Consider the following 256,012-nt stretch of genomic DNA (forward strand, 5'->3'; position numbering starts at 1 on the left):
TTGGGTCATTTCTCTTTTCTTTTTGATAAGTCTGGCCAGGAGTTTATCAATCTTGTTAATTCTTTCAAAGAACCAGCTCCTAGGGGCACCTGGGTGGCTCAGTCATTACGCATCTGCCTTCGGCTCAGGTCATTATCCTGGGGTCCTGGGATCAAGCCCCACATCGGGCTCCCTGCTGGGCGGGAAGCCTGCTTCTCCCTCTCCCACTCCCCCTGCTTGTGTTCCCTCTTTCACTGTGTCTCTTTCTGTTGAAAAAATAAAATCTTAAAAAAAAAAAAAAAAAAGAACCAGCTCCTAGTTTCGTTGATCTGTTCTACTGTTCTTTTGGTTTCTATTTCTGCTCTGATCTTTATTATTTCTCTTCTCCTGCTGGGTTTAGGCTTTCTTTGCTGTTCTTTCTCCAGCTCCTTTAGGTGTAGGGTTAGGTTGTGTATTTGAGACCTTTCTTGTTTCTTGAGAAAGGCTTCTATTGCTATATACTTTCCTCTCAGGACTACCTTTGCTGTATCCCAAAGATTTGGAACAGTTCTGTTTTCATTTTCATTGGTTTCCATGAATTTTTTAAATTCTTCTTTAATTTCCTGGTTGACCCATTCATTCTTTAGTAGGATGCTCTTTAGCCTCCATGTATTTGAGTTCTTTCTGACTTTCCTCTTGTGATTGAGTTCTAGTTTCAAAGCATTGTGGTCTGAAAATATGCAGGGAATGATCCCAATCTTCTGGTACCGGTTGAGACCTGATTTGTGACCTAGGATGTGATCTATTCTGGAGAATGTTCCATGGGCACTCGAGAAGAATGTGTATTCCGTTGTTTTGGGATGGAATGTTCTGAATATGTCTGTGAAGTCCATTTGGTCCAGTGTGTCATTTAAAGTCATTATTTCCTTGTTGATCTTTTGCTTAGATGATCTGTCCATTTCAGTGAGGGGGGTGTTAAAATTCCCCACTATTATTGTATTGTTGTCAATATGTTTCTTTGCTTTTGTTATTAATCAGCTTATATAATTGGCTGCTCCCATGTTAGGGGCATAGATATTTACAATTGTTAGATCTTCTTGTTGGATAGACCCTTTAAGTAGGATAGAGTATCCTTCCTCATCTCTTATTACAGCCTTTGTTTTAAAATCTAATTTGTTTGATATAAGGATTGCCACCCCAGCTTTCTTTTGGTGTCCATTAGCATGGTAAATGGTTTTCCACCCCCTCACTTTCAATCCGGGGGTGTCTTTGGGTCTAAAATGAGTCTCTTGCAGACAGCATATTGATGGGTCTTGTTTTTTTATCCAATCTGATGCCCTGTGTCTTTTGATTGGGGCATTTAGTCAATTTACATTCAGGGTAACTATTGAAAGATATGAATTTCGTGCCATTGTATTTCCTGTAAGGTGACAGTTACTGTATATTGTCTGTGTTCCTTTCTGGTCTATGTTGCTTTTAGGTTCTCCCTTTGCTTAGAGGACCCCTTTCAATATTTCTTGGAGGGCTGGTTTCGTGTTTGCAAATTCCTTTAGTTTTTGTTTGTCCTGGAAGCTTTTTATCTCTCCTTCTATTTTCAATGACAACCTAGCTGGATATAGTATTCTTGGCTGAATATTTTTCTCGTTTAGTGCTCTGAATATATCATGCCAGTCCTTTCTGGCCTGCCACGTCTCTGTGGATAGGTCTGTTGCCAGTCTAATGTTTCTACCATTGTAGGTTATGTATCTCTTCTCCCGAGCTCCTTTCAGGATTTTCTCTTTGTCTCTGAGACTCGTAAGTTTTACTATTCAATGTCGGGGTGTTGACCTATTTTTATTGATTTTGAGAGGGGTTCTCTGTGCCTCCTGGATTTTGATGCCTGTTTCCTTCCCCAAATTAGGGGAGTTCTCTGCTATAATTTGCTCCAATATACCTTCTGCCCCTCTCTCTTTATTCTAATGTTGTTTTGTCTAATGGTATCGCTTATCTCTCAAATTCTGCCCTTGTGATCCAGTCGTTGTTTATCTCTCTTTTTCTCAGCTTCTTTATTTTCCATCATTTGGTCTTCTATATCACTGTTTCTCTCTTCTGCCTCATTTATCCTAGCAGTTAGTGCCCCCATTTTTTATTGCACCTCATTAATAGCCTTTTTGATTTCGACGTGGTTAGATTTTAGTTCTTTTATTTCCTCAGAAAGCGTTTCTCTACTAATTTCCATGTTTTCAAGCCCCGCTAGTATCTTTAAAATCATCATTCTGAACTCTAGTTCCAACATCGTACTAATGTCCGCATTGAGTAGGTCCCTGGCAGTCGGTACTGCCTCTTGTTCTATTTGTTGAGGTGATTTTTTCCATCTTGTCATTTTGTCCAGAGGAGAATCGATGAATGAGAGAACAAAATGCTACCAGGGTAACAGCATCCCCAGAAAATATACTCTAAACAAATCAGAAAAGACCTGAAACTGGGGGAAAAGAAAGGGAAAGAAAGAAAAAAAAAAGATAAAGATAAAAACAAACAAAAGCAGAACAAAACAAAACAAAAACAGAATATGATCAAATATGATCAGGCTGGTGCATAGATCAGTGCCACACACTAGATTTTGGGTGTATTTTGGTCTGTTAGAAGAAAGTGCCTTCCAAAATTTTAAAGAAAAACTTATATATGTACAAAAATAAGGGTTAATATGAAGGGATGGAATATGACTGTAAAGATGAAAATTATAAAAGATTTTATTAAAGGAATTGATAAGTTTGAAAAAACAAGAGGATTTAAAAAAGAAAAGCAAAAAATGGGAGAGAATGTGATCAGGCAGAAGACTAGAGCAAACCCATACACTAGAGATTTAGGGTATATTTTGATCTGTTAGAAGAAACTGTATCTCAAAACTTTAAAGAGAGAACAACTTATATATATATGCCAAAAATAAGGGTAGCTACTCTGAAGGGATAGAATATGACTCTTCCAGAAAGTGGTCGCTTTTCTCATCAGAGAGTTGTTGCTGTTCTTTTCTTTGATCTCCTGTTGTGTTCGTAGGTGTTCAGAATGGTTTGATCCCTGTCCAGCTGAATTCCTGGGACCAGACGAAATCCAGGTCTCCTACTCCTCTGCCATCTTGCTCCTCTCTACCATTGGTATTTTGATTGGGATGGCATTGAAGCTATAGATTCCTTTGAGCAACATAGACATTTTAACAATGTTTATTCTTCCGATCTGTGAGCATGAAATGTTTTTCCATCTTTTTGTGTCTTCAATTTCTTTCAAGAGTGTAGTATAGTTCCTAGAGTATAGATCCTTTACCTCTTTGTTTAGGTTCATTCCAAAGTATCTTATGGTTTTTGGAGCTACTGTAAGTGGAATCGATTCTCTAATTTCTCTTTCCACAGTTACATCGTTAGTGTATAAGAAAGCAGCTGATTTCTGTGCATTGATTTTGTATCCTGCCACGTTACCGAACTGCTGTATGAGTTCTAGTAATTTGGGTGTGTATTCTTTTTGGTTTTCCACATAAAGTATCGTGTCATCTGCGAAGAGAGAGAGTTTGACTTCTTCTTTGCCAATTTGAATACTTTTTTTTCTTTTTGTCTGATTGCTATTCCTAGGACTTCTAGTACTATGTTGAACACTAGTGGCGAGAGTGGGCATTCTTGTTGTGTTTCTGATATTAAGGGGAAGGCTCTCAGCTTTTCCCCATTGGAAATGATATTCGCTGTGGGTTTTTCATAGATGGATTTTATGAACTTGAGGAATGTTCCCTCTATCCCTATACTTTTAATCAGTTTTAATCAGGAAAGGATGCTGTATTTTATCAAATGCTTTTCCTGCATCGATTGAGAGGACCATATGGTTCTTCTCTCTCCTCTTATTAATATGTTTTATCATATTGATTGATTTGTGAATTTTGAACCACCTTGCATCTCAGGGATAAATCCCACTTGATTGTGGTGGATGATCCTTTTAATGTACTGTTGGATCCTATTAGTATTTTGTTGAGAATTCTGACATCCATATTCATCAGGGATATACTGGTCTGAAATTCTCCTTTTTGATGGGGTCTTTGCCTGGTTTGGGGATCAAGGTAATGCTGGCCTCATAGAATGAGTCTGGAAGCTTTCCTTTTGTTTCTGTTTTTTGAAACAGCTTCAGCAGAATAGGTATTATTTCTTCTTTGAATGTTTTGTAGAATTCCCCAGGGAATCCATCAGGTCCTGTACTCTTATTTTTTGGGAGGTTTTTGATTACTGCTTCAATCTCATTACTGGTTATTGGTCTATTCAGATTATCAATTTCTTCCCCCTGTTTCAGTCTTGGTAGTTTATAGGTTTCCAGGAAGGAATCCATTTCTTCCAGGTTGTTTAATTTATTGGTATATAGTTGTTGATAATAATTTCTAAAAATTGATATTTTTGTCTCATCTATCCCTTAACTAATTATTGTAGTTTTTCTTCTACTTTGTGTTGTAACGTTTATTCTAGCATTTATTTTTTTTAAAGATTTTTATTTATTTGACAGAGAGAGACACAGAGAGAGGGAACACAAGCAGGGCGAGTGGGAGAGGGAGAAGCAGGCTTCCCGCTGAGCAGGGAGCCTGATGTGGGGCTCAGTCGCAGGATCATGACCTCAGCTGAAGGCGAACGCTTAACCATCTGAGCCACCCAGGCTTCCCTATTCTAGCATTTAAATGATTAACCCACCAACTTTACAACATTAGATTGTTCAGAATTTTATTATATATTTTCTTTACCAGTGAGATTTAGATTTCATGTGCTTTCCTGTTATTAATTAGTGCCCTTTGTTTCAGCTTGAAGAATTCTTTTAACATTTCCTGTAAGGGCACCTGGGTGGCTCAGTTGGTTAAGTGACTGCCTTCGGCTCAGGTCATGATCCTGGAGTCCCAAGATCGAGTCCCGCATCGGGCTCCCTGCTCAGCAGGGAGTCTGCTTCTCCCTCTGACGCTCTTCCCTCTCGTGCTATCTCTCAAATAAATAAATAAATAAAATCTTTAAAAAAAACATTTCCTGTAAGACTGGTCATCAGTGAAGAACTATTTTCTCTTTTGTTTGTCTGGAAAACTGTCTTCTTCAGGTTTTTTTTTTTCAGATTTTATTTTTTTGTTACAGCACGAGTCGGGGGGAGGGGCAGAGGGAGAGGAACAAGCAGACTCCCTGCTGAGTGCAGAGCTGGACGCAGGGCCCAATACCAGGATCCTGAGGTCATGACCTGATCTGAAGTCAGACACTTAATCGACTGAGCCACCCAAGTACCTCTGTCTTCTTCAGTTTTGAGTGATAGTTTTACGTGGTAGAATATTCTTGGTCAGCAGTTTTTTCTTTCAGCACTTTGATTACATTGTGCAACTACCTTCTGGCCTGAAGTTTCTGATGAAAAATTTGACAGTTTCATAGAGATTCTTTATATATAGCAAGTTGATTTTTTTTATTTTATGATTCTCTCCTTGTCTTTATCTTGACACTTTAATTATAATGTGTCTTGGTTTGGCTCTCTTTAGGTTCATCTTACTTGGAACTTCCTGGGCTTCCTGGACCTGGATGTCTGTTTCCAGAATAGGACAGTTTTCAGCCATAATTAGTTTGAATAAGCTTTCTGCCCCTTTCTCTCTTTCTTATCCTTAAGGGGCGCCTATGATGAAAATGTTGTTCCATTTTCTGTTTTCCCATAAGTCCTTGAAGGAATCATCACTCCTTTTTCCATTCTTTTTTCTTCTGGCTGCTCTGATTAGGTGAGTTCCACTACTCTGTTTTCAAGTTTGCTGATCCTTCCTTCTGCTTAATCTAGTCTGCTATTGAACCCCTCTAGTGTATTTTTCAGTACCATTATTGTATTCCTCAGTTCTGTGACTTCTTTAGCTTCCATTAAAAAAAAAAAAAAAAGACTTAGCATTTGGGGTGCCTGGGTGGCTCAGTCGGTTGAACGTCCAACTCTTGGTTTCAGCTCAGGTCATGATCTCAGCATCATGAGATTGAGCACCGTCTGCATTCAGCACAAGTCTGCTTGGGATTCTCTCCCTCTCCTTCTTCCCCCACTCACATGTTCTCTCTCAAATAAATGAATAAAAGCCCTAGCATTTATTCATTAATGCATACTGGAAATTAATTTATTTCAAAAAACAGTATAAGTAATAGATTCTCCATGTCCTGAAACTAAATAGAATTGTTGCAATTTGTTTGTCTTCTCTTTGTTCTCTAGATCCATCTAGGAATGGTGTAATTATTCAGGGAGGCTAGGTGTCTTAGAGTTATATCCATTTAGACAAGGCAGCAGAAACCAGCTCATCCACTGACCTTTGGATTTCTTGTGTCTACCCTCTTAACTATTTTTTTTTGAGATTTTATTTATTTATTTGACAGACACAGAGAGAGAGGGAACACAAGCAGGGGGAATGGGGGAGGGAGAAGCAGGCTTCCTGCTGAGTGGGGAGCCCAATGCAGGGCTTGATCCCAGGACCCCAGGGTCATGACCTGAGCTGAAGGCAGATGCTTAATGACTGAGCCACCCAGGCACCCCTACCCTCTTAACTCTGTAGGTTTTTTTTTTTTTCATCATAATCAGCTTTTCGTTTTTCATTGTCTACTGGCAAAGTTTCTTCTTTTCTGATAGTTTGTGGGGTTTGTTTTTGTTTTGTTTTTTGACAGATAGCATGCAAGCAGGGAGGAGGGGCAGAGGGAGAGAGAGAATCCCAAGCAGGCTCCACGCCCAGTATAGAGCCCAACATGGGCCTCAATCCCACAACCCCAAGATCATGCATGACCTGAGCCAAAATCAAGAGTTAGATGCTTAACTGACTAAACCACCCAGGTGCCCCTCTTTTCTGATAGTTCTAATTCCAAAGAGATGGCCTTTTGTTTTCCTTACTTATGCTTAGACTAGGGTTGCATCCTCTCCCTACAAAAGTTTATTTCTTTAGAGATCTGCCTCTATTAAAAATATGGTTGTATTCATCTAGTGGAAATAGATTATGAACAAACAGCAAAATGAATATGTTCTTTTTACTATATCCTTTCTGCTGCCTCTTAGCCTACTACTTATTATAGGAACAGCCTTATTCAATTTCAAGTTTGGTTGAACATGTTTAGCCAGTTTTGCTCAGAGTCAATTCAGTGCAATATAGAAAGTACATTTGTGGTCACATCTCCCTGTGACTTCTTCACCATGTATGTATTTATATTTCTAAAATACTCCTTATATGTTGAATTCATGCAAAAGCATTGGGCTTTGACTAAAAAGTTTTCCACATTTCTTTTAGTAGAAATTGGAAATTAAACCAAATGTAAGTTATTTCTAAATGCCTTTCTGCATCCTGCATATTTTAGAGTTTTTTATCATGAATTTTCTGATGTCAAGAATTTTTTGTTTTAAGCTAAAAGCTTTTCCAGTGATTACACACAAAGGGTTTCTCTTCAGTACGAATTTTTTTTGTGTTTCTAAGATTTACACTGTGTTTAAAAATTTTTTGACATTCACCACATTGATAGGGTTACTGTTTAGTATGAATTTTTTATGTCACTTAAGGACTAAACAATAGCAAAAGATCTTTTCACACTCGTTACCTGTAAAGGGCCTCTCTTCAGAATGAATTTTCTGATTTTAATAACATTTGAGTGATATTTAAAGGTTTTTCACAAACATTACACTTGATATGGTCTCTCTCCAGTATGAGTTCTTCAATGTCAAGTTAGATCTGAGAAACAGACAAAAGTCTTTTTACAATTACTGCATATTTAAGGTTTCTCTCCAGTATGGATTTGTTGGTCATGTTGAAGATCTGTGAGCTGGGTAAAGGTCTTTTTACATTCATTACATAAAAAGGACTTCTGTTGAATGGATAAAGAAGATGTAGTCTATATATACAATGGAATATTTTTCAGCCACAAAAAAGAATGAAACCTTGCCATTTGCAACAACAGGATGAATCTAGAGGTACAATGCTAAGGGAAATAAGCCAGTCAGAGAAAGACAAATACCATGTGATTTTACTCATATGTGGAATTTAAGAAACAAAACAAATGCACCAAAAACCATAAGATACCTCAGAATAAACCTAACCAAAGAGGTAAAGGATCTATACTCTAGGAACTACAGAACACTCATGAAAGAAACTGTAGAAGACACAAAAAGATGGAAAAATGTTCCATGCTCATGGATCGGAAGAATAAACATTGTTAAAATGTCTATGTTGCCCATAGCAATCTATACCTTCAGTGCCATCCTGATCAAAATTCCAATGACATTTTTCAAAGTGCTGGAACAAACAATCCTAAAATTTGTATGAAATCAGAAAAGACCCCGAATCGCCAAGGAAATGTTGAAAAAGAAAAACAAAGCTGGAGGCATCACGTTGCCCGATTTCAAGCTATATTACAAAGCTGTGATCACCAAGACAGCATGGTACTGGCACAAAAAACAGACATATAGACCAATGGAACCGAACAGAGAACCCAGATATGGACCTTCAACTCTATGGTCAAATAATCTTCGACAAAGCAGGAAAAAAACATGCAATGGAAAAAAGACAGTCTCTTCAATAAATGGTGCTGGGAAAATTGGACAGCCACATGCAGAAGAATGAAATTCGATCATTCTCTAACACCATACACAAAGATAAACTCAAAATGGTTGAAAGACCTCAGTGTGAGACAGGAATCCATCAAAACCCTAGAGGAGAACATAGGCAGTAACCTCTTTGACATCAGCCATAGCAACTTCTTTCAAGATACATCTCCAAAAGCTAGGGAAACAAAAGCAAAAATGAACTTTTGGGACTTCAAGATAAAAACCTCTGCACAGCAAAGGAAATAGTCAACAAAACAAAGAGGCAACCCACAGAATGGGAGAAGATATTTGCAAATGACACTACGGATAAAGGGCAGGTATCCAAGATCTATAAAGAGCTTCTCAAACTCAACACCCAAAAAACAAGTCAAAAAATGGGCAGAAGACATGAAAAGACACTTCTCTGAAGAAGACATACAAATGGCTAACAGACACATGAAAAAATGTTCATCATCATTAGCCATCAGGGAAATTCAAATCAAAACCACATTGAGATACCACCTTACACCAGTTAGAATGGCATGAGCAGTAGCTGCAGCTTCGGAAACTCTGTTAGAGCCTGCTTCTCCCTCTCCCTCTGCTGCTCTCCCTGCTTGTGCTCTCTCTCTCAAATAAATAAAATGTTTAAAAAAAAAAAAAACAAAGACCTATAGCTGTCATTTAAAAACTCTGGATTCTAAATAAATTTCTAATTTTGAAATAAATTCAGGCATTCAGAGAGGTAAAAAATAGGACATATGTTCCTGTATATCTTTCACCCACCTCTCCCGAAGGTTAACATCTTAGGTAATCATAGTATAATTACTGAAACTAGTTGATAATATTTTATCAATGTTAATTTCCTAATCTACAAACCTTATTCAAGCTTTGTTTTATTTGGCCTGTTTTTTTGGGCCAGGGTGCATTCAAAATCACACATTGAACTAATATTGATAGTTTTTAAATCCACAATAACAATCCCTATCAATGGAAGCATTTAGTCCATTTATTTGTAATATAATTACTAATATTTGGATTTAATTCAGTTATCTAATTTTATGCTTTTCATTTGTCTTATTTTTCTTTCTTTGAATTCCATTTTTTCCTCATTTGTTTTTCCTCTTGATGTCTAAAATTTATACACTGCATTACACTGAAAGCTTTGTAGTTTAAGGTCTTAATTAAGGGCACCTGGCTGGCTGTCAATAGAGCATGCAACTTTTGATCTTGGGGTAGTGGGAGGCGAGAATTCTACCACTGAACCACCAATGCCCTCAATAGAAAGCTTGAAAAGCAGATATGACCATGCAGAAGAATGAATCAGTGTCCTAGACAACTAGACAGTTGAAAGTACTCAGAGCAGCAAAAAGAAAAAGGAATGAAAAAGAGGAAAACTTACAGGACTTAATAGGACATAATCAAAGGAAACAATATCTGCATTATGGGAAATCCAGAAGAAGATTTAAAGCAAGGATAGCTAAAAATTTCTCAAACCCAGAGAGAAATGGATATCCAGATTCATGAGACCATAGTACCCCCACTAGGTTGAACGTGAATAGGGCTACAGCAAGACACATTATAATTGTCAAAAGTCAAAGACAAAGAATTTTAAAAGTGGCAAGAGAAGAGATCATTTATATACAAGGGAACTCCCGTAAATGATGGGTGGATTTCTCAACAGAAATTTTTCAGGCCAGGAGTGAATGGAATGATATATTCAAAATATTGAAAGAATTAAATTGTCAAATACCTGGCAAAGCTGTCCTTCAGAGAGATAAAGACGCTTTTGACCAATTCAAAGCTATGGGGATTCATCACCACTAGACCTGCTTTACAAGAAATACTAAAAGGAGTTCTTTGAGTGGAAGTAAAAGGACACTGACTGACATCATAAAAACATAAGAAGGTAGAGTAAAACTCACTGGTAACAGTAAATATATATACTCAAAGTTGGATTCTGTATTATGGTAATGGTGGTGCATGATTCACTTACAACTCCAATATAAAAGTTAGAAAATATAGTAAAAATATCTAGAAGTATGATTTGTTATTCTATACACAATATATGTTTTAAAAATATGTAAGCTGTAACATCATTAACCTGAAACATGAGAGGGAGAAGTAAAAGTATAAAATTTAGGAATGCCACTGAAGTTGTTACCAGTTTTAAGAGGGTGTTAAAATTTTAAGATATTTTATGTAAGCCTCATAATAACCACATGGGGGAAAAAAAACCTGTAGTAAAAATACATAATAGGGGCACCTGGCTGGCTCAGTTGGTAGAGCATGCAGCTCTTGATCTCTGGTTTATAAGTTTGAGCCCCACATTGATAAAGAAGTCAGGAACTGATACCCAAAAACATCAGAGAAAAACAACAACCAACTTCAGGATAAAAACGAGGAATAAAGGGTCAATAAGACAGAAAACAATGAACAAAATGGCAATGGTGTCCTTACATATCAATAATCATTTTAAAAATAAATGGATTAAATTCTCCAATCAAAAACTGCAGAATGGCTAAGACAACAAGATCTGGCAATATGCTTCATACAAGAGACTCACTTTAGCATTAAAGATAAACATAGACTAACAGTGAAGGGATTGAAAAAGATACTCAGCAAATGGTAACCAAAAAAGGAAAAGAAAAAAGCCAGAGGTAACTACACTTAAAGCAGACAATATACTTTAACCTAAATATGGTAAAAAGAGACAAGGCTATTACATAATGATAAAGGGGTTAATCATTCAAGAAGATATAACTATTGTAAATATTTATGCATCCAACATCAGAGCATCCAAATATACAAAGCAAAAACTAGCAGAGCTAAAAGCAGAAATGCATTAATATTGGAGGACTTTAATACCCCACACTGAACAATGGATAGATCATCCAGACAGAATCAATAAGGAAACCGCAGATTTTAACAAAACCATAGACCAAATGGACCTAACAGACATATACAGAACATTCTAACAATAAAATACAAATTCTACTTAAGCACATCTGGAATATTATCTAAGACCATATGATAGGCCAAAAAAAAAAAAAATCCTAGCAAATTCAAGGATTGAAATCCTACCAAGAATCTTCTGTGACCACAATGGCTGGAAAATATATGAAAACAATGAATCATGGATCACTACATCAAAAACTAATGATGTATGGTGACTAACATAATAAAATTTAAAAAATTAGTAAAAACAAAAAGTAAAAAAGGAAGAAAACTGGAAAGTTTAAACACACTTCAAAATTAAACTCTCTACTGAATAGCCAATGAGTTAAGGGGGAAATAAAATAGTATCTCAAGACAATCGAAAAGGGAAACACAGCATATGAAAACCTACAGGATGCAGCAAAAAGATTTTTTTTTAAGATTTTATTTATTTATTTGACAGAGAAAGACAGCAAGAGAGGGAACACAAGCAGGGGGAGTGGGAGAGGGAGAAGCAGGCTTCCCGCCAAGCAGAGAGCCCGATGCGGTGCTCAATCTCAGAACCCTGGGATCATGACCTGAGCCGAAGGCAGACGCTTAACGACTGAGCCACCCAGATGCCCCAGCAAAAAGATTTCTAAGAAGAATGTTCCTACCTAACAATAAATGCTTACATTAAGAAACAAGATGGATCTAAAAAAAAAAAAAAGGGAAGAAAAGGAGGAAGAAGAAGGAGAAGGAGGAAGGAGGAAGAAGAAGAAGAAGAAAGAAGAAATAAAGAAAGAAGAAGAAGAAAAAGAAAGATCTCAAATAGACAACCTAACAACCCTTTAGGAACTAGAAAAAGAACAAAACAAACTGAGCCCAAAATTAGCAGAAGGAAATAAGGCTTAGAGGAGAAATATAAATAGAAAAAGGGAAAAATAGAAAAGATAAAAGTGTTCATGTTAAAAAAATAAACATAATTGAAGTCCCAAATATGGTGGAGGAGTAGGGGACCCTATTTCAACCGGTCCCCTGAATTGAGCTGGATATCTACCTCACCACTCTGAACACCCACGAAATCAGCCTGAGATGTAAGAAGATATATCTGGATCTCTACAAACAAAATATCTCCAGCAGGTGGTCTCGAGGTATGAAGCGGGAAGCCATGATTCTCTGGGCAGATATCAGAAGATAAACAAAAGGGAGAGGGAGCCTCCGGGATCCTGCACCAATGGAGTGTGAAAGCCTCCCATGCCGTGTACTGGGCTCGCAGACTGGTAGCAGTGGGGAAAGGACTTTAGGGCAGCCCCCCAGACTGAGGCCTGGAGCTGTGGGGGCACATCTGTGAACTGGGGGCAGCTGGTAGTTTTAGAAGCACAAAGGGCAGAGACGTGCCTGGACCTGGAGGCAAGGGCTGGGAGTACTGTTGTGGGGGACACGACCCAGGATGCTGCGGTTTTTAGCAGCACAGACAGAACCAGAGACTGTGGCCTGGAGAGCTCATGGAAGAACAGACTGCGATCTCTATTTTTATTATGTTAGTCACCATACGATACATCATTAGTTTTTGATGTACTGAGGCACAGGTTTGGATGTGGTCATTTTGCTCTGACTCTCAGAAGAGATGCAGAAAGCCGCCAGGGAAAGCCACCAGAGAACAAAACCCAAAAAAAAACAGTTTTCAGTGAGCTCATCCTCCCCCCCCCACACACACACACAGTTATACAGCAGGCCCTTCCCCCAGAAGACAGGCAGGAAGATCAAGAGGCCAACAACCCTAAGGTCCCTATAAAACAGGTGCATCTCACTTGGAATGTGGTCAATAATTTGGACTCTGTACATTTCCTCAGCCACCCCTCACCAGAATGACTAAGAGGAGGAACCCCCAAAATAGGAAAGACTCAGAGACTGTGACCTCTGCCACAGAACAAATGGATATGGATATAAGCAAGATGTCGGAAATAGACTTCAGGGTAACAGTTATGAAGACAATAGCTAGGATGGAGAAAACTACTAATGGCAACATAGATTCTCTAAGGGCAGTGATGAGAGCTGAACTGGAAGAACTTAAAAATTCTATCAATGAGATGCAATCTAATCTAGATACTCTAACAGGGTAAATGAGGCAGAAGAAAGAACTAGTGATCTAGAGACAAACTGATAGAAAAGAAGGAACAGGAGAACTAGAACAAACAGCTTAAAATCCATGAAAACAGAATTAGAGAAATAAGTGATGCCATGAAACATTCCAATGTCAGAATTATTGGGATCCCTGAGGGGGGTGGAGAGAGAGAGGACTAGAAGATATATTTGAGCAAATCATAGCTGAGAACTTCCCTAATCTGGGTAAGGAAACAAGCATTCGTGTCCTAGAGGCAGAGAGGACCCCTCCCAAGATCAAGGAGAAAAGATCAATGCCCTGGCATGTAATAGTAAAACTCACAAATCTTAGAACCAAGAAAACCATCTTAAGGGCAGTTAGGGGGAAGAGGTTGCTTACATACAGAGGGAGGAACATCAGAATAAGGTCAGACCTGTCCACAGAGACCTGGCAAGCCAGAAAGGGCTGGCAAGACATATTTAGGGTACTAAATGAGAACATGCAGCCAAGAATACTTTATTTGGCAAGGCTGTCATTTAGAATGGATGGAGAGATACAGAGCTTCCAGGACTGGCAGAAACTGAAAGAATATGTGACTACTAAGCCGGCCCTGCAAGAAATATTAAGGGGGGGCGCTCTATAAAATGAGAAAGACCCCAAGAGTCATATAGAACAGAAATTTACAGAGAGAATCTATAGAAACAAGGACTTCACAGGCAACATGATGACAATAAAACCATATCTTTCAATAATCACTCTCAATGTGAATGGCCTAAATGCACCCATAAAACGGCACAGGGTTGCAGATTGGATAAAAAGACAGGACCCACCCATATGATGTCTACAAGAGACTCATTTTGAACCTAAAGATACATCCAGACTGAAAGTGAAGGGATGGAGAACCATTTTTCATGCCAACAGACCTTAAAAGAAAGCTGGGGTAACAATTCTCATATCAGACAAATTAGATTTTAAGCTAAAGACTAGTTACAGATACAGAAGGACACTATATCATTCTTAAAGAGTCTATCCAACAAGAATATCTAACATTTGTAAATATCTATGCCCCCAACATGGGAGCAGCCAACTACATAAGCCAACTATTAACCAAAATAAAGAGGCATGTTGAAAATAATACGTTAATAGTAGGAGACCTCAACACTCCACTCTCAGCAATAGACAGATGATCTCAGCAGAAAAATCAACAAAGAAACAAGAGCTTTGAATGACACACTGGACCAGATGGACCTCATAGATATACACAGAACATTCCACCCTAAAACAACAGAATACTCATTCTTCTCGAGCGCACATGGAACTTTCTCCAGAATAGACCACATCCTGGGTCACAAATCAAGTCTCAACCTATACCAAAAGACTGAGATTATTCCCTGCATATTCTCAGACCAAAATGCTTTGAAACTGGAACTCAATCACAAGAAAAAGTTAGGAAGAAATTCGAACACTTGGAAGCTAAAGACCATCCTGATTAAGAATGTATGGGTCAACCAGCAAATCGAAGAAGAATTTAAACAATTCATGGACACCAATGAGAATGAAAACACATCAGTCCAAAACCTATGGGATTTGGCAAAGGCAGTCTTAAGGGGAAAATACACAGCCATCCAAGCCTCACTCAAAAGAATAGAAAAATCCCAAATACACAAACTATCCTTACACCTTAAAGAACTGGAGAATCAACAACAAATTAAACCTAACCCACGCATGAGAGGGGAAATAAGATTAGAGCAGAGAACAATGAATTAGAAACCAGAAATACAGTAGAACATATCAATGAAACTAGGAGCTGGTTCTTTGAAAGAATTAATAAGATCAATAAACCACTGGCCAGACTTATCCAAAAGAAAAGAGAAAGGACCCAAATTAATAAAATTATGAATGAAAGAGGAGAGATCATGACTAACACCAAGGAAATAGAAACAATTATCAGAAATTATTATCAACAACTATATGCCAATAAGCTGAGCAACGTGGATGAAATGGATGCCTTCCTGGAAACCTATAACCTCCCAAGACTGAAACAGGAAGAAACTGACAAACTGAATAGGCCAATAACCAGAAATGAGATTGAAGCAGTGATCAAAAACCTCCCAAAAAACAAGAGTCCAGGACCTGATGGATTCCCTGGGGAATTCTACAAAACATTCAAAGAAGAAATGATACCTATTCTGCTGAAGCTGTTTCAAAAAACAGAAACAAAAGGAAAGCTTCCAGACTCATTCTATGAGGCCAGCATTACCTTGATCCCCAAACCAGGCAAAGACCCCATCAAAAAGGAGAATTTCAGACCAGTATATGCCTGATGAATATGGATGCCAGAATTCTCAACAAAATCCTAGCTAACAGGATCCAACAGTACATTAAAAGGATCACTCACCACGACCAAGTGGGATTTATCCCTGGGATGCAAGGGTGGTTCAACATTTGCAAATCAATCAGTGTGATAGAACACATTAATAAGAGGAGAGAGAAGAACCATATAGTCCTCTCAATTGATGCAGGGAAAGCATTTGACAAAATACAGCATCCTTTCGTGATTAAAACTCTTCAAAGTATAGGGATAGAGGGAACATTCCTCAAGTTCATAAAATCCATCTATGAAAAACCCACAGCAAATATCATTCTCAATGGGGAAAAGTTGAGAGCCTTCCCCTTAATATCAGAAACACAACAAGGATGCCCACTCTCACCACTAGTGTTCAACATAGTACTAGAAGTCCTAGGAATAGCAATCAGACAACAAAAAGAAATAAAAGGTATTCAAATTGGCAAAGAAGAAGTCAAACTCTCTGTCTTCGCAGATGACACGATACTTTATGTGGAAAACCCAAAAGACTCCACACCCAAATTACTAGAACTCATACAGCAGTTCAGTAATGTGGCAGGATACAAAATCAATGCACAGAAATCAGTTGCTTTCTTATACACTTATGATGTAACTGTGGAAAGAGAAATTAGAGAATCGATTCCATTTACAATAGCACCAAAAACCATAAGATACTTCGGAATAAACCTAAACAAAGAGGTAAAGGATCTATACTCTAGGAACTACAAAACACTCATGAAAGAAATTGAAGAAGACACAAAAAGATGGAAAAACATTCATGCTTATGGATCGGAAGAATAAACATTGTTAAAATGTCTATGCTGCCCAGAGCAATCTGTACCTTCAACGCCATCCCAATCAAAATACCAATGGCATTTTTCAAAGTGCTGGAACAAACAATCCTAAAATGTGTATGGAATCAGAAAAAACCCTGAATTGCCAAGGAAATGTTGAAAAAGAATAACAAAGCTGGGGGCATCACATTGCCTGATTTCAAGCTATATTCCAAAGCTGTGATCACCAAGACAGCATGGTACTGGCACAAAAACAGACACATAGACCAATGGAACAGAATAGAGAGGCCAGATATGGACCCTCAACTCTATGGTCAAATAATCTTCGACAAAGCAGGAAAAAATATGCAATGGAAAAAAGACAGTCTCTTCAATAAATGGTGCTGGGAAAACTGGACAGCTATATCCAGAAGAATGAAACTCAACCATTCTCTTACACCATACACAAAGATAAACTCCAAATGGGTGAAAGACCTCAATGTGAGACAGGAATTCATCAAAATCCTAGAGGAGAACATAGGCAGTAACCTCTTCGACATCGGCCACGGCAACGGCTTTCAAGACATGTCCCCAAAGGCAAGGGAAACAAAAGTGAAAATGAACTTCTGGGACCTTATCAAGATAAACAGCTTTGGCACAGCAACAAAGGAAACACTCAACAAGACAAAGGGGCAACCCATGGAATAGGAGATTTTTGCAAATAACACTACAGACAGAGGGCTGGTATCCAAGATCTATAAGGAACTTCTCAAACTCAACACTCAAAAAACAAATAACCCAGTCAAATAATGGGCAGAAGACATGAACAACACTTCTCCAAAGAAGACATACAAATGGGTATCAGACACATGAAAAAATGTTCATCATCATTAGCCATCAGGGAAATTCAAATCAAAACCACATTGAGATACCACCTTACACCAGTTAGAATGGCAAAAATGGACAGGGCAAGAAACAACAAATGTTGGAGAGGTTGTGGAGAAAGGGGAACCCTCTTACACTGTTGGTTGGAATGCAAAGTGGTACAGCCACTTTTGAAGACAGTGTGGAGTTCCTCAAAAAATTAAAAATAGAGCTACCCTATGACCCAGCAAATGCACTCCTGGGCATTTACCCCAAAGACACAGATGTAGCGAAAATAAGGGCCCTATGCACCCCATTGTTCATAGCAGCAATGTCCACAATAGCCAAACTGTAAAAAGAGCTTAGATGCCCTTCAACAGATGAATGGATAAAGAAGATGTGGTCCATATATACAATGGAATTTTACTCAGCCATCAGAAAGAATGAATACCCAACTTTTGCATCAACATGGAAGGGACTGGAGGATATTATGCTAAGTCAAATAAGTCAAGCAGAGAAAGTCAATTATCATACAGTTTCACTTATTTGTGGAACATAAGGAATAGCATGGAGGACATTAGAAGGAAGAGAAAATGAAGGGGGGGAATCAGAGGGGGAAACGAACCATGAGAGCCTGTGGACTCCAAGAAACAAACAGGGTTTTAAAGGGGAGGAAGGTGGGGGGATGGGTTAGCCCGATGATGGGTATTAAGGAGGGCACGTATTGCATGGAGCACTGGATGTTTATATGTAAATAATGAATCATGGTACACTACATCAAAAAGTAATGGTGTACTGATAATTAAAATGTAAAAATAACTACTAAAGCTTGGGGAAAAAACATAATTGACAGATCTTTTGCTGGACTAACCAATGAAAAAAAGAGGACCCAAGTTGACAAAATTACAAATGAAAAAGTAGACATTATAACTGATAGAAAGGATAAGAGGCTACTATGAACAACTATATGCCAAAAAACTGGACAACCTAAAAGAAATGTAATAATCTTAGAAACATAAATCTACCAATGAATTGAGAAGAAATAGAATATCTGAACATACCAATTACTAATCAGATTGAATCAGTAATCAAAAACCTCCCAACACACAAAACCCCAGGACTACATGGCTTTATTAGCTAATTTCACCAAACACTTAAAGAAGAATTAATGCCAATCTTTCTCAAACTCTTTCAAAAAAATTAAAGATGAGGGAACACTTTGAAATGCACTCTGTAAAGCATCTAACAGCATTACCCTGATACCCAAAGCCAGATAAGGACATTACAAGCAAATTATATACCAATGCCATGATGAATATAGATGCAAGAATTCTCCACAAAATATTAGCAAACCAAGTTCAAAAATACATTAAAGGGATTATACACTATGACCAATTGGGATTTTTTTTCCCCTGAGATGCAAGGATGGTTCAATATACACAAATCAATAAATGTAACATCACAATAAAATGAAACATTAAAATAATATCTTAATATAGAAAAAGTATTTGAGGAAATACATTTTATGATTTTAAAAAGCCTTGAAAGATTGGGTATTAAAGGAACATACATCGTCATAATAAAGGCCATATGTGACAAACCCACAGCTAACGTTAGACTCAACAGAGAAAAAGATTTTCCTCTAAGATTCTGAACAAGGGTGCCCACTCTCACCACTCACCAATTAGGCAAGACAAAGAAATCAAAGTCATCTAAATTTGAAAAGAAGAAAAACTGTTGATATCTGCAAATCATAGGAATTTTTTATATAAGAAATCCCAGACTCAGCCAAAAACTGTTGGAACTAATCAATGATTTTAGTAACATTTTAGGATATAAAAGAAACATACAGAACTCAGTTGTGTTTTTATAGACTAATCATAAAACATCTGAAAAAGAATGAAAGTAATTCCATTCACAACATCAAAAACAAAAAATACCTAGGAATAAATTTAACCAAAGAAGTGAAAGATCCATATGATGAAAACTATAAGACTTAGCTTAAAAAAAAAAAAAATCAAAGAAGACACAAACAAATGGGAAGACATCCCATGGTCATGGATTGGAAGAAATAATAGTTAAAGTGATCCATACTAGCCAAAGCCATCTATAGGTTTAATGCCGTCCTCATCAAAATACCAATACTATTCTTTACAGAAATAGAAAAAAAAATCCTAAAATTTGTATGTAATCACAAGACCCAAAAGAGCTAATGCAATCTTGGGGAAAAAGAACAAAGCTGGAGGCAATTATACTTTCTGATTTCAAACTATACTCCAAAGCTAGAGTAATAGAAACAGTATGATGTTGGCATGAAAATAGACACATAGTCCACCCATCTATATGCTGACTAAAAGAGATTCACTTCAAAAAAAAGGACACACACAGACTGAAACTGAAAGGATGGGAAAAGATACTCCATGCAAATGGAAACCAAAAGAAAGCTGGGTTATCTTTACTTAGACAAAACAGATTTTAAAACAGACTGTAAGAAGAGACAAAGAACAGCACTAATAATAAAAGGATCAAACAAGTAGATGCAACATTTCTAAGTATTTACATACCTAACATAGGAGTACCTAAATATATAAAGCAAATATTAACAGCCTTCAAGAGAGAAATAGACAATACAATATATACACTTTCCTCAATGGATAGATCACTCAGACACAAAATCAATAAGGACACATTAGTCTTAGTTGACACATTAGACAAGATGGGCTTAACAAACATTTCATCCAAAAACAATGGAATATGTATTCTTAACTGCACATGGAAGTTTCTTCAGGCTAGATCACATGTTAAGTCCCAAAAGAAGTCAATTTAAGTACATTGAATCCTATCAAGCATCTTTTCCAATCACAGTGATATGAAACTAGAAGTCAATTACAAGAAGAAAACTGGAAAATTCACAAATTTGTCATGATTAAATAATATCTACTGAGGAACAATGGGGTTAAACTGAAAATAAGAAATTAAAAATACCTTGACAGATGAATATGGAAATATACCAAAACACAGTACGTAGCTAAAGCAGTTCTGAGAGAGAAGTTCACAGCAATAAATGCCACATCAAGAAATAAGAAAAGTTTCAAATAAAGAACCTGTTTACTCCCAAAGGAATTAGAAAAATAAATGAAAAAGACTCTTGGAAGATGGAGGAATAAGAGCTTACCTTGTCCCATGGACACACTGAGATAACAGTTACATCTATACAACTAACTGAAAATGACCTGAAAAGTCACAACAACAGACTTTCCACAGTTAATCATAGAGGAGGCCACATTGAAAATGGGAAGAGGGTGGAGACACAGTTGAGAACTAAACCCCTGGTAGGACTGACCACAAATGGGAGGGGCACCACAAACACAGAGACCAGACCCCACATGAGGCACTGCTAGTACTGGGAACCTGCACTGGGAATACAGGTTCCCATAACATCTGGCTTTGAAAACTAGCAGAACTTAAGTTGAGGAGCTTTAAAGATTAGCAGGCTTAGGGGAGTCTGGCTGGCTCAGTTGGTAGATCTTGATCTCAGGGTTGTCAGTTCAAGCCACATGTTGCATACAGAGATTTAAAAAATAAAATCTTTTTAAACCCCCTATCTCAGAAATCAACAAGCTTAAAGCTGGGAGAGCCAGAGGATTATAGGAAATTGGGTCCCTGACCTTAAAGAGCCAGCATAAAATATAACTCTGCCCAAGAAACAGCACAGAAGCAGCCATTTGAAAAGTGCCTGGGGTATAAGTGAAGATGTACTGACTAATCTTAGAGCATGTGCTGCAAGGCAAGAATCTTCAGGAGATTTATCCAGAAATAAAAGTGCTGGTCAATGCCATTTCTCTCCCCCTCCTTCAATCTAGGTAGCCAGATGCTGTTGGGAGCCAGCACCAATACTCTCACCCCATGTTCCCCTGCTCACCCATCCCTTCCAACTCATCCAGCTCCGTAGGCATCCCTCCAAAAACAACTCCTTCCCTGCTACTCTATACAGGCAACCCTGGCAGAAACCAGTGCCACTCCAAAGTGATTCCTGCCCTGGGAAGTGGGGAGATAGCCTCACACACCAGCACTCCCACAGTCCAGCAACCCAGCCTCTTAGCTGGCCATGCAGAGAGCAAGACTTCAACATTGGTAAGGCTGCAACTGTGCAGAAAGGCTAATTACAGACATCTAGTCTGGCGGCTGACCTTGCTCACCAGTGAGAGACTCTCGGATGCACAGGGAGCAAGCACTGTCCTTTGGGGCACCCGAAGCTGTGGCAGAGAAGCCACCTAGTCTGACTGCTGGCCTTGTCCATCACCAAGTCCATGGCGACCTCAGTCCTCTCAACAGCACAGGGACCAAACCCTGCCCAATGTGCCCATAGCAGGAAAAATGGGCCATTGAAGTTGACTGGCCTCAAGCCAACTGTGTGTCAGCCTTGATAATAGGGGAATAGCAGCCCACACACAGGACACCCTGGAGCACCTGATTCTGGTGACCAGGGAGAATTGCACTACAGGGCACCATGGGACTTCTACACAAGGCCACTACTTTCAAGACCAAGAGATGTGGCTTACCTACATAATACACAGAAGCAAACATTTAGACAAAATGAGGAGACAGAGGAATATGTGCCAAATGAAGGAACAAGATGAAATCACAGTAAAAGAGATAAGCAATATGCCTGATAAAGAATTTAAAGTGATGGCCATAAAAATACTCACTTGAGAAGAGAGCATGTTCTCAGTGAGAATTTCAACAGATAGAAAGCTTTAAGAATAAGGGGGAGAAGGAGGGGAAGATGAAGAAGAGCAGTAGCGGCCACCAGTTAGAGCTGAAGAATTCAATAATTGAAATAGGAGTGCACTAGAGGTAATCAACAGCAGCTTGGAGGATGCAGAAGAACAGATCAGTGATTTGAAAGACACAGTAATGGAAAGCAACCACACTGAATAAAAAAATAAAAAACAAAACATTAAAATGAGAATAGGTTAATGGAACTCAGTAACATCATCAAGCGTAATAATATAGGGATCCCAGAAGTAAAGAAGGGGGCAGAAAGCGTATATGAAGAAATTGTAGCTGAAAACGTCCCTGACCTGGGGAAGGAAACACATCCAAGTCCAAGAAACACTGAGAGCCCCTAAGAAAATAAACCCGAGGAGGTTCACACCAAGACACAAGTATAAATTCCAAGCCTATATCCCTGATGAATATAGATGCAAAACACTCAATACAATATTAAAACAATGCATTAAAAGGATCATACACCACAATGAAATGGAATTTATTCTAGGGGTGCAAGGATGGCTCAACATTACAAAATCAATATACAACACATTAACAAAATGAAGCATAAACACCATATGAATCATTGTACACCTGAAACTAATATGTGTGTTAATTAGCCGGAAAGAAAAACCTTAAAAATCACACAAAAAACCCCCACATGATTCATTTTAAAAGATGCAAAAAAAGCATTTAACAAAATCCAATAGTGATTCATAATAACTATCAACAAAGTGAATATAGAGGGAATGTACTGCAACATAATAAAGGCCATTTATGACAAGCCCACAACTAACATCATACTCTAGGGAAAATCTGAAAGCTTTTCCTGTAAGATCAGGAACAAAGCAGCAATGCCTACTCTCACCACTTTTATTCAACATAGTGTTGGAAGTCCTAGCCAGAGCAAGAAAAAATAGTGTAGCAAAATTGGAACTGAAGAAGTAAAATTGTCACTATTTGCAGATGACATATCATATAAAAAAAAACCCTCAAGACTCCCCTAAGGGGGGAAAAAAAACTATTAGAACTAAGAAATGAGGGCACCTGGGTGGCTCAGTCGTTAAGCGTCTGCCTTCGGCTCAGGTCATGATCCTAGGGTCCTGGGATCAAGCCCCGCATTGAGCTCCCTGCTCAGCGGGAAGCCTGCTTCTCCCTCTCCCACTCCCCCTGCTTGTGTTCCTGCTCTCGCTGTGTCTCTCTGTCAAATAAATAAATAAAATCAAAGAACTAATAAATGAATTCAGTAAAGTTGCAGGATACAAATCAATATACAAAAGTCTATTGTGTTTCTTTACACTAATGATGAACTGTTACAGAAACTAAGGGGGCACCTAGGTGGCTCGGTTTGTTAAGCATCCAACTCTTGATCTCCACTCAGGTCTTGATCTCAGGGTCATGAGTTTGGGCCCCACATTTGTCACCATGCTGGGCTTGGAGCCTACTTAAAAAAGAGAGAGAAATTAAGAAAACAATCCCATGTACAACTGCATCAAAAAGAATAAAATACCCAGGAATAAATTTAATGAAGCAGGTGAAAGACCTGTATGGTGAAAACTATAAGACAGTGATAAAAGACATTGAAGAAGACATAAATAAATGGAAAGATATTCTATGCTCATGGATTGGGGAAGTTAATATTGGTAAAATGTACATACAGCCCAAAGCAATCTACAGATTCAGTGCAATCCCTATCAAACTTCTAATGGCATTTCTCACAGAAATAAAACATTCCTAAAATTTGAATGGAGGGCACCTGGATGGCTCAGTCAGTTAAGTGTGCCTTTGGCTCAGGTCATGATCCCAGGGTCCTGGGATTGAGCCCCGCACTGGGCTCCCTGCTCAGCAGGGAGTCTGCTTCTCCATCTCCCTCTGCCTCTCCCCCTCCCCCTGCTTATGCACATGCACTCTAATAAATAAATAGAATCTTTTTTTTAAGATTTTATTTATTCATGAGAGACAGAGGGAGAGAGAGGGAGAAAGAGATAGAAGCAGAGGGAGAAGCAGACTCCCAAGGAGCAGGGAGCCCAATGCGGGACTCGATCCCAGGACCCTGGGATCATGACCTGAGCCGAAGGCAGACGCCTAACCATCTGAGCCACCCAGGCGCCCAATAAATAGAATCTTAAAAAAATTTTTTGAATGGAACCACAACAGACCCTGAACAGCCAAAGCAATCCTGAGGCAGAAGAACAAAGCTCGAAGCTGGAGGTATCACACTTCCTGATTACAAAGTGTTATTAAAAGTATACAAAAGTTATACAAAGTTATAATCAAAAAAGTACAATATAGGCATAAAACCACACATATTAGTGGAGCCTAATAGCCCAAAAATAAACTCAAGCATTTTTTGTACATTAATTTATGACAACAGGGTTAATAATATACAATGGGGAAAGGACAGTCTCTTCAATAAATGGTGCTGGGAAAACTGGACCACTTTCCTACACAAAAATTAACTCAAAATGGATTAAAGACTTGAGCTTAATACCCGATACCATAAAATTCCTAGAAAATATTGCTGGTACATTCCTTGACATTGGTCTTAGCAATAATTTTTGGGGGATTGACACCAAAAGCAAAGCAACAAAAGCAAAAATAAAGTGGGACTGTATTTCACTGTATGGTATATTTGAAAGTTGTTAAGAGTAAATTCTGAGTTCTCATCCCAAGGGAAAGAGTTTTTTTTTTTTTTAAGATTTTATTTATTTGACAGAGACATAGTGAGAGAGGGAACACAAGCAGGGTGTGGGAGCCTGGGTGGCTCAGTTGTTAAGCATCTGCCTTCGGCTCAGGTCATGGTCCCAGGGTCCCGGAGTCGAGCCCCTCATAGGGTCGCTGCTCGGCAGGAAGCCTGCTTCTCCCTCTCCCACTCCCCCTGCTTGTGTTCCCTCTCTCACTGTGTCTCTCTCTGTCAAATAAATAAATAAAATCTTTTAAAGTTTTCTTTTTTTAAATCTTTTGTATCTATAGGAGATGATGGATGTTAACTTATTATGGAATTAATTTCACAATATATGTAACTTAAGTCATTATGCTATATAGCTTAAACTTATACAGTGCTGTGTCAGTTGTTTTATTTTCAATCAAATTTGAAAAAATAAAACATACCTTTAAGTGCAAAAAAAATCCAAACTTGCACCAAGAGAAAAAAAAGAATAAATTTGGTATGCTTATTTCATGGAACACACTACTACAAAGAAAAGTGGTAGTTTATACGTTTGTATTAGCTTTCTATTCTTGCCACAAATTTAGTGGCTTAAAACAATACTCATTTATTACTTCACAATATCTGTAGGCTAAAAGTGTTGGCATGGCTTAGGTAGGTCTCTGTTCAAGATTTCGCAAGGCAGAAATCAGGGTAGGGGCCAGGCTGCATTCTTATCTGGAGGCTCAAATAGTAAAGGATGTACTTCCAATTTTCCTCCAATTGTTGGCAGAATTAATTTGTTACAGCTGTAGAATTCTTGGCGGCTTTTTAAATCAAAGCCAGCTACAGAGAGGACGGGAGAATTAGAGAGAGGCTTTGAATCTCTGATCTCTAGTCCTCTCTGAAGGAGCTCACCTGATTAATCAGGCTATCTCCAAGATACACTCCCTTTTGATTAGCTTACGTTCAACTGATTATGGACTTCATGTGTGCAAAATCCTTTATATATTTTGCCAACTAATGCACCAAGAGTGATAGCTCCTCACTTCTGCCATTCTCTTGATTGGAAGGAAGTTGTATATCCCACCCACATGCAATTGAAGGAGATTAAACAAAGGCATACAAGAGGGCAGGAATCATAATTCTGCCTACTACACAAGTACATGCAATAACATGGATGAATTTCACAAACACATTGTTGTAAAAGAAACCAGACATAAAAGAATGCATACTATATTGGTTTATGTGTAAAAACCAGACAAAATTAGTACTAGTTTTGGAAATAAGCACAATTTATCTACTCTGACCCACTGAAGGTATAAAGCTTGGACACAATACCTGGAGCAGCTATTTGAGGAATCCAAAAAATAAATATTTGCAGGTAGACTGATGAAAAACACCAGATTTCAAAGTATCACCAAACAGCAGCAAATTTATTTTTTTAAAGATTTGAGAGAGAGCAGGAGCAGAGGGAAGAGGAAGAGGTAGAAGAAGCAGGCTCCCCACTGAGCAGGGAGCCCGATGTGGGGCTTGATCCCCAGACCCCAGGATCATAGCCTGAGCCAAAGGCAGACAGTTAACCAACTGAGCCACCCAGATGAACAGGCAGCAAATTTACCAGTTTTTCTCCCTCTGGTATAATCCAGCCTGGACTCAATGTAGTTGAAAATCCAAAAGTAGGTATCAGCAACAACAGAGATTATTCCAGAAGATGCTCTTTGGTCTTGGCACAAGCAGTAGGTAGGCAGTCTCTCAGTGCTCAGTGAGAGAGATAAATACATTTTTTTGTTTTCCACATTTATTTATACTCCAGCCTTGCCTACAGTTTTGCTGCAGATTGTTTGTCCTGGATTGCAGTTCTCTCTTATTCCCAAATAAACTCATCTTTGGATGGTAAAATAACAAGCAGTGTCTATTTTTTAAGGTTAACAACATTAAGCTTTTGATTGCTGAGGCATCTAATTCAAAGACATCCATCTTGGGGCACTGGGGTGGCTCAGCTGGTTAAGTATCACTCTTGATTTTGGCTCAGGTCTTGATCTTCAGGATTGTGAAATCAAGGCTCCGCCGTGGGCATGGAACCTGCTTAACGATTCTCTCTCTCTCTCTCCCTCTCCATCTGTCGCTCCCCCCACCCCCATGCTCTCTTGCTTTCTCTCAAAAAAAAAAAAAAAAAGACATCCATCTTGAATAAACATATTGCCAGCGGCACAACCGAAGACTCAGGCTATCCCACCTATGAAGTTCCCCTTTCAGAAAACCCTGGGTAATCTAGATAACTGACTTGAGTGACCCTCTTGTTATGTTTTAAATTCACCAATAGTGAATCCATGGGGAGAAAGAAAGTGAATCCATGAAATCCTAGACATCCCCCTTTGACACCAATAAAGACAGAGTCCCAGGTGTATGCATGCATGCTCTTTCTCTCCCTCTCCCTCTCCCCTGCCCCCACCTTGGTATGTGGCCCTGGGCATGCCTTGTACCATCCAGGACCTTGTTTTCTGTTTTTTCTTTTTTGAAAGTTCCCTGATGGTTGTTGCTGAAGTACACCTTGCAATCATAAGAACCACAAGGGCCAGTCCAGCTACAACATTGACTTCAGTTGGGGGAATGTTGCAGGGCTCCCAACAAGTGGTACAGGCTCAGGTGAGTGCCCCTAGGCATTTCTAGTGGAGAGCATCATTATCAATAGGCTGAGACTGACACAAAACAATGCACTCTCTCAAGTGAGAGCACTAGAATACTGAGTGGCACTTAGTAAGATTAAATAAGCCACAACTAACGATATTTTAAAAGAACACATTTGTATGCAAACATTCTAAATAAAATATTAGCAAAACTAACCTATCTATGACACAAAAGAATGCATTATTTTTTTAAAGATTTATTTATTTGAGAGAGCGAGAATGAGAGAGAGAGAGTACATGAGAGGGGAGAGGGTCAGAGGGAGAAGTAGGCTCCTCACCGAGCAGGGAGCCCGATGCGGGACTCGATCCTGGGACTCCAGGATCATGACCTGAGCCGAAGGCAGTCGCTTAACCAACTGAGCCACCCAGGCGCCCAGAATAATGCATTATAACCAGGTTTATTCCAGGATTGCAAGAGTGGCTTATATTCAGAAACTGTCTCAACACAATTGATTACTACAGTAGAAAGAAAACTGAATTATTGCAAGGGAAGCTGAAAAAGCATCTGATAAAACTTGGCACTCATTTCTCATTTTAAAAAGTAAATCAGAGAATGCCAATTCCCAGTTTGTTCTGTAAGAACCTGGGAGTGGTCACTCTGTCCCAACAAGGAACAAAAAGCTGAGCAACTAAAAAATCAATTATTCTTGACCCAGCAGAGAAATGGACGTTTCAGGGCAAATAACACCTCCAAAATTGGAGAGAATGACAAGCTATTACAGAGAATCACAACACTCTAGATAGAAACCAGTGCCCACAAACCTCTGTGGCAACAAGTACCAAGATAGAGATAGACAAATTGCAATTGACAAATTGATGGAGGCCGGCATGGGCAAGTCTGACATAAAAATTCCAGGGGGACCCAGTCACTGAGAGTCCCCACACATTTGTGGGTTTTACCTGTAGGAGCTCAAACAGGTTCCACCAAGAAAACTGGAGAAAAATTCCCTCGAACTTCTGGAAAGGTGAAGGTAAAAGGAACCATTTTGAAAAAATGCCAGAGCATGCTAATCTTCTTAACAAGGTCTGCCCTCAGGAGAAACTATTTAACCAGAGCCTGACCTGCTGGGGATTTATGGGAGCCTAACTCACGGGCAGGAAGGGATATACACAACGCCACCCAAGATAGCCTCCACATGGGAGCAAAAGGAAAACACCTTCACCCGACTCTAGCAATCCTATCCCACCAAAGAGGGAGAAAAACAGGAGCACATGTGAAATTCACAATTCAGAAGTAAAGGGTCACTAAAAGAATGAGATCTGCTCATAGGGTCTGTACAATGCTTCCCTTTCCACCAAACCTTACCATCATCTCATAACTCAAGTCTTACAGCAGTTTTATTTACCTAGTTAATTATAATATAATTATATAAAACACACTAGAAGGGAAAAATACATTTTGAAGAGATGGTACAAACATCAAAACTAGATTCAGAGTTGGCAAGAATGTTGGACAGATCAAATATAAATCAATTGTGACTAAGATGCTATGGTCTCTAATGGGTAGACTAGACAGAATGTGGAAACAGATGGCAGTATTTACAAAATCCACAAATAATAAATTATAAGAAAATATTATGAATTTTTTGACTCTAAATTTGAAATAGAAAAATCCTGTAAAAACACAACTTGCAGGGCGCCTGGGTGGCTCCGTCGTTAAGCGTCTGCCTTTGGCTCAGGGCGTGATCCCAGGGTCCTGGGATCGAGTCCCGCATCTGGCTCTCTGCTCAGTGGGGAGCCTGCTTCTCCCTCTCCCTCTGCCTGCCGCTCTCTCTCTCTGTCAAATAAATAAAATTTTTAAAACACACACACACAACTTGCCTTAACTGACAAGATGAAATTGGAAACCTTAGCAGTCCTAAAAACATAAAACTATTTGATGCTTGCTTTAAAATCATTCCAAAAAAAGGGAAAAAAATGCAATAACTAGTGACAACTAATCCAGATGCAAATAATGTAACCAGTGAATTTTTCCTTATATAAAAGAAACCATTCTTATCATAGGAAATACTTTTAAAGTTTATCAAAGGAGGGGAGGCACCTGGCTGGCTCAGTCAGAAGAGCATGCAACTCTTGATCTTGGGGTCATGAGTTTGAGCCTCACGTGGGCGTAGAGATTACTTAAATAAATAAAAATTTTTTGAGAGGAAATACTCCTATCTTCACACAAGAAAACAGGTGAAAATAGAGTAGGAAAAGAATATTACAGGCTAATGTTAATCAGACATACTTATTAAAATTACCTAAACTACCAGTATATAGGGCACCTGGGTGACTCAGTCAGTTAAGAATCATGCCTTTGGCTCAGGACTGGGATTGAGTCCTGTGTCAGGCTCCCTGCTTAGCAGGGAGCCTGTTTCTGCCGCTCCCCCTGCTTGTGCTCTCTTGCTGTCTCTTAAATAAATAAATAAAAATCCTAAAAAAACAAAAAACAACAAACAACTTCTTGTATCAGGGCGCCTGTGTGGCTCAGTTGTTAAGCATCTGCCTTCGGCTCAGGTCATGATCCTGGGGTCCTGGAATTGAGCCCCGCATCAGGCTCTCTGCTTAGCGGGAAGCCTGCTTCTCCCTCTCCCACTCCCCCTGCTTGTGTTCCCTCTCTCACTGTGTCTCACTCTGTCAAATAAATAAAATCTTTTAAAAATAATAATAATAAACATGAAGATGGGGCCATTCATTGGCCAGGGCACCCAGAGCCAAAATGACTGCCTGAAATTTGGCCAAGTGTAATGTTTCCTGGGGTCCTATTTTTTTTTAAAGATTTTATTTATGTATTTGACAGAGACACAGTGAGAGAGGGAACACAAGCAAGGGGAGTGGGAGAGGGAGAAGCAGGCTCCCCACTGAGCAGGGAGCCCGATGCAGGGCTCGATCCCAGGACCCTGGGATCATGACCCAAGCCAAAGGCAGATGCTCTACAACTGAGCCACCCAGGTGCCCCGGGTCCTATTTTTTATTAGCAACATTCTGTTTAAGAGATGGAAAGCAGTAACATTCCACTGTGCTCCATCACATAGCATGGTTAGCGGTGCCATTCATATAGTCCATGAACCCCCATTGCTGTTTACTCAGTTAATCCCAAGGGGTTCCCCAGGTAGCCAAGGGATGGATGGATGGATTTACCTATTTATGTACTTATTTTCAGCCTTAAGAAAAGGCAAAATTGGGGGCACCTGGGTGGCTTAGTTGGTTAAGCATCTGACTCTTGATTTTGGCTCAACTCATAATCTGGGGGTCATGAGATTGAGCCCCGCATCTACTCCTGCTGGGCATAGAGCCTGCTTAAGATTCTCTCTCCCTCTCCCACTGCCCCTCCCCCCACTCGGGAGCACACACGGACTCTCTCTCAAAAAAAGGCAAAACTGGGTTATTTAACTTTGAAGCAGTGGAGATGATCACCTCTTTAGTAATAGGGTTTATATAGTAAGTTTTAATCCTTGGTGACCCTGTTTTAACTTACATTGGGCCATAATAATTATTTTAGCAAGGGATTCATAGGGTCCTATTTTATCAAGAAAACTTGTAAGTGCCAACAACTTACCTTCATTTAAATTTATTATTTATTGTTGTCATAGATATATCCAGGATGATATATTTTAGGGCAATAGGTTCTAGGAACTTTATTATTTTTTAAAGATTTTATTTATTTGACGGAGAGAGCAAGCACAAGCAGGGAGAGCAGCAGAGGGAGAGGGAAAAGCTCGCTCCCCACTGAGCAGGGAAGCTGAGGGGCTCATTCCCAGGACCCTGGGATCATGACCTGAGTCGAAGGCAGATGCTCAACTGACTGAGCCACCCAGGCACCCCAGGACTATGGGAAATTTAGGTAAGGCTACAGTTAAAGTAAGGCACACGTATTTATCCTCTATTTTATTTTTAATTACTTTTTTTTTAAGTAGGCTCCACGCCCAGCCTGGAGCCCAATGCAGGGCTTGAACTCATGACCCTGAGATCAAGTGTCATATATGCTCAACCAACTGAGCCACCCAGGCACCCCTATTTTTAATTACTTTTTAAAGATTATAGTGAATATCATGTTTAAATTTGGTGTGATCCCCAGGCATAACTATATTTGAGACACAGTATTAAGTCTATGAAGCTTTTTCAATTAGTGCATTTTAGTAAATGTTAATGTAGAAGTTATGTTGAAGAGGCACAAAAGCCAGGCAATGCCCCTTTTATCTTTTTCTTCCATAACTTTTTTGATGTTATCACATAGTTGTTACACATGATTATTATATGTTTAGTTATAGAAGTTTTTAAGATATGAAATTTTAACATACAAACTTTGGAATTCTAATTGGATCTAATTATGCATCTTTGTTTTCATTATTATATAATTTATTTCAATTCTATATTAAAATATTATGTATATGTTTTTTACTTATCTTTTATTTTCTCCCCCTGCACTAGGGATTTTTTGTTTTTAAAATCAGTAAGTAATATAGGAGTAGCACTATGGTTTCTATACCTGGCATTTGCTGGGTCCCTAAAATTTAAAGTTCTCTTTTTGGGGGGGCTGGGAGTGCTTCCCAAAAAGGCTGCAGCCCTTACTTTTTTTTATGTGTTTATTTAGTCTCCTGTCTGACCTCGATTGTTTCCCTTAAAAAAAAAAAAAAAGGTATTTACCTGATAAGCTCCTGGTGGCCCCAAGTGGCCCCTCCTATGAGCATCAGCTTCTCTTCCTAGGGTATCCCTATCAACTTTAGAGGGGCTGAGGTTTAAATCCAAGAGAAAAATAATGGCAGAATCCTGATTTTGTGATAATTTGATTTTCAGGAGGATGCTTTTAGCATGCTGAAAGGCAGTGGCACTCAAGAATGCCCAAGTACACTGACCAGGGGACTAACAACCTCATATGAGCTGTGAACCTCCTCAAAGGTCTTAGGGAAGCAAAAGCAAAATGTTCCTTCCTTCCTTCCTTTTTCATTACACACTGAGACACCAGTCTCCATGGATGGGATCTTCTTTATCCCACTAGGTCAGAGAACAAAGAAGCAAAAGGATTTGCCTTTAAAGCAGCATTTAAATTTTTGGAAGCCAGGATTATCTATAGGATGGACCCCCTCCACCTAACTACTGATGATTGAGAGGGGCCTGTCCAAATTTCAAATCAAATGGATGAGTGTTTCCCGAGGGTCACAATTCCCAAGGAATATTCAATGACAGCTTTTAATGGCCCAGCGGAACACATACATTCACCCCCAGACTTATTTGCCCATCAAAATAGATTTCTCACAAAGAAGGAACAGCACCTGGGACTCAATGCTTGTCTCCGGAGCCCACCATGGTGGCCCTTGGTGGTGCTCTCATGGTGTTGGCAGGCCAGTGGATCAGTCTCAGCACCCTCACAGTAGTCTTGAGGATAACCATTTTGTGCTTCCCACTTTCCAGGAAGCCTTCACTGTGCCTCTTTTAGTATATGCCAATTATCCCTAGATGCTTCCATGATTTCTCATCCAGTAGGACACTTCGTTAATAAAATGTTGATTGGGGACCTCTCATACACCCAATCACAGTTAACTATACAAAGCAAGAATCTGCGGTCAATCTCTTACCACAATTTAGATTGGAAAACCACAGAAGAACGTGCAGACACTGCATAAGGCAGTAATCGTCAAAGTGCAAGTGCACCAGTGGCCAGTAGTACTCTCAGGCAGGACTCGCTGTTTGGTATATGACAGTAAGTAAGCCAAGAGCAGTCCAGAGGCACGCCCCCCACCAAACAGAGTCACCCTGTGCCAACTGATTTGCGCTGGGGTGACCAGATGATAACACAGATAGGTTAATGCCACCAAAAGTTTATTACTTACAGTTCCAAGAGAAGGGGGCACACCAGGTAATGCAGGATCCATAGGGAAGCACCAGATCAGGAGGCAGAAAACAGGAGTGAGGCGAGAGCATAGGTCAGAGCTCTGTTGGGGTTTCTTCAGGAAAGGCAAGGCAGAGCAGGGTAAAGATAAATACTGGGTAGCTTGAATAATTCCAGTGGGCTCCGAATCACAGTTGTCCACTACCTAGCCCTAGGTTGATTTAGGGCAGGAGAAATACTGGATTGTTTTGTGAGAGTTAAGATAGAGGAGGTGGTTGGAGTACGGGCTCTGGAGCGGTTGGTTTGCATATGAGAGGTGAGCTTCCAGAGAAATTACTTAGCTAGTGCCGGGGCACTGGGTGGCTCAAGTCAGTTAAGCGTCTGCCTTCGGCTCAGGTCATGAGCCCAGGGTCCTGGGATCGAGCCCCACATTGGCTCCCTGCTTGGCAGGGAGCCTGCTTCTCCCTCTCCCTCTGCCTGCCACTCCCCCTGCTTGTGCTCTCTTTGTCAAATAAATAAATAAAATCTTAAAAAAAAAAAAAAAGAATTAGCTAGTCCTTTGTCTGTAGGCAGCCGTCCACTGAAAGGCAAGCGAAAAGGGGCACTTACCAGTACATCCAGGAGCTATGGAGGAGGAAGCAGTCCGCTGTAATGCCCTTTCTTAGGCTGCGCTGCTGGCAGTTACCACCAGCTCTCTGCACTTCACAGGGCCCTCCACCCAACCCAGCCCGATAAAGCGTGCAGACTGGGGTACAAGGCCAAGCAAGTTTATGTCATATTTTGGATTCATGTGTGATGTAGTGGCTGCCAATACCCAGTTCCTAAGGGTGCAACCTATGGCAAGCCTGTCCATCATGGTGTTAACCAGCTTTTTGCTTTTTGCCCAAGTTTGCCCACCACCTTCAGTCAGTTGCAGAGGAGCAAGCTGGATGCCACTGGGGCTCTGAGAGTCTTGAATTCTTACTGGGTTGGTGAAGATTCCACATACAAATTCTTTGAGGATATCCTCATTGATCCATTCCATAAAGCTATCAGAAGAAATCCTGACACCAGTGGATCACTAAACCAGTCCCCAAGCACAGGGAAATGGGAGGGCTGACATCTGCAGGCTGCAAGAACCATGGCCTTGGAAAGGGCCAGAACTTCCACCACATTATTAGTGTTTCTTATCAGGCAGCACAGAGAGGACACAATACTCTCCAGCTCCACTGTTACTGCTAATATAAGTAACGTTAAGCCAATGTCCAAACACAATAGTTTCCTCTTGGATGGAAGGTGATGCAAGATGGAAAAGATTCACACGGGGAAGGTAATCTTCCATTTCCTTATCTGGAAGGTAGACACCTATGCACACACTATTTTGTAGTTTATTAGCAGCACTTATGCATTTTCACACTATATTCTATATGTATGCTACAATTATAAAATTTAAGAATGGACAAAAAAAGGGATGACTGGGTGGCTCATTCGATTAAGCATCTTTTTTTAAGATTTTATTTATTCATTTGAGAGGGAGAGAGACAGAGCACAAGCAGGGGGAGAGGCAGAGGGAGAGGGAGAAGTGGACCCCTGGCTGAGCTGGGAGTCCGATGCGGGGCTTGATCCCAGAACTTCAGCTCAGATCATGATCTCGGGTCCTGGCACCAAGCCCCATGTTGGGCTCTGCACTCAGCAAGGAGTCTGCTTGTCCCTCTCCCTCTCCTTCTTCCTCTCCCCCGCTTGTGCTCTAATAATTTTTTTTAACAGAATGGGGGGAAAATAACAGAAAAGCATTAAAATAATGTAGTAGAGGTGGGGTGCCTGGCTGCCTCAGTCAGGAAAGCATGCAACTCTTGATCTTAGGGCCTTGAGTTTGAGCCCCACATTGGGAAGTTTACTTTTTTTTTATTTTTTTTATTTATTTATTTTTAAAGATTTTATTTTTATTTATTTATTCATGAGAGACAGAGAGAGAGAGAGAGAGAGGCAGAGGGAGAAGCAGACTCCCCACTGAGCAGGGAGCCCGATGCGGGACTCGATCCCAGGACCCTGGGATCATGACCTGAGCCGAAGGCAGACGCTCAACCATCTGAGCCACCCAGGCGCCCCTACTTTTTTTTTTAAATAAGTAGAAGGAGAGGGGCACCTGGGTGGCTCAGTCGTTAAGCGTCTGCCTTCAGCTCAGGTCATGATCCCAGGGTCCTGGGATGGAGTCCCGCATCGGGCTCCCTGCTCAGCGGGGAGTCTGCTTCTCCCTCTCAATCTCCCTCTGTGCTCGCTCTCTCTCAAATAAATAAAATCTGGGCGCCTGGGTGGCTCAGTCGGTTAAGCGACTGCCTTCGGCTCAGGTCGTGATCCTGGAGTCCCGGGATCGAGTCCCACATCGGGCTCCCCGCTCAGCGGGGAGTCTGCTTCTCCCTCCCTCTCCCTCATTCTCTCTCTCCAATAAATAAATAAAAATAAAATCTTTGAAAAATAAATAAAATAAATAAAATCTAAAAAAAAGGGGGGGGACAAGGTAAAGCAGAAGAGTCAGAGAGATGGTAGTATGAGACTGACAATGCTGGCCTTCAAGAAGGAAAAAAGATCCAGGAAAAAAAAAAGAGACGGGCATCTAGACGCCGGAAAAAGGAAACAGATTCACCCCTAGAGCCTCCAAGGAGGAATACGGTCCTGTTAACATGTTGATTTTAGTTCACTGAAACCCTTTTCAGAGTTCTGAACTCCAAAACTGTAAGGTAGTAAAAGTTTAGTTGTCTTGTGGCATTGTTTGGTAGTTTGTTACAGCAGCAATAGTAAACTAACAACACAATGTAAAGCCAGAATATTAAGGTACCGATTGTGAGGTCAAAGAGACGTATCTATCTATATTTAGGAAAGAATGTTTTGGGTAAGATAGGATGGACAATGTTTATGCTACTTTCTCAGAAATCTATTGCAAGACCTTGGCACATGCTGTTCTATAAAGCCAGCTTTTGGGAAAAAGGTCCTCAATGACTTTTATGGTTAAATCCCATCCTCATTCAACTCACCCAAATCAGCATTTGGTATAGTGGATCCGTCGCTGCTCCTTGCCTTGGATTCATGGACACCAATCTTAATTCTATTGCTATTTCATGGGCCACTACTTCTCAATTCATTCAGTACTTCCTCCCATGACTCCCAACTGCCAAAGTTGACTCCCGGGGCTTGCCAATCCTCAGCTGAAATTATCTAATTGAATGGTTTTAAGTGCCATCTATACACTGATGATTCGGAAACATAAGTGCTCAGCCTGATAAGTTTTTTCTTATGTACCAAGAAGTCTACACATACGCAGTCTAAGGGCTGGTGCAATACTACAAGCAGAAAGCATGTGTTTTTCAGCCACACCTTACTTGTCTGTAGCTTTTGTCCTCACAGTACACAATGTATCATCTAAACTATAGGAATGTACCTGACTTCCAGGAAGGAAGGAGAAAGAAGAGCAATCCTTGAAGAGAAAAAGCCACTGGAGACTGTCCCCTTTTTAAAAGCTTTTCCAGAATCCACACTGATGTCTTCTGCCTACTTCTTATTAGCCACGATTATGAAATATAGTCTTCCTATAAACCCAAGGAAACCTGAGAAGTAGAAATGATTTTTTTTTTTAAACTATGTGCCTGGAGATAATCTGGATTCTATTTATAAGGGACAAGGAATATTGTGATGACTAAATACTACTTGCCATAGAAAGCAAGAATTGTCCTATATCAAATAATATGAAGAGCCCCATTTTATGACCCACTTGCAAATACACCAGAAAGCAGTACCTAAAAACATGATAAAATGCTCTCACATTGCAAGGGCACCTGGGTGGCTCAGTCAGTTGAGTGTCCAACTCCTGGTTTCAGCTCAGGTCATGATCTCATGGGTTGTGAGACCGAGCTCTGTGTGGGGCTCTGTGCTCAGCAGGGAGTCTGCTTGAAAGAGTCTCTCCCTCTGTCCCTCCCCCAGCTCACGTGCACACTTTCAAAATAAACAAATACATTTTTTAAAATTTTATTTATTGGAGAGAGAGAGCACATGGGGGGGGAGGGTCAGAGGGAGAAGCAGACTCCCTGCCGAGCAGGGAGCCCGATGCAGGACTCGATCCCAGGACTCCAGGATCATGACCCGAGCCGAAGGCAGTCGCTCAACCGACTGAGCCACCCAGGCGCCCACAGATAATTTTTAAAAATGCTCTTACAGGGGCACCTGGGTGGCTCAGTCAGTTAAGTGTCTGCCTTTGGCTCAGATCATGATCCCAGGATCCTGGGATCAATCCCCACATTGGGCTCCCTGCTCCACGGGGAACCTACTTCTCCCCCTCCCTCTACCTGCTTGCTGCTTCCCCTGCTCTGTCAAATAAATAAAATCTTTTTTTAAAATGCTCTTACATTGCCAAATAAAGTTCCAAATATCTCATATAATTCAATGAAGATATATATATGGGGAAGTCTTTAGATGTGAACCATAATGAAAACACCATTATATGAAATGAGTATAATATTGCAAAAATTTTAGAGTATCTTTAAAGCAACTAAAACTTTGTAAAACAAAACCACCACAAAAAATATAGGTGCTAGCTACTTTCCTTGAGAAGGAAACACACAGAAAGGCAACTGCATTTATGTCATTTATTTCAATATGACCTCCAGGAAGAATTCTCTTGTGTACAGTAAGTGAAGAGCAATACCTGAAAGCTTCCCCAAATTCCTCTCATTCATACTTCATTCCTTCAGTGAGTATTTTGTGTCTCTTAAGGGATGTGTATTTACCAAAAATCATTCCCACATTTTTACATTCATTCAGCTTCTTTCCAGGGTGGGTTTTCACATGTAGAGTAAGATGTATAAGATGGATACATCATTTCCCATGTATCCTACAACCATTATTTCTCTCCAGTGTGGATTATTTTTACTAAAGGTCAAAAGCCAAAAAATAAACACATACACACATAAAGGCATAACCATTATTTCTAATATTCATAACATTTTCTGAGATTACTAAAGAATGTTAACATATGGGGCTCTGTTGTCCCACATATCTTACCATCATAAGGTTTCTCTTCACTGCGTGTTGTGACTTACCCATTAACACCTGAACAATTTTCAACATTTCTTACATTCATGAGTCTCCTTGCATATGAAGCAATCAAGAATTTCTAGAAGCTTTCCCATATTTCTTAACATGTATAGAAATCTCTCCACTGTTTTTTAAATGCTGAGTTCTTAAAAGATACAAGAAACAACTGTAGGTCTTCCTGGATCCTTGACATTTGTAGGGTTTTATACCAGTATGAAGTCTCATGTGGGTATTAAGGCCTTGGCACTACGGTTTCACCACGTTCCTTACATACAGATGATCCATCCCTAGGATGAGTTACCGTGTACTATCAAAGCATGTGGTCATATTTTAAGGCTGTATCTCATTCTCACCTTCACATCACTTTTACAGTAGTTTATTTATTTGTAAGTAATTTATTTACTTATAAGTAATCTCTATGCCCAAAGTGGGGCTCGAACTCACAGCCCTGAGATCAAGAGTCACCTGCTCTACCAACTGAGCCAGCCAGTTTCTAAATCTACAGTAATTTTAGATATGTAAAATTAATGTTTAGAGCAACAACAAAAAGGCTCTCCCACATACCTTATAACTGGAAGGTTCTCTCAAGTGCGAGTTCTTACACATTCTGTAAAGTATGAACAATTACTGCTCTCCCATATACCTTATATGAATGGGAATTCTGCCCCAGAAAGTTCCTATCATGTAAGGATGCAAAATGAGTAAAGCTTTCTCACACATTCTTTACTTTCCTAAGGTACTTTATCCAGATGAGTTTAGATGTGAATACTAACATCCGAAGAACATTTACAGGTTTTTTCACATGCCTTAGTTCTTAAATGTTTAGCAAGTGCCGAAGATTGAGTGAAGTTTTTCCCACATTCCTTACATTCATATGGTTTCTCTCCAGTGTGAGTTCGCATGTGAATATTAAGGCATGTGGAGTATCTAAAGGCTTTCCCACATTCTTTACATTTGTAGGGCTTTTCTCCAGTATGCGTTCGCATGTGCATATTAAGATTTGTAGAACGAGCAAAAGCTTTCCCACATTCTTTACACGCATAGGCCTTCTCTCCAGTGTGAGTTCTTAAATGTGTGGTAAGGCCTGAAGACTGAGTGAAAGCTTTCCCACACTGCTTGCATTCATATGGCTTCTCTCCAGTGTGTGTCCTTACATGCTGATTGAGCATTGAAGAATTATTAAAGGCTTTCCCACATTCCTTACATACATAGGGTTTCTCTCCAGTGTGTGTTCGCACGTGTAAGACAAGTCCTGAGGAACGAGTGAACGTTTTCCCACACTCCTTACATAAATATGGCTTTTCTCCGCTGTGAATTCTTACATGTTTTGTAAGGTATGAAGAGTGAATAAAAGCTTTTCCACATTCCTTACATTCATATGGTTTTTCTCCAGTGTGAATTCGCATGTGTAAAATAAGTCCTGTCGATCGAGTAAAGGCTTTCCCACATTCCATGCATACATAGGGCCTTTTTCCACTGTGAATTCTTCTATGATCTGTAAGGTATGAGGAATGAGGGAAGGCTTTCCCACATTCTTTATATTCATATGGTTTTTCTCCAGTGTGGTGTCTCATGTGTACCTTAAGGGATGACTGATCAACAAAAGTTCTCTGACAGTCTTTGCATTCACACACTTTCCCTCGTGTCTGAGTTTCCTTCTGCCCAGTAAGATTTGAAAGCTGACAAAGGGCTTTATCATGTTGAACACTCTCGGAAGTTTTCTCCCCAACAGGGATTTCCTTGAGCAAAGTACAAATAAAGTTCTTTTTAAAGGCTTTCCCATTCTGATTACCCTTAGAAGTTTTCTGTCTACTGTGAGTCATAAGTGAGTGCCCACTGAATGCTCTTCCATACAGGTGAGAGCCATATTGCTTCGCTCCAGCATTGCTTCTCTCCTGTTGATTAAGGTTTAAGTGATAACTAAAGACTTTTCCACACGCACTATAACAGAATTTCTCCCTCATCACAATTTTTATGCATTGGAAACATCATCATAATTGAAGTGTTTTTTCCATTTCCATTTAAGTGTACAGAGTTCCTGCCCTGTTTTTAGTTGTTTTAAGTTGAACAAACAGACTCTGAGGCTAGGGCCCTGAATTATATTTTACTTTCACAGAGTATCTTCTGGTAATTATTCATACTAAATCATTTAAAACCTAAATTATTCTGACTAAATCCCAGTGCATCAAAAACTGGACATCTGAGTTATATTTATGTGGATCTCTGAGGAGAAATGGGTTTGAAGTAGGTTTAGAGTGCTCCTCAAATTCTTGATATTCAAAGAATCTCTTCACAGATTGTGCTTTCTTTGGGTAAGTGACATTTATTTCATATAATTGACATGGATTTTGTACTTCTGGTCCAGGTGTGGAAGAAAGGAATTACTTTTGGAGATCTTACCAATTGGATTCCATTTGATGTTTTTTCCAAAGAAATATCTTGAAGGGATGTGGAACCTTTGGTTTTGAGCTGCAAATCCAATTCTGAAAAAAAGTGGAAAAATTTAGTTTTGGAGAAAAATCCTGGGATAAAATTGTTTAAAAGCATATGGCACAGAGAATGACACCACAAAATATGGTGAAGTAGGGAACTCCAGGACTCCTTCCCACCAGAAAACAACTAACAAGCTTACAAAAACTATCAAAATCAACTATTACAGAACTTTAGAACCTAGTCAAAAACTTATAACCACCAAGGGAACACTTATGGAAGAGAGAAGCAACTATAGTTCACCAAGAGAGTGCTGAGGCATTTTAATTACCCACCTACCACAACCCCCTTCAGATCACCGGCAGCCATGTAGACCACAGGATGCATCCCTGAGCAAGTTAAAAGTGCTGAAAGGAGCACTATGGACTTTGCTGAAGAACTGCCATTGTGTTTCCATCTGTCTGGCAGCTTCCTCGAGTATCACCGCTGCAAGGGTGTGCCTTTATCTCACCCAACTCAGAGTTCCCAGGAGCAAGGCAGCATCTCAGACAACTACTGATGAAAGTGTCTAAAGGCAAAGTGTTGCCTACAGCAGTCCAAGGAAAGGAAAAGCATTTGGGACAAACAAAAGACAGCCTGAAAAGCCTTAGAAGGAACAGACTGGGAATGCTGATATGTGCGTAAATAAAAGTTCGAGTGTTTACCAGGGAATCAAGAAGTCCACAAGCACACTGGGGACTGGATGCATGCTGAGAAAGGCTGGAGAGGACTCAAAACTTTCACCTCTGGCTGACCTTCAGCCAGGAATGGAAGGCTAAGGAAGAGTTGTAGATGGTCTAGCTAAACACTGAAGGAGTGGCCCAACACACAGCCAATCAACAAAAACTAAAAGAATAGTTTAGTTTTCTTTTCTTGGCTCCAGTATTTAAGGAATTTCTGTCACTCTAAGGTGACCACTAAACTAACAGAACACAGATTTCAGGGACTGCACTAAAAAGAAGGCAGAATATACAAAAACAATTTATAAAAGCCACTAAACAAACACCAACAATACACAACAAGCAGCAACAACAAACCCAGGGAGGGGGTGAATCAGATTTTCAAACTGCCACATTATGGTATCTAAAATGTACATTTCCAACTAAAACATATGAGGTATGCAATGGAACAATGAAAAATTAATACAAATTGTTCCTGAAAGCCAAAGCACTGGACTTACTAATAAGTTTAAATCAATCTGTTTCAACACATCCAAAAAGCTAACAGAAACCATGGACAAAGAATTAAAGGAAACTAGAAGAATTATGTCTCACTTAAGAGACTGTCAAGTAAGAGACAGAAATTACAAAAAAGAACCAAATAAATTCTGGAGCCAAGGGGCAGCTGGGTGGCCCAGGTCATGATACCAGGGTCCTGGGATCGAGCCCCGCGTCAAGCTCCCTGCTCAGCGGGGAGCCTGCTTCTCCCTCTCCCTTTGCCACTCCCCCTGCTTGTGCTCTTTCTCTCTCTGTGTGTCAAATAAATAACATCTTTTTAAAAAAATTCTGGAGCCAAAAAGTACAATATCAGAAATGTGTGGTACAGGCAAAAGGATAGACATATACATGAATAGAAGAGAGAATCCAGAAAAAAAACCATACATCTAGAATCAATATATTCTCAACAAGCATGCCATGACCATCCAATGGGGGAAAGAACAGTCTCTTCAACACACATACAGTGCTAGGATAACTGGATATTTCTATGCAGAAGAATCAAATGGGATACCTACTTCACGCCATATATACAAATTCACTCAAAACGGATCAAAAACCCAATGTAAAGGAAAAACTCTTAGAAGAAAACAAGGGTGGAAACCTTCAGAATGTTGGATTTAACAGTGTCCAGTCTATCTATTCTTAGATATGATATCAAAAGCACCAAAGAAAACAAAGATAAACTGGACCCCACTGCAATTAAAAATGTACATCAAAGAACACTATCAAAAAAGCAAAAGGAGTGATTAACATAACAATAAAATTTTTTTTTAAAAAAGCAAAAGGATAACCCCAAAAATGGGAGGAAATATTTGCAAATCATCCATGTGATATGGGTCCACTATTAGAGTACTGAAAGAACGCCTATGCTTCAGCAACAACAAAACAAACGACCCAAGGTAAAAACTGGGCAAAGAACTTGAACCAGCATTTCTCCAAAGACATGGAACTGGTCAACAAGCACACAAAAAGATGTCCAACATCATTTGTTTTAGGGAAATGCAAATCAAAACCACAGTAAGATACCGCTTCATACCTGCTAGGATGGTTACTAGTAAAAAGAAAAAAAAAAAAAAGGAAGGAAGAAGTGATGGCAAGGAGGCAAAGTCACTTCTACACTGCTAGAGGGAATCTAATATGGTACAGCTTCTGTCTAAAACAGTTTGGTAATCCTTAACAAGTTAAACAAAATGACCATATGCCCTCACAATTCTATTCCTAGGTAGTAAGTTATAGTCATGAAACTGAATTCTGTATGATTCTATTTGATATGTACAGAATAGGCAAACCTGTAGATTAGAAAGTAGATTAGTGGCTGCAGGGAGTGGGGATAGAGCTGAAAGGAGGCTGACTGCTTAATGGTTACAGGGTTTCCTTTTCAAGTGATGAAAATATTTTGGAACTAAAAAGAGCTGATGGTTGCACAACACTGTGAATGTCCTCAATACCAATAAATCATACCCACTAAAATGGTTAATTTTTGTGTATTTTATCTCTAAAAAAAAAAACATATGGCACATACTTATGTCTAAATATGCATGAAACAAGATAAAAGGTTGAAACAAAAGGGAAATTGGACTACACAGAGTTTGGCTTGTTAGGAGTTTGGCAACGATAAGGGTATGGTGTCGAAACCGTAGGCAATGTACAAAGCTTAATACTCTGGAAAACTAAGGCTGACCATAAACAAAAAAACACTGATAGAATCAGGAAAACAAGATAGAAAGTACTGCAAAATGAGCTATCTGCAGGTAATGAAATTTTCAATTGAGTCAGACAGATCTTTCTGGGAGAACAGGAAAAGGTTGAGATCAACGGAAATTTAAAGGTAAAGAGAGTTGAAGGTTCCTAAGCAAACTCAAAAACCAAACTACTTCAGCCTTCTCAGAAAAAGAGTATACCTTTGAAAGTCTGCCAAGTGGCATTTCCAAATGTACAGCACCTTACCCAGGCATGAACTTACCCTGCAGAATTCCTCTCCCTCCTGTCCTCAGCTCTTCTGCTCCTCCCACTGAAGAGTTGAGATCAGGTTTGCATGATTCACATCCTGCTTACAGGAAAAATACATAAAATGGACCTTGCAAGACATGAAACACAGCTCTTTGGATAGGAACCAACACTTTAGCTTCAGGGTTTCTGTAGACAGTGAAGTCTCACTTTACAAACAGCAAAATAATCGCACAAAATTTTAAATCGATGCAATAAAACTATTCTAAAAGGAACAAAAATATAAGTACATTCTTTGTCCTCAAATGACTAGAGAGCTCTAAGACCTGAAAATCATGTCCAGCCTCTACACACATTTAAAGTCCTAAGGTTTTCAGTCCCTAAAAGGAATAAAGTCATTTATTTAGACAGATCTTCATTTTCACAGGGAATCCTCTAGATAGTAAGGCCCCTGAGGTCAGGGATTATGTCTGTCTTGTTTACCACACTATTCTCATTTGACAGGAAAGATACTTAAGAAACATTCATTTCATAACATTCATAACATTCATGAAGAAATGATTCCAGCCTTACCTAGTATAATGAGATTCTGGTAGTTCTCCAGCATCACATCTCTGTAGAGATCTCTCTGTGTTTGATCCAACAAAGTCCACTCCTCCTGGGTAAAGTTCACAGCCACATCCTCGAAGGTCACTAAGTGCTAAACCATCAAATACATGCTGGCTTCAGCTAACCACCATCTTCTTTGAGGTTCTCAGGAAGATGCATGAGGGACTGAGGAAGGTAGACCAGAAGCCTATAGTACTCCTGGGCCCAGACTTCTTCTCTAGCTACAGATGCTGCCTGGTGGTCACAGCCAGTCACATGGACTTACCAGCATCACTGACATGTGACTACATTTATGTTATCACAACTTGACTGTGGGCTATTCGTGCTTTATTTCTCTTCTATTTATAGGCTGTAGTTAGCACTGAACACAATGCAAACACTGTAAAATCTTCTAACAGATGAATTATTTCCACAGTAACACACACATTCCATGAGATTAGATACCTTCATATCATTCCTCGGTATCTATCATACCACTCAACAAAACGATAAGCCAACAAGCATGACTGAGGATCAGAAAGAATTAATGAATATTGAGATAAAAGAATCATATAATCTTGAGGATTAGTGTAATCCCTATATATTCCGAGATGGCATGAGTCCTGGAGAAATTGACCTGAGACTCATTCCTTAAGCAGAGTCATTAATTGCTATAAGAAGCCTGGGGACATTACAAGGAGAAATGACTACCCAATAAATAAGCCTGACATTCTGCAGAAAGGTCAACTTTCCACTTACCTGAGAAGAATCCATCAGTAACCCAGCCACCATCCTTGCCTCCTCAATTTTCCCCTCATGAAGACAGTAAGGGTCCCAAGAAAGATGACCTCAGAGAGAAGAATGCCATGAACTCTGAAGCCAATCCAATTCCAATAATCACATGCTTATAAGCTATTCCACACCATGCACAGAACATACCACAAACACACTAACTCCATAAACTGGCAAAGTGCTCTGAGTTACCTGTAGCAAGAAAATGGTTTTCTGGATCTTGCTACCCATGAGGAACAGGTTAAATATTCCAATTTAGAGTTACACAAATTACAGTACAGAGAGGCAGAGTTGTTTGACACCACAGAATTCATGAACACGTTACCCCCGCAAAAAGCACACACACCTTCCTGCCTCCCAAATCCCAGGAACCTGACTTATACATGCTCTGCTCTTTTCAGTCGCTCTTACATGGCCTACTGCATGATCACTCAGCCCCTGAGCACTGAGCACTGGATCTGCCATTTGTGACGGAACTATATGAAAAGAAGTCAACAAGGACTCACCACACACCTGATTCACATCAAGGGCTGCCATCCTGTGAATCTGATAGTGAGAATTTCCAAAATATTCCATTTCTTGCTCAGAAGACCACTTCAGAGAAGCTTTTGAGTTTAAATTAAGAGGTTGATCTCAATTGCTCTTTGACTACTGGAGTGTCTGGGTAACCGGTTCACAATACCATCATTAAGCAATAGACATTTTTCCTCAATCATCAAACATCACTCTTTAGCCATCTCTGTGCAGATAAAACATGTGACAGCCATTAAAAACTGTCGAATATCCTACCATGCAAATATTAATACCAATCTCTATTTACTGAGCACTGTTAGTAGCTCTACAAGTATTAACTCCTTCAGTTGCCCTAACAACCCTCCAAACTGGGTATTAATAACTGTCATTTAATAACTGAGAAAATGGAGGTTCACACAGTATTAATAACTGTCTCAAATCACCCATTAGGAAAGGTAGGCCAGGCAGACACATGTTGGTATGGCAAGAGCCTTATCTCCTGTGGTGGTTGTTATTCCTCAGATGACCAGAAATGAGTCCACATCCTCTGAGAGGCATAATGGAAATGAGAAATACAAAAGAGTTTATGAAATGAGAAGTCCCCCTGAGCACCCCCTGCTGGAACTTGGTTGGATTTGGAACCTTTGCCTCCTTCTGTCTCATTCCTTCATTCAGTCAGCAAATATTTAGTAAGCGCCTTCCTTCTGCCAGGCCAGGTACTAGGCAACGAGGAGGGAACAGTTCTTAGGGATCTCACAGTTCAATCAGGCAATGCAGGTAATAAACAGATAATTAGCAGTTGGTGATGAGCAGTACAGTTAAAGAATCAATCCCATTAAAGTATAAGGAGTACTGCACATATACAAATATATTCCTGATACAGAAACAGGGCTAGTTAAAGGTAGGATAAAGACAGAATAGGGAAATAATCACTTCAGAGGACTGTGATAATTGATACCTTACTTACTTAAAAAGTAGTGTGCAAAGTTTGACCTAAAGACATCCAAACTTGAAATATCATAATTTTACAAAAACTCAAAATACACTTATGTTAGCCACTCCAACAGCTTCTGAATCATGTCACTGGGTTTTTTGTTTTTTAAAAAAGATATTATTTATTTATTTGTCAGAGAGAGAGAGAGCACAAGCAGGGGGAGTGGCAGGCAGAGAGAGAAGGGGGCTCCCTGCGAGCAAGGAGCCCAATTTGGGACTTGATCCCAGGACTCCTGGATCATGACCTGAGCTGAAGACAGAGGCTTAACCGAATGAGCAACCCAGGTGTCCTGTGTTTTTTTTTTTTTATGTTGAAACTGAAGGCTTTCCATATTATCTCATAGTTAACCACAAAGACTAATATACAAATATATCATGCATCTTTTCACCTTTTCTTATTACTGATCAGTTCTACTCTTTTCCATCATTAGTTTTATTTTTATTCATTCAGTACATTTTCTTCTACTTCTATATTTCTTGCTCAACCTTATGAAGTAGCATGCTTAGATCCATTAATCAAACTTTTTTTTTAAAGATTTTATTTATTTATTTGGGAGAGAGAGAATGAGATAGAGAGCACGAGAGGGAAGAGGGTCAGAGGGAGAAGCAGACTCCCCGCTGAGCAGGGAGCCCGATGCGGGACTCGATCCCGGGACTCCAGGATCATGACCTGAGCCGAAGGCAGTCGCTTAACTAACTGAGCCACCCAGGCGCCCTCAAACTTCTTTTATTAAATTACAGCATACTTACAACTAAGGGAGGCAATCATGAAAAAAAGTCTCAATGAGGAATTAAGAAATGAACAGCCCCTTACAACCATCATTCAAGTTGAGAAATAGAATATATCCAAATCCAGCATCACAGACACATTCCTTGTCTCTTTCCCAAATCACTCACTCCATGCCTCCCAACCACAACCACTATCCTGACACTTTAGAGTCTTCTGCCTGTTTTCGAATTTTAAAGAGTATCAAACAGCACGCACTCTTTTATGTCTGGCTTCTTTCATTAGACATTATGTTTGTGAAGTTCATCTAAGTTGTTGCAACTGTGCTCCTTCCTTTTACTAAAGAGTGTGCCACAAAAAATATATGCCACAATTCATCCACCTGTCCCTTGATCCACTTTGGGTTATTTCCAATTTAGGGATATTTCAAATAATGATGTTACAAATAAGGACGCCTGGGTGGCTCAGTCAGTTAAGCGTCCACCTTTGGCTCAGGTCATGATCCCACGGTCCTGGGATTGAGTCCCGCTTCAGGCTCCCTGCTCAGCGGGAAGCCCACTTTTCCCTCTGCTTGCTGCTCCCCGTTTGTGCTGTCTCCCAAATAAATAAATAAATAAATAAAATCTTCAGAAAAAAAAAATGATGTTACAAATACTGTTTATGTTCAATTGGTAGACGTGTGTGTGTTACTGGTAAGTTAGTTGATACACTTTAAAACACTTGGCACTGTCACTTTTTCTTTTTTTAAAGATTTTATTTATTTGACAGAGAGACAGTGAGCGAGGGAACACAAGCAGGGGGAGTGGGAGACGGAGAAGCAAGCTTGCAGCTGAGCAGGGAGCCCCATGTGGGGCTCGATACCTGGACCCTGGGATCATGACCTGAGCCGAAGGCAGACGCTTAACGACTGAGCCACCCAGGCGCCCCGGCACTGTCACTCTTTTTAGTTTTACTTTTAGACATTTAGTGTGTGCAGTAGTATACACTGTGGTTTTTATTCGCAAATCTCTGGTTGCTAATGAAGCACTTTTTCATATATTTGTTGTCCATTTGCATTTTTTCTTTTATTGAAGAGCCTATCGAAACCTCTTGGTTCATTTTTCACTTTGGGTATTAATTTGTAGGAGTTATTACACAACTCCTTTGTTGTTACATGTGAGGCAATTAACCAAGTACTAAAGGTCGAATATCATGCCTGCAAATTATTTTAATCTCCTTACCTTCAAAGAGCTCATCATAAACATTTAACTATACACATGCTGAGAGTTGGATAAAGAGGTCCACTAGGCATGCAAAATACTAACAAATGGTCAATGTGCAACAAGGTAACACCTGAATAATACATCAAACTTCAATAACGGGTGCCCACAGCCAGAGCATTTCCGTCCAGTGCTCACCAGAACGTTCTCCCCGCAATCGCCAGGTCAGCGAGAAGAGGGTACTGCGGCCGTTTTCCACCACTGCGTACACGTTTCTCCTCTGGAGAAAGGGCACAGTGTTTGTTCTGGCAGCTTTTGAAGAGAAGCGCACACCGGACGGAGAAAGGGTCCTGCCTCCACCGGGGACCCTGAGCCACGGCCACGACCCCCACCCGCGCTGACGGAGCCGACAGACGCTCTCGGAGGGACCGGGTCGGCCGCAGTCCCTCGGGCGCCTTGTACCCGCGGGGAGGAAGCGCCGCGATTCCCGACCAGCCCAGGACGTTCGGAACCCCCGGGGCTGAGTGCCCCGCAGGAGGCCAACGGAGTGGAAAACTTACCTCCCACGCAGGGCGGAGCGGGAAGTGAGATGTTATCTGACGAGCACTTCCGCTTCCGGTTTCCGCCACGAGGTCAGCGTAAGGGGCGGAGCCTCCGGAGCATCTAGGTCGGATTGCGGATTGCGGATGGCGGCCTCTTCTTCCAGACGTCCGGGGAGGCGGTTGGACCTCGATCCAGAGCAGGCTGTCCACACCGACCCGGCCGGAGAGCCGAGAGGAGCGCAGGGGACCGAGTTGGAAGAGGGACAGACGCGGTGGGCGGGGTTTGCCTCCGGGTTCCGGGCCAAAGAAGTTCATCAAGTGCCCTTCTACTAGTCTCTCCATGTTGGTTCAGCTCCACGTAGCGCTATGCATATTTATAAAGATAATCCTGCTAGTCCACAAAATGAACTCCTAGGTCATTCAGTCCTCTTTTTAGACCTTTAGTCTTGTTTGAGATAGAATTCTCATAGCATATAATTAACCCGTTTAAAATGTACCATACAGTGGCTTTTAGTATAGTCGAAGCTGTGTATCCATCACCACAATCAATTTTGGTACATTTTCATAATCACAAAAGGAAACCCAGTACCCTCTTAGCTATAATACCCACCTGAACCCAAGCCCAAGGCAACAACTAATCTACTTTTTGTCTCTAGGAATTTGCCTATTCTCACATTTCATGTAAACAAAATATTACAATATGTGGTCTTTGTGTCTGGCTTCTTTGACTTACATAACGGGGGCGCCTGGGTGGCTCAGTCGTTAAGCGTCTGCCTTCGGCTCGGGTCGTGATCCCGGGGTCCTGGGATCGAGCCTCACATCGGGCTCCCTGACTTACATAACGTTTTCAAGTTTCACCCATGTTGTAGCATGTACCAGTACTTCATTTCTTTTTCTTACTAAATAATATTCCACTGTATGGGTGTATCACAATTTATCCATTCATTAGTTGATGGACATTGGGTTACTTCCCCTTTTTTGACTATTATAAATAACATGGGATATTTTTTGAACAGCGATCAGAGGAAAATTCATATTCTTAAACGTTTATATCCTGAAAAATGAGACGATAATATATATCAAGCTAAAAAACAGACAGAAAACCTAGAAATAGAATATCATTGCAAACCAACACAAAGTTATATAGGAACTTAACACTACAAAAGAGCATCAAGCCCAGATGGATTGGTTTTTGGCTGAGTGGGGGTGGTAACAGCTTTATTGGAACATAATTCACCCATTTAAAGTATACATTCATTCAGTGGTTATTATACTCACAAGAGTTGTGAAACCATTACCACAATCAGTTTTAGAACAATTTCACCACCCCAAACTCCCCATCCCGTCCCCAACCCTAAGCTATATACTGTCTCTATAGATTTGCCTATTCTGACAATTTCATATAAGTTTTAAAAAATACTGTGTGGTCTTTTGTGACTGGTTTCTTTCACATAGCGTAAACTTTTCAAGGTTAATCTATATTGTAGCATTTATCAGTATTTTATTCTTTTTTTTATTATTTATTTAAGTAATCTGCACCCAATATGGGGCTCAAACTCATGACTCTAAGATCAAGAGTTGCATGCTCTTCTGACTGAGCCAGCCAAATGTCCTAGTATTTTATTCTTTTTAATTGAATAATATTCCTATCAGTTGGTGGACATGTGGGTTGTTTTCACTCTTTGGCTATGAAATACTGTCATACAAGTTTTTATGTGGGGCGCCTGGGTGGCTCAGTTGGTTAAGCGACTGCCTTCGGCTCAGGTCATGATACTGGAGTCCCGGGATTGAGTCCCGCATCGGGCTCCCTGCTCAGCGAGGAGTCTGCTTCTCCCTCTGACCCTCTTCCCTCTCGTGCTCTCTATCTCTCATTCTCTCTCTCTCAAATAAATAAATAAAATCTTTAAAAAAAAAAAAGTTTTTATGTGGACATGTTTTCATTTCTTCTAGATACATCCCTGGGACAGAAACTGCTGGGTCATATTGTAACACTATGTTTAAGCTTTAGAGGAACTACCTATTTTCCCAAAGTGGCTGCACAACTTTACAATCTCACCTATGATATATGAGGGTTCCAATTTCTTATCCTGTCCAACATTTAGTGTTGTTTGTTTTTGTTTTTGTTTTTTAATATTACAGCCATCCTGGTTGATGTGAAGTAGTATTTCATTGTAGTTTTCATTTTAATTTCCTTGGTGACTAGTGGGTATTGAATATCTTTGCATGTGCTTATTGGCCATTTGTATGTCTTATTGGGAGAAATGTCCATTCAAATACTTGACTATGTTTTAGTTGTGTTATTTACCATTTTATTATTGGACTCTAAGAGTTCTTTATATATTCAAGATGTCAGCCCCTTTTCAGATACAGAATTTCCAAATAGTCTCTCCCATTAATTGGTTGTCTTTTCACTTCTTTATGGTATTCTCTGAAGTACAAAACAATTTTATTTTGATGAAGTTTTAACTTGTCTATTTTTTTCTTTGGTTGCTTATGCTTTGGGTGTGAAATTTAAGAAACCACAGTCAAATCCAAGGTCACTAAAGATTTACCACTATGTTTTCTTCTAAGAGTTTTATGCTTTTAACTCTTACATTTAGTTCTTTGATCTGTTTTGAGTAATTTTCAAATATGGTGTGAGGTAGATATCCAGCTTCATTCTTTGTTGTATGGATATCCAATTGTCCCAGCTCCATTTGTTGAAAAGACTATTTGTTCCCCTAATGAATTGTTTTGGCACCCTCACCAAGCATCATTGGACCATAAATGTGAGCCCAGGTGTTTTAGTTAGGAGAATTATACCTTCAAAGTTCAGATATTTGTAGTACTCCATAAGTTGTTTAAGAGCAATGAGAATGAAGAAAAACTTCCTAATTCCTTTTATGAAGCAAGATAACATTCATATAAAACCAGATCGAATACAAAAATAGAAAATTACAAAGCCATATCACTTGTGAATATTGATTCAATGAGCTATGTTAAATATTAGCAAAAAGAATATGAAACTACAGGGGTGCCTGGGTGGTGCAATCAGTTAAGCTTCTGATTCTTGGTTCCCACTTAGGTTGTGAACTCAGGGTCATGGGATCAAGCCCCACATCGGGCTGTGGGCTCAGCTGGGAGTCTGCTTAAGATTCTCTCTCCTTCTCCCTCTGTCCCACTCTTTCTCTCTCAAATAAATGAATAAATCTGCATAGAGCACTAGGTGTTATACAAAAACAATGAATCGTGGATCACTACATCAAAAACTAATGATGGGGGCACCTGGGTGGCTCAGTCGTTAAGCGTCTGTCTTCGGCTCAGGTGATCCTAGTGTCCCGGGATCGAGCCCCACATCAGGCTCCCTGCTCTGTGGGAAGCCTGCTTCTCCCTCTCCCACTCCCCCTGCTTGTGTTCCCTCTCAAGCTGTCTCTCTCTCTGTCAAATAAATAAATAAAATCTTAAAAAAAAAAAACTAATGATGTATTGCATGGTGACTAATAACATAATAAAATTAAATTTTAAAAAAGAATATGAAAACACATTAAGAAAATAATAAACTTGAGCACGTGGAATTTCCTCTAGAAATTCAAGGTTTGTTTAGTTATTAGGGAATCTTTAAATAATATACCATATCAATACATTTAAGAAAACAAATCATATGATTATCATCTTCATAGATGCTGATGACGTCTTTTTTTTTTTTTTGCAAGTCTTATCTTTTAATAAAAGAGACATGACGGATCGTAGAAATCTAAATGAACGTGTCTCCCTCAAAGTAGTTACAGCTTTAGTTCCACCAAAGCTACCACTGTTGGAGCCACTATTTGGGGAAAGGCCTTCAGAGGCAGCTTATGAGCCGCATTAGAAAATATCCTTCCAAATGCTGGAGTGTTTAAAATCGGGAAAGCCACTCAAAGAACGCCACCGCAGCGGCGGCGAAGCGGCCGCGGCGGCCGGGGGAGGGGCCGGCGAGGCGCGAGCGCGGGCGGCCTCGGCTCCTCTCGCAGGCGGGGCGGCCGGGAGGGCCGCGGGCTCCGGAGCGCCGGGTGGCGGTGGCGGTGGCGGTGCGCCCCCGGCCGGCCAGGCCCCTGCGCGCGCGCCGCGGCTGCTGATGAAGCCTTTAACAAAAGTCAACACCCATATTGATAAAAGCGCTTAAAAAATAGAAATTGATGAATATTTTCTTAAGATGATTGCCTATATGGGGCGCCTGGGTGGCTCAGTTGGCTAAGTGTCTGGCTCTTGATTTCGGCTCAGGTCACAATCTCGGGGTTGTGGGATCAAGTCCTGCATTGGGCTCCATGCTCCACCTGGAGTCGGCTTGTGATTCTCTCTTTCCCTCTTCTGCCCCGCCCCCTGCTCACGTGCTATGCTCGCGCGCGCGCGCGCGCGCGCTCTCTCTCTCCCTCTAAATAAAACCTTTTTTTAAAAAATATGATTGCCTCTATAGCTATGTGTGTCTGGGTGTGTACTGGTGGTATTGGTTAATGCAGTTAGATAAGAGAAACTAGTAAGAAACATAGGAATGGCAAAAAAAAAAGTAAAACTATCTCTTTTTAGGATGATATGATATTGTACATGGAAAGCTCCAGAGAATTAATGGTAAAATTAATTAATGGTAAGCAATAAAGAATTTAGTAAGTTAGCAGGATATGTAATTGCCATCTAGAAATCAAAAGCCTTCATTTATTTACTCAACCAATAACCAGTAGAGAAAACTTCATTTATAATAGGAAAAAAACCTTTGGATTAAACTTAACAAGCAATGTATAAAACTCAGTGAACTTTTAAAATACCCTGAAAGACACAAATAGACTTGAACAAAAGGAAAAACATTGCTTGTTCTTTGATAAAATGGCTTAACATCATAAAGATATCAATTCTCCCCAGGTTAATTCAGAAATGTAAGATAATCCTAATAAAAAATACCAACAAGCTTTTTTAAATAGGTAGGGGCATCTGGGTGGCTTAGTCGGTTGAGTGGCCAACTCTTGATTTTGGCTCAGGTCATGATCTCAGGGTCCTGAGATCAAGCCCTGCATCAGTCTCCGTGTTCAGTGGGGAGTCGGCTTGAGGATTCTCTCTCTCCCTCTCTCTCTGCCCCTCCCCCCACTTATGCACCCTCTCTCTCTAAAATAAATGCATAAATCTTTCTTTATTTATTTGTCAGAGAGAGAGAGTACAAGCAGGGGGAGCGGCAGGCAGAGGGAGAGGGAGAAGCAGGCTCCCCACTGAGCAAGGAACCCAACACAGGACTCGATCCCAGGACCCTGGGATCATGACCTGAGCCAAAGGCAGACGCTTAATGACTGAGCCACCCAGGCATCCCTACATAATCCTTTAAAAAAATTAAGTAAAATAAAATGGAGCTAGGCAAATTGATACTAACATTTATATGGAAAAACAAACACGTTATTGTCTGAGAAAACACTGGAAAAACAAGTGATGGTGCCCTACTGACATTGTGGAATATTACTCAGCCATCAGAAAGAAACTACATATACTGGAATATTACTCAGCCATTGAAAGAACGAAAGCCTGTCATTTGCAACAACATGGATGGAGCTAGAGTGTATTATGCTAATAAGTTAAATAAGTCAGTCAGAGAAAGACAAATACCATATGATTTAAGAAATGAAACAGATGAACATGGCGGGGAGGGAGAGTCAAACCATAAACAGACTCTTAGCTACAGAGAACAAACTAATGGTTGCTTGAGGGAAGTTGGGGGGGATGGGTTAAATGGGTGATGGGTATTAAGGAGGGCACTTGCAGCGAGCATTGGGTGTTGTATGTATGTGATGAATCACTGAATTCTACTCTTGAAACTAATATTATACTGTATACTGATTGGAATTTGAATAAAAACTTGAAACTACAAAAAAAATCCATTTGCCATAGGTGCAGGGGTGTATTCTGACTTCTCAATTCTATTGCATTGGTTTCTATGTCTATCTTCATGCCAATATGTTTTAACATGCTTTTAATTTCTGCATACTGATGCTTTAACAGCTACAAAATGGTTACTAGCTGTTAGCTGTTCCCAAGTAAACCCTGGCTCACCCAAAAACATCTGGAGACTTTAGATAGCCCCAAGGCATAATCTCTAACATAGTATAAATTTCATGGAAGAACCACTTTCAAATACAGCTGGCTGATATTATACCTGCTTATTCAGCCTTGCTCATTCTATTTCAAAACCCAAGTTTGGCTGCCCGTCGCTTGAAATGCCAATACTCAAGAGATGAGTTTTGACTGGAAAGGAATATGAGCTTTATTCAGAAGGTTGGCCACCTGGGAAGAAGGCAGACTCTTGTCCAAAGGCCAACTCCAATGTTTCTGCCTAGCCCAGGAGTTTTTTAAAGGTGTTTATGGCAGTTAATCAGTAAAAAGAGTGTAGTGGTCCGTAACATTTCTTGATTACATGCAGATTCAATGTTCCAGCTATAGACATTATCTTGGTGCTTGAAGGTTGTACAAGGGGATCTGGTTTCTGTTTTATGACATGCGTAAGTGCTCTGTTCTTTTCTAGGAAAGAATGCGTGATCTATAGATATCCAAAATTAGTTAATCAAATACATGGGCTAAGGATGCTTGGTAAAGTTTAAAGACTACTAGTTTAGCCAGAGGGGCCAAGATGACTTCACTTCCTTCTCATGGAAAACACAATAAAGGTGTTTGCCCACAGTTCCATTCCCTTCCTCTGCCTTGTGACCAACCCCAGGGTTTACATTAAGTGGCCCTGTATGGAGTACTGTGTTTCCCCCAGTGAACTGTGAATAAAACATAAGTTCAAAACTCTTTCTGTTACTCTCTCAGTCTGCATCTGGCTTCACCATACCTCACCCTTCAAGGCAGTATGACTAAAACATCTGGACACTGAGCAGGATTGTTTGGCCTCAAATGAGAAAGAAATGCCACTAGACTGCTGTTGGCATCCATTGTATATATATACACCACATCTTCTTTATCCATTCATCTATTGATGGAGTCTCTCCAGTTCTCACCAGAACGCGCCTACATCTGCAGAGGAGCGGGGATGCGCGGACCACACCTCTGCAGAACTGAGCAGAAGTAGCCTGCTTTTCTTCCCGTCAAAGGCCTGTTATTCGCCAGAAGCCACGCCTAGCATCGGAGACCAGACTCACACGTTGACCCCGTGCCTACCACGTCCGTGCAGGCCCCCCACCCTGCTTTGGTCCAATATCAGCTGGGCCAGACCAGAAGCCAATTTCGTCGACTCGGCCCTCTGATGTGGTGGGGAAGTTCCGCTACAACTGCGGTGTCCCAGGAATGCACGCTTCAGCTTCTCATCTTGGGGAAGGAAGGGGTATGGTCCACTGCCTACCCCTTGGAGAGCAGAAAATCTGCGTTCCCTCACTGAGGCCCTGGTTGAACACAGTGGTCGGACCAGGCCAGAGGCGTGGCTTGACTCGGATTCATACCCACTTGGAGGCGGGGCTTTGTCCCTGCAGAATCATATTTTTTTCTTTCTGCTTGCATCTACAGCCCAATACCATGACCAACCATATTTTTAATGGCAAGCCTGCCAATCTGTGAAATGTTATACCCTTCCCTTCATTCGTTTTTCTTAAAATGAGCTTCACATGTTTGCTTTTTGCAATTTTGGTTAGAGTCGTTCCATATGCTTCATATATGTATGTGTATATATGCATTTCACACTAATTATTTATATGATTAATAGAATAATGGTATTTTTGGTATCTATCATGAATCTAGTAACCTTGACAAAGATTAGTTCTAATAATTTGCTGATTTTCTTGGATTTTTTATGTAAATGGTGTAAATAGCTGTAAACAATAGTCCATTTTAATATATTTTTCTTTTCTGCCAATAATTGTATCTCATTTAATTTTTCTTACAGTGTTGATCAGAATTTCTAATATTATGTTGAATAATAGCAGTGATTAGTAGGCATCCTTGTCTTGCTCTTGATGTACAAAGCAATGATTCTAGGGGCATGTGGGTGGCTCAGCTGGTTAAGCCTCCATCTCTTGTTTTCAGCTCAGGTCATGATCTCAGGGTTGTGGGATCGAGCCCCAAGTCTAGCTCTGCACTAGGTGTGGAGCCTGCTTGGGATTCTTTCTCTTCCTCTCTAAATAATAGTAGTAATAATAATAACAAAGCAATGGTTCTGAACTTTCTCCATTAAATTATGATATTTGTAGTGGAAGGGGTGTCAATGACCTTAACAGGCAAAAGAAATTAATTTTTATCCTAAGATTGGGAAGAGATTTTATTGCGAAAAATGTGTTGAACTTCATCAAATGCTTTTTTATGCTTTTGATTTAACTTCATGGAATCTTAAGTCATACAAAATATTTAATATTTGTGTAGTCAAATTTGTCATTTATACTTTCTGGATAAATTATTGTGCTTTTAAAAGTGTGTCCAGGGATGCCTGGGTGGCTCGGTGAGTTAAGCATCTGCGTTGGGCTCAAGTCATGATCCAAAGGTCCTGGGATCCAGTCCCGCATCAGGCTCCTTGCTCAGTGGAGAGCCTCCTTCTCCCTCTGTCTGCCACTCCCCCTGCTTATGAGCTCTCTCTGACAAAAAATATCTTTTAACAAATAATCCAATCAAGAAATGGGCAGAAGACATGAACAGACATTTTTCCAAAGAAGACATCCAAATAGCCAACAGACACATGGAAAAAGTGCTCAACATCGCTCGGCATCAGGGAAATCCAAATCAAAACCTCAATGAGATACCACCTCACACCAGTCAGAATGGCTAAAATTAACGTCAGGAAACGACAGATGTTGGCGGGGATGTGGAGAAAGGGGAACCCTCCTACACTGTTGGTGGGAATGCAAGCTGGTGCAACCACTCTGGAAAACAGTATGGAGGTTCCTCAAACAGTTGAAAATAGAGCTACCATACGATCCAGCAATTGCACTACTGGGTATTTACCCCAAAGATACAAATGTAGGGATCCGAAGGGGTACGTGCACCCCAATGTTTATAGCAACAATGTCCACAATAGCCAAACTGTGGAAAGAGCCAAGATGTCCATTGACAGATGAATGGATAAAGAAGATGTGGTATATATACACAATGGAATATTATGCAGCCATCAAAAGGAATGAGATCTTGCCATTTGCAACGATGTGGATGGAACTGGAGGGTGTTACACTGAGTGAAATAAGTCAATCAGAGAAAGACATGTATCATATGACCTCAATGATATGAGAATTCTTAATCTCAGGAAACAAACTGAGTGTTGCTGGAGTGGTGGGGGGTGGGAGGGATGGGGTGGCTGGGTGATAGACATTGGGTAGGGTATGTGCTATGGTGAGTGCTGTGAATTGTGCAAGACTGTTGAATCACAGATCTGTACTTCTGAAACAAATAATGCAACATATGTTAAGAAAAAAGAAAAATAAGAAGATAGCAGGAGGGGAAGAATAAAGGGGAGTAAGTCGGAGGGGGAGAAGAACCATGAGAGACGATGCACTCTGAAAAACAAACTGAGGGTTCTAGAGGGGAGGAGGGTGGGGGGATGGGTTAGCCTGGTGATGGGTATTAAAGAGGGCCCAGTCTGTGTGGAGCACTGGGTGTTATGCACAAACAATGAATCATGGAACACTACATCAAGAACTAATGATGTAATGTATGGTGATTAACATAACAATAAAAAATTTAAAAATATATCTTTTAAAGTAAATGAATAAATGTGTATCCTAACTCTAGGTTATAAAAATATTTTCCTAATTTTCTTATAGTTTGAAATCTTTATAACAGTATATATTTTGGTATGTAGTGTGACATGGAGGTCCAACTTTGTGTTCCTCCAGATGGATGGTTAATATATTGTTTTGATTGCAATAGTTTTGTAATTTTTAATATCTGTTTACAACAGTAATAGGGATGACTAATGTTTCCTCTATTAAATTATTTACCCTAGAGATACTCTACAAAGTGGTGCTACTCTCATCCTCATGTTACAATGAAAAAACAAACTTATGCACAGAGAGCTTACACCTTGACTCAATCTTAGACAGTCTGGTTTCACAGTCATCTTGCTTCACTATTGGGAAGACAAGTCTCTCTTCATTTTTGTTTGTTTGTTTCAATAAATTCTTGGCTGGTCTCTGGCATTTATTCCTTATGTAAATTTTGAAATCATTTAGTTATTGTTTTACATTTATATGTTAATCTAGGGAGGACTGGTTTTTCTTTCTTTACATAAATCTTCTCATCCAGTAATTATTTCCATTTGTTCAGATCTTGTTTCATTGCATTTCATAAGATTTCTTTATGTGTATCTTATCCATTTCTTGTTATATTTATTTCTAATTTTCTGAACTTCCTTTTCACTATTGAGAATGGAAGTTTTCCCCATTTTTATTTCTACATGAAGCTTGTGTGTGGAGGGGATTGGATGTGTATGTGGGGGGGGGTGTGTGATGAGTGTACCTGAGAAAATTAAGTTAATTTAATACTAAGTTTTAAAACAGAATATTTTGGGTCGCCTGGCCGGCTCAGTCAGTTAAGCATCTGCCTTCAGCTCAGGTCATGATCCTGGAGTCCTGGGATTGAGCCCCACATCAAGCCCCACATCGGGCTCCCTGCTCAGCAGAGAGTCTGCTTCTCCCTCTTCCTCTGTCCCTCCCCCTGCTCCTTCTCTCTCTCACTTTCTCTCTCAAATAAATAAAATCTTTTTTAAAAAAGATTATTTTGTGTTTCTATGCATAAAACCATAACTAAAGATAAAGATAATCTTGTCTCTTTTTTCCCACTATTTATACAGGTCATTTCTAGAAACCAGAATCTAGAAAGCAGTATTGAATAAGCATGGAATATATGGGCAATCCTGCCATGTTCTGGATTGAATGGAAATTATTTTGGCCGTGTACCTGAAGCTGCCTGGGGCCCTCTGGACAACTTAGTAGTCTCTAAGCTTTAACAAGCACCCTTAGCCCATATCATTGATTAACCTTTCTTTGTATACCTATAGATCATGCATTCTTTCCTAGAAAGAACAGAATATTTCTGCATGTCACCAGACCCTCCTGCACCACCCCTGGGCACCAAAGAACCAGACCCCCTTGCACAACCCCTGCTCACTAAGGAACCAGATCCCCTTGCACAACCTCCAAGCACTGAAATAACATCTGTAGCTGGCACCATTGAGTCTGCATGTAATAAAGAAATGTTATGGGACCACTGTACTCCCTTTACTGATTATCTGCACTAAACCCCTTTAAAAAACCCTTGGGCCAGGCAGAAACCATGGAGTTGGCCTTTGGACAAGAGTTCACCTTCTCCCTAGGTGGCCAGCCTCTTGAATAAAGCTCATATTCCTTTCCAATCAAAACTCATCTCTTGGGGCACCTGGGTGGCTCAGTTGGTTGAGCACCTGCATTTGGCTCGGGTCATGATCCTAGGGTCCTGGGATGGAGCCCTGCATCAGATTCCCTGCTTGGTGTGGAGCTTGCTTCTCCCTATCCTGCTCCCCCTGCTTGCGCTCTCTCTGTCAGATGGATGAATAAAATCTGGGGAAAAAAGACAACAATTCATTTCTTGAGTATTGGCTTTTCAAGCAACAGGTAGCCAAACTTGGGTTTCAGTAACATACTCTCAAATAAATTAATCATTTAACAGAATTATTAAATAAAAATTATTCTACTGGCGAAATGTGAATAAGGTCTATAGCTTAATAATATTATGTCAATGTCAACTTCTTGGTTTTGCCCATTGTACCATGGTTATATAAGATGTTGTCACTAAGGGAAGCTGAGTGTACTAATTTTGTAATTTCTCTGTTAGGTGAGGTCATCAGGATGTGACCACTTGTTGACTCAAGAGATGGCCTGGGCAGTTGGAGGCTCCTCATCCTTTCCCCTGTCCTTGAAATGCATGTTCCACTTGCTTTCCCCATTTTCAGAAGCTGCCCTAAAGATACAGCCTTGAGATAGACATGTGGTGTTGAAACTACCTAGACGGTATACTCGTCTGAACCCGTTAAGGTCTCTATACAAACTTAAGATGTGGCAGGTGGGTGCTGAAAACTACTTGTCTTGAGGCTGCCTAAAACAAGACTCTTAAGTAAATTCCCTTGCTCATTAAAACTGCCACCTAACTCTTTGATCTCAGGGTTGTAGTTTGAGCCCCACGTTGGGTGTAGAGATTACTTTAAAAGTAAAAACTTGGAGCACCTGGGTGGCTCAGTTGCTTAAGCTTCTGCCTTCAGCTCGGGTCATGATCCTGGGATCGATCCCTGTGTCGGGCTTCCTGCTCATCAGGGAGTCTGCTTCTCCCTCTCCCTCTCCCCCTCCCCTGCTCACGCTCTGTCTCTCAAATAAATAAAAAAATCTTAAAAAAAAACAAAAAAGTAAAATCTTTAAAACTGACACCTACCAATCTGAAATGGCTTGCCTTTCTTAATTAATTTATTTTTTAACTTAAATTCGATTAATTAACATATAATGCATTATTTGTTTTTTGTTTCAGGGTTAAAAATCTGTGATTCATCAGTCTTATATAATACCCAGTGCTTATTACAACACATACCCTCCCCAATGTCCACCACCCAGTTACCCCATCCCCCCACCCCCCTATGGTTTGCCTCTTTTTTCGTCTCTCCCTTCCTTTAGAGTACAGGGGCTGATTTCAGATCACACCCAGGAAGCTCCCAAGGAGGCTCCAGAGCAACTCTATTGTGTCTAAAATTATTTCAAAATAAAAAGGGTTTTTAAAAAATTATATTATGATTAACTCAGGATACTGTTCAAACCTTGGCATTTGGTTAATGCCTACTAAACATCTCCACTACTGTGTGATGGTCATCTTAATTTTGAGACACCCAAAACTAAATTCATTATTTCCCCCCAACACTTGTTCCTGCTTTACCCCATTTCAATAAATGACAATTCCATTATTGTAGTTGCTCAAGCTGAAACCCTTGGGGTCATCTTTCATTCTTTTCTTTTTCTCATAGCCCACATGTAACCTACCACAAAATCCTGTCAATTCCATGTTCAGAATATTATAAAGAATACAAAAAATAGTTATAATTCATCCACATATCACCACCTTTAATGCTAACACTGACTTCAGGGCTTATCTGCTTCAGCAGCTAGAGTTACCTTAACTAATATGATAGATGACAGATGGATAGATGGTCAAAAGACAGAGGATATAGATTGATAGATGACTGATTGATGGATGATATAGATAGATAGGTAGATAGATGATAGATAATCCTTGTGGTACTTGTGGTATATGTGTTTCTAGACTAGATATCAAGAGGGGAAGTGCTAGGTCACTGGGTATGCTGATTTTTATTTTTAAAATACATCTAATTATCCTCCAAAGTGGTTGTTACCATTTACACCCACTCCTATTTGTGTGATAAAGTATCAGTTTTCCCACAAACCTATCACTGAATTTTAAAAATATTTGCCATCCTGGGGCATCTGGCTGGCTCAGTCAATGGAGCATGCAACTCTTGATCTTGGGGTCATGAGTTCAAGCCCCATGTTCGATGTAGAGCTTACTTTAAAAAAACAAACAAACATATATTTATTTAAGATTTTATTTATTTGAGAGAGAGCATGAGAAAGAGAGATCACAAGCAGGGGAGAGGGGCAGAGGGAGAAGCAAACTCCCTGCTAAGCAGGAAACCCAATGTGGGACTTGATCTCAGGACCCTGGGATCATGACCTGAGCTGAAGGCAGACACTTAACCAACTGAGCCACCCAGGCACCCCAATAAATAAATATTTTTAAAATAAAAATATTTGCCATCCTGATGGGAGTAAAATAATGTCTCAGTCCGTATTATTTTAATATACTTTTCCCTGACTATTCCTGAGAAATTATGTTTTTTCATTCCTCTAATTTCAGGTCTAATTTTATATCTCAACATGTGAAAATCTTTTTCTTTTCTGTTATTTTTAACATATCCAACTGATTATACCAGGTAATAGAAAAACCATTTGCATTTTTATATAATCTACTTTATTAATGAAATTTATTAACTTTAATATTGTTTCAGTTGATTCTTAGACATACAAAATCTTGTCTTGATCTCTTTACCTATTCTTCTGACATAAGTTTCTCTCATTTATGTAAAATATCTTAAAATTCTGCTCATATCTCTTTAAGGTGTTAAATATCAACATTAATGTTAAAATGGAATTTTAAAAAATGTATTACTATTTGCTCATTTGTTAAAAAAACAATAAACCATTACATGTAAACATAAATAACATTTTTATTTTGAAAATACAAGAATATTTGCCAAACCAGAAAATTTAAAGAGTGGCATTATTTGACATTTTTTTATAACTTTAATGTCTGCTTAACACATAAACAGCTGGCTTCTCATATCTGCTTCTACAATCAATCTTTTGTGATTTGTTTTAATTGAAGTATATGAAGAAATTCAGCTTCACAAAGACACATAGATGGAAAAGAGAAGAGCATTTTTACAGCCTTTTCAGATAATTGTGGACAGTCTTCTTTGATACTGAACCAAAATTAACAAGTGGTCATTTCTTAAAGGTTACAATGTAGAATCTAAAACCATATCAAAAAATTTGTCATGTTCTGTCACAAACAAAAACAGAGAATTTAAATGTGAAACTGAACTTCAAAAAATGAAGAAGACACTGAAGCCAAACACATTTATAATCACTTATTTGGGGAAGGATTTCTTAAACAAGACACAAAAACTCACACCATAAAGGAAAAGACTAATAAATTTGACTAAAATTCAGAATCTCTGCCATCAAGACACCATAAAGAGAGGGACATTTACAAGCAGAAATAAAAATTGGTACCAAAGTTATCACACCCAGCAAAAAACATGTACAGGTAATTCCCAAGGGGAAATGTAAAATAGCCAATATTATAAAAAGATGCCCATTCTCAATAGTATCAGCAAAACATGAATTAAAACAATGAGGTACCATTTCCTAACTACTCAAAAATATAAAATACAAGAAAAGACATAAAACACAAAACAAATTTTAGCATACAGATTCTATAGCCAGCGAGTTCAGTTTTAGAGTAATTTAATATATATGAGCAAGGGAGATGTGCAAGAATGTTTATGGCAGCATTATTCATAATGGATAAAAGCTGCAAACAACCTAAGGAGGTCCATCCACTCTAGACTGGATAAATAAACTGTGGTATGTTCATACAAAAGGTCCCTATGCAGCAATTAAATAAATTAACTACAACTACATGAAACACACAAATAAACGTCAAAAATGTGTGAGCAAAAGTATGTCACATGAGAATGTATAAACATGCTATTCACTTGCATAATGTTCTTCCCTCCTTGATTTTTTTTAGTAACTTTATTTTGAAATAGGTTCAGAATCACAAGAAGTTGCAAAAATAGTACAGAGTTCCCATATACTCTTCACTCAGCTTCCCCCAATAATAATATCTTAACATAACCATAGTACATTCTCAAACCAGGACACTGGCATTGCTACAATCCTATTAATTCATCTATAGACCTCATCTGGATCTTATCTGTTGTTATTTGCACTCTTTTCTTTTATGGGGGGAGATAATATAGTTTTGTGGGTAATATATGAGTGATAAAGTTGACTTTTTATCACTTCTTATCACATATATAGATAGGTTCAGGTAACCATTCTCATAATCAGGATACAAAATGATTCCATCTCTACAAAGAAACCTTCATGTTATTCTTCCCCCAACCCTTGGCAATATGTTGTCATGCAAGAAATTAATAAATTTAAGAATCACAATAGTTAATTTCATCTTGAGAATAATCATGAAGATCCCACACATAAGACTTCTGAGGTAGAGCAATCTATCTCTTGGCTTGGTTGAGGGGTACAAGTTTATTGATCTTTAACTGTATGTGCATATTTTCATCAAATCTTCTCTATTTCCAATTTTTCAAAGAAAAATACAGAATAGAAATCACAACTACTAAGGTGGTAGAAATCAATCCAAAATATTAGATATCATAATAAAAGACTGGACTGGTTTACAAACTAAAAGATATTTTCAGATTGGATTTTTTTATCCAGCTACATCCTATTTACAAGAGACACATCTAAAGCTTAAGTACAAAGAAGGTTTAAATGAAAAGAATTGAGAAATACATAACAGATACTAATAAAAGAAAACTGGCATGACTTTACTAATAATACTAAGTTAATTAGATTAAATAAAGATTAAAAAATCCTTCTCTTTACTATCTCCAATTTTTCTCCTAGTTTGTCCTGAACCCATTTCAATCAGGCTTTTGGGGGCAGTAGGTCACAGAACCAATTTTGACAAGGTCATCAAGGACTTATATTGATATTTTGATGTTTATTGTTAAATTCAATCAGGAAAAAGGGGGAAGGGCCAAGGAGGAGTGGGTAGGGAGAGTCTCAAACCTCAGCACAGTCTAGCCAAGTTTGGGCCAGGCCAGTGGAGTGTTCTTGAGTGACAGCCATCACTAGAAGAGCCCTACTACCCAGAAGAATGGGCTTGCACTATTACTCCTGCCATGCTTAGTCACTGCTAGGAGTAGTCTTAGCACAACACCAAAGGTAGGTCCTGGGATGGGTAGCAACCGGGGCCATTAGCCAACTAAGCCCCGAGGTAGATACCCAAGAGGCAGGTTCTCATGGCTGCCACACAAATTTCTGATAGCTCTCCCACTATGAAACTACAATAAGGACTTTGTTTTAAAAGAGTATCTCTTTTCTCATGTAACATGAGTCTAGAAATAAGCAGTTCAGGGCTGGTGCAGTCACTCAAGAAACCCCCTGGGGAGCAAGGAGCCCTATGTTCTGGCTGCGCCATCCCTACCTGTAGCTTCTGCCTATGGGTTACAAAGTAAGGTCTTCCAACTCCAGGCTCTATATTCAGGTTCTAGGCAGAAAGGAGGAGGAAGGACCATGAACAAAAAGTGAAAATAACAAGCATGGGACTGTCTCCTTTTCAAGAGCTTTCCCAGAAGCTACACCAGTGACTCTGCCTACCTGCCATGGGCCAGAGCTCTGGGACATGACCACTCCTTCAAGAAAGACTAAGAGAGAGAGCTGGTTGGGTTTTTGTTTTTGTTTTTGTTTTTGGTTGGTTGGTTGGTTGGTTTTGTTTTTACAGTAAACATTAACAAATTGAGCAAAATCCAAGTTCTGAGAGTAAGAAGAATGAGGAGAATGGATATAGAGGCAGCCAGCAATGTCTGCTACATGGGGCTAGAAAGTCCCAACAAATGCCAAAGAATCCATATCCTACAGATCACTGACTCTGACCACAAAGCAGTTAAATGTGAAATGAAAAAACAAGGCAACTAAGAACTCCTGGCACTGCATCTTGAAAACATATTCCCGAACAACCCATGAGTCCAAGAAGTCATCAAAATGTAAATGAGACAGTATTTACAACTGAGTCATAATAAATACAAATATTACCTATCACAACTTGTTCAATAATTTAGAGGGCATTTTGAGGGATATGAGTATTCTTGAGTATTTATATTATGAAATAAAAAAACAAATTGAGTTAGGGGTAAGCACAAAGGCAATGCCATGTTCACAACATGGACATAGCCTCTCTCCCTCAGAACGAGTTCTCTTGTGAACAGCAAGTGAAGATCCATACCTGAAGACCTTCCATATTCATTATACTAAAAGGACTTTCCTCCACTGTCGTCCTCGCTTGTTGCATACAAGAATAAGTGCTTGTGAAGGCTTTCACACCTTCTTTTGTGAAAAAAAAAAAATATGACTTTTCTGTGTGGTTCCTGACCTGATTCTTTTGAGTTGAATAAAGTGACTTTTGCCAAATGGCTCTATTAAGTGTCTATTATCCCAGAGCTTCACACATAAGATTTCTTAAAATCATTTTCATAACTAAATTATGTTCCAAATCCTCAATAAAGGATGTTTGTGGGATGGGAGGGATTTGATTATAGTTTGTGTGCTAGTAACATTATTTTGTTAATGCTACATTTCATCAGTGTATTGATGATATTTTGATTATAGAGGAAAATGTCTGTGGGAAGGCAATTCTTCATGGGTAGCTCACGTGTGCACATCTTACTCTGTTCTGGACTATGTCTCCGAGGATGTTTATATAACATCTTAGAGCAGAGGGCAGGTTTTTTGTTGTTCAGTGTAATAAAGATAATGTCTCCCTCTGGGGCAAAGAACAAGCAGGTTTGTTTGCAGCTCCTTAGAAAAGCTTGGGGCTCCAAGCTGTGATACAAACCCACTTCATGTCACCCCTGTGGCACTTGGGAATCAAGAGGAATTGATAGCAATATGAAGCTTGTACTGCCTGCTGTCCTGTAATAAAGTCCTTGGTCTCTGACCCAGAAGTCTGGTGTCTTTGGCCAACATCCATGAAACTGTGGCAGGCTAACTTGTTAACCTATAAGTAGGGGAAAATCTCAGATCTTTGAGTTCCTGACAATGTCCTTGTTCTTAGGATAAATGTTAAAGAAGTCTCATGTCTGTAATGGCTCATCCATAAAATAAAATTATACAAATGAAAAAAACTGTAACTGTCAAAAAGTGTTGACAGCCGGTGAATCTAGGTGAAGGAATGGACTTTGGGAGAATTTTCCCAATCAGTATTATAAGGCCACCATATCCTTGAAACAATAACAAAAGGACAACATGAGAAAGAAAAACTGCAGGCCAATCTTACTCAAAGATGCAAAAATCCTAACATATTAGCAAGCCAGGAACAATGATGTGTAACTAATATGTGATGGCCAAGTTATTCAGGAATGCAAAGTTAATTTCACAGTGAAAAATCAATTAAAGTAATTTACCACACAAACATGTTAGAGATGTTACATGTATTCATTCATTCATTCATTCATTCAACAAATACTTATTGAGTGCCTACCATGTGTCCTACCATTGTTCCAGGAGTTTTGAAATACATCAGTGAACAAATATTATCATCTCAGGAGATGCTGAACAAACATTTGATAAAATTCAACATCTGTTCATGAGAAAGGATGCCAACATCCTAGGAAAAAGAAAGAAACTTTCTCATCCTAGTAAAGTTATCTATAAAAATGTTACAGAGAACACCACACTTAAAGATGAAATATGAAAAAAAAATGCCCTTTAAGATCAGGAAGAAGACAAGAGTACCTAGGACTGCTTCTAGTCAATATGGTTCAAGTCCCAGCCAGAGACAGTCAGGCAACAAAAGCATAAGAAAGGTATACAAATTAAAAAGGAGCAGGGGAAATCTGCCTCTATTGGTAGATATGATTATCTACAGAAAACCTCAAAAGACTACACATCAGTTATTAGAATAAGAATATAGCAAGTTTGCTACAAGCCAAACTCAACATACAAAGAGAAATATAATCTATAAGGACCACAAGATACATATACCTCTAGCCTTTCTCCAGAAACCTTACATCCCAGTTTAGTTTGAAGTACCCACAGCCTATGAAAGAAAACCATTCAAGGTCTCACAAAAAGTCCAACAAGACTTTTAAAGAACACAAGGAAAAGAACCAAATTAGGAAGTGTGGCATTGAAACTACTGAGTAAAAGGAGGAAGACTCTGAAAAAGAGGACTTCTCCAAGCTAAATGAATACCTCACCTGAATCCCAATAAATGAACTAAAGAGGGTCATACTCTTCAGTCATGCATCTACTCCAAAAAGGATTCATCAGTTGGACTCACACATCATTGAGAAAAGATCATGCTACTGTCCCAAGTGTTCCTGTCAAGGAACACTTGACTTCAAAGATGACTTCAAAGCTAACTATTATGGACATATCCTATCACAATGGAGACTGTAGCTCAATTTATCAAAATGAATGCACAATGGAATCTCCTTTTATAACAGCTTTAGTGAGATATAGTTTACATACCATAAAACTCAACGATTTTAAATGTATAATTCAAATGATTTTTAGTGAACATAGTTGTGCAACTATAAGCACAAACCAGTTTTGGAACATTACTATCAACCCAACAAGATCCTTCATGCCTGTTTAGTCAGGTTCCCAACCCCAGCCCAGGCAAACACGAACCTAGTATCTGTCTCTATGGCTTTCCCTATTCTGGATATTTCATATAAATGAAATCATACAATATGCGGTCCTTTGTGACTGGTTTCTTTCACTGAGCATAATGTTTCTGAAGTTCATTCGTGTTGTAGCATGTATCAGAACTTCATTTCTTTGTATTGCCAAATAGTGCATTGTATGGATAGCTAGATTTTGTTTACTTATTCTCCAGTTGATGGACTTTCAGCATTTCCTCTTTTGACTATTATGAAACATGCTATGAACATTTGTGGGCAAGTCTTTGTGTGGACATATCTTTTACTTTCTCTTGGGGGTCAAATGGCAAATTTATTTTAAGAAATCGCCAAACTTCTTCAAAATGACCACACATCATTTTACAATCCCACCAGCAATGCATGTTCCCTGAATGTTGGAGGCTGCTTTTTTCTGGTCCCTCTTTGCCCTCAAGACCCATGTTTGTCGGGCGCCTGGGTGGCTCAGTCGTTAAGTGTCTGCCTTCAGCTCAGGTCATGATCCCAGGGTCCTGGGATCGAGCCCCGCATCAGGCTCCCTGCTCAGTGGGGAGCCTGCTTCTCCCTCTCCCACCACCCCCCCCAACCCGCTTGTGTTCCCTCTCTCACTGTGTCTCTGTCAAATAAATAAATAAAATCTTAAAAAAAAAGACCCATGTTTCTCAATATAAATGTTTTTAGATACTAAGAAGCCAATGTCCACACTTCATATTTTTAAGAAAATAACATTTTAAATATATATTTAAATATAAACTCCACTGAAAGACATTAGAATATGACTAAATAAATGAAGATATTGAGTTTAAGGCCTGAAAGATTTAACAATTCTACCAGTACTGATCTAATGAAATGCCAATATGATTTTTTGTGGAATTGTGCAAGCTTATTATAAAATACATATGAAGAAATGAAAGGCACAGAAGAAAGAAGCTACGCTTGAAGAACAAGTTGTAGGGATCTGTCTCTCAGATGTTAAAAAAATAGTATAAAGTTATTAAAGATGGTGCTATATTGGTACAGGATTAACAAATTTGATTATAACAGAATGGAAGGCCCAGAAACATAAAAACATGCACACAGAAACTTCAAATTGGAACTGACTTTCAGATTAGAGTTCTAGGAAAACTGGTTATCTACCAGGGAGGAAATTAAACTGGACCCTTCCTGACACCACATATAAAAAAAATCAATGATGGAAAACAAAATATTTTAGAAGACATTTCAGAAGGACTTTTTTTTTTTTAAAGATTTTATTTATTTGAGAGAGAGAGAATGAGAGATAGAGAGCACGAGAGGGAAGAGGGTCAGAGGGAGAAGCAGACTCCCTGCCGAGCAGGGAGCCCGATGTGGGACTCGATCCCGGGACTCCAGGATCATGACCTGAGCCGAAGGCAGTCGCTTAACCAACTGAGCCACCCAGGCGCCCCCAGAAGGACTTTTTAGAAACACTAAGGACAAGAGAGTAGAACATATTTATGACTGCATGTTATTGTCCCAACACAATCAGCCAAAGACTATCAGGACAAAATCTATAGTCTAACAAAGTCAGGTTTACTGGCTCATTGCAACAAGGGAGACAACACACCTAAGGAACCATGGGTATCCTCCCAAACAAAGACCTATGGATATCATAAAATCTGGGGGAAGGAGAGAGTTCAGGTGAAATTTAAATGAAGTTGTATTTTGATAGGCTCAAAAAGGAAATCAACATTGTGAGTTAAAATACATCTAATAGAAACAGTATTTAGAATTAAACCAAAATAAAAATACCTTAGGTCAAAATCCATGTAATGTAGCTAAAGGGATATTGAGAGGATATCTATGGCCTTAAATGCTTTTATTCACAAACACGATCTGAAAACTAATGAGTTAGATTTCCATTTTGAGGATAAGACCCTGAAGAAAGCAATTCCATATTTATAAACCTCATAAGGTTTCTCTCCTACCCTGAATTTCTTTGTGCAGGAACTGAAGTCCCCGTGGAGGACTTTCTCACACTAATGATATTCACAGAGTTGCTCACATGTGAGACCAACTGGGGCTTTCCCATGTGCTTCTAATCCTAGGGCTTCTCTCCACTGTGAGTACTCACATGTTTCCTATGGGATGGGTGACTACTGAAGTTTCCCACAGCAGCTGCACTGGTAAATCTCCCCTGTACGTACCCTCTTGTGAGCAGTCAGGTTAGAGCTCCTACTGAAGGCTTCTCCATGGTTACTGCAATGGTAAAGCTTCTCCCCATTATGGGTTCTCATGTGTGCCATCCGATGGAATTTCCTGCTAAAGGCTTTGCCACAATCTTCACACAGATAGTCCCTCCCTGGTGTGCACTCTCTTATGCACGGTCAGGTTCCTGCTCCTGATGAAGTCTTTCCACAGTCATTGCATTTATACAGCTTCTCCCATTGTGTATCCTCTTGAGTATAGCAAGGCTCAAGCTGGATCTGAAGAGTTTCCCACATTGGTTAAACTCATATGGTTTCTCTCCAGTGTGGATTCGCACACGTGTCACAAAGGATGAGTGATGACCCACGAGCTTTCCCACGCTGAAAACATTCACAGGGTTTCTTGCCAGCATGAGATCACACATGGGTCTGAAGGGATGAAGGATAACTAAACACTCTCCCACATTCTTGACATTCATTTCATTTCTCTCCTGTGTAATTTCTCTTGGGCCAAACAAGGTTAGAATTGCTTCTGATTGCTTTTCCACACAAACTGTATTCATGGGGTTTCTCTCTGGGTTGAGTTAGTGCCTGTTGGTTAAGGAATAAGCAATAACTAAAGGCTTTCTCACTTTAATTGCACTCATGGGGATTCCCCCCCACCACAGAAAGTCTGCACTAGGGATGCCTGGGTAGCTCAGTCTGTTAAGCATCTGTCTTTGGCTCAGGTCATGATCCAGAGTCCTGGAATCAAGTCCCACATCAGGCTCCTTGCTCAGTGGGTAGCCTCAGTGGGTAGCTTCTCCCTCTGCCTGCCACTCCCCCTTGTGCTCTGACAAATAAATAAAATCTTAAAAAAAAGTCTGCCCTATAAAAAAAGCAAATTCCTACATGAGAAATTACTACCATTTTCAGAGCACATGTACCGCTCCTGCCCTATCTGAGTTCTTCCGAATTTTAAGTAAGGTGAATGCTCTGCCGCAAGGTCCCATCATAGTCACGACATTCTAAAGTTGCTTATGTAGATTTTTCTTGATAAATACTTAAAAACTGAATTATATGTCAAAATTCACTAAGTCATATTAATGGATCTGCTTACTTATGGCAACTCTCCATAAATAAATACTGAAATTGGTTTAGAATGTTCCCCAATTCATGATACTCAGAGACTCTCTCCTAAGAAACAACTTCTTTTGGGTGAAGGTCACTGGACCCAAGTGTCTCCCCATGGTGGTTGTGCTCTTCTTCCATAACACAGCAATCCCAGACTTCTTCTGCAGAGAACCAGCAATGTGCCCTCATGAGCCTTACCATTTTTCTGACAGTAGGTGTTTTTTCCAAACTTTATTCTGCTTTGCAGTGGTGTTTTTGGCTTTAAGTTGAAACTTTTGATCTGAAATTAATGGGGGAGAGGAGGACAAAGATTTAAGTTCTTAGAGAAATAAATGATGAGATAAAGTAATTAAAAATAAAAACAAAGAGCCAGACCCATGTAGCTTTTATTCATAGACTGACCCTAAACATAAGAAGTCAATGTGACAGTAAAGAATGCCCCAGCAGTTGGACAGACCTTAAGGATTTCAGCAATATGAAGAATTTGATAGTGACAGAAACAAGGGATGGAAATGCTAAGAAATGTTTTTGTCAAGAATAAAATGGCTGCTAACAGTCTGACAGAGGGCACTATCAAAGTTTGGGGACAGTAGAAAAATGAACAAACAAACAGGTGGGGTCATGTTCCAGTAAAACTTTATTTACAAAAGTGGAAATGCTCAGAAAAAAGGAAGCAGGACAGAGAGAGCTTTCTCTGGGAACAAAAGAAAGTTGGGGAGAAAAGGAAGAAGGAGAGGAAGGGAAGCCAAAGCTTCAAGAGAAAATTCATTCCAAGTGGCCTGAGATGATTTCTCAGACAAGATAACATTTTAGATGGCATTGTAGTAGCAGTGTATGGTGACAGATGGTAGCCACACTTGTGGTGAGCATAGCATAACATAAAAACTTGTGTAACTCCTATGTTGTACACCTGAAACTAATGTAACACTGTGTGTCAACTATACCTCAATTTTTAAAAAAATCATGACATTTTAGAAATTCCCTGAATGGAGTTCCTTTGGCCTAGGGCTCATCTACACTGGTTTCTTAGAGGGTCAGAACTCTCCTTTTCTTGGTCCCCAGCTCCTCCTGCTCTACCTAGGTGAGCAGGTCGGGTTTATGGAAATGACACCTGTACACGGGGAAAGACACATCTGGGGGGATGTGCAGGGAAGAAAAGGCAACTTCCCCTCAGAGTGGGGCCAACACTTTCAGAGGATGGGCATGTGTGACCCCATGAGCAATGAGGTGATGGTACCCAGGACCCACACAAACTACCTCACATCATGCCCTATAGGGATTGGGGATCCTCAGCCCCAAGCTCAGAGACACACTTCAGGAGCACCAAAGCTTCTAATCATGAAGAAAACAAAGTTGGCATAAAGATGAATCTTCATTCTCAAGGGGAAGATGCTAGATAGGGACTAGTGACTAGAGCCCGGAGTTAGCCACCTGCTTTTGTAAATACACTTTTATTGGAACAGAGCTCTATTTGTTTACATACCATACTACACCGGGCACTACATTAGCAGCATTGTGTTGTTGCAACAGAAACTCTATGGCCCACTATGCAGAAAACATTTCCTCTCTGGCCTTTAAAAGAAAAGTGTGGCCACTCCTGTTCTACACTGTCGCTCCTCAAGAGTGAGCCACATCTCCTACTTCACTACTCTTTTCCCAAGACCAAAAACAGTTCCTGGAATGTAACAGGTGCTTAAGAAATATTTGCAGCGGGGCGCCTGGGTGGCTCAGTCAGTTGAGCGTCTGCCTTTCACTCAGGTCATGACCCTGAACTCCCAGGATCGAGTCCTACGTCGGGCTCCCTGCTCGGTGGGGAGTCTGCTTCTCCCTCTGCCCCTCACCCCACTCTCGTGCTCTGTCTCTCACTCTCTCTCAAATAAATAAATAAAATCTTTTAAAAAAATACTTGCAGCAAAAATCTACCAATGAAGAGATGAGGCTGACTGAGGCCAGGTTCCTGTAGTTCTTTAGCATCAGGTCTCTGTACATAATTTTCCCTGAGCAGGGTCCGGTGGTGCCCACTCCTCCTGGGAGAAGTCCACCACCACTTCCTCAAAGGTCACTGAATCCTGAAACATCACACACATTCAGGCTCAGCCAAAGCTCATCTCCATCAGTGTCCCAGAAAGGCAGAGTGTGAGGAGGATGGCACCAGAAGACCAAGAAGTGGGAAATTCAGATGCAGGCAGAAAGGGTTCTTCGCTTCATCTCTCTCCACACACACATCCTCAGCAGTCTTGTCTAGCCTCATCGATTTATTAGCTCTTCAACAAGTGGATGAACTTTTCTCTCTCCAACTAGTCTGTGAACCCATCTGGCCTGGGTCCCCTAGGTGAGTTGCCACACAGCCCTGAGCCCATGGAAGCCTGAGACAAATACTTAGTAAATGAATGAATGATGTCTCCATGAATTCCTGAGACAAAGTCATCTCATAGTCTTTCCTGGTTTTCTGCCACAGCTCTGAAGTAACTACTGAGCTAATATGAACAAGTAACTGAAAAAAAATTCACAAACACTGAGCATTCTCTGGGAAGTCCCTTAGCCACCATTCATTAGAGGCTAAGGGTCCTGAGGAAGTGTGGAGACCAAGTCCTGGTCAGGTTGGAAAGCTCCAGGCCACCAGAAGGAGACACAGCCAACCTCAAGGAGGGAGACGTCACATTGGAAAGAGGGGGTTTCTGATTCCTGTAACCACATTGTCAGCAACCCTGAGCCATCACTTCTGCCTCCACATTCCCTCCCTGGAGACAGGTAGTCTTGAGCAGGCACAACTAGAGGACAAGAGGGCAGATGTGAGAGGCAGGATATGCTCTAGACTCCAGCCAGCACATGCCTAGAAGCTGCATCACAAGACCCATGACCACACATGGAAACAAAGCAAATGCCGCGTGCACACAGGTTTCCTAAAAGGCCACGGGAGTCCTGTCTCTCACAGCCAGCAAAGAGGCTTGTGGGCCTTGCTGCCCATGAGGAAGCCTAGCAAACCCCCATGACTGTTAAGGGTACTCAAGTTCAGAGAGGTTTAGCAAGTCAATTGCCCAAGTTTATAAAAAGAACGCAAGGTATCATGTATTATTCCCCAAACATCCCAAACCCAGGCACCAACCCTGATGCAAGCAGATTGGAGGGCTCCTAGGGCTCCACTCCCACCTTGTTCCTAGCCTTTGGAAGCTCTGGAGGAAGAGGGCCTCAGGAAAATCAAAGTGGCCAGGGCGTGATCTAGCTCCAGGCAGGTGCACAACAGGGAAGAAAGCCCATGTAGGTGTGGCTGGAGCTTGGTGTGACCTGGGTGTCTGGAGAGGAAAGTGATGGGAGAGGGTGGCAGGTCAAGATCAGGGCAAACAAGCCTAGATCAAATCTGAGTTTACACCTTCTGATTGGCAGCTTCGCAGGAGTTCTGTAAGAGTTTTCCATTCCTATTTGTATTTTTAAAGATCAAAACTGGCAGCTGCTCATGGGACAGAAAGAGGAAGGCAAGAGTAGAAGCAGGGGTGGGTGGTGAGGGGCAACAGCAGAGTCCAGGTGAGAATGGGGACTCCTTGGAAGGGAGGTGCAGCAGAGATGATTGTATACATTTTGTAGGAAATGTAAGGATTTGCTAGGATTTGCTAGGGGCTTACACTAGGATGAAAAATGGGGAGAGGAGGAGATGTGCAGCCAGTGAGAGAACTTAGAGAAACCACAGAACGATCCAGTCTTTACACTGACAGTGCTGAGCTTCACACCCAAACCCTGTGCTCCTAGAAAACTGTGATGGGTAAGAAATCCCCCAACTCCTGTGTCCTGGGAAATGCCTGCATGCAATGAAACACCCTTCCCTATATGACTTAGATAAGACAGGAGGATGACCCCTTGTTTACCTATGACAAGGCCAGGCACAGACTATCCAAATTCCCATTTTTGTCTAATGAATGAGTAGCTGAACTGTTTGTCCCCACTGAACTACCTAGATAAAATACCTTTGAATTTAATTTGCCTTGACTAAACTTTGGTGCAGTTCCTCTCCTCCCCCAACCTACCCCTGAGCACTGGGACAGAACAACCCTCTACCAGCCCCTCCCTGTAAATCAGCTGACCTCCCTGATCAAAAAAAATCCTATCACCCCACCCACTCATCCCACTTCCCATCCTTGTGAACTCTTTCCTATAAAAGAAAAGCTCTTTAGTGCCAGACTTCAGGGTGGGAGTGTTCTGTCTATGGCAATAGTCTCTCCTTACAGTACCAATAAACTGGGTAGGTAGTGATGCTATCAACCTGAAAGGGAACGATTAAGAGGCAAATTTGTTCAAGGTGAGGTTTTAAAGGGAAAAAAAATATATATATATAGTATGAGATATGAAAATTAATACATATATATCATATACAATATACTTTATAAATATACACAGCATTTAACACATTTTACATACAACATGCTAATGCTATAATACTAATATTAATTAATACCCCATCAAAGTATATACGGGGTATTAGCAACAGAGAGCCCAGGTACTAGGGACGCAGCTATCCATCTGACCACATCGTGGCACAAGAGGAAGAGGCTGAAAGCTGGAGGGTTCAGGAAGGGAAGGGAAATTTCCTCCTGGGGCAGGGATACTCCCACAAGGTATGCTCCCCCTTAGAGAAGTTTGATAGGGCAAAGGGTTTTGGTGGGGGTTGGGGCTTTGGGGAGGATCTTTTTGCAAGAGGCATATCAAGGCCTGTTTTTAAGCTTGTGAGAATAATGTGGGTTGGCAGGAATAATTCAAAACATGTTAGACCAGCAGGCTGAGGCAGGGCTTCTAGGGGATATCTTATCTGGGCTCCAAGTTCAGGCCTCCTCAGCACTGGGTAGAAAAACTGTCTTGGGCAGTTTTTCAGATGACAAAGGATGACTAGAGGCCATTGGTAGTTGGGAGTGTGCTGGGGATACTGGAATTTATGTCTACAAAATTTTAAATAACTCCTATCCTTAAACCAGCAACTCACAGGATTATAGCCAAGAGAAATCCCGGCATCCCGGCATCTGTGCAGAGAGCAAAAGAGAGATATCTTGTCCACTACAAACTGATTATCATAGGTAAAAACTAGAACCAATCGGGCGCCTGGGTGGCTCAGTTGGTTAAGCGACTGCCTTCGGCTCAGGTCATGATCCTGGAGTCCCGGGATCGAGTCCCGCATCAGGCTCCCTGCTCATCAGGGAGTCTGCTTCTCCCTCTGACCCTCCCCCCTCTCATGTGCTCTCTCTCTCTCATTCTCGCTCTCTCAAATAAATAAATAAAATCTTTAAAAAAAAAAAACTAGAACCAATCAAAATACACATTATGGCATTAATTATCATATACCGTACTATGGGATATGATTATGGTGTTTATTTTTTAAAGATTTTATTTATTTATTTATTTGAGAGAGAAAGTGCACAAGCAGGCAGAGGGGCAGAGGGAGAAGAAGCAGACTCCCCGCTGAGCAGGGAGCCCGATGTAGGGCTCAATCCCAGGACCCTGAGATCATGACCTGAGCTGAAGGCAGACACTTAACCGACTAAGCCACCTAGGTGCTCTGATTATGGTGTTTAACACTTTTTTTTAAATTTTATTTATTTATGTTGACAGACAGAGACACAGTGAGAGAGAGAACACAAGCAGGGGGAGTGAGAGAGAGAGAAGCAGACTCCCCGCTGAGCAGGGAGCCCGATGTGGGGCTCGATACCAGGACCCTGGGATCATGACCTGAGCTGAAGGCAGATGCTTAACCACTGAGCCACCCAGGCGCCCCTGATTATGGTGTTTAAAACAAAAACTGACATAGATCTGAAGGTAAAGTATAAATATATTTATATTACTTATAAAATATATATATGCAGAGAGGCATGTACCTGCATTAAAAATGACTGTTAGGCAAAGAATTTGAATAGAAATTTCCCCAAAGAAAACACTGAGATGGCCAATAAGCACATGACAAGATGTTCGACATCACTCATCATCAGGGAAATGCAAATCAAACCCATAATGAGATGCCACTCCATATCCATTAGGATGGCTATTATCAAAAAAATGAAAATAGAAATAACAAGTGTTGGTGAGGTTTTGGAGAAATTAGAACCCTTGCTCATTGCTGAGGGGATTATGAAACAGTGCAGCCACTGTAGAGAACAGTATGGTGTTCTCTACAAAAAGTATGGTGTTCCTCAAAAAGCTTAACATAGAATTACCATATGATTCAGCAATTCCACTTCTGACTATATACTCAAAGAACTGAAAGCAGAAACTTGAACAGATATTTGTAAACTAATGTTCATAGCATGATTCACAATAGCCAAAAGATGGACAACCCAAATATCCATCAACAGATGGAGAAACAAAATGTACATATATAAGGCTGAATAACATTATAGTTGTGTTTATATATTATATATTATAAAACTATAGCATAAATAAATAAGTGCATATATTTATATTTTATATTTATATTAGATATAAGTATATATTTACATTTTATAATATAAAATATGTAAGTTATAGAATATATAAAATGCAAATATACCAAAAATATAGAATATGCAAAATATGTAAATATATAATGTAAAATATACAAAAATATAACATAATATATAAAATATGTAAACTATAAATATGCATAAATATGTGACTATAATAAACATAAACATATATAAGGTAAATATAATATTATTCAACCTTAAAAAGGAATGAAATCCTCATACATGCTATAACATGCATGTATTTTAAACCATTATGCTATGTGAAATAATCTGGACACAAAGGAACAATATTGTAGGATTCAACTTATACAAGGTACTGACAATAGTCCAGTTCATAGAGAAAGAAAGTAGAATAGAGAGTACCAGGGGCTGGGAGTTAGGGTTATGGGGAGTTACTATTTTTTTTAAGATTTTTTAAAATTTACTCATTTGAGAGAGAGAGAGAGCGTGAGCAGGGGAGAGAGGCAGAGAAGCAGACTTCCCACTGAGCTAGGAGCCTCGCCCCCCCAGTTGGGCTCAATCCCAGGACCCTGGGATCATGACCTGAACCAAAGGCAGACGTTAGCTTAACCATCTGAGCCATCCAGGTGCCCCAGGGAGTTTTTGGGTTTTTTTAGGATTTATTTATTTGAGAGAGAGAGCGCCAGCCAGCGCATGCATGCACAAGAGAGGGGAGGGACAGAGCGAGAATCTTCAAGCAGGGCTTGATCTCATGACCCTGAGTACATGACCTGAGCCAAAACCAAGAGTCAGACGCTTAACTGACCAAGCCACCCAGGTGTCCTTGGGGGGTTATTTTTCAATAGGAAGAGTTTCATTTGGGGAAGATGAAAAACTTTTGGAGATGCATGGTGGTAATGGTTGCACAACAAGATGAATGTACTTAATGCCAATGAATAGTACCCTCAAAAAAGGTTAAAAGGACAATTTTATGGTATGTACATTTTATCACAATAATTAAAAAAAAATGAGGGGTGCCTGGGTGACTCAGTCAGTTACACGTCTGCCCTCAGCTCAGGTCATGATCCTGGGGTCCTGGGATCAAGCCCCAAGGCGGGCTCCCTGCTCAGCCCGGAGTCTGTCAGTCTCCCTCTACCCCACTCATGCTCTCTCTCTCTCAAATAAATAAATAAAATCTTTAAGAAAAAAAAATGAAAGCAAGGCCCCACTGCTATTGAACACCAGAGGCCTCTAGAGAAAAGCACAACACTGTATTTTATGTGCACTTGGCAGGGAGAATGTGAAGGGAAACATTAACATTTTTACTCTATAGTTTTCTGAATTAGTTGAATGTTAAACAAGAAAAACAACATACCCACGCATCACTTGTGTAATCAAGAAAAATTAAACAGTCAAGTACAAACAGAAATAATTCACGTAGCTGAATCATTACCTCTGCACACAGCTAATCTCACTGATCCAAGTCACCTCCACACACACCAAATGCCTTCCATTTGGAGCCCTGCCAACAGCATACTCTAGACCCACTCATTACTGACTACAGATTCATATTTCATCTATTTCCAATCTTTCTTTCCAACCAAGGGAAGAGCTTTTTAATTTTTTTTCAAAGATTCATCTATTTGCGAGAGAGAAAGGGAGAGGGAGAGAAAGAATTTCAAGTAGACTCCCCACTGAGCATGGAGCCCAACACAGGGCTTGATCTCACAACCCTGAGCTGAAATTAAGAGTCGGATGCTCGGGGCGCCTGGGTGGCTCAGTCGTTAAGCGTCTGCCTTCGGCTCAGGTCCTGGGATCGAGCCCAGCATCAGGCTCCCTGCTCCGCGGGGAGCCTGCTTCTCCCTCTCCCGCTCCCCCTGCTTGCGTTCCCTCTCTCGCTGTGTCTCTCTCTGTCAAATAAATAAATAAAATCTTAAAAAAAAAAAAAGTCAGATGCTCAACCGACTGAGCCACCCAGGTGCCCCAGGAAGAATTTTTTAAATGAAACCTCTACAGCCTTATGAAATACATCCACATAATCTTACATTCTTTAGATGGTACGAAGCATACATCATTGTGCATTAGAAAGGCAACATCATTGTAAATGGCATAGAATGTGCCCAAATTGTGGCTTTTATCACCTCCTGCCTAGAAGATTCCAATGTTTACAGACTGATTTCCTTTGCTCTCTTGTATCTCTATGCCTAACAGTTAATAATGTTCCATGAGGGGGCGCCTGGGTGGCTCAGATGGTTAAGCGTCTGCCCTCGGCTCAGGTCATGATCCCGGAGTCCCGGGATCGAGCCCCGCGTCGGGCTCCCTGCTAGGCGGGGAGCCTGCTTCTCCCTCTGCCTCTGCCTCTCTCTCTCTCTCTCTCTCTCTCTCTCTGACTCTCGTGAATAAATAATAAAACATTTAAAATAATAATAATAATATTCCATGAGGTCAACAGAATTCTATGAGGGAGGAAAAAAGCCTACAAATCTGATTGTGCCCCTTCCCAGTTTAAGAACTTCTAGAATGCCTCCTTTGGATACAGCACACAGTCCAAATTCCAATCTCAGCAGGTGAGACCCTCCCACCTCTGGCCTTTCACACACCTCCTTGCCCTCCCCTGGTGGGAATGCTTGCTGAATGAGAACCAGGAGGATAACCAGGGTTCTTCTGGCCTTAGTGCTGGGTTACTGGGAAAAAACTCTTCTGAGAGCTTGCAAACGTTAACTCCACTCTCCCATGAGTATTGGTCCAAATCACAACACCTCTGTCGTCCAAAACACCTCAGGCAAGGAACTAACATAAGCACAAGCACACAATTTCTGAAAAAACTCAGTTCCCACCAGGCCATAGAAGAGAGCCAGTCATGGGATTCTCAGAAACCGAACGACAGTAAAAAAAAAAAAAAAAAAAAACAACTTAAGTCAAGGAGGCACTGAATAATAATAGTTACAAGAAAGGAAAATAAGGAGCTCAACTCATTCATGAGCGTAAGTGCAAAGAGCAGAAAGAAGGTATTAACACACTGAATGTACTAGTGAGCAGGAGAATCCACCACAACCATGCAGGGATCCAAGTTAGGTTTAGGATCTTTATGAAAACACTTAATAGAATTCACTACATTTGTAGACTGGAGAAAAATCATATAATCACCTGAATATATTCAGTAAAAGTATTCGATAAAATCACTATTCCATGGCTTTGAAAAAAAAAGTTAAATAAGAAGGGAACATCTTTACCAGAAGACAGTTTTTTAAAAAACCTACACCTTCCAGAATGTGGTAATTAGACTGAGGTTATAAAAGAGAATGTCTGTTTTTAGGAGACATATGCACACTGAGGTCTTTAGAAGTATAGGGTTATGATTTCCGCAACTGACTCTCAAATGATCGAGCAAAAACAGTAATTATTATATGTATAGAGATACAAGAAATGTGGCAAAATATTAACAGATGCTGAATCTAGGGAGCCTGGGTGGCTCAGATGGTTAAGCGTCTGCCTTCGGCTCAGGTCATGATCCCAGGGTCCTGGGATCGAGTCCCGTATCGGGCTCCCTGCTCCTTGGGAGCCTGCTTCTCTCTCTCTCTCTCTCTCCCGCACTCTCTCTCTCTTCCTCTGTCTCTCATGAATAAATAAAATCTTTAAAAACAAAACAAAACAAAAACAAAAACAAAAAACAAATGCTGAATCTAGAGAAAGAGCAAATGGGATTTCATTGTACTATTTTGGTAACGTTTTCTCCTATAAGCTTCAAGCGGTTTCCAAACAAAAAGTTTTATTTTAAAATAAGGAACTACAGCTTACTGGTGAAAAGTTGAAAAATTCTGGCTTTCAATCTGAGGAAAGACAAGGATGGCAGCCATCGCCACTTTATGTGGTAATGGTACTGGAGGTCCCACCAGGGCGATAAAGCTAAAAAAAATGAAAAGTTTGAGGATTGGAAAGGTATAAACATAACTGTCATTATTCATAGATGACAGCTGTACATATATATAAAAAAAAAGTCCCAAAGCATCCTGCCTCCCTCCCCTAACACCCTCCCTACCCAGTCTGGTCAGGCCTCTCTTTCCTCCGTTCATCCAACACACCAGGCTCTCCTGCCTCTGGGATTCTGCACTTGAAGCTTCTTCCACCTCTCAGACACTCCCCCTCCACAAGCCTCTGCCTAATCAGTATTACTTATCCTTCAGTTCTCACAGATCAGTTCTTCCTAATAGGTCTTCCCTGTCTGTCCATATTAAACTCTCCTGTTTGGCACAGGACACCCCCCCCCATCAATTTCATATCTGTTTCTGATCTAAATAGCCCACTCTCTGGGGACAGCACTGTGCCTCTTTTGATTGCCCAGGCCAGATTCATACCCTGCACTTAATGAGCTTCTTCTGCGGGCCCTGGAAAATGTTCATTTACAGCTAGATCGAGAAAGCGCACACCTCCAATAGAAACGCAACACAGGGGCGCCTGGGTGGCTCAGGTCATGATCCCCGCAGCCTGGGATCGCGCCCCTTGTTGGGCTCCCTGCTCAGCAAGGAGCCTGCTCCTCCCTCTCCCTCTGCTGCTCTCCCTGCTCATTCTCTCTCTCACTCTCTCTCTCTCAAATAAATAAAATCTTTAACAAAAGGGGGGGTGCCTGGGTGGCTTAGTCGGTTAAGCGTCTGCCTTCAGCTCAGGTCATGGTCCCAGGGTCCGTCCTGGGATCGAATTGGGCTCCTTGTTCAGTGGGGAGCCCGCTTCTCCCTCTCCCTGCTGCTTCCCCTGCTTGTGCGCGCTCAAGACAAACGTTAACACATTAACTTAAAGGCCTGCCACAATATAAACCACCAGTGTTATTTCTGAAACTTTTAAGAAAAATTCTTAAAAGGCAAATGTGAGAAACATCATTTTTAGAAACAAGTAGCCTGTGTTGCTGAACTTCTTCCAGAATTTATTCTTCTTCCGACTGCCCATATGTGACTTTTTAACCTCCCCACAAGAAAAAAAAAATCCACTTGGTCAAAACACATCTCTTTTAAAATTGGTAAATTCTAATTTCTGCTACCGATATTAGGAAAGCTGCTTCCTCCTTTTTCCTGGAGATCCCTGTGTTTTAAAGACACACAATTTCATGTATTTCACTTAAGCTTCAGACTTCTATTAGGCTTTAGCCGCAAGTATATGCCACCAAAACCCGTTTTAATAATATCGAGAGTAAGAGATCCCCATGTTTTAAAGCTCTGCCGCAATGGCAGGCTCCGGAGGGGGTGCAGCCGACTTGGGAAGTGCGGAGCGGAATAATCTTTCTTCAATTGTAAGGTTTGTTGTTTACATTTACACTTGCTCTATTTCATTCTCTTTTCTTGATTACACTTACTTATTGGCACTCGCGCTAGAATCCTGAGGAAGTATTTTCCCAAATGAATTTACCAAATTAACCGAAAAAAAGTTTTAAGATATTCTCACCTCAACAATTTCTCACAAAAGCAAGCCGCAAGTAAAATTCTCTTGTGTTACGAAGGCAGAAAGGGACCTCCTTGATGTAAGTTTCACCAAGGCCTCTTACCCCCCGAAACCAACGGCATCCCCAGTTCAGAAAAACCGAAGGACCCAGAAAGGCGACCAACGGCCGTCGAACTCTCGGCCTGCGACACCGAGACCCCGCCCCCGCCGAGATCACGCCCCTAGGGCCCCGCCCCATAGCCCCGTTGGGTCCTTCTAAGAGCCCCACCCCCCATAAGGCCCCGCCCCAGAGCCCCATTTATCCACCCTCATTGAGACCCCGCCTTCCAAGGGCCCCGCCCCCACAGAGATCCTGCCCCCGACCCCGTTTGCCCACCCTCACCGAAACCCCGCCTTCCAAGAGCCCCGCCTCCTCACTTTCGTCAAGAACCCGCCGCCCTCCCCGAGGCCCTTCTCCCAGCTCCCTCCCGGACCTTGCACCTGCAGCCGCTCTTCTGTGCTGGAAGCAAATAACGAGAAAAACCGTGGTGCCGTTAGAGGGAAGATGGCGGCCGTTCGGGGGAGGCACCCCCCACTTCCGGTCTCGGGGCTTGGAAAGTAGACAGCTCCCGCGGGGCTTAGGAGCGCAGAGGCAGCGGGAGGGGCGGTGGCCGCGTCCTCTGGCCTCCGCAGAGAAGTCCTAACGTTGGCCCAAGGCACTGCAGCTGGGCCCACACCCCGGCGGCTCCACTCCAGGGACCCTGGACAGGAGCCAGGCAGAAGGACCGGGCTGGGGGCGGGACCAGAACGGCCCGGAGTCTGTTGGGCGGAGCCTCGTGCCCGCCCACCCCTGACCGGTCAGTCAGCTCCCTCTCAAAAAAATGCTGTTCTCTGAGTTCTTGCAGGGGCTTCAGGGATGTACTAAGCTTGGAGGTGCTTTGTTATGCAGCAGTAGATAACCGATACATCCTTCCTCACTATTAAAAAACTTTCTTGCCCCTTCTAAGTTTTTCAGTATTATCTTGTTAATCTTGGGACTGTTGCCTTTATTTTTTTAAACCTTTCTGTTTTTATATGACAAATAGTAAAGGACATTTAGTCTTTCCTTAGGTATGAACATGTTTAGATCTTTTATTTATTTCGATTGCTGGTTTTAGTTTTATGTGGTTACCATCATTTACCTTAATAATGCTTTTCCTTTCATTCATTCATTAACTTGAGTCATACCTTCACAGAACTTTTGTTTCTATTGGGGAGGAGGACAGTTGGTAAAACTAACATTCAAGAAAACATGCCAGGTCAATGCCTCACTGGAATATTTCTAGTATATTTACAAACTGAAAGCTGTGGAGATTCATTCAATCATTTCTTTTTAAACCATTCTTTAAAAAATAAGAAATACAATGTAAAAAGTGTTGACCTTAAAAATAAGTTATTTTACCAGCAAAGATAGGTTTCTTGAGGAATAGCCAAGATTTACAATTTGGGACAAGCAAACTATGGCAAAACCATAGGCTAGTCCAACAAAGGAGAGGAATGTTATTCATGGAAAACAAGGAATAAGTTGGGAGTCAACTGGACAAAAGCAAGAGTTGAGAGTAACGAGGAGTTTCTCATTGGCTAAGTTGCTTGGGTAGTCAATTTCTTGTAGGAGATGCTATGTACATCTTTTCCTGTTGGGGGACTGTAATTGACAGTTCTTCCTATGGTTAACATGAAGTGGTACAGCATGAGACCCACCCCTTCCGGCCTCCTGACTCCATTTTAGTGAGGTTTCCCTTTCTAATTTTCACAACAGGAGGGAAATTTATAGTTTAAATTTTATTTTTAAAGATTTTATTTATTGTTAAAGATTTTATTTTTATTTATTTTTTTGTAGAGGGAGAGACAAAATCTTAAGCAGGCTCCATGCCCAGTGCAGAGCCCAACCTGGGCTCAATTTTACAACCCTGAGATCATGACCTGAGTCAAAACCAAGAGTTGAACACAACCAACTGAGCCACCCAGGCACCCCTAAAGATTCTGTTTTTAAGTAATCTCTACACCCAACCTGGGGCTCAAATTTACAACCCCAAGGTCAAGAATCGCACACTCCACTGACTAAGCCAGCCAGGTGCCCCAAGATTTTAAGTTCTCTCTATCCCTGCAAGCAGGAAGCCCAATCAGGGCTTGATCCCAGGACCCTGGGATCATGACCTGAGCTGAAAGGCAGATGCTTAACTGACTGAGCCATCCAGGTGCCCCTGTTTTTGTTTTGGTTTGGTTTGGGTTTGGTTTTTTGTGTTTTTTTGTTTTGGTTTTTTTTTTTAAGTAGCTCCATGCCCAGCGTGGAGCCCAACATGCGGCTTGAACTCATGACCCTGAGATCAAGACCTGAGCTCGTATCAAGGGTCAGGTGCTTAACTGACTGAGCCACCCAGGTGCCCCCCCAGTGGAGACCACTCTTTAAGGGAGCCCTGGGTTAAATCACGTAGGAGGTCAGCACACACAGCTAAGTGTAGCCCTTCCTAATACCCCAAGATGAAAGCCAGTGACTGTGTAGCCACTTCAGATTTATCCATGGAGCACCAACCATTGTACCTGGCACCATGCTGAGAACTCCTTTCTTATGCATAAGTAGCTAGAACCAGGCTTCCCTCAATGGCCCCCTTCAGAGTTCAACATGATGCCAGGATTGTCTAAGTGTCACAGCAAAGCAAAGGTCTGATTTTGCGTGGGATCCCCGTGAGATGTCTGGATCTGGCAGTGGCCATTGTGCGTGTGGTGTGATATGTGTATGATGTGTGTGTAGTGTGGGGGTGGGTGGGTGGTGTATATGTGGTGTGTGTGTCTGGCGTGGTGCAGGGATGATGACATGGCATGGTAGCATATGTGCGCAAATATGTGTATCCTTGGTGTGTGTGCCAAAGCATGGTGGTGTGTATGTGTTTATGTGTGTGTGTTGGTGTGTCCATACATACAGTGTGTATGTGTGTGCCGCTGTACATACACACTCGTGCTTACTCCACCTGGACCAGAGTCCTGTTTCTTCACTCCATGGCCTGGCTGCCTCCTTGTCCTACCTGTGCTCTGAATCTCTCTTCTGCTCCCCCCTATAGTTTAAATTTTAAACAACTTTTAAAAATGAGACCCCCCACACACAACCCATGTACCCTTTCTCAATCACAGATTCCTGGCTCCCCACTTAAAAAGGAGCAATACCCTGGGTTTTATGGTTATCACTTCTTTACCTTTCTTTATACTTGTACCACCTAAGTATTCAGTCCTGATTACTAGTTTAATTTTGCATGTTTTTGACTTAAAGAAATGAACTCATACAGGATTTTTTTTAAATGTTTTGTGAGATTCATGCATATTATTGCGTATACTTCTGTTCACTCATGATAATGTATAGTATTACATTACTACATTGTATGACTACACCACAGTCTATTTCCCATTTTAGTGATGATGCTCTTTAAATTGTTTCTAGTTTGGGGCTATTTCAAATAATGCTTATCTGCATATTCTTGTACTAGTACATATTTCTTGGTGCCCATGTGCAAGCATTCCTGTTGTGTACATTCCAAAGAGTGGAATTACAGAGTCCTTGAGTGTACATATCACCCAACATAATAGGTCTGTTTTCCCAATGGATTATATTAGTTTTCCATGCTCTTTAACAAATTACATAAACTTTGTGGCTTACAACACACATTATCTCAGTTTCTATGATTTAGCTGGGTTCTCTGTTTTAGGGTTTCACAAGGCTGAGTTCAGGTTATCCAGGGCTGGGTCTTCAGCGGAGACTCAACTGGGGAATAAGGGTCTACTTCTAAACTCCATTAGGTTTGGCAACTTAATTGACAAACTTAATTTCCTTTGGCTGTACTATTTGATGAGCACAAAGGCAAGAAAATGTAACTAAAATTAAGTCTCCTTACAACTTGCAGCCCACTGATAAATCCCCAAGATAACATAGAATGTGACATTCCTCAAGAACTCTAGGCTACTTTACTGTTGATGTTTCATTTGAAGACTACAAGCAACCTTATCTTAACAGCTAGCCCTCCAAGGTCCTGGAGACCTTGCTTTTTAACATGCACAAATTCCTTAGAGACTTACATTATCCCTAACCCCCACTAACTAAAAAGTATATAATCAGTTGCTCCTCACAATCCTAGCGTGGCTCTTTCTGACCATAGGTCCCCGTGCTATAATAAAAACACCTTTTTGCACCAAAAATGTCTCAAGAATTCTTCCTCTTTTTTTAAGATTTTATTTATTTGAGAGAGAACGAGAGAGCACAGAGGGAGAGTGAGAGGAAGTAGCAGACTCCCCGCTGAGCAGAGAGCTTGATGCTGAGCTCAATCCCAGGACCCCAAGATTATGACCTTAGCCAAAGGCAGATGCTTAGCCGACTGAGCCACCCAGGCGCCCCTCAAGAATTCTTTCTTAATCATTAGCTCACTGGCCCCACATCACTATTCATGAAAGCTTGCTGCTTCAGTGCCAGAGAGAGGAAGACTCTAGAAACTACAGTCTGCTGGCAAGTTTTATATAATGCAGAATTACAGGAGTGGCATCCCATCACCTCTGCCATATTCTGTTGGTTAAAAAGAAATATGATTGTACAAATGTATACTCCCACACAGTGTATGAGCACTACTGTTCTGCATCCTTACCCATACTTGGTATTGTCAGCCTGTAATTTTTTTTTAAGATTTTATTTATTTATTTGTCTGAGAGAGAGAGAAAGAGCACAAGCAGGGGGAGTGGCAGGCAGAGGGAGAAGCAGGCTCCCCGCTGAGCAAGGAGCCCGATGAGGGACTGGATCCCAGGACCCTGGGATCATAACCTGAGCTAAAGTCAGACGCTTAACCGACTGAGCCACCCAGGCATCCCAGTCTGTAATTTTCAACACTCTATTAGGTGTGTACTAGCATCTCTGGATCGTTTTATTCCCATTTCATTGATCACTGAAACTGAGCATCTTTTCGTATGTTTATTGTTTGGAAACCTTTTGTTGTGAACTGCCTAATCAAGGCTCTTGCCCATTTTTCTTCTGGAACTTCTGTTGTTTTCTTATGATAATGCAGAAGTTTTTCATTTATTCTGGACAGCAGTGCTTTTCAAATACATATGTTACATATATCATCCCTCATTATAGCTTATTTTCCCTTTCTTAATGGTGCCTTTTTTTTTTCTGAAGATTTTATTTATTTATTTGACAGAGAGAGAGAAAGAGCAAGAGAGGGAACACAAGCAGGGGGAGTGGGAGAGGGAGAAGCAGGCTTCCCGCTGAGCAGGGAGCCCAATGCGGGGCTCGATCCCAGGACCACAGGATCATGACCTGAGCCGAAGGCAGTCGCTTAGCCAAATAAGCCACCCAGGTGCCCTACATCTTTTTTTTTTAAGATTATTTATTTATTTGATAGAGAGAGTGAGCACAAGCAGAGAGGAGGGTCAGAGGGAGAGGAGATGAAGGCTCCCTGCCGAGCAGGGAGCCCATGCAGGGCTCAATCCCAGGACCCTGGGATCATGACCTGAGCCAAAGGCATACACTTAACCGACTGGGCCACCCAGGTGCTCCTGTATTTACATCTTAAACAGGATTTCCATAAACAACATACCCTCCGAGTGTATGAGCTTTCCCCGTAACATTTTAATATACAAATTTTCAAATATATAGCAAATTTGTAAGAGTTTTATAGTTACAGTTTATAAGCACCACCTAGATTCTACCATTCGCATTTTCCTATAATTGCATTATCACATATTTATCTATCCTTCCATCTACCCATCAATCTTTTTTATATGTTTTTCAAAGTAACTTGTGACATCAGTACACATCTTCCCATTTTTCAGTATGTATATCATCCACTACAGTTTAATATCTACATACAATATTTTCTTTTTTTTTAAAGATTTTATTTATTTATTTGACAGAAACACAGCGAGAGGGGGTACACAAGCAGGGGGAGTGGGAGAGGGAGAAGCAGGCTTCCTGCTGAGCAGGGAGCCCGATGCGGGGCTCGATCCCAGGAGCCCGGGATCATGACCTGAGCCGAAGGCAGACGCTTAACGACTGAGCCACCCAGGCGCCCCCACAATATTTTCTTTTGAGGAAAAATTTACATAAGGTGAAATTAACTCTAAAGTGTGCGTTAGGGCGCCTGGGTGGCTCAGTCGTTAAGCGTCTGTCTTCGGCTCAGGTCATGACCCCAGGGTCCTGGGATCGAGTCCCACATCGGGCTCCCTGCTCCGAGGGAAGCCTGCTTCTCCCCCTGCTTGTGTTCCCTCTCTCGCTGTGTCTCTCTCTGTCAAATAAATAAATAAAATCTTAAAAAAAAAATAAAATGTGCATTAGTTGAGTTCGGATAAATACATCTATGTAATCCAAATCTCTATCAAGATATAATTATCCTCACTTGCAGAAGTTCATGTCCCTTTCCTAGTCAGTTCCCACCCAAAACTTCTGCCCAACCACAGTTCTTAAGTTTTGGACTACAGATTACTTCTTGTTTTTCTCAGACTCCATCTAAACAATCATATAATACATACACTTGGGCAAAGCTTCCTTCACACAGCATGTTTAGGAACATCCATGTTCATGTCCTTTTAAAAGTTCTCATTTGAAACATAAAAGCACGTTCCTGTCCCCCTGTACTTTCGGGTTCTACATCAGCCAAGTGCTCGGGAGAAGGGGGCGACAGAGCAACAGATGAGAACACTGAGGTCCAGAATCATCCGGGCACAGTACTCCCAATACAGCCGAGCCACCCGCACCCCCGCAGGCCGGGAAAAGCCGTGGACCTGCAAGACTCTCGGAAAACGCGCCACAGGGACCGGACCGAACCTGCCCTTTGGCCCTGGATCCTTCCCGCCAGACCTTCCCCGCCGGCGACACGAGAACTGGGCGCGCCGGGAGCCGCGGAAGTGATACAGCCACCGCTAGGAGCCCAGCCGACCGACAATTCTGCTTCCGGTTTTGTGAGAAGAAAAGGGGCGGGGCCCCAGAGCTCAGGCGGGGCGGAGCGGGAGGAGGGAGGAGCCCGAAGAAGCCCGCTTGGAAGGCTGGGTGCTGAATGGGCCCAGCCAAGGACTAGTACCAGGACAAGCGGGCGGAGCTAGAGGCGGGAACAGCCCCTAGGGGCGTGGCCTAGCTGGAGACACGCCTGGGGGCGTGGCGGGGGGGGGCGAAGACCAATCCTAGAAGGCGGGGCTACGAGTAAGCGTAAGGGCATCGTGGGCAGGGCTAAGTGGTTCTCAGGCCCGGGGGGCAGAGCCCGGGTGGGGAACTGGTGTGAGGGCAGTGCTGGGGCGGAGCCTCACTTCCAGTTGGCGGTCCTCTAATAAAAGCTTTTTTTGCAGGGCGCCTGGGTGGCTCAGTCGTTAAGCATCTGCCTTCAGCTCAGGTCATGATCCCAGGGTCCTGTGATCGAGCCCTGCATCGGGTTCCCTGCTCTGTGGAAACCTGCTTCTCCCTCTCCCTCTCCCCCTGCTGTGTTCCCTCTCTCGCTGTGTCTTTCTCTGTCAAATAAATAAATAAAATATTTTTAAATAAATAAATAAATAAATAAATAAAAGCTTTTTTTGCTCCTTCTCTCTGCCTTTCCGAGCCCCTGTGTGACAGAACACCAGATGTACAAAGGTACCTGTCAGTCCACAAAGTGGATCACACCTCCATTCATACTGTTTCTTCCTTAGGCCCTTCAAGTATTAAATTTTCTTCTTCAATGGGTGGTAACTTTCAGTTAGATTTACTCCTAGACACTATATGTACATACACTTAATTTTTTAAAGATTTTATTTATTTTTCAGAGAGAGAGCACAAGCAGGGGGGAGGGTCAGAGGGAGAGGGAGAAGCAGGCTCCCCGCTGAGCAGGGAGCCCAATACGGGACTCAATCCCAAGACCCTGGGATCATGAACTGAGCCGAAGGCAGCCGCTTAACCGACTGAGCCACCCAGGCGTCCCCATATATTTAATTTTTTGTTTCATTTACCATTTGATACTAGGGAGTTCTGAGAGATGAGGGACATGCTCTGATTTAAATCACAGACGTAAATTGGATGTCCAGCCAATACAGTAGCTGCCGAAAAAATACACTTTCCTTTCATTTTCCCTATTTATGAAGGGTGCAGAAGTATACAAATAATTAGCAACTTATAATTCCTGTACTGTGAGAGTAAACTCATCTACATGACAAATTCGGTGACGTGCTGCCATCTTCTGGGGGCTAAGGGTATTACACACACTGTCTCAGGCACCTGCTCTTGAAACCAACCACAAAACTGTACTTCCCTATTGGAAAGTTATGTGAAAATGAATAAAAGGAAACCTCATTTAGAATGAAGTCGGGAGCTTTCATGCCCAGCACTAGTTGTCAATTGCAGACCCAACGGGAAGAGAGGGACCAAGGGGATACTAATTTGCTATCCCCGCAGGAGGCAAGATTTCTTCCTCCCCCAGCAACAGCTCAGCCAATGAGAAGCCACTATACTTCAAACTCCCAGTTTATTCCAATGGACTTTTAGTTTATAACAGCTCCTCCTTATTCCCCCTTTCTCCTCTATTAAAAAAAAAAGCTACCCTCCTTTGTTGGTGGGACTTATCTATGGTTTTGCCATAGTTTGCTTGGGCCTGGGGTAGCAACTTTTTGCTATCCCTAAATAAGCCCATCTTTTGCTGGTAAAATAACCGCCAGTTTTGTTTTTAAGGTCAACAGTTCTCATGTTAGAAAGCATTTTCTCTTACCACTATCCCTTTGGTTATGACATCTGCCTCGTGTTTGAGGTAAGGAGGAACAACAGTTTGACAGTTGAGAAAACTAAGGCCCACAATCATGTACACGCAGTATTTCCACTTCACTCCCAGCAATCTGGTTGAAGGAATTTAGGGAATGACTATGAATTTCTGGGGGAAGAATAGAAAGGCCCTGAGGTAGGAGAGGTTTGGCTTCTAAACAACAGCACAATCCCGGTGTCTAAAATGTTTGAAGTGAGTTTGGCAGGAATGGAGACTAGCTGGAAAAGAAGTCAAAGAAGTAATGGAATCATATACAAAGCCTTCTGGGCAACCGTAAGAATTGCGGGGTTTGGGACACCTGGGTGGCTCAGTTGGTTAAGCATCTGCCCTCGGCTCAGGTCATGATCCCGGGGTCCTGGGATGGAGCCCCATGTCAGACTCACTGCTCAGCGGGGACTCTGCTTCTCCCTCTCCCTCTGCCCTTCCCACCTGCTCCTGCTCACTCTCACATGTGCGCTCTCTGTCTCTCTCTCAAATAAATAAATAAAATCTTTTTTTAAAAAAATTGTGGGTTTTACCTTAAGTGCAATGCAGGAGCCCTGAAGAGTTTTGAGCTATAGGAGCAACATCAGATGATGTTGATATATATTTTTATTTTATTTTATGTTAAGCTTCTCTTTGTCTGTTGTGTGACTCTAGGAAGGCAAAGATAGAATCGGGCAGGACAGTTAGAAAGTTGAGGCAATAATCCCAATGACAGATGGAGATAGCTGGACGCAGGTGGCTGGGAAGAATCAAAGGAGTGGGACCAGCTCTGATGCTAAAATTAAGGCAGAGCTGCTATCTGCTGATGGATTTGTGTAGTTTTAGGGCAAGGAGTCAAAAATGACTCAAAGGAGTTTTGTTTGCTTATCACTGTCAAAAATAATTCTGGACATTGGTAAAGAGAGACCTCACTCACAAGGATTATTGCAAGAGGGAGAAAAGGCCTCTTGAAATAACACTCCAACCATAAGATCCGTAAGTATCTTAAAGGTTAGTTAGAAAAAGGCTCTTCTTTTATAGGGAGGAGTAAGTGAAGCCCAGAGAACATCTATTTAAGGAGGCTCAGTGTAGGTGCCTGACATCAAGCTTTTGATTGAAGAGGCATCCATTTTATGAACCTGAATAAATGGAAATCTCATTTAAAATGGAGTTAGAAGTGGGGTGCCTGGGTGGTTCACTCAGTTAAGCATCCAACTCTTTTTTTTTAAGATTTTATTTATTTATTCATGAGAGAGAGAGAGGCAGAGGGAGAAGCAGGCTCCCAAGGAGCAGGGAGCCCGATGCGGGACTCGATCCCAGGACGTTGGGATCATGACCTGAGCCGAAGGCAGACGCTTAACCATCTGAGCCACCCAGGCGCCCAAGCACCCAACTCTTGATCTCAGCTCAGGTCTTGATCTCAGGGTCCTAACTTCAAGCCCCGTGTTGGGCCCCGTGCTGGGTGTGGAGCCTACTTAATAAAACAGAATAAAATAAAATGGAGTCAGGAGGCCAGAAAGGGTGCCATACCACTTCTTGCAGCCCTTTGCCGAATGAACAGGAAGACACATACCTTGTATTCCCAACAGGAAGAAACCTGCACATTTACTACCCCAGCAGTTGGAGGAAAGATTTACTCCTAGCTCAGCGACAGTCCAGCCAATGAAAGACCTGCACACCTCAGCCAATGAGAAGCCACTATACTTCAAACTCTCAGGTTACTCTAACGGACTTTTTTTGCTTATAATAACCCCTCCCAAGTCCCTTCTTTCCTCAGTAAAAAAGCATTCCTCTCCTTTGTTCCCCAGACTTGCCTATGGTTTTGCCATAACCTGCATGTCCTGAATTGTAATTCTCTGTTATTCCTGAATAAACCCAATTTTTTTTGCTGGTAAAATAACTGTTTTATTTTTAAGGTTAACAAAATTCACCAATAAAGAGTGAATCCACAAAACCCTAGGCCCTCCACGCCATCATTAACCCCCAATAAAGACAAATCCCCAGGACTGTGTTCTCTCTCTCTCTTTCCTGGCAATCTTGGGTATGCCATGTACCCTCCAGGACTTGTGAGTAATAAATCTTATTTTTCAAAGTCATCTGATAGTTGCTGCTGAGGTGTGGCTTGCAATCATAATAAGAACCACAAGAGTGGGTCCAGTCACAACATTGGCTCCAGTCGGGGCAATGTCTGTGGGGACTCACTGCCAGTAGTAGGGGCCCAGATGAGTGGCCCCAGGCATTCCTAGCCAGTAGCATCACTATTACAGGCTGACTGACACAAAACAGGTATGCCTTTATTTTAGTCCATTAGGGAGAAAACATCATTCCTCTGCCTTTCCATGTCCAAGGAGGGCAAATGTGTGCTGAAGTGACCTCTGCATGTACACACCCATACTCTTTATCTCACTAGCAGGTTTGGAAGAAAGAACTGAACGTCTTCAAATCTTACCCTTTCTCTCTCCCTTTGGGAGTCTGTGAGACTCCAGAGAAGGGCTAGTTTGATAGGCTGGGGCCATCGGGAAGCCTCCAGAGGAGCTTCGTGGTTGACCAGCTGGACCGTGCCCAAGTACATTTGACAAATGCAGCAGTAAAACATCATAAGGCCAACTGGGGATGCATAGCGAAACCGGCATGCTTCAATCCAGGTTTTGTTATTCATGAAGCTGATATTTCCATCTCTAACTCCTGTGATTGGTCTCAAACTCAGAAGGGAGATTAAGAGATGTCATTGATTAGGGTGTATGGCTGGCTCATTTGGAAGAGCGTGTGATTGATTAGGGTGTATGGCTGGCTCATTTGGAAGAGCGTGTGACTCTTAATCTTGGGTTCATGAGTTTGAGCCCCACGTTGGGTCCAGAGATTACTTTAAAAAGTAAATAAACTGAAAAAAAAAAAAAGTAAATAAACTGGGGCGCCTGGGTGGCTCAGTTGGTTAAGCGACTGCCTTCGGCTCAGGTCATGATCCCAGGGTCCTGGGATCAAGCCCCGCATCAGGCTCCCTGCTCGGCGGGAAGCCTGCTTCTCCCTCTCCCACTCCCCCTCTTGTGTTCCCTCTCTCTCTGTCTCTCTCTCTGTCAATTAAATAAAATCTTTTAAAAAAAAAGTAAATAAACTTAAAAAAAAAGTAATGTATTTGATTTTTCTCCAAAGCCCCAATAGTAGACAAAATTCTAGAAGATTATAAATCTAACTTCTCACAGTGATTTCCTCTGGGACCTAGGATTAGAAAGAGGTTCACTTTCTATAATTTTTAAATAAGATTTTATTTATTTAATAAGTAAGAGAGAGCACAAGTTGGGGGAGTGGCTCGGGGGGTAAGAAGCAGACTCCCCATTGAGCAGGGAGCCCTATGCAGGGCTCACTTGATCCCAGGACCCTGAGATCATGACCTGAGCCAAAGTCAGATGCTAACCAACTGAACCACCCAGGTGCCCCTCACTTTCTGTAATGTTAAAATTCTTTACAAACATGTTATTTTTTAATATCAGGAAAAATTATTTTAAGAAAAAACATATGTTTAAACACAAATATCCATCAAAAAATGAATGGGTAGTGGCGCCTGGGTGGCTCAGTCGGTTAAGTGTCTGCCTTCAACTCAGGTCATGATCCCAGGGTCCTGGGATGAAGTCCCATGTCAGGCTCCTTGCTCGGCAGGGAGCCTGCTTCTCCCTCTGCCTGCTGCTCCCCCTGCTTTGTGCACTTTCTCTCTCTCTCTCTCTGGCAAATAAATAAAATCTTTAAAAAAAAAGATGGATGGGTAACAAATTGTGCTATTATAGCCATATGACAGAATACTACTCGGGAACAAACTTTTGATTCCTACAACAGCCTGGATGAATCTCAAAATCATTATGGTGAGTGAAAGAAAAGAGCCCCCCACACACACACATACAAAGTATATAACATATGATTCTACTTACATAAAATTCTAGGAAAATAAAAACAATCTATAGTGACAGAAAGCAGATCAGTATTTGCCTGCGAACAGGGATGGAGGGAGGGTTAAAAGGAGCCGCAAGGAAACTTTAGGGAGTTATGGAAGTATTTGTTATCTTGATGGTTTCGCAAGTGTACACTTGTCAGAACTCATCAAATTAGGCACCTAAATATGTGCTGTTTATTTATGTGAATCATACCTCAATAGAGCTCTTCATTGGGCTGCTGGAAGAAGTCCATGCATGAACTACTGAGCATAGTACCTGGCACAAAATAGATACTCAATTAAAGTTCGCTATTGTGATTATCCTTTACTTTCAATGGAGGGTATATTAGTCATGTTTTTTTATTTTCTTTATTTTGTGATGCTTTGACACCTTAGGGCCTTGCAAACCTGGGTAAGGACCACCCCTCTGAGGGGTGCCGCTGAGCACACTTTCATATGCAAACCAACCAATCCAACTACCTCCTTGAGCTCAGTCTTACACAGCAAACCAATATTCCCTCTGCCCTAAATCACCCCAGGGCCAAGTAACAGACAACTAGAGACAACCTCTAGAGCCTATAGCCCACCAAAATTATTCAAACTAGCCAATTCTAAACTTGCTCAGCTTGCCTACCCACCCCTCAGAGCTCAGCTCAGGGAAGGGGTCACTAAAGTTGGGTGAGCCTGGAAGAAAGACACCACTATCCAGTGGCATGCTGAAGTCAGCTCATGCCAGATCAGGGGGGTCAATTGCTAAACTTGCAGGAATTTTGTGAGCCAGCTGTTAGACTACTGGTAGCTTGAAACCAGCCATGACGGGATACTTACACCCCAGAAGTGGGCAAACACTATAAATTAGGGCTCCCGCACCCCATCACTACTTGCTCGCGATGGCCATTAAACACTTCCATGTTTACCACTGCCTCCAATTTCATACCTGCTGCTCCATTTCTGCAGGAAAAGCAAGAAGAAAGGAAGGAAACTTGCTTTCCTCCTCGAGCTGCTCTGGGTGGGGCATCAGCAGCCTACTCCAGGACCACTGGCAGAGCCCAGTGTAAGACTGGGATTGGCGACTCCATCATACTCCCGACAACAGACCTCAGGTCTTCAGACACCCTTAAAACAGATCTCTCTCCCTAACCTGAGACTTCTCCAGTCCCAACACCCCAGCCTGCATCAGTCTAGTCCCCCAGGTGCCCTGGGCTGGAGCTGCCAGTTTTGATGACAGCATGGGACAAGTAGACCCCACCCATGGCCCCACTGGGGGAGTACTCATACCATAGTCCTCATGTGGCCTGATGCGGAATTTCCGCTCCACCCACTAGTGGGAAAGCATGGGAGAGACACCCAGGTCCTCTGGTAAGTGAGCTTGGAACAAGGAACCAAAAGTCCCAGCTCAGCCCTGTTTTCTCTTTTGGCTCTGCCCGCCACTGAGCAGGCAGGCTGGGCTGGTGGGCAGGTGGTGAACCTGTAGAGTCACACACACCCTCCTACCCAGCTCGGATCAGAAGTAACACTCATCTCAAGGGCGGGCGCTCCTGGTCACCATCAGCCTGACACCTGCTTTTTTCAAGTGGCTCAGACTTAGCAGGCAGGAAGTCGCTACTTACTGAACCCTTAAAACCTGTGCCACCTGTGAGGACCCTCCAACCTCACCCCTTCAGCTCTCTGACTTCACTTTCTATTGCTCACCCCTTGTTCCCTCAGCCACGATTCTTCCTGATCCTGAAAAAGGTCAAGCTCATCCCCATGTCAGTGTCTTGGTCTTTTCTTTTTCCCAGCGCTTCCCAGAGTGGGTTCCTCATCACCTCTCAGGTCTCCAAACTTGAGCAGCTCATCCCGCCCAGTCTACCAGACATAGGCACCTCCATCACGTGAGCCTGGTTTATTGTCTCTAAAACTATTCCATCAATGCTTTCTCCTGTTGATTGCCCAGCCTTCTACTCAGGGATTGTTTTGTTCACTGCTGTGGCCCCAGGGCTTAGAACACAGCCTATGATAAAGTGGGCACTCAAGAAACGTTTGTTGAATAAGAAACCAAATGCTTTTTTGAAAAAATATATATTTTTTTTTCTTTAATAGCAAAATAATATATATTGTGGAAAAATTGAAAAATACAGAATACCAAGTACTGAAAATACAACTTAGAACCTTCATTAACACTTTTATCATCAAAGCCTAAGTCTTGATTGGCTTTCTCATCATGACCCTCGTGTGCAAGTAGGTGTATCAATGGTGTGTCGGTGTGTGGGTGCACATGCAGAGACAGTCTTTCCAGGCCTCCTAAGGGGCCTTGGCCCCTCAGGTCCCCCTAACTCCTAGCCCTACCCTTCTGCATCCATCCTGTTCCTGAGAACAACCCTTCATCAAGGACCTTTTTGGCCCAGGGCTGATAAAGAGTTAAGGCTTTGCAACATAACCGTGAGGTAGCTATGATCTTCCCCATTTCCAGATGTGCGGACGGGCCCTCCAGGAGGCTGGCTGACGCCACAGAGGCCAAACAACTGGCAAACAGGGATTCCAATTGTCTGGAGGCCCCAAGGCCTCGGTTCCCTCTACCTGCGGCTTTCAGGCCCTGTCGGCCTGACTACAGGCCCTCTGCAAGGTGCCATTCAGAGGGTGCGGGGCTCCCCAGTGAAAGCTGAGATGGACGGGTGGTAGTCACATCCACCAGTCCATGGACTCTTTGGGGCAGGCCCTAACGATGACCATACAGTGGGGCAGTCCCCTACACAGGATCCTCTCAGCCTCCTGACCCTCCCACCCTAGCCCCTGCAGCTCAAGGACCCTGAGCTTGGGCATGGCGAGGCAGGAAGAGAGGATTTCAGCTGGGGAAGGCATTTCTGGGGTAATGAGAGGGCCTAGCAAGCACAGACTCTCCAGGGCTGGCATGCCTTCCAAGACCGACAGGCCAGGGGCAGAGAGGCCCCTCACGGTCAGCCGGATCTTCCGCACATCTCGGAGGTGGCGGCTGATGGCCAGGAGGGTGCTGTCGGCTGAGAGGGTACAACCTAGCACCTCCAGCCTCTGCAGGTAGCTCAGCTCCTGGAGGCCCGCATCCAGCCCTGTCTCCGTCACACGGTAGGTGCCACCAAGCACCAGTGACCGCAGGGCACGAAAGCGTGTCAGGCCCTGCAGGTGCTCGTCTCGGAAGGCAGGGACACGGTCCAGCACAATGCACTCGAGCAAGGGCAGCACGGTGGGGTCCTGCTCCTTGAGGAGCCAGGCCATAGAGATCTCACAGCTGTGCAGCTCCAGGGTCCTCAGGGTGCAGGGCAGGCTGGTGATGGGCACCATGCTCAGGTCAGCCACATGTAGGCAGAGGCGCTTCAGGTTGGGGCATTTCTGGCCCAGGGCTCTCATCAAGGCGGGGGACAACTGGGGGGCCTGGGAGCCTGAGAACAGGTAGCCACCCATCCGCAAGGAATGGAGCCGGGATGCCATGTACCGGCGAAGGAGGTGCCACATGACTTTAGGCCGCATCTGTAAGAGCCAGAGATGGGGGTGACAGGGTGAGGGATATGGAGACTATTCCAAGGGCCCTGCCTGCCTGGAGACAGACAAGCCCCAGCTGGGGCTCTAGTGCTCCCCTGGGCTTCTGCCCTTCCCCTGCCAGCCTCATCTGACCCTGCACCTCCCATTCATTTTGATTTCTAGGTTTGAACAAAAGCAATGGGGGAAAAGAGATGATCAGAATAGATCTGTCTTTAGCAATCTATTGCTTTAGCAAGCAAAAAGAGTGGATTCCCATTATCTGGAGTAAGTAAGAAAGCAAAGCGACTCACCAGCATTTTAGCCCTTTCTTAATGACCACCGCCAGTAGAAATAAGCAACACAAAACCAAGCTGAAAAAGCCTAGAACTGCCTAGAGTAAATTAGACCTATGTTTAAAAAATCATCGTCATCATCATCACAACCTGGTAATGGTGAAAGCTGCAAAAATTAACCCTGGAAAGTTAATTACTAGAAAACAAAAATGTAACTGGAAGCACTGTACATTTTAATGTAGGTACATTTTACCTTTAAAAAAAAAGAAAAAAGAAAATGCATAATGTAAAATTTGTGCATAGCATAAAACCTGGGAGGTTGTTAGAAATTCAGAATCTGGGGCCCCATCCAGTTCACTGAATCAGAATCAGCATTTTAACAAGATCCTTGGGTGATTCATATACACAGGCAAGTCTGAGACCCTCCTTTACAACACTGTTTATAATAGTAAAAAGCTGGAAATAACTAAGTATCTGTCAACAGGAAAATAGAGAAATTGTGGTATACTCATTTAACAAGTTAAAAGGAACAAACAAGATTTACATATCTCAATTAAAATAAATCTCAAAAGCAATATTGTGTGAATAAAGCTAGTTGTGGGTGGATGTACAATAAATAGCATTTAATTACCTAAATAGAATACCATTATTTAAACTTTAGAAACACATTAACAAAACTATATATTGCTTCTCAGCACTCACGCAGGAAGTAAATAAAAACGTGATCAGAAGACTACAAATCCAGTTTATAATAGTGGTTACCTCTGAGGAGGGTTTCAAATAATGCAAGGAATATATCTATAAATGTTGTGTGCATATATGTCTACATAAACCTTTGCATGTATGTTTCACACAATCTGCAGCAAAAATGACCGAAGGTCAAAATGGGTTAAATCTAGGTGATGAGTACACAGTTGTTTCAGATTATTACCCTCTACACATTTCTATATATATTTGAAATAGTTAAAACTAAAACAAGAAAAATAAATACGATGCAAATGAGAAACCGTGGAAAAGGTTCGGTTGCACTACTCGGGAAATAAATTCTCGAAATTAAGTTGAATCTGGAAAATGATTCCTCCAGGAAAACTCATTAATAGATAATGTAAGCAACTAACATTTGTCCTAGGCTCACTCTATGCCAGACTCGGCTCTAAGCTCTTTCCCCGCACGAGCTTGGTTATCCCCATTTTGGGGATGGGGAAACAGGCTGCGGAGCAGGTAAGCGACGGTGCCGGGATGCGCCCGGGACCGTCAAGCTCGAAATCTAGGGAGCGAGGGGGTGGGGCTCGCGGCCCAGGCCCGCCCGGTCGGCCCCGCGTACCGTGTACAGCGTCAGGTCGACATGTCGCCAGAGCCACCGGTCGTCCACCAGCCTCTTCCAGCGGTGACAAACCCTGGGGGAGGGGACCCGCCGTTAGAACAGCCCCGGCCCCGCGGGGACCCGATCCGCATCCCAGGGGGAGCCCCACCCCCGCCCGACCGTCCTCTCCCCCATCCCGCGGGGCGGGGCTGCACCTGGAGATGCGGATCCGGTCCCGGACCGGGAGGTAAGAGAAGATCTCCAACAGGACTGAGTCCGGCAGGTCGGCCAAAGTCGCCATGATCCCGCCGACACGTACTTCCGCTGGCGGCGGGGGGGTTGGGGGATCTCGCCCGGGGGGGGCGGGGGGGGGGGGGGGGGTGCCGGCAGGGCGGTGGTCGCCGCCTCCGACAGCGGGCGGAGAGTTTCAGCTTTCCTCTGGCGGGGACATGGTCGGGTCCCGGCGATCTGGACCGAGAGCGGAGGATGGTACTGGGAGCCAAGCCCGAGCACGGAAGGCGTGGCTGAGGCTCTGACGCGGCCCGGGGGCGGGGTTAGGGGCGCGGACGAGGGTGGGGGCGGGGCTGGGGCTCGGACGGGAGCCGGGACGGTGACGGGAGACCCGGGGACGTGTTTGGGTCGAGGACGAGGCCCGGGAGCGGGATTAAGGGCTGGGACGAGGCTGGGGGCCGGGCTAAAGGCGGGGAGGAGGCTCGTGGGGCGGGACTGAGGACCGGGATCGAGCCCGGGAAAGGTAGCTCGGGCGGTGACGGGCAGCCCACGGGCGGGGCCAAGGGCGGTGACGAGCGGCCCGGGGGCGGGGCTGGGGGCGGTGACAGGCCCGAGAGCGCGGCAAGTGTTGGGAGGGCGGGGCTTCAGACCCCAGGACCCAGCCCTGCAGGCGCGGTAGGAGCCGCGCTAACGCGGGACAACCATCGGTTGTCGTAACGGAGAGCGAGGCCCTAACTTTTTTACTTAATAATGCTTTCTGATGCCTATGAACAAGAATAAATTTGTGGAACCGAAGTAGCTTGTTAACAAAGAGCGTGTTCAATTTTTCAGCTTGATAATGCCAAATTGTTCTGCATAGAGGCTGAGTTGACACTCCCACCAAATATATACTGCTCATTTGTTTTTTAAAAGATTTTAAGTAATCTCTACACCCAACCTGGTCTTGAACTTACAACTTGGAGATCAAGAGTTGCATATTCTACCCACTGAGCCAGTCAGGCGCCCCATCTCTTTTTTTTTTTTTTAAGTTTTTATTTCCAAGTAATCTCTACGCCCAACATAGGTCTGGAACCCACAACCCCAAGATCAAGGGTCGCATGCTGCATAGACTGAGCCAGCAAGGTACCCCATGACTCATTTTTAAATTAGCAATTCATTAAAAAATTATCAATAAAAACAAATTTATTCAACATTCCTGTATTGATGAGTATTCAAGTTGTTTCCAGATTTGTTACCACAAACAATATTTGAGCTAAACATTTATATATATAAGCATTTATATATAATATATATAAGTAAGCATTTATATATTATATATAAGCACTTGTATATAAAAGCATTTATATATTATATCTCATGTTTTTTCTACTGGGTAAGTAGATATATACATATATATCTTTCATGTTTTTTTCTTTTTTTAAAGATTTTATTTATTTATTTGTCAGAGAGCGAGCGAGCACAAGCAGGGGAAGTGGCAGGCAGAGGGAGAAGCAGGCTCCCGGCTGAGCAAGGAGCCCCATGCAGGACTTGATCCTAGGATCGCAGGGAAGGCAGACACTTAACCCACTGAGCCACCCAGGTGTCCTTCTCACATGTTTTTTTCTACTGGATAAATAACCAGGAACCGGTTTGATGCGTCAAAGGACATGTGAAATTTAATTCTGAGGTTTTGCTAAATCACACCCCCAAGAGCCTATTACGGCAATAAATGTTTTCAATACACACACACACACACACAGAGGCAGGATTTGGAGATGTTGAAAACTGTCTTAAAAAGAAATGCAAAACTCATTAAGATGTATACATTAAATGTGTGCAATTTTTGTGTATCAACTATACCTCAATAAAGCTAAAAAAATACATCTGTATGCTTGTGCTTATCCATAAATATATAAAAAGTAAAACACCAGGGCTTTCATCTATCAGATTAAAAAAGATGAAGGGGCGCCTAGGTGGCTCAGTCGGTTAAGCCGCTGCCTTCAGCTCAGGTCATGATCTCAGGGACCTGGGATGAAGGGAGCCCTGTATAGGGCTCCCCACTCAACGGGGAATCTGCTTCTTCCTCTCCATCTGCTCCTCCCCCTTGCTCATGCTCTCTCTCAAATAAATAATAAATAAAATCTTTAAAAACAAAACAAAAAAAAGATGAAGAAGCTGGAAAATATCCACACTGGCCTTGGTGTGAGGAAACAGACCCTTCCAACCCTGCAGAAGGGGCAGAATTGATTCAAACTCTTTGAAGGCAGTTTAGCAATATAAGATTGCAGCCTCTGCTGGACCCAACAATGCCATGTGTAGGATCTCAAATCGTTAAAAAAAAAAAATGACGTAGGTCTTTCAGTGCTGTTTGAACAATTCTCCAGGATACTGTTTGGTTTAAAAAGCAGCAGGTATAGAGATCAGTGAATATAGTTTGATCTCACTGGAAATACATACATCTCCAAAAAATGCACACACGATTTATTATGTTTCACCCTTCATACACGAAGGCCTGTATAAAAACTAAAACATTCATAGCGTGCCTGGATGGCTCAGTTGGTGGAGCATGTGAATTCATGGGTTGTGAATTCAAGCCCCACATTGGGTGTAGAGATTACTTAAAAATAAATCAATCAATAATCTTAAAAAACAAAACCAAAAAACCCTAAGTCATTTGTTTCTGCCCTTTGACATAACTTAAAATATTGTATGTTACTTGAAAATACAAAGTCTCTATCTCTACTGAAATGTGTTAATGTCTGAAAAGTTTTATCGTTTTCTTGGGAGGCTCCATATCAGACATTTGAAGCCAGAACTATCTCCAGAAAATGGCAACTTTTAATGGTAGTTGCCCCTGGGGAGGGCTGGGCTCTGAAGGCAAGGACACTTTATGCTGCCATATATATACTTTTATACTGCTTGAATTTTTACCATGTGCAATTATTACCTTAAAAAAAAAAGTATGTTCCAAATGTTTGTTAACCAATCAAACCCCTTCGATATTTTTCCTCAAACAAGAAAGAGCACAGAAAAAAATGCTTCATGCTTTGGCAGCCATCCTGCAACTGTGGAAAGACCAAAAGAATCCCACAGAGGTCAAGTCCCTTGCCAGGGCCACAGGCCCAGATCTGATGCCACAGCGTACCCCTCTGCCACACTACCCGTGGTCTTGAGTCCTTCTGGAAAGCCTATACCATCATACATGGGGAATGCCTTCTTTGCTCTCAGCGCCTTGGGCTTCCCCCTCACAGCACTGTACTGAAGACCACTTGTCTTAGTCTTCTATCAGACTGAATTCGGGGCCTTGGTCACCGCTGTATCTCCAAGGCCTGCTGAAAGGCTGGATGTTGGAAGAAGGAAATTCCAGAGCAATTCTCTCCACTCCTAAGATTATTTCCCCTCTGGCGATTCCTAGGTGGGGCGATTGGTTTTTGTTGTTGTTGTTTTTTAATATTTTATTTATTTATTTGAGAGAGAGAGAGCCCAGGAGGAGGGACAGAGGGAAAGGGAGAGAGAGAATCCCAAGGGGACTCGGCACTGAGCGCAGAGCTCAAAGGAGAGCTTGATCTCATGACCCTGAGATTGTGACCTGAGCTGAAACCAAGAGGCGGATGCTTAACCGACTGAGCCAAATCTGGGGGGCACCTGGGTGGCTCAGTCGTCAAGCGTCTGCCTTTGGCTCAGGTCATAATCCCAGGGTCCGGGGATCGAGCCCCACATCAGGCTCTCTGCTCAGCAGGAGGTCTGCTTCTCCCTCTCCCACATCCCCTGCTTGTGTTCCCTCTCTCACTCTCTCAAATAAATAAATAAAATCTTTTTAAAAATTAAATTGCTAAATTTGGGGGCACCTGGGTGGCTCAGTTGGTTGAGCGGCTGCCTTCGGCTCAGGTCATGGTCTCAGGGTCTTGGGATCAAGCCCCACATCGGGCTCCCTACTCAGTGGGCACTCTGCTTCTCCCTCTCCTCTGCCCCCAACCCCCCGTTCCTGCTCGCTCATGCTCGCTCGCTCTCTCTCAAATAAGTAAAAATAAATCTTTAAAAGAAATAAAAATAAATAAAATTGCCAAATTTGGTTTAAACTGCACCCCTGGGGCAACGGCTTTAAAGTTCAGCTAAACCTGGCAAAATCCTGCCCCTGGGGCTCAGTTACAAGAGGGTTCCTAAGAACCGTCTCCTGTTGCATCAGCATACAGAGGTGGAAGGAGGGAAACCTCACATATAAACTCCTTTCTCTGGGTCAGAAACCCAGGAAACAAGGGATTAGAGAGGGCCTGCCCAGCTTGCTTCTTGGGTTGTGACCTAGAACTATCCCTCTTGGGAAGCACCTACCTCCTCCCCACCCCAGCACCTCTGACAGCAAACCTTCAGACAGGGGGAATAGGGCTGCCCTTGTTCATTGAGTCCTTTCATGGGAATCTCCAAATTCTAATTACCAGGGTGTAGGGAGGGGTCTCTAAAGCCAGGTGTCATATCTCCTGAGGCCCCTCCCCCTCTCAACTTAATCTGGGGGAGAGGGAGTCCATGCGGGAGCGGCAGGCTAGTCCTGGGACTTCCCATTGCCCACCACCCCCTCAGGATGGCTTAGCCCAGCTGGGGCTGGCAGCCCCCCAGTAGATCCCCACCACCACCCACTGGAGCCCAAACCCTCAACAATCCCAGACTTATTCTCATTCCCTTTCAGCACCACCCCAACCCCTTTCAATTCCCACTCCCCAGCCTGTAACTCAGCGTCATGATCCTGTGCTTGAACAATCTTTGAATCAATCATTTAGAAATTAGAACTTCTTGGTTTTAAAAAGTAACACTTACTTTTTTCCCCTGATTACAAGAGTAATATATGTTCATTGCAGATAATCTGGGAAAACCACCAAAAAGTACCAAAGAGGAACAGGAGATTCAGCAATTCCACCATCTAGTGGTAACCACCACCACCATCTTGTGTGACACAGTAATTCTGTGAATGCAATGATGTGTTCCTTCCAAACTTCCTTGGGCACATCAGTCCCCTCTGCTCACCTTTGACCTTCCAACCTCCCCTCTTGCCCCATCTGTTCTTAAGCAAATTCTCAAAGAACCATCAGAAGCTGGTCCAAGACCAATCCTTACTACAATCCTAGGGTGGGAATTGCTATCCCATTTCCATAGATGAGGAAATCAAGAATCGGAGAGGGTAACTGTCTTGCTTGAGATCAGTTTAATATTAAGGGGTGAGGTTGGGTTTTCCACTCATCTGCCCAAATTCAAAGCCTGTGTCTCCAACTTAGGTCTTCCATTCAGATTCCCTGCCCTCTCAAGCACACTCAGAAGAACTCTCAGGAATGACAGGTCAAAGTTCTGAGCAGGAAGGCCCCTGAGCCTAGTGTTTGTGGTAGGACCTCTTGGGCCAGCTCCCTAAGTCAGGTCAGCCGCCAAAGGGTCACAGAGCCTCCGCCCTTTCCACAGGATGGCCCCTCATGTCTTCCACCTAATCTCACATCCCAGTTTGAGAAGGTGGATTGGGCACATCAGAAGTGGTGGCTCATTTTCAGAGTGAATCCCTTTAGGCTCACCAAACTGGGAAAAGCCTGTCTGCTGAGAAAGAACAGCTGAATGGTTCCATTTCCACTGCCAGCTGTTTGGATGAACTTAAGAGAGGGGTGCTCCCTGCCCCACCAGCTCTGGAGAACTAGACCAGTCGAGGGGCTGCTTTGGGACTGAAAGGCAAGGTTGAGATCTGGTACAGGGTGCTCCCAACCCGGCCGGAGCGATCTTCCTTGAAGACGCAAACCTGGGTGATTTTGCACTTGTGCCCTTTCCAGTTTACTTGCCTGTGATGCTGGTTGGCGTGCAACTTGGACTCCATTCTAGTAAGTGCTGCGATCCAGGACGAGATCAGGCGGCTCCCTTGCTAATTGACTGTAGTCTGCGCCCAGGTGCCCCGGGGCGTCAGGAGCGACAGCTAAAGGGGAGGGGTTAGCAAAACGCTTCCAAGGCCCGGCTCTGAATTAAGGTAGGGGGCCAGACGAGATGACTGCACGACTCGAGCTAGGCTCCCCATAGCCCTGAGGCTAAGAGGCTTCGTCGGGCTCAGAAACGGGAAGTCACTACCCCCCACGGGACGTCCCCGGGCTCCCCTGATGTTCCTACCAAACCCCACACCGGACGACGTCTCCCCACATCTAAGGGGCCTCAACCAACAGCTTCCAACGGACTGGACGCCGGCCCCTGACCTCTGACTTTCTTTTCACGCCCCTTCCCCGGCCACGCACAGACCGGGACCCCAACTTGGCTCCACGCACCGACGGGCAGGTATCTCCTGGACCGCGAAGCGGCGCCTGGGAACCGGAAGCCCATCCCGCGCCTGGGACCGGAAAGAAGTCGGAGGGGTGTGGAAGGGGAGCCGGGAGCGGGGAGCTGGGGCGGGCGCTTCCGGTTGTTCACTTCCGCTTCCGGCTCTGACCCCGGCTCCGCCCTCGAGCGAGGAGGTTGTGGCGTCGGCTGGTTCCAGGCGTTTCGAGGTGAGGGGCTGGGTAGAGAAGTCCGGAGTCGGGGAAGACTGATGGGACCCGGCCATCAAGGGTGTGCGCGCCTGCGAGAGGCGAGGCGGGGCCTTCAGGCGACCTGACGGGGGAGGCGCGGCTGCCTGGGGTCCGTGGTCCTGGGAGTTGAGGCCCGGAAGGACGCGGATCCGGGAGGTTGAGGGGTATACAGAAGATTCAAACCCGGGGTCTTGGGTCCTGGGAGGCTCCTGAAGTCCTGACTCTGCTGCCTTCCACCCCACGCTGTGTGTAGCTCCAGACAGGATGATCGAGGTTGTTTGCAACGACCGTCTAGGGAAGAAGGTCCGCGTTAAGTGCAAGTATCCACCGGCGGCCGAGAGGCAGTGGTTCCTGGGGTGCTTGGCATGAGCCAGGCAACTCAGTCTGTGTTGTAGGGGGACTTTAGTTAAACCCGGGAGAGGGGGCGGATGGGGTCCTGGCAGAGTGCTTTCAGCCCTGGAATGCCCTCTTCCACGTTCTACCTCTCCCTTCCATTTTCCTTAACTCGTCTGCGCCCAGCACTGATGACACCATCGGGGACCTTAAGAAGCTGATCGCAGCCCAAACTGGCACCCGTTGGAACAAGATCGTCCTGAAGAAGTGGTGAGTGCAGTGTAGAGCTGGGGGCTGGACAGGACTAGGTCAGGTTTGGGTTGGGGAGCCCTGCAGGCTTAGGCAGAGCTTCCTCAGCTTGCCTCCAGGATGAAAAGCCACCTTAGAATTCCGTCTAAAAGGTTTCTATCCCGCAGGTACACGATTTTTAAGGACCATGTGTCTCTGGGGGACTGTATCCTTTGTGTGACTTCTTGAGGCAGGGTCTACATAACCAGACTTGGTTCTCTTTGTTCAGTGCCGGGAGTCTGTATGAGATTGTGCACATAAAGTGTTTAACTTAGTTTGCAGCACATGGTAAGCGTTTAGAAAATGGGAGCCATGTAGTTGTTTTGTTGGGGGAAGAGGGTGGTTGGTGAAATACTTTGACTTGGCTTAGAAGACACTTTTTTTTTTTTTTAAGATTTTATTTATTCATTTGACAGAGACACAGTGAGAGAGGGAACACGAGCAGGGGGAGTGGGAGAGAGAGAAGCAGGCTCCCCGCTGAGCAGGGAGCCCGATGTGGGGCTGAATCCCAGGACCCTGGGATCATGGCCTGAGCTGAAGGCAGACTCTTAACGACTGAGCCACCCAGGCGCCCCTCAGAAGACACTTTAAGGTCAAAATATATATCACTGAACTCTACCTGAGTGTGGACAGGAGGTCAGGGTGGAGTGAGACTCAGGCAAGTCTGTCATGCAAAGGGAGTGTGAACTTTTTTTTAATAGTTTGGAATCAAAATGACCAAGTTCCAAATAGCTTCCTTGGCCCTGGGTGGAGTCCTCAAGCCACCCTGACCTACCCGTGCAAGATGAGAGAGGTGGAGATGGAGGTCACAGTGAGAATTCCTTAACACCTTTACTTCAGATGAAATCCATGATGGGATGAACCTGGAGCTTTATTACCAATAGAGCAGAATTCCTTCCCCCTGTCAAGTGCCCTGCCTTACCCTCCCCTCTCCTCTTCCCTTCTTCCCCCCATCCCCTCCTCTCCCACCCTCACCCCCACACTGGTATGGATGCTTGTTTTTAAAAACTCATGTTAATAAAATCTTAGAAGTTGCTTCATTGTTGTCATTTTTGAGTGAGGCCTTGTCTAATGTGGGGAGGGTTGACATCTGGTTGTCACCATACTCTCAGTACCCAGCTGCTCAATAAGAGCTCAGGATCAACTGGATGGATGAGGGAAGAGTAAGCCAGCAGCCTGGGAGCCTGAATGGAAGCCCACCTACAGCTCTGGGATTTGCCATGGGTCTGTAAAGGTCAAGAGATCGTGGGATTATTGTCATCCTAATAGACCAAGGGGTGTCTGGGTAAGGACAGTAGATACAGTAGTTAGGAATACAGGTTCTGGATTCAGACCGACTATGGTTGGAATCCCAGCTCTGCCACTGATAGTGATTCTGAGCAGGGTAATTAACTTCTCTACTTCTTCATTTCCTTATCCAAACCGGAACTGGTAGTGTTTACTTCATTGCCATGTTGTGAAACGTAGATGAGCCCGAGCATGGTTAAGCATCCACAGTTCCTGGACTTTTGAAATCCTAGGGGACAGAGTGAGATAGTGTGGCACAGGCTGAACTTTGGTCTTTAGTGGTGGGATTTGGGGAAGCCAGCCTCTCTGATCCTCGTTTTCCTACACTAAAAAGCACCATGGTGGCACCCACATCTCAATGAGATAATGCGGTTAAAACAGCAGGATGTCTGGCACAAAGTGTTTTAAGCTGTCTCCAACCTTCCCCCAGGTGGGGGTAGACAGAACACCAAACACCCCATCTGTGTTCCCGTGGCCACAGATCCCAGGGTCGAGGTTGGCCTTCCCCAGAGCTGTATTCTGGAGCTTTTCTCAGGAGCTCCACCCAGAAACTTGCCCCATCCCTTTTCCCCTCTCTTGTATTGACCTGGCTGATTTCCTGCAGTACAGTAACATGTTCAAGTCTAGCCTGCTGCTCCTCCCCTTCCCCCTAAGCCCCACCCAGTCTACTGCCTTCACTCCACTACCAAGCTTCTTGGGAGGTAGACCTGCCTGCTGCCTAGGATGCTGCTGGTCTGTAGTTCATGGAGGATGATCTTTCCTTCGTCTCCATTAGACACCTTCCTGCCTGCCCTCTTGGCTTCCCTTCTGTCCTTAGGACTCAGCGCCCTCCTGATGTCAGAAATGTCTGTTTTCTGATACCTTGCTCTTCCTACTCTTAGAGCTATCTTCCCCCCATATTTGTCTATTTAAAAATAGATCCAACAAGATGTTTTTTTTAATACACCATACCTTTGACAAGGCGGTTACTTGTTAATTTCAAATCAGCATAGAAAAATACGGGCTGAAAGTAAAACCCTTCTTGTCCCATTCGCTCTCCTGAAGTCAGGTCTTTTCCAATACGTTTACAGAAACCATTTTCATTTTTTAAAAATGGTCATGCTAATATCTGCTTGTAAAAACAATCCAAATGTTTTGTTAAAAAATAAGTTTCTTATTAACAGCACTCTTCCCACCAGTGGCAATTTTTAACATTTGAGTAAATCCAGTAATTTTCTAAAATACAATCTGTAATTTTTATACAATTGGGATAATTATACATTCTGTAATACATACCATTCACTGCTTTTTTGTTTGTTTTTTAAGTAGGCTCTATGCCCAATGTGGGACTTGAACTCATGACCCCAAGATCAAATCACATTTTCCACCGACAAAGCCAGCCAGGCACCCCAGTAGCTTGCTTTTTTATGCTTTATTTTTCACCTTTCCATATAAATTGTCTCATTCCTTTTCATTAGTTTATTGGTACTTGTTTGTTTTGCTTTTTTTACATAAAAAGGAAGTATGGAGGGATTTTTGTGATGATGGCACACCCCTGTGTGGAACTGTAGTGGTGGATGAAGGACTTTGCTTTTGTCAACGAGGATGTAGGAAGAAAGATGGAATGTAGGCTGTCAAATTAATCTGCCTGTATTATAAGTGAATCACATGACCACACCAAAAGGGGTTGGGAAGAAAGGAGCTAACCTAAATAACTGGGAAAAGTTTTTTTTTTAAAGATTTTATTTTAATTTTTGACAGTGTACAAGCAGGGGAAGCAGCAGGCAGAGGGGTAGGGAGAAGCAGGCTCCCTGCTGAGCAGGGAGCCCGATGCAGGGCTTGATCCAAGCTTGATCCGAGGACCCTGGGATCATGACCTGAGACGAAGGCATACGCTTAATGACTGAGTCACCCAGGCACCCCTGGAAAAAGTATTTTAACTGGATACTGTAAGGCTAAAGATAAAAAAGAATTATACATAAACCCTGTACTCTAATTAAATAAATTCCTCACAGCATTATGATTAAGCAGTTCCAGAACTACTTTTGTACGTATAATACCACACATACACACACACACACACACACACACACACACACGGTTGAACGAATGGGTAAATATATTGTAGATAGTGAGAGCCAGATTTCTCACTGCTAGAGGAAGAAGTTACAAATAAAACAAGGTGGGATGAAAGGAGGTAGCTAGAATAAACCCTGTGAGGCTGGATTAGAGTTGGAGGCATCAGTATGGACTTATACTAAAAACTAAACTTTTTAGTTTAGTATGTATACAGACATGAAGAAATGCAGATATGTATGTTTATATTTCCTTGCTTTATCCACTTGGACCAGAAGCAGTGACACCCCAGTAACAATGGGCATACCCAGCACCTAGATCTTGGTTTCTAAATACCATTCTCCAGTGAAAGGAACCAAGCCTTATAGAAGTGATTGGTTCCCAGAACTAGGACAGAGAATATACAAGCTAAGCCTGGAATATCTTGTGATGCCACGAAGTAGGAAGTGCTCAAAGAGGGTGAGAGCATGTAGAAAGGGCACAGAAGCCAACCTGTGAAAGAGCTCCCAGTGGCCAAATTTGGAACAACCTGAACAACCAAATAATAATATTGGACTATGATCAAAAGAATAAATATCTTTGAGCCCATGCTCGTATCAATAAATAATTGAATATGTAAATAAATGGGGGAGAAGGGACAATTCTTTATTACAAAAGAATTGCAGTTTAAATGTAGAAGGAAAGAAGGAAATAAGAAATCACCACTGCATCACCATAGTAATAATTGCTGTAGACAAAGAAATATTGATACATGCTAAAATTGGTGGGCAAAAGTTTAAGCAGAAGTAGGATATTTGCACAGTCTCAAAGTATCTCCCAAAAAGAGGAAAATAGTAAGTTTACAAAGAGGAAGAGGAAAATAGTAAATCCATCACAAGGAGAAAAATAGTAAGTTTAGATACTGTCTTAACCAAGTGATCAAAGTTAATCATCACAAGTGGGAGGCAGATTCTTTTTTTTTTTTAAAGATTTTATTTATTTATTTGACACACAGAGAGAGATAGCGAGAGAGGGAGAGAGCACAAGCAGGGGGAGCGGCAGGCAGAGGGAGAAGCAGGCTTCCTGCATGAGCAGGGAGCCCGATGTGGGGCTCGATCTCAGGGCCCTGGGATCATGACCTGAGCCGAAGGCAGCGGTTTAACCAACTGAGCCACCCAGGCGCCCCGGGAGGCAGATTCTTAAGGTGGTCCCTAATGATTCTCTTGTCCTGGTATTCACCTCCTTGTATAATCCCTTCCTCTTGAGCATAGACCAGATCTAGCTTCTAACAAATAGAACATGGCAAAAGTAATGGGATATCACTTCTGAGATTAAGTTGCAAAGGGAATGCGGCTTTTGTCTTGCTTGCTGTCTTGCTTTCCCACTTGTTCATCGATGAAAGCCAGCTGCCTCATGGAGAGGCCCCCAGCTAAAGCTAGTGAGGAAATCTGTTCCTCAGTCCGTGATCACCTTAGCAACTAAATCCTGAAAGCAACCACATGAAGGAGCTTGGAAGTAGATCCTGCCCCAATCAAGCCTTCAGATGAGACCACAGCCATTCCTGCTGACACCGGCTAAACTGTGCCTGGATTCCTGACCCATAGAAACTGTGAAATAATAAATGTTAATCCACTAAATTGTGGGGTAATTTGTTACACAGCAAAAGATGCCTTAATAAAAGTAAAACAATGCAACATCATTGATCACCTGGTATGATGCACTGAGAAGGGCACACTGTCGCTGTGATAACCTTCCCAATAACATGTAACCTTAATCAAATCATGAGAATATCAGACAAACCCTATCATGGCAAAACATCAGAATGGGGGACATTCTGCTTTCTGAAAGTATCAAAGGTCGTGAAAGACAAGAAAAGACCTAAAAAATGTCATGTACTGGAGGAAACTAACAATGACAATGTGTGTCCTGGAACATAAAAAGAATGTTAGTGGGAAAACGGGAAATTCTTTTCTATTTAATTAATGGTATTGTACTAATGTTGATTTCCGATAGTATTTACAAATGTTTGATAATTATTCTACGGCAGGATTTCTCAGCTTTGACACAGTTGACATTGGGGCTGGATAATTCTTTGTTGGGGTTGCTGTGCATTGTAAGATGTTCAACAACATCCCTGGCCTCTGCCCACTAAATGCCAGCAGCACCTCCCTACCCACCATTTGTGACAACCAAAAATGTCTTAAGACATTGCCAAATGTCCCCTGGGGGTAAAAGTGACCCCTGGTGATCTCTGTTCTATTTTTTTTTAAGACTTTATTTTTAAGCAATTTCTACACAGGATGTGGGGTACGAACTCACAACACCAAGATCAAGAGTCCCATGCTCCACCAACTGAGCCAACCAGGAGCCCCATCTCCGTTCTGTTATTATGTAAGGTGTTAATATAAAGGATGGCTGGGTAAAGGGTAGATGAAAAATCTACACTATTTTTGCAATTCTGTGCTAAGTTGAAAATCATCTTTTTTAAAAAGATTATGGAGGGGCGCCTGGGTGACTCGGTCATTAAGCATCTGCCCTCGGCGTAGGTCATGATCTCAGGGTCCTGGGATCGAGCCCCATATCAGGCTCCCTGCTCAGCAGGAAGCCTGCTTCTTCCTCCCCAACTCCCACTGCTTGTGTTCCCTCTCTCACTGTCTCTCTCTCTCTCTCTCTGTCAAATAAATAAATAAGATCTTTAAAAAATAAAAAATAAAAAATAAGGATTACGGTTATGATTATTATGTGCTTGTAAAAAAATCAAAATGTTATATTGAAACTTACATTCCTCAATTTTTCCTTCACCTGAATTGCCAGTGGTAGTCATTAACATATTTGAATGAATCCAGAAATTTTGTTATACAGTTTTTACACAATTGAGATAATTATACATATACTACTCATACTGAACAGTATGCTTCCATTTTATGCTTTTTTAATGCTTTGATATCTTTCTATAAGGGATCTAATTCTTTTCAATTAGTTTTTGTTGATTTTTTGTTTTGTTTTGCTATGCTTTCATACATACTATAATTGCTGTGCTGTACTGTGACTAGCTTTTGTTTTCACCCATCAAACACATATTCTTGCTATGGGCCAGACACTTTTGATAGCATTCTACAAATTAACTCATTTAACCTTTGCATCAAAGGTATGTATAAGATACATATTCTTTTTTTTTTTTAAAGATTTTATTTATTTATTTGAGAGAGAGAGAATGAGAGATAGCACGAGAGGGAAGAGGGTCAGAGGGAGAAGCAGACTCCCTGCTGAGCAGGGAGCCCGATGCGGGACTCGATCCCGGGACTCCAGGATCATGACCTGAGCCGAAGGCAGTCGCTTAACCAACTGAGCCACCCAGGCGCCCTAAGATACATATTCTTATCCTCATTTGCAGAGGGAGAAGCTGAAGCACAGAGATTAAGTAATTTGTTCAAGGCCATAGCAAATGGAGGGCCAGGCTTTGAACCCAGCAATCTGGCCCCTGAATGCTCTTAGCCTACTACATCCTGTCTCAGATTTCTTGTAGACATGTTTCCCTGTGTTTCATATGACTGCGCCTCATTCTTTTTAATGGTCACATAAGGGTCTAGTTATAGATAAACTATCATTGAACCCTTCCCTGTTGGTGTCTTTGCTTCTCATTATCTATCTCCAGCCTGTCCGCAGGCATCTCCTCGGTGTCCCACAGGTGCCACACTCAATTTTAAATCGATTCAAACTGAGTTCATCATCCTCCTACCGGCACGTCCTCCTGTGTCCCCAGCTAAGTGTCCCTGCCAACACCCACCAGTCACCTAAGAAGGAGGCAGGAGCCAGACTGAGAGGGAATAAGTAAAGTAGCTTCCAAAGGAAGTACAAGATGTTTGGGTCAGTGGCATAGGTAAAGGGTTAGTCTTCCAAAAGAAAAAAAAAGTGGGGGCATAGCTTTGGACATCTGGAGGAAACAGGTGGGAAGAGGGAGGATGGAGGAGCCAAATTTAGGCTTCTGGGTTCTTCGCCGCTCATCACCAAGGCAACTACGTTGCTAAGGCAACAGCTAAGGTAGCACCGCCTCTTTCAAGTACCTCGTGGGCTGCCGTCACCGCCTAACCACCCAGACACTTCCGCATGGAGGGTGCGGGCCTCTGGGAACGGTTTAGGAAGGCGGGAATTACTGCCGCAGTAGCCAATCGGATGGGGCCTGCGGCGAAGGACGCAAAGGAGGGGTCTGGACTTCTTTGATGCTCACCAAAGGTGTCGAGAAGGACGGGCTCCAGTCCCCTCCCTACCAGTTAGGGGCCGAGTGAGGAAGGGGGCGGGATCCGGGTGAGGCCGTACGGGGGCGGAACCCAGGTAAAATGCGGGGAGGATCCGCCCAGTCTCGCTGTTACCCAATAGAAAGCCTGAAAGCCTCTCTGGACTGTTAGGGTGCCCAATGAGCATCGTCTCCAGGCCCCGGTGCAAGGCGCACCGAGCCAATCAGCGGCGGCAGTGGGCGGGCGCGGGCGGCATAGGCGGTGCGGAGGAGGCGGAGCGGGCGCTGCGGCAGGAGGGAAGATGGCGGACGAGGAGAAGCTGCCGCCCGGCTGGGAGAAGCGCATGAGCCGCAGCTCAGGTGCCGCGGGGGTCGGGGCTGGGGCGGGGCCGCGCGGGCCCGCGGAAGCAGGGCTCGAGCTCGCCCCTCGGGCGCGGCGGCGCCGCCCGATTCCCGTGGGGTCTTGGCTTCTCCGCGTCTTCCCAGGGTAACGGCCCGGGCCCGCCCCGTGGGGGCTGCGAACCTCAGGAGCGGGGATACCGGAGGAAACTGAGGCAAGGGGCGGGGCCGGAGAGACCCAGCGCGCTGCCGGGGTGGTGAAGGGCGGGTGATCCCGCTGCACTCCCCTGGGTGATGGCCCTGGCCCTGCCGATCCGGCTGACACCTTTTGGCCTGATGCACCTGACGTCCCCGGGGAACGTTTCTGCACTCCGCTGGGCCCGGGAGGTACCCCCGGGGAAGGACACCCCAACCCCATGCTCAGGGCGTGGCCCCAGGGTGTTGCCCGGCCTCGGGTCCACAACCTCCTCCTGCTAACCCGCCTGCCATCCCCACCCCATCTAATGCTGAGTCTGCCGGATCCGCCCGGTGGTAGTCTGCCTGAGGATGGACCCTGTGCTGGGAGCCCGATTTAAGGCTTATCCACAATAATAGTATCAGTAATAGGGCACGTTCATCTCACCGCCCAGCATTGTGCCAAGTGTGTTTTAAGTGTGTTCTCTCTCTGAATGACCACAACTCTGGGAGGTAGGTAGTTATTACCCCCATTTTGCAGGTGAGGAAACTGAGGTTGGAAACTTAAGGAACTCACCCAAGGTCATTCATTCCAGGGGGTGGGGGCTGGATTAGAAGTCTGACTGCAGAGCCCCCTGCCCTTGTCACTGCAGACTAGTGAGGAGGGCCCAGCATCTCACCGCACTGCCTCCATAACCCATAAAAATCACAGTCACAATGACTTCTGTTAATTGAATGCCAGGCCCTCTGGTGAGCACTTCCCGTATATCGTCACTATTCTCCACATTAACCCTGTGAAGTTATGCCCTTAATTCTGCCACTTCACCCCCACTTTTCAGATGAGAAAACCAAGGTTCAGGGAGATAGAGGCCATTGCTAAGTTTTTAAAGTCAGTCACTGGCTCAGCTCTCACCCAGCCTGCTCCAGCCCTGCTCTGTGGCTGCAACCTGCAGCATGAATCTCATGCCCTACCCAGTTCTGGGCCCCCTCTCTTGCCATTTATGCTGGATTCCACCCTGGTGGTTTTCCTCAGGGGTGACATTCAGCTCTTCACGGTACTGGGTGCAAGTCATCCATGCAACCCAGGCAAAATCTCAGCCCCTGGAATGATGCCTGGGCTCTCCTGGGTCCTACTTCACTCTTCTCGCTTGCAGCCTTCACTCCTACTGCTCCTCAGGCCCTGGGTAACATCTGGCCCCCAGGAACGCTGGTCCCTAGTTGTGCAGCCCTGTGCACCGGGTGCAGGTTAAGAACAGAGCTTTCGTGACTGCCTCCAACCATGTGTGCCTGGAGTAGAGTGTACACTCAGAAAACATTACCAAAGACGTGGAAGGTGAGGCCTCATTTCTGTCGTCTGTAAAATGGAGATGATAGCTGTCACACTCCTAGTGTGTCCTAGGCACTACCCTAAGTGTGGCAAGAGCTGTGAGCTCTCTCAGTCCTTAGAACAACCCTACAAGCAGGGACTGTTGTTAATCTACATTTTACAGGTGACAAAATCGAGGCCCAGAGAGGGTAGCTCACATAGTGAGTGACAGAGGTGACAGAGCCGGATTTGAACAGGCAGCCTGGCCACCCAGTACATGCTCCGAACCACTCCCTGTCCCCCCCGCCCCCCCGGCTTCCTCTCTCCTGTCACTCTGGGTTATTTTCCTCCTTGAAGTCTCCAATAACTGAAGTTACTACATTGTCTTATTTGCTTGTCGGGTACCTGTCTGTCCCAGCATCTAGAATGTCAGCTCCCTAAGGGCCTGTGGCACGTGGTGGACACAGTGGATTTGTTGAACGAAGGCATCCCACTGGCCAGTGCCTTGTCTTGGCCTCACAGTGGTGTCCTTTGAGCAGGTCCCCACTGAATCCCTGCCCCCCCCCCTCCAGGCCGGGTATACTACTTCAATCACATCACCAATGCCAGCCAGTGGGAGCGGCCAAGTGGCAACAGCAGCAGTGGCAGCAAAAATGGACAGGGGGAGCCCACCAGGGTCCGCTGCTCACACCTGCTCGTCAAGCACAGCCAGTCACGGCGGCCTTCGTCCTGGCGGCAGGAGAAGATCACCAGGACCAAGGAGGAGGCCCTGGAGCTGATTAATGGTGAGCAGGGCTGGAAACAGGTTAGGGGGGAGGATGGGGGTGGGGGGTGTCCTCTCCTTGGGAGCCGGAACCAGCCTTGTAGACATCACACAAGATCCTGCACCCCAGCCAACTCAGCCGTCAGCGTTGGCTGACCCGAAAGTGCCTGAACATGACATGAGCCTGGGCCACACAGCTGCCTCTCCTTTTCTTTCTGTCTGGCATTTGAGGGTGAGCCAGGTTAGGAGGGGAGGACCCAGCCTTGGGGGCTGGCAGACCTGGGTTCGGATGGTAGCTATGCCCCGTAAGCTCCAGGACCTTGGGGGACTTGCGTAACCTCCTTGAGACTCAGTTTTCACCTCTGTAAAATGAGCGTCGTCACATACCTGCCTCCGAGGCCCATCGGGCCAATTCAGCGAGGTGAGGGTGTTTGGTGCCCAGTAGGCCCTTAGTCATTGAGAGCTATTGTTGACGGTAATGTCATCAAGCAGGGTTCTGGGGCACATAGGTGGGTGGGTCGGGAAGGAGGTTGGAAAGGTAGCAACGTAGAACTTGCTAGCAGTCGGTGACTTACCTCTGCCCTGAGAGAGGACATTGTTCCTGTCTCTGTTCTGTTTCCTCCACCGTCTAGAGCAGTGGTGAGTACACAAACTTTTTCTTAAAAGGCCAGATGGTGAATATTTTAGGTTTTGAGACCGTACATCTCAGCTTTGTAATTGATAGCAGCCTGATATGTACATAAGCAGGTGTGTGCGTGCGTGTCAATAAAACTTTATGATAAACAGCAGCATGTCGCCCATTACGGCTGTCAGTTGCAGATCCCTGGTATAGAGCTGCGCGGCATGGCCGCCGCTACCTACACGGGGCTGTTTCCGTGTAAATTAATTAAAACTAAGTCATATTGGAGATTGGTTCCTCACACACTGGCCAGACTTGGAAGTGCTCACTAGCCACATGTGGCGAGCAGCTGCCATCTTAGTGCAGATCTAAAATATTTCCATCCTTACAGGAAGTTCCGTTGGACAGTGCTGGTCTGGATCTCACATGTGGTGTCATCATTCAGGCTCTGCCACCACAGACCCCAGACCCTTCCTGCGCTGCTCTTACCACACATGACCCAGTGCCTCACCCAGACCCAGCCAGCCTGAGTGCCCATCTGGCTCTGCCCAGCCCTGGCTGTGTGACCTTGAGCAAGTTACTTAACATCTCTGAACCTGTCTTTTCATTTGTAAAATTCATGTTTTGATAACAGAACCTACACCTCATAGGGTAGTTGTGAAGACTCTGACCTAGTGCAGTGAAGCATGAATAACAGTTCTGGTGTCTAGTAAATGTTCTCTAATTGCTAGCGGTCATGATGATTGTTGTTATGAGCACAGGCCTGGCAAAGTGCACACTCGGTCAGTATTGGCTCTTGTTTTACTGTCACATCCCTTGGTCCAGTATTTGGCTTCCAGGATATTACTTAAACCCACCCACCACACCACCCCCACCACCCCACCCCCGCACGGTGTCTGGCCTCTGTGAGCCTCACACCTCAGCATTATAGAGAGGAGCAGAGTTCATGCACAGAATCTGGAAGGCAGATTAAAGAGCTCGCCTCCTGAGCTCCGTGGGGACAGGGACTGGCTCTCTTCCCACCGCATTCCCACCGCTCTACACACGGCCTGGCCTACAGTCAGTGCTCACAGCCTTGTTTCAGGAACCAATGGGAAGTGAGAAGGATTCCCAGCAGAGGAAGTGGCAGAAGTAAAAGCCTGGGGCAAGGCCATGGCCAGGACCCCGGGGAAGGCCATGCGGGGGACTGAGGGGGGATGAGACCCTGCAAGGGCATGTCCCAGCAAGGTTGAGGGGGGCCCCAAGTGAGGTGAAGAGTTTGGGTCCTTTCTGGAGATGGCAGGAAACATGGCCACATATGACGGGGGGACGGTTCTGCAGTGCTTTGCTTTCAGGAAAGAGCTGTGTGGCCGGAGTGTGAAGGGCCAGGGAAGCTGGAGGGCCCAGAGCCCTGGTGGTTGGGTCTAGCAGTGAGCGATGAGGGGGTCTGGCTGCCTGAGGGGGAAGAGGAGGAAGTGGGTGGGGAAAGCCCAGAGGATCACGTGGTGACTTGGGTCTTCCCAGCTCAAGTGGTCTCTGTTCTGAGGCTTTTGGACCCGCAAGAGTGAGCAAGAGGCAACAGGCATTTGGAGATTGAGTCTCCACTGGTGGAGGGGACTTGGGAAGAGGCGCAGTCTGGGGAGGGACTCACTAAGTCTGAGGGGCCCAAGGGAGAGCCGTTGGGGGGCAACTAGGAGAGGGGTCTGGGTTCAGCAGAGCAGCCAGGCCAGAGACGGAGACCTTTGGGACCATCCTGGCAAGAGATGGCAGGAGGGCACGGGGAGATCTGAGCGTGCCTGGGAAGGAGGGCTGTCAGGCCATGGGGATTGCCTGAGAGGGGCAGGTGAGGGTGCCTCCCCGTCTCCAGGAGGGACAAGTGTGTGCCCGGTGAGCTGACACTGTGGCAGGAGCCTGGGGGTTGCTGAGGTCAGCTTAGGTGTTAGAGAAGGGGGATCGGGGAGGTGCTCCCAGGAAGCAGCCGGGCCCTGGGGCCTAACCCTAAGTCAGTGCAGACTCGGGCATGTTAGCAAGGGCTGGACGCACGGACCTGCGCAGATGGCCTGGGGGAAGCTGTGGGAGGACCTGATGGGCCGGGGAGGGGTGGGGGAGCAGATTCTGGAGAGGTCCAGAGGCAGAATCAGGACTGGGTAACAGGTTAGCTGGGCAGGGAGGGGTGAGGTCAGAACCAGTGTGGCTCATCCTGGAGTCACACACAGATGGAGCCTGGTGCCAGCCATGTGGCCTTGGGAAAGTGTCTCAGAGCCTTGGCTGCATCATCTGTAGAACAGGGGCAGGACGGCCATGAGATCCAGGGGCTGGCCAGCGGCGGACTGCCCAGCAGAGCCGTGGGCTCAGTGCCAGGCGCTTGCTGTCTACACTGGACCCCGGTCATTCAGGCATGTGTGGTTGGCGGCCAAGGTCAGGACAGAGCGTCTGCTGCTTCCTGAAAGAGCTGTGGGCAGCCTGGTGGGCTCCACATGTACACCCTACAGTGACTTTGGCCTGCTTACTCAGTGCCTTGAGATGGGGCTGGGATGAGGGATCATTAGAGCGCAGTGAGACGGTGCGCTTCGTAACCACTCACTCATGTGCCGTGTCAGCAAGCTTGGGGCGTCCAGGCCTGGTTTTCTCTTCTGTGAAAGAGGATGTTCCCTCTGTCCTGGGCTGGTTCCAGGTGACCAGGAGATGAGGATTGGAGGCTCGAATCTCATCAGTACCCATTTAGGTCCAGTGCTCCCCACTTCCCCGAGGGGACAGGCTGCCTGCAGTAGGAACCAGCACGTCCGCATTTTCTGCTGAGGCTCCTTTTCTTCTGCAGCTGCTGGGCTGTGGCCAGGCCCTGTCAGGGATCTGAGGACCAGCTGCCTGTCATTGCCAGTGTCCTTGTCTAAGGAGGCCAGGCTGTGGAGAAGCCCTCTCCACCTGCTCCCCATCCCTCCAGCCCCACAGGCCCAGGGCCTGAGGGTCCCAGGGAGGCCCCAGTGGAAGGAGCAACTCCCTCAGCACACAACCGTGCCGAGGACTTAAGGGTCCCAGGGAGGCCCTGGTGTGAGCAGCAGTCCTCATGCCCAGGGTCTGAGGGTCAGTGAGCACCTTTGGCCTAGTATCCTCACCCAAGATCGGTGAAGCCTGCTGGCTTCAGGCTGGGTCTCTGGTCTCTCGGGGCCCCTCCTGCTGGATCTTGGGTCGTCTGGGACAGCAGATCTAATCCGGTCAGCTCTTGCCCTGTCCAGGCCCCTTCCCTAGTTTGTCTCTAAACCTTTCTAGGGGCGCCTGGGTGGCTCAGTCAGTTAAGCATCCACCTCTTGATTTCGGCTTAGGTCACGATCTCAGGCTCGTGAGATCAAGCCCCCTGTTGGACTCTGCGCTGGGCGTGGAGCCTGCTTAGGATTCTCTCTCCCCGTCCCCTCCTTTAAAAAAAAAAAAAGAGTCAGACTCAGAGACCACCCAGTTTGTTTACTCACTTTCCCCTAAATAACTATGGTGTATTAGCTTGGGGTGCTATAACAGAATACCACAGGTTGGGGATTTATTTCCCACAGTTCTGGGGCTGGAAGTCTGAGGTGAAGGTTCAGACCAATTCAGTTTCCGGTGAAGACTCTCTTCCTGGCTTATGGACCGCTGCCTTCTCGCTGTGTGCTCATGTGGCCTTTCCTTGGCGTGTGCACGTGGGGAATGAGACATGGAGCTCTCTGGTGTCTCTTCTTGTAAGGACACTAATCCTGTGGGATCAGGGGCCTCCCTTATGACCTCATTTAACCCTGATCACTTGCATGAAGGCCCATCTCCAAATACAGTGACACTGGGGATTGGGGCTTCAACGTATGAATATGGGGGGGACACAATTCAGTCCCTAACACAGGGACAGACAACTAGTAACTATCAGGAGCTTGCTCTGCACCAGGCACTGTGCCAGCAGGAACTACCCCTCCTGGTGGCCCTCCAAGGTGGGAGCTGCTGTCAGCCGATTTTACAGACCAGGCAAGTGAGGCTCCAAGAGGTAGTCAGCCACCAAGGTCACTGAGCTCAGGAGGGGTAGAGCTGAGGTCTGAATGCGGTAGCGGGCATCCAGAGTTTGGCCTCCTCGGCCTCAGAGACGCACTGAGCAGGCCAGCCTGTGATCTACCCACTGCGACAGGTGCCCTTCTGTCATTCAGCCAGTTTCAAGGGCTCCTGGACTCCCCAAAGCAGGTGGGAGTTCCTTGCTTCAGACTCGGAGCTCCTTGAGAGGCCGCCCCCAGCTCTGCCGCTCTCTCAACGGGAGCCCCGTTGGATGGGTGCCGTCTTGGTGAGGGGTGCTGAGGCAGGCGGGCCAGGCCAGGGCCTTGCGGGGTGGGCGGGGGCGGGGGGACGACGCGCGTGTGCTAGGTGCTTCCTTTTCTCCCCCTTTTGGGCCTTTTGATGTGAGGTGCACAGGGAAAAGACATGAGGCTCCAGCGTTCCTGCCTAAAGATCCCGCTCCCTCCTTCCCCGTGGCCCGTTTCTGTCTCATTTATTCATGAATCCCTTCGGCATTAGCGAGCACCTGTTCTGTGCACAGAGCCGGGTGCCGGGAGCGCAGCGGTGAGCAAGGACAACCGGCCCTGCCTTCCCAGCATGAGGCGGGTGACAGACACACAGACAGGACACTGGCAAACGCAGGGAGGCGCCTCACATGGCAGGGTCTTAGGAAAGGCTCCTGGGTGAGGCCAGAGGACAACACAGGCGCTTCCTGCGGGAAGAGACCATTAAGCAGAGGCCTGGAGGTGGTGGGGGCAGAGCAGGACTGGGAGAGATGTCCCGGGAGATGGGGTAATCCTGAGCCCACGGGATGCACAGGGGTCTGAGGGTTCCCTTGCATCTTGGCTTGTGGCCAGACTCCTGAAAATCGGCTTCTAGAAAGGAGTGGGGGTTTTTTTTGTTTGTTTTTTAATCATTTGAGGCTTCTCTCCAAGCCGAATGTTTTCTGAGTTGGCTGGTCAGAGGAAGGTTTGGGTGCTGTGAGCGATGGCAGGCAAAGGCTTGGCTGATACCTGTGTCTGTGTACCTTAGCTAGGCCGTCTAGGCTCAGGGGCATCCCTGCTGACTCACGGCCCCAGCCCCCGGAGAGGGCGACCGCGTGGTGCTCGGGCGGGGCTCGGGGCGGGACCTGGCGCCGCAGGTGCTGGGCATGCGTGGACAGTTGCACTTCGGGTGGCAGGCAGGGACCGCGGGGAGCCCTGTGTGCTCAGGATTCCCTGGCCCGTGGTTTGAGGTCCAGACAGAGGGGAGAGGGGGAGGAATCTCGAGGCTGCGCAGGTGAGGCGGACGGATGGCCGGAAGTCCAGGGAGCGGAGGAGGAGGGTGGTGTCTTGGTGATGCCCGCTTCAGGGTGGATCACGGTGGGTGCAGCTGGCACAGGGGGGGCCCCCCCGCAGCCCAGGGCATGTTCAGCCACCGCAGGGCATTCCAGGCGGCCGCCACCACTGCCCACAGAGGGCGGGGCTTGTGTCGCGTTGGCAAGGCTTCTGACCAGGCAGCGTATCACACTGATGACCAGACCAGGCGAGGGGGCCCAGGGATGGGCAGATCACACAGACACAGGGGGATCCTTAGCACTGAGACGCACAGCCCTCATGGAAAGGAGAATGTGACAGCCGGTGACGTCTGTCAAGGTCCCTGTGCCAGGGACTGGGCTGTGTGTCACTGTGGCCTGCTGGCAAGTGACTGATGCTTCAGAGGCAACGGGATGGCCAGGACATGACAAGAGTGACAGGGACATGGGGAAGGCAGGGGTGACGTGGGGCCAGCCGTGGAAGCAGCCAAGCAGATCAGATACCAGGACACCGATCGCTGACGTCCTGTGCAAGATGGGCCGGTAAGTGTGTTGTCCCGGGTGTGATGTTTCGATTGTGGTCCTAGCGAGGTTTGTACTAGCTCAGCTTCCAGCAGATGGCCTGGCTGGGTGTCTGGGCCTCAGGGCGCCAGGTAGATTAACCAGTAGTGTCCCCGTGGTGCTCAGACAGAAGCAGTGGATGGAAGTGTCATGGTGGTGTTGAGAAGTCCCCTGGCAGGTATGCCAAGGTGATCCTCACGTCCAGTGTGGGCTGGGTGGGTGTGCGGAATGTCCCTAGGAGAGTAGCTGCCTGGGAACCCATGTGGGACCAGCTCGAGGTGAGGGGCCATTCTGGTGGTCGGGGGCTGGGTGTCCTGGGAGCCCACGCAGTGGCCGCTCATTCGGGTGCTAGGGTAGCTGGTTGGAGCAGGGGAGGGGGCCTTTAAGGAGGAAAGGATGGGTTCTGGCTCCAAGGGCTCACGCCTGAACTCAAGAGCAAGCGGGGGCTCTTCCCCACCAGGCACACGCAGTCCTGCGCGCTCTGCTCCCCGCATGCTGCCCCTAGCCTCCCTTTCCCCCCGGGGAGAATCCGTACCTAACGGGGACAGTTCGTGCTACACAGAGGGTGAATCCAGGGTGACGCCAACACAGCCTTTTAGGGCAGCTGGGAGAAGACTGTGTCGGCTGCCTCGGGGGCCGTAGCCCATGGGAATGACACGTGTCCCACCGAGGCTACCTTGTGGTCTCTTCATGTCGCCCCAGGAAGCAGTCTGGGCCTTCCTCCCAATTTCCATGCGTTGGACAACTGAGGCCCAGGGACTGAGGATTCAGCCGACTCCTGTGGCAGAGCTGGCCTGGTGCCCCGGCCTCCTGCCTTTCTCCTAGAAGCATCTAGAAAATTTCCCCATCACCGCCCTGGGGGATCTGGCTGGGGGCCCTGGGTCCCAGCATCCCTCTTCAGTGTCTGCCCTGCCTTCTGCTCTCCTCCCCAGCAGGGCCTGGAAGTAGATTTTTTTTTCCCCAAAATATGTGTTGGGGGGGTGGGAAGAGGTCATGCTACATTCATGTTATGTTGGCGGGGGAGCTCTAGGAGTGACAAAGGGAGCAGGGGTGGAGGGATGGGGTGTGAGGCCAGCACTGAGGCCTCCACGGGGCCAGCGTGTGCCTGCACATGGAAGGCATTTCATGGACACGTATGACTGTGCACACATGTTGGGGGGGCAGCGTTCGGGACATGTGTGAGGTGAGTGTTCACACATGCTCGTGTGCAAAGTAGGGCAGGGGTTGCAGGCCTCCCGTCCCAAGTGAAGAGCCACCCTCCACCTGGAGCCCTGCACCCCATCCTGCCCTGCCTTCGATGCAAGCTCTCCCTGTATGTCCCCGTGTCACGTATGTCCACAGGCTACATCCAGAAGATCAAGTCAGGAGAGGAAGACTTTGAATCTCTGGCCTCACAGTTCAGCGACTGCAGCTCGGCCAAGGCCAGGGGAGACCTGGGTGCCTTCAGCAGAGGTGCGCAAGGAGTGGGCACTACCTAGCCCTAGAGGAGCTCTGTCCCGTCAGTGGGGGTCCCCCAGCCCGGCGGAGGTTGGGAGGGACAGCCCTGGCTGCACAGGCCTTCAGGGACCACCAGGTGGCAGCACAGTCCCGCAAGCTTCAGAGGTTCTCGCCCTGCTTGGGGAGGGGGTGTGGCGGGGCTGCTTCTGCCTGGTGTCCTTCCCTCCTGCGGTGGGGAGTCCGTCTCGGGGTCTCTCTGTGCAGTTGTCCCCATCATGGACCCAGCAGGGTAGGTCCCGGCTGCCATTTGCCTCTCCTCTGGTTGAGGGATATAAGGCTGGGTCCCCTGAGAGCCCCAGGGCCTGTCCCCAAGAATGCCCCTCCCAACACCACCGTCAGGAGTGGGGGAAGCAGGGTTGAGGGGAGGAGAGTTCAGATCAGCAGCCCTGAGTTTAGGCCTGTCTGGCTCAGGCAGTGGGAAGGGAGGAGCAGAGCAGATCAGGCCACCTCCTCCTCTCCCTCCTCTCCCCCCTCCATCCTGGGGTCTGCGGAGCATCAGGGAGGGGCCCAGGATGGGGTGAGGAGTGTGGGGAGAGCCAGCAAGGGGCTGTCAGCCGCCTGCCTGCCCCAGGAGGCAGGTGGGACAGATGATGCGGCAGGGGCTGGCAACGGGGGCCCGGGGAGACAAGTTCATCACCGAGATGTGCCTCCCAAGTGCCCAGTGGCAGAAGCCGCTCTGCCTGCCATCCCTCATGCTGTCCTCGGGCTTCCTGGGGCCTCCTTAATGGCCCTGCCGCCCCACTGACAGGGCCATAAGCTGCATGATGGATGGGCATAGGGCTCAGCGCAGGTTGGGAGCCCCATCTGCCTGCCCCACCTGGTCCTGGCCTGCGGCCGGGCCTTGACCCTCACACACCATCCCTCACGCTTCCCCAGGTCAGATGCAGAAGCCATTTGAAGATGCCTCCTTTGCACTGCGGACAGGGGAGATGAGCGGGCCCGTGTTCACGGATTCCGGCATCCACATCATCCTGCGCACGGAGTGAGGGGTGTGGGTGGCTCAGGCCTGGCCTGCAGGGTCGGGTGGGGCAGGACGGGTGGCTGGGCCCACAGACTCTGCTCCCTGCTGTCACCTGGCCAACGGGTGCCCCTCCCTGCTGACGTCACAGTATTTATTGTTCCCAAAATGGCTGAGGGGAGCTCTTCACCATTGGGGGCTCCCTTTCTGCCCCCAGCTGGGGCTGTCCCTGCCAGACTCCTCTCCCCTTTAGGAATTGACTTCAGAAGGGCAGGTGGGTGGGGAGGCTCCCGGACTGAAGAGGTCAGGGTGACCTGTCCCAAAGAGAAGCCCTAGTCAGCTGAGCTGCCCCCTCCGTCTCTCCCCGCCACCCAGGTCCAAGATGGGGGCAGGACGGCCTTGTTTCTGGTTATGCTATGTTCCTCTATTCAACCGCAAAAAGCAAGTGCTCCGCATGGGGCCCAGGCTGCCCACCTCCTTGGGGCCCTCACTGAGGGTCAGTGCAGCCCCCTTCGCACCCTCGATTAAACTTGGAACCACTACTCTGCTGTCCTGTGTCTCGTTCCCTCCGCACTGAGGGGAGGGGGAGCTGTCAGGAGCAGTTGTCTTCCGCCGTCCCTAGCGTCCCCCGTATCCAGGCTGCATCTCCTCCCTGAGAAGCCTCCCTTCATCGTGGGCCTGGGGTGGGGGTGGGGGGTCCAAGCAGGGAAGTGGGGCGCCAGTCAGTGTCCATGGTCCTCAAACTTGGGTGTTTGAGAATGTCCTAGAATGCTAGGGCAGTGCCCTGACGTCACTTCTCTGGATTCAGCAGGTCAGGGTGGATGGACAGACGGACACACACGTACACACACACCCCCCCACCCACCCACGCCCTCTCCCCACCGGACGCCAGCCACTCCCAACTAGAACACATTACACCCAGCACCCTGAGGCCTGCTTTCCTGTTACCACAAATGCTTCTGGCAGGTTCTTCCTGGGTCCTGCCTCCTTCTCACATGCTGTTACCTTAGCAACAGGGGACCAGCCAGGAAGGGAGGGGGGCTACTTCCAGGTGCCGCTCAGAGTGGGGATCCTGCCCAGCCCTCTGGGGGAGGGAGGCCCTGTACTGGACCAAGGAGAAAGGGCTGTCTTGGAGCAGACGGGATGCCTATGGCAGAGCCAGTCGAGGCACCTCCCGGGTGGCCTGTGGGTGTGGCCCACCTGCTTTCTGTCACCTCCTCACAGCTACCCCTGTGCCGGGGCCTGGGCTGGGGGCCCAGTCCAATCAAGGAGTTTATAGGCTTAGCCCACTCTGCCCCCCTCATTTAATGGGAACCATCCCAGATTGGTGGGGGGGAGGGTGGCAAGCTAGCAGGGCTTGGGGACCTGAGCAAAAGAAGCCCTGCCCAGCCCCATCCCAGGGGAGGCCCCTAAGGCTGTGTCTCAAACAGTCACCTGGGCCAGCCCATCTGGCTGGTCTCTAGAGCAATCCACTCCGCAGCCCGGAGGGGGGGGCCGGCGGGCAGAATCTTCCATCACCTGTGGGGGCCAGCAGGCAGGCAGCAGCACCCCCATTCGCACCAGCAGTGCTGTGGGGTCGGGAGCGATCCCACCCCTCCTGGCCCCTGGAGCCTCTGGGAAGGAGCAGAAATGAAGGGGGTGGACAGGGGGCTGAGAAGCTGCTGGGGGTGTTGTATGTTTTCCTGTGTGGGGTTGGCAGGAAAATGGTCTTTGTGGCATTCTCTGTCACTCTGGGCATGTGTGTGCCCAAGCATGCGTGGGGCCATGTGACTCTGTTATCCCTAGGTGTGTGTCCTAGGGTGTGACACTAGGGAGGCCCCCTGGCCGGGTGCGACCGCCTCCCCCCGTGGACCTTCTCCTCCCTTTGTCTAGCTGTGCAGCGGCCCAAACCCAAAGACAAAGGAATGCCGCTGTTAGCTAAACATGCCCCCGGGTCCACTCGGTGTCAGCGTGATTCATGGTGAAGTGGCTCTGGCTTCCCTCACCTGCTCCACATCCCCACCCACCACCTCCTGCCTGGAGGTGGGGTCGTAAATCCCAGGCCTTCTGGATGGTGACAGCAGTGCAGTCTTCCCTCCCGTCCCCTTGGTCTGGCATTTCCCAGCCCAGAATGCCTCGGGGCGGGGGGGCGGGGGGGGGGGTGGAGAGCGGTTTCCAACCTTCTGCCATGTGCACCAGCCCAGGCTTCTGTGGCCACACGGCAGGGCTGGGGTGGATCACCTCCACTCGGGGTAACGCCGGCACTGCCACGGGATGGCCTACGAAGTTCCTCACTAGCCAGGCACACGTCCATGAGGGAGCAAGTCAGAGGTGGTGGCAGGCAGCCTAAGGCGCACAGGATCCTGGCCTGGGTTGGGAGTGGACGGGTATCCCTCCTGTCCATCCTTGGTTGGAACAAAAGCCACAAACGCAAAAGGGTAAGGAGCACCGGGCCTGCCTCCGTGTGTGAGAGAGGGACAGGGAGGTTAGGGTGCCAGGCGCTTCGGGCATTTGCTGGACGACCCACGTGCAGAGGTGACACGCACACCCACACCCAGCCCTGCGTTCTGTGCGCGTCTCCAGGGCTGGGTGGGTTTGGACAAAGATGGTGGTTCCACCATCAGCAGCCCTCTATCCCCGACCTTACTTTGGGAGTAGGAGAGACCAGTGAACTACTCTTCTACCTGCACCATGCTCTTTTGGGGGATTTGCCTGCAAGTAAATACGGATAGGAGGGCTGCGCTGCAGACGTCCTAAGTGGCCCCTAACTCTGTGCCCCCCCCCTTTTTTAAGCGGGTACAAAGTGCCTCAGTGGGCTTATCTGGGAATCGGTTCTTTTTCAATGTCAAACTCGTTAATTTAAAGGGGAATTAATTGCTTTTCTTGAAGATTTCTTTAAAAATTGGTTTTAAATGAGTGCATTAGGCAGTTACATTTATTATTCATTGGTTTCATTTGCAGCATGGCCCCTGTGTCCCACGTTCCCGGAGATGCCAGCCCAGAGCGGAGCTGATTTAATCAGAGAGGCCATTAATTAGAGATGGGCGGGGGAGGGTAGCTTCCAGAAGAGCTGGTCTCGCTTCCTCCATGGTGTCAGTGGGGTGGGATCTAGGCCCCTGGGGTTCTTTACATAATATTCCTCCCCAGATTGAGTGGGGGCCATGTGGTGGGGCCAACGTGGGGGTGGCGGTCAACACTACCTCTGTTCCCAGCCACCAGCCCCAGAGGTGACTCTCCCCACTCCTGCAGTCTGTCTCACCTTGGCCACCAGGGATCTGGCTAAAATAAGACTCTCATCTGTTCTTCCCCTTCTGTGCCGCCCACTCCCCACCTTAGTCACATCACCAAGGCTCCTGAGGAATTGGCCTCTGCTTCTCCAGCCTCTTTCCGGCTCCCTCACGCTCCTTCCTGCCTCCCATACTTCCTAGCGTGGCCGGTTCTTCACCTCCAGGAGCTGTGGTCTTCGTGTTGGGGCCCATCTCTGCCCAAGCCCCTTCCAGTGAATGGGCTCTAGGTGTGGGGTGAGGGTGTGTTCAGCTGAAGGCACCCAGTGCCCCCTTCAGGCTGTTTCTACCTTTTTAGTAGTGAACTTAGAACAGATGCGACTCATGTAAAATGATTTTGGGTGAAATTACAAAGCAAAAAGAGAAAAGGAAAAATATTGTGCCCTACTCTCTCATACCCAAATTCTTAAAAGCAGCCAAAGTGTTTAAAAAAAAATTTTTTTTAAGTTGCCAGATGGTTCAGTGATGCACCAGTGTGATCGATGAGTGAGAAACCAGGGATGGAGAATATTCACTGAAGGCCTGTTTTCATTGTTGTGATAGAATTCTCCGCTGTTTGGATCAAATTGCCTTCAAATTGTTTTCAAACAAAACAACTTTGCCTTGGTAGGTGCCTCACCTGTCTTCCCAAACGGCTCGCCCTGCCATGCAGCCCACCTGGCCTCCAGGCTGGGCTTGTCTGCCCCCGGTGCCCACAGCTTGTGGCCTGGGACAAAGGGGGCCCAGCCAGGATGGGTCTCCAGGCTCACACTTAGCTTCCACCTTGCCTCCTCTGCCCTACTAGGACACACAGAGCAACCAAAGCATCAAATGTCAAAGGTCCCCTTTATTCCAGCAACCTGGAAAGAAAGAGTGTAAATAAAAAAAGAAACCGATCCATGCACTCAACTCCTTGAAGGGCAGGAGGGGGCTTGGAGGGGAGGGCCTGGGGAGATGGGTGGGAAGCAAGGAGGGAGGGGAAGGAGAGAAGAGAGACTGAGTGGCAGACAGGGAAAGAACTGGAGAGTCAGATCCATGAAAAGAAAGAGACAGAGGGACATCAATAAAAAGGCCGAAAGAGTGAAGTATCAAAATCAGAGACCAACAGAGGAGAAAAGACAGAGAATGCACTAGTAGAAATACAGGGGCAGAGAAGGAAAGCCCGGCAAAAAGGGAGGGAGAGAAAAAAATGGACAGGAGAGGGGAGAAAGGGCCGGACAGAGACAGAAAGCTAAAGGGACCCGGGCGGGCGGAGTCGAAGGGCCCCCCCGCCCCGCCCCCCGCGGCCCTCGGGCGGCAGCCTGAGCTCCCGCGGCCGCTAGGGGTCCCCTGCGGTGCTGATGACGTGGAAGAGGGTGACATTGTAGAGCACCTGGTGGCCGTTGTTCCAGGTGTAGAGGGCCCGCTCCCGGGGGTTGTAATCCAGCATGGAGATGTGGGAGTACTGGTTGTGGAAGGGCACGTCCGTGTACTCGTAACTGGACGTGTTGGTGAAGTAGGCGAAGTAGACCTTGGCCCCGGCCAGGTGCGAGTTGGTCACGTAGAGCACGCCGCAGATCATGAAGGCCTCCCCCGCGCTGCGCTTGGGGTAGCCGGTGTCCCAGGAGCGCACGACCTCGAGGGTGTGCGGGTCCAGCCGGCTGACCACGATGTTGCCCGCGTTCTGGTTGGTGGTGTACACGGCCCAGAGCCCGCTCTCGTCCACCATGAAGTCCATGTCCGAGAAGCCGCCCCAGGAGTAGGGGAAGGTGTTGTTGTAGCCGGCCCCCGGGAGGCTCCTCTGCACCAGCACGGAGCGCGAGCGGAAGTGGTACTTGACTACCACGTTGCTCTGGTACTTGTTGTAGAACAGGGAGCCGTTGTACACCACGTGGCCGGTGCCTGCCCACGGCTGAGGCAGCAGGTGCTGGATAAAGTTCTGGCCCTTGATGAAGTCCCCCAGAGTGCGGAACTCCAGGACCCGCCGGCCCTTGTAATAGCCATCCATGTACCAGACCTACGAGAGAGCCGCGCGTCGCTGCCCAGCCTCCCGCCGCCACCCAAAGGCCCCAGCAACCGCCCAGGAATCACCGGTGGTCATTAGGGATCCACAGTCACTTAGTGGTCATGAGTCAGTCCGGATGTCCAGTGACCATTCGTGACCAGTCATAGTCCCATTAATGGGATCATTTGATCAGGAAACACCATGGGTCTGAAAACAGATACTTGCTACCTAAGGATCAGGGCATATTGCGGTCCCTGGTGGACTCCCGGGGCCCAGGAATTCACCGCTCATTGGAGATGGGATGGTTAGCGGTCACTGGACAGCCCTGGGGTGACGAGGTCACTTGAATTCACCCCTGTAGCCACAAGATGACCCGGCCTGTCAGCAGTGTCTCCTCTACCGTCACCACCTACCGTCGACATGTCAGTCAGCAGGGGTGCGTGCTTCACTAGCGCTGGTTATTGGGCCAAGCATCTTGAAAACTTTCATGCCAACGTTATCACGACCATTTTGAAGATAAGGAAATTGAGGATCAGAGACATTAAGGAACCTGCCCAAGGGGCGCCTGGGTGGCTCAGTCGTTATGCGTCTGCCTTCGGCTCAGGTCATGGTCCCAGGGTCCTGGGATCGAGCCCCGCATGGGGCTCCCTGCTCTGCGGGAAGCCTGTTTCTCCCTCTCCCACTCCCCCTGCTTGTGTTCCCTCTCTCGCTGTGTCTCTCTCTGTCAAATAAATAAAATCTTAAAAAATAAAAAAAAAAAGAACCTGCCTAAGCTTCTCTAGCTAAGAATTTGGTGGCAGCCGGATGCAAATCCAAGCCTGATTCCCAAACCCAAGCTCTTCACCACTTAGTTGAACCCCCATAATCCCTGGGAGGCCAGTGATCATAGTGAGACAATGGCTATTTCCTACCTCTAGTCTGTGACACTCAGTGGCCACCTAGTGACCGATATCAGTCACTAGGATAGTCACTGGGCAGTTAGTGGATGGTTCCTATGGGTCAGAGGTGATGGGCAATTGTGACCGTGGAGACCACTGGAAGTCCAAAGGGTCAACAGACTTGGCTATTCTGAGGGCTGGAAAGTCCTCGGTCACCTGGGGTTACTAGACAGTCGAGGGGAGGGCCAAGGGCTCTGGAGATCCTAGGACACTTCAGGCTACAAGAGAGGCATTGGTGTGGAATTGCTGGGCGCCTGTGGGCAGCCACAGGCTGTCTCCCCCAGGCTCTGACCCCTGGGGTGGGCACAGTCACTCACCCGGCTATCCGCACTGGGGGCCATCGTGTCGGTCATCCAGGAGCCGAAGCGGGACCCCATGGCCCGAATGGTGATGGGGTTACTGACCCCAGTCAGCTTCCCACAGCCTGGGAGGCAGGAAGAGGGTAGATGAGGGTGGAGGATGGGAAGAGCCCGAGCGAGACAGGGCAAGGATGATGTGGTGTGATCAAACTGGGAAGAGCTGGGACTGGGGGTGAGGGAGGATCCAGAAATCTGGTCCCAAGATGGAGTTAAGTTGAGGGTAAGGGGACTGGGAGTCAAGCGTCAGGGGCATTTCCAGTTTTGGGGTCTATTTTAGGCCTTGGGTAGAGAAGTCAAAGGTCAAAGTTTAGAAGTTAGAGGTCAAAACCATGCCCAGCTTCTGGGCACGTAGGTGGTATTAGGGTTGGGTGTGGAGGTCAGGGGTCAAAGTCAAGGGTCAAGGCATACCCAGCTTCTGGGCGCAGGCATGGAGCCGGGCCTCCAGGGCCATCACCCGCCGCTGCAGGTCCTCGTACCCATAGGCGCCCATCTCCTCCTGGATGGCTGCAAGGCTGCTGGAGAGATTCCTCACCTCCTCCCGCAGGTGCAGGATGGTGCGAGTGTCCGCCTTGTACTGCTCCAGGACTGAGCTCAAGGGCAACAGCTCCGACATCCTGTCTTTCAGCTCCTGTCCACCAAGATGGAACCTTCACTGATCCTAACCCCTGACCTTTGACCCGGGCCTGACCCCAGCCTTGGACCCATAGCTTCACCCCCTTATCTCTGATGCACACCTGGCCCTTGACATTTGGTCCATACTAGACCCTGGAACCCAGCCTACCCTTGGTCCTTCCCAGACATGACCCCACTCTCAGAACTAACGGACGCCGATCCCAACTGTACCCTTGGCCTCTGACCTGACTCAGAGGGACCCACCTGGAAGCTCTTGGCCGAGAGGGACCCATCAGCCGCCCGGAGTCGTGCGTCCAGGCTTCGCATGAGGGTCTCCATGCTGCGCACGTACTGGAGGTCACGGTACGTCCGCAACTCAAGGACCTCCATGGACTGGGAGACGTTCTGGACCTAGGAGCTTGGGAGGGTTAGGGAGAGCCAGACTCCTGCCCTCCCCAAGCCCTGAGATGTCACAGATGAGGCCTGGCGGAGCCGGAGGCCAGCACCCAACCAACCTGCTCCCCTGATCTTACCAGCAACCTCCCTGCCGGGTCTGGCCACTACCACCTCTCACCTCCCACCCCTTCTTCCCGGGTCTCCAGGCTTGCCCCTTTGCCCCGCCCCGCAGTCCGTTCTTCATACAGCAGCCAGAGGGAGCTTTTCAAAAGGAAGACCCTGCGGCCGGTCCTGCCCCCTCTCCATGTTCAGCCACTGCGACCACAAGCCCCCCTTCCTCTCACAGACTCTAAGCTCCTTCCCGCCTCAGAGCCTTTCCACCTGCCGATCCCTCTACCGGGAGCGCTGTTCCCCTCGTCCTGCTATGCTGGCTCCCTCACCCTTCAGGCCTCATCTCCAGCATCACCTTCTCCGAGTGGCCTTCCCTGAGCCCCTGCCTCCAGTAGCCCTCCGTCCTCTCTCCCTTACGTGGTTATGTTCTTCCCAGCTACAGCTACTACCTGGAACATTCTTATTCATCTGCCTCCTTCAGGTGAGATCCTCACGGGCAGACCCAGTGTCTAGCTTGTCCACAGCGAAATCCCCAGTGCCCAGCACTGGCCTAAACTAGATGCTCAGTAAGTGCTTTTCAGCTACATGAATGAACTGAATTCCCTTGCCCTAGCCTCTTCTAACCCAGAATGAGGACCCCCTGGTTCCCACTTCCACCTGCCTAAGGTGAGCTCCACCTGGTTAAGGTAAACTCAAGAGACAGCACTGGGTGCTTGTGGAAACACACAGATTTTCCTGAACCCCTGTTCACACGACACTTGGAAGTTCTCAGAAACCCAACAGCCCAACACCCACCCTGGACGCCACAACATATTTTTATAGCCATTCTCAACAATCAGCGGACCCCATGTGGATGTCCCAAACTGGCAAAGCAGTGCTGGTGTTGTGGGCAGGGCAGGATCCTGCAGAGTTCATGGGTGGGAGAGTCCAGGGCTGACCGGGATCTCTTCTGTTCTCACCAATCCCTCAACTTCCTCTTCTATAGGATAATGATGGTTAGCTGGTCCCTTTAGCTGACTCATGAGCAGTTCAGCTGGATAGTGTCAAGGGACAGCAATCAGTCTATAAAGGGCACCAAAACATCCTCAGGGATGTTTTGAATGGGGACTGTTTTATATCGACCATCGTCAGAGGAGGATAGAATCTTGTATGTGTCTTGGGTTGGAGGGTGAGACCCCTCCCCAAGGGACACAAGACATTTTTCTCAGCAGGTGAGTCTGGTGAGTTAAAGAGCTGAGTAGGGCATGCATGGTGGGGCCAGAGATCATACACGGGAGACTCAGATGCTGCCTCCCTGTCCCCACACAACGCTCAGCTTCTCCAAAGAAGCACTGAACAGATATTGACTAAAATATCCACCTGGAGGGGAGCCAGGTTATCCATTAGCTCTGGTGGATATATGGCTATATGTGGCCCCCAGCTGGCCTGGATGGGGGCCGAAGGCAGGGTGGAAATTGGGAGATTTTCACAGTCTTCCTGGGGCACCTGGAAGGTTCTTACCTTCTCCATCAGCTGCCGCAACTCCCGGCTCCGGCCATCGCGGGAGCAGGTGCTCTGTGCCGGGATCACAGCCGTGCAGATGCATTTCCCGTCGGGGGCCTGGGCTGAGGTATACAGCTGCCAGCCTTCCTCTGGGCTTTGGAAGAGGGTCTGCAGGGAAGACAGGGGTCAGAGAGCAGGAACCCAGTGGGGGATTCACCCTGCCCATGATGGGGGAGAAAGAAGACCCAGGGAAATGACAGATGCCCTGGAATGTGCTGGACCATGTGCTGAATGCCTGATGCATGTAATCTCAATCCCTCCTCAAGGAAACCCATTTTACTGATGATGAGACTGAGGTATGGGGGGATTAAGGAACACGGCAAGGGAATTGTGGGATTCAAGCCCTTCCACAAGACAGGAATTTATTCTCTCATGCAGGTTCACATACACACATTGCCTCCATGTGTACAAGTGGGCACAGACCCACTTGTACTGATCCCCAAACCTGGACCTCCCTCTCTGCTTTCCCAGCCCACTGTGAAACATGGACTCTGGCTACACCCCAAGAGCCACTAAGTGCAACCCTACTGTTGTCATCTCCCACCCCACCCCTGCTCCTGAGAAGCCCAGGTAAGGTAATGGCCAAAGGGGGACAGAATCCTCATAGGGACTTCCAGGCCCTTGAAAAGAAAGCATCACTGCACACTCCTAAATTCAACTTCAGGTCAGTTTATGATGCTTAGCTAATTCAGGGATCAGTCATGGCTGTTTCCCAAGCCATCTCCTTGGAACGCTGGCAATCTTTCCAGGCATGCTTGGCGATCAAAGAAATTTGTGCATTGTTGGGTGAAACAAGTTCCTTTGATGCAGGACTTATCAGAACCCTTGAAATGCTAATGTGCATCAAGAAACTCCAAAATTTTCTACACTTATTAGAAAATATGAGCGCCCATTCTATGCCTGGCATAGGGTCTGGGATAGGGCTAGGAAGAGAGAGGTGAAGAAAACATCTGATGCTGCCCATGGATGGAGGAGACAGACATCAAACATGTAACCCCACTGATACTTCTAGAACTCTTCATTGCAGTGAATGCTCCAAAGAAAGTGCAAGGAGTAATAGGGGTTCTTCCTCAGGCTGGGGATTTCAGAGGAGGTACCCCAGAGAAAGGACATTGAAGTTGAACTTGAGGGATGAGTGGCAGGAGAAGGGCATAGGGGAGGGGACACTTGACAGCACAAATTCAAATCAATATCTGGAGGTATTTGAGAAACATTGTTCAAAAAGCATTGAGTAGTCACCGGATAGAACATGGTGGGCCCCCAGATTAGGCCCCCTTGAGCTCCCCCAGGACGTACTGGACTTAGTCACAACTCTCAGTCTTTTTTCTTTAATCAGGGCATGATGGTCTCCTTTGTTCAGGAAATATTTGGTAAGTTCCTACTGTGTGTCAGGCTCTATTGTGGACATTGAAAACACAGCAGCAAATAAAATGTGCAAACACAAAAGCTCTTCTAGGAGCTTATATTAGACAAAGACAGAAATAGACAAGTAAATGCCAAATATGTAAAGGGTGATGAGTGCCATAGAGATAAGTAATATAGGGAAGGAAGGATGGCAGGGGGGTGCTGTGGTTGGGGGCTGCAATTTTAAGGTGGCCTGGGAGGGCCTCCAAGAAAGTGTCATTTGAGTCAAGACCTGAAGAAGGTGAGGGATGAGCCATGCAGATATCTGGGGATGTTCTAGGCAGAGATAAAAGCAGGTGCAAAGGCCCTGAGGCAGTACCATGCCTGGTATGTTTAGGAAACATGGAGAAGGCTGGCATGGGTGGAGCAGAGTGAGAAAGGTGGTGGGGTGAGGGATGAGGGCAGGGAGGGGACAGAACAGCATGTTCAGGACCTGTGGGCTGTAGGAAGGACTTTGGTTATTCCTGAGGGAGGTGGGAGCCACAGGGGGTTCTGAACAAGGAGGGAGGTCACCAGACACAGGCGCCCTCTGGTGGCTGTGGGAGGGACAGACTGGGGAGCAAGGACAGAAGACCAGGGTGGATGAGACTGCATAGGTCCAGGTGAACAGGATGGGTGGTGGCCGTGGAGGTGGACAATGGAAGATTCTGGACCTAACCAAGACGTGTTCCTACATACCTGGAAGCAATTCTGATAAAACCCAAGTGTTTTACAGAGAAACAAAGCCCCACAATAATTGTTCATTTGGACAGCTGTTAACTGATCACCCTACCGAAGCTGTTCCCATGAGCCATAGCAGAGATAAGCCAGGCTGTGAGTTACGAGCAATCCTGGAGATGCCAGCTATTAGCCCACCTTTTTTCTCTCCCACTCAATAAAGTCTTTTTTTTTTTTAAGCTTATTGTAATGTGAGCAAGTGATATAATTGTACAGATGAGCTTGACTCCTCCACTAATTTATAAGAAAAACAACCCATTCATATACGCCACCTGAAATTATTGTAATTAGTCATTCTTTGTGCCTTATGTTCACCCTTTTGAAGCTGGGGGATCCCCCTTTTTACCCGTCCACGTCTCCTCCATAGAGCAATGAAGTTACCCACCTTGCCAGCCTTTCTTGCATGCAGGTACAATTCAGGTAGAGCCAACATTCATGGCTCCCCAGGCCTTCAGTGCAGAAGCATCCAGGATCCGCCCCCCCCCCCGGCCAAAGCCCACTCTGCCTTTGCACTGGGCAGGCAGCAGAAGCCCCCTCCAGCCCCACTCCCCCCAGCAGTCCTCGACTAGGAGTTAGTGATAGATATCAGTAGCCCTCTCACCTCTCCAGTAGGAGTGCTCTGAGGGGCATGCTGCAGACAGTTCTCCAGGGGAACCCACTGGGATCTTTGCTCCAGGTGCCCACACGGCGCCCCGCTCCTTAGCTCACCCTGCATGGGAGTCCTTCACTTCCCATACCGGCTCCTGGTGGTATCACCTCCCAGGTGAATACTCGCACTCAACTCCCCACCAGCTCTGCTTCTGAGGGAGTCCCACCTAAGACAGGAAGGGGGGACCCAAGAATGCCTTCCACCTTGATTCCAGGAGAATGTGAGACTAGTTTTGTCTCCTTTCATGACAAATCTGGTTCTTTAAAACAAAACAAAACAAAACTTGAGTCTAAGCACCCCCACCCGTGTCCCCCTGGCTCTGATCTCCAAGCAATTTGGACAGAACACACACCCCCACACCTCCGAAAATTCTCGTTTGTGCAGAGACAATGCAGCCCAGTTCAACATAATTAACATCTCCTTTCTACAATTCCTAGTGTATCCTTTGAAGCAAACAAGCCATTTTCTCTCAACACGCAAAATATTGAATTGTAAAAGAGAAGCAAGATTTAAGTGGCAAGGAGAGAAGGCCTCCACGGCTTTCCTAAAATAATTGTCTGCGTTGGACGCACCTCGCTGAAGTGTTCTCTGCAGCAGTGTAATTAAATGCCTGGGGCTTGGCTGCCAAATCTCAGCACAGCAGAGATCCCGAGTTTTGCCTGGCAGGTTCAAGTTCAAATCCGCAGTCAAGTTCATGTCCCCGGGAACCACTGGAAATGTCCTGGAAGGCTCACTGTTGGAGAGCGAAAATGCCGGCTCTCTAACTGGGTTTAGCCTGGAACCTCGGTCATGAACTCTTGGAGGTCACAGTCCTAGGGATAGAGAAGGGCCTATCCTAAGAAAAATGCTTATGACAGCAGGTATGAGAGCCCAGGAACTGTCCAGGTACAGAAACCTGCGATCAGGTGGCCGGTCTCACCTCAGATGTGGCAAATGTGCTGGAGAAGCTCTAGCTGCTTTCTTGGCTGAGCTCCTGGTTCTGGAGTTTAATATTCCTGCTAATGAGCTCTAAGCAGGGAAGCTATGTGCTCAAGTAGCTGTTTCTCAAATCGTCTTTTCTGGCTGGGATTTTTTCCAAATACTTTCACTGAGGATGCTGCCCCAATTAAGCAGCAGTCCCCGTTAACAGGTCCAGGATTGACACGCAGGAAAAATTTTTCTCACTGTCACACCCAGGATCAATCATCTCAGCCTACATCTGCCACCTACATCTCGGTTCCAACACAATTCCTGGTTCCCCCAGGGGTGGAGGGACGGCTACGGGATCTTGTGGCAGCCATCCATGGAGAACTGGCTATCGGGGGTTAGCCAGCAGGAAGAGAGCAAGCAGCTGCCTCTTAATAAGACAAGGATATTATTGCATTTGAGGCCAGGTAATTTAATCAGGAGGCAGAAGTGGCTTGGGGCTTATATATTTATTTGTACCCTGCCTTGTTCCAGAGGACTCCAAGCGATTTACAAGGATATTTGTAAACCACCACATGATAGCTCCAATTAGATAGGAGAGTAGGAATTCGATGTTTCTGGAGGGCAGTCTGCCAATCCGGAGCCAAAGCCTCAAGATTTCTTCATTTGCATTTAACCCAGTCAATCCCAGTGGAAGAATTTAGCCCAGAGGAATCGTGCGAACGAGCACTTGATCGCTACAAGGATGCACATTAAAGGGCTGTTTCAAGTTGGACCACTGGAATGTACCCCCTCCAGTTGCTCGACAGTAGGGGGCTTGATTTCAAAACTTAAGGCACATGCATAGGAGGGAATACTATGCAGCCAAGAAAATTAGAGTTTAGTGGGGATTTTTATTGTCATCTTCAGATTGGTCTAATCTTCTAAATTTCTCAATCTTTTATTTTTTTTTTCTTTTGCAAGGGAGACAAGGAAGGAAGGGAAAAGTGGGGACATAGAGCCAGAAATTAGGCTAAGAAAAACTCATCCTTTTAAAACCCGAACAACCAGCATATGGTCAGGCCATAAATTTGGCTCCAAGTTCCTTAGCAGCCAACTCAAAAAGGAAAAGCTGGTCATTTATGCGGTTCCCAGTGTCCTGAAACAAAAGCACAGCAGATGCTCAGGAGCAAGCTTAACTATTTTCAGTATCGAGAACAGGCAAGGATCTCTCCCACGATCCTCCCAAAAAGGAGTCCCTGTGACGTCACCAGCATCTTTCCCGGCAACATTCTTACACTGGGGAAGGGGGGTGTGTGGGCAAAATAGGTGAAGGGGATTAAGAGGCACAAACTGCCAGTTATAAAATAAATAAGTCACGGGGATGAAAAGCAGAGCATAGGGAATGTAGTCGATCTATTGTAACAACATCGTATGGGGGACAGATGGTGACTACACTCTCATCGAGAGCATTGCATAAGGTATAGAATTATCAAATCACTATGTTGTACCCCTGAAACTAATATAACACTGTATATTTTTTCAATTAAAAAAACTTATGACAGGGGTGCCTGGGTGGCTCAGTCATTGAGGCGTCTGCCTTCGGCTCAGGTCATGATCCTGGGGTCCAGGGTTTGAGCCCCGTGTCGGGCTCTGTGCTTGGCAGGGAGTCGGCTTCTCCTTCTCCCTCTGCCCCTCCCCACTGCTTGTGTTCATGCGCGTGCATGCTCTCTCTCTCTCAAATAAATAAATAAAATCTTAAAAAAAAAAAAAAAAACTTCTGACAGAAAAAGCTCATTTCCTTTGGATGTTTCTTACTCCTACTTGGATGGTAGAGTAGAGGCAGGTGGTTGAGAGCAGAGTCTGGGGGTCAGGCTGCCTGGGTTTATGTCTTTGCTTGGCCACTTGCTCATTGTCTGAAGCAAGTCACTTCATCTCTCCCTGCCTCGGGTTCCTCATCTGGAAAATGGGCACGATAGCTGTACCTACCTCACAGGGCTGCTGGGAAGCTTGAATGAGTTAATGCCCTCTACGTGCGAGCGATCACAACAGTCAACAGCATGTAGTAAGCGCTATGTGTTTGCTATTATTACTATTATTACCCTCATGACTCTAAAGCTAGTTCACTAACTTCTTGAAATCAAAACGGTCTAGCTCGATGCAGGCAGAGAAGTGAGATGATCTGGAAGAACTGATGAGAGTCCCGTGGAGCTGGGGCTGAGGCCACAGGACGATGAACAGTCCCAAAAGGCCGATGTTGGAGAGGAGTGAGCCCCGTGGAAGATGGGTGGAGATGCTTGCTCTGTCCTCATCTGCACGTGGCTCAGTCGGCTCCCTGTCCTGGAGTATCTCCTAGATAGGATTTGACGGAGGGGAGTCCTGTCTCATTGTGGCCGGCCGGCAATCAACAAGTCTACACCGCTGGCCCTTGTCTCTGGTCCATCTTCTGGTCTTCCTGGAACACCCTGCTTTTCCCAACTCCATGTCTTTGCCTTGGCTGGACCCTCTGCCATCAACACTCATGCCCCATCTCATGGCCGGACTAACCCTTCCCATTCCTGGGGGCTCTTGCCTACATGTCTCTTCCAAAAGCAGGCTTGCTGTCCCTGCCCCATGTTACCCACCTCTCAAGGCATCTTGTGCTGGCCTTCCCTAATACCTCCACTTCTTCCTCGATGTCAAACGTTGTTCTAAGCACTTTGTAAGTAGGTGATTGGCAGGGACTGTCATTTGGGCCTTTGATAGGGGAAGAAACTGGGGCAGAGGGTTCAAATCTCTTCCCCAGAGCTTCACAGCCTGCAGTATGGTCCTGGGCTTGAATGCAGGCCATCCGGCTCCCCTCACGCCATACCTTCCCAGTGCTCCTTCAAGGGCTGATCACAGAGGCCATTAGGACCTCACGGGTGTGACCACTGGCTTAAAGCCTGCCTCTGCCCCTGCCTGCTTGGCTCATTGACTGCATTCCCTGGGCCTGGCACACTGAATGTTTGTTGAATGACTGACTGAACAGTGAGTGGCTAATGGGACAGAGAGCAAACCTCTTGACAGATCCACCACGCGTTTCCCCTTCTGCCACCAAACTAGCTTCTGTCTGTCCTAAGGAGGGATCAGGGATTGTGTGATATCAGGCTGGAGACAGGCACCCGGCAGGTTGAGAGGCGGCCATGGCTTCTCCCTGACTGCTGGGATGGCAGAAGGGTCATGATGAATACACAGGGACATGCCTGTCTGCCATGTCTGAACTGTGACAGGGGCCGAGTCCCTTTGGAGGGCTTGAGAAAATAGCAGGCTGCTCCTGTCAGACCTCGAGATATTGGGCAAATGCCCTCTGAGTGATAAACTTGACAGGTCTTAAAGACGGTATCAGGTCACCCATGCCTCCACAGCCTAAGCAGCTGGGGCTTTGCCTGTGAGAGCCTGTGGCTGGGGGCGACTGTGAGTCCATTCACTCATTCATTCCCTCCCTCATTCATTCATTCATTCATTCCCTCCCTCCCATCTTGCCCTGGGTGGCTATCCAGGCTAGCAACACAGCACAACCTCTTACCCTCTGAAGCCACCCACACCTTGGGGACGGAAGACCCCTAGCACCGCTTGAGCCCCAGTCAAAGCAGTACTAATGTTCTAGGATGTCTTAGGCTCTGCCATCCCAGTGCCAATGTGGACTGATAATCAATGACATAGACTTCCTCGGGAAATGCAGGAGGAGACACGGGTCTTTCAGTTTGACTGACCTCCTCCGCTCAAGTCCAAGGAAGGTGTGGAGAAGGCTTGCCTTGTGCAAGTATTTACACACTCAGTCCGTCCAAATGTGGCCCACACTGTGTCGGAACCACCATGAATCCCTGCAGACAGCTCTAAAAGTAGGGTGTATGGGCAGGGTTTTGCATCAAGCCTATGGATTCTCATACAAGGGTCACGCCAGTCATCAGACAGGCTTGCTTTGAGAAAGTGCAAGTCCCCCACAACCCCCGCCCCTAAAACTCAGGAACACCCTATTCGAGGAGACCTTTCTGGGAGGGAACAAACCTTCTCCCGAGCCTGCTTAGTCTCCCAGGGCTCCTTTCAGGTCCCCCATGACTCCTGAACTCTTTATCACCCCAGGGCCTTTGAACTTGCTGCTCACCACACAGTTGTCCAGATGAGCCATAATGAGGGCCTCCCCAGGGTAGATGCAATTGGGGATGGACAAGTCAGAGTTCACAGGATTTGCAGAGGGGCCAGACATGGGTGGAAGGAAAGGAGGGAGATGAGCGATAGGGTGGGTGGACAGGAGTGTCATGTGCTGAGATGGAGAAGGCTGGAGGAGGGGCCTGTGGCAGGGGCTAGGGCAGATGGGGGGAATGGAAGTCAAGAGCCTGAGATGCTGGGGCGCCTGGGTGGCTCAGTTGGTTAAGCATCTGCCTTCGGCTCAGATCATGATCCCAGGGTCCTGGGATCGAGTCTGACATCGGGCTCCCTGCTCAGCGGGGAGCCTGCTTCCCCCTCTCCCTCTGCCTGCTGCTCCCCCTGCTTATGCTCTCTCTGTCTGTCAAATAAATACATAAATTCTTTAAAAAAAAAAAAAGAGTCTGAGATGTGCATTTGGGTGCCGCCTGCGAGGGATGGGATTTAAAGTCACGGAATGGATGAAGGAGAGGAGCAGACACCAAGCACCCCACCCCCACTGAGGCCGCCTATTTTATTTAACGCTTGTCGCGCTTGCCCTTTGCTATGGACTGAATGTTTCTGTCTCCCCAAAATCCGTATGTTTGAAACCCAGCCCCCAGTGTGATGGTATTTGAAGGTGAGGGCTTTGGTAGCGAGACTGGTGCCCTGATAAGAGGCCTCAGAGAGCTCCCTCCTCCCTCCCACCATGTGACGACACAGTGAGAAGACAGTCTATGAGCCAGAATCTGGTTCTCTTCAGACACTGAATCTGCCAGCACCTCGACAGACTCTCAGAACTATGAGAAATAACGTGTCGGTTGCTTAAGCCCCTCCATCTATACTTCGTGTGTTCTGCAGCCCAGACAAACGAAGACACTAAGCTGCTTTACAAACGCGAAGTCCTCATAGCCAACCCCTCACGCAGTGGGGTAGGTACTAACACTAGCTCCATTTTACAGACGGAAAACTGAGGCACACAGAGGCACATCAGTCGTCCAAACTCACAAGGCGAATAAGTATCCAAGCCGGGACTTGGACCCTAGCCTGTCAGACTCTCAAATCCTTGCTCTTAGCCATGATGCTCAGGGGAGAAGAGCCTCTCCCTCCATGGAAGCTTGGCCTCAAGACTTACAGCTCTGATCCATTCTCCCCAGAGAAGCCAGAGCTGGCTTTTGACGTGTCACTTCCACATCGAACCCTTTGTAGCTCCGGGTGCCCTCCGCATAAAGCCAGTCACTAGTCCTGCCCCACGGAGCCCAGCTGAATTCTCAGCCTCCCTGCTTGCCTGTCTCCGCCCCACACAGTTATTTCAGTTCCTTTTCCCTGCCTCCGGACTTTTGTCCAGAGCTCCGTGCTTTGCTTAGGACACTCCCCTCCCCTCCCTTCACATGGGGAAAACCTGCTCAGGCCTCCGCAGAGTGGGGTGCTCTGGTTTCGATGCTTTAAATGGCATTTTTAGTACTGCCCCCAAGACATAAACACAGAGAGTCCTGTGACCATGGGATATGCCCGTTCTATGCAAAGAGAGGTCCTTCAGCATCACGAAAGTGGTAGTAGTAATAATAATAATAATAATAATTAATAATAGCATCATCATCATCATTATCAGTAACAGCTAACACGGATGGCACACATCCTGTGAGCCAAGGCCTCTTCTGGGTGCTTTGCAGCTGATTTCTCACCAATCCTCATAGGAACCCTATGCAAGTCCTGGATAGGCAGCTATTCTTTTGTGAGATCCTAAGCAGGTCACTTGGCCTCTGTCATTTGTAAAAAGGAGATCAAAACTGCCCTCTGCTCTCTGAACACACACACACACTTAGTTGTAAGCTGCGGGACAGCTTCCCCTGCTCCTCATGGTTGGGAACTACATTTCCCATACTGCCTTGCTCTCTGGCTTCCAGGAAGGTGCAGCCAATGAAAGGCATTCAGGGAAGATCTGGGGGCAGGACAAAGGGAGAAGCAGGAGTATTTTCCCTACAGTTACATCTCCTCTGTGGCTTCAGCTTTCACTAATAGTTCTACTCCTGGGCTCTGTTTGGACTACTTTTTCTGTTTGACCCCAAGTCCTCAGGGATAGAGGCTCTCTGCTGTTCCTAATCGCTGGGTTTCATCTCCAACCCTTGTTTAGTTTTATACCTCTTCCATCATCTTTGTATCCGGTTCCCCAAGTTAAAATCCCTAGAATTCCTCGAAGAGATGTTTCTTTAGTCAGACTCTGAAGGAAACAGTAGTTGCTCAATAAACACATGTGCACAAACAGGCAGCCCTAGAGTTGAACAGCACAGGCTGACTTCAGTCCAAATTCTGATCTTTTCTTCCTGTGTGACCTGGGGCAAGTAGCTTAACCCCTCTGTGCCTTTCTTAACCTCTCTGCTTTCTCATCTAAAAGTTGTGATCATAATAGCCAGGCTTCAGAGGGCTGTCATCAGGATGAAGAATTAGTACATGTCAAGAGTCAACTGCAGCGCCTGGCACGCTGCATGCTCAGTCAGTAGGACCTTTTCTAAATAATTATTTTATTCTGGAATAATTTTAGATCTACAGAAAAGTTGTGAAGACAGGCTGGAGAGCTTCCGTACACCCTCCACCTGATATCCCCTGTTGATAACATCTTACATATCCATGGTACCCTTGTCACAACTAAGAAACCAACATTGGTGCACCACTATGATTAAATTTCAGACTTTATCAGATTTGCCCAGTTTTTCCACTAATGTCCTTTTCCGGCCCAGAATCCCACGCTGCATTCAGTCCCCGTATCTCCTTCACCTCCCTCATCTCACGTCGAGATGTGATCGTTTCTCAGCCTTTCCTTGTTTCTCGGGACCTTGACAGTTTTGAGGACTAGTGGCTAAGGACTTTGCACATGCCCCACTGGCTCTGAAGGGCAGGAACCAGGTCTTAATTTCTCCCCGCGGTTCCCTGGCACACCGCCCGATGCCTACCACACAGTAGCTGCTTCACAGGCACTTCCTAAGTGAATGAATACATGAATGGCAATCATTTATTTCTTTATTCTCCCACACCCCGTGTTCTGTAGGCATCCCTGCCAGAGGCTAGATCTAGAAAAGTTCACAGTGAAATAAAAGCTCTTCTCTTTTCAGAAGGGTTCCTTTTTGATCCTTTCTTTGTAGACATCAAGGATTCATTTCTTTAATATTTAGGGGTTTTTTGTACCAAAGAGAAGCAGCTACATTTGCATCAGACGTCTCATTTTTCAAGGCAAGGGAGAGAGATCTTTCCAGCAAGACGGGTTTCTTCCTTCCCAGAGCTGTCATTTAATTTCTCTGCCTCTCCCTCCCTGGCCTTTGGGCCGCTGGCAGGGGCAGGATGGGGGTTTGGGGCTCTGGAATCATCCACACTTTGATGTCCTCTCTGTCACAGCCAAGGAAGCTTAATTAGAACCCCACAAAGTTGCCGAGACTAAGCCAGCCTCAGGAACTGGTGCAGGAGCCTGGCTGGCGACGGAGATGAATTAGAAGCTTTATTTCCCGTCCCTCTGAATGGCTCAGTATTTGCCATGGGGACCTGGAGGCCTGCCTTTGGGTACACAGAGTGTGCCCCTTTTCTAACATTAGCAGGTCAGAAATGGGAACTCCCTTTAACCATGCAGGCCTGTGGTTCTGGCTGCTTTTTATTTCTCAGCCCTGGCAGGCGAGGCTGAATGCAGGGACATGAGAAAAATGCCCCCATCGAGGTCATTCCCCACCGCCCCCACCACAGTCCCTGCTGCTGGAAGACACTGGCCCGGGTTTAATCTCTCGCCTGAAGTTTGTCAGAAGTAAAAATGAGCCTGGGTGAGCTTTTCCGACACTTCCCTCTACTTATACAGGAATTCAATTTCTAGACTGGGCATAAATTTGCAGCCATCAGCGCCCGCGGTGGGGGCTGGGGCTGGGCATATTGGCTGGGGATGGATTTCTGAAATCAATCCGTCGGCGCATGGAAAAGGTCGTCATGGGGGAAATTTATCTTCCATGGCTGGCTGAGGCATTTCATGCCGTTAGCCAGGGACGCCCCTGAACAAAATGGAGGTGTTTGCTTCGAGGCTCCCAGGTGGGAGCTGGAGGGAGGAAACCTTGGAAGGCTAGATAGTGTGATCAGGTGACAGGGGACCAACCTGCCAGCTAATAAATCACAGGGACAGCCAGGGGCCAGCACTGCCTGAAAACCCAATTCCACTGGTTCTGTGTATGGCCCTGGTGGGGTGGCAAGTTAATGTGGGGTCCAAACCTTTTGTCATTTGGCGGCATCTTTGACAAACATCCTGGGGTTTTGAGGAAGCGAGTCACAAAGGCACTCGGTTCCTCCAGCCGAGGTGAGGCCACAGAGCATGGTCACTGAGGGCTCCGACTCTGGAGCCCATCGCCTAAGTTCGAATTCCAGCTCTGCTGTGTGACCTTGGGCAAGCGGCAGCCACCCCAAGCCTCCGTTTCCCCAACTGTAATATGGGGCTAAGAACAGGCATGATGTTATTGAGATTGCTGTTCATAGATTCAAATTGCTTAACACAAGCAATGTCATACACAAGGGAGTGCGATAAAATGGACTATGGAATAAAAATAAGCAGGTAGGTGCTGATGGGGAATAGAAAAAGGCAGCCCAGTATCCGGGGGGCCAGACGGTCCGCACTTAAGTCCTGGCTCTGTGTTACCTTGGGCAAGTTACTTACCCGCTCCGACCCTCAGTTTGCCTGTCTCTCAAAGGGGAGGGGGTTGATGACAACGTTGGTGTTTTGAGGGTTAAGGGAGCTAATATATTTGAAAGACAAGTGAAGGGGCGAATATAAAACAGTAGGACAAGTGTCATGCTGGGGGCAGTATAGGATGCTGCGAGCAGAGCCTGGCTAGGGATCCTGGGTTTGAGGGCTCAGGGACAGCCTTCTGGAAGAAGCCATAGCCAGACAGCCTGGATGGATGGGCAGGAGTCAGCAGGATGAGTGAGAGGGTTCTAGGCAGAGGAAGCAGTGCGGGCAAAGACCTGGGTTGGGGGGAGAACTGGGCATCCCACCAATATTTATCGAGCACCTACTATGTGCTCGGCACGCTTCAGGCCCTGGAGACACAGCAGCAAATGAGACAAAAATCCCAGCCTTCGCGTCAGTTCCACTCTGGTAGGAAGGAGTGCAGCACACTCGAAAGTTGTGCAGTGGGGTGCTGAAGCTCAAACTGGGAGGCGGGAGGTGAGCTGGGGATTCTGCTAGTCTGTCCAGATCCTCTCTCCCCACTCCTCCTTCCTCTCTGTGCTCTGGGAGGCTGACTCCTGCAGCCCTCGCCTCCCGGAACCCCCTGCCCTCCAGCGTTCGGTGGAACCTGGTCAGTGATGGTAGCCATAGGAGCCAGGGGGGGCAGAGGAGAGAGAGTTCGGCGGGGGGACAAAATCCAGCCCATAACCATGTGTGAGTAGGGAAGGATCTGGTCAGGAACATCATGGAGGATGGACTGGCCTGAGCAAGACAGAGAGGCAGAGAAATCCACCGGATGGACACATCAGAGGGCTGACTGGGCCCACCCTTGTGTTTTCCAGAGCTTTCAAAGAAATGAATCTCAAAGACAGAAAACAGCTCCAGCCATGAGACACATCCTCCTCTTAGAGGGGAGGGGGCAGTGACAGCCACCAGGGTCACCAGAGCCCTTTGTTAGCGAGAATGGGCCTCTTGAAGGGAAATCGATCCCAGCTAAGCGTTGAGCAGCTGCTCCCAGCCAAAGCTGCCAGAGAGAGTCCTTTTGCCCCTTCTCCTCCAGGTCTGGGACAGGAGCCAGCAGGAGCCTGAAGATTGTTCTGCCAGGTGGCAGGTCCCAGAAGAGCCTTCAATCAGCATGCATTGTGGTATCCATCCCAGGTGGCATTTCAGCATCACCTCCAGCCTCGGTACTAAGCAGAGACCAGCTCCACACGTAATGATTATTATTGTCCCCAGCCTTGCCAAGTACCGCCTGGGTGCCAGGCATTATGCATGCATGGTGCATGCGCAAGGGACCTCCTAGTGTCACTTCCTAGCCACGTGACCTTGCACAAGTGACTTGAACCTCACCGTACCTTGGTTTCCCCATCTGTGAATCAGGGTTGTTGTGGAGGTAAATGAGTGCCTATGTGCAGAGCTTCGAACCATACAGACTAGGAACCATGTAAGGTGAGGAGGAAAAGTCGGGAGGTGGAGCCTGATATGGAACAGAGGGGAACAGAGGTCATGCTAGATGTTTCCATGGAGGGAAGTTAATATGGCAAGTATGATACTGAGGAGCCAGAAAGGCTGCAAGAGCAAAGTGGGGGGAGTGAATGATCAAAAGAATATTAAATGCAAGAAGCTTCAGGGCTGGCAGGGCAAAGGGAGGAGGGGTGTTACCAGAGCCCAGGAGCCAGGACCACTAAGCAGGAATCGTGGCTGCCTGAGTGGAGGGCGGGTGGGAACTGGACCCAGGGAGGAGACAAGGCCACAGCCTACAGCAAAGAAAGGAGGGGAGAAATCCTCTGACTTCTCTCTTCCTCCGGCCTCCAGCTGCCACCACAGCCTCCCATTGGCTGAACCAAACAGGAAGCCAGTGAGCAAGGGAACTTGGGAGACGTAGTTTTCGGGGGTCAACTGCCCTGTGATACCGAGAACAAAGGAAGGGCAAGGAATAGATCTAAGGGACACCAGGTAAGTGACCAGCCCACAGGACTGTGGCCCCACACTGACTCTCCCGAAAGTTGTCTTAATCACCACGCTACAAACTTACAGAGCATTTGCTCAGGTGAACTGTCCCATTTCGTGCCCCAGAATAAGTCTGATAGGATGGTGATAATGCTGGATCCTTCTTGTCCATAGTTAAGAGCTAAGTTTAAAAGTCACCTCCTCGGAGAAGCATTCCCCAATTACCTCCTTAAAGAAGCCCTTTTCAGTCCCCATCTCCCTGCCTGGCACTTGTCATGGCAGATACCTTACTATATACATTTGTTAGCTGGTGTAGCTCTTTCCCATAGGGGAGTAAATGTACAAGTACAAACACCTCATACCTTGGCCACTACCAGGTTCCCAATGCCTAGAACAGCACTTGGCACATAGTAGGTGCTCAATAAATGTTTGTGCAATGTTTTTTACAATGCTGCTTTGTTTTTGTTTTTTTTTTTTACAATGCTGTAATTCCAGGGGCTGGAACTACAAACGCAGGTTTGTGGGACTATACAGATGCTGGTATTTCTACTCTGCTGCCCTCCAGCCAGCTACCCCAAGACTCTCCAAACTCTGTGCCTCCTCCAGGGCAGAGAGTAAACATCGCCGCCTCCAGGAAGCTGCTCCATCCCTGCAGATAGATCAGGGACCCCTCCCATGGTGTGTCTCCATAGTTCTCTACCCCTTATCTCTCACAAGGTTCTTATATTTTATACCTTTCCTTGCCTGGGTGGGCATCTGTGTGCCCCCACTAAGCTGTGAGCTCCACAAGCGCAGGGCTGGATCTACTTTCCCACTGGGGCCCCAAAACCAGCACATGCTGGCCTCATCAGGACGTGAGAGAATGAACAAATGCCTCCTGCACACTCCAAGTCCTCCATGGGACCTCTTTCTCCCACCCTCTGTGCCCACCCTCTCTCAGGCTTACCTCCCTTCTTCCCTTTCCTTCTAAGGGTGGGTACAAAGGCTCTGGGTTTTGAAGGAGTCATGGGGTCTAAGGCAGTTGGGGGTAGCTTGGGAGCACATAGACCCCTGGAAGCTAAAAATTTGAGTTCAAATCCTGGCTGCTCCACTTTCTAGCTGTGTGACCCTCAGCAAGTGATTTAACTTCTCTGTGCATCCATTTCCACATCTGCAAAATGGGTACCATAGCAGTGTCTTTCGATAAGACCATGGGAGAATTAAATGAGCTGTTCTGACCTGCTTTAGGGCAGCATCTCTTCCTCTCAGTTCCCATCTGCAATTCCCAGACAACTCTGGGAAGCAGAGGGCTGAGTCTCCGGCAGCTAATGAATCCAGAAAGGATCTCAGATGTTTCAGGGGAGCCCTGGTGCCAAGTTGGCCTGATTTTCATCCCGAGAGAGCTGAGAACAGGTTCTGGTGTCAGACATCTGCGCTATGATTGGCATAAATGCCTGGTGCTCCTGTGACCCTGTTCGTTGGAGCCTGGGGGTATAGGAGATACTCTTGGGTCTCTGCCCAGCTCTCCTCACTGGGCGCACCCACCCCACAGATGCTGAGAGTGGGAGCTCACAGCTAGCCCCTGTGACCTTTTCTAGAGACCTGCCCTTGGCTTTGGGGAATCACCACACCCTGGAAAGGCCTGCAAGGCATCCCCCACCCCCAGGAGCAGCTAAAACAGGACTGACCCAGTGGTCCAGAAGCCCACCCCTCTGCAATGCAAGTTACATTCCAGAGGGACCTCCACCCCCGTGGAGCAGGTCAAGCCTGGAATTTACCTGAGACCTTATCCATCCCCTCCCCACGCCTGCTTCCCTTATCTTCCACTCACAGTTAATCATGTGCTCCAAATCCCCGACTTGGGTTCTGCTTCTCGGGAACCCAACCTAGGATGGGGGGAACAATGAACATTCAACCTAAGGGTATCCATGTGGGTGTCCCTTCAAAGCTCACATCCATACCCAGGCACCAAGTTCTGTCATTTCCATATGCAATCCACCTGCCAATCCTGAGAGCAGCTCTGGCTTCAGAATGCACCCCGAGTTGTGCCCAGTCCAACCAGTGTCCATGTGCAGCCCCCATCACTACTCCCCAGGGCTCGCTCTGATGCATTTTCCACATAAAAATGCACTCTCTCTCGATCCTGCATTAAAATTTATCTTGTTTCTTGTCTGTCTCCCCCATGATACTGTCGGCTCCCCAAGGGCAGGGAAGTTTATCGCTTTGTTCATCGCTGCATTCTCAAACTAGAACAGTGCTCAGCACATAGTACATGCTCAATAAACATTTCTGGAATTAAAGAAGGAATCCTTGAATGCATTCACTTAGAGACAGCTTTAATCGCCTCTTTCTCATACAGCTTTACAATTTCTTTTTTTTTTTTTAAGATTTTATTTATTTATTTGACAGAGAGAGACACAGCGAGAGAGGGAACACAAGCAGGGGGAGTGGGAGAGGGAGAAGCAGGCTCCCCGCCGAGCAGGGAGCCCGATGCGGGGCTCGATCCCAGGACCCTGGGATCATGACCTGAGCCGAAGGCAGACGCTTAACGACTGAGCCACCCAGGCGCCCCGCAGCTTTACAATTTCTTATTCTTCTACTCACTTCTCCCCATCTCAACAGTCATCTCCCCAGGGAAGGTGCCTCTGCCCAGGCAGAACCTCAGGCCTATTCTGGACCTCTGTCCAGAACCCTCCATGGCTCCCACCTCCTCTGGGCAAAATCCTCACCACAGCCCACAGGGCCCTTCATGATCTGCCCTGTTCCCTCCCTGCCCTGTCTCTGTCCCTCTCTCCACCCCCTCACTCTGCTCCAGCCCTGCGGGTCTGCTCCCTGTTCCTGCAACGCCTGGAAACTGCTTCTTCTCTATCAAGTTTTTGTGCTGGCTAAGTCCTTCTGCCTGGAATGTCCTTCCATCTCCTTCAAATCTTTACTTCAATGTCACCGTTTCCGGAGCTCTTCCCTGATTCCCACCCCAGTCAAAAGTACAAGTGTCTCAGCACTACCCACCCCATCTCTGCCTTACCAACTTCTGACACCTTTGTGCACTGATTGTGTGTATTATCATTCTTCCCTCCAGAACGCCAGGCAGGGATTTTTACCTGTTTTTGTTCACTGTTATGTCGCCAGCACCTACAATAGTACCTTGCCCACAACGGGTACTTGGTATTGGTTCATTAAAATTCTGCACAAACACCCTATGAGGCGGGGACTTGAAGTGTCCCCCTTACACAGATGAGGAAACAAAGGCCCAGAGGGGAAGTCATGGGTCAGAGAGGGGGGCCCATGCACTGGGGCCACGGGCGTTTCCATGGTGTGTGAGGTTGTGTGTGACTGTGTGTCATGTGTGCTGGTCTGAGCCCAAGGGGCTATATCTGCCTGAACGTGGACACAGGAGGATGCCCGGACATGTTCAAACAGATTTTGCATCTGAGATTCCGCCTGCAGAAGGGAGGCAGTGGGCTAGACCACAGGCAGGTGCAAACGCATGTCTGTGTACTTGCTGTGGGTGTGTGACCGTGCACGGGAAGATGGGAATTTGTGCAACCATAGCCAAACTGTGTGCCTGTGCGTGTGAGTGCGTGTGCGTGTGTGCGTGCATGCACGCATGTGTCTGGGAGGCTTGGACGGGGTTGGAACTGAACTTGAAGGAATGTGGTGGGTGAGGGAAGAACCCCATCAGCCACAGGCCTGTTATTTATAGTCGGATCTTGGTTCATAAATTCCAAATGTTTTTTTTTTTATCTCTCTCCCTGCCAGGCCCCTATAAATATTCATGAGTTTCCTGCCTTAGAATATTTAAGTAGTTGGAAGGAGGAGTGGGTGGACCATGAGGGGAAGCAGAGGGTCTCCTGTGGTGTTGGGAGGACATGCGGGTGGGGAGAATGGGGGTCTCTCTGGATTTGCCTTCTCCCCTCGGGGCTCCGCTTCCAAGCTGCAGCTGGCAAGATGGGGAAGGTTCTCAGCCAATACAGAGATCTCCCAATGCCTATTATTATTCTTCCCCAGTGTCTGTGGCAAAATACCGCCCACTCTGGGGGCAGAGAAGGTGTCTGTGCTGCCTTCTCAGCTTGGGTTTGGAAACTCATTACCCTGGGACCCCCGTCTCAGGAGGGAGGGGGAGGCCACTCAGATGTGCCAGGAGGCAAAGGAGCTCTGCAGGCAAGCCACGGGGAGGGCATGTGCGGCCCCCTGCCTGGCCCCAAGGAGAGGGACGGGTCATAAAGGCTGGTGCATACAGGTGGAGATCAAGTGTGCGTGTGTGATGCTGCAGGTGTGAGCGTGTAACTCTCTGAATGTGTAGGCAACTGTTCACAACTTTCCCATTTCTTCTCTCTCTCAGGCACATGATGATAGAGCTGTGCTTCCCCGGCATGGCCCTGTGACTCCCTCTAGCCAACGCTCGTGAGTGTTAGTGACTTGCCGCTGACAACTTTAAGAGCCAGTGCGTGACTTGCCACATTCGTGACTTGCCACGTTCCTGTCTCAGCAACTGTGGCAAAAAGTGTGTGTTGACGAGAAGCCTCTGTCAGCTGGGGTCCCCAAGTGACCACACAAGGCAGAGACCCCTGTCAACTGCATGAGTTCATTTGAAGAGTGAGATGGATGTGTGTGTGGTACGTCTGGGTGGCCGAGAACACGCAACTGTGCGTAGCCATTTAGAAGCCCAAGTGTGTGAGCATCAGCAAGTGTATGAAATTACACATAGTCACGCATAAACCAGGGATTGAGTAAGAGTGTGCAAGATACTGTGGGGGAAAGACTGTGAGTGTAAAAGGCAAGGCACTGCACTGCACACCTCCAGGGGGTGCTGTTCTCAGAGCACACCACTCCCCCTAGAATCATGCCACTGTCACAAATATGACAGTGTCATTACGGGGGAGGCTGTGTCTGAGTGTGGTGCCTTGGTCGACTGACGGTGTCTCTGTGAGACCGGGATGCGGTCTGTGCATGTCGTGCAGGAGGATTTGTGTGTGGCTGCTGTGTACATCTGTGCAAAGCATGTTGCTGTGTGTTTGAGGCACAAGTGTGGGTTTGGTACTATGTGTGTGTGTGTGTGTGTGTGTGTGTGTGTGTGTGTGTGTGTGTGTCTGCTGTGGTGTGAATGTGTGAGCCCCTGTGTGTTATGTGCCTGTGTGGAATATGGGGATTGCTCTAGTCTGCATCAGAGGGGTCACGGTCCACATGCAGGGAGGCACAGCCACCCTGGGCATTCCCAAGCTGTCAGCTCTGCTGAGCACGTTTCCAGGCTCATGGGCCTGCACTGGCTCAAACTCGGGTCCCAGGATGACCTTACATTGGAAAATAAAATTCACGTCCCCTCACTAGTCCTGGGATATGCCATGTCATTTGCAATGGCTATTAATCACAGAGGTACTCAACAGTTTGAGGGAAGAATCTCAACAAGTAGGAAGATCCCCACAGGGCAAACCTGCTCTCCCTCAACTCCCCCAAGATAAGACTATTTTCTGTTTCTGTCGTCCTGAGGACTGTTCTGGTCTATCCCAGGACCTGGGTTTGGCCTTGTCTATCTCAGGTTTCCACTATAGCCCTGGTGCACTCAGGACCTGGATTTGTTCCTGGTCTCCTGGGACCAGGCTTATCTTTGGTCTTTCCCTGGACCCAAGTTCAGCCTTTGTCTACCCAGGGTTTGGGGCTGACCCTCCTCTGTGTCAGAGTCAACCACGGAGTATCTTAAGACCTCAGGGATGTATCCCTGTTCTGTCCCAGGACTTGAACTAATCCCGTCTTGGAACCTGAGTTGAGCCTGGTCTATCTCAGTATCTGGTTCCACCTTGCCTGAGCTTGACCTTCATAACTGGCTGAGAAATCCATTAGCTGAAGCTTCCTCTTCCTGAGCTGAAGCTTCCTCAGGCCTCTGAATGTCCACTGCAACTGACTGTTGTGTCCCAGGATTAACAAGGGTAGGGGGACTGTATTTTCCAATGTCATTTCTTAAAATTCATCAAAGTGGATTTTAGGGTCTTTTCCAAGGATTATTACAAGGCTTTCCTGATGGGCTATTACAAATGGCATTAATCTTCAAGAACGGGGGACTTTACGAGAACCCATCACAAGTCTTACCTCGTAAATACTGGAGTTGTACATCTGAGCTCTCTCTAGGCTCAGAGGCCAACCCTCAGGCCAGTTCAGGAGGGGACCTTGAAGAAGTAGCACGGGGAAGGCACACCGTCGTGGGGCCACTTGAACTAAGCAGACAGACTCTAGACATTCTCCATTCTCCTTTAACCTTCCCTGACTAACCAGGGAAAATTAGAGCCATACAATAGAATCCCCCTTCTCCTGTCATCATTTATAAACTGCTTCCCCATCTTGGTCCTTACTTCCTGTTATGGCTGAGGAGCTGCCCTTCATCTTAAGGTTCAGCAGCTGTTCTTGTTCCGTCCCTTCTCCCTTCTTGGGAGTCTTATACAATCAATATCCTGTCTTTGTCCTGCATATTCTACTTCTCCCTTTCAGGCAGAACTTTCTCATTACTTTTTTAAATGAACTCAAGTCTCCCCTATTAAAAAACCAAAATACCTTACTTGATTCCTCCCTCCATCTGTCTCCCACTTCTCTCCGTTTCCTAGTTGCCTACACTAACTCCCTCCTCCACCACTCTTATCTAGTTTCTGACCCCATCATATCACCAACACAGCTCTTGCAAAGTCCACCAATGGCCTCCATGTTTCTAAATCCAATGGACACTTCTCAGCCCACCATCTTTCTTGACCTCTCAGCAGGATTTGACTCTGTTGAGTGCTCTCACTTTCTTGATACATTTCCTTCCCTTGGACACTATGACACATGCTTGCATGGTTCCCTCCTACCTCAAGGCATCTCCTTTTCTTCTTCCTCCACCTAGCCATTAAATGTTACTCTAAACCAAGGATTCTCAACCTCAGCACTAGTGATATTTTGGCTGGGTAACAATTCTGCACCCTTTAGGATGTTTAGCAGTTTCTACCCACTAGATACCCCCTCCCCGTTGTGACAATAAATGTCTCCAGATATTGCCAGATGTCTCCTGGATGTGAAATCACCTCCCAGTTGAGAACCATTTACCCTTGCCAAAGCTTCCATCACCACCTGCATGCGTAAATGTCCTCAGAACTCCAAACCCATATATGCAGCTAACTCTTTGACCTGCCCCACTTTGGATGTCTCAAAAACATCTCAACCCTAACATGCTCAAAATGAAATGCAAGATCTCCTCTCTTGAACCTAGTTCTCGTCATCTTCATAGCACCTCCTCCTCCCACTGCCACCAAATCACTGGTTCAGATGCCCAGGCATTATACTAACCCCCATTTCCCTTCCCTCACCAAGTCTTGTTGATTTTAACTCTTCAGTATTTTGTGTTCATGCATGGTTCTTCATCTTTTTTTTTTTAAGATTTACTTATTTATTTGAAGGGGGCAGAGGGAGAGGGAAAGAGAATCTCAAGCAGGCTGCCTGCTGAGCACAAAGCCATATGTAGGGCTTGATCCCACAACCCCAAGATCATAACCTGAGCTGAAATCAAGAGTCAGACACAGTGAGTCACCCAGGTGCCCCAGGTCTCTATCTTTATCACCATTCAGTAGTCCAGTTGAGTCCAAATGGTCTGCTCTCACAATTCCGAAAGTCTACCTGGTCTACCTTGATCGACCTTTTCTCTTGCCAGTCCACTCTACACATGAGAACCTCAGGGCACTTTCACAATGCACATCTGATCATAACATCCTCCCAACTGAAACCTCATTGGTAGAGTCCCTTTATTCTTAGGATACAGACAAACTCCTTAACACAACCATAAAGCCCTGCAGGTCTACCCTTTACTTACCTCTGCTTTCATCCCACAAAGTCTCTCCCCTGCAAGGTCTTCTTTAATCTATCATACTGTCCACACTTTCTCTCACCCCAGAGCCTTTGCCTAAGAAGTTCCCTCTGCCCAGAGCACACTTTACTCTTAGCTTTGGACCCCAGCTCTTACTTCCTCCAAATTAGATCAAATCCCCTTATTAAGCTTCAATAACACCAAGGATCTTTTCCTGAAAGCTGTTATCAGAGCCGCCATTTATATTTATTTGTGAATTTTTTTAAAGATTTGATTTATTTATTTAACAGAGAGAAAGTACAAGCAGGGGGGGTGGCAGGCAGAGGGAGAAGCAGGCTCCCTGATGAGCAGGGAACCCGATGCGGGTCTTGATCCCAGGACCCTGGGATCATGACCTGAGCTGAAGGCAGATGCTTAACCGACTGAGCCACCCAGACACACATATTTGTGAATATTTGATCATTACCTGTCTCCCCATTTTGAAGGATGCCCTGTGTACTCTGCCTGGCTCACCATCTTCTCTCCTGTGATGTACCTAGTAGGTCCTCAGAAATACTTGTTGAAAAACTACATGGATGGAAAAATGGCCCCACTGGTTTCAGGATGAAGTTTGAATGTCTTGCCCTGGCATTCGAGGCTCTCTATCACCACGAGGACTGAGCTCTCAGTCTATGTAAAAGGTCAGGGCAGACACCAAAGGGCACAAGACGCCAGATGGAGAATAATAATTCAGCAGAAGCAGGAAGTTGAAGACAAGAATGACCAAGAGAATATAGGTTCCCCTGGAAGGGGGAAATCTTGGGGAGACACTGGCTTTTGATAGAGCACAGAAGGGGGTGCAGACCATTATCTCTTCCTGGCTATTAAGAGGCAGGATGACCCAGCTGTCGTCTGGTCTGCTCTGGTCCCCACTTCTTTTAGAAATTCTCCTTAGGGGCGCCTGGGTGGCTCAGTTGGTTAAGCGTCTGCCTTCAGCTCGGGTCATGATCCCAGGGTCCCGGAATCAAGTCCCGTGTCAGGCTCCCTGCTCAGCAGGGAACCTGCTTCTCCCTCTGCCTCTGCCTGTCCCCCTGCTCATGCTCGCTCGCTCGCTCTCTCTCTCAAATAAATAAACAAAATATTTTAAAAAAGAAAGAAAAGAAATTCTCCTTGGGCCTCATGTTTCTCTCCAGCTACCATCCTATTTTCCTTTTTCTCACCCCTCATGTATGATCCATCAGTAAGTCCTGGTGGCTCTACTTAAAACATGTGCCAAACATGCCCACTGCTCACCATTCTGGTAGCTTCTATCCTGGCGCAGCCACCGCTGGCTTTTGTTTGGACTATTGCAGTTACCTCCTCCCTCATCTCCCTGCTTCCACCCTCACTCCCTGAAACCCATTGCCTAACAAGGAAGTTAGAGGGATCTTTAAACAACGTGAGTCAGATCATGGCACTCTTCCCCACTGCAACTGGTCCAGCAACTTCTCATTGCACTTAGAATAAAAACCAACAAGTCGGATGCCTGGGTGGCTCAGTCGGTTGGGCATCTGCCTTCGGTTCAGGTCATGATCCCAGGACCAGATCCAGCCCCCGTGTCGGGCTCCCTGCCCAGCGGGGAGTCTGCTTCTCCCTCTCCCTCTGCCCCTCCCCCCTGCTTGTGCGAACTCTCTCTCTCAAATAAATAAATAAAATCTTTTTTTAAAAAGTTGCTAAGAGAGTAGATCTTCAGTTGTCACCACACATACATATGCACACAGGTAATTATGTGATGGAGGTGTTAACTAACCCTATTGTGGTAATCATTTCACAATATATATGTGTATCAAATTATGCCGTTGTATACCTTAAACTTACACAATGTTATATGCCAATTACATCTCAATAAAGATGGGGAAAAAATGTCACCTCCCCAGAGAGCCTACCCAGATGTCCTGACAAAATAAGGCTCCTGGTTACTTCCTTTCCCAGCTCCTTGTTGTCTTTACAGTGTTTATCTATCTAAAATGAACTTGTTTATTTATTTGCTTACATGTTAATTGTGTGTCCAGTATCAAATACACATCGCAAGACTGAAACAGATCCATCGTATTCACAGCTGTGTCTCAGCACCTACAACAGCATCTGGGACTCTAGACACTCAGTTTGTCCAGTGAATGAACGAATGCATGAGTAAATGATGGGTGTCTATCATTGCCTCCCCTCCCAGGCCCCCTTCCAAGAGAAGGCTCCTACCTGTAAAACCCTACTGAGAAAGAGACTTCCATAACAACGTGTTCCCAGGTACCCAAGGTATCCAGTCTCAGCAAACTGGACAAGTTGATTCCTGATACACATTGAAAGAGGCAAATTCTCCAGTCCAGGGAGATGGAATTGGAACATGAAGGTCAAGGCAATTAAAAGGTGTGGGGCCATGGAGCTGAAGGTGCCCAGGGGATCAGGGGCTGCTGGACTGAGGGGCACCCAGAGTGGAGGGAGACAGGAGAGTGGGGATTTGCTCCTGAATCCAAAGTAGCCCTGCCTCTGCCACCATCCCTTGCCCTGGTTTAACTCTCAGCACAGTGCTATTACAGGATTATAATTTCTCCCCGTTACCACTAAAATGCCAGCTCCATGAGAGCAAGTCGCCCATCTGTCTTGTCTACCTGGTGCATAGTAGGTGCACAGTAAGTATTTGCTACTGAATTGAAGTGAGTGTGTAAGTGATGGCTTTCCAAAGTCCTGGAGCCCCAGGTATTGGGTTTTGTGAGATTCCCTGCATTCCTTATTTATAGCTCCTCTTGAACCAGGCCATTTTAGGGGGCTTTCTATTCCAAACAAATTCTCTGACACCCACCCATCCCCAGGCAGACAGACCAGACTGTGATGCTTAGAGGCAGATGAGAACAAAGAGAGATGTCAGGGAAAAGCCAACCAATGAGAAAGGAAACCAGGGCTTTCAAGGACTGACTCTCGCAAGCAAGAGCAGGAGAGAAACAGACAAAGCTGGAAGGCTGGAGGGACGCTACAGTGGGTGCTGGGACAGGACAGGCGGGAGGGGGATGAGAGAAAAGTCTGGAAAACTAGACATAAAGGACAAGGGTCTCTTTGCATTTCAAGGAGAATATTCATAATGGTAATAACGATTCTACTCAATAATAATTACGGTCCCTAACATTCACTGGGCTCTTCCTTGTGCCAGGCGCTCCAACCCACTTGCCAGCACTGGCCACCATAATTAGCTCTGATGGGAGGAGGGCGTCAACAGGGGAGAATCTCAGCTGAGACAGTCTGGGGAGGGAGGCTGAGCTCAGGACACTATATTACTGGATGGCGTCGCCGGGTCACCCAGGTGCCCATGTGACTCTGGATTTCCCCCTCCCTGTTCTTCTGAAAAGGACCTGGGGGTTCCAAGGCCAAAGGCCATTCCTATTGGCTTTGAGATCTCACTTTGCCAGGAGTCCAAGGAACTGAGGGGAGAGGGGGAGCTTGGTCATCCACTTCCCAAAATAGTAGCATGTGGAGGGATGCCTGCATCTCTCAGTCAGTTAAGCGTCTGCCTTCAGCTCAGGTCATGATCCCAGGGTCCTGGGATCGAGTCCCACATCAGGAATCCCTGCTCAGCGGGGAGCCTGCTTCTCCCTCTGCCTGCCACTCCCACTGCTTGTGCTCACTCTCTCTGACACATAAATAAATAAAATCTTTAAAAAAAATAGTAGCTTGTGGATATTGGGGTACACGGGAGTTCTGGGACTGTGTGGACATCTGTGTCTATCTATAGGCACCTGTGAGCACCTATGTTCTGGACACATATGGAACATCTGGGCTCATCTGTGACTAGCCATGTCTATAGGTGCACATTTGTGTAAATCCAGGCAAAGGCTGGTGTGCAATCAGTGGACAAGTGTGAGGGTATGTGCGTCTCTCACTGTCTCCCATAGCCATGAACGTTCCCTTCACTCCGAAATGGCCATCAACATTCTATTCCCATATGCTCTCTGCACAATTCATGAGCCCCCAAGTCAATCTGTATAACCGATTTTTGTATGTGTGCATCACATGTTTGTGCCTCTTTGCCTTCTCCTTGAGCGTTCGTGTCCCTGCACAGCTCCAGAGCCACAAACGTAAATGCATATCTACGTTCACACGGGTGAATGCCTACCTATAAATACCCGTGGCCCTCTGTGTGACCCCACATGCATGCCTCCCCAGAAGCCACAAACAGGTCACATATCTGTGTCCATCCAAGAACACCAGGTAAAATAGGTGAATTCACTAGAATCAAAATTCTAAAGAAGAATACTCATGCCCTTCCACGTATAATTCTCTATGTCCGTTTGTGTCTCTCTGCATCCACGAACATTCCCGCACTTCTCTCAGTAGGGACTGACATCTGTGTACATTCTGTCAGCGGCACTCTTAGGTCTGGTCTCCCTGACCAACTCATTAGCATTGCAGTCAGTCCTGAAATATTCCTGCAGAATTGATGCTTTACTAATAAGCCTGGTGTCCTGCTGAGGTCACATGGCATTTGCAAGGGCTAATGGAGCCAGCCTCAGCCAGCAGGGTTGGGGAATCCTGGCCTCCTGGAATAGCCAGGGAATGCACTCACCGTAATGAGCAAACTCCTCTTCCTTCTCACTGCACCAAGCATCCCAGCCACTGCCTCTTGAGATATGTTTATGGCCCCAACACTACCCTGGAATCGCACAAAGGGTTGCATCTCCAGATTTGTCATTGTACAGAAGGCTGGATCATGGGGCACCTGGGTGGCTCAGTCGTTAAGCATCTGCCTTTGGCTCCGGTCATGATCCCAGGGTCCTGGGACCAAGGCCTCATCAGGCTCTCTGCTCCGCAGGAAGCCTGCTTCTCCCTCTCCCACTCCCCCTGCTTGTGTTCCCTCTCTCACTATGTCTCTCTCTGTCAAATAAATAAATAAAATCTTAAAAAAAAAAAAAAAGCCTGGACCACTCATCAGGGTACTACACTGAGGGCTGCATCAACAGACTTGTCATTATACTGTGGGCTTCATGGCCTTATCGTGCATTACACCGGGGGTGACATCATCCAACCTGTCTTTATATGTGAAGACACAATCATCCTTTCGGTCATAAGACTGAAGGCCCCAGTCCCAGGCTGAGCATTATCCTGAGGGACTTTGTAGCCAGAAAATAAGACTTGAGAAGCAACATTTTCCCTTTGCATTGATAACTTCTCTGAGTGAGGTTGAGAAGTAATCCTAAGGGAACTGGTAGGACCACAGCAATGGGGGAACTGGGGATCCTGAAGCGAGGCACTGGGGAAGGGAAGCTACAGAGGACAGAGGAGCAAACAGTACAAGAGCTGGAATTCAACCCTCCCGACCCGGCAATGCTGAAGGGGCTGGGGAAATTCAGAGTGTGTAGCTGCAGGGCTGCCTGACTAATGCCTCCTGGAAGCTATAGATACTGTCATGCCTCTACTATTCCTGCCAGGGAGGTTTGCAAGACATATCTTGCCATGCCCTTGAGGACACACGCCTCACCTGCCAGTGCAGAGCTCCACAGCACAGCATGTGAGCCATGCTATGACATGCCCCGTCATGTGCCATATCCTCTGCTGGGCTCCATGTCCTATTGCCCCCCGACATATTCAGGCGTGCTAAGCTCAGATGTTCCCATATGAGAGACGCGTTCTGACCTGCTCCAACAGGTACCATGGGCTCAGACATGCCCGGCCGCCATCAGGTTCTCTTTATACAAAGGGGCATGCCTGCCATGAAGACATGCCCTGACACGTTCAAACATACTATGACACATCCCAACATATGGGGCCGTCTCCAACAGATATGCACGTGCCCCAGCAGGCTCTGCGGGGCTGGCAGGTCTCTAGCCTCTGCCCCTGAGTCTACATGCCTGTGGCCACCTTGCTGTTCCAGATGGATTGATGGGGCAACAGGGAAAAGGCTGTTATAAATTAAACATTGAGACACCGCCTGAGCACCAGATTCCTGCCATCTATTCATTGGCTGGTTCTCTCCCAGGAGGCTGAGGGACCACAGGGAGGGGGAGAGGGCAGGGGAAGTGGCTCATTTAATTAATTAGTCCTAATTGAGATATCTTTGTAAATACCCCTTTATTGAAGGACACGATCCTATCATTTCCTGGGAATTTGCCGTCTCTATTTGTCTCCAGCCCCTGAGTATCGCAGAAATGACAAGAAAAGAAAGAGCAATCCAAAGGGCTGCTTGAACTCTAGCCATGCTTCTGACAATGGCAGCAACACTGAGGGACAGGCAGGAAGGCTCAGAGAGACACAGAGATCCAGGCAGAGTGGCAGGCAGAGAGACAGAGAGATACAGGCAGAGAGAGATGGGGAAGCTGCAGGGGACAGGACAACAGGCAACGGGGGGGTCACGCGACACCAGCAGAATCAGGATGCAGACCCTGAAATACGGAAAGAGGGACAGGCTGCCAGAGACGGGAGGAGAAACTTCACGACAGGGAGACCAGAAGTGGGGACAGATGGACCACGGCCGGGCAGACAGACCTCCCTCTGCCTTTTCCTGCCTCACCTGGTCTCCCCATCTCCTGGGCAAACTAGCCGCTGCAGCAGCAGAAACAATCAAGCCTGATTCCTCTTTGGCCCTTGCTACTCTCCCCTTCTCTCTCCCTCCCCCAGTCACCCCTGCAATCATCTCCCTTGTTCAAAATGAGCTTCTGCAGCTGCAGCCCAGACAGCTGTTCCATCTTGGAGCCAGCGCTGGGGCCTGATGGCTGGGTCCTAGAGGGAGGCCTTCCTAGGTGGCAGCGGGGGAGGAAGGGAGGTAGAGGGAAGGGGCTCACCTGGGGCTCGGGCACCCACGCACACCTCACCCTGGGCTCCCATCAAAGCTTGGCTCCAATCCCCAGCACCCCTGGAGGTCCAGACACCCCCAGGCCCCTCTAGGGCCTTCAAGGGCTCACACTGGTCTGGCTCGTCCTGTCCCATTCAGGAATCCTGCCAACACCCACCCGGGGTTCTGGTTCTGTCCTGTCTCAAGAGCCCTCTTAGGTCAGAGAATGCTGGTCTCTCCCCCAACCCCTGTCAGAGTCCTGGACTATGATACAGCAACTATGGTAACATAGAAACAGGATCCCAGAGAGAGAGAGAGAGAGAGAGAGAGAGAGAGAGGCCGACAGACAGACCTAGAGATAGGGATGGAACAGATATAGAGACAGAGACACCAAGAGACAGAGATGACAGAATCAGAGACAAAAGAGACACACAGAGACAAAGACAGAGACACTCAGAGAGGACTTAGGGATAGACAGAAACAGAGAGAGAAGACAGAGAGTATGACAAGGAGAGGCAGACACTGAGACACAGGCAGACAGAGATAATCATCAAAATTCACTCAACAAACATTTACTGAATGTCAGCCATGTGTTGTAAAAACAGAGTTAAGACAGAGAGAGGAAAATATAGTTTATGAGACAAAAATACGAGAAAGAGATGGACAGAAACAGAGACTCAAAAGACAGAGTTTAAAAACAGTGAAGCATCAAGGGTGAGACAGAGAGAGACAAGATTGGGAACCAGACTGCCCTCCCAGGTCTCCAAGTGGCAGCCTCTTCCCTCCCACACACAGACAGACTCAAGCCCACATCAAACTCTCTCAAAGTGCCTGGGCCTCCCCCAGATGGCTGCTTTCCTTCCTTGCCCAGCTTTGTGGCTGCTCCCCACTGGTGTTTCACAAAGAGGCGTCAGCCATCCAGAGTCAGAGGGGAGAAGGATGCTGGGGGCATGAAAGACACCAAGAAGCAGAAACCAGAGCTTCCCTCTGGAAGAGGAAGAAGACAGTTTTAGTCACAGATCAAGTGGCCCTAAAGCCTAGACCACCTTCCCTTCGTGGCTGTCCATGGTGCTGATGGTAGACACAGGCTGCACCTGAAGCCATTTCTTACGTTGGCATCAAACTTGGGGTGGACGAGGTCTAGGGTGGTAGTCAGGAACATCTGATGGGCTCAAGCTGCTACCTACCTCACCAGCTCCTCAGACACACCACCTGCCATCCCACCCCAACACCTTCACACACCCAGTTCTCTTGGCCTATCTCCCTCCACCTTACCAGCTCAGCTCTGCCCAACTCTTACTCAACCTTCATGTCTCAGGGCAAATGTCACCTCTTCAGGGAAGACTTCCCTGACCACCCCTTCCCAATTATATGTCTTCATGGCTCCACATCTTCTCCTTCATGACCCTTACCAAACTGTGATTATATAGCCATTTGCACAATTCCACATTCACTATGTCTCCCTACGAAGCTTTAAGAGAGAAGAAACAGTCTCCCTTGTTCACTGCTCTATTTCCAGTCCCCAGCACAGGACTTAGCATATGGAGGGACTCAATGATTGCTGGTTGGGAATGACTCTCCTCTCTGGTGGCAAGATTACTCCATGCCTTGATGTGGGAAGTTGGCAAAGTGCACATTCATCAGACATCCGTTCAAACAGAAGGATGGAAAAACAAGGGCACATGAAAAAAAGCTTTAAGAAACAGACACTTCTGGGATGCCTGGGTGGCTCAGGTGGTTAAGAGTCCGATTCTTGATTTCAGCTCAGGTTATGATCTCGGTGTCATGAGACCAAGCCCCACATTGAGCCCCACATCAGGCTCCACACCCAGCAGAATGCTGAGATTCTCTGTCCCTCTCCCTCTGCCCCTCATCCTGCTTTCTCTCTCTCTCAAAATAAATAAATAAATCTTAAAAAAAGAAAAGAAAAGAAACAGACACTTCTGATCCATAAGAAAAGATTCAGGAATCACAGAAATACTCATCAAAGTTCAAAGGTGCCATCAGGAGGAAGAAGGGGCAGTAGTCTCATGGAGGCAGAAAGAACTGAGACCATTCAGGACATACCTACTGCCCCAAAGGAGAAGATCCCAGTAATAAACAAAAGGGACAAAGTGCTTACATGGCACTTCTATTCTGTTGGTGGCAAATAATTACCAGGATGATTTCAGATAATTATGAGTGCTGGGCAGAAAATAGAACAGGTCCAAATAACAGTGTGGGGACATTCTAGCTGGGGTGGTCAAAGGAGGTCTCTCTGAGGAGGTGACATTTGAGTTGGGACCTGAGTGGTGAGAAGGAGCAGGCTAGAGGAGGTTCCCGGAGGATGTCACAGCAAATGCAAAGTTCCAGAGGCAGGAACAAGAAGAGGGATGGAAGAGTGGTCCAAGACCTGAGACTCAGGCAGGTAGGGTCTTGTAATAATAATAATAGCAATAATAATTACAATAGCTAACCTTTATAGGCACCTTCCATATGTCAGGTACACAGCTAAGCACAGTGTTATATGGAACATTCCACCATTATCCCCATTTCATGGATAAAGAAACTCAGGCTTAATGAGTTGAACCAGAGTCAAGAGTTTAGATTTGGTTCAAGTGAGGTAGGCAAAAGTTCAAAGGAGGCAAATTTCACACTCACAATCTAGAAGGATTTTCTAACAACCAGAGGTCTCTTTAAAAATGCAACAGGCAGGGGCGCCTGGGTGGCTCAGTCGTTAATATCTGCCTTTGGCTCAGGTCATGATCCCAGCTCCTGGGATCGAGCCCCACATCAAGCCCCGCATTGAGCCCCACATTGGGCTCCCTGCTCAGCGGGAAGCCTGCTTCTCCCTCTCCCACTCCCCCTGCTTGTGTTCCCTCTCTTGCTGTGCCTCTCTCTGTCAAATAAATAAATTAAATCTTAAAAAAAAAATGCAACAGGCAGGGGCACCTGGGTGGTGCAGTCAGTTGAGGGCCAACTCTTGGTTTCAGCTCAGGTTGTGATCTCAGGGTTGTGAGATCGAGGCCCGTGACAGGCTCCACACTCAGTGCAGAGTCTGCTTGAGATTCTCTCTCCCTCTGCCTCTGCCCCTCCCACTCGTGCTCTCTCTCTTTCTCTAAAATAAGGAAATAAATCTTTTAAAAAATGCAACAAGCAACTTCATATTCCTTTTCTGCTCCAAATCCCTCCAAATCTCCCATCCTTTGACACTCAGAATGAAGTGCAGACACCTTCGGCCAAATTCCTTCATGATGTGGACCTTTCTGGCTACTCAGGCCACTTCCACACTCCTCCCAGCATGGCACATAAATCTCCAGGAACTCTGAACTGCTTGGTCTCTCTGTGCTCACCAGGATGCCCATTGCCTCTGAGCCTTTGTTCATGCTGTTCCTTCTTGCTCTGTCTTCACCCAGCCAATTCCTTCTCAACCGTAAGACTCGGTGTGAGTACCACCACCTCCAGGAAGCCTCCGCTGTACCCTGGCTGGTTTCAGTGTCCTCCTCTGCACCCCTATAACACTCTGGAAATATCCTTATTACCACACATACCATGTCATGTCCCAAGTACTGTTGATGAGGCTGCAATCTGATTGAAGTCGGGGATGTTATTCATCTCTATGTCCCATAGTCCAGGAAACTTCCCAGTACAAAGTAGGTGCTCAATAAATGTTTCCTCACATTTTGAAGTGTTTGAGCAGAAGCTGGAAGTCCACAATTTAGGAGCAGGTAAATATGGTAGGTGGGGGTCAAATCCACAATATGCCTACTTTTCTCCACCCCTTTGGCCCCTACCTTGGTCCAGCCCCCATCCTCACTCACCTGGACCGGTGCAGTGGCCTCCTCCCTGGTCTTCTGGCTCCCGCTCTCATCCCCCTCAGGGACCAGAGGGAAACTGAACACCTGAGCTAAGTCCTGCCCCTCTTCTGCTCAGAACCCTCCCTGGAATTCCATTTATTTGCTTAACAAGTATTTATTGAACACTTACTATTGCTAGGTCCTATGCTAGGCACTAGGGCTACAACAGTCAATAAAAGTTTTTAAAAATCCCTGCCCTCGTGGAGCTGACATTATAGTGGGGAATGAATCAGAAGACAACAAGATAAATAAGTGGACTATGCAGAGTATATTAGAAAGTTAAAAGAGCAAGGAGGAATGGAAAGCATGAGGAGTTACAGGTTAAAACTAAAATCCCAGGGTGCCTGGGTGGCTCAGATGGTTAAGCGTCTGCCTTCGGCTCAGGTCATGATCCCAGGGTCCTGGGATCAAGTCCCGCATTGGGCTCCCTGCTCCTTGGGGAGGCTGCTTCTCCCTCTGCCTCTCTCTCTCTCTCTCTCTTTCTCTGTCTTTCATGAATAAATAAATAAAATCTTTAAAAAAAATAAAATAAAAATAAAAATAAAATCCCTACAAGGTTCCCCTACCTCTGAACATGATGCAGGTCCCCCGCCACCTCCCCGCCCTCATCTCCAACTGCTTTCCCCCCTTTGCTCACTCTGCTTCAGCCACTGGTTTCCTCACTGTTTCTCCAACATTTCAGGCACATTCCCACCTCAGGGCCTTTGCACTTGCTCTTCTCTCTATTTGTTAACTCTCCTCCTTTAGAATTGAGCCCTCTCTCACTTCCTTCAGCTCTCTGCTCAAATGTCACCTGTTCAGAGGGGCCATTCAGTCTAAAATAATCCCTCCATCACTCTCCACTCCCCTTATGCTTCTTCATAGTACATGCATCACCATCTAAAATATTATAGATTTATCTATATAGTTATTTATTTATTTCTCCCTATCTCTGCTCTAGAATGTCAGTTCCCTGAGGACAAGGATATCTGTCCGTTTTGTTCACTGTTATGTCCCTGGCACCTAGAATACCTAGCACAAAGTATATGCTCAATAAGTATTTGTTAAATAAATGAGTGAATGAACAAGTGGAGATACCCTCTAAGAGAATTCTTGTTACTTAGGATAAGAGGGGGAGGGATCAGCAGAGTGGGGTGCTGTTTAGGGCTGTTCACAAATATCTGGCTACTCCTCTCTGTTCAGGTCATGGTAGGACCACACTTCTCACCTTCTTTGAGGTTAGACATGCCATGTGACTTGTGTTAACAAATGAAATGACCAAAGTAACATTCCAGGGTAGAGCTTTAGGAACTGATGGAGGATTTGCTGTACCCTTCCTTTTTCTGTTTCAATGATCATGTCACCACACAGCCTCCATCCTCCTGGGTCCCTGAATGACAACTACAAATAAAGTTCTCCAGCCAACAATGGGTATATAGTGCAAAGGAGAAATGAAACTGTGTTGTGTTAAACCACAAGGTACTGGTGTACCTTGACCTCTCTTGACTGATACAGCATCTCTGGCACCTTCCCCCCCCCACCCCCAGGAAACTGTCAAGAAAAGATATGGAATCTGAGCTTTGGTTCTTTGCAGGAAGTCCTCAAAGAGCCCTTTTGTGCATAGCTGCTTAGACCCTCTCCCCCATTCCTCCCATGAGGAAAAGGGTCCTCCCCAAACAGAATACCTCTTGTTCATCTCCCCTTCCTTTTTCCAGCCCTTAAGGAGGGGTGAGTGGATGGGCAAGGGCATAACATATAAGGTGCAGGTAATTCTCTTCAGTTGCTGTAATGAGAGTAGCCACTGGAAAGGGGCTGACAGCGCTTAGTCTGGTTCTGGATTTATGACACCCAGGTGAGGAGCCATTCCGCTGAAGGCTCCCATCCCACAGGGATGGTTTATGGCTGAGAGTTGGCCAAAGGTAGTAGCGGTAGAAGCTTCCTCCCCATTCCTTTCCAGAGATGGCCTGAAACACCACTCAGAATCTCTTAGAATGCTAAGCTGCTTCTCCAGATCAAATCGGGGAGGGGAAGCCTGAGATAAGAATGGCCAGAGGGTCTGGGCTCACCCCCACCTCAGCATTGAGGCCCTTTATTCAGTCAAACACCAGCATCCAATCTTCTGCCTCATGACTGGTAATTCTTGCTACATGAGTCCCTGAACCCCTCCGTTAACCCATGTTGGTGCACTACACTTTTCTACAACTCCTTCTTACTGAGCACCTAGAATGTGCCTAGTAACTTCCATTTGTTCTCCCCAACCCTGAGGAAGGTGGATTTTTTTTTTAACAATTTTATTTTTAAGTAATCTCGACACCCAACGTGGGGTTTGAACTCACAACCCCAAGATCAAGAGTTGCATGTTCCACTGACTGAGCCATCCAGGTGCCCCAGGAAGGTGGATTCTTGATTTAGACACTTGACAAATATTTATTCTGTGCCTACTATGTGCTTGGCTACCACGGCAAATGAAGAAACTCCTCCTTACTGAACACCTACTATGCTCCCAGCCATTTGTTTCCACTTGAAGGTGGAATCCATGAATCCTTATGAAGATGTCATTGTTGGTTCAGTCACACAACATTGTTGGTTCAGTTCAGACAAATAAGTATTTGTCAACAAATACTTATTGTGGGCTTACTGTGCATCAGGCCTTAGGGTTTAATAATGAGCAAAACACAGATGTCCTTGGTGGTTCCTCATGGATCCTATGGTCTAATGGGGACTCTAAACTCTCCTTGACTAATGAGGATACTGAAGTTTAGAGAGGTTAAATAATTTCTCCAAGGGCATACTGCTAGTAAAGTGCAGGGCCAGAATTCAAACCCAGATATGTATGACTTAGAGTCCTATCACTAACTGAGCATCTACTATGTCAGGCACTGAGCTGGAGCTTTTAAGCATAAACATGCTTGACATAGAGAGAGCACACAATAGTTTTGCTGAATAAACAAAATGGATGGAAGGATGGATATATAGAGGATAGATGAACAGATGGCTGGATGATGGATGGATAGAGGGGTGAGTGGATACATGGATAGAGAGATGGATGGATGGAGGGATGGATGCATGGAAGGAGAGATGGAGAGACAGATGATGGATAATGATCGGCTGAAGAGATGGATGGAGAAGTGGATGGAGAGATGAATGGGAGGATAAAGAGATGGATGGATGGATGGATGGATGGATGGATGGATGGATGGATGGTGGAGAAACAGATGGAAGCAAGGATGAGTGGGGAGCTGGACTACAGATCTCTGTTACCCACAACAGTTCTGTGAGGTAGGAATTAACATTCCCATTTTATAAATGAGGAAACCACAGCTCAGAGTGGTGAACTCACTGGCGCCCAGAGTCAAGAGCAAGTCATAGAGCAAGGTGGGGGAGAGCGGATTCCAACCTTGGTCTACCAGACTCCCAAGACCATTTCTAGAGCACTCTCTTGTGACAGTTCCCCTTCAGGTCCTATCCTAAGTCTCTTGGCATCTCATTCCACAGAGTCCTTGTGCAAGGCTTAGTGAGACTGAGGGATGGGATGGGGATCAGGGATGGAAGAAATACTAACTTTCAGCAGGTAATTTCATGGTAGCACTAGATTGTGGTCCTATTAGCTACAGATGGGTCAGAATGGAGACCAGTTCTGTTTGGGTACATGTACATGTACACACACTTACAGAAAACACATGGTTCACACAGGAATCCACCCACATGTATACAAAGTAAGCACACACACCATTCATAGTTACACACATATGCACACACTTCTGAAGACATGCATGTCTACACTTACATGCACACAAACACACACGTACATATTAGTACAAACAAAATCATAACTCAGAGACATACTCTTCCACACTTAGGTACACCTTCCCCACACACCATATGCTATACATATTACATGCACACATTTACACAAACTCACACTCTGTGAGGGTGGGGGAAGGGAATGTGGCTTCTGATTTCAATGTGACACCATCTCTCTCCCCCCTCAGAAGGCAAGAGCTAAAAGGCTGTCACAAACTCATATGTGCACATGCAATCACGTAACACACGCAAGCCCACAGTCAGGGACATAGAACTGCAGATATACACTTAGACACATCCACACCCGGACACACTCACACTCATTCAGGGACATACCTTCACACACAGGAAGATACACTTGGACCCTCATGTTGGCAAAGCTCATAAACTTTCTCCCTCAATTCACACCCAACCCCATTTACACACCAAAACTCATGACTAGATAAACACCCCAGAATATACTCGAATCATATCACTCGATGTGACAGACACACAGAAAGACATTGTTTCACATATTATCTTCAAGTTTGAGAATTTGGACTGAGAGCCCTCACCAGTGCCAAGCCCAATACCATTTCCCCCCAGGGGTGGGACAAAGCCTGGGCACAGTGTTTGGCACCCCCCCACACTTGCCTTCCACCCTTGGGGGCAAAGACTTCTTTTCCTTTCAGCAAGGAGAAAGAAGTGGTGTGGTGGCCACTGGAGGCTGAACAAGGGAGCTGGTGAAGTTAGGGAAACACTGAGCAGGAGAGGGAGCTCCATGCATCCCAGTTCCACCTATTGGGAGGAGTCCCACAAACAGATTGAAAAGGGGAAAAGATGGGAAGGGAGGGCCATATCTGGAGGAGACCGAGGGAAGTTTGCAGTGGAGGCTGCCTTCTCCCCTTGCCCCAGGGCACCAGGAACACCGTTATTGATCATGAATGAGTCTCCCTGGCCCCTCCCCAAAAGAGCTCTGTGGCAAGGGGAGCTGGAGGATGAAGGTGATAGAGGAGGACAGGATGGGCAATCCTGTGCTTCTGGGGGCCGGGCCAGCCCGTGCCCCTGCCCCAGTCTTGAGAGCCATCTGCCTCCTAGAGAGAGCGAGTTCTGGGAATAAATATTCGGCACATGGTGAAACAGGTAACCAGGAAGGAGATCCTGGGGATGGGGGGGGGGGGGGCGGGGGGGGGGGGGGGGGGGCTGCAGAGAGAAGCAAACCAGAGGGGAAAGAACAGATAGAGACGGAGAGAAAAAGAGAGACAGACGGGACGACTCAGAGATACACAGACAGGCAGCGATCCCGACGGTAGAGACACTCGGAGACCCCGTGGTTGCCCCATTCAGAGGCAACGTCCCTCCCAGCCTCCCGAATCTACCCTCCCGCTCCGCCCCACTCAGCCGGACCGGGCTCAGTTGCGCAGCCCTTGCCGCCTGCGCGGGGAGCCGAGCGAGCCTAGTACATTGTTGCCACTTGGACACTGCTCACTAATAAATGAGAAGCAGTAATAATAATAACAAGAATAAACGGCGCGGGGGGGGGGGCTCGGGATCCCGGGGCTCCTCTGCGTCCAGCCCCCAGCCCCGGGAGGGCGCCCCCCGGCCAGGCGCGCAGAGAAGCTGGGGGGCGGGGGCCCCCGGGGGCTGCGGCGGCGGCGGCGGCGGCGCGGGCACCACGCCCCCCGGGAGTGCCCCCCGCGCGGCGGCCACTCACGATTTTCTCGGAGGCGCCCGCGCGGGACACGGTGCCGTTGAGCCCCACGAGCGAGGGCAGCGTCTGCGACATCCAGTTGGTGACCATGGCCATGGTGCTCAGCACGGCCCCGATCTTGAGCAGCGGCACCGACATCGCGCCCCCGCCTCATGCCCCGCGGCCGCCCGCCGCGCGTCCCTTCTCCGGCCCGCCGCCTGGCGCTCGGTCCCTCGCCACCCAGCCGCCCCGGGGGCACGAGCGCAAGCTGGGGGCCGGGACCGGGGCCGGCAGGGGGGCTCGCGGACTCGGGCTGCGGCTCGGCGCGCCTGGCGGGCTCCGCTTATAAAGCGCCGGCTCGGCCCCCCCCACCCCCTCCCGCGCCTCCGCGCCGGGCACTTCCAGCCGCCGTGACGTCACGGCTCCGGCCCGGAGCCCGGCGGGGGCGGGGGGCGCCCAGACTGCCCCCCCTCCCCAGGCCCCGCCGCCGCCCCGCGGGGACCGCCCCCCCCCCCGGGTGAGGGCCCCCTGCGGTGGCGTTCCCCACCTGCCCCACCCCCACCGCCTTGGTATTCCCAGCCCCGCCCCCCAGCGGTGTTCCCGCTCCCCCCCTCCCCCGGCACTCCCCGGCCACCCTCCGCGCACAGCCCCTTTCGGAGCCCTAGGCGCTCGACAGCCCCCCGGGCTCAGTGGGCGGCCGCCGCACGCGGACCACCCGAAGCTGGCAGGGGGCCGGAGTCGCAAGCCCCCACCCTCCTACGGTTAGGACACCGACCCCGGCTCTCTGGAACCCGGGAGCGCAGGCGTCGGGGGCCGTGGGGGCGAGACCCGTGGGCACCCCTGAACCGGGCAGCACAGGGTCTCCTTTCCTAGGGGAAGGGACTTCCCCGGTACCACTCTGGGGACCCCCCCCCCGTGGTTTCGGGACCAGGGAAGCCCAGAGTGGCGGGTCTAGAGCCAGTAGACGCGACTGCTTGGATGACGGTGCGGCAGTGGGAGGGGGTCACCCGGGCAGCCGGGAGGATTTCCCACTACACCGAGGGGCTCATCGTAACCCGGGGCGGCTGAGACGGAGGAGCCAGCCTTTTGCAGACTAGTCCCAGGCGGGTCTCCACTCATAACTCGAACTTGGGGTGGAGGCGGGGAACTGACACTTCGGACCTTCCTCCGGGCCCCAGGGCTCGGGGTCCGTCCCTGCCGCGGAGGGGGAGTGCAGAGCGGCCCCCCACCCACCCACTCACCCACTCACCCACTCACCCACCCACGCACCAGCCGGCGGCGGGGGTGGCGAGTAGGCGGGGAGGAGCCCCCGGCGGGTTTTAATTTTCTCTGTTTTCCCTCACTCACGCCCCCTCCCGGCGTCCCCGCATCACCTTGCGCTGCCGCCCCGGCCGCCGCCGCCGCCGTCGCCCGCAGCCCGCGGCCGCCGCCGTCTGGAGGCGGCGATGACTCAGGCCTTTACCGGCCGTGGCCGCTAGCCGAGGGCTCGCCGCCGAGGGAGAAGCGCTGGAGAGGGCGGTAGGGGTTTTGAACTGCCCTTTTTTCTGAGCTTAACACGGAGAGGCAGGTGCCGACCCTGGTGACCCCTAGCAAAGACCTCTCTGCCTCAGCTTCCTCATCTGCAATGTGGGTGGTTGTGAGGACCCATGTACCTAATATGTGTAAAGGGCTTAGGTGTCCTGAGAATCAAGTTAAAGATTTATTGAACATCTACTATGTGCAACGCACTGCGAACAACAGATAAAAATGCCTTTGTGGAGCTGAAAATTATATGGGGCAAGACAGAAAAGGCGGGGGGTGATACATGGGCTATGGGGAGGAAGGGGCATCCAGACTAAGTAGGAGAGTAAACTTTAGTCAGGATGGTTGGAGAGTGATATTTGGGCAGAGACCTGAAGAAGGTGAGGGAGGGAGCCATTTGGATATCTGAGGGAAGAGTTACTGACAAAGAGCAAGTGCAAAGGTCTGAGGCAGGAACATAAGTGCTCAAGGAACAGGCCAGTGTGGTTGGAGCAGAGTGAACTGGGAGAGCATGTGTGTGTCTGGGAGAGTGGGTGATGTGCTTATAAAGTACTTTGCAGGGTGTCTGGGACACGCGAAGCATTTCATAAATAGTAGCTGCCATTGTTATTATTTGCGACTGATGATAAGCTTTAAAAAATGAGATGAGTCCTTGCCTCCTTGTACTATAGCTTGCATTTACAATTTGAACACTTTGCAAATGTGCTGCCTGAGCACCAGCTGCAACCTCCCATGAAAAGTACAGCAACATCCCTATTTGCAGGTGAAGAAACTGGGCTCAAAGAGGAGAGGGGACCAACTCAGGGTGACCCAGCAGGTAAATAGGGGCTCAGGATTTTAACCCAGGTCTGTCTGATTTCAGACTCCAAAACCACTGGGCTCCAAGGTCTCCTAGCTTAGAGAATTTTGAACCCACTGATACTGTTTCACTCTCTCACCATCGGTGCTGTGGGAAACTGCCCTAGCTCCTTCCAGTCAAACTCCTCCAAGGAGTGGTCTACACTGACATCTGCATTTGCTGTCTCTACTGCCTCACCTCCTACCTCCTGAATGCTTCCAAACTCCTCTCACCAAAGGCAGCAGTGACCTTCCAATTTGCCTGCTCCACAGCCTCACATGAGCCCTCATTTAGTTACCCCACAGGTTAGTCTTCATGGATCGTTCCCTCTTTCTCGAAAGTAATTTCTCTTTTGATTTCAGAGACACCTTATCATTTCCTAGTTCCACCCCCACCACTCTGGCTGCATCCTCACTGTCTCCTGCCTTCTCCCAAAATGTCTATGTCTCAAAGGGTTTTCTCCTGAGTCCCCACTCATCTCATTCTGTATACTGTGCCTGGACCATCACACCCACTCCCAAGGTTTTGGTTCTGTCTGGCACATTCCCACCTCAGTACCTTTGTACTTGCTGTGCATTGCTGTCCACTCTACCCATAACACTTTTTTTTTTAAAGATGTATTAATTTATCTGAGAGAGAGCACGCACATGCGAGTGGGGGGAGAGGCAGCGGGAGAGAGAGAGAATCCTCAAGCAGACTCCCCACTGAACTTGGAGCCTGACGCAGGGCTGCATCCCAGGACCCTGTGATCATGACCTGAGCCGAAATCAAGAGCTGGACGCTTAACCGACTGAGCCACATGGGCGCCCCCCCCAAACTATTACCACAGATACACATATAGCTGTTCTTTTACTTCACTTATATCTCTGCTTCATCACTGTGTAGGTCAGAGGCATGCCCTACCTTTCTCCAGAAAACTACATTTCCCAGGTTCCCTTACACACTGGCATCCTGTTAGGCTTATCCAATGGGAGGCACTGGAAGGAGACTGGAGGGTGGGAAGGAAGGGAGAAGCCAGGGTATTTCTCCCCGTTCTTTCTGCTTGGGGTTGTGATGCATTCAGATGGTAGCTACATCCCCTCCATGGTCCCAGCTCCCACACAAGAGCCCCCTCTTTGTCACAACACGCATTTGTCAGGTCCCTCAAGCAGCTTTATACTGTGGTTTATTGCTGGATTCCCTGATTATCCCATCAGTTTGGCTTCTCAAGTCTTGCATCTTATGCTTAACCAATTCCCTGTATTAAACTCCCTCTCTGAAACACCTAGAGTGGTTTGTTTCCCTAACTGAACTCTGAGTGATATGGCCATCATGTCTGAAGGACCTTCCCTGGCCACTTCCTTGATGATACCAGCCCCCACCACTCTCTGTCCCTCACTCTGCTCTATTTTCTCGAACAGCATTTATCCCTATGTGACTGACATTACTTTTATTTGTTTATGGTCTGTCTCCTCCACTAGACTTTCAGTTTCACAAGGGTACCTACCTGGCTATATTTTTCACAGCTGAAACCCCAGGGCTTAGAACTTAGTGCTTGGCACATAGTAGGTATTCAAAAAATGTTGTCGATTAAGTGACTAAATGAATCTACAGCTGAGGTTCCCAAAGGTATATCTACAGCTCAGATCTCCAGCTGGAGTTCAGACCCCTATGCCTATCTGCTTCTTGGACATTCCCACTTGTGTTTCCCAGGACTCACAGCACATGACGCCCACCAGAACAACCTCAATCAGAAAGACAGGCAGTGCTGGTGATGATGTAGAGAAATGGGAACCTATTGCTAGTGGGAATAAAAAATGTTGCAACCACTTTGAGAAACAACTTAGCCCTTTCTTAAAAAGTTAAACAGGGGCACCTGGGTGGCTCAGTTGGTTGAGCATTTGACTCTTGGTTTTGGCTCAAGTCATGATCTCAGGGTCATGAGATACAGCCCTGTGTTGGGCTTCATACTCAGCATGGAGTCTGCTTGAGATTCTTTCCCTCTTTCCCTCTTCCTCCTCCCTCACTGTCCCCCCACTCGCACTCTCTCTCTAAAATAAATAAATAAATAAATAAATAAAATCTCTTAAAAAAAAGTTAAACAGAAACTTACCATAAGACCCAACAGTTCCATCTACCCGAGATAAATATGTCCACTGCAAGACTTGTATGTGAATATTCAAGTCAAAATTTTTCATCATGAATGAAACCATCCAAATGCCCATCAACTAGCAAATGGTTAAACAAATTGTGGTACATCCATACAAGGGAATGTTATTCAACAATAAAAAGGAATAAACTGTAGATATATGCTACAACATGAATGAACCTTGAGAATATTTTGCTAAGTGAAAGAAACCAGATACAAAAGGCCACATTTTGGGGCACCTGGGTGCTCAGTCACTTAAATATCTGCCTTCAGCTCAGGTTGTGATCCCAGGGTCCTGGCTTTGAGCCCCATGTTGGGCTCCCTGCTCAGGGGGGAGTCTGCTTCTCCCTCTCCCTCGCCCTCTGCCCCTCCCCCAGCTCCTGCGCTCTCTCTCTCTCTCTCAAATAAACTTTTTAAAAAGGCCACATTTTGTATGATTCCATCTACACAAAATGTCCAGAAAAGGCAAACCAATAGAGACAGAAATTAGATTAGTGATTGCCTGGAACTGAGGGTGGGTGTGGAGATAGACTGCAAACAGGCACGAGGGATCTTCTGGGGGTGATGGAAATGTCCTAAAACTGGATTGGGGTGATGTTTGCACAACTCTGTAAATTTACTAAAAAGTCACTGAATTGCACACTTAAACAGGTAGATTTTATGGCATGTAAATTTTTTTTAAGATTTTATTTATTTATTTGAGAGAGAGAGAGAGAGAGCACAAGAGAGGGCAGCGGGAGAGGGAGAAGCAGACTCCCCGCCAAGCAGGGAGCCCGAAGCGGGACTCGATCCCGGGACTCCAGGATCATGACCTGAGCCGAAGGCAGTTGCCCAACCAACTGAGCCACCCAGGCACTCTTATGGCATGTAAATTATACTTCAACAAAACTGTTAAGAGGGGGCATTCTTAAATTTTCCCTTCAAGCCCCCTCCCCTGAGGTGCCCTGCAATGAACTGATTGATGTGAGAATGAGTCCTTAAATTTTGTGTCCCAGTCTCCTTGCTTGCCTCCCCCTGGTCCTGGCCCAGATGTACCCTCAGTTAGGAACTACAGATTGTGCTCCCCTTACCCTTCCTTCTCCTTCCCTACTCCATCCAAACCAGCACCAATGCCCACTGATCTTGATGCAGAAACGTCTACAGAAAGTATCCCTTCTTTCATATATACATATATTTTTTTAAGATTTATTTATTTATTTTAGAGAGGGGGTAGGGGAAGAGGGACAGTCTTAAGTAGACTCACAACCCTGAGATCACGACCTGAGCCAAAACCAAGAGTCAGACTCAACCAACTGCACCACCCAGGTGCCCCTAGTATTTATTTAAGTCATCCCTACACCCAATGTGGGGCTCAAACTCACAACCCTGAGATCAAGAGTCACACGCTCCTCCAACTGAGCCAGCTAGGTGCCCCAAAAAAGTTTCCCTTCTTTCCCATCACCATCATCACTCTAACCATTGTGTTGGGAAGTGCCTTAGGTTGAATGTTTGTGTACCACACCCCCCCAATTCCTATGTTGAAACCTAATCCCCAGTGTGATGGTATTTGGAGATGAGGCCTTCGGGAGATGATTGAGTCATGAGGGTGGCTCCACCCTCATGAATGGGTTAGTGTCCTTATAAAAGAGAGCTCGAAGAGCTCTGTCTCCCTTCCACCATATAAGAAAACAGTGAGAAAACACCCAATCTGCCAGCACTCTGATCTTGGACTTCCCAGCCTCCAGAACTGTGAGATATACATGTCTGTTGTTTATGAGCCACTCAGTCCATGGTATTCTGTTAGAGCAACCTGAATGCGCCAGGACCAGGAGCCATGGAAAGAAACGGTTTTTCCCTGACCTGAAAATTCTCCGGAGGGAAAAAGTTGACAACTGTCAGAAATAATAACCATGGTTGCTAAGGTTTACTGAGTATCTATCCCATGGTAGGTATCATTAGCAGCAATGTACTTACAGTAACTCACTTAACCCTCAGACTATCACTGAGTAGAAGTAGATAGGATTACAATTCCCATTTTTAAAAATGAGGAAACAGAGGTACAGAGATGCTAAGAAATTTCCCGAAGGCCCCCAGGATATGATCCCAGATGGTCAGGCTCCAGAGTCTACATGGTGCTTGGTCAACTGGGTCTATTCACAGGGGAAAGAATAAATGTTGATCCCTACCTCATATCCTATGCAAAAATCAATTCCAGATGGATTGTACATCTAAATATGAAAGGTAAACAATAAATGTTGTACATCTAAATATGAAAGGTAAACAATAAATCTTTTAGAAGAAAATATAGAAGAACATCTTCATTACTCTGAGGGTAGGCAAAGATTTCTAGAACTGGACCCTAACAAGCACTAACCTTAAAAGGGGAAAAATATTATTTGAACTACATTAAAATTAAGAAGGTCTATTGATCAAAGACTCCATTAAGAGAATGAAAAGACAAGCCACAGAGTGGGAGAAGATATTTGCAATCTTTATGTCCAACAGAGAACTCATACCTTATTTAATCTATATGAAATCTGTATAGATAGATACAGATACAGATGTAAAATCTGGATACACAGGCACACATATATTCCTATAAATCAGTAAGAAAAAGGCAGGCAGCGGAATAGAGCATTTCACAAAATGGAACACTAAGTGTCAATAAACATGTGAAAAGGTATGTAATATTAGTCATCAGGAAATGTAAATTAAATCCAAAACATGCTACCACTGCACACCCACTGGACTATCTAAAGGAAAAAGGAAAGACACCAACAGGCTGGTCACGATGCGGAGCAGCTGGAATGCTCAAATACTACCGGTGGAGGAGTAAATGGAAAAACGGAATAGTCTTTGAGACTTTGGAAGAGTGGCAGCATCTCCTAAAGCTCAATATATTCCTCCCCTACAACTCAGCAATTCTGCTCCTTGGTACATACAGTGGAATCTCATTATTTGCAGATTCCATATTGGCAAACTCACCAACTCACTATGATTTATTTGTAACCCCAAAATCAATATTCATGGGGCTTTTGTGGTCATTCATGGACATGCATGCAGTGGCAGAAAAAAAAAAAAGAATGGAGTCACCAACCCGCAGATTCCCAACCGAGGTCCAACACAACCATATTCTGCCTTCTTGTTTCAGCTCTTATAATTGTAAACAAGCATCTTTTTCATTGGTTATTTGGTGCCAAGGTTTTCACTTTTATTTGGTGTGCTTTTTATTAGTGATTTCACTATTTTAAGTGGCCCCCAAGCACGGTGCTAACTGCTGTGTAGTGTTTCAAAGTACAAGCAGGCTGCGACATGTCTTTGGAGAAAATACATCTTGTCAATAAGCTTCATTCAGGCATGAGTTATAATGTCTTTGGCCATGAGTTTGATGTTAACCAACCAACAATACATATTAAATAATGTGTTTTTTAAGCAGAAACATACATAAAACTAGGTGGCATCTTGTTTGGTCAACAAAAATGTGACCAGAGGCTTGCAGAAATCTAACCCAGCTATTATCCAATACCATGAATCAGGATTCCGCTAATACCCAACAGAAATGTGACAAGCATCTACTGAAGACAGAGTGTCAGAATATTTATATCAGCACTGTTTAGGTCAGCCGCAAACTTCACCAGCCCAAATGCCCAGAAACAGTAGAACAAATATTTCATGGTATAGTCACACAATGGAATGCCATAAAGTGATGAAAACAGGCAAGGACCACACAACAGTAATATGGCGGCATCTTACAGACATAATGTTAAGTGAGACCAGCCAGGCCCCCACAACTACATACCTCATGACTTCATTAAGTTACAAAGCTGGCCAAACCCGTACATAGTGAGAGACAGACGTTAGCTTAGTGGTAACTCTTGCTGAGCAGGTGGCTAGAAGAAGCATGAGGGGGACTTCTGGATATTTGAAAAGTTTTGTTTCTTTACCTGGTGCTGGTTACACCATGTCACTTCAAGACAATTTATCGAGCTGCACCTTTATAATCTGCGCACTTCTCGGTAGGTATGTTTTATGTCAAGAAGAAAATTTACTCAGATATATGAATTCAGGTATAAGTTCCTTCCCTGTTTCATGTGCAGCAGGTAAAAATGATGGAACTTGCCGGTAGAAAAGCTAAGAAACACAAACCCAAAAGAAAACAAAAAACACAAACCAAGAGAAACTAAGTGTCCTTTGCAAGAAGATCTGTGACCTCTTTCATTCACACATAAGGCATGAATTCCTGTCCATACACACAGAGCTTTGCACGCCTCAGAACACAAATGGCATTAATCTTCTAGCCTGTGCTTTCAGCATTTTGCTTGGTGACAGCAAGTGTTTGGAAATGGTGTTCAAACATGTCTCGCTTTTGTCTCCCTGAAAGTCTGGGAGCCCCACGCTCCTCCTGTCATCTCTGCTTTCCTGCCTGGTTCAGAATTCCAGGAGAAGGTTGGGAAGGAGACAGTTGTCCTTGTTAAGGATCCCAGACAACGAGAGATTCACTCCCTCCATTCCCCAAATGTTCGTCCTGCTAGGCCTCTGGCTGCCACCAATTTGCCTCAGGCCTTGCCAACTCCTGAGGTAATCCTGTCTTTATGCCTTCACTCGCCCAACTCCAGTGTTTTCCATGTTATAGCCAGAGGCTCTGGCCCTCACTCAAATCCAACCAGCTCTCATTCCTGGCTTTAAAATCTTTTACTTAGGGGGCGCCTGGGTGGCTCAGTGGGTTAAGCGACTGCCTTCGGCTCAGGTCATGGTCCTGGAGTCCCAGGATCGAGTCCCGCATCGGGCTCCCTGCTCGGCGGGGAGTCTGCTTCTCCCTCTGACCCTCCCCCCTCTCATGTGCTCTCTCTCTCTCTCTCTCTCTCTCAAATAAATAAATAAAATCTTTAAAAAAAATAAAAATAAAAAATAAAATCTTTTACTTAGGGGCGCTTGGGTGGCTCAGTAGGTTAAGTGTCCAATTCTTGATTTCGGCTCAGGTCATGATCTCAGGCTGATGAGATCAAGCCCCACGTCCATGCTCAGCGTGGAGCCTGCTTAAGATTCTCCCTCTCCCTCTCCCTCTATCCCTCCTCCCCCTCACTCTCTCACCTTTTACTTAAACAACAGAAAACCAACCTGATTTTAAAATGGACAAAAGACTTGACATTTCTCTAAAGAAGATATACAAACAACAATAAACACATAAAAAGCCCAACATCACAAACTCTTCATGAAGTGCAAATCAAAACCACAATGAGATCACATCACACCCATGGGCTAAAGTCAAAAAGTCAAGTAGTAACAACACTGCCGCTGAGGATTAGAGAACGTGGAGCCCGTGTGCACTGTTGGTGGAATGTAACATGGTGCGGCCACTGTGGAAAACAATATGGCGGCAATCCCTCTTCCGGGCATATGCCCCAAAGAGTTAGAAGCAAGGTCTCAAAGAGATATTCGCACCTCATGTTCACAGCGGCATCATTCACAATAGCCGAAAGGTGGAAGCAACCCAAATGTCCACTGAAGGATGAATGGATAAACAAAATGTGTTGCATCCACACAATGGAATCGTGTGAAGCCTTAAAAAGGAGGGAAGTGATGGGGACGCCTGGGTGGCTCAGTCAATTAAGCGTCTGCCTTCAGCTCAGGTCATGATCCCAGGTCCTGGGATGGAGCCCCCACATCAGGCTCCCTGCTCAGCGGGGAGCCTGCTTCTCCTTCTGCCTCTCTTCCTTGCTTATGCTCTCTCTCTCTCTCTCAAATAAACAAATAAAAATAAAAGGAGGGAGGTGCTGACTCCTGCCATGACATGGGATGAGCATGGAGGACACAATGCTGGGTGAAATAAGCCAGTCACAAAAAGACAAATACTGCATGATTCCACTTATATGAAGTACCTAGAGTAATCAAATGCATAGAGACAGAAAGTAGAAGGGGGTTCAGGGGGGCTGGGAGAGAAGGGGATGCGGAGTTGTTTAATAGGCGGAAGTTCAGTTTTGCAAGATGAACAGAGTGGTGATAGTCGCACAACTATGTGAATGTACTTAACACTAGAGAATTGTACATTTTATTTTTTTATTTTTTTTAAAGATTTAATGTATTTATTTGAAACGGGGGCAGGGGAGAGCAAGCAAAGGCAGGGGGAACGGCAGAGGGAGAAAGACACCCCACTGAGCAGGGAGCCCAATGTGGGACTCGATCCCAGGACCCTGGGATCATGACCAGAGCTGAAGGCAGCTGTTTAACCAACTGAGCCACCCAGGCGCCCCCGAGAATTGTACATTTAAAAATAGCTAAGATGGTAGGGCGCCTGGGTGGCTCAGTTGGTTAGGCAACTGCCTTCGGCTCGGGTCATGGTCCTGGAGTCCCGGGATCGAGTCCCGCATCGGGCTCCCTGCTCAGCGGGGAGTCTGCTTCTCCCTCTGACCCTCTTCCCTCTCGTGCTCTCTATCTCTCATTCTCTCTCTCTCTCAAATAAATAAAATCTTTAAAAATAAAAAAAAATAAAAATAGCTAAGATGGTAAATTTTATGTTGTATATATTTTGCCACAATTTTGAAGTCTTCTATTTACACACACACACACACACACACACCCTTACTTAGTCCTGAGAACTCCTCCACGGTGGGCTGTGCCACATGCTTGTATGTGCTCACTTGGTGTCTTTCACACAGAAATGACCAGAGACATTAGGAAGAGAAAGAATCTGGTTTATCATGGGTGTTCACCATGTATTTTTCTTGAGAACAACTAGGACTTTCTCAGGGTCGAAAAGGTGAGGAGTGGGGGCGCCTGGGTGGCTCAGTCGTTAAGCATCTGCCTTCGGCTCAGGTCATGATCCCAGGGTCCTGGGATCGAGCCCCGCATTGGGCTCCCTGCTCCATAGGGAGCCTGCTTCTCCCTCTCCCGCTTCCCCTGCTTGTGTTCCCTCTCTCGCTGTGTCTCTCTCTGTGTCAAATAAATAAAATCTTTAAAAAAAAAAAAAAGAAAAGGTGAGGAGCTATTTACCATTTCATCCAGTGGCTTCAACTGACTTTGCCTTTTGGTTTCTTTCTTCTCCAGCTGTGACTCCCTGTCTTCTGTCTGCTAAGCAGGGCTGAGATGCGAGCTGTCCAGGACAGCCAGAACTATGTGTAAAGTGAGAGTAAACAGGCCCCGAGAGAGCTTACTGGGGCTCCCAGAAGCAACACAAATAAGCTTCCGTACACAGACTTCATGGACTCTGTTCTGACTCCTCTCTCTTCTTCCTGGTTTCTCCTTGGTTTGTGGCTGAGCCCTGGGTGGGTGAAGCTGTGAGATGCACCAGCCTTCCACTCAGCATGAAGACATATCGGTGTTCTCAGACACGAGTTCTCGAAAAGTGGGACAAGCTCTCCCACTCCTGTCACAAACCCTTCTTCCCAGCACAGCCAAACTCAGCTTCGGAGGAGTTAAATCTTCCATCCCACCCCTTAAGAGCTCACACTGTCACGCAGACCTTGGTGTCTGCTGGGAGGCTCAAAATGCAGAAGACTCTCAATGAGCGCTTTCTAAATGAACACATGAGTGCAAGAATAAGTGAAAACAGCAAGTTACCGCTTCCCGGGCACTGACACTGAGTTCTGGGGACAAAAGTCATTGCCCACACCAGTTGCCAGGCTCATGAGAAACCCATCCAACATGCATGTGGCCAAGCCATATGAAAAGAGTCACTGTGGACACATACCCACAGGACGTGATTATGGCGCACACACGTCCCTGTGCCCCGCTCGGTCAATGCCAAGTACGTGGTTCTGAAACATACAGCCCCAAGGACACTACAGATGAATTCTTGTAGGGCCAGGGGCCACAAGGCAAGTGACATGAGTCATTCAAGTGCAGAATGAGTTCCGGTGTTTATTTAAAGTTTTGATATTTTGTATCACTGATTTTTTTTGCATTAATTTTGATTTTGTTAAAATATTATTTATCTTGGTTTCTGACTTTTTTGGGGGGCATCCCTTCAATTTTGCATCTGAGGCTAGTGCCTCAGTTGCCCCACCCTGGCCCAAAGCATTGACACACTTTCTGCCTGCACACCTTCAGCAGAGCCATGCGGACACACGCAATCTCTGCACAAACCTCATTTTACCACTAGGTGTCACCCCAGCTCTTTCATCTTGAGGCCGGGTTTGACCCCACCCCACCCCACCCCCACCGCTTCCCCAGGAAAAAAATGTCCCATTCACTTATCTGAGTGTCCTCAAGACTTCCTTTTACTTCCCTCCACCTGGGACATTTACATTTTCTAAAGGAGCCCAGGAGAACAGGATGTTAACCCCAAATAGTGGTGCCCTATAATGGAATTGGGGCACAGATGAGGAAGATGGGTTTTCCTGATGCCTCCAATCCAAGAGCGGAGGTTGACTTGAAATGGGTAGGGGATGGCCCAAGGGGACAGCTGTCCCTTCACTCCTCCTTTGGTACAAGAGTCCCACTGTTTGAGAAAGAAAGAGACTCTGTGGGAGGAGGAGGGAGATTCATCCATTCATTAAAGTTTTTATTTTAACGGATGCTTGTTGAGCTCCTACTGGGTGCCTGGCTCTGTTGCAGGCACTGGAGATACAACAAAGTCCACTGGACCCTGATGAGCTGCCACTCTAGGGGGAGACAGACAAATGAATAAACAAATTGTGGAGAAGGAGTGACAGGCTATGAAGAAAAATAACAGAGTAAGAGCTCAGAGAGTGGCCGTAGGGAGGTCATTTTAGATGGTTGGTCAGGGTGGGTCTCTTAGAGGAGGTGTCACTGAAGTAGAAGGAGGGAACAATGTCCCAGGCAGAGGAAATGGCAAGTGCAAAGGCCCTGGGGTATGCAGTACAAATTGAACTACTCCTCCCCTCCCATCCTGTGGGACCCCAGGGAAGAGAGGACTTCAAATCCAGAGAGTGGCCAGTCCAGATCTATAGCTAGATCTTAGGGAGGACTTCCCAGTAGTCAGGAAGTGGGCATCTTTCCCACCGGGAAAGCTATCTGGTAGTCTCCAAGGCATTCATAGGCCAGACTCAGAACATCTGATACAGACCCTGGATGGATGGGTGATGGATGACTCCTCTGACAGGCGCTACTCCCTGTTCTCAGAGTCAAATCCAAACTCCTGTCTATAGCCCACATGTTCTCACTTGGTCCGGCCCCTCCTGTCTTCCCTGGCCTCATCTCCCAGCAACCTCCCCTCCCCTCACTCCTCTCCAGACACACCAGTCTCCTTGTCGCTCCTCAAACATACCAAGATGTTCTCACCCCAGGGCCTTTGCACTTGCTATTCCCTCTGCCTTGAATGGTCTTCCCCTGGATCCTCGGAAGGCATCTTCTCTGACCTCCTTCAGGGGTCACCTCAAATACCACCTCCTTAAAGACACCATCTCTGACCACAACCATTAAAATGGCCGCCCACGCCACCACTATCCCTCTTTAATCCCGTTTTTTATTCTTCATGCCACTTGCATTGTATTATATATTCATTTTGTTGTTGACACTGTATTACATATTTATTCAGTTCTTGCCTGTCTCTCGCGCCAGAGGATCAGCTCCAGGAGGGCAGGGATTTGATAACTTGATTCATGGCTGTCTCCCCAGTGCTTAATCGCATCTGTTGATGGAATGGACAAATGAAGGATTTCTAGCAAGGACCCCTGGTGGAGCCCAGGACCCATCAGGGACTGAGAAGGGGGCTCTAGGGAAGAGATGGGGGGTGGACAGGGAAAAGAGCATTCACTCTTCAGAGCCTTTCCTTCTCTGGGGCGCCAGGCTGGGTGGACGGCTAGGGGCTGAGACCAGTTTATGACGCTGTAGTGCCCATGGTGGCCGCCTGGAGGCACTGCAGCTAGTTGCAGGAACCCACCAGCCCCAACAGATTACCCCAGTTTAGCCCCGCCCCATCCACCGTTTACCCCCGCCTTCCCAGCCCAGTTTAATCCCGCCCCCGAGCCGTCCAGCTTGGCCCCGCACCCAAGCAACTCCCTCTGCGTCCAGGGGTCCGTAAATTCACCCCCAAAAGCACCTTTCACTGCACTCTCCTGCACCACTAGCCAATCTTGGCAACAGGTCAAGAAATCTAGACTTTCCCAGAGGCTAGCAGGGGTGGAGGAGAATCCCGAGGTGGTGATTCCCAAGGGTCCTTCTTGGCTACCAAATTCACCTTCACTCCTGGTTCATTTTTTGCCAGCGTTCTCTCAACCTTCTGCCTCTTTTGGTCTCTACTTCTCTCTGGCTGATCTCAATTGAGCATCTACTGTGAGCGGCCTGATGCCAGGCACTGATCACACTTCCCTTCCCAGCCAGGATGTGGGTCCTGAGATGGGAAACCAAGAAGTGAGGGATGGGACCCCACGACCTCTCCCTATGGCCTTGGAGATCCTATTGAAAGTCTGACCTCCAGCCCTCCCATCGCCCCCTGGGGTGGGCATAAGGGTCTGATTCCTTTCTTCTCTTGACCAGGAAAGAGAAGGTGCCAGGACTGTTTTTCCTCTGAGCTTCTACCTAAAAAACTCTTTGAGTTTCTGCACAGGCACTGTCCACACCCATGGAGTGGATGATTTAACAAGAAGGTAAATGTGTGGGCTCAGGCACTGGACTGCCTTTGTTCAATCCCACCTTTGCCACTCCTGAGCTGTCTCAGCTTGACAAATGACTTAACTTTTCTGTGCCTCCCTTTCTTCCTCTGCAAAATGAAGGTAACAATAACGCCCACTAGTAGGTGTCAGGGGGGTTAAATGCCTTCTTTCATGCTGGGTGCTCGAAACAGTGCCCAGCACATAATAAGTACTTAATAAAAGTTAGCTGTATTTTAATTATTATTTTAGATTCCAGCTTCCCTCTAAGCGCCTACAGATCCGAGAACTTGAGGGGCCTCCCGCCTCCAAGATGGAGGAGGAAAGAGGTTACCCAACAGCTGAAGAAAACTGGGACAACCCACCCCCATTTTGCAAGGTCCCCCAAGCCTGCCCAAGAGATGGGGGTGCTATGAGGACAACTTTTTTCTGTGAAAGCATGAACGGGACACACAAGGCACCAACACACACATACACACACACAGAGATGCATGGATGTACACGTTTGCACACACAGCTCCTGCTCTTCACCCTCCCTTTTAGGGTGATTTACTCAAAGGCACAGAATAGCACACGGTCACCCCAAATTCTCACACAGCCATACACCTGGTCACACACATCTTGTACAACACCCAGGCAGATGAACAGAATCGTGGGGACACACAGAGATCTTTATACACGGACCTTTACACACAGCTTCAGTTGCCCAAATACTGCCAGGATTAACACAATCCTCACTCGCTGTCACACCACTAGTCACACAGACACACAACTCCAGGGGGCAGTCTCACAAGCCTCACACTGTCACATCAACCCTCCAGCCACAGCCTCCCACTGTCACACACAGACTCTCTCTCCCTCATGTACAAACACCCTCTCCCATCACACCCCAACTCATGCACAGCCAGACACACAAACTCTCAGTCACACCCAGCCGTGACACACACATGTACCTAGCACCCCTCCCCAGCACCTCACACACGTCCCCATCAGTCACTCACACGTGAGTCCCGCCCCCTTCCCCACACTGGGGATGCAGGTGAGGAGCGGGGGGGGGGGGGGTGGCTGCAAAATTTGGGCATCTCCTCCCATAATGGGGGGAATGAAGGGTCAGCAACACCCCAAGGCCCCCTGAAGTTGCCCCCGCAACCCCACTCAGCTTCAGTGAGATGGCGGGTGTGGGCTCCGAGTTACCGAGAGGTTGAGAACCCCGAAGCTGGGGTCAGACTGTCCCCCAAACCATCTCATCTCGGGGCTGGATGTGAAGCCCCCTTTTCCTTTCCCCAAAGCCAGGGTGGACATCCCAGCCCCTCCCCCACTGCGACCCCCGCCCCTCAGCCCCGAGGGCCTTATGGAACCCCAAATGACGTTTCTGTCGGGACCCTCTAAGACCCTCTCCCCTCCTCGAGCCCCTTGCGCCTGCACCTGCCCGCCGGGCCCCTACCTGTCCGGCGAGGCCTGAACACAGCAGCAGCAGCGGCAGCGGCGGCGGGACCGTGAGCGGCCACATGACGCGCCCCCGGCCCGGCGTCCCGTCCCCCCGCCCGCCCTAGCGGCGCCTGGACGCGGGGACCGCCACCTTGCGCGACCCCGCCCGCCCAGCTGGGGCGACCCTCGCCGCCGCCTCCCCCGCCTCGCAGGCGGCTGGGATTCCGCCCCAGCCCCGCCCCCGTCGCGAGCTCCCAGTCTTTGTTGCGGGCTCCGCCCCCCGCCCCGCCCCCAGCTCGTCTGCGGGCGCAGAGCCGGCTTGGGTCTGGGGGCGGGGAAGGGGGAGGCGCTGGCACGGGGGAGGCGAGCTGGGGACCAGGCCCGGCAGTCCCCGAGGCCCTGTGGGGGTGGGGGCGGGTCACGGAGATGGGGGAGGGGGTTCCGTCACGTGTTGGTGAATTTCACCCTCCCAGCACCTTTCCCACGTTGAAAATGGGGTGGGATGGGGGTCAAGGGGCAGGGGGAGTAGGAGGAAGACCTGGTAACGAAGAAGAGAAATTGAGAGGCCCCCTCCTAAAAGAACTCAAGAATCAACAGAGAAACTGAGGCGGAGCTTGTGAAATGGGACGTTGAGGGGAGGGGGTCACTGCCGGGACAAGGGGGTGGGACAGAGTTGGAACGAGGAGCGAGAGACCAGTGCCCGAGGCGGATGGCCAGCTGGGTGGGCCTGGCCCCCAAAGGGGACACCTGTCTTCTCTCTCCCTCTCCCACCCCACCTCCAGGCCCCTCTTCCTCAAAGTCCGCCCTCCCCCGCCACACCTGAGACCGTTTCTCGCTCCCGTTGCCCCAAGACGGGAGACCAGATCCCGAGGGGATCAAAATATTTAACAAGGCCTCCAGCGAGAATCCTTCTGCCTATGAAGGGCGTCCTCGTTCTGCCTCCGGCCTCTCTCTGCTTCTCCCTCCTCCCCGCAGGCGTCTTCCCCGCCCATAAGCCCTCAGTGGCTTTTTGAGGTGGGGAGAGCAAGCCAGTCAGGGTTACAGAGGAATCAGCCAAAACATACCGACAGGGGGGTGGAAGGAGGGCTGGCATTTTCCTGACCCTAGTGTATGCCAGGCAGCTAACAGGTTATGGAGGGTTTTGTCCAAGCCAGAAAAGAGCTTGTTGTCCAATAGAACTGGGTTTGACCCTGGTTCTGTCACTTCTTGGCCATGCAACTTGAGGCAAAGAACGTTCCCTCTCTCAGGAGACCTGTTTCCTCATGGAGGTGTGGGGAGACAGCTGTGACTCTTGAGCAGATGGAGCACCCAACCAGCGCTCCGTCCCCAGAGAGCATTACCAGTGAGGCGTGGAGTTGAAAAGACTTGCCATGGGATGTGGGACACAGAACAGAATCTGAACCAGGAAAGGCATCTCATCCATCCCTCTACCTCCTCTCCCCAAATGGAGGATGTTCCTTTGCTGACTCCTCTGACCCAGCCTGCAGTAGGTGTAGAGTAGGAAGGGTTGTTATGTTGGTTGGTATGAACCAGAAGCTTTTGACCAAGTGTGGGCTGTGGTCAACACTGAGAGCAGGGGGTCCCTGCCAACTCTCACCCTGTCAGTTTATCAGTGTGGTGCCCTTATTAGAGCTGTGTTTCAGGACCATGAACAATACCCTCTGCGCTCTGAGATGGTCATTGTCATGGTCAAGCATGGCCTGTGTTATGTGGTTGACATAGGTCAATGTGCCCTTAGATCCATTTCCCATCCTTCCCCAGCTCTGCTCTGTTTCAGGGGTGGGGCCCCTGAAAACTACATTTCCCAGGCTCCCTTGCATCCGGCTAGACTCAGCCAATGGGAGGCCTGAGGAGAGGTTGGGGTAGGGAGTGGGGAGAAGCCGGAGTGTTTCTCCCTCTCTCTCCCCCTTGGGCATCTCTGGCAGGCACAGTTGTGTCTCCTCTGTGGTCTCAGCCCCCCTGGGATGGGAGTCCCCACTATGGTTCAGCTCCTGCCAGGTGGTAGCAGGCTCTGGACTCTGGTAACTTCTTCCTTCAGCTACATCAGCTCTTGGGAAGATGGTGGTTGGCTACTCACTCTAGAGTCAATTCACCTCCCATTTATTCTTAAAGCTTAACTAACATCTCTGGGGCCAAATCCCCATATGAAACTTTGCTATGGAACCACCCGGTGTGAGCTTTGTTTTCCTGACTGGACCCTGGCCGATACATTCTACGCTGTGGTCATGACCACAGCCATGGTCAGTAGCAATCTGTGTCCCGATGATGCTGTGGTCAGTGTCCTATGGACCTGGGATCTGTGCTGCCATCAGGATCCTGGTTCTACTGGGGTCAGCAGAGTGGTCAGTCATCCCCGGGTCATTCCTGGTTGTATTGTGGTCAGTGTGTTGGTCAGTTTCCTGGGGCTGTAATGTGCTCAGAGCCACAATCACTGTCCTGTCATGCTGTAGTCATTACTCTGACCTTGTTTTGGACAGTGACCTGGCCGTGCTATGGCCAAAATTATGGTCAAGTCACACACCGTGATCGGGGTCATACTCAGTGTCCTGGTTGTGCTGTTGTCAGCTTCAAGGTCAGCACCATCATCAGCGCTGTGATGAGCACAGGTCTCCCTTGCTCTGTGGTTAGTGTAGTGGTCAGAATTGTGGATCATCACTGAAGAGAGATCAGCTTCTTAAGGACCTCGTGCAGCGAAAATGATGGACCAGGTGACTCAGGGGCTGGCGCTGGGCAAAGTCTGCTGTCCACAATGTCTGGAGGCAGGGCAGAGGAACACTGGGTCCCTGCCAACTCTCACCAGCTCACCATTGGCTTTTCCTAATTGGTGCTTGGGCAGCCCTTGGCTTTACTCTTCTGTGACCCCTTCCTGTGTCTAGCCAGAGGAAAACACATCCAGGCCTTTGTTTTCCCATACTCTGCACAGGGCCCAACGCAGAGGTGACCAAAAGGAATTTAATGAGTGAATGAATCTATGCCATGCATGTCTACACATTCCTTTGCTCTTGCAGATCCCTCTATGTATTATTCAGAGGTCCTTTGGTAGCAAGTGGCAGAAAAAAAAAATAGAACTGTCTTAACAAAAAAAAGAATATCAGCTCACGTAACTGAAAAAAAAATCCAGGGGTAACTGACTTCAGGCATGGCTGGATCCAGGGGTCCTGTTTTTTTTTTCTTTTTTTAATCTAGATTTTATTTATTTATTTGAGAGAGAGAATGAGAGAGAGAGAGCACATGAGAGGGGGGAGGGTCAGAGGGAGAAGCAGACTCCCTGCTGAGCAGGGAGCCCGATGCGGGACTCGATTCCGGGACTCCAGGATCATGACCTGAGCCGAAGGCAGACGCCCAATGACTGAGCCACCCAGGCGTCCCCAGGGGTCCTGTTAAATCGTCAGGATTCTGTCTTTCTCCATTTCTTGTCTCCAAAGCATTATACTGGGTTATTTGTTGTGAATCTTTCCTTTCTCGTTAAATCCACATAGACAACTGAGGGTCAGTCCTGCCAGGGACCCTTGAGAGAGAGCATAGAACCTGCTCCCCACAGTTGTCTCACCTGAGGCGGGGGAGGTGGGTGTTTGTTCTCCAGGTCCTGCATGTCGCTGGGGGAGGGCTGTTCCCAGGGGCGCCCACTCTTCAGCATTTCTGGCCCGGCCATGTGTGAACTGAGACAGGAAGAAGTGTGCACAGGAATGTGCCAGGACCAAGGGGATGTGAGCAAGGCACTGACCTCATCTGCCTTTGTCCCATTTTTCAGGTGGAGAAATTGAGGTTCAGAGAGCGTAAGACACTGGCTGAAGGCCACAGAGAGGACGTACAGCAGAGCTAAGACCATAATTTGGCTCATGTCTGAATCCAGACGTGAGGCTCTTTACGCTGTGGTTGCAGGGGAATACCTGGGCCAGATCCCACGGTGTCCACATGGCATCAAGAAGATCAGCCCCACCCAGGTGAGCGGAGCCTCCCAAGCCCATGCGTCTCCACAGGGATCATTCCAGTGCGCTCCAGGTCCATGGCTCCGAAGCCCGCACTTCCAAGTGCTCACACAGAATGGAGCTCAGCCCTCCTTCCGTGTCCCAGAAGAGGTTCCTGAGCTCAGCGCTAAACCCTGGGGGCTCCCCACAGACTGTCTCCATTGCTCAGCCCCATTGTTTCCTTCTCTGGGCCATTTCTTGTTTGTTTGTTTGTTTGTTTGTTTTAAAATATTTCATTTATTTATTTATTTGACAGAGAGAGAGAGAGCAAAAGCAGGGGGAATGGCCGGTTGAGGGAGAGGGAGAAGCAGGCCCCCCACTGAGCAAGGAGCCCGAGGCGGGGCTCGATTCCAGGACCCTGGGATCATGACCTGAGCCGAAGGCAGATGCCTAAACCGACTGAGCCACCCAGGCGCCCCCTCTGGGCCATTTCTCACTGCGGAACTGCAGCCACCCCTGGGACTCCTTCCCTTCTGGGCTTCACACACACACACACACACACACACGCACACACACACACACCATGGACACACAGTCACCCAGGGACACCATACCAGGATACGTGGTCCAGGCACAACATCACACTGGGACAGCATGGTGTTATTCAGAACCAGCACACAAAAGCACATGCAACACACAGCCCGATACAGGGGACCCAACACACACAGACCCCCCGATACAAAAAAATGCACAAAACCCACAATCCGGGCACACGGCTCGCACACACAGATCCCCAGTGTGGACACGTAGTTCACATATCAGCACAGCATGAAGACAAACAGCGCAAACACGGCATTCCGTATGGCCATCTGTAAAACAGCACATAGTTCATACGGGAACACATACACCAGCCTACAAGACAGTCACACACGAGAGGCAGGCAGTTCCTACCCAAGCACATGAAAGAAAAACACAGTTTGTACAAGAAACACCCAGAGACCTGCGAATCAGACCCAGTCACACACACAGATGCACGTTACAAGGCATACAGTTCTCACACACACAGAGACCCACAGGGACCCACAGACACTCTCTGACACGCAAAGCCCAGGCCAGGGCAGCGTGGGAATGAGGTTGTGAGAAGGGAGAGGTGAACAGAATGACTAAGGAGGCCTCTCTGGGGGAAGGAGGGGGGAGAAGGAGGGCGGGCGGGCCTGCATCCAGCACATGTGGTTCCCATTACTGGCCTGGGAATTGAGGGATGAGTTGGCGGGACAAGGAGACCCAGCATCGCTTCCCAGCCCTGCCAAGCCAGGAAGGAGCGAGACCCTAATCAAGGTTACAGGCCGGGAACTTGGCTCAGAATCACAGCAGCTCCTACCAAGAAGGGTCGACCCTGAGCCAGACCTGGCAGGGGCTCACTTCAACCCCTGCAGCAGCCTGCGGAAGGATTTCATAGGAGAGGAAAGTGAGGGGCTCAGAGAGGTTAAGCCACTTGCCTGAGGTCACACAGCTAGGAAGTGATGGAGCTAGGATTGGAGTTCAGGTCTCTGGGCAGCGCTGGCTCAAGCCCCAAAGTAGACACAAGTGTCCTCCATTCATCCACAAGTAGAGCCAACGCACTCACTTCAGGCCCAGCCTGCCCTGAATTTGTGGCTCTGAGCAAGAAAGCCTCTGCCCTCAAGTAATTGAGAGTTTGGTGGATGCACAGAGGGGCAGAGTTCTCTGAGCTCTGAGCGTGTTTGGAGGGCCCTGATCTAGCCTGGGGGTAGGGCAAGTCAGAGCCAAAAGCTGCGTAAGAGCTGGCAAGGGCTCAGTGGGCAGAGAGAAGAGCAGATGCAAAGTCCCTGAGGCTGCAGAGTGCAGGTTAGCTCTCCTATTTAGGGATGCTGACAAGTGAGGCCAGAGCCGCCAGACAGAAAGACTTGGGGCCCGACAGGGAGTTCTGGAAGCTTGGAAGAGTAGTGAGCAGGAAAGGGTATGGTGTAGTTTGGCCAACTAGCATGAAGATTGTACCCAGGACAGCTGAAGATGTGCCTTCCCCATAACCCTGACTTTCCATTCGTCTGTATTCATACACCCCAGAGACATTTATCCATGTGCACAAAGACACATGCCAGGATGTGTGAATGGAACAAAATGGAAAGCACCTAAAATTTCATGAGTACAACAGATAGCTATGCTGAGGTAAGCATTTAAAAAGACAGGACTAGAAATACTTGTGTCTGCACAGAGAAGTTGCAAACGCCTCTGGCTGAGCTAGCAAAGCAAGTTGCAAAAGAACATGTTCAATATTGTACCAGTTAGAGATAGTTTAAGAACTTGCCAAAGTATGTGCCTCATCCATGGTTACAGCCCCACTGGATTCAGTAAACACGGAGAAATACTCTGAGGACAGAAGTTCCCACATTCAAGGGAAGAGAGAAATCGGAAATCATGTTTAATGGGTATGGAGTTTCAGTTCGGGAAAATGACACAGTCCTGGAGATGGACGTTGGTCATGGTTGCCCAACAATGCGAATGTACTCAGTGCCCCAAACTAGACACTTAAAAACGGCTAAATGGTAAATTTTACGTGAGGTATATTTTATCGCAATTAAAAAATTTTTTTTTTAGTTCACACTCATTTGCCCATAGTGGGGAAAGGAAAGGCAAACTATAGCAGAAATGTATACAGGGGTGTCAAATGTGTGTATGATGCTTTATTTTTAGGCGGGGTGGTGGGCATGTGTTTATTATAAAGTTCTTGCTCTATGTTTTTTTTTCTTTTTTCTTTCTTTTTTTTTGAGAGAGAGAGCATGTGCACACACGCACGCGCACACGCGCGCACACACACACACACACACACACCTGAGTGGGGGGGAGCAGAGGGAGAGGGAAAGAAAAAATCTCAAGCAGGCTCCATGCCCAATGTGGAGCCCAAGGCGGGGCTCGATCTCATGACCCTGAGATCATGACCTGAGCTGAAATCCCAAGAGTCAGACATTTAACCAACTGAGCCACCCAGGTGCTCCTGCACTATATGTATTTTTTATAATAACACTCACACAACCTGATGCTTAGGTGCTATTATTCACCTCACCATCACAGCTGTGGAGACTGGCTCACAACAGTGAAGGTCACACTCACCCCAGCGGAGGAGCTGAAACTGGACCAGATGGCTTGGCTCTAGCCAGGATACCACACCGCCTCCATACACCTTCCATATTTCATTCATCGGCTTTGTAACACTAGAAATGTATCCAAGAAGAGGTGGTGTCTTGGAGGGGGCGTGGGAAGGGACATGAGGAACTTTCTGGGGTGCTGGAAACAGTCTACATCTTGTTTAGGGTATGTAGACATTTGTCAAAACTCATCAAACGGAACACTTAAGATCCGTGCAAACCAACGTTTAAAAAGAAATGTACCCAATCCAGCAATCCCACTTCTGAGCATAAGTCCAAAAGAATTGAAAGCAGGGTCTACAAGAGATATTTGCACACCCATGTTCATAGCAGCATTATTCACAGTAGCCAAGACTTGGAAGAAACCCAAGTGTCTACTGATGGGTGAACGGGTAAACAAGATGTGGTGTACATACTAGGTAGGAATAGCATTCAGCCTGGAAAGGAAGGGAAACTGACACATACTACAAAGTGGAAGACCCTTGAGGACATTATGCTCAGTGAAATAAGCCAATCACAAAAGACAAATACTGTATAATTCTACTTATATGAGGTCCCTAGAATAGTTGAATTCACAGAGACAGAAAGTAGATGGTGGGTGCCAGGGGCTGGGGGATGGGGAGTGAGGAATTATTTACTGAGCACAGAGATACAAGTCTGTAAGATAAAAAAAGTTCTAGAGAGGGGCACCTGGGTGGCTCAGTCAGTTAAGCATGGGACTCTTGATTTCCGCTCAGGTCATGAGCTCAGGGTTGTGGGATCGAGCCTCGCTCAGTGGGGAATCTGTTTGGGATTCTCTCTCTCCTTCTCTCTCTGCCCCTCCCCCTGCTCTCTCTCTCAAATGAATAAATAAATCTTTTTTTTTTTTTAAGTTCTAGAGGGGCACCTGGGTGGCTCAGTTGGTTAAGTGTCTGCCTTCAGCTCAGGCCATGATCCTAGAGTACTGGGATGGAGCCCCGCATCAGGCTAACTGCTCAGCAGGGAGTCTGCTTCTCCCTCTTCCCCTCCCCCACTCATTCTCTCTCTCTCTCTTTCTCTCTCTCTCTCTCTCTCTCTCCCTCTCAAAAATAAAAAAAATAAAATCTTTAAAAAATGTTCTAGAGATCTGTTGTATAGCAATGTGAATATACTTAACACCAATGAAGTGTACACTTAAAAATGATTAAGATTATAAGTTTTGTTATATGGGGCTATGCGTCTGCCTTCAGCTTGGTTCATGATCCCGGGGTCTTGGGATCAAGCCCCGCATCGGGCTCCCTGCTCGGTGGGGAGTCTGCTTCTCCCTCTCCCACTCCCCCTGCTTGTGTTCCCTCTCTGGCTCTCTCTCTCTGTGTCAAATAAGTAAATAAAATATTTTTAAAAAATAAGTTTTGTTATATGTTTTTTACCATGAAAATAAGATAAAATAAAATAAAATTTATTTATTTATTTATTTATCTGACAGAGAGAGACAGCGGGAGAGGGAACACAAGCAGGGGGAGTGGGAGAGGGAGAAGCAGGCTTCCCGCCGAGCAGGGAGCCCGATGCGGGGCTCGATCCCAGGACCCTGGGATCACAACCTGAGCCAAAGGCAGACACTTAACAACTGAGCCACCCAGGTGCCCCTAATTTAATTTTAAATTTAATTTAATTTAATTTAATTTTTAAAAAAAGGAGATCTACCGAGAGGGGAAAGCCTGTATAAAGACAAGACCAGCATCAAGGAAGGGGCAGGACAGCCTCTCAAGATCAATCTGGTCCTCTGTCTGCTCAGCTTCCCCCGTCTCCCCAGTATCCCCATTGCCACTTAGGGTACAGGCCCACCCTCTCAAAAGGAAACTCTGGTGTCCAGGGCACTCTAGACACAGGGCACACGTGTGCTCTCGTGTGGACAGGCCCTTGTAAGCTTGCAGGGCCTGTGCCTGTTTGTGAGCCTGTACCTTGTCATCTGTGTCTCTGGGCCTGGCTGTGTGAGAAGTCACATGACACCGTCCCTCTCTCTGAATGAGCCTCTGCTCCAAGGATGCCTCCTCCAGGCAGCCTTCCCTGACCACCCTGTCTCAAAGAACACCTCTTCTTGTCCTCCTCTTTGCCTTCTTTTTCATCATAGCACCATTTGACACAACATACATGTATTTGCTTACTGCCTGTCAGCCCCACTTGAGTGTTAGCTCCACGAGGGCAGAGATCCTTGTTTGTTTCCCTGCTGGATCCCCAGACCCTATTAATAGTGCCTGGCACAAGTAGGTACTTAATAAGTATTTGTTGATTGAATGAATGGATGAATGTGTGGTGTGGGGAAGGGGATCTCGGAAACGTCTATGGCATCAGTTTAGCTGAGCCTGTGCGTGCAGTTTGTGTTGGCGGCTGGTGTCTGTGTGGGGTTGTGCGTCCCTCTTTCTGCCGGGCATGTAGCAGACCCCAGGATGCAGCGGTTCTGGGTGTGACAATGGGGGTCTCAGGTGTGGCTGCGCATCTGAGTGTGGGTTTATGGACATGGCTCTGTGTGTATGTGTGAGGGCGGCTTTGGTGTGTGTCCAGGCACAACTGGATGTGTGCACCTGTGTGTGTGGCCTGCTACGCGTGTCAGCATGTCTGGATCTGGCTGAAGGTGAATGGGGATTTAAATTTAACGTGGGTTGGCCTCTCTGAGTCTGCCTGTGGGTTTGGGATGTGACAAGATGAGGGTCTGATTCTCTGCGCCGTTGGTCGGTGTATGTCACCGAGCATGAGTATCTCCAATGGTGTTGTGTGTATGCGTAAAATTCACTACTCCACCCACCTCCTACAGCCATGAGTGAAGCCAGAGGTGGCTCCCACACCGGCTGCCGTGCCCCAGCCCCAGTTCAGAACCCAGACCGCGTAACGGCTCAGGGAGCGCAAGTGGTGTGATTAATTCTGGCCGCTGAATATGCAAATCAGCTGGGGGTTTTCCCAGCAGCCGCCTGGGTGCTGGCGACGATGCTGGGTAAATTCACAGAGCTGAGCGTGAGGCCCAGAATTCCCTCCTTACACCTTTGTCAATTACCTTAATTTAGTAGGGCCAAGATTCTAATACTTTAACCAGTTTTTAGCTAGTTAAAGAGTACTCATTACACTATTAATTGTTCCTCCCCTCCAAAATACCTGCACCAGGTGGGCCTGGAATTGCAGAAGCAGAGGCCAGTGGACCTGCATTACCAGATGTAATTATTTAATTTTTTTATTTATTTACACACACACACACTCAAGCCGGGTGGTGGGGGAGGGGCAGAGGGAGGAGAAAAAGAATCCCAAGCAGGCTCTACACCCAGTGCAGAGCCTGATGTGGGACTCAATCTCGCGCCCCTGAGATCATGACCTGAGCCGCAATCAAGACTCAGACGCTTCACCGTCCAGCCACCCAGGCCCCCCAGATGTAATTTTTTTTAAACGTTGGAAAAAATTCCCCTAAAGGAGAAGATGGCTTTTTGTTTAGCAAAGTCTCTAGTTCTAGACTCCGGGCAAGTTTACTCTACCTCTCTGTTACTCTGTTCCCTTACCTGCAAAATGGGTATAATAATGGAACCTTCCTCAAAGGTTGTAATAAAGAATAAATTAATTCATCCAGGGAAAACATTTGATGAACAGGACCTGGCATGTAGATGCTCAATCCGTGGTCATTGTTATTCATAGTGTTAGTTGAACTAATCATGGATTGTGTGGGTACAAAGATTTGGTCTACAAGAAATGTTGTGAATGGTTCTTCATAAGAAAGTGAGATAAGTTTGATCCAAGTGTAGACAGTCTTAGAGGAAAGGAATGAGGAGGGTAGGCAAGAAGAGGAGTCAGGGAGCGAAAGATGGCAGAGGGCAGCAGAATCGTGGGAAATCCAGACTGGGGAGGAACATACCACCAGTGACAAATTCATAATGGTGAGGACTTTTTTTTTTTAAGATTTTATTTATTTATTTGACAGAGAGAGACACAGTGAGAGAGGGAACACAAGCAGGGGGAGTGGGGGAGGGAGAAGCAGGCTTCCCGCAGAGCAGGGAGCCCGATGAGGGGCTCGATCCCAGGACCCTGGGATCATGACCTGAGCCGAAGCAGACGCTTAACCTGCTGAGCCACCCAGGCGCCCCATGGTGAAGACTTTTAAGGATAAGGATGTTCAACATTAAATTCTAATCTGCTGATGTTGCTACAGTGGGACTTCCTGGTCTGCACACATGCTTACATGCTGACCTTCAGTAAAAATTGGATTCGTTCACTGTATTAGGATAATTAATAATAGCTGCTGTAACAAGCAACCTTTAAACATCTCAAGGGCTTAATGCAATCAAGTTGTTTGATGGAGGTCTCCTTCTCCAAGCAGTAGCTCAGAGAAGTTGGCCCCTTTCTAGATCCATATGAGACACTCCCATCTTACTTACAGATGTGATCTCCAAGGTCATCACAGAATGAAAGAGCTCAGAAGATCAAGCAGGAGGTTTTATGGTTACCCACATCCTACTGGCCAAGACCCAGGCGCGTGCCCCAACCTAACTGCAAGGGAAGCTGGGAAATGTGTTCTCAATTAGGAGTGCTCAGGAAGAGGAAGACAACACATAGCATTGGTGTTACCATATGTGTTGAGTTAAGAATGTTTGGAAGAGGAACTAAATGGGAAGCAGACCTGGGTGTACATTTGGATTGATAGAACAGTGTGAAAAAATCAGCAAAAGCAACAAATCAGGAGAAGACGTAACCAGGGGAAACACCATCCCCTCAAGAGTCATCATCGGTATTTCAGGGTTTCTGGATTCTTCACTGTGTGGGGGGATACTTCCTCAAATTTCACATGGCTTTTCCTCTCATCCTTCAGGTCTCTCTGCTCAAATATTACCTCTTCAGTGAGATCTCTCCTGACCACCTGCTTTCAAATATCCACCACTCCATCACTCTGTATCTTGTTTGATTTTCCTAAAATCATACTACATAGCTATATGTTTGTCTATTCTCTATCTCCCTCAGGAGTAAGATCCTGTAAGGAGTGAGAAAGACCACATCTTTCTTCTACCCTAGCATTTGGAACAGTGTGTGGCACTGAGTAAACCGTCAAGAGAATGAAACAAGTGAATGAAAAATAAATGCATCTATCAATTCCTGAGCCCCAACATTCTTCATAGAGTTAGGACCCAGTAATGTTTACTGAATGCATGAGGGAACCCAGGACAAGCATTCAGATGGCCTTATGGGACCTGGTAGCAGAGGTAGTAGGGTAAGCCCTGGCTTTGGGGAGACAATCCACCCCAACCTGAAACCTATAACTACGCAAGCCCACCTGACCCAACTCAACTCACACCAGCCCTCCATCACTCCAACTCAACTCAATTCGGCAATGTCCATCAACCGATGAATGGATAAACAAAATGTGATATATCCAGACAATGGAATATGATTCAACAATAAACAGGAATGAAGTACTGACACACGCTGCAACATGAACCTTGATCCATTATGCTAAATGAGAGCAGACAGATCCAAAGGACCACATATTATTTGATTCCATTTATATGAAATGTCCAGAATAGGCAAATCCATAGAGACAGAAAGATTAGCGGTTGCCTACCACTGAGAGGTTTGGGGGAAATGGAAAGTGACTGCTAATGTATATGGGATTTCGTTTTGAGGTGATGAAAATGTTCTAAAATTGATTGTGGTGATGTTGCACAAGTCTGTGAATATACTGAAAACCATTTAATTGTATACTTTAAATGGGTGAATTATATGGTAAGTGAATTACATCTCAATAAATCTATTTAAAAGAAAACCTCAACCCACCATCTAACCCCCAATTCAAACTACCTCAAACCCAACTTTCATCTTAACTGGTGCCATCTTGACTTACCAAACTGCCAATCCCCACTCCCCATTCACAGCAACCCCTACTTACCTCTACTCCGTTCATCCTACTTCCCAAATCAACCCTCATTCCTGTCAATCCAACATCTAATTACAAACCCTGACCTCAATCCACTGATGGCCCAACCTCCAACTCAGCAGATCCCATCATTAATCCACAACCTTAAACTCATTCAACTCACTCAAACCAACCTCTAGACTCATCTTCAATCCATCTTCAATGTAACTCACCCAATACCTACCCCCCAATATCCAGTGCACCTCAAGGCTCCACTTCTAACTCAATTCTGTCTACCCCCAACTCATCTCCTGAACTGCCACCCACAAGTTTCACCTCTAGCCATTTTATATCAAACCCAAACCACATCCCATGTCACCTCTTGATCCATTCCCTCACCCTCAGCTCAGCCAGTGACTCCAGGACTAATCAAGGTCAACATGGAGATCTAGCTATTCTGTCTCCCTCCCTCCCTCCCTCCCCTCCTCTTTCTTTTTCAAAGTTTGAGGTCTTCCTGATAGGTTCACAATTTTTTCCAGCTTTATTGACATAGAATTGACATATGATATTGTGTAAGTCTAAGACATACAACCTGTTGATTTGATACACTTGCATATTGCAAAATGATTACTACTATAGCATTAGCTAACATCTGCACCACATCACATAATTACCATTTCTTTTTTTATGGCAAAAACACTTAAGATGTCTCTTAGCGATCTGGCGATTTTCAACTTTTCTTCTAGGGGCCTGAATTGGTAAACAGACCCAACATCTTCAGTGAGCACCATTATAATTGGATGCCCCCACCTCCCAAAGCCACCTCTACCAAAAGACGCAATTAAGACCGGTGGTGGCAGATACCTCAGGTGAGACAAGAGCCTGACCTTAAGAAAGATACAGCCAGGACTAGAGGAAAGACACAGGGACACAGTTCACCGGTTTATTCTCAGACTTGAGATGCCAAACATGCCCTATGGCCCTGGAGGAGTGGGGATCATGCTAGAATCTCTCTCATCATATCCCAGCCTTCCCTAAGGAGGAAGCAGATTAAATATACAACAGAGGGGATTTTCCCTTTTAATCCAGACCCAGGTATAAATAGGGCAGCACCATTAGGATCCTGATTCACCCCCACCATCTTGGCCCCCATCCCACCTGGCATGGCAAGGTGCGTTTGGGGAGATATGGGCGGGGGGCAGTATTCAGAGCTGGGCGGAGGCAGCAGAAGGAACACACAGCTCAGTCCAGGGAAGTCCCACTTCCCTCTGTAGTCTGACTTCAGTTCCTTCACTGTGAACCCACCTGAAAATAGGAATGAGTGAAGGGGTCCCAGCCTGGGATCAGGAGACATCCAGTGCTTAACTATTGGAAAGGGTAGCACCACAGGGTGTTGAGAGCACTGCCCAGGGAATGGGGAGGCAGGTGTGGGGGGGGGGCATTCATCAGCTCTGAGTTAGAAGTTCATTGCATGGGGCATCAGGGGTGGGGAGGTGAGGATTGGGTGGGCATAGAGGGGAGAAAGAGCCAGACTACAGTATGTCAGCTGCGGTGCAGTGAGGAGGAAGCCGGACTCTTGGGCCAGGGGTGTGCAGCCCCCCAGCCCCCTGGAATGGAGAAAGAATATTGCTTGACCGTGAGGAGCAGACTCTCCCCTGGCTCCACAGTCACAGGATATGATAAATATGATGGCTTCAAAGCCTCAGCACCAAAAGTGCCCCGTGGGGGGCTCCCTCATTGTCCCTCCCACCCCGAGACTCTCAGCTGCTAAAACAGACAGGGCCCAGTTCAAACCCAAACTTCTGGTTCGTCTGGCCAAAGTCAGTAGCCGCCACATCCCACAGAGGCAGAAAGCCCACTCGGGAAGAGCTCAACTCCAAGAGGGTCTTCGTCTGTCCCTTCCGGAGCTGACCACGGGAAGACAGAATGGCGAGTTAGTAGGAGGGCAGCCAAGGCCCCTCCCACCCTGGCCAGCCCCTGCCCCTCCCCTTACCCGGCAGCCATCATAGGGGACAGTGATGGTGGCTGCTGCCGGCTGGTTGAAAGAAAGCTCCTCCCCGTTGGCTCCCAGGAAGCGGAGGGAGCGGCTGTGGTCCCCTGCAGCTTCGTCCAGCCAGGCGGCAGAGTTCTGGCAGGAGTAGGTGAAGCTCTGGTGGGCCGTGGCGCTCAGCAACTTTAGGAAGGTCATCTGGACCACACTCACCGGGGACCCATCAGCGTCCACGTAGGAGAACTGGGGGAGGGACAAAGCAGGAGGTGAGGGTGCCCCAGTCACCCCTACTCTTTCTGAGGACCCAACCTCCCAGGTTCTCGAACCTGCCACCTCTGCCTCGTCCCCTTCTTTGGGTGGCCCCACCAGCCATCCAGCACCCATGGTTCCCTGGAGAGCCCCCCTAGGCACACGTGGCTGCTGAGCACTTGAAATGCACCCAATGAGGTGGAAACTGCTTCAAATGTTAGTTAATCGTTTGATTTAAAATCATTTAATTATTTTGTTTTACTTTATTTAATTCATAACTAATAATTGAGCCTCAGTCCAGTTATCAGAAAACTTAGGTGTGGAACAACTTGAGTATATGCGAATCTACCTTTTCAACTGCAGATTTTATGAAATCTAAGTATGGATCAAGAACTTCCAATGAAATTTAGTACCCAAATTACAATGCGCTATAAATGTAAAATATGCATCAGACTCTGCAGAACTCGGAGGGAAGAAATTTAAAATGCCTCAGTAACCTTTATATTGCTATGACACTCTTTTAGATGCACTGGGTCAAATAAAATATATTATTAACATATCATGGGCTTGAGATAACTGCCTGGGTAATACATCCCTTCTGGCTTCCTTTTCTTCTCTGTTTCATTTCCACGTTCCCCGACTGATATTTTCCACAATCACCTCCCAGATAAAGTACTTGCAACCGAGTCTTTGTCAAAGGGTCTGTTTTGGGGGAACCCAAACCAAGATACCCCCACACTATATTATAACTTTGTTTCTTTGGTTATTGTCTGCCTGTTTCCTTGGTTATGTTCCTGGTGGAGTATCAGCTTCATGAAGTCAGGAGCTGGGTTTTATTTGCTGCTACCTTTCTGGTGCTTAGCATATACATGTGTGTTACATAAACAAATCCCAAATTGAACCCAAGTTCCCCCCACCCATCAAGGCTGTTCCTCTTCTCATTTACGTATCTCAGAATCCCCCCAGGCACCAGCCCACCAACACTCTCCTCCCCGCCCTCCATCTCAGCAATGACTAGGTCCTATTGACTTCCTTCCTAGATGTTCCATGCCATGCCCTCCCCCCCTCCCCCCCGCATAGCACCAGCTCCAGCCTGGACTACCTCTTCATTCTCTTGGACCAACATACCTCTTCACTCTCTTGGACCAATATACCAGTCTCCTCCACCCCATCCTCACCAGTCCCAGAGGCACTTTTCTAACAGAGAGATTAGATTTGGGTCCTTCCCTCACTTAAACACATTCCATGGCTCCCCACTGCTCACAGGTCTTTCTGGGGGAGGTAGGCCTAGCCCTCACCTACCTACCCCCACCTCCTTTCTTACCACACTCCCCTTCACACTTTCTAGATCAGAGCAAGTGGCTTTCTCCTGAAATTCACCAGACCCTCTTTTAACTCTGGGCCTTCGTGTACGCTGTTCCCTCTACCTGTGACACTTTTCCTTGTCCTCCCTAATTTGCTGACCCAGCTCATTGTCCAGGCCTCAGCTGATCTGTGACTGCTACCAGGAAGCCTCTGGCACTTCCAGCACTGCCTCTGGATTTCCACCATACCCTGCGCCTCCTCCATCACACATCTGATGCTGCCCCCGCCCCCAATCTGCCACCTCCACCGAGCCTGCAATCACCATGAAGGCAGGGTTGAGTCTTCCCTCTTCCTTTCACCCCTCAGAGCCCCGGCACCAGTTCCCACCAGTTTTCATACTATCCCCCACCTTGGCCTCCAGCAACTCACCTTCTTCCCTCGACGGAATGTGCTATACCAGTTTCCCGGCTTTTCCCTGGACCAGGAGGCCATTTTTACCTGGGGATGGGAGGATGTAGTCAGCGTAGAAGATGCCCTGGGTGCCAGCGAGGTCTTTCCTGCATTTACCTCCCCACACCGAAAGTTGCAGCCTGTATAGCCAGGACTCTTGGGCTGTTCTCTGGCCACGGAAGTGAGCTTGGCTGGTGCGCCAGGCAGCCCAAGGGACTGGGGGTCCCTGCCCTCTGAGGCAGCCCTCAACTAATGACTGATAAGAGTTGGTGGATAAACGCCTGGCTCCCTCTCCCGCCGGCGTCCTGGAAGTCCCCCAGTAGAACTGAGCCGTTAGTGCCCAATGGTGACATTTTAATCTGCATTGGCCGCCTCCCCCAGCCCCTCTCACTTCCCTCCTCTGCTCTCCTGGTGCCTCCTGAGATCTCCTCCTAAATCAATGACCTGCCCTCAAATCCTTGTCTCAGGGTCTGTGTCTGGGGAACCCAACCCTGGATCATTCCTCAGTCCCGTCCCCAGCACCTCTGGGCAGGACAAAGGTGAACTGGTGAGAGCAGCTCAGGCTTCAGGTACCAGCAACCGTTTAGAGGTCAAGTCCTACACGACTTGGGAGTCTAGGCTTATCTAAATTCCCATGGGGGTGGGGGGCTTGAGCTCCTACTAAACCAGGGCTCTGAACAGTCAAAAATAACAAAAAGCAGTAAGAAGGCCATCAGCGTGCATTTCTGCAGGCTCTGTGCTGGCTACAGGTCTTAGCGGCCGTAGAGAGCACAGCACAAGTCCATGTTTTATCAGCGTTCCTGACACGTGCATCAGCACCTCAACTGTATAACCATCCTGAGGCAGATACTGTCTCGATCCCCATTTTACAGATAAAAAAACTGAGATGCCATCTGTATCCCAACCCAGGGTTCTAGAGCTGGTGCTGCTCGCCCGGGGCCCTATGCTGCTGAGCCTGGTGTTTGGTGTGGGAGGCTGAGGCTCAGGGCTCCCTGCGAGAGAACCCCAGTGTTCCTGGGAAACCACGTGGTCTCACCTCCCAACCCACAGCCTGGAGGGGAATGAGTCCGTGGGCCTATGATATAGCAGGTCAAGAGGTGGTGGTTAAGGGCTGGGTCTCTGGAGCCAGCCTGCCTTGGGGTAATCCCATCACTTCTCTGGGCCTTAGCTTCTCTCTCTGGGGATGATGGCACCTGCACCCCACACCAGGTGGCCAGACTCAGTGCTAATGCAGCCAAGTGCTTAGAACAGCCTGGCACACATACACCCTATTTAAAGATTTGCCACCATTTCCACTTTCTTTACTAGATGTTTTTGGTCTGTCTTTCCTCATAGAAGGTAAGCTCCATAAAAGCAGAGTTTTGTTTTGTTTTGTTTTTGATTCTCTGCTGTAGTCCCAGCCCTTCACAGGACTTGGCATACAGTAGGTGCTCAATAAGTGTTGCCTGAAGGAAGGGTAAGGTCCCAGACAAAGCCTGGTATGTGCGTTGGGTAGGGAGGGGAGGCAGGGGATATAGCCTTTGGTGATGGGGAGCTTTGGGATGGTTTCCGGAGCCCCATTTCTTCCCCACCTCCTCCAGGCACTCACCATCTCAAACTTCTTGTCGGGATAGAGGCAGGTCTCTCCTCCTGCCGTGAAGTTGCAGAAAACCCTGAGCGAGTCCCTCGCACAGCCCTGGTTGGGGTCAATCCAGTATTCCCCTGCCGCAGAGCCAGGTGGGTGAGTGAGCAGGGGCGGCACCCCACAGGCTTCCTCCCCACCCAGCCAGGGAGGGACCTCACCATCAGGCAGGTGTGGGTGGTTGCGGTGCAGCTCACTGCACACAAGGCCCGGGCGTTCAGCTGTGCCCGGAGGGCGCCGCATCTGCTCCAGCTCAAAGCCCAGCGAAGTGAGTGAGGCCAGCACCTCCTCCAGGCCGCCCTCCGGGGCCTCTACCGCCCCTGGGCCTGGGAGAGAGCGCCGGCGCCGGAGCAGCCCATGCAGCTCAGCTGGGGAACCCTGAGCAGGGGTGGGGATGGAGGGGAGGAGAACAGAGACACAGGAGAGAGACAAGCCAAGATGAGAGAGACATGGGAGGTAAAGAGACACGGGGGTGGGGAACGGTAAGAAAGGGGAGGGGGAGATACACAAGGGGGGGGGAGATGGAGAGGCAGACAGAGACAGAGACAGACACACACAGGAGGGAGAGACGAAAGACCCAGAGATGGGGAAAAGCCGAAGTAATAACACAGCGAAGGGGAGATCCACAGGTGAGGCAAGGGAAGCAGAGAGAGAGAGCATGCACAGAAGAGAGAGAGAAACACAGACAAAACAGGGGAACAAGTATTTGGAAGAGACAGCAAAAGGCCAGGAGAGATGAAGAGATGGAGAGAGACAGAGAGAGAGAGAGATGGGGGGGGAGACAGAGCCAAGCAAGATGAGACCCAGTCAGAGCCCCCATGGGTGTCCCCCTAAACCCCCAACACAGCCCAGACACTCCTTCAGCTTTCAAGGTACCTCCTCCCCACCTGCAGGCCCTGAACACCTGCTGTGTGCCCCACCCACTTCTGGGCACTGGGGGACCCAGTGGGACACTCCAACATACTCCCTGGGGAACTTACCGGGGGGCCGGGGGGTCCCGGGGGGCCAGTATCGCCACGGGGACCAAAGGATCCCTGTAGGGAGAAGTGACTTGGGCGTGAACTCTGTCTGTGGAGACCCGTTCCTGCCAACACACACACACGCTCACACACACACACTCTCACACACACACACTCTCACACACACTCTCACACATACACACTCTCACACACACACATACACACTCACACACAGCACTGGGCGAAGGACATGCACAGTTTAGCACCAAGTATAAAATGCACATTTTCTTTTCATAGTTTAACATCTCTGAAATTAACATCTTAACATCTTTGGCAAATCATAGTCTCCTTGTCAAAACTGCTTTCGTTCATAGTAGTTTCTAAAATAATGGCGCATCTTACAATTGATGGCATCTTAGATTTGATAAAATACAATGGTAGGTGTTGAATAAATATCCATTGAACGCATGATTGACTGAAAAACGAACAAATGCAAAGGCACTGAGGGTGTGGTGAAGTTGAAGGGGGCGGGAAGCCGGGATGTGGGAGCCCAAGGGACAGCGTATACTCACCGGGGACCCCTTGGAGCCTTTCTGTCCCAGAGGACCCTGTGGGGTAGAGACAGAAGGGCTGGAGTCCCAGCTGGCCCACCACAGTAACCCCACCCCACAAACCCCTCTTACTCACCACCACGCCTGGGGGCCCAGGGTGGCCCAGAGAGCCGATGGGACCGGGGGGACCCTGAAGAAAGGACATCAAGGTCATCATTGATGGAGTTCACCCCTATGATCCAGGCACATCCCCCAGACAAGCCTCTAGTCCCCTCAAAAGAACAAGCCACAGACACAGCCTCCAACGTGCAAATCCCAGATAGAGTCCCCCATTTTCCCCAGACACAACCCCCATCATTCTAGACCCAGGCTTCCCAAACGTGCAGTCTCCAAATAAGCCCCAGTTCTGCCTCCCCACCCACCCCTTCCTCTGAACACATTCTCCCCACTTGGGATAGAACTCACAGGTTCTCCCTGGGGTCCAGGGGGGCCCTGCACGCCTGGCAACCCCTGATCCCCTTTCTCACCAGCTTCCCCAGGGGGGCCGATAAGGCCAATTAATCCAATGTGGCCCTGGAAGACAAGAGAGGTACATATGGGGAGAGAAATATGGTTGGGGGGATGCTGGTGGACTTTTCTTCTAGAGCCTTGGGGTAATGAGTGTGGGAGCAGAGGAGACCCCAACCCGCCAGCCCTCTGGCCCAGGAGGGAGGTAAAGGTGGAGGAGATGGGGCAAGAACAGTGGAAGGATGTACCCTTACCTTTTCCCCCTTGAGGCCAGCATCCCCCTTCAATCCTGGAAGGCCAGAGGGCCCCTGGAAGGAGGGTGAGGCTCAGTTAGTGAGTCTCAAACATGAAATCTCAAGGTTCATGTGGGTGATCAAGGGATAGTCAAAGAGGAAATTACCCAGATTTCAAGTGGGAACTACCAGGGATGGGGTCATGGGGATGGTCAGGAGAGAGGAGGAATGACAAGGGATAACGAAGGGGTTGGAGCATGGCCGGTATGGATGGTCAGTGGTCAGGATCAGTGTGGGGGGTCAGGGTAGACTAGCAAGATAGATGGTCAGTTTGGCCTATCAAGATGGAGCGTCACTGTGGTCAGTACGAACCACCAAGACGGAGGCTCAGTGTAGACGATCAGGGTAGACCATCAAGATGGAGGGTCAGCGTGGTCGGTCAGGGCAGACCATCAAGACGGAGGGTCAGCGTGGTCGGTCAGGGCAGACCATCAAGATGGAGGGTCAGCGTGGTCGGTCAGGGTAGACCATCAAGATAAGTGGTCAGAATAGATGGTTAGTATAGATGGTCGGGGTAGACTGAGGATGGATAGTCAGTGAGGGGTCAGCCTGCACTACCAGCACCCACAGTCACTGGACGGTCTCTGGACACCCAGTGTGGTTCTCAGTGCCAGGACATCCGGGACAAAGAAGTCTCTTACCAGGGGTCCAGGAGGGCCCATCTGCCCAGGAGGTCCCAGGAGGCCTGGTTCACCCTAGGATGAAGCAGAACACGGGGATGCTGCCCTCGGCCAGAACTCAGTGTGGATGCCCCCACACCCCGGCCAGGGTCAGCTGCTCCAGATTGGGATGAAAAAGTATAGGATAAGAGAATACAGAGAGGGCCTGTTCCCACCCCACCCCATCCCTGTTCTCGCCCCACTCACCACGGGGCCGGGGATCCCTCGAAGACCCTCAGGCCCCACACGTCCAGGGGGCCCTCGAGCCCCCACTGGGCCTGTCATCCCTGGGGGTCCATCAGGACCTGGCTCCCCCTGATAGACCAGGGCAAGGGAAGAGGAGAAAGAGTCAGAGGGAAACTTTCTCCTGACCTCCAAGTCAACAACCATCAGGGAGGAGGAGGGTACTGGGACACCCATTCTGATGGTCCAAAAAAATATCGGTCAAGTGTCAGCACAGGGACCCTTCCCTGGGTGGGGGTACTCACCCTGGCCCCTTTCTCCCCTTCTCTGCCTTCTCGACCCATGCGGCCTGAAGGACCCTGAGGAGGGAAAGAGTACGTGGCGGGGGGAGCTTTGGGGGTAAAGGGGGCCTGTGGAGGTGATAGGGGTCTGTGGGGATTAGGGGGGCCTGTGGAGGTGATAGGGGTCTGTGGGGATGGGGGGGGGCAAGGATGGAGCCAGGAGGCAGGTCTCACTCACCCTCTTGCCAGGAGGCCCAGGGGGGCCAGGTTCCCCAGAAGCCCCAGGTGGACCCTACGGATATATAACAGCACCAGGAGAGTATTAGCTCATGTTGGTCGAGCATGACTATATTTCAAGATGCCTCTGATCCAGATAGCCTTCCCCAGACATCATGCCAACACCAGCCATCTCCCACCTCTTCCTTGAAGCCGCTCACATTCATGGTGAAGGCTCAGAGAGGCGAAGCAAGTGCATCTACAGGGGTCCTGGGCACCTCATCCACCTACTTCCTCTGACTCCCCCGGTTCACCCCGGTTCACCCACTCACCCACCCCAATGCCCCTCTCTACCAGCACCACACCCTCTGCTCCCCTACTCACCGGTCCGCCAACATCACCAGGGTCTCCCTTCTCTCCTGGGGAGCCATCGATACCCTGTGGGGGGGGGGGCAGGGATCATGGAGGCACTTAAGAATTTGGGGGGGAAACGTGAAGGTTACTTGCCCCACTGACCTTGCACAAGTCTGTGGAGGGTGGGGAGATGGGAAAAGAATTAGGAATATGTGGGGGCTTGTAGGGGGGCGCCTCACACCCACCGAAACTCCAGGGTCTCCGGGGGGTCCTAGATCTCCTGGGAGCCCAGTGGGGCCCTGGAAGACAGAACGAGGAATAATCACCTCTCTGAATTATCGGGCATTCATTCATTTATTTGACAAATGAACTGCCCCCAAGCACAGCTTGGACTGCTGAGGATATGCTAGTGAACAAAACACAAAATCCCCGCCCTGGGAGAGTGAACATTCCAGAGTCTAACGTGCCCAGGTGCTGAGCTAAGCCCATGACATGCATCACTTCACTTTGTGCTCCAGGCAACTCCCAGCTCAGGACTCACAGATAGGACTGACCCTCAGAAAAGGGGTCAGATCCAACTTGAGGTTCCATAGATCCTGAAGCTCCTCACTGCCCTCCCACCCCACCCCAAGCCCCACTGCGATGGTGGGAGGGCCTCAACCACCACCCTAAGGCCAAATCCCACATCAGCCCCAACTCCGGGCATCAATCTCAACAGTTCCAACACTTTCAGAATCTTTCCGTGTGGGAGCAAGTTGCACCCCATACAGGAACATATAACCATCCATTCGTTCAGTATTCAGCCACATTCTGGGTTGCTCGGGGAATCAGCACATTGGAGGAGGAACCCCCTCAATAGAAGTTAGGGAGCAGGTTCAAGTGGACGCAAGTGCCCCTCCCCGATCTCTGCCTCCACCTCTCCCGGGACTCACCACGTTCCCTTTGGCTCCATCCTCTCCAGGGGGGCCTTTCTTGCCTGGGGGTCCAGCAGCCCCAGATGGGCCTGAGTCCCCCTTTTCACCAATTTCTCCCTTGGGCCCCTTTGCAGAAACAGAGGTCAGAGGTCAGAATAGCCTGGACTCTTTAAAGGTCAATGGTTAGCATCCCTGGACTCAGGAATCTGGGTGGTCTGGGACTTTCCTGGGGCCAGGGGTCAGAGGAGCTAGACCCTCTGTCCAAGGGTCAGAGGTCAAAGGTTATCTAGGATTTATCAGAGTCAGGGGCCAGGATGGTCCAGTTGCTCAGAGATCATGACCAAGGCTGGTCTAGCCCACATGCCACACTGGAGTGAATTAGGAAAGGGGATCCCTCTGGGAAGTTCATCCCCCACTCCGGGTTCATGGCTTGGATCTGAGCCCCTACCTGCACCCCCAGCCCCACACCCTCCTGCAGGTGTACAACCTGAAGAACTCTATGTAGCAGCCCTATCTGAGACCTTCCAGGGCTCTGTCATCAAGATAACTATGGGTATCCCATAGGTCCTGGGTCAGTGGCTGACTCAGGCCTGCCCAGAGGTCAGGGTGCCCCCAGATGCCCAGGGGTCAGGGGTTCCCTGAGATGGGTGCAGGGGTATAGGACACAGTCACTCACAGGGATGCCTGGGGTCCCTGGGGGTCCTGGGTCTCCAGCCTCCCCTGGCTCACCCTGCAGGAGGCAAAGTCAGGGTAGGGAGAGGTCTGATAATGAAGCACAGGGAGGAGCTCCCCAGAACAGCCACCCCCAGGCAGGACTGGCTGTGCCTCCCCCACCCTAGGCAGCCCCCTGCCCCCTTTCTCTCACCTTCTCGCCCACAGCGCCCGGCTGACCAACTCCCCCAGGCAGCCCTGGAGGGCCCTGGAGAGACAGCAAGAGGTAGAAGTGGGACTGTGGGATCCCAACAGCCCATTTTTGGGAAATGGAGGGCCCCACCTCTCAGGCCTCCTGCCCCATCCCCCACCGAGTCCTCACCTCTGATCCACTGGGGCCGTGGGGACCCCTAGGCCCTGGAGCTCCGTGGGGACCCTGTGGGACAGTCAGCATAGCATCCGTGACCTCAGGACTCCCCAAAGGCACCACTAAGCACAGACACCAGCCTTAATGTTGGTGACTGGCATCACCTTAAAATGACAATGTGCCCTGTGACACCGCCCCCCCCCCAGAACCGATGTAATGGCCACCACCCCTCTGCTACCCTCTTCCCCCTCCCACCTTCCCCAGGTTGTCCATACCATGGACCCTACGTCTCCGACCTCCCCTTTCTCTCCAGGAGGACCTGGCAACCCCTGTGGAAAAAAGAAGAAAGATTGGAACACAGAATGCAAGGAAAGAGGCTACACCCCCAGACGCAGACACCCACCTGCAGGCCAGGGGGGCCAATCAGCCCCACGAAGCCTCTCACTCCGTCATCTCCTTTCTGCCCAAAGAGGCCTGGCGGTCCCCGGCGTCCCTGAGCCCCATCTGCTCCCTGGGAGAAGGACAGAAGCCGGGCACAGGTAGGGTCTGGGTCAAGGGTTGGAGATAGGCCCAGGGTCAAAGTGAGGACTGAGCGGAGCAGGCTAAGGGTCAGAGTTTGGGAATTAAGTCAAGGGCTGAGTCAAAGTTTTCACATGGGTATTGGGTGGTGAGACGGGCATCGGGTGGTGAGTTGAGGTCAAGGTCATGATGGGGCTGAGACGGAATTTAGGGTTGAGTTTCAGGTTGGGGCCAAGGTCAGATTCAAAGTTTGAGTTCAGGTTTGGGGTCAGCATTGGAGGGTGGGTCAGAGTTGGGGTTAAGGGTAGGATGGGGTCAAGGTTCAGATTTGAAGATAAAAGTTTGAGTTGGGATTGAGGTTAAGGTCATGGGTCGGGTTAAGACTGGGACTGCGAGGGCCTTCAGGATTCAGGTTGAGATTGGGATTGGGCCGGATTCTGGGGGGAGCTCCTGCTGGATGTCAGCATGGAGGGGCAGATCAGGGTTGGGGTTGAGTTTGGGTCTGGGTCATGGAGGAGAACCCTGTGCCTTCCTATCTGGGATCCAGGGGAGGGTCACAAAGCAAGGAACACTCACCGGGGAGCCTGGGTGTCCCACAGGACCCCGTACTCCTGTTGGTCCAGGTGGGCCCTGGTGGAGGGAACACAGCCAAAAAAAAACAGCTCAAGTTCAAGATTAGGAGGGCACTCAAGATGACAATCACTGCCTCCCACTCCACCCACCAGGAAGCAACACGTGCTTCTTGCACAACCCTGCGTTCCTAGCTGTCAACTGACAGGATCAGACACAGACATCATCCTGAGCTTGGCCCAACAGGACTTTTGCCCAGAGGTCCCTCCAGGGACCGAGCTGGCTCACAGACGCTGTGCACCGTGGCTGAAGCCCTAGGGGGGAAGCTGGGGATGCGATGCCTCAGAGCCACGCAGAGTCACAGACAGAATGACGCCACCAAGGAAAGCGAGAGGAGGGGGTCCACCCCAGCACCCTCCCCATTGTCTCGGGGCCCCAGCTACCCACCCCACCCCTCACACCCCTCTGCCTCCTCCCAGGACCACCTCCCTCCCTGGGGCCCCACACTCACCGCATCCCCTCTGTCGCCTTTGATCCCTTTGTTCCCAGGGGGGCCCACGTCCCCCTGCAGAGGAAACGGGATGAGGGAGGACCAACTGGGACTGTCCGGACCCTGAGACCCCGAGGCCCGCCCTCTCCATGAACGCTCACCTTGTCCCCATCCTCGCCAGACGGCCCAACAGATCCAGGGGGTCCGGGGAGCCCCAGGGGCCCTGGGATCCCGTCTCTGCCTGTGGGTCCAGGGGGGCCACGTTCTCCCTGATGGGGGAGTGGAAGTGGGGATGTCAGGGGCCAGAGAAGAGGGAAGGTCCTGGTATGTGGGATCCTGAGGATGCTTGAGGAATGCAGTGGGCAGGCACTCACCGGGGACCCCTTCTCGCCTGCAGGGCCAACAGGGCCTTGGCCTCCGCTTTGGCCAGGAAGCCCAATGCCTCCTGCTGGGCCCAGTGGCCCCCGCTCCCCAGGGGAGCCCTGAAAACAGGGGTAAAGGGTCAGGAAAAATAGCAAAGTAGTTCTCACTGATAGAGGACTTTCAAGCCGCCAAGAACTGGGTTAAGGAGATACTGGTGTCTTATCGACTCTGTTCCCTTCCCCACAGCGGCCAGAGGGACACCTGAGCCAGGGCACACATGTCCTCCTGCTCACAGCCTTCCACGGCTTCCAGCTCACTCGGGAAATGGGAAATCGTCCTTACACAGGCCCTGCACAACCTGCCCCGTTACCTCCTGCCCTCTCTGCCTCCCACTCACCCCCTTGCTCTCTTCCTTCCAGCCACACAGGCCTCACCATTTCCTCCAACACGCCACGCACACTCCAGCCCCAGGGCCTTTGCGCATGCTATTCCCGCTGCCTGGAACCCTTTTCCCTTGTATCTCTGCATGGCTCTTTCTTCACCTCCCTCAGGTCTCAGCTCAAATGTCACCTTCTCAGGAGGCCTTCCTTGTCCAGCTCATTTCAAGGCTCTCTCCCTACTCCCCCTTTTCTGTGCTATTCATCACCACTGATTCTTTATTTCCCCAACTAGAATACAAGCTCCAGGAGAAAGGAGGTTTTTATATGCTGATGTCTGGCATGCAGTAAGTGTGGGACGGATCATCTCACGGATGGGGCCATGTTACAGGTGAGAAAACCGAGGTCATGGGTGTGACCCAAGCCTGTTTGACACCCAAGATAGTGGACTTAATCATGGCAATGCCCAGCTCCCCAGATGCCCCAAGGCCCTTCCACCCGGCCCCCCACCCAGCAGATGGGGTTACACTTACGTTGGCTCCAACAGGGCCCAGGGGGCCTTTGTCACCCTTTAAACCAATAGGTCCCTGAGGGAGGAGATGATTCAGTCAAGAGACACCCAAGGGTATGCTCTGTCTTCCTTCTGGAGGCTCACGGTTCCCCCCTGCTTCCTGGGCACTGAGGCTCAGGGGTCTATCTCCTCCAGGCCCCTCCTTTACTTTCATGGTTGTCCCCAGGATGCCACCACCATGTCCCTCCCCAGAGCCCCCCCTCCTCTTCCGCTTCACAGCCCAGCCAGGTACATTTGTGGGGGGGGGGCCTCCAAAGGATACTCACTGGGTCCCCAGCGGCTCCTTGGGGGCCGGGGAAGCCCCTGGGTCCAGGTGGTCCTTCCTTCCCAAGGGGTCCCGGTGGTCCCAGGTCCCCCTGTAGGAGTGCAGAGGAGGAAGGTCAGGCTCCAGAGAAGGGGTGTTTCCTCCCAGTCTGTGAATCTGGGCCCCCTCCCCCACGGGGTGGATTCTGTGAATCTGGGCCCCCTCCCCCACGGGGTGGATTCTGAGGCCTGGGGCGGCACGGGGCCACTGGGGAAACTTCGAGACTTCCTAGGGGGCGGGCTCTCACCTTGACACCCTCTCTGCCTTCCAGGCCCGGAAGACCTTGTTCACCGGGAGGTCCAGGAGGGCCTGGGGGGCCCCTCTCACCCCGAGGTCCAGCTCCTCCTGTCTTTCCCTGAAGAGCAAGGAAGTTTATCTCGAATGGAGGTGGTCCAGCACTGGGGGAGGGGCTGTCTGAGATGCGCTTCCCCCCACATATCTCCCAACTGGGAAGACCTGTGGGGTCCGTTCTGACCTGGGGACCCACGACACCAGCTGGTCCAGGTGGGCCCGTCTGACCTTGGAAGCCCTGGGGGAAAAAAATTAAAAGGGGTGTCACACAGGAGGAAGAACTAGAGAGCCTAATGGGGTCAGGGGTCAGAAGTCCAGAGGCCACTCACCAATTCTCCTCTCTGACCAGGGTGCCCAGGACGTCCATCTTTCCCCTGGGGGCCCTGGGGGACAAGGTAGGAGAGAGACGAGGCATGACTAAGGAGTCTCCCCACTCCCTGGCTTCCCTCCAGGCCACCCCCAATTAGGGTGCACTCACTTACAGGGGGACCCTTTGGCCCAGAAAATCCAGGAGGGCCTTGCAGACCTGGGAGGCCCTGAAATGGAACGAGAAACCATGGCCTCATCCCTCTGGCCTGGCCCCCTGAGCCCCACATAAGGACAAGCATACTGAGTGCTTTCTGCCCGCCGGGCACGGGGCCAGATGCGTGACACGCAGTCAGTCATGTCCTGTGTCACTGCAGCCCTTTGCGGTGGGGACGGTGGTATTCCCAGCTCATAGAGGGGGAAAACTAGGCCCAGAGAGGTCGAGTGACTTGCCCAGGGTCACACAGCAGGCAAGCGGCAGAGCTGGGACTTTAGAGGCTGGGTTCCTTCCACCGCATCATAATGCCTCCCTCCCTCCCTCCTGGGTTTGTCTCCCATCTGGACATGACACACGCTCACCTTTTCTCCAGGGATCCCAGCGGCCCCATCCTGGCCCACGTCGCCCTAGGACACAAAGGATAAGATTCAGGCTGCAGGACAAACCCAACTGGGAGGCCTTCCGGAGGGCCTTGGGGAGCCTGGGCCAGGGGGCCTGCGTGGGGGTCTGATCACCTGCCCAGCCCGTACCTTGGGGCCTGGTTGCCCGGTGGCACCAGGCTGCCCCCTCTCTCCGCGGGAGCCCTGAGCAGAAAAGAAGCAAAGATTAGAAGCAAGAGGGTGGGGGAAGCCAGGAGATGAGCCTGAGTCCTCTGGACCCCCTCCCTCTGTGACTCCTCCTTGCCCTACCAGGGACACCGATGTAACCCAAACCCTCTGCCCTGCCCACGTACGACCTCCCCACTGCCTCTCCTCCTGCAGCCCCTCCTTCCAGCCCTGCCCCCCCAGCCCCGGCAGAATGGGGGAGCCATCTTCTTACTGGTGGTCCCCGCTCTCCTTCCAGGCCTGGCTGCCCCGCTTTCCCCTGGAAAATAAATCAGGCGAGGGGGAAGAAGAAGAAAGTTATGATGCAAAGACCTGACGCACACAGATACGTCCAGGCACAGACCCAGAAAGAGCTGCATGTTTATTCACAAGGCTTTCTCTCTCTCTCTCTCTCTCACTGTGCAAAGATCACAGACACCCAGTTACACCTATGATTGCACCTACAGGGTCCAAACACAAGTGTGTTTGCCCAGAAGGACATCCACTTCTCCCAGACTGCATGCCGTAGCAGCACACGTTGGGTGACCTGCAGCCTCAGGTCGACACCCGGAGCTCCTCATGCAATCGGTCCCTTGCACACGTGCACACTCAACATAAACACATGCATGCATGGATTCACAGGAGGACGTGGTCCTTATAAGCACAGCAGTACACACAGACTCACGTGTGTATACTCCATGTCCACTGACACAGCGACCGAGCACACACAGCATGCACGCGTACATACTCCGTGTACACAGACGTGCACCTGTGTGCATATCCATACCCTTTCACACACACATTTACGTCCACAGTCACACACGTGCACGCAGGCCTGGGTCCTTGCTTACCACAGGCCCACAGGTTGCAGCACCCAGACCCCATCCGACCCACCCTGAGAGGCCCGTGCACACTGGCACACACTGGCACATGTTCAGGAATGCCAGGTGGGGTCACCTACATGGGCCCTGTGCTGCGTCTGGGGATATGTGTGCAGACAAGTGTTTCTGAGCTTAGATACAGCCACCCAGGGGCCTCCCCACTGTCCTGCAGAGCCACACATGTCGTTCCTCCAGACAAGCCCTATCCTCTCCCCAGACCTCTGGATCATGACTCACCCGCTTCCCTTTTTCTCCTAATGGCCCCAGGGGCCCGGGAAAGCCAGTAGACCCCTGAGTGGAGAAATCAGAGAGAGAAGACTGGGGTGAGGAGTGGGTGGGGAGCAAAGTTGACCCCTCCCCCTTCAGCCACTCCATCCTTTCCAGGAGCTTCTTTGGTCCCTCCAGCCCCATCCTCCTCCAAGGGAGCCCTCTGCCCTCCTCTTCCCCCACGCTTGCTCACTCCACTCCAGCCACACTGGCCCCTCCACGCTACTCAGGCCCACTGTTTCACTCCTGCCTCAGGGCCTTTGCACTGGCTGCTTCCTTTGCCTAAACTTCTCTTCTCTCAGGCCCCCACAGAGGCAGCTATCCCTCATCCTTTGGATCTCACTTAGATGTCAACTCCTTAGAGAAATCTGCCACCATCCTAACCACCATATCCTCCAAGTCACCCTGCCTCTATCACACTGTCCTCTTTTGTTTTCCCAAAATCGTTATACTGAAATGACCTTGTTCCTTTGCTTACTTATTCATTGTCTGTTTTCTCTGCTAGGACATGGTACTCTGGTCTTAAGTCTCCTCAACCTGGTACAAAGTCAAAGCTTACTTGATATTTGTTAACTAACTGACCCCAGTCCATCGCGGCGGCATCCTCCCTCCACCCAGGAGAGGACATCACAGGCTCTTCTCGCCCCTCCCACCCCTCACCGCGTTTTGAATCCCAGACCTACCACTAGACTAGCTGTGTGGCCCTGGACAAATGGCTTACCCTCTCTGAGCATCAGGCTCCTTATTTGTAGCCTGGGAATACCAACAATACCTCCCTCACAAGGTTTTGGGGAGAATCAAATAGGATAAGTTATAGAAAGTATTTTACATGGTGTGTGACATAGTGAGAGCTTATGACATGTTAGCTGTCATTATTCAGGCTGATGATTACTGACTGCTATGGACCAAATGTTTGCGTCCCCTCAAGTTCATGTGCTGAAGCCCTATGTTGAAGAATGGTATTTGGAGGGGCGCCTGGGGGGTTCAGTTGGTTAAGCAACTGCCTTCGGCTCAGGTTATGATCCCAGGGTCCTGGGATCAAGCCCCACATCGGGCGCCTTGCTGAGTGGGGAGTCCACTTCTCCCTCTCCTTCTGCCTGCTGTTCCCCCTGCTTGTGCTCTCTCTCTCTCTCTCTCTCTCTCTCTCTGTGTCAAATAAATAAAAATTTTAAAATCTTAAAAAAAAAAAAAGAATGGTATTTGGAGGTGGAATCTTTGGGAGGTAAGTAGGTCATAATGGTGGAGCCCTCACGAAGGGGATCAGTGTCTTTATAAGAAAAGGAGACTAGATCTCTCTCTCTCCTTCCCTCCCTGTCACTGTCTCTCTCTCCCTCTCTCCTTCTCTCTGTCCCCCTCTCCCCCCACCCCCTCTACGTGAGGATGCAGAGAGAACACAGCTGTCTGCAAACCAGAGAGTCCTTACCAGAATCCAACCATGCTAGCACTCTGATCTCAGACTTCCAGCATCCAAAACAGTGAGAAATAAATTTCTGTTGTCTAGGCCACCCTGTCTAAAGTATTTTTTTATAACAGCTAAGACACCAACCTCAACTTAACCAACACAACATGCCTTCTGTCATGTATTACTTGCTGCCCAAAACACACAGACTGGTCTTGGCTAAGAGGCTTTGCTCTAACTCCCATGAACTCCTGCTCCAATCGGTTGAGTTCTATTCTTAGGTATGGTGCCTTGAGTTTATTCCCAAGTCTGTTTATGTCAGTTGCCCTTGCTATTGGAGTCATGTGACTTAATGAAAGTTTACAACAACTTATGGAATGCAGAAAGGAAAAGAAAGATATCTACCAAATCTAAGTTAAATGGAAAAGACTCAATAAAAAGGGAAGTCACTAAAAAAAGTCACGTCAAATGAGGCATATCCACAAGATAACTGCCAGATGGAGATGACAGAAGTGTGGGACTCTGGAAGGATTTTGCGCTTGGATTTCTTCCCAAGTGTCTAAGTTTCTGTTCCACTTTATATAAACCCAAACTATAAATCTTCAGTGATGTAATGTGGGTGTGGTTTAGGCAGAAAGACAGGTCTAATCAGCAGCCTCATCCATCAAAAAACTGGCAAACAAGTGTACATTTTTATATAAGTACATTTTATTGTAAGTTATAATTCAATATATGTAAGACATGGATTTTTTTTTTGTGTGTGTGATTCTCCTCCTTACTGGCTTGGTTTCAACCAACTCTAATGACACCAAATAAGAAGGATCGTATAGTTTTATTATCAAAATTATCAGTGTTATTATAATCAAATGGATGAGATAAAGACTACTGGTATCTCCATTTTACAATGAAGCAAGTGGGCTCAAGAGACTTGCCCAAGGTCACTTAGCAGATAAGGAGTGGGTATTTGAACCCAAGTCTGATACCAAAGCTCACAGCTTATGCTGTCTCTTAGTGACCCAGGGGGTGAACAGCTCACTCCCATAGACCACAACCTGGCCCTCCAGATGTTATTCAGTCTCTGAATGCCGTCCTTGCCTACCCCCTACCCCTTAGCTTCTTACCTTAGGGCCTGGACGTCCTGGGTAACCTGGGAGACCTGGCACCCCAAGCTTGCCCTACAGAGAAATTATGGGACAAATGTCAGAAATTGCAACCTGAAGGTCAGAAAAGAAAGGGCAGGATGGCTGGAGCATGGTGACAGGGGCAATAGGGTGAGATTCAGGGAGTTCAAGTCTTGGCTCCTGCCTGCTAGGGGCATATCTTTGGGCAACTCATTCTATTCTATTCTATTCTGTTCTATCTCAGCTTCCTTGTCTGCAAAATGGGGATAAAAATTCCTGTTGCCTGTGGTGGTTTTGGGGATAAAAATCAGATACTGTGCATGAAATTGCTCTGTAATGCTGAGTTAAGGAATTAGACGATAAGTGTGGTAGCAGCCTCCTGAGGTTGGAGATAAAAGAACCAAGGGCAGAAGACAAAAGTCCAGGGAACATCTTGGCTGCAGGATGGGAAGCCATAGAGTAGACTGGAGAGGGTGACCAAGGTCCATTCACCTTCTCCCCAGCTGAGCCTGGGGGACCCTCCTCGCCAGCCAGTCCCTCCTGCCCCTTCATCCCTTCCGGACCATCCTCTCCCCGGGGGCCGGGGGGGCCGGGGAGCCCCTGGAATAGAAAGGAGGTATCAGACCCTGAGTTACTCCTGCTCCCTCCAACTCCCTATCTAAGCCCCAGCACCCTCCCCCCTTCACTGTCTTCCCCAAGCACCCCAGAACCACTAGATCCCTCATCTGGGAGTCATCTTACCCGATCTCCCTTGAGCCCCCCATCACCCTTGAAGCCTGGGAAGCCATCCTCTCCCTAGGTGGGAGAGAGTGCAGAGGTCAGAGGTCAGAGGTCAGGACTTCAGGGAAGGGATACAACCAGAGTCCCATTATTAGGGCTCCCCCCGCAACCAGGACCCCCCCCTTCTCACCTTCTCTCCTTTCTCCCCCTGGAGACCGCGGTTGCCAGAGGTACCCTGAAAAATAAAAAAGATCTCAAGTCCCTCCCCTGCTTACAAAGGGCCCTCCAACTCAGTCCCCTGCCCCAAAACAGTCAGGACAGTCCCAAAAGGATACTGGACAGGAGTGGAAGGGGGCAGCCTTAGAGGAAATGACCTTTCTCCAACGCCTGCTAGTGTGGTGTGCAAGAGGCTGCCTCTCCACCCCTCTTCCCACTGGCAACCTCCCAGGGTCATCTGTGTGGGGGTGTGCAGGGAAGGCCAAATTTCCGAGTAATTGATTCCAATCTCCCGGGGACACTGTGTCCACAGTTCCTTCTGGCAGGAGAAAGAGGATGAACATTCCAGGCCCCAGTCTCATTCTAAAGGCAAAGGAATGTTCCCCATTGTGCTGGCTACAATGCGACTCTGTGCCTGGCAACAAGGCGAGTCTGTGCTTAGCTACAGCAAAGCTGCTCAGTTCAAGCCCAGGTGCCCAAACCCTGGTCTTGGGTTGCAATGAAAACTGCACTTGACTACAGTGTGACTGAGCTCAGAGACTATAATGAAATTGCACTTGGATACAACATAACTGTGTTTTGACAATAGCATGATTGTCTCCAGCCACAGAGAGACACAATGTAACCGAGCTCAGAGACTATAATGAAATTGCACTTGGATACAACATAACCATGTTTTGAGAATAGCATGACTGTCTCCAGCCACAGAGAGACAAAATGTAACTGAGCTCAATGACTATAATGAAGTTGTACTTAAATACAATATAACTGTTTTGACAATAGCATGACTATCTCCAGCCACAAGGGTATTCACTTGACCACAACCGTAACAAAGCTTAGGCTACCATGATTCTCTGACCTGGGCTACAATGTAATTAGACTCAGTTACAACATAGGCTTCAACTATATATAACTGTGCCTGGTTACAACGTAACTCTGAGTTTGGCCTCCCACAGGACTCTGTGGCTGACTACACTATAGCCCCCTCCTTGGTTATAGTATAACTGAGCTTGCCTACAGTGCAAAAATGTGATGAGTTGCTTCTTGGCTACCACCAAATTCTGTTCTAGACCACAGGTACTATTCTTGGCTACAGTGTAACTGGACTCATATTAGATATGAATTCCAATGCTCCTGCCCTTGGTCAACAGTATAGCTCTTGGCTGATCCCAGCATTTTTGTGCTTGAGGATCACATGGCTCTGGGCTTGAGTTAAAACCCAACTGTCTGCTTCACTACGGTGTGCTGAACTGGACCGTGTTTACAGTGAAATGGGTCCAGCCTCTGATGGACCTAACTATTCTCAACTACAACGCAACAACTACACTACTTCCCTTTGGCTGTTCAGCTCCAAGTAATGCACACACTTCTACATATGATCACTCAGATTGAAACCCCACTCCCACCACACTTCTCCTAGCTGACTGATACCTCTCACCACACATGCACACGTTTCTTATGAAGCTGGTTCCCCGAAGCCAATGTGAATGACTCATCCCTACTTGCAGGCCCCAAGTATCACATACCTTCACACCCCGAGGTCCAGGATAGCCCGGGGGTCCTGCTGACCCTTGTGGACCCTGAGATGGAGACAAGATCAGTGCCATCCTGTTCTTCCCCCACCTCCCGTGTGTTCCCAGTGCCCTCATCTCTCTCCTCGTGAGCCCTGCCTTTCAACCCTCGTCCCCAACCCAGTCTCTCCTGAGGCCCACTCACCTGGGCCCCTTTCTCTCCCGTGGGGCCCTCATGGCCTGGGTGACCCTGGGGAAAGTAGTCGTCAGAGACCGAGATTTGCCATCCAAATTCCCAAGCCTCCCCCTTCTCCTCCCTCCTTTTGCCCACACCCAGTTCTCACCGGAGGGCCATCAGATCCTGGAATGCCTGGAATTCCTGGGTTTCCAGGGGGACCCTGAAAGAAGATGAACAGTAAGGGAAGACAGATGGGTCTCAGAGTCTGGCATCCCACCAGGAACAGCCTTACTCAGACCTGCAGCTACTCAAGGTCACAGGACAAGCATATCCCACAGGCTAGGAAATCTCTCCCTAGCTTTGCCCAGATTTGCTGTGTGACCCTGGGCAAGCCCCCTTCCCTCTCTGAGCCCCAGAAATCCTCCATCTCTGGGAGAGTTGAGACAAGGGAGGTAAAAACAGTGTTGGGGGGTAACTCCCCAGCCACATCCTTTTCTTCAGAAGTGCCTCTGTCTTCATCTGATGAGAGGTGGGCCCAGGCAGGCATGAGGTGACCCCCTATGTTCTACAAACAGTGGATAGGTCCACAAGTGGGCACCTTGACCAACTAAGCCAATCAGATTTTCTTCTGAAGTTTTGAGGTAAGTGACACCTCACTTCATAGAAACTATAATCAGATGGATTTGGGTAAAGAAACTATAAGGTCAAGAGGAGCTAGGGGCTGAAATTGTGATTAAAGCAGCACAAAACCATGTAGAAATGGAACTTGGGGGTGAGGACAGACTAAGATATGGGCAGAAAGAAGCCTGTCTGCTGGTGGAGATAGAACAGATGTGCACAGGAATAAAGATGACACCACAGGGCCCCAGAGAAAGGGCTTTCCCGGCCCATGGGTCTTGCTAATATTTGCAATGACTGGCATCTGTGGGTTCCCCTAAATCCAGAGAATATGTGATCTAGCTTTGGTGGATTTCTGTTTCTCCCAACCAACCCTTCCCTAACAATGATATTTTTTTTTAACTCTGGGCTTGTTAAAGGAATGTTGCAATTTATCATTACCCAGGGCTAATAAAAGGGTCCTGGTGGGAAGCTTTTCCTACAGATAGAGCTGAAGGAAGAAGACGGGAGAGGGTGGTGGTAGGTGGGGCTGTCACTTACCTTCTCCCCAGGAGTGCCAATGGGTCCCTGAGGGCCAGGGAGTCCCTGGAAACATAAAAAAGAAGGTAGAGGTGGGGTGCCTGGCTGGCTCAGTTGGTTAGGCAACTGACTCTTGATTTCAGCTCAGGTCATGCTCTCAGGGTTGTGGGATTGAGTCCCGCATCGGGCTCCACGCTGAGCATGGAGCCTACTTAAGATTTTTTTTTTCTCTCTCTCTCTCTCCCTCTGCCCCTTCTCTGCTTGCTCTCTCTCTCTTTAAAAAAAGGGGTGAAGGAAAGCATGAGAAATGGGCAGTGAGCTCGGAAGTGGAAAGGTTGGGAGTGCTCTATGACCTTGGCTGACTACTACCGCCCCCCAATTATTGAAAATGGTAGCTCAAACCTGGGACCCGGGATTTCCTTGCTGTCCTGGAGGGCCCGATTCTCCTGGAGGACCCTGGGGAGAAAGTGGGGGTGCTGTGAAGCTGAAAGGGATCGTGGTGTTGAAGTGTCAGTGAAGTTGAAATGGGAGTCATGGGAGTGGACAGGGATATGGATGGATGATCACGGAGTCAGGACATCAGAAGGCATTAGGGGACAGAAGGCAGAACACGTACCACATTTCCTTTGGCTCCTGGAGCACCATCAATTCCAACTACACCCTGGGGGGAGGAGAGGGTGTGAGACCCGGGCAGATACCACACAGGAGCCTGAGTCTGAGACACTGAGAGGCACAGGTGGAAAGATGAGTGGGCAGAGAAACCAGGTAAGAGAAATGGACATGCAGAGCGGACAGAGGTGAGAAAAGGACAAGCAGGGTGGCGACAGAAAGTGACATTCTCACCGGCCGTCCCAGGGGACCAGGGGAGCCTCTAGGGCCTATCAGTCCTCGGGGGCCCTGCAAAGAGGTAGGAGCATTATTGCAGCATTGCTGCTCTGAGGCCCCATGAATCATGACTCCCTTCCCTGTGCCAGGCAAAGGATCCAGAGGTCCCCGATACTCACTGGCTCCCCAGCCTGGCCAGTGGGCCCCGGAGGTCCTTCGGCTCCCTGTGGGAAAGCGTTCATCACTTGGTGACGGGGGAGGAGGAAAAACACTCAGAAAACCACCTTCCCTCATCTGGGCAGACTCTTCCAGAGGATCCGAGAGTCAGAGCTTGAGGCAGTAACCAACAGACTGAGCACATGTGATTCAGTTCAGGCCCCTGACCCCAATCCTGGGCCTGCAGTCCTGAGTCTCACCTACTAACTCTGGTACTAGCCCCCAGCCCTCAATCTATCTTTTGGAGCACCACCGAGGCTCCTGACCCTCGCCTCTCATCCAGTCCCCTGAATACTCTATTCCTCTCCCCTTCTGGCTTTCTAGCTTCTAGACCATTCTCTCTCTTCCAAACTCACCTTCTCACCATCCTCTCCTGGGGGACCAGGTTGCCCCACATGGCCAAAATCACCCTGGAGTTAGGAACAGAGGGGAGTTCAGAGTGGAAATGTGGGGATAGAGACCAGCCCCACAGGAAAGGAAATGAGGCACAAGGGATGAGGGCTCACACACAGGGGTGGAGCTCCAGTGCTGGGCGTGGAGAGGGCGCCATGAATATCAGAAGGCTTGCTATGGGGGAGGGGCCTCGTACACTCACCCTTTGCCCTTTCTCTCCAGGTAGCCCTGGCAAGCCATCAAAACCCCGGTCACCCTGCACAAAGAGACACCACCCGAGCCCTGAGTCCTTGACCTGATGGTCTCTCCAAGTCCCAATCCTGACCTTATCACTCACCTTAGGTCCTGTGTCTCCTGGGAGGCCCCGAGCCCCATCTGCTCCAGAGCGGCCCTATCAGGGAGGTGACAGCATCAAGATACCTATTACTATTTGTTGAGTACTTTCCTCATGCAGAATCCTGGGGGATTCTCTGCGTACCAGTTTAACCTCCCAAATACACCTCAAAGCTGTCCATTATTCTTTATCTCTAGGCCCTTTGTTCTAGTCCATGTCACCACCATCATAAAAACTAAAATCTCCATTAAATGTCTAGCTCTGTGTTCCTCACTGCATTTAAAACTCTCTGGAATTATCTTGTTCATCATCTCCCTCAGTGCACCAGTCTTTTCTTCTGCACGTGCTGTTCCCTCTACTTAGAATACCCTTCCTCTCCTGTTTGCCTGGTTATACCTCAGATCTCAGTTCAAGCGTCATTCCATCCAGAAAGTCCTCCTTGACTCTGTGACCTGGCCAGATACCCTTGTGACTCACTCAGTAGAGCTGCCATTCTCTGTCCTCAGTGCCCTTATCCCACCAACGACACCAGCAGATCCTGGGGGCATGGAGCCAAGGCTCATGTTGGGTGTTGAGGGATGGATGAGGGATGACCTAAAGACCGACAAGTTACTCACCATCTTTCCCTCCCGGCCAGGGGGCCCAAGAGGTCCCTGAAGGCCTCGGGGACCCTAGAAGAGGAAAAAATAAAAATAAAAAGGAGAATAAGAAGGAGGAAGGACTTATTTTAAATCATCCTCTAGGAAGGGCAGTAACTGCAAAGGTATTCTTAGCCCCTTTGTCACTGTCCTCAAGTAGCACTTTATCCTGTGGCTCTGGGAGAAGACCCTTCCCAACAAATCCTGTGCCCATCCCCACCAATCTCACCTGTGGCCCCATTTCTCCCATCTCTCCTTTCTGACCCGGATACCCAGGGAGACCCTTGGAGGAAGAGAGATGAGGTAATGGAGTTAAAGGGAGGTTCTCCCCTCCACTGAGGTATCCCCCCTCCTCCATCCAGACTCCTTACTCACCACAGGGCCTGGGCGCCCAGTGAGCCCTACTGGGCCAGGGGGACCTTTCATAGACAGCTGGAAAGATGGAGGGGAACAGAACTTCAGGTCTCCCAAAAACCCCAACACCCTCCCAAAAGGCATCTTCAGGAGACAAATATCCACCTGCCTCCTGACTAGCCTTCATTATCCCCCACCTCGGTCACTCTGTCAATGTCCTCCCATTACCCCCGGTTGGTCCCTGATTATCCTCTACTCACCTGAGCCTGTTGCAGTACTGCCTGAGCCTGGGCTTGCTGGAAGGAGACTGGGGGTCCTTTGAGGGAGCTGCTTGCAAACTGGAACTAGGGGGCAGCTAGTCATGAGGGGAGCCCAAGGAGAGGCCCCCTCCTGGGTCAGGACTAAACCCCCAAGGATGTGCCACCCTATCTCCCTCTTACCGGCATCATGATCACAGTGCCTGGTAGACCCCGGATCCCATCGATGCCAGGGATTCCTGGGAGGCCAGCAGGACCCTGAGAGAGGGAGAGATACAGAGGTGGGCGGAGGCAGAGAGATGGACAGACAGAGAGATGAGAGAGATGCAGGGGGAGAGGGGAGAGAGACAGAGAAAGATGGAGGCAGGGAGAGCGAGAAATAGAGTAGGCAAGAGAAAGACAGAAGGAGGGAGAGTCATAAAAAGTGGCAGGGATGGAGAGACAGAGAAGACAGAGGTAGTGAGATAGAGAGAGAGGCAGAGAAAGACAAAGACAGGGAGAGGAGAGAAAGGTGGGGAGACAGAGGGAGGGAGGCAGGGGAGAGACAGAGACACAGGGAAAAAGACAGAGATGAAAGACACTCAGGGATAGAGACAAACGGAAGAGAAAAGCAGGGGAAGGCCCCCAGAGAAAGAAGAGGGGTAACAATTCACAGATGGGGAGAGAGATGAGCAGTGAGGTCAATGCCAGCTTTAGCATGATGCCTTCAGTGCCTGCCTCTCAGGTCCATGTTAGGACGTACAAGTTCCCAATGTCAGCTTCACAGCCTGAAACCTCACTCCCCCAGGATATAACCCAGAAGGAATTTCTTACCGGTAGACCAGGGTCTCCAGGGAATCCTGGGGGGCCAGGAGGGCCTGAGGGGCCAATCACCCCCTGTTGGGGACAGAGGAACAAAAGTCATAAGAAGCGCAGGGCCTGAGCCAAGCCAACTTCTAACCCACCACCGACCCTGACCCTATGCACACCTCCTTACCCAACACTGAGCCATCCCTGGCCCCTCAATACTATACTGACCCACATCAACTCCCCCGCACTTTACATCCTGACCCCTATTTTGACTCATCCTATGAGCTTCAAACATACAATAATCTTTTAATGATACAGCAACATCATTCCCCAGCCCCCACCCCAGGGACTCAAACACCCCAACTAGAAGAGAAAGGTGGGGTGACGCAGCCATGACTCACTCGAGGTCCTGGGGCTCCTGGAGGTCCCTCAAACTGCTGTCCCTGAGGGAGAAATGAGTGTGACCCCCATCCTAGCCCAGACCCCTCCACCTCCTCCTAGCCCCAGACCCCTCACCTGTTCAATCACTGCTGGTTCTCCTTTTGCTCCCTTCTCTCCAGCACCCTGGGGCAGGGGAACGAAGAGAAAAGAGATGTGAGTCCTGGCCATGGTCAAGGAGGAGAGTGTGGACTTTGGAGCATGCTGAAGGGTCCTAATCCTGGAGCTGCCTCTCACTAGTTGAGTGTTGGGGAGCCACTTATTCAACCCCTATGGCCTCACCTGCAGAATTAGTAGGTGAATGATAATTGTATATATCCCATGGGAAGAAGAATAAATTAAAACAATGGTTAGTACATAACAAGCACTCAGGGTAAGTTGGCTATGATTATTCCCCTCCTCTCCTGTCCAACACCAAGGCTAGAACCTGGGCTCCTTCCCTGTCTGCACTATTTTCCTAAGCAATCTTATCCAATCCCTTGGCTAAAGGCAGCATCACTTTGCTGTTGATTTCCAAGTCTTTATCTCCAGCCTAGACCACGTCCCTTGAACTCCAGAATCTTCTAACCAATTACCCACTTGACATCTCCATTTGGATGCCAAGCAGGAGTTGCCAATTTAGCACACCCAAAATGAGATCCTTGAGACTTCCCACCCGCTCTTCCTTTAGGCTTCCCCATTTTACTCAAAGGTGCCACCATGCATCTACCAAGCCATCCTTGCATCTTTCTCCATCTCCAGTAGCAAGACCAAAATGGAGCATGGTCGAAATCTGTGCACATCTCTCTATCCCCACTGCCACAACCCTCGTCTAGGTCACCAGGCTGTGTCACACGGACTACTGGTTTCCCTGCTGCCTCTCTGGCTCCCCCTACAGTCCACATGCTGTTCAGCGGCCAGAAGGAACTTTATTTAAAGTTCCAAATCAGAGCATGCTCCATTCCAAGTGGCTTCTCATCATGCTTGGACTAAAAGCCAAACACACCATCCTACCCACAGAGCCATCCATTAACACAGTTCCTGTCACATTAGAATCGTGCTAATATTTGTTGACTACAGTGGGGTGGTCAGAAGGCATTCTAGGCAAGATAAGAAGGCAAAAGAGAAAATGTGGTATGCGGCTCCAGGCAGGAGTCCCTGCCACCCCTCATCCCCCGGCAACCCAAATCCTCAGACTCACAGGGAAGATCTGGAACTGAGTCTGCGATGGCTGTTCTGCTGCCCGGAAGTCAGGGCCCATGGTGGGGCCACCTCCTTCTTTGTCCTCTTTGGCTAACTTAGTCTCCAGGGTCCTTAGTTCAGTTCCATTGTCTGGGTCCAGGCCCCCCTGAGGACATTGGGACAGACCAAAGTTTGCCCCTGGGCCTCCTCATTGTCTGCCACAACCACTGCCCCAGGACTTTCCCCTCCAGCCCCGTCCACTTCCCACTGACCTCTAGCATGGTGACATTGTGGCCAGTGGTCACAGTGGTGGTAATGACCAAAGGTGTGGGAGTCGGAGGCAGAGTTGAAGCTGCTGTCTCTGTTTGGGGGATGTCGGTGGAGGTCTGCAACAGGGCCAGGAGTGTCAGGTCTGGGGTCAGTCCAATAAAGACAAAAAGAGGAGATAGGCTCTGCCCCCCAGGAGTGCCTAGTCTGAGGAGGGTAACAAAGGAGGATTCCCAAAAAACACCAGAGGGGTGTTAGGTAGGGGGCTAGCCAGTGGAGGCAAATGTGTGCTGACTAGAACAGCCAGCAGGGGGAGGCCTCCTATGTGGAAGAGGAGCAAAGCTAGGCCAGGTCTGGGAGACCTGGAAGGCAGAGTGGGGCTGGCTCCAGAGCCCAGTGATCAGAGTCAAGGTCCAGTACTCAGGGCCAGACTCCTGGAAGCCTATCCTATGTGCCTTCTCCCAAGGCAGAGCTCAGCGGTCAGCCAGCCAGGCCACAGAGAGGCTTGGACAGCTGCAGAGGAGTTTGGTCAAGGGCACAAAGACGGTGGTAGAGGCCCAGGTGAGGGGCTGGGGCTGAGGAAGGGGTTGGAGAAGCGTTCTTTTTCTGGGTCTAAGTGATCTTTTCTTTATCTCCACTGATGCTGAGAACAAATGTAGTGCAACCAATGACTCTCCCCCAACCAGGGACCTCAGCCAGTGGCCCGCACCAAGGATGCCTACCCAGTGAGCCACCAACTAATGATCCCCTATTAATGGCCTCCAATTATTCCTACAACGAGTGACCCATTATTAACTCCAGTAACTCCAATTAATGACCCCCATCAATAACCCCTGACTAATGATCCCTACTAAGGGACTTAACCAATGACCCCTCCACTAATAACTCACATCATTGGCCTCACAGCAGTTAACCCCATAACCAGCGACCCATCAGTGGTCCCCGAGGCAATGGCTCCAACCAGTTATTCTCCCATCCAGTGACCTCCCCAACTAATGACCCCAACCAGTGACCTCCTCCACAATAAGCACTAGCTAGTGGCCCCTCAACTAACAAGCCCCACCAGTGACCCCTTAATCAATTATTCCCCTAACCAGTGATCCTCTAACAATGAACACCCATGAGTGAGCCTAACTACTTCTCCCCAACCAATGATCCCCAAACAGTAATTTCACTAACCAATGACCCATCAATGACTTCTCAACTAATAACCCATCAGGGATTCCCAAACCAATTATCTCATCCATGACCCCTTGAAAGTCATTCCTTCAACTGGTGATTCCAGTTGGTGACCCCACTAATGCCTTTTAATCAGTGGTCCCCTACTGATGACCTACCTTCTCAACTGATGATCCCCAGCAATGACCTCCCACCATTTACCCTAAACCAGCGATACCAGTAACACCAACAGTGGTCTCTATCAATGACTTCCAACAGTGATCTCCACTAGGAACCTCCCAAACATGGACCTCAATCAATATCTCCCTATAGTGACCCCCCAACCAGCAATCTCTTTCAGGGAAGCCAAAGAATGCCCCCAAATTAGACTCCCCCAATGAATAACCCTCACCAATGACCCCAACGAGTCAACCTCAAACTGACACTCTTAACTAATGAAACCATCATTCACCCCAGCTAACGGCTGTCCTTAAGTAGCCCTCATCAAGAACCCTCTAATAATAAGGTACTCCTCTGGGTGTGCCCCCTTCCTCCAGCCCCTAAAACTGGATGTTGGGGGGCAGAGATGGGAAAACTCATAAGACAGTACCAGCCGCCCCCCACCCACCCCCACACACATAGTTATCAGTCAGCGGAGAAAAGTCAAAGGTCAGGGATTGGAGACCAAAGGCAGAGAGCTTGGATGAGGCACCAGCAATCAGTGGGAATCAGAGACCAGAGGTCAGGCAAAGAGCAGAGGTGAGTGGTCGCAGATCCCTTACCCGGTTCTCCAGGGAGCCAGGAGGTGGGCTTGCGGTCAAAGTTCCCTTGTTCTTCTTCCTGCCCTTCCCCTTACGACCTCGCCCTTTTTTCTTCCCTTTTCCCTTCCCCTTCCGTCGAGGGGGAGGAGTTTCTGGCTCACTCTGGGGCACCTGGGAAGAGGACCCCCATCAGGTCCAGAGCCCCTCAATGGAGGCCCCATGACTCAGTCATCTGGGACCATGCTGGCACATGGCCCATTGGTCCTGTTTTGAAGCCAGGGCTCACTCAGCCCTGTGACCTAAAGTCAATCATACGATCTGGGGCTAGGAATCACTCAGTTATATGACCTAGGTCAAAGTCACTGACCCGCGGATAAGGGTCAGACTTCACTCATTCCTGAGACCTGGAGCCAGAGATGACTCAGCCTGTGACCTCAGGACAAGCTCCTCACTCACCCCTGTGGTTATAGGGTCCAGGTTGTCACAGCCGGGAAGGTATCGCTCACAGGCCTGGAAGGCAGCCTGAGGATCTGGGCTTATCAGCAACTCCTGAATATCTCCCTGGGGAGAGGATGGGGGTAAGGGACGGGAGCTACAGGCTGACTCTGACACCCCATCGCAAGCACCAAGGCTCCCTCAACCCAGAGCACCCTAAGTATAAGGAGGGGGTGGCCCCACCACAGCCCCAGCAATCCCTCTGCCCCTCAAAATTGAGAGGAGGAAGATTCTATCATGGCCACACCAAATCACAACCACAAACCATACCCCACAACATCTGTCCCATCAGGAGGCACATTTATTCCTTTGCTCTCAGGCACATGGTGACACCTAAAACGTGCCAGGTGCCCTTCCAGGCTTCGGGGATAAGGAGGCGAACAAGATGGCCCTGGAGGGGCCTGGCCCACTGGAGGGGACACATATCACAGCCACACACAGCGCAGACACCACACCAAAAACACATCTGTCACTAGCCACACAATGCCATGCCTTGCCAGCACCCAACATCACAACCACTGCACACGGTTACACACTATAACAACCAGTGGAGTCCCGTGTCACCAGCTTATTCTTCCACCACAAGTCAAGTATGTGCCATCATGCATTCTCGTTTTGTGTCGCTACAATCTCACACACCATGAAGATGCACAGTGATGCATGCTGCTCCCTCTTCTCAGCTTCCTGGCGCAAGGTTGAAGCTGGACATCTCCCTTTTCCTATCTCTTCTCCACATTCAGGCTGTGGACAAAACTCCCTCCCATTCTCTATCTCGGTTTCCCCTATCCCTGAACCCCTACCTCAAAAGTCTCCTCCCCGAGGTCCTGGGTCCCCAACACAGTGAGTCCAGCTGTGCTAATGAATCGAGGCCCATGGCCCAGCGTGGGGGGCTGAGGCTCACAGTCAGCCACCAGAGTCACCCTCCTGCCATCCACACTGACTGCCACACGGTGCCACCTGCAAGGGGACAGTCTCAGTGGGGGGTGCTTCTCACCCCACTTCTCTCTAGACCCCAACTTTCCCTATACTCACCTGCCATCCATGAGGTTGACTTGCTGGGGGAGGGGGCTGAAGGAGTCACCTAGGAGGCCCAGAGCTGGCCCCAGAGCGAGGCCCAGCTGCCGAGTACCACCCTCATCATAAATGGATAGGAGGACAGACTGGTTGGCTGGCTGGCCCCGCAGAGTGATCAGCATGGAAAAGTTCTCAGGGAAGTGCCCATCTAAAGGGGCAGAGGGAAAGGGGCAGCTTAGATGGCTTAGCAGTGACCCATGCTCCCAGAATGACCCCCTCCTACCCCTCCTGCACTGACTCACCTGGAAAGAGCTCCCATGTGGGGATGCCAAGTGTGCTGGCCTTGCCAACCCTGAATGCCCGGTCACCCTCTGGGGCCCTCTGGGGGCAGAGGCCAGGCCCCTCAAGGACCCCAGCCTGGCCCCCTTGCACGCCCAGGGCCTTCAGCACATCCACAGGGCCTGCTGTAGAGAGAAGCCAGGGAGCAGGGCAGTTAAAACAAACCCAGGACTCCAGGTGAGTAGCTCAGATTTGGGGAATTCGGCCTCCCGCTGTGTTTGTGGGTCAGGGAGAAGGAGCAGGCCTGGGACCTGCACCCACCTCACCACCCCACAGCTGTTCCAGCTTCATTGGCCTGTTGACTCCTGTTTTGTTTTGTGTGTGTGTTTTTTTTTCCCCCTTGGTTTTTTGGTGAGGGAAAAAAAAGCTGACCTACTTCTGGGATGAATCAAGGCTTCCTGGCCTGAGCCCCAGAGCCAGACTGTCCCCTTCTCTGTACTCCCCCGCACTGACTCCCTGGGGCTGCTTCCCCAGCCTGAAGCCCCCTGCCAGGGGAAACCCACTTGGAGAGGAGGGGCTCCTTGTGTGTGTTTTTCCTCTACCACCGCCCTCTGACCTCTTTTGACCCCCACTTCCTCTGAGCTCCTCCTCCCTGACCATCAGCACCCATGATCTGCTCCCTTTCTCCACTGCCTCTCCTAACTTCTTCCTTCTGACCTCCTCCTTGATCACCATCACCACGACCTCCTCCCTCTGCCTATCCGAGTCATCGCTACCTGACCTGTGACCTCCCCATTTTATCACCCTCTCTGACCTCCTCCTTGTGACCACCTCTCTCTAATAACCTCCCGACCTCCTCCCTGTGACCCTATCCCTCTCATGCCAGGAAAGGAAGGAACTGGTCTGGCCCAACCAGATCCAAATCCAGGCCATCCTTCCAGCCCCACCCCATACAGCAGGCCAGTGTTAAGTGGAACCACATGGCTTGGGCAGGGGGGGGGGGCTTCCCCTGGGCCCAAAGCCCCTGCCTGCTCTCCCTTCCCCCCAGCAGACTGTCCCACTGACCCCCTGACCCAGCCTCTTGGCAGGAGACAGTTCTGTCAAATCTGCCCATGACCTCACCCTGGGGGCGGTTCTGCTGACCTCACCAGTGGGAGTCAGGGTGGGGGGCCAGACTTGGGGGCGACAGGGGCTTGGATGAGGGACCCCCGTCCGGCTCCCCCTGGGTCAGATCCTTCATTCTCCAAACCTTACAGACCCCTATTCCAGCCTCAGCTGGAATGCCCTCAACTCCTGTTCTTTCTTTCTTCTCTCCCCCTCCCTGTCCTTTCTCTCTGCCCCACTTTTTGTGCTGGTCTTTCCAGGTCCCTCTCTGCGTCCAACTCTGAATCAGTGTCTCTCTCTCTCTCTCTTACTTCCTAGCTCTCTCTCTCTGTCTTTTGGTATTTCATATGTATATCTGTGTGGATTGCTCTCCCCCTCCCCCTTTCACTCCCTCCATCCACGCCCCCCAATTCTGCCGCAGCCACCAGCCCCCACTCTAATTGCTTGTTCTCTGGCTGGGCTGTCATTAAGAGGTATTTGGGTTACAGTCCCCTGGGACTAAGATCTGAGCTCCCAGGCTCTGTCAACCACAAGGGTCACTCCCCCATGGAATGATCATCCCAGCTGCCCCCTCTCCAGGCTGGGGCCCAGTGGAGGGCTGAGCTCCATGACCCCATACAGTGTGGCTCTCCCCTCACCCAGACCCCTGTCTTTGTGCTGGGGGAAGGGGTGTCCTCTCAACCAGCTGCTCATTCACATTGAAAAAGTCCTTCTCAGCACCTAACCCAAATGTCTCCTGCTTCAATCTTGCATCTCCTCTGTAATGACCTTTCAGAAACTGACTGCCCTTTCTTTTCATGGCTGGCTTTGTGACAAGGAGACACACAAGAGGCATTGAGTCCTGCCTGCAGGGCCAGAGGGTGGGGGTTTGTCAGGGACCCTGCCTGACCTTCCCTCACACTCTCCCCTGTGCTGGTCAGGGCCCCAGGGAGATGTTGGATGGGGTCTAGGATACGAAGGGAGGCAGGCAGGGGACTAGGTGCAACATGGTTGGGATCTCCTCAGAAAGGCAGGAGAACATAGGTGTGTGTGTGCCGTTGTATACGGGCATGAGATTGTGCAAGCATGGGTGTGACTCTATATGGACCAGGGAATGGCTGAGCTTGTGATTTGTGGGTATGTCAGTGCGTGCCAAGTATTTGGACTCCGATGGAGGACTAGGTGCTGTTGTTTGGTGTGTGGCTGGGAGTCCATGTGAGTTGGGGTCCTGGGTCCTGGCAGTGAGCAGGTGATGCGGGTGAGTCTGTGATTGTAATAGATCAGATTCCAGATGGGAATGTGGTTATATGTGAGAGTATGGCCAAGTCGTCGAGTAGGTGACTGGTTGTGAATGCTGACAGGGTTGTGTGGATACCAGCGGAAGCATGCGCTGGAGCTGCAAGGCGTAGGAGGGTGACAAAGGCTGTGACCCTATGGCGGGTGGCTGCTGGGGTTGTCTGGGGCGCGGGCACCGGTGTTTAACATTCCTGGTGTCCCAGAGGGCTTATATTCCGAATGGAGGCCTGAGATTGCACGACTGTGTGGATGTGTGAGCATGGGAATGGGACATGGGCCAATTTGGGATAATCCACGTGAGCAGGCAGGCACCTCCCTGGACTCCAGAGAAAGTGAGAAAGTGTAGGACGGTGTCTGCGTGTGTGTATGTGTGTGTGTGTTGGGGGACTGAGTTCACATTAGGGAGGGATTTCCAGAAGGGCCTAGCCCAGCCTCTCTCAGACCAGAGATGCCACTTGAGGGACGGACCTTCCCAAACCCCTGGGCGCCCCCAACCCCGAACCCTGCGGGGCGGAGCGCGGCGTCCAGCCAGAAGCGCGCAGCTGGGCGTGCGTCAGCGCTGACTCACTCGTCCGGCGGCCCCCGGGACCCCTTGAGGCCCCTGAGAAATTCCTCAGGAAAAACACCCGCGGCTGGCTCGGCTGGGGGCAGCGACTTCCACTTCCGCCCCCGCCCGCGCTCCGCCCCGCCCCGCCCCGCGCCCCGCCCCGCCTCGCCCCTCACCGCGGCCCTCCCGATGCCCTGTCCATGGTGCTGATCGCGGCTCGGGGGCGCGCGGGGTGGGGGGAGGGGAGAGAAGCAGGGGCAGAGGAGGTGGAGGAGCGCCAATTGGAGGCAGAGGAGGGAGAGGAAGAATGCACGAAGCCATTAGGGGACATGCGAAGGAAACAATCCCCGATTAGCCCCCTCCCATACTCGTCCCCGCTCACTATCACCCCCAGAAACATCCACTCACTATCACCCCCAGAAACATCCACTCACGTCCTCCTGGGCCTTTATTTACATCCCCAGATCACAACCAAACCCCTCTTCGGGTCACCCAAAGACAATCACACACGTAACACACGATTATTCTCTAAGTCAGCCCCACACAGACACACCCACAACTCACAATCACACACTTGGCCAGGGATCACCCATCACACATATTCATACAATAATCGTCAACTCCCACACCCAATTTCCCATACACAAATTCACTTCAAATGGCCTCACACACATTGCTACACACACACTTATAAATTGCATTCATTCCAACGCATCCACCAGTAAAACCCGGTCACACGTTTCCCCCCTCCCCCCAGCTGTCACACCCACAAATCGCCCAGAGTCGGATACGCGCCGGAACACAGCACCCCAGCCACGCGCGACACTCACGCCCCCCCAGCACGCCCCCCATTCCTGACTCCACCCCATTTTGGGGGACCTCGCTAGATCCTGCACTCCTGATCCTATGCCTATCTCCTTTCCGGCTCACCGGCCTGCGTCCGGAGCAGAAGCTGCAGCAAAGTCAGGAGCAGGCAGAGGCCGGCCCGCGGCTGGCCCAGGCCTTGGCGACTCCCCATCCCGGCTGGGCCCAACACGCAAGGCGGGGACCGGCCGGGGCGTCTACGGGGCGCGGCGACTCCTCAGGCTCCGTGCACTCACTCGCCGCGGCCGGCTTCACTCGGGATCCGCAGGAGACTGCAGGAGACCCCGCCCTGGCCTCGCCCTGCGCTCCAGAGCCCGGCCGGGCGGGGCTCGCTGGAGGGGGGGGTGGAGGGTGGCTGACAGCTGGTGGGGGAGTTGGGAAAGTTTGTGCTGAGTGCTGATTGGCCGGCTAGGGCTGGAGCCCTGGGCCGGGAGCGGGGCCCTTCTCGCCCCACCCCACGGTGGAGGAAAAGGATCACTCCCACTCAGCCTTAGAATTCGGGGTCCCAGACTTACCCCAAACCCTTTCCTCCTAACACCCTCCCTCAAAAGAGATCTTAGCCTCGTTCAAACCTTCAGCCTCCATCCAGGCCCTGGAATTAAGGCTTTACACAGCTTTATACAAATCTTTTCTGTCTCACCCAGGCCCCCAGATGGGGTCTCAGCCTGGATGCCAAATTTTCACCCACTTGCTTTACCGCAGTGGCTTAGCCACACAATGGAAGGTACCAGCTTCATCCCAGGCCTTCCCTTCGGGTCTCTAAATAAAGAACCCTCATCCCACCTCCAACCTCCCACCAGATTACAAAATGGCGTTCCCAGCCTTACCCCAAACCCTCATTTCTCCACCCAAATTCCGGAATTGGATGTCCTGGCCTCACCCCCGAACCTTTGACGCAGATTCCAAAACACAGTTCTCAATTTCCCCCAAACTCTTAATCTTCAAATAAAGGGTCCCATTTCCATCCGTAGCCCTCATTCAGGTCCCCAAATGGATGCCCTAGCCCCAATTCCAAATCTTCACATATGCCCCACCATTAAATGGGGAAGTCTGGCCCTACATCAAAGCAGGGAACTGCCTTAGGGAGAGGTGGATCCATGCCATTCCTGGGGTGAGGTAGAGCTGCCCCTCACCCTACTGGGACCCCCCACTGTGAAGCTCCCTCCCCCCAGGGGGTCACAAGGAGCTGTCTGTGCAATTGAACAAGCGCAGACTTGCGGGATCTGAGGGAGCTTCTGCAGGGAGGAACCTAAGGGGCGTATCCTGGGCCCTGAACTGCCCCACCATGGGGAAGAGGGAGAAGCTGGCGGCGTCGCCCTCCCAGCCTCTGGCTGCACGGACAAAGAGTGTCTGTGTCCCTGGGGAGAAGGGGTGGGGCCCCATCTGGCCTGAGGGTGAAATGGGGGTTGTGGGGTGGGGAGAAGAGAGGGAATCTCCCCAAGCTGCTCCTCCTCCCTCCTCAGGGACCTCAGAGGCTAAGACTTCTGCTAAAAGATTCTCATAAAGAGAGTGCCCTGCCCTGCCTTGCTGGGAAGTTCTTCCTAGTCTACCCCCATCATCTGACATATCTATGCCCATTCTCCTCTTTGAAAGACCCTTCCGGGACCACACTCTCTGTCACTTTCTTTCACTCCCTCCCTCCCACCAGAGATTCTTTGCCCAGATCAGACAGGGAGAGAATGCCCCTGCTAATTCCCCCAGCCCTGAATGATTTACAGTCACAATAAAAAGACCCTAGTTGTGAGTGTAGCCGTGAGAAGAAATTTTTGACAGATAAAGGAAAGAGGCTATTTTGAGGTTAAAAGATTACCCCCTCCCCCAGCTGCCTGCCTAGGGTCAGTTCAGAATTGGTGTCTTCTGGGGCCCCTTCACCTTGCAAGGGATCGGTGGGAGGGTGTCCAGGAGGTGGGAGGATGAGGCAAGGATGGGTGGCGGGAGGCAGGTGCTGGCCAGCAGAGGTCACCCATCCAGGGAGGGATCAACATGGCCGACGCACCCCGGACTGTACTGATTTCAGGCTGCTCCTCGGGAATTGGCCTGGAGCTCGCAGTGCAGCTGGCTCATGACCACAGGCAGCGCTACCAAGGTTAGAGGCCCGGGGTGGGGCCGGGAGGGGCAGGGGTGGGCATGGCTTCTGAGGACCTTCAGCCCTCTTGGCACCATTTCCACTAGCCCATCCCATCAGCTGTATGTGTGGGCTTGAGGAGGACCCAGGACACGTGGAGGCCCCCTTCCCACCTCTGCTCATGAATCATTCCCTCATCCAACAAATATTTCTTGTGCACCTCCTGGGTGCCAGGCACTGTTCTAGGTGCTGGAAACACAGCTGTGAACAAAACAGACAAAAATCTCTGCCCTCAGCTGTGGTGTAGTGAGGGAGGGGAGCGAGGACAGACAATAAACAGATTTTTTTAAATTGTATAATATGTCTAGTGCTAATAAGTGCTAAGAAGCAAAGTAAAGTAAGGATGGGGTATGGTAGGAGGTGGGGGGTAGGTGATATTTTTTAAAGGGCGTGTGGGAAGGGCTTCCCTAAGGTTCCACTTAGGCATTCCCTAGGACTCCCCCCCACCCCTCCTCAGATTACTGCTCCAAGATAAACCTCTTAAGTGACTTTGACCTTGGGGGCTTAAGGGGGACCTCTAAATCTAGGGACTTAGCCTCCTGCGACTCTGGAGTAAATTGCCTCAGTCTGCACTCCACCCATGGGAACCTCTGACCCAGAGCAAGCTGGAGCTGAAGTGGGCAAAGGGCCGCTACTTAAGAGGACGTTGCAGGGGGCAAGGGTATTGCCCCAGTTGGCAGAGCTGCTTCTCCCAACCCTCTGCCCTCTGTCTTAGATACACACACAGCTTTAGATGTGACAGACTGAGTGCCAGTGTGCAGAGAAGCAATTGTGCTGTGTGTGTCCCTGTGGACAGGCAGATGAGTGTATAAAGCTGAAGGATGTTTATTGTGTGTTTACAATGTGCCAGGTTCTGATCTAAGTGTTGTGCATCTAGTAAGTCTTTTCATTCTCATATCACCCCTATGAGGTGGCCACCAACGTTAGCCCCATCTTAGAAATGAGGAAACGGAGGCACAGAATGCCAAAGATCCTTGCCCAAAGTCACCCCACCAGAAAGTGGCAGAGCCTGGATTTGGACCCAAGCAACCCAGCCCCTGGGGCCACACTTGTCACATGTATGTATGCATGTGGTCCCCTTCATCTGTGCAACACCCGTGAATCACACAGGCCCACAGACTGTATGAACATGCCTCCCGGGGCTGTGCACGTATGATTGTGGGTACATGCATGAAGGGTACAAACATGTATACAGGGGTTTGAGCTCAGCACTCCCAACAAATCCAGGTTCAAATCTCAGTTCTAACACTTACTAGTGGTGGGACAGACAAGGAACTTCATTTTGCTTAGCCTCAATGTGTTAATCTCTATGATACGGATAATAACTTTACCTACTTATTCTGGCTACTATTGCTAAAGAACAAATCATTCCAAAATTTCTGGTGTAATAGAACAACGGCAACCATCTATCTCTCATGGTTAACAAAAGTCATAAATTCGGAAGGGCACAGCTAGACAGTTCTCACTCAGAGTCAGAGGCTACAACTAGAACAGTTGGGGGCTAGTCAGAGGCCTGGGCAGGCATCTCTCCTCCTTCTAATAATTTCAGGTCTCCATGTGGTCCCTCTATCTGGCTAGCTTGGGCTTCCCCCCAGCATGGTGGCTTCAGGATAGCTGGGCTACTACAAGGTGGTTGAGGATTTTAAGAGTGAACATTACAGGGGTGCCTGGGTGGCTCAGTCAGTTGAGCATCCGACTCTTGATTTCGGCTCACGTCATGGTCTCAGGGCCGTGAGATTGAGGCCCACATCAGGCTCCACACTCAGAGTGGAGTCAGCTTGGGATTCTCTCTCTCCCTCTCCCTCTGCCCCTCCCCCTACTCCTGTTCTCTCTCTCTCTCTCTCTCAAATAAATAAGTAAAATCTTAAAAAAAAAAGAAAAAGAGTGAACGCTACAGCAAACAAGGCAGAAACTACAATACCTTTTCCGACCTAATCCCAGAAGCCACACAATGTTACTTTCACCATATTCTATTAATTCCCAGCTAGTCTCCAGATTCAAAGAGAAGAAAATGAGATTTCATGTCTTGAGGGGGAGCAGCAAAGTTCTCAAAGAGCATATTTGATGAAAGAAGTTGTGGCCACCTTTGGAAAATAAGCCCGTTGCCTAATCATAGGGTTCTCGCGAGGTTAGAGACAGTACTTATAAAAGTGTTTAGCACAGTGCTTGGCACATAGTAGATATTCAATAAATTGACATTTCTGTGGTTGATATAAATGTGGCTATTTGTATTTGCATGTACACACAATGCACATATATTGACCCTAAGTATGTAAGCATTTCTTTTCTCAAGGCAATATGTTCTATATTTACTTTATTGCCCTACTCACTGGACTATAAATTCCATGAAGGCAGGGACTTTGCCTATCTTATTTCAGGCAGTAGTCTCAGCACCTAGAATAGGGCATAATGTATACTAAGTACATGCTCAGTAAATGTTGGATGGAGGGATGGATGAAAGTACATGTAAATGTATGTACACAATATGCATTTGTGGTTGTGTAGTGAACATAGGTGTGTAAACCTGTGGTTCTCCATCCCTCTGTGACTGCTCATGCAAGATCATGGAGATATGTAAGTGAATGCTCAGGGGAAAGGAACCCAGTGCTTGCCCCAACTCTTTTTTCTGTCCCCAGTGGTGGCCACCATGAGGGACCTGGGAAAGAAGGGGACACTGGAGGAAGCTGCTGGGGACGCTCTGGGGCAGACCCTCACCGTGGCCCAGCTGGATGTGTGCAGTGACGAGTCAGTGGCCCAGTGTCTCAGCTGCATCCAGGGAGGGGAAGTGGATGTGCTGGGTGAGACTGAACAGCCCCTGGGGTCACTCCCCACTTCCCTGACCTAAGCACAGATCCTCCTTACAGTGAATCCTCTCCAGGGTCTGAGCACCAGCCTTCTTGCTTCACCAGCAACAGCTAGCTCTGGACAGAAGGGATAGACAAGCTGGCTAAAAGCCCAGGGTACCAGTTTATCAGGGTTACAAGAAATAAACTGAGTCCTGGGAGTGGATTTTATTGAATAGAACATCTCACGTTTGGGGAAAACCATATGTAGTTGGAAAAGTTACTTTGATGAGTCATCTGGGGAAGGGAGCATGATGAAGAAGCAACACATGATCCCTCAAAGACCTTCTAAGGAGGTGGGTGTGGCTGTTTTGATGCAAACTGGGGTCAGAGCAAAATTGCTCTTGCATTAAGGGGAGGCTGCTCCCAGCAGCCCTTCCTCCAACCCAGGGTTCAGGGTCCCCAGAACAAATGCTAAACTCTATGTAAAGATCATCAGGGTACCACATTTGTCCAACAAGATACTCTGGACTGGCCCCGAATTTGGAGGAGGGGGAGGGATAATTCAGGGAGTGTCCTTAGAGGAGTGACACTAGAAGGGTTGGGGGGACCTCAAAGTAACCTTCAGTCCCCTCCTTAGTGAATAATGCTGGAGTGGGCCTGGTGGGGCCCCTGGAGGGGATCAGCCTAGCTGCCATGCAGAACGTCTTTGATACCAACTTTTTCGGGGCTGTCCGTCTGGTCAGAGCTGTCCTTCCTGGCATGAAGAGAAGGCGAAAGGGCCACATTGTGGTGGTCAGCAGTGTCATGGGGCTGCAGGGTAAGCCCTGGGGACCCACCCCTGGGAATCCTCCTAGCATTTGACCCTCCCCAGGCTGGAAGAATGGCAAATAGGTTTTAGTTCATATTCCAAATGAGCCTGTGTTGAGAAGGATTCTGAAGCTCTATAGGACACATTTCTAGATTAGATTATGTCTGCTGTGCCGAAAGAATAGGAAGTAGTATTATAAATGCTGCCAATGGGCATCCACATCCAGCATCAACCTTACTTCTGGACACCTCTAAAAATCTCTCCCTTGGGGCACCTGGGTGGCTCAGTTGGTGCAGCGGCTGCCTTTGGCTCAGGTCATGATCCTGGAGTCCCAGGATGGAGCCCTGCATCAGGCTCCCTGCTCAGCAGGGAGTCTGCTTCTCCCTCTGACCCTCCCCCCTCTCCTCTCCCAAACATCTCCCCCAAACCAAAGGAACCATCAGACGAACTCCTTTTTTTTTTTTTAAGTAGGCTCCACAGGCGTGGAGCCCAACTCAAGGCTTGAACTCACAACCCTGAGATCAAGACTTAAGCTGAGATCAAGAGTTGGACGCTTAACAGACTGAGCCACCCAGGTGCCCCAGAATTCCTTTCCTGTGACATTTTCTTAACAAACTCCTTTCTTTGATGTTTCTCTAACCAAGCCCCAGAGATAGCTTTGGGGCTCTGAGGTTCTTCAGAAAAAGAGAGCAGTAATTGTTTAGTGATGTCTGCTATTGGCCCTACTATGGAGGCCACCTATTTGCCATCCATGCTCCTGGGTCTTTCCTCCTTGAATCTGTCTAGACTTCCTTCCCCCCCCCCGGAACTTCCCTGGGATCTGCCCCCACTTCCTCAGCAGCCCCCTGAAGAATCCACCTTATTTTGTTTGTTTGTTTGTTTGTTTGTTTACGAACCCACCTTATTTGTTGCCCCACCATGGGGAACCTGTAACTACGACTCAGTCCCAACCCTTTGGCCCCTCTTCCAGCTGCACCTCCCGACCTCAGGGGCCACATTCACTCTCAATAAGGACAGATAAGAACTGTGCTGAATCGAACTTGCCCTCAGGGACCCTAGCAATCCTATGCTCAAGTGACCCAGAGGTTTAGAGGATGGAGGGAAGTAGAATTTTCAAGGGCTAAGGCAAATGGAGCACTGGGAAGACATAGTGTACGTCACCCCAAGAGCCTCATCCTGAGCATGTGGGCTCATCCTTCAGCATATGCTCCTTTCACACACACACTCATCATGCTGGCCCTAGATACTCCCCATTCTGATCTTCAAACCCTCTTCGCTCTGTCTCCTGAAGACCCCATGTCCCTCTGGACCCACAAGCCCATCGCCCAGACACCAAAGGGCCCAACCTCCTCCAATCCTCTCAGGTGTCGTGTTCAATGAAGCTTATGCAGCCTCCAAGTTCGCCCTGGAGGGATTCTTCGAAAGTCTGGCTGTCCAGCTGCTGCAGTTCCACATCTTGTGAGGCGGGCGTTTGGGTAGTGAGGGAGGGGCATGGGAGAAGGTGGTGGAGAAAGATGAGGGAAGGGGAGGCGGTGGGGGGGAAGCAGACTGGGAAGGCGGTGATGGTGGGAAAACAAGGCAGTGGTGAGAAAGTGGAATCAGGAATGAGGGAAATGGAGTTATTGGAAGAGGGGATGGGTAGTGGAAGGACTGGGGGAACCAGGAAGGATGAAGCAATGATGAGAGAAATGGGGGGAGAGAGGAGGAGAGGGACAGTAATGGGCAGCGAGTGGGTTGGGATACCAGACCTCCCCACCCCTACCGATGTCCCCAGCATCACCCTGGTGGAACCTGGCCCGGTGGTCACTGAATTTGAGGGGAAGCTCCTGGAGCAGTTTTCCACAGCCGAGTTCCCAGACACTGACCCCGACACCCTGCGCTACTTCCGGGATTTCTACCTGCCCACCTCCAGGGAGCTCTTTCACTCTTTAGGACAGAGCCCACAGGATGTGGCCCAGGTGAGTGGGGAACCCAGAGCCCCAAGACATGGCTCAGGTATGTGAGGGTGCCCCACCCTGCAAGCCCCCCACTCTGAATCCAAGAGCTCAGGGCTCCACCCCATAGGTCATTGTCAAGGTCATCGGCTCAACCAGACCACCCCTGCGCCGACAGACCAATGCCCGCTACACCCCGCTGGCTGCACTCAAGGCTGTGGACCCCTCAGGCAGCCTGTACGTGCGCGCCACCCACTGCCTACTCTTCCGCTGGACACGCCTTCTCAACCTTGGCCTTCGATGTCTGGCCTGCGGCTGCCTCCGCTTCCGAATATGGCCCCGGTGAGCAGAGCCTCAACCAACCCTCCCCACCTCTGAGCAGCCAGGCCTCTTCAGTGTACACCCATCTCAGAGGCCAGTACAGACCCTTCCCTCCTTCCTTCCTTCCTATCTTTCTTCCTTCCTTCCTATCTTCCTTCCTTCAGCAAACTCTGCCTAACCCATTCTGTGCCTGGGCATTGCTGGGACCCCAGAAATTCCTCAGCATCCACACACACACCCTTCCATGGTCTGGGCTGGGGCACAGAGAGGGACCCTTGGACCCTGGGCTGAGGAGCCCAGAGTAAGGAGCTGGAGCTATCTGGGAAGGCAAGGGAGGCATCCTGGAGGAGGGGACATTGGGGCTGGACCTTGAAAGATGAGATAGATTGCCTCATTCAACCTCTGGACTTTATTATCTTGGACCTGGGAATACAAGGACGATCTAAAACCCCCTCCACATAGAACTGAGTTGACTAAGGGGTCTTCAGATTTTTCTGGCCACACACTCCCTCAGCAAAATGTTTGTGCACTCACCAGCAGTGCATGTATATTTTTTCATAAAATATATATTTGTAACCACTAGCAATCACTGTATTAAATATTTAATGAAGCTCAATTTCTTATGTCTAAATAAAAAATTAAAAAACAATAAGGTCCACTTCACACACATTAGAATGGCAACTATAAGTAAACCAAGCAAACAACAAAAATTCTTGAAAATAACAACTGTTGGTGAGGACGTAGAGAAATTGGAACTTGGGCACTGCTGGTGAGAATGTAAAATGGTGTAGTCACTATGGAAAATAGTATAGTAGTTCCTCAAAAAATGAAACAGAATTATCATGTGACCCAGCAATCCCATTTCTGGGTATTAACCAGAAGAATTGAAAGCAAGGTCTCAAAGAGATATTTGCACACCCGTGTTCATAGCAGTATTACTCACAACGGCTGAAAGGTGGAAGCAAACTCATCCCTGTGTCCATCAACAGAAGACCGGATAAACCAAATGAGGTATAACCATACGATGGAATATTACTCAGGCTTAAAAAGGAAGTAAATTCCAACACCTGATGCAACATGAATAAACCTTGAGGACATTATGCTCAGTGAAATAAACCAGACAGAAAAAAGACAAATAATGTCTGATCCCACTAAGATGAAGTCCCTAGAGGAGTCAAATCCACAGAGACAGGAAGTAGATGGTGAGAGCCAGGCGGGGTGGAGTGGGGAGTCAATGTTTAGTGGGGAGAGAGTTGCAATTTTGCAGGATAAAGAGTTCTGTGGATGGATGGTGTCATGGTTGCACGGCAGTGTGAATGGACTTATACTAATGAACTGTACACTTAAAAATGGCTAAGATGGTAAATTTTGTGTTGTGTATATTTCATCATAATTAAAAATATTTAAAAAGCAATAGGGGTCCAAGTTTCCTGGCCCTCGTGTGGAGAGTTTGGAAACAAATGGACTCTGGGTATAAGTGTTGACCCTGCTTCTTGTTCACTGGGTGACCCTGGGCAGGTGACTTCCTGGTGTCATCTTCCAGAAAGCAGAGCTAACAATAACAACACTGAAATGATAGGAAAAGCACGCTGCACTGTTTTTCCATTTCACTTGGAGCTTTTGGTGTGGTTCGTGTTTAGCTACCACCTTGGAATGCTAGGCTCCAGGTGAAGGTGTTTTAATTAATGTTTGCTCTTGCAACCTTGTTAGATAGAGGTACTCAGAACCTGCCCAGTTCATAAAATGAGGAAACCAAGGTTGTCCAGAGCAGAGGGGAGGGGCAGGAATCAAGCCTAGGTCTGTCCAACTCAAAGTCTATGCTGGTCCTCAGGGGTCTCTAGTAACCTCTTCTAGGGAAAGAGAAACTGAGTCCAGGGTCTGCAAAAGAGGTCTCTTTGAGTCAGTGCAGAGATAATGGGGCTACTTAATATTTTTGGTCAAATGAACCCCTTCTTTTCCCTCCCTGACATTGGATTTTTGAAGCAATATTGGAATATCTGCAAAAGAATATTTGAACATAGATCATGATGATGGTTGCACAGTCTTGTAATTATATTAAAACCACTGAAGTATGCGCTTAATTTTATGGTATATGAATTATATCTCGATGTAAAAATTAAATACATGTTTTAAAAATAATATATGGGGGCGCCTGGGTGGCTCAGTCATTAAGTGTCTGCCTTCGGCTCAGGTCATGATTCCAGGTCCTGGGATCGAGCCCCGCATCGGGTTCCCTGCTCGGCGGGAAGCCTGTTTCTCCCTCTCCCACTCCCCCTGCTTGTATTCCCTCTCTCGCTGTGTCTCTCTCTGTCAAATAAATAAATAAGATCTTTTTAAAAAAAAAGAATATATGAAGCACACATATGCAAGAAGTCTTTGGATTGCCAGTAGGAGGCATCAGCAGGAGATGAGAGTCTGGGAGGAGAAAGACCAGAGTATTTCTCCCACAAGCTCCCTCCATGGGGGTCACTGTGCATTAGCAGCATCTCTCCATCCATAGGAGACCCCAGCTCCAGTTTCTGAGAACCACTCCTTCCCTTTGCCCCTTTCAGCTAAAGATGGTGATGGGGCCCCACAATTGCCCGCAGGATGACACTGCACTATCCACAGTAGGGCTACGCACCTTCTGTCTTCACCTTTATAATTGTCCCTGTCTTCATTGATCCCCAAATTACCCACTTTGAGTGTACTATCTCTTTCCATCCAGGACTCCGACTGATGTAATGTATGTGTGTGAAAGAGCAGGGGAGCAAAATGCACACACAGTACCCCACCATCAGACTCCACCATTAGAACATTATTGATATTTGCTGACTGCCTTACCCCAAAGCTCTCCACCATCCTGATTTCTATGTCCAACATTCTTTGTTTTTCAAGAAACTCCCTTAAATAAATTATTTCAAAAGACAAATTTGGGGTGCCTGGGTGGCTCAGTCAGTCAAGCATCTGCCTTTTGCTCAAGTCATGATCCCAGGGTCCTGGGATCCAGCCCCTTGGGGCATCATCATTGGGCTCACTGTTCAGTGGGGAGTCTGCTTCTCCCTCTGTCCCTCCTCCTGCTCATGCTCTCTCTCTCTCTCACTCACTCTCTCTCAAATAAATAAATTTTTTTAAGTTTTTTAAATATTATTTATTTGTCAGAGAGAGTGAGTGAAAGAGAGAGAGCACAAGCAGGGGGAGCATCAGGCAGAGGGAGAGGGAGAAGCAGGCTCCCCACTGAACTAGGAGTCCGATGTGGGACTCGATCCCAGGACCCTGGGAACACAACCTGAGCCAAAGGCAGATGCTTAACCAACTGAGCCACCCAGGCGCCCCTGAACAAATAAAATCTTAAAAAAAAAAAAAGACTAATTACCTTCTTGCCAAGAAGGAAAAGCCATCATAGACACCATAAGTGAAGCCAAACTCACTTATTTACGGGTGGGGCATACAATATTCCAAACCCCATACTCACAGACACTCTCCATGTGAGGAAAATACCAGGCCATCTCCCTCAGATTCCTTTGCAGCTAAGGAGCGAGCAAGTGACCCCAATTCCACTCAGCAGATGTACAGATTTAGATTTGAGGACCCACCACCCAAAGGAGGAGGGATCAAGAAAGGGAGGGAGCAGAAGGGACAGAGGCATTGCAAGCGCCCAGGGTTGTCAGCAAAAGCCAGAGGTGCCGGCTGGTTTCAGGAGAATGATTTAAGCTGTGGCCTTAGCTGCTGGCCTGCACTCTTACTTTGTCCCTTTTCATCTTCAAAGGCTGGTGATTTCATTAGCCACCAATATATCCACCCGATAAATTCCTTTGCAGCTTAAATCACCCTGAGTCAACTTCTGCTGCATATAAGGAAGAATCACCACCAATCCAGATGGCAACACAAAAGCAAATGGAGGAGGGGGGACTGTCGTTATATTCTAGCTGGATGCTATTGCTGACCAACAGAAATCGGCCAATGTTCAGAAGGTGTTGAAGACGCACTAACCCTTGTTCTTGATTTCTACACTCCCACTCGCCCCTCTATCTTCCCCATCTTAGCAAAGATAAGTCTGTTCATGCCAAAAATCTTGGAGTCATCTCTACTTCCTCTCTCTCATACCTCACAACTAATCAGATCTTGTTCGCTTGACCTGCAAAATATATTCAGAACCCAACCATTTCACAACACCTTCTGGGTCCTCACACTAATCTAACCACCAGCGTTTTTCAGCTGGAGTATTGCACCAGTTCCCCCCCCCCCCGCTCCCACCTTCTGCTCTTGCCGCCCCCTACAATCCATTCTCCACACCACAGCCCAGAAGATCCTTTAAAAACAGCTTTTGAATTGATAAAATGCTCAGTGTTTTTAAAAATCAATATATATGTGTATATGTATGTATAAAAGAATATTTTAAAAGCAATTCTCCCAGCCTCCTCTTTCCCTCAACTGCCTAATTCCTGACTCTCCACCTCGAGTTATCTATCCAGATTTTCTTTCTGATTATACCAGAAAAAAAAAAAAAACTGATAAATGGATAAGCAAACTGTAGTATATACATACAAAGGAATGTTATTCAACCTTCAAAAGGAAGGAAATTCTGGCACATGCTACAACACGGATGAACCTTGAAGGCATTATGCCAAGTGATATAAGCCAGACACAAAAGGACAAATACATTGTATGATTCCATTTATGTAAGGTACATAGAACATGCAAATTTGTAGACAAACAGTAAAACAACGGTTATCAGAGGCTTGGGGGGGTGTGTGGAAATGGGCAGTTAGTGTTTTATGGGGACAGAGTTTCAGTTTGGGAAGATGGGACACTCTAGAGATGGATGGTGGGGATGGTTGCACAGTGATGTGAATGTGCTTGATAGCATTCAACTGCACACTTGAAAATGGTTAAAATGGTAAGTTTTATGGTGTTCAGATTTTACCACAATTTAAAAAAATAAATATGGAGTATTTTAATGGGAAAACAGAATATGTATGAATCGACACATGTGTATATACATATATATTTATTTAACTTTTCACAAAAAGATGCATACTATACACTTAAATGCAAACTTTAGTTCTTTCCTTGAATAATATGTCTTAGAAGCATTTCCATATCAGCCCAAGCAGACATCCTCATTCTTTTGCACAGCTGCAATATATTCCATTGTGTAGATGGACAATAATTCATGCAACTGGTCCCGTACTGATGAATCTTTGGGCTCTCTCCAATCCTTTCCTATTATATATGAATAACCTTGTTTGCGTACATCATTTCACACATGTGCAAGTATTTCTGTCATGGGATTACTTGGCCAAAGAAACTATGTATTTGTCATTTTTATGAACATTATCAAATTCATCTCTATTGGGAAGGGCTGATGTCCATATGTTAGCATGGTCACTTCCCCACAGCCTCACCGCACTGCACATTATTAGTCTTCTACATTTTGGCCATTCTAATGGGTAAAAATTACTATCTCATATTTCTCTTATTTTAACTTGCCTTTCTCTTATTATGAGTGAAGTTGACTTTCTTTTCATATGTCAGAGAACCTTTTGTATTTCATTTTTTGTGAACATTCTGACCACACATTTTGCTGAAGTTTTTCTATTGGATTGTTTATATTTTTATTATTAATTCCTAGAAACTCTTTACATATTATGGAGATGAGGGAGACTGTAATTTGAAGTGCACTTCTCCCCTATTTTTTTCAACATGCCTGTGGTGTCATTTTGCCTTATTTATG

General features: G+C 47.6%; 7 protein-coding genes and 2 long non-coding RNA genes across 23 annotated transcripts; 3 read left to right on the forward strand and 6 right to left on the reverse strand.

Annotated features, from left to right (window-relative positions):
• Window positions 1-38,033: 38,033 nt before the first annotated feature.
• Window positions 38,034-49,522, reverse strand: ZNF846 (zinc finger protein 846). Of its 9 annotated transcripts, XM_025863293.2 has the most exons (8): window positions 49,501-49,522; window positions 49,139-49,220; window positions 46,015-46,247; window positions 45,476-45,564; window positions 44,702-44,828; window positions 44,145-44,231; window positions 40,896-40,978; window positions 38,034-40,390 (listed from the first exon to the last, which is right to left on the reverse strand). In XM_025863293.2, exons 3-8 carry the CDS (start codon window positions 46,082-46,084, stop codon window positions 39,251-39,253), a joined length of 1,596 nt encoding a protein of 531 aa, XP_025719078.1. In that variant the 5' UTR covers window positions 46,085-46,247; window positions 49,139-49,220; window positions 49,501-49,522; the 3' UTR covers window positions 38,034-39,250. The 9 variants fall into 9 exon arrangements, with proteins under 9 accessions (XP_025719078.1, XP_025719080.1, XP_073743862.1 ...); XM_025863295.1 differs by lacking the exon at window positions 49,501-49,522 and having other exon boundaries at window positions 46,022-46,247; window positions 49,139-49,489; XM_073887761.1 differs by lacking the exon at window positions 49,501-49,522 and having other exon boundaries at window positions 45,476-45,589; window positions 46,022-46,247; window positions 49,139-49,489.
• Window positions 49,523-70,929: 21,407 nt separating this feature from the next.
• LOC112816650 (uncharacterized) lies at window positions 70,930-84,804 on the reverse strand. The gene is made up of 3 exons (XR_003206201.2): window positions 84,627-84,804; window positions 72,973-73,054; window positions 70,930-72,252 (listed from the first exon to the last, which is right to left on the reverse strand). It is a non-coding gene; the product is annotated as an uncharacterized lncRNA (long non-coding RNA).
• Window positions 84,805-99,322: 14,518 nt separating this feature from the next.
• FBXL12 (F-box and leucine rich repeat protein 12) lies at window positions 99,323-108,940 on the reverse strand. 2 transcript variants are annotated; one of them, XM_073887771.1, is made up of 4 exons: window positions 108,365-108,940; window positions 102,563-102,815; window positions 102,369-102,441; window positions 99,323-100,760 (listed from the first exon to the last, which is right to left on the reverse strand). In XM_073887771.1, the coding sequence occupies exons 2-4, from the start codon at window positions 102,646-102,648 to the stop codon at window positions 99,939-99,941; spliced, it is 981 nt and encodes a 326-aa protein (XP_073743872.1). In that variant the 5' UTR covers window positions 102,649-102,815; window positions 108,365-108,940; the 3' UTR covers window positions 99,323-99,938. The 2 variants fall into 2 exon arrangements, with proteins under 2 accessions (XP_073743872.1, XP_025719137.1); XM_025863352.2 differs by lacking the exon at window positions 108,365-108,940 and having other exon boundaries at window positions 102,563-102,890.
• Window positions 108,913-110,736, forward strand: UBL5 (ubiquitin like 5). 2 transcript variants are annotated; one of them, XM_025863321.2, is made up of 5 exons: window positions 108,913-109,054; window positions 109,329-109,395; window positions 109,595-109,678; window positions 109,825-109,862; window positions 110,537-110,736. In XM_025863321.2, the coding sequence occupies exons 2-5, from the start codon at window positions 109,340-109,342 to the stop codon at window positions 110,578-110,580; spliced, it is 222 nt and encodes a 73-aa protein (XP_025719106.1). In that variant the 5' UTR covers window positions 108,913-109,054; window positions 109,329-109,339; the 3' UTR covers window positions 110,581-110,736. The 2 variants fall into 2 exon arrangements, with proteins under 2 accessions (XP_025719106.1, XP_073743873.1); XM_073887772.1 differs by having other exon boundaries at window positions 109,028-109,115.
• A 6,717-nt stretch (window positions 110,737-117,453) lies between these two features.
• On the forward strand, window positions 117,454-129,282 carry PIN1 (peptidylprolyl cis/trans isomerase, NIMA-interacting 1). The gene is made up of 4 exons (XM_025863176.2): window positions 117,454-117,611; window positions 119,643-119,855; window positions 127,627-127,737; window positions 128,659-129,282. The coding sequence occupies exons 1-4, from the start codon at window positions 117,554-117,556 to the stop codon at window positions 128,766-128,768; spliced, it is 492 nt and encodes a 163-aa protein (XP_025718961.1). The 5' UTR covers window positions 117,454-117,553; the 3' UTR covers window positions 128,769-129,282.
• A 4,018-nt stretch (window positions 129,283-133,300) lies between these two features.
• OLFM2 (olfactomedin 2) lies at window positions 133,301-192,878 on the reverse strand. 2 transcript variants are annotated; one of them, XM_073887766.1, is made up of 6 exons: window positions 192,687-192,878; window positions 137,883-138,032; window positions 136,140-136,286; window positions 135,672-135,891; window positions 135,222-135,328; window positions 133,301-133,978 (listed from the first exon to the last, which is right to left on the reverse strand). In XM_073887766.1, the coding sequence occupies exons 1-6, from the start codon at window positions 192,750-192,752 to the stop codon at window positions 133,301-133,303; spliced, it is 1,368 nt and encodes a 455-aa protein (XP_073743867.1). In that variant the 5' UTR covers window positions 192,753-192,878. The 2 variants fall into 2 exon arrangements, with proteins under 2 accessions (XP_073743867.1, XP_025718958.1); XM_025863173.2 differs by lacking the exon at window positions 192,687-192,878 and adding an exon at window positions 176,251-176,533.
• On the reverse strand, window positions 189,168-190,961 carry LOC141371639 (uncharacterized). Its single transcript, XR_012376736.1, has 3 exons — window positions 190,831-190,961; window positions 190,196-190,281; window positions 189,168-189,292 (listed from the first exon to the last, which is right to left on the reverse strand). It is a non-coding gene; the product is annotated as an uncharacterized lncRNA (long non-coding RNA).
• Window positions 192,879-206,105: 13,227 nt separating the features above from the next.
• COL5A3 (collagen type V alpha 3 chain) lies at window positions 206,106-242,582 on the reverse strand. 4 transcript variants are annotated; one of them, XM_025863236.2, is made up of 67 exons: window positions 242,389-242,582; window positions 238,556-238,714; window positions 238,272-238,461; window positions 238,040-238,196; window positions 237,201-237,305; window positions 236,766-236,915; window positions 234,831-234,944; window positions 234,578-234,724; window positions 233,476-233,523; window positions 233,361-233,402; window positions 232,984-233,046; window positions 232,354-232,428; window positions 232,174-232,257; window positions 231,935-231,991; window positions 231,789-231,842; window positions 231,539-231,592; window positions 230,925-230,978; window positions 230,790-230,843; window positions 230,551-230,604; window positions 230,158-230,202; window positions 229,997-230,050; window positions 229,770-229,814; window positions 229,556-229,609; window positions 229,175-229,219; window positions 228,183-228,236; window positions 228,044-228,088; window positions 227,854-227,907; window positions 226,302-226,346; window positions 226,133-226,186; window positions 225,884-225,991; window positions 225,392-225,445; window positions 222,842-222,895; window positions 221,959-222,003; window positions 221,670-221,723; window positions 221,502-221,546; window positions 221,099-221,152; window positions 220,946-220,999; window positions 220,801-220,854; window positions 220,573-220,680; window positions 220,288-220,377; window positions 219,984-220,037; window positions 219,085-219,192; window positions 218,872-218,979; window positions 218,732-218,785; window positions 218,227-218,280; window positions 217,535-217,642; window positions 217,407-217,460; window positions 217,147-217,200; window positions 216,979-217,032; window positions 216,790-216,843; window positions 216,132-216,239; window positions 215,445-215,498; window positions 215,230-215,283; window positions 214,868-214,921; window positions 214,654-214,707; window positions 214,373-214,480; window positions 214,148-214,201; window positions 213,468-213,521; window positions 213,172-213,279; window positions 212,843-212,896; window positions 212,728-212,763; window positions 212,177-212,230; window positions 211,358-211,574; window positions 211,164-211,276; window positions 209,555-209,623; window positions 207,575-207,814; window positions 206,106-207,488 (listed from the first exon to the last, which is right to left on the reverse strand). In XM_025863236.2, exons 1-67 carry the CDS (start codon window positions 242,474-242,476, stop codon window positions 207,342-207,344), a joined length of 5,244 nt encoding a protein of 1,747 aa, XP_025719021.1. In that variant the 5' UTR covers window positions 242,477-242,582; the 3' UTR covers window positions 206,106-207,341. The 4 variants fall into 4 exon arrangements, with proteins under 4 accessions (XP_025719021.1, XP_073743869.1, XP_073743870.1 ...); XM_073887768.1 differs by having other exon boundaries at window positions 238,556-238,717; XM_073887769.1 differs by lacking the exon at window positions 222,842-222,895 and having other exon boundaries at window positions 238,556-238,717.
• A 1,723-nt stretch (window positions 242,583-244,305) lies between these two features.
• Window positions 244,306-250,321, forward strand: RDH8 (retinol dehydrogenase 8). The gene is made up of 6 exons (XM_025863130.2): window positions 244,306-244,408; window positions 247,084-247,245; window positions 247,871-248,050; window positions 249,406-249,499; window positions 249,816-249,999; window positions 250,106-250,321. Exons 1-6 carry the CDS (start codon window positions 244,306-244,308, stop codon window positions 250,319-250,321), a joined length of 939 nt encoding a protein of 312 aa, XP_025718915.1.
• The last annotated feature ends 5,691 nt before the right edge of the window (window positions 250,322-256,012 follow it).

Source organism: Callorhinus ursinus, unplaced genomic scaffold (assembly GCF_003265705.2).
Source record: "Callorhinus ursinus isolate GAN/ISIS: 27379988/994484 unplaced genomic scaffold, GSC_fseal_2.0 scaffold82, whole genome shotgun sequence".
Lineage (NCBI taxonomy): Eukaryota > Metazoa > Chordata > Mammalia > Carnivora > Otariidae > Callorhinus > Callorhinus ursinus.

What these genes read in the sequence shown, in the direction of transcription:
- ZNF846 (XM_025863293.2), bottom strand. Translation starts at nt 46,084, where the DNA reads ATGGAATATTTTGGAAATTCTCACTATCAGATTCACAGGATGGCAGCC. An exon ending in TACTGATGGATTCTTCTCAG is followed by an intron (nt 44,829 to 45,475) that starts GTAAGTGGAAAG and finishes TTGATGGTTTAG; the next exon opens with CACTTAGTGACCTTCGAGGA. An exon ending in CCAGAATCTCATTATACTAG is followed by an intron (nt 44,232 to 44,701) that starts GTAAGGCTGGAA and finishes TTTTCCTGTAAG; the next exon opens with CAGGATGTGAATCATGCAAA.
- FBXL12 (XM_073887771.1), bottom strand. Translation starts at nt 102,648, where the DNA reads ATGGCGACTTTGGCCGACCTGCCGGACTCAGTCCTGTTGGAGATCTTC. An exon ending in GACCGGATCCGCATCTCCAG is followed by an intron (nt 102,442 to 102,562) that starts GTGCAGCCCCGC and finishes CCCCTCCCCCAG; the next exon opens with GGTTTGTCACCGCTGGAAGA. An exon ending in TCGACCTGACGCTGTACACG is followed by an intron (nt 100,761 to 102,368) that starts GTACGCGGGGCC and finishes TGGCTCTTACAG; the next exon opens with ATGCGGCCTAAAGTCATGTG.
- UBL5 (XM_025863321.2), top strand. Translation starts at nt 109,340, where the DNA reads ATGATCGAGGTTGTTTGCAACGACCGTCTAGGGAAGAAGGTCCGCGTT. An exon ending in AAGGTCCGCGTTAAGTGCAA is followed by an intron (nt 109,396 to 109,594) that starts GTATCCACCGGC and finishes GTCTGCGCCCAG; the next exon opens with CACTGATGACACCATCGGGG. An exon ending in CCATGTGTCTCTGGGGGACT is followed by an intron (nt 109,863 to 110,536) that starts GTATCCTTTGTG and finishes CCTTTACTTCAG; the next exon opens with ATGAAATCCATGATGGGATG.
- PIN1 (XM_025863176.2), top strand. Translation starts at nt 117,554, where the DNA reads ATGGCGGACGAGGAGAAGCTGCCGCCCGGCTGGGAGAAGCGCATGAGC. An exon ending in GCGCATGAGCCGCAGCTCAG is followed by an intron (nt 117,612 to 119,642) that starts GTGCCGCGGGGG and finishes CCCCCCCTCCAG; the next exon opens with GCCGGGTATACTACTTCAAT. An exon ending in CCTGGGTGCCTTCAGCAGAG is followed by an intron (nt 127,738 to 128,658) that starts GTGCGCAAGGAG and finishes ACGCTTCCCCAG; the next exon opens with GTCAGATGCAGAAGCCATTT.
- OLFM2 (XM_025863173.2), bottom strand. Translation starts at nt 176,385, where the DNA reads ATGTCGGTGCCGCTGCTCAAGATCGGGGCCGTGCTGAGCACCATGGCC. An exon ending in CGGGCGCCTCCGAGAAAATC is followed by an intron (nt 138,033 to 176,250) that starts GTGAGTGGCCGC and finishes TCTTCCCTGCAG; the next exon opens with ACCCTCTTCCAAAGCCCAGA. An exon ending in TGCCTGCGCCCAGAAGCTGG is followed by an intron (nt 135,329 to 135,671) that starts GTATGCCTTGAC and finishes CCTGCCTCCCAG; the next exon opens with GCTGTGGGAAGCTGACTGGG.
- COL5A3 (XM_073887768.1), bottom strand. Translation starts at nt 242,476, where the DNA reads ATGGGGAGTCGCCAAGGCCTGGGCCAGCCGCGGGCCGGCCTCTGCCTG. An exon ending in CTCAGTTCCAGATCTTCCCT is followed by an intron (nt 233,524 to 234,577) that starts GTGAGTCTGAGG and finishes CCCCTGCCCCAG; the next exon opens with GGTGCTGGAGAGAAGGGAGC. An exon ending in CTGGGCCCCCAGGCGTGGTG is followed by an intron (nt 212,764 to 212,842) that starts GTGAGTAAGAGG and finishes TCTACCCCACAG; the next exon opens with GGTCCTCTGGGACAGAAAGG.
- RDH8 (XM_025863130.2), top strand. Translation starts at nt 244,306, where the DNA reads ATGGCCGACGCACCCCGGACTGTACTGATTTCAGGCTGCTCCTCGGGA. An exon ending in CCACAGGCAGCGCTACCAAG is followed by an intron (nt 244,409 to 247,083) that starts GTTAGAGGCCCG and finishes TTCTGTCCCCAG; the next exon opens with TGGTGGCCACCATGAGGGAC. An exon ending in CTGCTGCAGTTCCACATCTT is followed by an intron (nt 249,500 to 249,815) that starts GTGAGGCGGGCG and finishes CGATGTCCCCAG; the next exon opens with CATCACCCTGGTGGAACCTG.